Here is a 288,358-nt window from a genome sequence, read left to right as displayed (position 1 = left end):
AGTGATGAGCTGGTGAACCTCATCCTCACTACAATCGTCACTACTACTACACTAGAAAGAAAGAAGACAGAAGAGCAGGATCGTGGAGGGCTGACAGGGGGTAATAAAGATGGAGTCTCTAATGTGTCTGTGTATTTATTTCTATTAAAGTATTTTTTTCTCTGTGTGGTGTTTTTTTTAACCCTTTATTGGAGATTCTTAATGGCCGGGTCAAACGTGCCTGACATTAAGAATCTCTGGCTTAATAATGGCTAGTAAATCAAAGCCAGTATTAACTCATGATTACCCAACAAGCCACCCGGCTCCAGGGCTGTTGGAAGAGTTGGATACAGCGCCAGATGATGGCGCTTCTATGAGAGCGCCATTTTCTGGGACGGCTGCGGACTGAAATTCGCAGCAGAGGCGCCCAGAAACCTCGGGCTAACCTGTGCTGCGGATTCCAATCCCCAGCTGCCTAGTTGTACCCGGCTGGACACAAAAAATGGGACGAAGCCCACGTCATTAGTTTTTTAATTATTTCATGAAATAAGTGAAATAATTAAAAAAAACGGGCTTCCCTATATTTTTGGTTCCCAGCCGGGTACAAATAGGCAACTGGGGGTTGGAGGCAGCCCGTGGCTGCCTGCTGTACCTGGCTAGCATACAAAAATATGGCGAAGCCCACGTCATTTTTTTGGTGGGCAAAATAATTCTGCATACAGTCCTGGATGGAGTATGCTGAGCCTTGTAGTTCTGCAGCTGCTGTCTGCTCTTCTCCATACAGACACACAGCAGCTGCAGAACTACAAGGCTCAGCATACTCCATCCAGGACTGTATGCAGAAGTTTTTTGCCCCCTGAAAAAATTATGTGGGCTTCGCCATATTTTTGTATGTTAGCCAGGTACAGCAGGCAGGTACGGCTGCCCCCAACCCCCAGTTGCCTATTTGTACCCGGCTGGGAACCAAAAATACAGGGAAGCCCTTTTTTTATTATTTCATGAATATCATTAAATAATTAGAAAACAAATGACGTAGGCTTCGCCCCATTTTTGTGTCCAGCCAGGTACAACTAGGCAGCTGGGGATTGGAATCCGCAGCACAGGTTGGCCTGAGCTTACTGGGCCCCACTGCTGCGAATTGCAGTCTGCAGCCGCCTCAGAAAATGGCATTTTCAAAGAAGCGCCATCTTCTGGCGCTGTATCCAACTCTTCCAGCACCTGCCTGCTATACCTGGCTAGCATACAAAAATATGGCGAAGCTCACGTCCTTTTTTTGTAGTTTTTTGGCAAAAAAAATAAAAAATGCTTCCCTGGATTTTCCATTGCCAGTGAAGGTAACACCAAGCAGTGGGGGTTAGCAGCCAGTAGCTGCTTGGATTACCCTTACCTAGCAATACAAAAAATGCAGCGGGAGCCCATATATATTTTTTTTTAATTATTTATTTAAATAACTAAAAACAAAATGGGCTTCCCTGTATTTTGATTGCTGGACATCACAGTGCTGTAAAAATAAATCTTTAAAAAAATGACGTAGCGCTCCGCGGTATTTTTGATTCTCAGTGCAGATAAAGCAGACAGCTATGGGTTGCCACCCCAGTCTGCCTGCCGTTACCTTGGTTGGCAATCAAAATACAGGGAAGCCCATTAATTTTTTCTATTTAAAAAATAGTTAAAAAAAAAAATGACGTTGGGTCCCCCCATTTTTGATAGCCAGCTGAGGTAAAGCAGACGGTTGTAGCCTGAAAACCACAGCTGGCAGCTTTACCGTGGTTGGGGATCCAATGTGGAGGTCCCCTCAGGCTCTTTTTTATAATTATTTTATAAATATTAATAACTACACAATGGTTGCTACCAAAGCTGCAATGCCCTGCTCATGAGGTAAGGGCATGCCTAATCAGGAGAACTACTGTAGAGGAAGCTCTGCTCACTGGTATATAGGTGCTCAGAGGTAATAATAGATAAAATTAGTGAGTAACCTCGGCACTCTAAATCTCCCAGACTAAGTCAGTAAGTCACAACTAATAGTAATGCAAAATCACTCTTTATTGGTCCGTATTAAGAAAAAAAAAAATTTCATAAGCATATATGTTTTTGTCCAAAACAAGTTACAAATGACGTTTCGGCCTGAGCCTTCGTCAGATTGGACTTATCTGCATGTAATCATGAAAAATGACAATAATCAGTATCACATAAGAGTGAGAGAACAATAACATAAACTCGAACAATGTAGAGGTACAATTGGGATGCAGCAAAAAAATTGCAACACAGCAAGAAATGAAACACATGATACAAATGTCATAATACAGTACAAGGACAATATAGTAATGACAAATATGGGGTCAGAGTAGGCTTAGACAGCTCTGGTACGAAAAAGATGTCAATCATAAAGTAACATGTGCAGTAGGTGTAGAGCTACAGTATGCATGGCAGAGCTAATGGGTAGACCGACCATAGAAAAAGAACAGAGAAAAAGTGGAGAAAAAGTGGAGAAAAAATGGATAAAAAGTGGAGAAAAAGTGAAGAAAAAGTGGAGAAAAAGTGGAGAAAAAGTGGATAAAAAGTGGAGAAAAAAATGGAGAAAAAGTGGAGAAAAAGTGGAGAAAAAGTGGAGAAAAAGTGGAGTAAAAGTGGAGAAAAAGTGGAGCACCCTACAGTATGTATGGCAGAGCTAATGGGTAGACCGAACATAGAAAAAGAACGGAGAAAAAGTGGAGAAAAAGTGGAGAAAAAATGGATAAAAAGTGGAGAAAAAGTGAAGAAAAAGTGGAGAAAAAGTGGAGAAAAAGTGGAGAAAAAGTGGAGAAAAAAATGGAGAAAAAGTGGATAAAAAGTGGAGAAAAAAATGGATAAAAAGTGGAGAAAAAGTGGAGAAAAAGTGGAGAAGTGGAGAAGAAGTGGAGAAAAAGTGGAGCACCCTTTGGTGCCTTTCATGTGGCACTAAGGGGTGCTTAGCTTTGTATTTAGCCAAAAAAATGAAAACAAAATGACGTAGGGTTCCCCCTAGTTTTGTAGCCAGCTAGGGTAAAGCAGACGGCTGCAGCCTGCAGGCCACAGCTGGCAACCTCACCTTGGCTGGTAATCCAAAACTGAGGGCACCCCACGCTGTTATTTTAAATTAAATAAATAATAAAAAAAAAAAAACACGTAGGGGTCCCCCAAAATTGGATCACCAGCCAAGGTAAAGCAGACAGCTGAGGCCTGATATTCTCAGACTAGGGAGGTCCATGGTTATTGGACTCTCCCCAGCCTAAAAATAGCAGGCCGCAGCCGCCCCAGAAGTGGCGCATCCATTAGATGCGCCAATCCTGGTGCTTCGCCCCAGCTCATCCCGCGCCCTGGTGCGGTGGCAAACGGGGTAATATATGGGGTTAATACCAGATGTGTAATGTCACCTGGCATTAAGCCCTGGGGTTGGTGAGGTCAGGCGTCTATCAGATACCCGACATCACCAACCCAGTCAGTAATAAAAAAAAATAGACGACAAACACATTTTTATTTGAGAAAACACTCCCCAAAACATTAACTCTTTAACCAATTTATTAGAATGAAAAACAAATCCAGGTCTGGTGTAATCCAAGGGGTTGCCATGACGATCCACACTGTCCCAGTCAATGAAGAGCAGGATGTTCCCCATTGGCTGGGAGAGCAGTGCAGTGACCTGAGCTAACATCAATGGGTCAGCCCAGGTCACTGCAGGGGGTGACAAGTGCTGCTGTCAGCGAGGTACATTACCTGCGCTGATCTCCAGCACACTGACAGCCCCTGTCACTGAGTTCTATGACCGCCGCCTTCACAGCCAAGAATCGCGAGAGGCCCGTGACGTCACCGCTAGTGAGTCTCGGGTCGGAAGCGAGAGAAGGTGATGTGACAAGCGGCGGCCATGAAGGACAGTGACAGCGCTGAGGTCGGGATGGCGGGACTTCATCACCGCAGGCAGGGCCGGCTCCAGGTTTTTGTGGGCCCCGGGCGGAAGAGTCCCAGTGGGCCCCATAAACACGCAGACACACACACATACACAGATACATACACGTACATATACATATTTAAAGGCAAACTCACAAAAATACATATAAACAGACAAATCTATACAGTCATATACACTGACATACATAGATACACATCATACATGCATACATACAGAGACACACACTGCTATGCTGCATACATACATACATACAGACACACACATACTGCTCTGCATGCATACATACATATAGACAGACACACACACACTGCTCTGCTACATACATACATATAGACAGACACACACATACTGCTCTGCTGCATACATACATACAGACACACACACACACACTGCTCTGCTGCATACATACATACAGACAGACACGCATACTGCTCTGCTGCATACATACATGCATACATACATACAAACAGACACGCATACTGCTCTTCTGCATACATACATACATACATACAGACAGACACGCATACTGCTCTGCATGCATACATACAGACACGCATACTGCTCTGCTGCATACATACATGCATACATACAGACAGACACGCATATTGCCCTGCTGCATACATATATACATACATACAGACACGCATACTACTCTGCTACATATATACATACATACATAGACACGCATACTGCTCTGCTGCATATATACATACATACAGACACGCATACTACTCTGCTACATATATACATACATACATAGACACGCATACTGCTCTGCTGCATATATACATACATACATACAGACACGCATACTACTCTGCTACATATATACATACATACATAGACACGCATACTGCTCTGCTGCATATATACATACATACATATAGACACGCATACTGCTCTGCTGCATATATACATACATACATACAGACACGTATACTGCTCTGCTGCACACATACATGCATACATACAGACACGCATACTGCTCTGCTGCATACATACATGCATACATACAGACACGCATACTGCTCTGCTGCATACATACATGCATACATACAGACAGACAAGCATATTGCTCTGCTGCATATATATATACATACATACAGACACGCATACTACTCTGCTACATATATACATACATACATACAGACACGCATACTGCTCTGCTGCATATATATATACATACACGCATACTGTTCTGCTACATATATACATACATACAGACACGTATACTGCTCTGCTGCATACATACATGCATACATACAGACAGACACGCATATTGCTCTGCTGCATATATATATACATACAGACACGCATACTACTCTGCTACATATATACATACATACATACAGACACGCATACTGCTCTGCTGCATATATACATACATACACGCATACTGCTCTGCTGCATATATACATACATACATACATACAGACATGCATACTGCTCTGCTACATATATACATACATACAGACACGTATACTGCTCTGCTGCATACATACATGCATACATACAGACAGACACGCATACTACTCTGCTACATATATACATACATACATACAGACACGCATACTGCTCTGCTGCATATATCCATACATACACGCATACTGCTCTGCTGCATATATACATACATACATACATACACGCATACTGCTCTGCTGAATATATACATACATACAGACACGCATACTGCTCTGCTGCATACATACATACATACATACAGACACATATACTGCTCTGCTGCATACATACATACATACAGACACATATACTGCTCTGCTGCATACATACATACATACAGACACACATACTGCTCTGCTGCATATATACATACATACACGCATACTGCTCTGCTGCATATATACATACATACATACAGACACGCATACTGCTCTGCTGCATATATACATACATACATACAGACACGCATACTGCTCTGCTGCATATATACATACATACATACAGACACGTATACTGCTCTGCTGCATACATACATGCATACATACAGACACGCATATTGCTCTGCTGCATATATATATATATACATACAGACACGCATACTACTCTGCTACATATATACATACATACAGACACGTATACTGCTCTGCTGCATACATACATGCATACATACAGACAGACACGCATATTGCTCTGCTGCATATATATATACATACATACAGACACGCATACTACTCTGCTACATATATACATACATACATACATACAGACACGCATACTGCTCTGCTGCATATATACATACATACAGACACGCATACTGCTCTGCTGCATATATACATACATACATACAGACACGCATACTGCTCTGCTGCATACATACATGCATACATACAGACAGACACGCATATTGCTCTGCTGCATATATATATACATACAGACACGCATACTACTCTGCTACATATATACATACATACAGACACGTATACTGCTCTGCTGCATACATACATACATGCATACATACAGACAGACACGCATATTGCTCTGCTGCATATATATATATATACATACGTACAGACACGCATACTACTCTGCTACATATATACATACATACATACAGACACGCATACTGCTCTGCTGCATATATACATACATACAGACACGCATACTGCTCTGCTGCATATATACATACATACAGACACGTATACTGCTCTGCTGCATATACATACATACAGACACGTATACTGCTCTGCTACATATATACATACATACATAGACACGCATACTGCTCTGCTGCATATATACATACATACAGACACGCATACTACTCTGCTACATATATACATACATACATACAGACACGCATACTGCTCTGCTGCATATATACATACATACAGACACGCATACTGCTCTGCTGCATATATACATACATACATTTAGACACGCATACTGCTCTGCTGCATATATACATACATATAGACACGCATACTTCTCTGCTGCATGCATACATACAAACCTACACCTTGCTCTGCGGGGCCCACACACGCGGCTCCGGGGGCCACACACACGGCTCTGCGGGGCCCACACACGCACAGGGGGACAGGGAGGGGCGGGGAGGGAGTGATGTCCCACATACTGATCAGGTCACGGTGCAGATGGGGCCCACATAGCGCCGGAGGGAAGCGATGTGCTGGGGGTCGCTGGCTGGCACTGTGACTCCTTCATCTGTGCGACCGAGCAGGACGCCGGGCTGTAGCTCCGCCCACAGATGATGCTCAATGCAGGAGAACACAGTGAACGCTGTGGTCTGCGGGCCTTAAAGGGCTGGCAGCCACAGTTTCCAGTGCCAAGGACTGCTGCCCCCGGGCCGACCGCAGGTAAGCCGAGAGGGACCGTGTGTGTGTGTGTCTGTGTGTGTGTGTGTGTGTGTGTGTGTATACGTGTGTACGTGTGTACATGCCGCGGGCAGGAGGGGGCGGAGCGAGCTGAGCGGGGAAGTGTGGGCTTCCTGCACGTAACTAGGATAAACATCGGGTTACTAACCAAAGTGCTTTGGTTGGATACCCGATGTTTATCTTGGTTACCAGCTTGTGGCAGGCTGCCAGCGATGGCTCCTGCACACTATAGCTGTAAAAAGCCCTGCTTTTTGCTGCAAGAACCGTTCTCGAACGTATCTAGAACTATCGAGCTTTTGCAAAAAGCTCGAGTTCTAGTTCGATCTCGAACAGCCCCCAAAATCACTCGAGCCTATAACTGGAGAACCTCGAACCTCGCTCAACTCTACCCAGGACCTTCTGCATGTTAAGCAGAAATGATGACCACTACACTATTAAACCTGACGAAAAGTTACTGTGTATTGGCTAGCAGAGCAGAATTGTGACTGACGGGGCCTTTTTATTGCTGAAGGAAAGTATTTTTGGTTAATGAAACATTTACAATTATTATTACATATTTTACCAGTTTTATTCCTACAAAGGGATTTTGCTTAAATTGAAGTTTATATTGAATGTGTTACTTTTTTCTCCATAGTTTGGTCTTTTGCTTTTGTATTTATGGAAACTATATATTTTGAAACAAATAGGATTTTTATAATATGGGGTTATGTTTTCTGCTAAAACGGTCAATAAAATAGAAACCCAAAATCGTAGTTCTCTTTGTGATGGAAGCCAAAATGTATTGTCATTTGGCAACGAAACCAAGAATTTCATATATTACAAGTCGATAGGAAATTACTGGGGATAGGTTTCACTGGGGATTGAACCCAGAACCTTCTGCGTGTGAAGCAGACGTGATGACCACTACACTATGAAACCTTTGAAATCCTGCAAAGTAATGGCAATTAGAGTCAAGTTTTGACCGCCAGGGGGAAAAAAAACAAATTCGTAGCTCTGTTGGTGATGGAAGCTAAAACATCCCTCTATTCGGCAACAAAGCCAAGAACTTCATATATTTTAGTTTAATTGAGTATTATTTCAACACCAAGAACAGATTAGTTTTACTGGGGATTGAACGCAGGACCTTCAGCGTGTTAAGCAGACGTGATGACCACTACTCTATGAAACCTGATGGAAAGTTACTGCGTATTGGCTAGCAGAGCAGAATTGTGACTGACGGGGCCTTTTTATTGCTGAAGGAAAGTATTTTTGGTTAATGAAACATTTACAATTTTTATTACATATTTTACCAGTTTTATTCCTACAAAGGGATTTTGCTTAAAAGGAAGTTTACATTGAATGTGTTACTTTTTTCCACATAGTTTAGTCGTTTGCTTTTGTATTTAAAGGAACTATATATTTTGAAACAAATAGGATTTTTATAATATGGGATTATGTTTTCTGCTAAAATGGTCAATAAAAAAGAAACCCAAAATCGTAGTTCTCTTGGTGATGGAAGCCAAAATATATTATCAGTTGGCAACAAAACAAAGAATTTGATATATTACAGGTGTATAGCATATTAATTCAACAGCGAAAACGGCTTGTCTTTACTGGGGATTGAACCCAGGACCTTCTGCGTGTGAAGCAGACGTGATGACCACTACACTATGAAATCTTTGAAATCCTGCAAAGTAATGGCAATTAGAGACGAGTTTTGACCGCCAGGGGAAAAAAAAACAAATTCGTAGCTCTGTTGGGGATGGAAGCCAAAACATCCCGTTATTCGGAAACAAAGCCAAGAAATTTATATACTGCAGGTTGATAGGGGATTATTTCAACACCAAGAACACATTGGTTTCACTGGGGATTGAACCCAGAACCTTCTGCGTGTAAAGCAGACGTAATTTCCACTACACTATGAAACCTTTGAAAGCCTGCAAAGTAATGGCAATTAGAGACGAGTTTTGACCGCCAGGGAAAAAAAAAACAAATTCGTAGCTCTGTTGGGGATGGAAGCCAAAACATCCCATCATTCGGCAACAAAGCCAAGAACTTCATATATAGTAGTTTAATTGAGTTTTATTTCAACACCAAGAACAGATTGGTTTTACTGGGGATTGAACGCAGGACCTTCTGCGTGTTAAGCAGACGTGATGACTAGAGATGAGCGAACCGGTCCCGGTTCGGCTCGAGGCGGTTCGCCGAACGGGGGGTCTGGCTCGAGTTCGGCTCGTCGAACGTTCGACGAACCGAACTCGAGCCCATAGGAAACAATGGCAGGCAATCACAAACACAGTAAAACACCTAGAAAACACCCTCAAAGGTGTCCAAAAGGTGACAAACAACTCACAACACAACACAAACACATGGGAAAGTGACAAGGACATGTACTCATGCGAAAACAAAACAGCTGGACAAGGAAAAAGAGGAGGACACACAGATATAGGCATGGCACGCCCTTCTAAAGTCATGTAAAACACCGCAAGGTGACTCCAAGCGGAGTCTCCCTTTTTTCCAAAAATTGGGCCCCACACACCCACCCCTTCAGTGGCAGCAGTTGTGCCCCAGTTGTACACTTCACAGCTAGATTTGCATCAAGCACATTCAAAAATACGCCATTCTTATCCGTCCCCAGGATGACACCGGGGTAGGTAGCAAAGTCTTTCCTGATCCCAGCTCTGTTCATCTTGGCTTCTTTTAAAAACACAGCAAGCAAGGGTTACTCCAAGCGGAGTCTCCCTTTTTTCCAAAAATTGGGCCCCACACACACCCACCCCTTCAGTGGCAGCACTTGGGCCCCAGTTGTACACTTCACAGCTAGATTTGCATCAAGCACATTCAAAAATACGCTATTCTTAACCGTCCCCAGGATGACACCGGGGTAGGTAGCAAAGTCTTTCCTGATCCCAGCTCTGTTCATCTTGGCTTCTTTTAAAAACACAGCAAGCAAGGGTTACTCCAAGCGGAGTCTCCCTTTTTTCCAAAAATTGGGCCACACAGACACCCACCCCATCAGTGGCAGCACTTGGGCCCTAGTTGCAAACAGGATGTTTTGATTTGCATCAAGCACATTCAAAAATACGCTATTCTTAGCCGTCCACAGGATGACACCGGGGTAGGTAGCAAAGTCTTTCCTGATCCCAGCTCTGTTCATCTTGGCTTCTTTTAAAAACACAGCAAGCAAGGGTTACTCCAAGCGGAGTCTCCCTTTTTTCCAAAAATTGGGCCACACAGACACCCACCCCATCAGTGGCAGCACTTGGGCCCTAGTTGCAAACAGGATGTTTTGATTTGCATCAAGCACATTCAAAAATACGCTATTCTTAGCCGTCCCCAGGATGACACCGGGGTAGGTAGCAAAGTCTTTGCTGACCCATGACTTGTTCATCTTGGCTTCTTTTAAAAACAATGTAAGCAAGGGTTACTCCAAGCGGAGTCTCCCTTTTTTCCAAAAATTGGGCCACACAGACACCCACCCCATCAGTGGCAGCACTTGGGCCCTAGTTGCAAACAGGATGTTTTGATTTGCATCAAGCACATTCAAAAATACGCTATTCTTAGCCGTCCCCAGGATGACACCGGGGTAGGTAGCAAAGTCTTTGCTGACCCATGACTTGTTCATCTTGGCTTCTTTTAAAAACAATGTAAGCAAGGGTTACTCCAAGCGGAGTCTCCCTTTTTTCCAAAAATTGGGCCACACAGACACCCACCCCATCAGTGGCAGCACTTGGGCCCTAGTTGCAAACAGGATGTTTTGATTTGCATCAAGCACATTCAAAAATACGCTATTCTTAGCCGTCCACAGGATGACACCGGGGTAGGTAGCAAAGTCTTTCCTGATCCCAGCTCTGTTCATCTTGGCTTCTTTTAAAAACACAGCAAGCAAGGGTTACTCCAAGCGGAGTCTCCCTTTTTTCCAAAAATTGGGCCACACAGACACCCACCCCATCAGTGGCAGCACTTGGGCCCTAGTTGCAAACAGGATGTTTTGATTTGCATCAAGCACATTCAAAAATACGCTATTCTTAGCCGTCCCCAGGATGACACCGGGGTAGGTAGCAAAGTCTTTGCTGACCCATGACTTGTTCATCTTGGCTTCTTTTAAAAACAATGTAAGCAAGGGTTACTCCAAGCGGAGTCTCCCTTTTTTCCAAAAATTGGGCCACACAGACACCCACCCCATCAGTGGCAGCACTTGGGCCCTAGTTGCAAACAGGATGTTTTGATTTGCATCAAGCACATTCAAAAATACGCTATTCTTAGCCGTCCACAGGATGACACCGGGGTAGGTAGCAAAGTCTTTCCTGATCCCAGCTCTGTTCATCTTGGCTTCTTTTAAAAACACAGCAAGCAAGGGTTACTCCAAGCGGAGTCTCCCTTTTTTCCAAAAATTGGGCCACACAGACACCCACCCCATCAGTGGCAGCACTTGGGCCCTAGTTGCAAACAGGATGTTTTGATTTGCATCAAGCACATTCAAAAATACGCTATTCTTAGCCGTCCCCAGGATGACACCGGGGTAGGTAGCAAAGTCTTTCCTGATCCCAGCTCTGTTCATCTTGGCTTCTTTTAAAAACACAGCAAGCAAGGGTTACTCCAAGCGGAGTCTCCCTTTTTTCCAAAAATTGGGCCACACAGACACCCACCCCATCAGTGGCAGCACTTGGGCCCTAGTTGCAAACAGGATGTTTTGATTTGCATCAAGCACATTCAAAAATACGCTATTCTTAGCCGTCCACAGGATGACACCGGGGTAGGTAGCAAAGTCTTTCCTGATCCCAGCTCTGTTCATCTTGGCTTCTTTTAAAAACACAGCAAGCAAGGGTTACTCCAAGCGGAGTCTCCCTTTTTTCCAAAAATTGGGCCACACAGACACCCACCCCATCAGTGGCAGCACTTGGGCCCTAGTTGCAAACAGGATGTTTTGATTTGCATCAAGCACATTCAAAAATACGCTATTCTTAGCCGTCCCCAGGATGACACTGGGGTAGGTAGCAAAGTCTTTGCTGACCCATGACTTGTTCATCTTGGCTTCTTTTAAAAACAATGTAAGCAAGGGTTACTCCAAGCGGAGTCTCCCTTTTTTCCAAAAATTGGGCCACACAGACACCCACCCCATCAGTGGCAGCACTTGGGCCCTAGTTGCAAACAGGATGTTTTGATTTGCATCAAGCACATTCAAAAATACGCTATTCTTAGCCGTCCCCAGGATGACACCGGGGTAGGTAGCAAAGTCTTTGCTGACCCATGACTTGTTCATCTTGGCTTCTTTTAAAAACAATGTAAGCAAGGGTTACTCCAAGCGGAGTCTCCCTTTTTTCCAAAAATTGGGCCACACAGACACCCACCCCATCAGTGGCAGCACTTGGGCCCTAGTTGCAAACAGGATGTTTTGATTTGCATCAAGCACATTCAAAAATACGCTATTCTTAGCCGTCCACAGGATGACACCGGGGTAGGTAGCAAAGTCTTTCCTGATCCCAGCTCTGTTCATCTTGGCTTCTTTTAAAAACACAGCAAGCAAGGGTTACTCCAAGCGGAGTCTCCCTTTTTTCCAAAAATTGGGCCACACAGACACCCACCCCATCAGTGGCAGCACTTGGGCCCTAGTTGCAAACAGGATGTTTTGATTTGCATCAAGCACATTCAAAAATACGCTATTCTTAGCCGTCCCCAGGATGACACCGGGGTAGGTAGCAAAGTCTTTGCTGACCCATGACTTGTTCATCTTGGCTTCTTTTAAAAACAATGTAAGCAAGGGTTACTCCAAGCGGAGTCTCCCTTTTTTCCAAAAATTGGGCCACACAGACACCCACCCCATCAGTGGCAGCACTTGGGCCCTAGTTGCAAACAGGATGTTTTGATTTGCATCAAGCACATTCAAAAATACGCTATTCTTAGCCGTCCACAGGATGACACCGGGGTAGGTAGCAAAGTCTTTCCTGATCCCAGCTCTGTTCATCTTGGCTTCTTTTAAAAACACAGCAAGCAAGGGTTACTCCAAGCGGAGTCTCCCTTTTTTCCAAAAATTGGGCCACACAGACACCCACCCCATCAGTGGCAGCACTTGGGCCCTAGTTGCAAACAGGATGTTTTGATTTGCATCAAGCACATTCAAAAATACGCTATTCTTAGCCGTCCACAGGATGACACCGGGGTAGGTAGCAAAGTCTTTCCTGATCCCAGCTCTGTTCATCTTGGCTTCTTTTAAAAACACAGCAAGCAAGGGTTACTCCAAGCGGAGTCTCCCTTTTTTCCAAAAATTGGGCCACACAGACACCCACCCCATCAGTGGCAGCACTTGGGCCCTAGTTGCAAACAGGATGTTTTGATTTGCATCAAGCACATTCAAAAATACGCTATTCTTAGCCGTCCACAGGATGACACCGGGGTAGGTAGCAAAGTCTTTCCTGATCCCAGCTCTGTTCATCTTGGCTTCTTTTAAAAACACAGCAAGCAAGGGTTACTCCAAGCGGAGTCTCCCTTTTTTCCAAAAATTGGGCCACACAGACACCCACCCCATCAGTGGCAGCACTTGGGCCCTAGTTGCAAACAGGATGTTTTGATTTGCATCAAGCACATTCAAAAATACGCTATTCTTAGCCGTCCCCAGGATGACACTGGGGTAGGTAGCAAAGTCTTTGCTGACCCATGACTTGTTCATCTTGGCTTCTTTTAAAAACAATGTAAGCAAGGGTTACTCCAAGCGGAGTCTCCCTTTTTTCCAAAAATTGGGCCACACAGACACCCACCCCATCAGTGGCAGCACTTGGGCCCTAGTTGCAAACAGGATGTTTTGATTTGCATCAAGCACATTCAAAAATACGCTATTCTTAGCCGTCCCCAGGATGACACCGGGGTAGGTAGCAAAGTCTTTGCTGACCCATGACTTGTTCATCTTGGCTTCTTTTAAAAACAATGTAAGCAAGGGTTACTCCAAGCGGAGTCTCCCTTTTTTCCAAAAATTGGGCCACACAGACACCCACCCCATCAGTGGCAGCACTTGGGCCCTAGTTGCAAACAGGATGTTTTGATTTGCATCAAGCACATTCAAAAATACGCTATTCTTAGCCGTCCACAGGATGACACCGGGGTAGGTAGCAAAGTCTTTCCTGATCCCAGCTCTGTTCATCTTGGCTTCTTTTAAAAACACAGCAAGCAAGGGTTACTCCAAGCGGAGTCTCCCTTTTTTCCAAAAATTGGGCCACACAGACACCCACCCCATCAGTGGCAGCACTTGGGCCCTAGTTGCAAACAGGATGTTTTGATTTGCATCAAGCACATTCAAAAATACGCTATTCTTAGCCGTCCCCAGGATGACACCGGGGTAGGTAGCAAAGTCTTTGCTGACCCATGACTTGTTCATCTTGGCTTCTTTTAAAAACAATGTAAGCAAGGGTTACTCCAAGCGGAGTCTCCCTTTTTTCCAAAAATTGGGCCACACAGACACCCACCCCATCAGTGGCAGCACTTGGGCCCTAGTTGCAAACAGGATGTTTTGATTTGCATCAAGCACATTCAAAAATACGCTATTCTTAGCCGTCCACAGGATGACACCGGGGTAGGTAGCAAAGTCTTTGCTGACCCATGACTTGTTCATCTTGGCTTCTTTTAAAAACAATGTAAGCAAGGGTTACTCCAAGCGGAGTCTCCCTTTTTTCCAAAAATTGGGCCACACAGACACCCACCCCATCAGTGGCAGCACTTGGGCCCTAGTTGCAAACAGGATGTTTTGATTTGCATCAAGCACATTCAAAAATACGCTATTCTTAGCCGTCCCCAGGATGACACCGGGGTAGGTAGCAAAGTCTTTCCTGATCCCAGCTCTGTTCATCTTGGCTTCTTTTAAAAACACAGCAAGCAAGGGTTACTCCAAGCGGAGTCTCCCTTTTTTCCAAAAATTGGGCCACACAGACACCCACCCCATCAGTGGCAGCACTTGGGCCCTAGTTGCAAACAGGATGTTTTGATTTGCATCAAGCACATTCCAAATCCACAAGCATTTACTCTCCCCAGGATGACACAGGGGTAGTAAATTCCTTCTGGATCCATGACTTGTTCATTTTGATGAACGTCAGTCTGTCCACATTGTCACTGGACAGACGCGTGCGCTTATCTGTCAGCACACACCCAGCAGCACTGAATACACGTTCAGAGACAACGCTGGCAGCTGGACACGACAAAATCTCCAAGGCGTAAGTTGCGAGCTCTGGCCATTTTTGTAGGTTTGAAGCCCAAAAGGAGCAAGGCTCCAGTTGCACAGTCATGGCATCGATGTTCATTTGGAGATACTCCTGTATCATCCTCTCCAGCCGTTGACTATGTGTCAGACTTGTTGTCTCTGGTGGCCTTGCAAAAGAGGGTCTAAAAAAATTATGAAAAGATTCCATAAAATTGCTGTTACCGGCACCAGAAAAGGTCCTACTGGTACGGGTAGACTGTTGAAGATGACGAGACCGTCCCATGTTTGTCAAGTTACAACTGGGAGATTCACTCCCTGCACCTGCACGGTTGTTTGGTGGAAAAGCCGAGCTAAGATCTAGTAACAGCTTCTGCTGATACTCCTGCATACGTGCGTCCCTTTCTATGGCTGGAATTATGTCACAAAATTTGGACTTGTACCGGGGATCTAATAGTGTGGCAATCCAGTAGTCATCATCACTTCTAATTTTGACAATACGACTGTCATGTTGGAGGTAGTGCAACAAAAAGGCACTCATGTGTCTTGCGCAGCCATGCGGACCAAGTCCATGCTGTGTTTGTGGCATAGAGGTGCTACCCGTTCTTTCTTCCTCTGACATCTGACCCCAACCTCTTTCAACTGAAATTTGACCAAGGTCTCCCTCATCCGCTGAGTCTTCCATGTCCATGGACAGTTCGTCCTCTATTTCTTCATGTTCTCCTGCACCTTGCTCAACATTTCGCCTGCTACTATGCGCCCTTGTCGATCCCTGTCCCCCATGGTCCCATGCCTGCTGCGTTGGTGATGATGAACGTCTGGACCTTGGTGATGTTGTTGTCCCTTGCGCATATGAATCCTCCTGTAGTTCCTCCCCTTCATGTTGTCCCACCCCCTGACTCCGAATAGTGTTTAGCGTGTGCTCCAGCATGTAAATGACTGGAATCGTCATGCTGATAATGGCATTGTCAGCGCTAAACATATTCGTCGCCATGTCGAAACTGTGCAGAAGGGTGCATAGGTCCTTGATCTGAGACCACTCCATCAGGGTGATCTGCCCCACCTCTGCATCTCGTTGGCCCAGGCTATACGTCATGACGTATTGCACCAGGGCTCTGCGGTGCTGCCACAGTCGCTGTAACATGTGGAGAGTTGAATTCCAGCGTGTCGCCACATCGCATTTCAGGCGATGAACCGGCAGGCCGAAAGACTTCTGGAGCGATGCAAGTCGCTCTGCTGCGGCGCTTGAACGGCGGAAGTGAGCTGACAGTTTTCGTGCCCTGTTCAGAAGGCCATCTAGGCCGGGATAGTGTGTTAAAAATTGCTGCACGACAAGGTTCAACACGTGAGCCATACAAGGTACGTGTGTCACCTTGCCCAGGCGAAGTGCCGCACCCAGGTTTGCAGCATTGTCGCACACGGCCTTACCAGGCTGCAGTTTGAGTGGAGACAACCATTTATTAAACTCGGACCGCAAAGCTGACCACAACTCCTCAGCTGTGTGACTCTTATTACCAAGACATGTCAAGCTAAAGACCGCCTGATGCCGTTGCGCTCTGCTGCCAGCATAGTAATGAGGGGTGCGTGATTCCTTCTGCGCAGTGAGAACGCTGGTGGCCTGACCAGGCAGGCTTGGGGCGGAGGTGGAGGACCCAGATGAGGTGGAGGATGCAGAAGCAGTGGCGGAACTTGGACAGACAGAGGATTGACACACAAGTCGTGGGGACGGCAAGACTTGTGCAGCAGACCCTTCACCATCTATCACCATAGTTACCCAGTGCCCAGTCAGCGACATGTAACGTCCCTGTCCATGCTTACTGGTCCAAGTATCGGTGGTGAAATGCACCCGTTCACACACAGAGTTTCTCAAGGAAGCGGTGATGTTGTGTGCGACATGCTGGTGTAGCGCGGGCACACCTTTCTTAGAGAAGTAGTGGCGACTAGGCATCTGGTACTGGGGCACAGCGACAGACATAAGGTCTCTAAAATCCTGTGTGTCCACTAGGCGGAAAGGCAGCATTTCGGTAGCCAACAGCTTACAGAGGGATAGAGTCAACCTCTTAGCTTTGTCATGGGTCGGAGGAAGTGGCCTTTTATTTGACCACATCTGAGGGACAGAGATCTGGCTGCTGTGTGTAGACGGTGTTGAGTAGGGTGTCCCTGGAAAAATGCAGGTTTGTGAGGAAAGTGCAGGCGGAGACATGATGTTGCCTTCATCCAACGTTGGTGCTATCGATGTCTGAGAGAGCTGTACACACTCACTTGTTTCCCCTTCCAAACCAACTGACGACCTTACAAGCAAACTGCCTGTTGCGGTTACAGTGGTGGAAGTTTTGCGTGGAAAAACAGGTGTGGCAGCTGTCCCCACAGTCCTAGAAGATGAAGAGCGCGCGGATGCAGTGGAAGGGGCGGGCGGTGGATGGTTCGCTCCGCTAGGCCGCATTGCAGCACGGTGAGCTTCCCACCGAGACTTATGATATTTATTCATGTGACGATTCATGGAAGAAGTTGTCAAACTGCTGAGCTTTTGACCTCTACTAAGAGAATCATGACAAATGTTACATATCACATGAGTTGGGCGATCTTTTTCGATGTGAAAAAAGGACCAGGCTAGGCAAGGCTTAGAGGCCATGCGACCTGTTGATCCACCCCGAATAATGCTCATAGGCAGAGTGGTGGCTGAGGATGCAGTTGTAGACGTGCTACCAGTGCTCCGACTCTGTCCAGGAAGGCGCAAGGTAACTTCGTCGTCGGTTGCATCCTCCTCCACCGCCTCTGTTGACCTCCTCGAGTGCCTGACTGGGGGTTGACAGTAGGTAGGATCTAGAACGTCATCATCAATTGTTGTGTTTGCACTCCCCTCCCCCTCAGACCGAGCCTCTTCTTGCCCTGACGGAATATTTAAGTTGTCATCCCAATCGGGTATCTGCGTCTCATCTTCATCAGTATGTTCCTCATTGTCTATAACCACAGGTGTTACAGTTTGTGACAAAGGGTCAACATTATGCTCAGAAACTTGGTCCTCACGGCCTGAATCTGAGTCACAAAGGTTCTGGGCATCACTGCAGACCATTTCCTGTTCTGTACTCACTGTAGCTTGGGAGCAGACCTCTGATTCCCAGGCTATAGTGTGACTGAACAGCTCTGCAGACTCAGCCATCTCAGTTCCACCATACTGTGCAGGGCTGATGGAGACTTCAGAGCTGGGAGAAATCAAGTGTGATTGGGATGACAACTCAGAGGACTGGTGTTTTTTGGATGCGGTACTTGAAGTGGCTGAGAGGGCACTTGTTGGACCACTTGAGATCCATTCAAGCATTTTCCTTTTTTGCCCATCATCTACCTTTCTTCCTGTTGTTCGTGTCCGTAAAAAAGGGAGCACATCGGATTGTCCACGGTAAGTAGTAGACATCTTACTTTTGCTGGTAGATGGTCTATCTTCAGCAGATGATAATGGAGCTTTGCCACCTTCCCCACGGACAAAACCTTTTTTGCCTTTTCCACCACGCCTCTTCCCCTTTCCACCAGCATCTGTCATTTTGCCACTCATGTTGATTGCGACAAGATTGTGGACTGAAAATGTGGTAGTAAAAATTGAGAGGTGGTGAAGATTGCAGTGGTGGTCTAGCTTTATTAACAGCAGAATAATAAAGAATAAATATCCCTGACAATGCAACTTAGTTATAATTAGTTGGAGTGTGCAACGCAGGCAGACGTGCTGCAAATGTCTTTGCACTAGTGGGACTATAGCAAAGTCCAATAGCCACGTATAGGATGCCACTAGGTACACTGAGTGTTTGCTAGTATAATGGCTTGGTTAGAATGAGTTGTAGTGTGCAACGCAGGCAGACGCGCTCTGCAAATGTCTTTGCACTAGTGGGACTATAGCAAAGTCCAATAGCCACGTATAGGATGCCACTAGGTACACTGAGTGTTTGCTAGTATAATGGCTTGGTTAGAATGAGTTGTAGTGTGCAACGCAGGCAGACGCGCTCTGCAAATGTCTTTGCACTAGTGGGACTATAGCAAAGTCCAATAGCCACGTATAGGATGCCACTAGGTACACTGAGTGTTTGCTAGTATAATGGCTTGGTTAGAATGAGTTGTAGTGTGCAACGCAGGCAGACGCGCTCTGCAAATGTCTTTGCACTAGTGGGACTATAGCAAAGTCCAATAGCCACGTATAGGATGCCACTAGGTACACTGAGTGTTTGCTAGTATAATGGCTTGGTTAGAATGAGTTGTAGTGTGCAACGCAGGCAGACGCGCTCTGCAAATGTCTTTGCACTAGTGGGACTATAGCAAAGTCCAATAGCCACGTATAGGATGCCACTAGGTACACTGAGTGTTTGCTAGTATAATGGCTTGGTTAGAATGAGTTGTAGTGTGCAACGCAGGCAGACGCGCTCTGCAAATGTCTTTGCACTAGTGGGACTATAGCAAAGTCCAATAGCCACGTATAGGATGCCACTAGGTACACTGAGTGTTTGCTAGTATAATGGCTTGGTTAGAATGAGTTGTAGTGTGCAACGCAGGCAGACGCGCTCTGCAAATGTCTTTGCACTAGTGGGACTATAGCAAAGTCCAATAGCCACGTATAGGATGCCACTAGGTACACTGAGTGTTTGCTAGTATAATGGCTTGGTTAGAATGAGTTGTAGTGTGCAACGCAGGCAGACGCGCTCTGCAAATGTCTTTGCACTAGTGGGACTATAGCAAAGTCCAATAGCCACGTATAGGATGCCACTAGGTACACTGAGTGTTTGCTAGTATAATGGCTTGGTTAGAATGAGTTGTAGTGTGCAACGCAGGCAGACGCGCTCTGCAAATGTCTTTGCACTAGTGGGACTATAGCAAAGTCCAATAGCCACGTATAGGATGCCACTAGGTACACTGAGTGTTTGCTAGTATAATGGCTTGGTTAGAATGAGTTGTAGTGTGCAACGCAGGCAGACGCGCTCTGCAAATGTCTTTGCACTAGTGGGACTATAGCAAAGTCCAATAGCCACGTATAGGATGCCACTAGGTACACTGAGTGTTTGCTAGTATAATGGCTTGGTTAGAATGAGTTGTAGTGTGCAACGCAGGCAGACGCGCTCTGCAAATGTCTTTGCACTAGTGGGACTATAGCAAAGTCCAATAGCCACGTATAGGATGCCACTAGGTACACTGAGTGTTTGCTAGTATAATGGCTTGGTTAGAATGAGTTGTAGTGTGCAACGCAGGCAGACGCGCTCTGCAAATGTCTTTGCACTAGTGGGACTATAGCAAAGTCCAATAGCCACGTATAGGATGCCACTAGGTACACTGAGTGTTTGCTAGTATAATGGCTTGGTTAGAATGAGTTGTAGTGTGCAACGCAGGCAGACGCGCTCTGCAAATGTCTTTGCACTAGTGGGACTATAGCAAAGTCCAATAGCCACGTATAGGATGCCACTAGGTACACTGAGTGTTTGCTAGTATAATGGCTTGGTTAGAATGAGTTGTAGTGTGCAACGCAGGCAGACGCGCTCTGCAAATGTCTTTGCACTAGTGGGACTATAGCAAAGTCCAATAGCCACGTATAGGATGCCACTAGGTACACTGAGTGTTTGCTAGTATAATGGCTTGGTTAGAATGAGTTGTAGTGTGCAACGCAGGCAGACGCGCTCTGCAAATGTCTTTGCACTAGTGGGACTATAGCAAAGTCCAATAGCCACGTATAGGATGCCACTAGGTACACTGAGTGTTTGCTAGTATAATGGCTTGGTTAGAATGAGTTGTAGTGTGCAACGCAGGCAGACGCGCTCTGCAAATGTCTTTGCACTAGTGGGACTATAGCAAAGTCCAATAGCCACGTATAGGATGCCACTAGGTACACTGAGTGTTTGCTAGTATAATGGCTTGGTTAGAATGAGTTGTAGTGTGCAACGCAGGCAGACGCGCTCTGCAAATGTCTTTGCACTAGTGGGACTATAGCAAAGTCCAATAGCCACGTATAGGATGCCACTAGGTACACTGAGTGTTTGCTCCTATAATGGCTTGGTTAGAATGAGTTGTAGTGTGCAACGCAGGCAGACGCGCTCTGCAAATGTCTTTGCACTAGTGGGACTATAGCAAAGTCCAATAGCCACGTATAGGATGCCACTAGGTACACTGAGTGTTTGCTACTATAATGGCTTGGTTAGAATGAGTTGTAGTGTGCAACGCAGGCAGACGCGCTCTGCAAATGTCTTTGCACTAGTGGGACTATAGCAAAGTCCAATAGCCACGTATAGGATGCCACTAGGTACACTGAGTGTTTGCTAGTATAATGGCTTGGTTAGAATGAGTTGTAGTGTGCAACGCAGGCAGACGCGCTCTGCAAATGTCTTTGCACTAGTGGGACTATAGCAAAGTCCAATAGCCACGTATAGGATGCCACTAGGTACACTGAGTGTTTGCTAGTATAATGGCTTGGTTAGAATGAGTTGTAGTGTGCAACGCAGGCAGACGCGCTCTGCAAATGTCTTTGCACTAGTGGGACTATAGCAAAGTCCAATAGCCACGTATAGGATGCCACTAGGTACACTGAGTGTTTGCTAGTATAATGGCTTGGTTAGAATGAGTTGTAGTGTGCAACGCAGGCAGACGCGCTCTGCAAATGTCTTTGCACTAGTGGGACTATAGCAAAGTCCAATAGCCACGTATAGGATGCCACTAGGTACACTGAGTGTTTGCTAGTATAATGGCTTGGTTAGAATGAGTTGTAGTGTGCAACGCAGGCAGACGCGCTCTGCAAATGTCTTTGCACTAGTGGGACTATAGCAAAGTCCAATAGCCACGTATAGGATGCCACTAGGTACACTGAGTGTTTGCTACTATAATGGCTTGGTTAGAATGAGTTGTAGTGTGCAACGCAGGCAGACGCGCTCTGCAAATGTCTTTGCACTAGTGGGACTATAGCAAAGTCCAATAGCCACGTATAGGATGCCACTAGGTACACTGAGTGTTTGCTACTATAATGGCTTGGTTAGAATGAGTTGTAGTGTGCAACGCAGGCAGACGCGCTCTGCAAATGTCTTTGCACTAGTGGGACTATAGCAAAGTCCAATAGCCACGTATAGGATGCCACTAGGTACACTGAGTGTTTGCTAGTATAATGGCTTGGTTAGAATGAGTTGTAGTGTGCAACGCAGGCAGACGCGCTCTGCAAATGTCTTTGCACTAGTGGGACTATAGCAAAGTCCAATAGCCACGTATAGGATGCCACTAGGTACACTGAGTGTTTGCTAGTATAATGGCTTGGTTAGAATGAGTTGTAGTGTGCAACGCAGGCAGACGCGCTCTGCAAATGTCTTTGCACTAGTGGGACTATAGCAAAGTCCAATAGCCACGTATAGGATGCCACTAGGTACACTGAGTGTTTGCTAGTATAATGGCTTGGTTAGAATGAGTTGTAGTGTGCAACGCAGGCAGACGCGCTCTGCAAATGTCTTTGCACTAGTGGGACTATAGCAAAGTCCAATAGCCACGTATAGGATGCCACTAGGTACACTGAGTGTTTGCTAGTATAATGGCTTGGTTAGAATGAGTTGTAGTGTGCAACGCAGGCAGACGCGCTCTGCAAATGTCTTTGCACTAGTGGGACTATAGCAAAGTCCAATAGCCACGTATAGGATGCCACTAGGTACACTGAGTGTTTGCTAGTATAATGGCTTGGTTAGAATGAGTTGTAGTGTGCAACGCAGGCAGACGCGCTCTGCAAATGTCTTTGCACTAGTGGGACTATAGCAAAGTCCAATAGCCACGTATAGGATGCCACTAGGTACACTGAGTGTTTGCTAGTATAATGGCTTGGTTAGAATGAGTTGTAGTGTGCAACGCAGGCAGACGCGCTCTGCAAATGTCTTTGCACTAGTGGGACTATAGCAAAGTCCAATAGCCACGTATAGGATGCCACTAGGTACACTGAGTGTTTGCTAGTATAATGGCTTGGTTAGAATGAGTTGTAGTGTGCAACGCAGGCAGACGCGCTCTGCAAATGTCTTTGCACTAGTGGGACTATAGCAAAGTCCAATAGCCACGTATAGGATGCCACTAGGTACACTGAGTGTTTGCTAGTATAATGGCTTGGTTAGAATGAGTTGTAGTGTGCAACGCAGGCAGACGCGCTCTGCAAATGTCTTTGCACTAGTGGGACTATAGCAAAGTCCAATAGCCACGTATAGGATGCCACTAGGTACACTGAGTGTTTGCTAGTATAATGGCTTGGTTAGAATGAGTTGTAGTGTGCAACGCAGGCAGACGCGCTCTGCAAATGTCTTTGCACTAGTGGGACTATAGCAAAGTCCAATAGCCACGTATAGGATGCCACTAGGTACACTGAGTGTTTGCTAGTATAATGGCTTGGTTAGAATGAGTTGTAGTGTGCAACGCAGGCAGACGCGCTCTGCAAATGTCTTTGCACTAGTGGGACTATAGCAAAGTCCAATAGCCACGTATAGGATGCCACTAGGTACACTGAGTGTTTGCTAGTATAATGGCTTGGTTAGAATGAGTTGTAGTGTGCAACGCAGGCAGACGCGCTCTGCAAATGTCTTTGCACTAGTGGGACTATAGCAAAGTCCAATAGCCACGTATAGGATGCCACTAGGTACACTGAGTGTTTGCTAGTATAATGGCTTGGTTAGAATGAGTTGTAGTGTGCAACGCAGGCAGATGCGCTCTGCAAATGTCTTTGCACTAGTGGGACTATAGCAAAGTCCAATAGCCACGTATAGGATGCCACTAGGTACACTGAGTGTTTGCTAGTATAATGGCTTGGTTAGAATGAGTTGTAGTGTGCAACGCAGGCAGACGCGCTCTGCAAATGTCTTTGCACTAGTGGGACTATAGCAAAGTCCAATAGCCACGTATAGGATGCCACTAGGTACACTGAGTGTTTGCTAGTATAATGGCTTGGTTAGAATGAGTTGTAGTGTGCAACGCAGGCAGACGCGCTCTGCAAATGTCTTTGCACTAGTGGGACTATAGCAAAGTCCAATAGCCACGTATAGGATGCCACTAGGTACACTGAGTGTTTGCTAGTATAATGGCTTGGTTAGAATGAGTTGTAGTGTGCAATGCAGGCAGACGCGCTCTGCAAATGTCTTTGCACTAGTGGGACTATAGCAAAGTCCAATAGCCACGTATAGGATGCCACTAGGTACACTGAGTGTTTGCTAGTATAATGGCTTAGTTATCAGTTGGAGTGTGCAGAGGACAAGAGGGTACAGTGGCAGGATTGTGGTGCTCTGGGTAGAGGAATGGAAGACTGCCTTTCTATTCCCTCCTAATGGTGAAATGCAGGTAGGAAATCCCTGACCTGGGCTACACAGACGCTGTTGCTGTTTGCAGGACCTGTCACCTATGGCTCTCTGACCCTGCCGGTTGGAGCCCTTAAAAGGACTGCTATAAAGTGCTCTCCCTAAGCTGTCTAACGCTGTGTATGCAGCGCATACAGCTGTATCGGCTATAGGACTCAGGAAGACGGAGCTGCGACAGTGATGTCTGACACCAAAGACGCAGAAGGCAGATAATGGCGTCCGTGAAGAAAATGTCCGGTTTTATAATGCAGGGACATGTGACATGCAGATCCTATCACACATGCCGTTGCTTCTCTGGCTCAAAGTCCACTTAGCTGTGTGTGTGTCTGGGATTGGCTGACATGCTGGCCCGCCCCACAAGACGCGCGCGCTTAGGGAAGGAAGACAAGAAAAAAAAAAAAAAAAAATGGCGATCGCCATTATAGAAACAGCAGTGATCTGAAGGCGCTGTTCACGCACACTATACACTGAAATGTGATAATAGTTTGATTCACAGAGTGACTTACACTATTACAGCAGAAACCAAGCTATGATTTAGCTGTTTTTTGGCTGCTAGAACCGTTCTCGAACGTTTCTAGAACTACCGAGCTTTTGCAAAAAGCTCGAGTTCTAGTTCGATCTAGAACATGCCCCAAAATCACTCGAGCCGCGAACTGGAGAACCACGAACCACGAACCGCGCTCAACTCTAGTGATGACCACTACTCTATGAAACCTGATGGAAAGTTACTGTGTATTGGCTAGCAGAGCAGAATTGTGGCTGACGGGGCCTTTTTACTGCTGAAGGAAAATATTTTTGGTTAATGAAACATTTACAATTTTTATTACATATTTTACCAGTTTTATTCCTACAAAGGGATTTTGCTTAAAAGGAAGTTTACATTGAATGTGTTACTTTTTTCCACATAGTTTAGTTGTTTGCTTTTGTATTTAAAGGAACTATATATTTTGAAACAAACAGGATTTTAATAATATGGGATTATGTTTTCTGCTAAAATGGTCAATAAAAAAGAAACCCAAAATCGTAGTTCTCTTGGTGAGGGAAGCCAAAATATATTATCAGTTGGCAACAAAACAAAGAATTTCATATGTTACAGGTTGATAGCAAATTACTTCAACAGTGATAACGGCTTGATTTTACTGGGGATTGAACCCAGGACCTCCTGCGTGTGAAGTAGACGTGTTGACGACTCTACTATGAAACCTGTGAAATTCTGCAAAGTAATGGCATTTAGAGACGAGTTTTGACCGCCAGGGGAAAAAAAAAAATAATTTGTAGTTCTGTTTGTGATGGAAGCCAAAACATCCCGTCATTCGGCAACAAAGCCGAGAACTTCATATATTGGAGTTGGATAGCGTATTATTTCAACACTAAGAACAGATTGGTTTCACTGGGGATTGAACCCAGGACCTTCTATGTGTTAAGCAGACGTGATGACCACTACACTATAAAACCTGACGAAAAGTTACTGTGTATTGGCTAGCAGAGCAGAATTGTGACTGACGGGGCCTTTTTATTGCTGAAGGAAAGTATTTTTGGTTAATGAAACATTTACAATTATTATTACATATTTTACCAGTTTTATTCCTACAAAGGGATTTTGCTTAAATTGAAGTTTATATTGAATGTGTTACTTTTTTCTCCATAGTTTGGTCTTTTGCTTTTGTATTTATGGGAACTATATATTTTGAAACAAATAGTATTTTTATAATATGGGATTATGTTTTCTGCTAAAATGGTCAATAAAAAAGAAACCCAAAATCGTAGTTCTCTTTGTGATGGAAGCCAAAATGTATTGTCATTTGGCAACAAAACCAAGAATTTCACATATTACAAGTCGATAGGAAATTACTTCAACACCAAAAACAGATTGGTTTCACTGGGGATTGAACCCAGGAACTTCTGCGTGTGAAGCAGACGTGATGACCACTACACTATGAAACCTTTGAAATCCTGCAAAGTAATGGCAATTAGAGACGAGTTTTGACCGCCAGGGGAAAAAAAAAACAAATTCGTAGCTCTGTTGGGGATGGAAGCCAAAACATCCCGTTATTCTGCAACAAAGCCAAGAAATTTATATACTGCAGGTTGATAGGGGATTATTTCAACACCAAGAACACATTGGTTTCACTGGGGATTGAACCCAGGACCTTCTGCGTGTAAAGCAGACGTAATTTCCACTACACTATGAAACCTTTGAAAGCCTGCAAAGTAATGGTAATTAGAGACGAGTTTTGACCGCCAGGGAAAAAAAAAACAAATTCGTAGCTCTGTTGGGGATGGAAGCCAAAACATCCCATCATTCGGCAACAAAGCCAAGAACTTCATATATAGTAGTTTAATTGAGTATTATTTCAACACCAAGAACAGATTGGTTTTACTGGGGATTGAACGCAGGACCTTCTGCGTGTTGAGCAGACGTGATGACCACTACTCTATGAAACCTGATGGAAAGTTACTGTGTATTGGCTAGCAGAGCAGAATTGTGGCTGACGGGGCCTTTTTATTGCTGAAGGAAAGTATTTTTGGTTAATGAAACATTTACAATTTTTATTACATATTTTACCAGTTTTATTCCTACAAATAGATTTTGCTTAAAAGAAAGTTTACATTGAATGTGTTACTTTTTTCCACATAGTTTAGTTGTTTGCTTTTGTATTTAAAGGAACTATATATTTTGAAACAAACAGGATTTTTATAATATGGGATTATGTTTTCTGCTAAAATGGTCAATAAAAAAGAAACCCAAAATCGTAGTTCTCTTGGTGAGGGAAGCCAAAATATATTATCAGTTGGCAACAAAACCAAGAATTTCATATATTACAGGTTGATAGCAAATTACTTCAACAGCGAAAACGGCTTGTTTTTACTGGGGATTGAACCCAGAACCTTCTGCATGTGAAGTAGACGTGATGACCACTCCACTATGAAGCCTGTGAAATCCTGCAAAGTAATGGCATTTAGAGACGAGTTTTGACAGCCAGGGGAAAAAAAATAATAATTTGTAGTTCTGTTTGTGATGGAAGCCAAAACATACCGTCATTCGGCAACAATGCCGAGAACTTCATATATTGTAGTTGGATAGCGTATTATTTCAACACTAAGAACAGATTTGTTTCACTGGGGATTGAACCCAGGACCTTCTGCATGTTAAGCAGACGTGATGACCACTACACTATGAAACCCGACGAAAGGTTACTGTGTATTGGCTAGCAGAGCAGAATTGTGACTGACGGGGCCATTTTATTGCTGAAGGAAAGTATTTTTGGTTAATGAAACAATTACAATTATTATTACATATTTTACCAGTTTTATTCCTAGAAAAGGATTTTGCTTAAATTGAAGTTTATATTGAATGTGTTACTTTTTTCTCCATAGTTTGGTCTTTTGCTTTTGTATTTATGGGAACTATATATTTTGAAACAAATAGGATTTTTATAATATGGGATTATGTTTTCTGCTAAAATGGTCAATAAAAAAGAAACCCAAAATCGTAGTTCTCTTTGTGATGGAAGCCAAAATATATTGTCATTTGGCAACGAAACCAAGAATTTCACATATTACAAGTCGATAGGAAATTACTTCAACACCAAAAACAGATTGGTTTTACTGGGGATTGAATGCAGAACCTTCTGCGTGTGAAGCAGACGTGATGACCACTACACTATGAAACCTTTGAAACCCTGCAAAGTAATGGCAATTAGAGACGAGTTTTGACCGCCAGGGAAAAAAAAACAAATTCGTAGCTCTGTTGGTGATGGAAGCTAAAACATCCCGTTATTCGGCAACAAAGCAAGGAACATCATATATTGTAGTTTAATTGAGTATTATTTCAACACCAAGAACAGATTGGTTTTACTGGGGATTGAACGCAGGACCTTCTGCATGTTGAGCAGACGTGATGACCACTACTCTATGAAACCTGATGGAAAGTTACTGTGTATTGGCTAGCAGAGCAGAATTGTGACTGACGGGGCCTTTTTATTGCTGAAGGAAAGTATTTTTGGTTAATGAAACATTTACAATTTTTATTACATATTTTACCAATTTTATTCCTACAAAGGGATTTTGCTTAAAAGGAAGTTTACATTGAATGTGTTACTTTTTTCCACATAGTTTAGTTGTTTGATTTTGTATTTAAAGGAACTATATATTTTGAAGCAAACAGGATTTTTATAATATGGGATTATGTTTTCTACTAAAATGGTCAATAAAAAAGAAACCCAAAATCGTAGTTCTCTTGGTGATGGAAGCCAAAATATATTATCAGTTGGCAACAAAAGAAAGAATTTCATATGTTACAGGTTGATATCAAATTACTTCCCATCATTCGGCAACAAAGCCAAGAACTTCATATATTGTAGTTTAATTGAGTATTATTTCAACACCAAGAAGAGATTGGTTTTACTGGGGATTGAACGCAGGACCTTCTGCGTGTTAAGCAGACGTGATGACCACTACTCTATGAAACCTGATGGAAAGTTACTGTATATTGGCTAGCAGAGCAGAGTTGTGACTGACGGGGCCTTTTTATTGCTGAAGAAAGTATTTTTTGTTAATGAAACATTTACAATTTTTATTACATATTTTACCAGTTTTATTCCTACAAAGGGATTTTGCTTAAAAGGAAGTTTACATTGAATGTGTTACTTTTTCCACATAGTTTAGTTGTTTGCTTTTGTATTTAAAGGAACTATATATTTTGAAACAAACAGGATTTTTATAATATGGGATTATGTTTTCTGCTAAAAAGGTCAATAAAAAAGAAACCCAAAATCGTAGTTCTCTTTGTGATGGAAGCCAAAATGTATTGTCATTTGGCAACGAAACCAAGAATTTCACATATTACAAGTCGATAGGAAATTACTTCAACACCAAAAACAGATTGGTTTCACTGGGGATTGAACTCAGGACCTTCTGCGTGTGAAGCAGACGTGATGACCACTACACTATGAACCCTTTGAAAATCTGCAAAGTAATGGCAGTTAGAGACGAGTTTTTATTGCCAAGGGAAAAAAAACAAATTCGTAGCTCTGTTGGTGATGGAAGCTAAAACATCCCATTATTCGGCAACAAAGCCAAGAACTTTATATACTGCAGGTTGATAGGGGATTATTTCAACACCAAGAACACATGGGTTTCACTGGGGATTGAACCCAGGACCTTCTGCGTGTAAAGCAGACGTGATTTCCACTACACTATGAAACCTTTGAAAGCCTTCAAAGTAATGGCAATTAGAGACGAGTTTTGACCGCCAGGGGAAAAAAAACATATATATTACAGGTTGATAGCAAAATACTTCAACAGCAAAAACAGCTTGTTTTTACTGGGGATTGAACCCAGGACCTTCTGTGTGTGAAGTAGACGTGATGACCACTCCACTATGAAAGCTGTGAAATCCTGCAAAGTAATGGCATTTAGAGACGAGTTTTGACCGCCAGGGGAAAAAAAAATAATAATTTGTAGTTATGTTTGTGATGGAAGCCAAAACATCCCATCATTCGGCAACAAAGCCGAGAACTTCATATATTGTAGTTGGATAGCGTATTATTTCAACCCTAAGAACAGATTGGTTTCACTGGGGATTGAACCCAGGACCTTCTGCGTGTTAAGCAGACGTGATGACCACTACACTGTGAAACCTGATGAAAAGTTACTGTGTATTGGCTAGCAGAGCAGAATTGTGACTGACGGAGCCTTTTTATTGCTGAAGGAAAGTATTTTTGGTTAATGAAACATTTACACTTTGTATTACATATTTTACCAGTTTTATTCCTACAAAGGGATTTTGCTTAAATTGAAGTTTATATTGAATGTGTTACTTTTTTCTCCATAGTTTGGTCTTTTGCTTTTGTATTTATGGGAACTATATATTTTGAAACAAACAGGATTTTTATAATGCAAAAGAAACAGGAGAGCAGATGTAATTGAAATGCAAAAGAGAATGACAAATTTTATTACATCATAAAAAACAGTTTTTAGATGTAGCACAGAAAAATACATATAGGTGCAACAACAGAGGGCACCTTGGCACATAAAGAGTTAATCAGAATTAACAAGGCAAGTAGAATACATAAGACAACAAGTATACAGCACAGATGGCAAAAAATACAAAGTTACATGCCAGGTGATACCAGAGAACAATAGCTGGTGTGCAAGATAAGATAAAATTATACAGCACACTGGGTTTGTCAGTATATGCAAGCAATGATACATATCAGTGGCTAAATATATGCAAACACTGCTCACCAGCATGCCAGGTGATACCAGAGAACAATAGCTGGTGTGCAAGATAAGATAAAGTTATACAGCACACTGGGTTTGTCAGTATATGCAAGCAATGATACATATCAGTAGCTAAATATATGCAACACTGCTCACCAGCATGCCAGGTGATACCAGAGAACAATAGCTGGTGTGCAAGATAAGATAAAGTTATACAGCACACTGGGTTTGTCAGTATATGGAAACAATGATATATACCAGTGGCTAAAAAAATGTAAACACCGCTCACCAGCAATGATATAAAGTGCCAGATAAGTGCAGGAGCCAGAGACCAAAAGATCCCCCTCAGAAGCAAGATAACGCGCGTTTCAGGTCTTGTTAGTATAACCCTTCATCAGACCAAGGAGGGGTGGTGACTCATCTGTTCCCAGAAGCTTTAATAGACCATATGGTTCATCACATGGATCGGACCGGCCAGTCAGTGCAGGTTTAAGCTGGCACATGCGCGGTCATTGCTAATCCCACTAGCAGATGCGAGCGAAGTCAAGCCGAGGAGTGCAGGGGAGAGGGCGAAGGCAACGCCCCCCCACGAGCAAAACTCCGCCCTTGAGACATCGCTAAGCATGCCAGGGAGAGAAGAAAGACCAGGAATGTGCACACCACACATACTGGAACATACAAAGATACAGATATACGGGCTCCCACACAAACAGCAGTATAGGAACGCCAAGGAAAGAGGGCAAAGAAATAATGAAATGGCAGGAATCACAAGAATAACAGTAGTTAGCCCTCGACCAAGCAGTATATAATCCCGGCTGTCATGGGGGAAGCCACCTTGTAATCATAGTCCAGATGCACGATGTATTCAGGTAGTCATATTAACAGAGGCAGTGATCCATAGGGAGCAGAAGATGGAAGCTGCAAAGAAAAGGGCACAAAATGGCATAAAACACTTGCAGCAATAAAATTAGAATATAAAAACAGAGGTAAAAAATTGCATAGGTGGTAAAAAACCATATCTAGCAAAAAAAGGGGGGGGGGAGGAGGACAGGGGTCTAAAGGAAGGGGGCAAAGCTAAGGGACTCATTCAGACCAGACAGAGCCATAGTACCCAGTAGGGTGATCCATTTGGTTTCTTTTTGGGCGAGGATCTTTTTAAGGTTCCCGCCCCTATTGCCGCCATGTACGACATCTATCCCTATGACACGCAATGATCTCGCATTACATCCGTGATGGTTCCGAAAATGCCTAGGAAGGGTCTTAAGAGTAGAAATATCGGTCACCGTCTTGGCAGCACCAATGTCTCTCACATGTTCACGCACTCTCACCCGCAATTCCCTAGAAGTTAAACCTATGTATATCTTAGGGCAACTACATTTAGCATAATAGATAACATAGGAAGTTGCGCATGAGATGTAACACCTAATATCAAATGTCCGACTACCATCTGCGGTGGAAAAGGTCTTACTGCGAGAGACATTGGTGCACGCAAGACAGCGACCGCAGGGAAAACACCCACGAATAGGATTAGTAGAACCAAAGGGATGGGAAATCACAGGAACGTAATGACTATGTACGAGAAAATCTCATAGATTTTTGGAACGGCGTGCCGTCATTAGAGGATAATCAGGGACCAAATCCCTTAGGGTAGGATCAGATTTTAGTATCGGCCAGTGTTTGTTTAATATGGCACGCATGTTATGCCATTCATGGTTGCACGCAGATATGAATCGAGCCTCTCCTGCCCCCGTATTCGCCTGACTAGATGGCTGCAGAAGCTCCTGTTAATTAGTATTCTTTGCCCTATTGTACCCCTTCTTTATGACACGACGGCTATATCCCCTATTAACCAATCTCGATGTTAGATCATTGGCCTGGGACTGAAAATTATCAGATGTAGAGCATATCCGCCTCATTCTGAGAAATTGCCCAACCGGGATGGCTTGGATGGTACTAACAGGATGAGAAGATGAGGCATGTAAAAGGGAGTTGACCGAGGTAGGCTTCCTAAAGACATTCGTCTGTAGTTGCCGACCACGGTCAACTCCAATCATAATATCCAAAAAATCAATAGACTGTAAATCATATCTAAAAGTGAGCTTAAGGTTCAATGAATTATGGTTTAAAACACCCATAAAGTCCGAGAGCTGCTCCACGGTACCCTGCCACAAAACAAAAACATCATCAATATATCTTAACCAGCACTGCGCATGGGTAGCGGCTGGCACGCCCTCGTCGCCAAAAATGCCCCTCTCCCAATGGCCGAGGAACATATTAGCGTACGAAGGCGCACAGGCCGCGCCCATCGCAGTGCCTCTGGTCTGTAAATTAAAACCGGTCTTTGAAAATGAAGAAATTGTGTGTCAGGATAAAGTGGAGCAGCTCCAGGATCAGCTCACACAAATGGCCATCACGGTTGGTATTGCTCAGAAAGAAGCGGACTGCCTCCAGACCATCATCATGGTTAATATTGGTATAAAGTGACTCTATGTCCGACGTGACAAGAAGGGTATCAGAATCCACAAAAATCCCGTCGACCCTATTCAGGACGTCCGTCATATCCTTAACATAAGATGGCAATGTTTCCACAAGAGGTTTTAAATAATAGTCGATAAAGCGACAGACAGGGTCGCATAAACCATCTATGCCGGATACGATAGGGCGCCCCGGAGGGTGTTTGGGATTCTTGTGGATCATGGGCAGGAGATAAAAGGTGGGGATTTTGGGAGATGCAATGAAGAGGCCATCAAAAACCTTCTTTGTTATAATTCCTTCATCCAAAGCCCCCTGCAAGATCCGGTATAGCAAATCTGAGAAGGGGAATGTATGTTTAATAGGATTTTTATAATATTGGATTATGTTTTCTGCTAAAATGGTCAATAAAAAAGAAACCCTAAATCGTAGTTCTCTTGGTGATGGAAGCCAAAATGTATTGTCATTTGGCAATGAAACCAAGAATTTCATATATTACAAGTCGATAGGAAAATACTTCAACACCAAAAATAGATTGGTTTCACGCGGGTTGAACCCAGGACCTTCTGTGTATGAAGCAGACGTGATGACCTCTACACTATGAAGCCTTTGAAATCCTGCAAAGTAATGTCAATTAGAGACGAGTTTTCACCGCCAGGGGAAAAAAAACAAATTCGTAGCTCTGTTGGTGATGGAAGCCAAAACATCCTGTCATTCGGCAACAAAGCCAAGAACTTCATATATGGCAGGTTGATAGCACTACACTATGAAACCTGATGGAAAGTTACTGTGTATTGGCTAGCAGAGCAGAATTGTGACTGACGGGGCCTTTTTATTGCTGAAGGAAAGTATTTTTGGTTAATGAAACATTTAAAATTTTTATTATATATTTTACCAGTTTTATTCCTACAAAGGGATTTTGCTTAAATTGAAGTTTACATTGAATGTGTTACTTTTTTCTACATAGTTTAGTCGTTTGCTTTTGTATTTAAAGAAACTATATATTTTGAAACAAACAGGATTTTTATAATATGGGATTATGTTTTCTGCTAAAATGGTCAATAAAAAAGAAACCCAAAATCGTAGTTCTCTTGGTGATGGAAGCCAAAATATATTATCAGTTGGCAACAAAACCAAGAATTTCATATATTACAGGTTGATAGCAAATTACTTCAACAGCGAAAACGGCTTGTTTTTACTGGGGATTGAACCCAGGACCTTCTGCGTGTGAAGTAGACGTGATGACCACTCCACTATGAAACCTGTGAAATCCTGCAAAGTAATGGCATTTAGAGACGAGTTTTGACCGCCAGGGAAAAAAAAAAAAAATTTGTAGTTCTGTTTGTGATGGAAGCCAAAACATCCCGTCATTCGGCAACAAAGCCGAGAACTTCATATACTGTAGGTGGATAGCGAATCATTTCAACACTAAGAACAGATTGGTTTCACTGGGGATTGAACCCAGGTCCTTCTGCATGTGAAGCAGACGTGATGACCACTACACTATGAAACCTTTGAAACCCTGTAAAGTAATGGCAATTAGAGACAAGTTTTGACCGCCAGGGGAAAAAAAAACAAATTTGTAGCTCTGTTGGTGATGGAAGCTAAAAGATGCCATCATTCGGCAACAAAGCCAAGAACATCATATACTGCAGGTTGATAGGGTTTTATTTCAACACCATGAACAGATAGTTTTTACTGGGGATTCAACCTAGGACCTTCTGCGTGTTAATCAGACGTGATGAGCACTACACTATGAAACCTGATGGACAGTTACTGTGTATTGGCTAGCAGAGCAGAATTGTGACTGACGGGGCCTTTTTATTGCTGAAGGAAAGTATTTTTGGTTAATGAAACATTTACAATTATTATTACATATTTTACAAGTTTTATTCCTACAAAGGGATTTTGCTTAAATTGAAGTTTACATTTAATGTGTTATTTTTTCTACATAGTTTAGTCGTTTGCTTTTGTATTTATGGGAACTATATATTTTAAAACAAATAGGATTTTTATAATATGGGATTATGTTTTCTGCTAAAATGGTCAATAAAAAAGAAACCCAAAATCGTAGTTCTCTTTGTGATGGAAGCCAAAATGTATTGTCATTTGGCAACGAAACCAAGAATTTCACATATTACAAGTCGATAGGAAATTACTTCAGCACCAAAACAGATTGGTTTCACTGGGGATTGAACCCAGGACCTTCTGCGTGTGAAGCAGACGTGATGAAAACTACACTATGAAACCTTTGAAATCCTGCAAAGTAATGGCAATTAGAGACGACTTTTGACCGCCAGGGGAAAAAAAACAAATTCGTAGCTCTGTTGGTGATGGAAGCTAAAACATCCCGTTATTCGGCAACAAAGCCAAGAACTTTATAGATTGCAGGTTGATAGGATATTATTTCAACACCAAGAACACATTTGTTTCACTGGGGATTGAACCCAGGGACTTCTGCGTGTAAAGCAGACGTGATTTCCACTACACTATGAAACCTTTGAAAGCCTGCAAAGTAATGGCAATTAGAGACGAGTTTTGACCGCCAGGGAAAAAACCCCCAAATTTGTAGCTTTGTTGGTGATGGAAGACAAAACATCCCATCATTCGGCAACAAAGCCAAGAACTTCATATAGTGTAGTTTAATTGGGTATTATTTCAACACCAAGAACAGATTGGTTTGACTGGGGATTGAACGCAGGACCTTCTGCGTGTTAAGCAGACGTGATGACCCCTACTCTATGAAACCTAATGGAAAGTTACTGTGTATTGGCTAGCAGAGCAGAATTGTGACTGACGGGCCTATTTATTGCTGAAGGAAAGTATTTTTGGTTAATGACACATTTACAATTTTTATTACATATTTTACAAGTTTTATTCCTACAAAGGGATTTTGCTTAAATGGAAGTTTACATTAAATGTGTTACTTTTTTCTACATAGTTTAGTCGTTTGCTTTTGTATTTAAAGGAACTATATATTTTGAAACAAACAGGATTTTTATAATATGGGATTATGTTTTCTGCTAAAATGGTCAATAAGAAAGAAACCCAAAATAGTAGTTCTTTTGGTGATGGAAGCCAAAATATATTATCAGTTGGCAACAAAACCAATAATTTCATATATTACAGGTGTATAGCATATTAATTCAACAGCGAAAACGGCTTGTTTTTACTGGGGATTGAACCCAAGACCTTCTGCGTGTGAAGCAGACGTGATGAAAACTACACTATGAAACCTTTGAAATCCTGCAAAGTAATGGCAATTAGAGACGAGTTTTGACCGCCAGGGGAAAAAAAACAAATTCGTAGCTCTGTTGGTGATGGAAGCTAAAACATCCCGTTATTCGGCAACAAAGCCAAGAACTTTATAGATTGCAGGTTGATAGGATATTATTTCAACACCAAGAACACATGGGTTTCACTGGGGATAGAACCCAGGGCCTTCTGCGTGTAAAGCAGATGTGATTTCCACTACACTATGAAACCTTTGAAAGCCTGCAAAGTAATGGCAATTAGAGACAAGTTTTGACCGCCAGGGAAAAAAAAAACCAAATTCGTAGCTTTGTTGGTGATGGAAGCCAAAACATCCCATCATTCGGCAACAAAGCCAAGAACTTCATATATTGCGGGTTGATAAGGTTTTAGTTCAACACCATGAACAGATTGGTTTTCCTGGGGATTCAACCTAGGACCTTCTGCGTGTTAAGCAGACGTGATGAGCACTACACTATGAAACCTGATGGAAAGTTACTGTGTATTGGCTAGCAGAGCAGAATTGTGACTGATGGGGCCTTTTTATTGCTGAAGGAAAGTATTTTTGGTTAATGAAACATTTACAATTTTTATTATATATTTTACCAGTTTTATTCCTACAAAGGGATTTTGCTTAAATTGAAGTTTACATTGAATGTGTTACTTTTTTCTACATAGTTTAGTCGTTTGCTTTTGTATTTATGGGAACTATATATTTTAAAACAAATAGGATTTTTATAATATGGGATTATGTTTTCTGCTAAAATGGTCAATAAAAAAGAAACCCAAAATCGAAGTTCTCTTTGTGATGGAAGCCAAAATGTATTGTCATTTGGCAACGAAACCAAGAATATCACATATTACAAGTCAATAGGAAATTACATCAACACCAAAAACAGATTGGTTTCACAGGGGATTGAACCCAGGAACTTCTGCGTGTGAAGCAGACGTGATAACCACTACACTATGAAACCTTTGAATTCCTTCAAAGTAATGGCAATTAGAGACGAGTTTTGACCGCCAGGTGGAAAAAAAACAAATTCGTAGCTCTGTTGGTGATGGAAGCTAAAACCTCCCATTATTCAGCAACAAAGCCAAGAAGTTAATATATTGCAGGTTGATATGGAATTATTACAACACCATGAACACATGGGTTTCACTGGGGATTAAACCCAGGACCTTCTGCATGTGAAGCAGACGTGATGACCACTACACTATGAAACCTTTGAAATCTTGCAAAGTAATGGCAATTAGAGACGAATTTTGACCGCCAGGGAAAAAAAAAAAAAATTCGTAGCTCTGTTGGTGATGGAAGCCAAAACATCCCATCATTCGGCAACACAGCCTAGAACTTCATATGTTGTAGTTTAATTGGGTATTATTTCAGCACCAAGAACAGATTGGTTTTACTGGGGATTGAACGCAGGACCTTCTGAGTGTTAAGCACACGTGATGACCACTACTCTATGAAACTTGATAGAAAGTTACTGTGTATTGGCTAGCAGAGCAGAATTGTGACTGACGGGGCCTTTTTATTGCTGAAGGAAAGTATTTTTGGTTAATGAAACATTTACAATTGTTATTACATATTTTACCAGTTTTATTCCTACAAAGGGATTTTGCTTAAATGGAAGTTTACATTGAATTTGTTACTTTTTTCTACATAGTTTAGTCGTTTGCTTTTGTATTTAAAGGAACTATATATTTTGAAACAAACAGGATTTTTATAATATGGGATTATGTTTTCTGCTAAAATGGTCAATAAAAAAGAAACCCAAAATCGTAGTTCTCTTGGTGATGGAAGCCAAAATATATTATCAGTTGGCAACAAAACCAAGAATTTCATATATTACAGGTTGATAGCAAATTACTTCAACAGCAAAAACGGCTTGTTTTTACTGGGGATTGAACCCAGGACCTTCTGCGTGTGAAGTAGACGTGATGACCACTCCACTATGAAAGCTGTGAAACCCTGCAAAGTAATGGCATTTAGAGACGAGTTGTGACCGCAAGGGGAAAAAAAAGAAAAATAATTTGTAGTTCTGTTTGTGATGGAAGCCAAAACATCCCATCATTCGGCAACAAAGCCGAGAACTTCATATATTGTAGTTGGATAGCGTATTATTTCAACACTGAGAACAGATTGGTTTCACTGGGGATTGAACCTAGGACCTTCTGCGTGTTAAGCAGACGTGATGACCACTACACTGTGAAACCTGACAAAAAGTTACTGTGTATTGGCTAGCAGAGCAGAATTGTGACTGACGGGGCCTTTTTATTGCTGAAGGAAAGTATTTTTGGTTAATGAAACATTTACAATTTTTATGATATATTTTACTAGTTTTATTCCTACAAAGGGATTTTGCTTAAATTGAAGTTTTTATTGAATGTGTTACTTTTTTCGACATAGTTTAGTCGTTTGCTTTTGTATTTATGGGAACTATATATTTTAAAACAAATAGGATTTTTATAATATGGGATTATGTTTTCTGCTAAAATGGTCAATAAAAAAGAAACCCAAAATCGCAGTTCTCTTTGTGATGGAAGCCAAAATGTATTGTCATTTGGCAACGAAACCAAGAATTTCACATATTACAAGTAGATAGGAAATTACTTCAACACCAAAAACAGTATGGTTTCACTAGGAAATGAACCCAGGACCTTCTGCGTGTGAAGTAGACGTGATGACCACTACACTATGAAACCTTTGAAATCCTGCAAAGTAATGGCAATTAGAGACGAGTTTTGACCGCCAGGGGAAAAAAAACAAATTCGTAGCTCTGTTGGTGATGGAAGCTAAAACATCTCGTTATTCAGCAACAAAGCCAAGAACTCCATATATTGCAGGCTGATAGGATATTATTTCAACACCAAGAACACATGGGTTTCACTGGGAATTGAACATAGGACCTTCTGCGTGTAAAGCAGACGTGATTTCCACTACACTATGAAACCTTTGAAAGTCTGCAAAGTAATGGCAATTAGAGACGAGTTTTGACCGCCAGAGAAAAAAAAACCAAATTCGTAGCTCTGTTGGTGATGGAAGCCAAAACATCCCATCATTCGCCAACAAAGCCAAGAACTTCAAATATTGTAGTTTAATTGGGTATTTTTTTTCAACACCAAGAACAGATTGGTTTTACTGGAGATTGAACGCAGGACCTTCTGCGTGTTAAGCAGACGTGATGACCACTACTCTATGAAACCTGATGGAAAGTTACTGTGTATTGGCTAGCAGAGCAGAATTGTGACTGACGGGGCCTTTTTATTGCTGAAGGAAAGTATTTTTGGTTAATGAAACATTTACAATTGTTATTACATATTTTACCAGTTTTATTCCTACAAAGGGATTTTGCTTAAATTGAAGTTTATATTGAATGTGTTACTTTTTTCTCCATAGTTTGGTCTTTTGCTTTTGTATTTATGGGAACTATATATTTTGAAACAAACAGGATTTTTATAACATGGGAATATGTTTTCTGCTAAAATGGTCAATAAAAAAGAAACCCAAAATCGTAGTTCTCTTGGTGATGGAAGCCAAAATATATTATCAGTTGGCAACAAAACAAAGAATTTCATATATTACAGGTTGATAGCAAATTACTTCAACAGCGAAAACGGATTGTTTTTACTGGTGATTGAACCAAGGACCTACTGCGTGTGAAGTAGACGTGATGACCACTCAACTATGAAAGCTGTGAAATTCTGCAAAGTAATGGCATTTAGAGACGAGTTTTGACCGCCAGGGGAAAAAAAATAATTTGTAGTTCTGTTGGTGATGGAAGCTAAAACATCCCATCATTCCGCAACAAAGCCAAGAACTTCATATATTGTAGTTTAATTGAGTATTATTTCAACGCCAAGAACAGATTGGTTTTACTGGGGATTGAACGCAGGACCTTCTGCGTGTTAAGCAGACGTGATGACCACTACTCTATGAAACCTGATGGAAAGTTACTGTGTATTGGCTAGCAGAGCAGAATTGTGACTGACGGGGCCTTTTTATTGCTGAAGGAAAGTATTTTTGGTTAATGAAACATTTACAATTTTTATTACATATTTTACCAGTTTTATTCCTACAAAGGGATTTTGCTTAAAAAATAGTTTACATTGAATGTGTTACTTTTTTCCCCACAGTTTAGTTGTTTGCTTTTGTATTTAAAGGAACTATATTTTGAAACAAACAGGATTTTTATAATATGGGATTATGTTTTCTGCTAAAATGGTCAATAAAATGAAACCCAAAATCGTAGTTCTCTTGGTGATGGAAGCCAAAATATATTCTCAGTTGGCAACAAAACCAAGAATTTCATATGTTACAGGTTGATAGCAAATTACTTCAACAGCAAAAACGGCTTGTTTTTACTGGGGATTGAACCCAGGACCTTCTGCGTGTGAAGTAGACGTGATGATGACTCCACTATAAAACCTGTTAAATCCTGCAAAGTAATGGCATTTAGAGACGAGTTTTGACCGCCAGGGGAAAAAAAAAAAATAAATAAATTGTAGTTCTGTTTGTGATGGAAGCCAAAACATCCCGTCATTCGGCAACAAAGCCGAGAACTTCATATATTGTAGCTGGATAGCGTATTATTTCAACACTAAGAACAGATTGGTTTCACTGGGGATTGAACCCAGGACCTTCTGCATGTTAAGCAGACGTGATAGCCACTACACTATGAAACCTGACAAAAAGTTACTGTGTATTGGCTAGCAGAGCAGAATTGTGACTGACGGGGCCTTTTTATTGCTGAAGGAAAGTATTTTTGGTTAATGAAACATTTACAATTATTATTACATATTTTACCAGTTTTATTCCTACAAAGGGATTTTGCTTAAATTGAAGTTTATATTGATCGTAGTTCTCTTTGTGATGGAAGCCAAAATGAATTGTCATTTGGCAACAAAACCAAGAATTTCACATATTACAAGTCGATAGGAAATTACTTCAACACCAAAAACAGCTTAGTTTCACTGGGGATTGAACCCAGGACCTTCTGCGTTTGAAGCAGACGAGATGACCACTACACTAAGAAACCTTTGAAATCCTGCAAAGTAATGGCAATTAGAGACGAGTTTTGACCGCCAGGGGAAAAAAAACAAATTCGTAGCTCTGTTGGTGATGGAAGCTAAAACATCCCATTATTCAGCAACAAAGCCAAGAACTTTATATACTGCAGGTTGATAGGGGATTATTTCAACACCAAAAACCCATGGGTTTCACTAAGGATTGAACCCAGGACCTTCTGCGTGAAAAGCAGACGTGATTTCCACTACACTATGAAACCTTTGAAAGCCTGCAAAGTAATGGCAATTAGAGACGAGTTTTGACCGCCAGGGAAAAAAAAACCAAATTCGTAGCTCTGTTGGGGATGGAAGCCAAAACATCCCATCATTCGGCAACAAAGTCAAGAACTTCATATATTGTAGTTTAATTGAGTATTATTTCAACGCCAAGAACAGATTGGTTTTACTGGGGATTGAACGCAGGACCTTCTGCGTGTTAAGCAGACGTGATGACCACTACTCTATGAAACCTGATGGAAAGTTACTGTGTATTGGCTAGCAGAGCAGAATTGTGACTGACGGGGCCTTTTTATTGCTGAAGGAAAGTATTTTTGGTTAATGAAACATTTACAATTTTTATTACATATTTTATTAGTTTTATTCCTACAAAGGGATTTTGCTTAAAAGGAAGTTTACATTGAATGTGTTACTTTTTTCCACATAGTTTAGTTGTTTGCTTTTGTATTTAAAGGAACTATATATTTTGAAACAAACAGGATTTTTATAATATGGGATTATGTTTTCTGCTAAAATGGTCAATAAAAAAGAAACCCAAAATCGTAGTTCTCTTGGTGATGGAAGCCAAAATATATTATCAGTTGGCAACAAAACAAAGAATTTCATATGTTACAGGTTGATAGCAAATTACTTCAACAGCGAAAATGGCTTGTTTTGACTGGGGATTGAACCCAGGACCTTCTGCATGTTAAGCAGACGTGATAGCCACTACACTATGAAACCTGACAAAAAGTTACTGTGTATTGGCTAGCAGAGCAGAATTGTGACTGACGGGGCCTTTTTATTGCTGAAGGAAAGTATTTTTGGTTAATGAAACATTTACAATTATTATTACATATTTTACCAGTTTTATTCCTACAAAGGGATTTTGCTTAAATTGAAGTTTATATTGATCGTAGTTCTCTTTGTGATGGAAGCCAAAATGAATTGTCATTTGGCAACAAAACCAAGAATTTCACATATTACAAGTCGATAGGAAATTACTTCAACACCAAAAACAGCTTAGTTTCACTGGGGATTGAACCCAGGACCTTCTGCGTTTGAAGCAGACGAGATGACCACTACACTAAGAAACCTTTGAAATCCTGCAAAGTAATGGCAATTAGAGACGAGTTTTGACCGCCAGGGGAAAAAAAACAAATTCGTAGCTCTGTTGGTGATGGAAGCTAAAACATCCCATTATTCAGCAACAAAGCCAAGAACTTTATATACTGCAGGTTGATAGGGGATTATTTCAACACCAAAAACCCATGGGTTTCACTAAGGATTGAACCCAGGACCTTCTGCGTGAAAAGCAGACGTGATTTCCACTACACTATGAAACCTTTGAAAGCCTGCAAAGTAATGGCAATTAGAGACGAGTTTTGACCGCCAGGGAAAAAAAAACCAAATTCGTAGCTCTGTTGGGGATGGAAGCCAAAACATCCCATCATTCGGCAACAAAGTCAAGAACTTCATATATTGTAGTTTAATTGAGTATTATTTCAACGCCAAGAACAGATTGGTTTTACTGGGGATTGAACGCAGGACCTTCTGCGTGTTAAGCAGACGTGATGACCACTACTCTATGAAACCTGATGGAAAGTTACTGTGTATTGGCTAGCAGAGCAGAATTGTGACTGACGGGGCCTTTTTATTGCTGAAGGAAAGTATTTTTGGTTAATGAAACATTTACAATTTTTATTACATATTTTATTAGTTTTATTCCTACAAAGGGATTTTGCTTAAAAGGAAGTTTACATTGAATGTGTTACTTTTTTCCACATAGTTTAGTTGTTTGCTTTTGTATTTAAAGGAACTATATATTTTGAAACAAACAGGATTTTTATAATATGGGATTATGTTTTCTGCTAAAATGGTCAATAAAAAAGAAACCCAAAATCGTAGTTCTCTTGGTGATGGAAGCCAAAATATATTATCAGTTGGCAACAAAACAAAGAATTTCATATGTTACAGGTTGATAGCAAATTACTTCAACAGCGAAAATGGCTTGTTTTGACTGGGGATTGAACCCAGGACCTTCTGCGTGTGAAGTAGACGTGATGACGAATCCACTATGAAACCTGTGAAATCCTGCAAAGTAATGGCATTTAGAGACGAGTTTTGACCGCCAGGGGAAAAAAAAAAATAATTTGTAGTTCTGTTTGTGATGGAAGCCAAAACACACCGTCATTCGGCAACAATGCCGAGACCTTCATATATTGTAGTTGGATAGCGTATTATTTCAAAACTAAGAACAGATTGGTTTCACTGGGGATTGAACCCAGGACCTTCTGCGTGTTAAGCAGACGTGATGACCACTACACTATGAAACCTGACGAAAAGTTACTGTGTATTGGCTAGCAGAGCAGAATTGTGACTGACGGGGCCTTTTTATTGCTGAAGGAAAGTATTTTTGGTTAATGAAGCATTTACAATTATTATTACATATTTTACCAGTTTTATTCCTACAAAGGGATTTTGCTTAAATTAAAGTTTAGATTGAATGTGTTACTTTTTTCTCCATAGTTTGGTCTTTTGCTTTTGTATTTATGGGAACTATATATTTTGAAACAAATAGGATTTTTATAATATGGGATTATGTTTTCTGCTAAAATGGTCAATAAAAAAGAAACCCAAAATCGTAGTTCTCTTTGTGATGGAAGCCAAAATGTATTGTCATTTGGCAACGAAACCAAGAATTTCACATACTACAGGTCGATAGGAAATTACGTCAACACCAAGAACACATGGGTTTCACTGGGGATTGAACCCAGGGCCTTCTGCGTGTAAAGCTGACGTGATTTCCACTACACTATGAAACCTTTGAAAGCCTGCAAAGTAATGGCAATTAGAGACGAGTTTTGACCGCCAGGGAAAAAAAAAACCAAATTCGTAGCTCTGTTGGGGATGGAAGCCAAAATATCCCATCATTCGGCAACAAAGCCAAGAATTTCATATATTGTAGTTTAATTGAGTATTATTTCAACACCAAGAACAGATTGGTTTTACTGGGGATTGAACGCAGGACCTTCTGCGTGTCAAGCAGACGTGATGACCACTACTCTATGAAACCTGATGGAAAGTTACTGTGTATTGGCTAGCAGAGCAGAATTGTGACTGACAGGGCCTTTTTATTGCTGAAGGAAAGTATTTTTGGTTAATGAAACATTTACATTTTTTATTACATATTTTACCAGTTTTATTCCTACAAAGGGATTTTGCTTAAAAGGAAGTTTACATTAAATGTGTTACTTTTTTCCACATAGTTTAGTTGTTTGCTTTTGTATTTAAAGGAACTATATATTTTGAAACAAACAGGATTTTTATAATATGGGATTATGTTTTCTGCTAAAATGGTCAATAAAAAAGAAACCCAAAATCGTAGTTCTCTTGGTGAGGGAAGCCAAAATATATTATCAGTTGGCAACAAAACCAAGAATTTCATGTATTACAGGTTGATAGCAAATTACTTTAACAGCGAAAACGGCTTGTTTTTACTGGGGATTGAACTCAGGACCTTCTGCGTGTGAAGTAGACGTGATGACCACTCCACAATGAAACCTGTGAAATCCTGCAAAGTAATGGCTTTTAGAGACGAGTTTTAACCACCAAGGGAAAAAAATAAAATAATTTGTACTTCTGTTTGTTATGGAAGCCAAAACATACTGTCATTCGGCAACAATGCCGAGAACTTCATATATTGTAGTTGGATAACGTATTATTTCAACACTAAGAACAGATTGGTTTCACTGGGGATTGAACCCAGGACCTTCTGCGTGTTAAGCAGACGTGATGACCACTACACTATGAAACCTGACGAAAAGTTACTGTGTATTGGCTAGCAGAGCAGAATTGTGACTGACGGGGCCTTTTTATTGCTGAAGGAAAGTATTTTTGGTTAATGAAACATTTACAATTATTATTACATATTTTACCAGTTTTATTCCTACAAAGGGATTTTGCTTAAATTGAAGTTTATATTGAATGTGTTACTTTTTTCTCCATAGTTTGGTCTTTTGCTTTTGTATTTATGGGAACTATATATTTTGAAACAAATAGGATTTTTATAATATGGGATTATGTTTTCTGCTAAAATGGTCAATAAAAAAGAAACCCAAAATCGTAGTTCTCTTTGTGATGGAAGCCAAAATGTATTGTCATTTGGCAACGAAACCAAGAATTTCACATATTACAAGTCGATAGGAAATTACTTCAACACCAAAAACAGATTGGTTTTACTGGGGATTGAACGCAGAACCTTCTGCGTGTGAAGCAGACGTGATGACCACTACACTATGAAACCTTTGAAACCCTGCAAAGTAATGGCAATTAGAGACGAGTTTTGACCGCCAGGGAAAAAAAAACAAATTCGTAGCTCTGTTGGTGATGGAAGCTAAAACATCCCGTTATTCGGCAACAAAGCAAGGAACATCATATATTGTAGTTTAATTGAGTATTATTTCAACACCAAGAACAGATTGGTTTTACTGGGGATTGAACGCAGGACCTTCTGCGTGTTAAGCAGACGTGATGACCACTACACTATAAAAACTGGCGAAAAGTTACTGTGTACTGGCTAGCAGAGCAGAATTGTGACTGACGGGGCCTTTTTATTGCTGAAGGAAAGTATTTTTGGTTAATGAAACATTTACAATTATTATTACATATTTTACCAGTTTTATTCCTACAAAGGGATTTTGCTTAAATTGAAGTTTATATTGAATGTGTTACTTTTTTCTCCATAGTTTGGTCTTTTGCTTTTGTATTTATGGGAACTATATATTTTGAAACAAATAGGATTTTTATAATATGGGATTATGTTTTCTGCTAAAATGGTCAATAAAAAAGAAACCCAAAATCGTAGTTCTCTTTGTGATGGAAGCCAAAATGTATTGTCATTTGGCAACGAAACCAAGAATTTCACATATTCCAAGTCGATAGGAAATTACTTCAACACCAAAAACAGATTGGTTTCACTGGGGATTGAACCCAGGACTTTCTGCGTGTGAAGCAGACGTGATGACCACTACACTATGAAACCTTTGATATCCTGCAAAATAATGGCAATTAGAGACGATTTTTGACCGCCAGGGGAAAAAAAACAAATTCGTAGCTCTGTTGGCGATGGAAGCTAAAACTTCCCGTTATTCGGCAACAAAGCCAAGAACTTTCTATACTGCAGGTTGATAGGGGATTATTTCAACACCAAGAACACATGGGTTTCACTGGGGATTGAACCCAGGACCTTCTGCGTGTAAGGCAGGCGTGATTTCCACTACACTATGAAACCTTTGAAAGCCTGCAAAGTAATGGCAATTAGAGACGAGTTTTGACCGCCAGGGGAAAAAAAAAAATAAATTGTAGTTCTGTTTGTGATGGAAGCCAAAACATCCCGTCGTTCGGCAACATAGCCGAGAACTTTATATATTGTAGTTGGATAGCGTAATATTTCAACACTAAGAACAGATTGGTTTCACTGGGGATTGAACCCAGGACCTTCTGCGTGTTAAGCAGACGTGATGACCACTACACTATGAAACCTGACGAAAAGTTACTGTGTATTGGCTAGCAGAGCAGAACTGTGACTGACGGGGCCTTTTTATTGCTGAAGGAAAGTATTTTTGGTTAATGAAACATTTACAATTATTATTACATATTTTACCAGTTTTATTCCTACAAAGGGATTTTGCTTAAATTGAAGTTTATATTGAATGTGTTACTTTTTTCTCCATAGTTTGGTCTTTTGCTTTTGTATTTATGGGAACTATATATTTTGAAACAAATAGGATTTTTATAATATGGGATTATGTTTTCTGCTAAAATGGTCAATAAAAAAGAAACCCAAAATCGTAGTTCTCTTGGTGAGGGAAGCCAAAATATATTATCAGTTGGCAACAAAACCAAGAATTTCATATATTTCACGTTGATAGCAAATTACATCAACAGCGAAAACGGCTTGTTTTTACTGGGGATTGAACCCAGGACCTTCTGCGTGTGAAGTAGACGTGATGACCACTCCACTATGAAACCTGTGAAATCCTTCAAAGTAATGGCATTTAGAGACGAGTTTTGACCGCCAGGGGAAAAAAAAAAAAATAATTTGTAGTTCTGTTTGTGATGGAAGCCAAAACATACCGTTATTCGGCAACAATGTTGAGAACTTCATACATTGTCGTTGGATAGCGTATTATTTCAACACTAAGAACAGATTGGTTTCACTGGGGATTGAACCCAGGACCTTCTGTGTGTTAAGCAGACGTGATGACCACTACACTATGAAACCTGATGAAAAGTTACTGTGTATTGGCTAGCAGAGCAGAATTGTGACTGACGGGGCCTTTTTATTGCTGAAGGAAAGTATTTTTGGTTAATGAAACATTTACAATTATTATTACATATTTTACCAGTTTTATTCCTACAAAAGGATTTTGCTTAAATTGAAGTTTATATTGAATGTGTTACTTTTTTCTCCATAGTTTGGTCTTTTGCTTTTGTATTTATGGGAACTATATATTTTGAAACAAATAGGATTTTTATAATATGGGATTATGTTTTCTGCTAAAATGGTCAATAAAAAAGAAACCCAAAATCGTAGTTCTCTTTGTGATGGAAGCCAAAATGTATTGTCATTTGGCAACGAAACCAAGAATTTCACATATTACAAGTCGATAGGAAATTACTTCAACACCAAAAACAGATTGGTTTCACTGGGGATTGAACCCAGGACCTTCAGCGTGTGAAGCAGACATGATGACCACTACACTATGAAACCTTTTAAATCCTGCAAAGTAATGGCATTTAGAGACGAGTTTTGACCGCCAGGGGACAAAAAACAAATTCGTAGCTCTGTTGGTGATGGAAGCTAAAACATCCCGTTATTCTGCAACAAAGCCAAGAACATTATATACTGCAGGTTGATAAGGGATTATTTCAACACCAAGAACACGTGGGTTTCATTGGGGATTGAACCCAGGATCTTCTGCGTGTAAAGCAGAAGTGATTTCCACTACACTATGAAACCTTTGAAAGCCTGCAAAGTAATGGCAATTAGAGACGAGTTTTGACCGCCAGGGAAAAAAAAACCAAATTCGTAGCTCTGTTTTGGATGGAAGCCAAAACATCCCATCATTCGGCAACAAAGCCAAGAACTTCATATATTGTAGTTTAATTGAGTATTATTTTAACACCAAGAACAGATTGGTTTTACTGGGGATTGAACGCAGGACCTTCTGCGTGTTAAGCAGACGTGATGACCACTACTCTATGAAACCTGATGGAAAGTTACTGTGTATTGGCCAGCAGAGCAGAATTGTGACTGACGGGGCCTTTTTATTGCTGAAGGAAAGTATTTTTGGTTAATGAAACATTTACAATTTTTATTACATATTTTACCAGTTTTATTCCTACAAAGGGATTTTGCTTAAAAGGAAGTTTACATTGAATGTGTTACTTTTTTCCACATAGTTTAGTTGTTTGCTTTTGTATTTAAAGGAACTATATATTTGGAAACAAACAGGATTTTTATAATATGGGATTATGTTTTCTGCTAAAATGGTCAATAAAAAAGAAACCCAAAATCGTAGTTCTCTTGGTGAGGGAAGCCAAAATATATTATCAGTTGGCAACAAAACCAAGAATTTCATATATTTCATGTAGATAGCACATTTCTTCAACAGCGAAAACGGCTTGTTTTTACTGGGGATTGAACCCAGGACCTTCTGCGTGTGAAGTAGACGTGATGACCACTCCACTATGAAACCTGTGAAATCCTGAAAAGTAATGGCATTTAGAGACGAGTTTTGACCGCCAGGGGGAAAAAAAAAAATAATTTGTAGTTCTGTTTGTGATGGAAGCCAAAACATACCGTCATTCGGCAACAATGTCGAGAACTTCATATATTGTAGTTGGATAGCGTATTATTTCAACACTAGGAACTGATTGGTTTCACTGGGGATTGAACCCAGGACCTTCTGCGTGTTAAGCAGACGTGATGACCACTACACTATGAAACCTGACAAAAAGTTACTGTGTATTGGCTAGCAGAGCAGAATTGTGACTGACGGGGCCTTTTTATTGCTGAAGGAAAGTATTTTTGGTTAATGAAACATTTACAATTATTATTACATATTTTACCAGTTTTATTCCTACAAAGGGATTTTGCTTAAAACGAAGTTTACATTGAATGTGTTACTTTTTTCCACATAGTTTAGTTGTTTGCTTTTGTATTTAAAGGAACTATATATTTTGAAACAAACAGGATTTTTATAATATGGGATTATGTTTTCTGCTAAAATGGTCAATAAAAAAGAAACCCAAAATCGTAGTTCTCTTGCTGATGGAAGCCAAAATATATTATCAGTTGGCAACAAAACAAAGAATTCCATATGTTACAGGTTGATAGCAAACTACTTCAACAGCGAAAACAGCTTGTTTTTACTGGGGATTGAAGCCAGGACCTTCTGCGTGTGAAGCAGACGTGATGACCACTCCACTATGAAACCTGTAAAATCCTGCAAAGTAATGGAATTAAGAGACGAGTTTTGACCGCCAGGGGAAAAAAAAAAATAATTTGTAGTTCTGTTTGTGATGGAAGCCAAAACATCCCGTCATTCGGCAACAAAGCCGAGAACTTCATATATTGTAGTGGGATAGCGTATTATTTCAACACTAAGAACAGATTGGTTTCACTGGGGATTGAACCCAGGACCTTCTGCATGTTAAGCAGACGTGATGACCACTACACTATGAAACCTGACGAAAAGTTACTGTGTATTGGCTAGCAGAGCAGAATTGTGACTGACGGGGCCTTTTTATTGCTGAAGGAAAGTATTTTTGATTAATGAAACATTTACAATTATTATTACATATTTTACCAGTTTTATTCCTACAAAGGGATTTTGCTTAAATTGAAGTTTATATTGAATGTGTTACTTATTTCTCCATAGTTTGGTTTTTTGCTTTTGTATTTATGGGAACTATATATTTTGAAACAAATAGGATTTTTATAATATGGGATTATGTTTTCTGCTAAAATGGTCAATAAAAAAGAAACCCAAAATCGTAGTTCTCTTTGTGATGGAAGCCAAAATGTATTGTCATTTGGCAACGAAACCAAGAATGTCACATATTACAAGTCGATAGGAAATTACTTCAACACCAAAAACAGATTAGTTTCATTGGGGATTGAACCCAAGACTTTCTGCGTGTGAAGCAGACGTGATGACCACTACACTATGAAACCTTTGAAATCCTTCAAAATAAAGGCAATTAGAGACGAGTTTTGACTGCCAGGGGAAAAAAAAAACCAAATTCGTAGCTCTGTTGGTGATGGAAGCTAAAACATCCCGTTATTCGGCAACAAAGCAAAGAACTTCATATATTGTAGTTTAATTGAGTATTATTTCTACACCAAGAACAGATTGGTTTTACTGGGTATTGAACGCAGGACCTTCTGCGTGTTAAGCAGACGTGATGATTACTACTCTATGAAACCTGATGGAAAGTTACTGTGTATTGGCTAGCAGAGCAGAATTGTGACTGACGGGGCCTTTTTATTGCTGAAGGAAAGTATTTTTGGTTAATGAAACATTTACAATTTTTATTACATATTTTACCAGTTTTATTCCTACAAAGGGATTTTGCTTAAAAGGAAGTTTACATTGAATGTAAAGGACTCTCATTTTGTCCTACTAAAGCTCTAGACAAAATTGAACTCTGCAGCGACATGGAAGATTACTTCAGGAGACTACGTCTAAGGGAATATTTTAGCGATGCAGATGTTTCAGAATCCACCCAGACTGAAGGAAGACGGATCTTGACAACCAAGAAAAGATCAGATTGGACACCTCCACCAGGACGCAACCCTCATCTGGATATCTATATAGACACTTTCAGACATTTGGTAAAATCCACTTTCCTAGACACACACAGGAGGCAACCATCCAACATCAGTGCCCAGGAGAGAAGGGCCATAAAATCTTTGAAAACCAACAAAGAAATCATCATTAAACCTGCAGACAAGGGGGGTGCAATAGTCATGATGAACAGATCAGACTACATGAAGGAAGCACACAGACAACTGATGGACACACGCTACTATAAGAAATTGGAGTCTGACCCCACACAGGACTATTACAAGGAACTTAACAAGTTGGCCTCTTGTCTGCCTGACATATCCATAAGAACTGATGAACTGATACCGGTGAGTCCAAGAATAGGCACATTCTACATGCTTCCCAAAATTCACAAATCTGGAAACCCAGGAAGACCCATCATTTCATGTGTGGGCACCCTCACTGAACAAGTCTCTGGATGGGTAGAGGGTATCCTTAAACCCTTGGTAAGGGATACAACCAGCTACATCCAGGACACTACTGACCTATTGAAAAAACTATCAGCAATAGGTCCTCTTCCAGAGGGAACCATCCTTGCCACCATGGATGTGGAATCCTTGTACTCGAACATTCCACACCAGGATGGATTAAATGCTTGCAAAATTTTCCTCGAAAATACAGGAACTGATGCCAATTCTGTGGTGAAGCTTACAAAATTCATCCTCACCCATAATTACTTTGCATTTGACAATGACATATATCTACAGGAGACTGGGACTGCAATGGGAAGCAAAATGGCACCACAATATGCAAATCTTTTCATGGCCAAGCTTGAGAGTGACTTTTTATCCTCTTGTCCTATCAGGCCTCTGGCCTACTACCGTTACATTGACGATATTTTAATCATCTGGACAGAGTCTGAGGAGCAGCTGAAGACCTTCCATGAACACTTTAATCAGTTTCATCCCACCATCAACTTAACACTCAGCTACTCCTGCACGGAAATCAACTTCTTGGACACCATCATTAAACTACGGAACAATGAAATAGAGACATCCCTGTACAAGAAGCCAATTGACCGTCCAACATACCTGAAATGGGACAGTTTTCATCCAAAACACATAAAAAACTCTATTGTATACAGCCAGGCTATCAGGTATAATCGGATATGTTCCAACAGTACAGATAGAGACAATCACCTTGAGGGCCTCAGAAAGACCTTTCTGAATCAAGGCTACCACCCAAGAACAATTGAAAACCAGATTACAAGAGCCACCAGAATATCAAGAAACCATCTCCTACATTATAAAACTAAAGAAGAAAACACCCGGGTCCCTCTTGTAGTCACCTACAATCCACATCTGGAGGTGTTTAGAGGAGCTGCACGGAAACTACAACCATTACTGCAAAAAGATGCCCGGTTAAAATCTATTTTTCCAGACCCCCCACTTCTGTGTTTTAGACAGCCCCCAAATCTAAGAAGCATCATTGTCAGAAGCTCCCTGTCCTCTCCAACACCAACAGGAACATTTCCCTGCAACCAGAAAAAATGTAAGACCTGTCCATTAATATTGACAACGGACAAGATAAAGATTCCCAGATCACATCAGGACTACAAGATCCCAGGTACCTTCAGCTGCACCACAACCAATGTGGTGTACTTAATTATATGTACCAAATGTCCCACTGGGGGTCTGTATGTAGAGGAGACAGGACAACAGCTCAGGACAAGGATGAATTCTCACCGCCACACAATTAGAGAAAAAAGGATGGATCTACCTGTGGCCAAACATTTTTGTAACTCAGACCACAGCATCATGGACATGAAATTGCTGGTATTGAAAGGAAACTTCAAGTCCCAGAGAGACAGGAGACTTTGGGAATACAAACTTATGATGACCTTTGACACATTCAGAGCAGGGATGAATGTGTCTCATGGATTCATGTCTTTTTACATCAGTTAAAAGATGTGCTCCTCTGACCATCCGAGCGTGTCACAGCCCGGACCAGACCCTTATCAGAGGACAATAAAACTTTCACACTGAACTGCAGCAAAATTTATGGCCACAACAGTTTGCCCCCTGCCATAGAGACAGTTCTGTTTTATATAACTTGTTTTTTGGTTCTTTTTTTTTTTACTGCCCCATTCTATGTCCTGTTGTGTATAAATATGTGACTCTTCAGATTTTGTGTTATACCATGCCTGATGAAGAGACCTGAGTAGTCTCGAAAGCTTGCAATTATTACCATCTTTTCAGTTAGCCATTAAAAGGTATCAACCACTGAGGACTCTCAGTTCTTTTAAACAATTTTTTTTTATCTCTACTGGCTAACACGGTACAAAGATATATTTTACTTGTATCAAAATGGAGGATACCAGAATGTACCGCATCTTTATGGAACTAAAGACACTTCTGAAGAAACGCGCACAACTGGACAGCGACATATTTTTCTTATCCAAATGCAAAAAGGAGAATCTGATCCCCAAAGGACTCTGGATTACAAACCCAATTCTACATACCTACAATACCCATTATGCACAAAACCTTTGTCACAGGACTTCTGAGAGACTAAGGAACCACCTTTTGCATGTCTTCTACAGCATCAAGAGTAAAATCCAGAGAGAATTTGAAACACAAAGGAAGACACTACCAGAAAGCACAGAACAAAAAGTACAACAATACTATTACAGACTACGAACCCTTCTGATCCACAACAAGGAAAAGAAGCTACATAGACTGCGCCTCAACTCAGGACTTAATACAAACAGGTGGAGAACAAAGCCAAAATCTGACAACTTGGACAACCACTCCATTCAAGGCAAAAATGCATCTAACTGTGTTATCAATCTCTCGGATTACAAACCAAACAAAGTGGAACTTGCTGTGCTTTCTAAAGGACTCTCATTTTGTCCTACTAAAGCTCTAGACAAAATTGAACTCTGCAGCGACATGGAAGATTACTTCAGGAGACTACGTCTAAGGGAATATTTTAGCGATGCAGATGTTTCAGAATCCACCCAGACTGAAGGAAGATGGATCTTGACAACCAAGAAAAGATCAGATTGGACACCTCCACCAGGACGCAACCCTCATCTGGATAACTATATAAACACTTTCAGACATTTGGTAAAATCCACTTTCCTAGACACACACAGGAGGCAACCATCCAACATCAGTGCCCAGGAGAGAAGGGCCATAAAATCTTTGAAAACCAACAAAGAAATCATCATTAAACCTGCAGACAAGGGGGGTGCAATAGTCATGATGAACAGATCAGACTACATGAAGGAAGCACACAGACAACTGATGGACACACGCTACTATAAGAAATTGGAGTCTGACCCCACACAGGACTATTACAAGGAACTTAACAAGTTGGCCTCTTGTCTGCCTGACATATCCATAAGAACTGATGAACTGATACCGGTGAGTCCAAGAATAGGCACATTCTACATGCTTCCCAAAATTCACAAATCTGGAAACCCAGGAAGACCCATCATTTCATGTGTGGGCACCCTCACTGAACAAGTCTCTGGATGGGTAGAGGGTATCCTTAAACCCTTGGTAAGGGATACAACCAGCTACATCCAGGACACTACTGACCTATTGAAAAAACTATCAGCAATAGGTCCTCTTCCAGAGGGAACCATCCTTGCCACCATGGATGTGGAATCCTTGTACTCGAACATTCCACACCAGGATGGATTAAATGCTTGCAAAATTTTCCTCGAAAATACAGGAACTGATGCCAATTCTGTGGTGAAGCTTACAAAATTCATCCTCACCCATAATTACTTTGCATTTGACAATGACATATATCTACAGGAGACTGGGACTGCAATGGGAAGCAAAATGGCACCACAATATGCAAATCTTTTCATGGCCAAGCTTGAGAGTGACTTTTTATCCTCTTGTCCTATCAGGCCTCTGGCCTACTACCGTTACATTGACGATATTTTAATCATCTGGACAGAGTCTGAGGAGCAGCTGAAGACCTTCCATGAACACTTTAATCAGTTTCATCCCACCATCAACTTAACACTCAGCTACTCCTGCACGGAAATCAACTTCTTGGACACCATCATTAAACTACGGAACAATGAAATAGAGACATCCCTGTACAAGAAGCCAATTGACCGTCCAACATACCTGAAATGGGACAGTTTTCATCCAAAACACATAAAAAACTCTATTGTATACAGCCAGGCTATCAGGTATAATCGGATATGTTCCAACAGTACAGATAGAGACAATCACCTTGAGGGCCTCAGAAAGACCTTTCTGAATCAAGGCTACCACCCAAGAACAATTGAAAACCAGATTACAAGAGCCACCAGAATATCAAGAAACCATCTCCTACATTATAAAACTAAAGAAGAAAACACCCGGGTCCCTCTTGTAGTCACCTACAATCCACATCTGGAGGTGTTTAGAGGAGCTGCACGGAAACTACAACCATTACTGCAAAAAGATGCCCGGTTAAAATCTATTTTTCCAGACCCCCCACTTCTGTGTTTTAGACAGCCCCCAAATCTAAGAAGCATCATTGTCAGAAGCTCCCTGTCCTCTCCAACACCAACAGGAACATTTCCCTGCAACCAGAAAAAATGTAAGACCTGTCCATTAATATTGACAACGGACAAGATAAAGATTCCCAGATCACATCAGGACTACAAGATCCCAGGTACCTTCAGCTGCACCACAACCAATGTGGTGTACTTAATTATATGTACCAAATGTCCCACTGGGGGTCTGTATGTAGGGGAGACAGGACAACAGCTCAGGACAAGGATGAATTCTCACCGCCACACAATTAGAGAAAAAAGGATGGATCTACCTGTGGCCAAACATTTTTGTAACTCAGACCACAGCATCATGGACATGAAATTGCTGGTATTGAAAGGAAACTTCAAGTCCCAGAGAGACAGGAGACTTTGGGAATACAAACTTATGATGACCTTTGACACATTCAGAGCAGGGATGAATGTGTCTCATGGATTCATGTCTTTTTACATCAGTTAAAAGATGTGCTCCTCTGACCATCCGAGCGTGTCACAGCCCGGACTAGACCCTTATCAGAGGACAATAAAACTTTCACACTGAACTGCAGCAAAATTTATGGCCACAACAGTTTGCCCCCTGCCATAGAGACAGTTCTGTTTTATATAACTTGTTTTTTGGTTCTTTTTTTTTTTACTGCCCCATTCTATGTCCTGTTGTGTATAAATATGTGACTCTTCAGATTTTGTGTTATACCATGCCTGATGAAGAGACCTGAGTAGTCTCGAAAGCTTGCAATTATTACCATCTTTTCAGTTAGCCATTAAAAGGTATCAACCACTGAGGACTCTCAGTTCTTTTAAACAAAATTTTTTTATTACATTGAATGTGTTACTTTTTTCCACATAGTTTAGTTGTTTGCTTTTGTATTTAAAGGAACTATATATTTTGAAACAAACAGGATTTTTATAATATGGGATTATGTTTTCTGCTAAAATGGTCAATAAAAAATAAACCCAAAATCGTAGTTCTCTTGGTGATGGAAGCCAAAATATATTATCAGTTGGCAACAAAATGAAGAATTCCATCTGTTACAGGTTGATAGCAAATTACTTCAACAGCGAAAACGACTTGTTTTTACTGGGGATTGAACCCAGGACTTTCTGCGTGTGAAGTAGACGTGATGACGACTCCACTATGAAACCTGTGAAATCCTGCAAAGGAATGGCATTTAGAGACAAGTTTTGACCGCCAGGGGAAAAAAAAAATAATTTGTAGTTCTGTTTGTGATGGAAGCCAAACATCCCGTAATTCGGCAACAAAGCCGAGAACTTCATATATTGTAGTTGGATAGCATATTATTTCAACACTAAGAACAGATTGGTTTCACTGGGGTTTGAACCCAGGACCTTCTGCGTGTTAAGCAGACGTGATGACCACTACACTATGAAACCTGACGAAAAGTTACTGTGTATTGGCTAGCAGAGCAGAGGGAAAGGGATTTTGCTTAAATTGAAGTTTATATTGAATGTCTTACTTTTTTCTCCATAGTTTGGTCTTTTGCTTTTGTATTTATGGGAACTATATATTTTGAAACAAATAGGATTTTTATAATATGGGATTATGTTTTCTGCTAAAATGGTCAATAAATAAGAAACCCAAAATCGTAGTTCTCTTTGTGATGGAAGCCAAAATGTATTGTCATTTGGCAACGAAACCAAGAATTTCACATATTACAAGTCGATAGGAAATTACTTCAACACCAAAAACAGATTGGTTTCACTGGGGATTGAACCCAGGACTTTCTGCGTGTGAAGCAGACGTGGTGACCACTACACTATGAAACCTTTGAAATCCTGCAAAGTAATGGCAATTAGAGTCGAGTTTTGACCGCCAGGGGAAAAAAACAAATTCGTAGCTCTGTTGGTGATGGAAGCAAAAACATCCCGTTATTCGGCAACAAAGCCAAGAACTTTATATACTGCAGGTTGATAGGGGATTATTTCAACACCAAGAACACATGGGTTTCACTCGGGATTGAACCCAGGACTTTCTGCGTGTAAAGCAGACGTGATTTCCACTACACTATGAAACCTTTGAAACCCTGCAAAGTAATGGCAATTAGAGACGAGTTTTGACCGCCAGGGAAAAAAAAAAACAAATTCGTAGCTCTGTTATGGAAGGAAGCCAAAACATCCCATCATTCAGCAACAAAGCCAAGAACTTCATATATTGTAGTTTAATTGAGTATTATTTCAACACCAAGAACAGATCGGATTTACTAGGGATTGAACGCAGGACCTTCTGCGTGTTAAGCAGACGTGATGACCACTACTCTATGAAACCTGATGGAAAGTTACTGTGTATTGGCCAGCAGAGCAGAATTGTGACTGACGGGGCCTTTTTATTGCTGAAGGAAAGTATTTTTGGTTAATGAAACATTTACAATTTTTATTACATATTTTACCAGTTTTATTCCTACAAAGGGATTTTGCTTAAAAGGAAGTTTACATTGAATGTGTTACTTTTTTCCACATAGTTTAGTTGTTTGCTTTTGTATTTAAAGGAACTATATATTTTGAAACAAACAGGATTTTTATAATATGGGATTATGTTTTCTGCTAAAATGGTCAATAAAAAAGAAACCCAAAATCGTAGTTCTCTTGGTGATGGAAGCCAAAATATATTATCAGTTGGCAACAAAACAAAGAATTTCATATGTTACAGGTTGATAGAAAATTGCTTGAACAGCGAAAACGGCTTGTTTTTACTGGGGATTGAACCCAGGACCTTCTGCGTGTGAAGCAGATGTGATGACCACTACACTATGAAACCTTTGAAAACCTGCAAAGTAATGGCAATTAGAGACGAGTTTTGACCGCCAGGGGAAAAAAAACAAATTCGTAGCTCTGTTGGTGATGGAAGCTAAAACATCCAGTTATTCAGCAACAAAGCCAAGAACTTTATATACTGCAGGTTGATAGGGGATTATTTCAACACCATGAACACATGGGTTTCACTGGAGATTGAACCCAGGACCGTCTGCGTGTTAAGCAGACGTGATTTCCACTACACTATGAAACCTTTGAAAGCCTGCAAAGTAATGGCAATTAGAGACGAGTTTTGACCGCCAGGGAAAAAAAAAACAAATTCGTAGCTCTGTTGGGGATGGAAGCCAAAACATCCCGTCATTCGGCAACAAAGCCGAGAACTTCATATATTGTAGTTGGATAGCGTATTATTTCAACACTAAGAACAGATTGGTTTCACTGGGGATTGAACCCAGGACTAGAGATGAGCGAACCGGTCGCGGTTCGGCTCGAGTCGGTTCGCCGAACGGGGGTCCCGTTCGAGTTCGGTTCGTCGAACGTTCGACGAACCGAACTCGAACCAATAGGCTATAATGGGAGGCAATCACTAACACATAAAAATGAATTATAAATGTACACAAACAGTTAATAAACATTGCCATAACACTTACCGGTCCCCGCGATCCCTCCTGTACTCTGTCTCCTGCCGCTATTCCATCCGATGATCGCTGAATCCTCCCCGTGACCAGCACTGCCAGCAGAGATGCAGGACCTATCATGACGTCAAAATAGCCATGTGACCAGTCACGTGGCTATTATCTCATTGGCTATAGACTGGTCACATGACTATGACGCGTCATGTAGGACCTGCGAGTGCATCTCTCCGGTACACGGTGCACATATGTGTATCGCCGTGTACCGGCGACATGCTCTAGCACACGGTCGACTCCCCGTTCCGTTAGGGACCGGCTGACACAGCCGGTCATTAACGGAGATCAACGTTGCCATAGCAACGCAGTTAGCGGTGACGTCACCGCTAATCGCGGCTCCGAGAGCACCGTTGCTATGGTAACGCGTCTGTCAGTGTTACCGCTGTTACCGGTGACAGCCAGCACTGATCACTCACGGAGTGAAGGCTGCACGCTTCTTCCCGATTGTAGTGAGGATTGTAGTGAGGATGAGGTTTCTCAGCCCAAAGTGATGAGCTGGGTAAACTCATCCTCACTACAATCGTCACTACTACTACACTAGTGAGGATTGTAGTGAGGATGAGGTTCCTCAGCCCCAAGTGATGAGCTGGTGAACCTCATCCTCACTACAGTCGTCACTACTACTACACTAGAAAGAAAGAAGACAGAAGAGCAGGATCATGGAGGGCTGACAGGGGGTAATAAAGATGGAGTCTCTAATGTGTCTGTGTATTTATTTCTATTAAAGTATTTTTTTCTCTGTGTGGTGTTTTTTTTTAACCCTTTATTGGAGATTCTTAATGGCCGGGTCAAACGTGCCTGACATTAAGAATCTCTGGCTTAATACTGGCTAGTAAAACAAAGCCAGTATTAACTCATGATTACCCAACAAGCCACCCGGCTTCAGGGCTGTTGGAAGAGTTGGATACAGCGCCAGATGATGGCGCTTCTATGAGAGCGCCATTTTCTGGGACGACTGCGGACTGAAATTCGCAGCAGAGGCGCCCAGAAACCTCGGGCTAACCTGTGCTGCGGATTCCAATCCCCAGCTGCCTAGTTGTACCCGGCTGGACACAAAAAATGGGGCGAAGCCCACGTCATTTGTTTTTTAATTATTTCATGAAATAAGTGAAATAATTAAAAAAAACGGGCTTCCCTATATTTTTGGTTCCCAGCCGGGTACAAATAGGCAACTGGGGGTTGGAGGCAGCCCGTGGCTGCCTGCTGTACCTTGCTAGCATACAAAAATATGGCGAAGCCCACGTCATTTTTTTGGTGGGCAAAAAAATTCTGCATACAGTCCTGGATGGAGTACGCTGAGCCTTGTAGTTCTGCAGCTGCTGTCTGCTCTTCTTCATACAGACACACAGCAGCTGCAGAACTACAAGGCTCAGCATACTCCATCCAGGACTGTATGCAGAAGTTTTTTGCCCCCTGAAAAAATTATGTGGGCTTCGCCATATTTTTGTATGCTAGCCAGGTACAGCAGGCAGGTACGGCTGCCCCCAACCCCCAGTTGCCTATTTGTACCCGGCTGGGAACCAAAAATAAAGGGAAGCCCTTTTTTTATTATTTCATGAATTTCATTAAATAATTAGAAAACAAATGACGTAGGCTTCGCCCCATTTTTGTGTCCAGCCAGGTACAACTAGGCAGCTGGGGATTGGAATCCGCAGCACATTTTCCATTGCCAGTGAAGGTAACACCAAGCAGTGGGGGTTAGCAGCCAGTAGCTGCTTGGATTACCCTTACCTAGCAATACAAAAAATGCAGCGGGAGCCCATATATATTTTTTTAATTATTTATTTAATTAACTAAAAACAAAATGGGCTTCCCTGTATTTTGATTGCTGGACATCACAGTGCTGTAAAAATAAATCTTTAAAAAAATGACGTAGCGCTCCGCGGTATTTTTGATTCTCAGCGCAGATAAAGCAGACAGCTATGGGTTGCCACCCCAGTCTGCCTGCCGTTACCTTGGTTGGCAATCAAAATACAGGGAAGCCCATTAATTTTTTCTATTTAAAAAATAGTTAAAAAAAAAATGACGTTGGGTCCCCCCATTTTTGATAGCCAGCTAGGGTAAAGCAGACGGCTGTAGCCTGAAAACCACAGCTGGCAGCTTTACCGTGGTTGGGGATCCAATGTGGAGGTCCCCTCAGGCTCTTTTTTATAATTATTTTATAAATATTAATAATTACACAATAAAAGTAGGGTCCCCCCCAAATTGGATCACCAGCCAAGGTAAAGCGGACAGCTGTGGTCTGGTATTCTCAGGGTGGGAAGGTACATAGTTATTGGGCCTTCACAGCCTAAAAATAGCAGGCCGCAGGCACCCCAGACGTGGCGCATCCACTAGATGCGCCAATCCTGGCGCTTCACCCCAGCTCATCCCGTGCCCTGGTGCAGTGGCAAACGGGGTAATAAATCGGGTTGATACTAGCTGTAAAGTCACCTGAGATCAAGCCCAGCAGTTTGTGATGTTATGGCGTCTATTAGATACCCAACATCATAAACTGTCAAGTGCAAAAGGTACATAATTTTTATTGAATACACAACAAGAAAAAGGTTATAATTAAAATGGTACACTACCAATAATTCCTAGGGATATCAATAATTAGGACTAAACCAGTTTCAATAGCCTATCCAGTGGATCAAAAGATTAACTAGTAGATATCTATATAAAAGGCGGCTATAGGCCTGGGAAGGTCCAGGTAGTTGGTATGAATATTCAGGAAATGGGGGGGCTGCTTTATAAGATATAAGGCATAGTCAGATCAAAACCATGGTTTCCCACCAGGTGTGGGTAGGAACTCATGGTGATCCTGCTGGCAACGCTGTTGCTGAATACCAGTGCACAGCAGAATAGGAGATAACATACAATAACCATGTAACACAAGTGTGCAGGATAAGGGAATTCTCTTACCTAAGGTGCTGAAGTGCAATGCAAGCCAGTACAGGGCAGCCAGCCACGATAAAAAGCAGTCCCAATGAGATTAGGAAAATATCCCTAAGAGAAGCCAAAGGTCTCCATCCGACGCGCGTTTCGCGAGGATAGCTTTATCAAGGTGGAAAACCGAGGTAATAACCCCATGACCTACATGCCTCCTATATATCCCCCTCCTAATGTGGAATCAAACAGCTGGGTGGCTGGGAGTGACGTAGAAACCGGAAGTGACCTATCACACCTTGACAACAAGCTTTGATTAACACCATACCTCAAGGTGGTTAAAACCTGTTCAATCTAATCATCCATGGTGCGTCAGGGTAATCTCTATTAAGCCACTAGGTATTTAAGCCCAGAAGCCATAAACCAGATAAGCAGTATCACTATCAGAGCTCCAGCCCGGTCTGTATGGTAACTACGGACGCACTTCCTGATAATAACAGGAAGTCGTCATAAGTCCCTGAAGTGGCTTCTCACTAGCGCCGAATGAGTGACGTACAGGTTAGCCAATAGCAATCAAGTTAAAGATTACTCATAATGAGTAGTGCTGGCATCTCCCCTGCTTAATTTTGGCAGGCTTGGTGCCCATAAATTAATGGCTCTTTATGTGAGTTATGTTTTGTTAATATGTGTTCCTGTGCTTCTGACAGATTACTCGCATTCAAGCATGGATTTTCGCGCCCGTGATCGGGCCTGGTCAGTACATTTCGATAATGTTCTGAATGACCACAACAAGGATACCACTAATGATGTCAATTCGCCCAATTGTGATATTTTGATTTTTAAATATAAGGAATTACTGAAAAGGAGATTGAGAATCTGTTGGAACCGTGCATTGCTCTCTAAATACCTTGATAGAGACATGATCCCTCGGGGCCTGCGGGTTCAGATATTCCCATCCTTTCCGGTGGAAGACCCTTCCTTCCGTGAGAGGTGGGAGTGTCTGGCCCAAACATGCTCCTTGGGATTTTTGTCTCTGTTGAAGGAACATAATACAACAACTCTCTCCACTATGGAGGTTGAATCAGAGGAGCTTGAGAAAACCATTAAGAGTAAATGTACAGCTGATGCTGTCCTTGGGATGGAGGCCGAAATTGAAAAAGAGCTGTCCAAACTGGAGAAAGAGGTCTGTGGTCAAAAATTGAAAAAATTCAACAGAGATTTGGGCGACTATGCCGGTTCCACTGCATACAGATGGCAGACCAGATCCAGAACAGGCCCTCGAGGTAGAACCATTTCTCGCGGTCAGTCCGCTTCCCTGTCATCCCTCACTTCGCTTGGCGAGTCATCGGAGGCATCGGGCGGCGGTAGTGAGGCTGAATCAATTGTTGGTGCCCGAGTAAAAACTACCCGCAACAAGCAACAGGCCACCAGACAGGGGGGAAGGAATAGACTCCAGGTGATTAACCTCTCTACACATGTACTCTCCAATGATCAGTTGGAGGTATTATCAAGGGGTCTAACCTTTTCCCCTGTCAACAATTTTGATTTCTTTACAGCTTTAAAAGATACCCACCTTTTTGCACGCAAGCTGATACTTAAGAAACTTCACCACAGACGGGACAACACGGGCTTGGATAGTCCCGCGGAGAGGGAGGCTCTGCAGGTACTGGAGGACCTGCTTGAAGAACAGTCCAGTGCTACAGTAGGTGTGTTTCCCAGATCACTACTGCCCAGATCCACAAGTTTTCCCCCCTTGTCTCTTTGTCCAGCTATTGAGATTTTCACCCGCCTAGTGTCTAGTGACCTTAAACAACTTCCATCGCGGAGACGGCATGATAATCTCACTTATAGACAGAGACTAGCGCTAGAGGAGCTAAACAATATATCGGATATAGTAATAAAACCAGCGGACAAGGGGGGAAACATTGTGATCTGGGCAGTAGAAAATTATGAGAAGGAGGCTTTGAGGCAGCTGCGCGACAGGAGTACTTATTCTAAGTTATCATACAATCCTGTGCAGTCCTTTTCTCTTGACCTATCCAAGATCCTTGAGTCGGCATCTGAGGTCGGCCTAATTACTAACAAAATAGCGTGCAGGCTCTCCACCAAATATCCTAAGATACCCACTTTTTATTTGTTACCGAAAATCCATAAAGATGCCCTCTGCCCTCCGGGGCGCCCCATCGTGTCCGGCATAGGAGGCTTGTGTGACCCCATCTGCAAATTCATCGATTACCATCTGATGCCCCTAGTAGAAACCTTGCCCTCCTATGTCCGCGACACGACTGACGTGCTCCGGCGGATCGACGGCATCTTTATGGATCATAACATGCTGATTGTTACGGCTGATGTGGAGAGCCTGTACACTTGCATTTCCCACCTTGATGGTTTGGAGGCCACCCGCCTTTTTCTGGAGATGGGCAGTCGGGATGGCGAACTCAATAAATTTATCCTTGAGCTGCTCCACTTTGTCCTTACACATAATTTTTTTATTTTTAAGGACCAATTTTATCTGCAGCAGCGCGGCACTGCCATGGGGGCGGCCTGTGCCCCCGCGTATGCCAACCTCTTCCTCGGCATGTGGGAGAGGTTGGTGTTCGGCGAGGGTGGCACCAGGCTTAGCTCCCATGTGCAGTGCTGGCTCAGATATATTGATGACGTTTTGTTTTTTTGGCAGGGCACAGTGGAGCAGCTCGACGAATTTATGGGGCATTTGAATACTAATAAATTTAACATCAAATTAACATACAAGCATAGCAGCAGGTGCATTGACTTTTTGGATATTAACATCGAGGTGGACCCTATGTCGATGATTCAGACTAGTGTCCATCGCAAATCCACTTCAGTCAATGCCCTGCTGCATGCATCATCTGCCCATACATCTTCCACAATACGCGCCATCCCGACTGGCCAGTTCCTAAGAACGAGGCGGATTTGTTCCACTGATGAGACATTTGAGTCACAATCGGCCGACCTCAGAGGTCGATTCAGGGATCGAGGATACAGCAATCGCTGTGTCCGGAAGGGATATTTACGTGCTAAGCGGTCCCCCCGTCAGCAGTTGCTTCAGTATACTCCTAAATCTCAAAAAACTGATCCCCCTATTCGTTTTATAGGCACTCACAACGACCACTGGCAGACCATGCGAGAAATTTTAAGCAAGCACTGGCCTGTTCTTCGATCAGATCCTGTCCTGGCTGATGTCCTCCCTCCTGGTCCTCTTATGACGGCTCGTCGTTCTAAAAACCTTCGAGATATTCTGGTAAGGAGCCATTACGTACCACCTATTCGTAACCCTTTCAGTACCCGTGGCCCCTTGGTTGGGTGTTTCCCATGTGGTCGGTGTTTGGCCTGCCAGAATATCATCCGCACTTCCACATTTATGTCATCCAATGGCACTAGGACATTCGACATCAGGTGTTATATTACGTGTGCTACTACATATGTTATCTACTACGCCACGTGTCCGTGCTCCCTCGTGTATGTCGGTCTCACTTCACGTGAGTTAAGGGTACGCACGAGGGAGCATGTGCGGGACATCAGTGCTGCTAAGGATACCATTGATCCTACCACGCTGAAAACACTCCCTAGGCATTTTTATAAGTTCCATGGGAGTAACCCGTCTGGACTTAAGATACGGGGCATCGATCATGTTCGTGGTGGGTCTCGTGGCGGTGATTTGAAAAAACGATTAGCTCAGGTTGAGGCTCGATGGATCTCCACTTTGGACACCTTGGCCCCTAATGGGCTCAATGAGAACATTAGCTTCGTGTCCTTCCTATAATTTGATATCTTTTTAGCGTCATAATCTCCTCTCGTCTCCCTTTTCTCTAATTCCTATTTTTAACCTTATCGTTTGTGTTTTTCATGAGTGTTGTTTTTAATTGTTTTGTCATCTATATTTTTATCCTTGCACTACTATGAGCAATGCCTTGCTCACCCTTGTAGTGATCTCTGACCTGATATTAATTATTGATACATTACTTTTTAGACCTATCCCTCCTCTATGCTGTTTGGGTGATTAATTGTTGTTTGGCTGGTCTACGACTTGGAATTCCGCCGGACATATCATATTTGGGATACCTGAAGAATCATCATTCCATCCTCTTATGGCGAAAATTTTACGATCTTCAAGCCCCGGTGGTCTTTTTCGCGTTCAAGATTCAGAAAAATCGAAGATTTATCTGCACGTCCTCAAGTGGCTTTTTGAGTAATTTTAATTGTACCACTCTTCCATCTGATCCTCATTTTTTATGTGGTATTATCTACCTGAGCTTTGGCACTTTTCAATTGTACAATAACAATATTGTGATATGTATCGTGAACTACTTTAATTGCTCGGATTTATATTATTCCCCCAGGGCGTTCTTTGGCACCTGTCTGACACACATGCACACTCTGTCTCCGGGGATACGCGTCCCTCGGACCAGGTGGCTGGTGGGGACAGGGCTCAGGACGCAACGGGGGGTTTCCTGGTCCCTTTTGGTTCTGTCGTCCTGATTGGGAATGGTGGGGCGTGGTTGTGGGGTTGACGCGTCCCCAGTAATCACGTGGGACCTTTCCATCAGGTATGAAGGCCGATGATGATATATATTTTTCCTTTTGGACCATCAGTGATTGAATTGTGTAGCATTTAAATCTCGGGAGAAGTACGTTCTAGATCTCATGACTACTTCCGGCGCTACCTATAAATAGCGTCCCTAGTTACCATGCTAATTGGGTGGCATTTTCGTTAGCAGCCCTGATCGTGTAGGTTAGGTCTATATGGTATGATACATCACGAATATTTTTGTGGCTTTTGGTTTTATTCCTATCGACCGGGACTGGTGAGGCGTGTCTGTGGGGCTGACGCGCCCACAGCGTTCATGTGGAATCTTCCCTCTTACCTAGCGGCTTAATAGAGATTAGCCTGGACGCACCATGGATGATTAGATTGAACAGGTTTTAACCACCTTGAGGTATGGTGTTAATCAAAGCTTGTTGTCAAGGTGTGATAGGTCACTTCCGGTTTCTACGTCACTCCCAGCCACCCAGCTGTTTGATTCCACATTAGGAGGGGGATATATAGGAGGCATGTAGGTCATGGGGTTATTACCTCGGTTTTCCACCTTGATAAAGCTATCCTCGCGAAACGCGCGTCGGATGGAGACCTTTGGCTTCTCTTAGGGATATTTTCCTAATCTCATTGGGACTGCTTTTTATCGTGGCTGGCTGCCCTGTACTGGCTTGCATTGCACTTCAGCACCTTAGGTAAGAGAATTCCCTTATCCTGCACACTTGTGTTACATGGTTATTGTATGTTATCTCCTATTCTGCTGTGCACTGGTATTCAGCAACAGCGTTGCCAGCAGGATCACCATGAGTTCCTACCCACACCTGGTGGGAAACCATGGTTTTGATCTGACTATGCCTTATATCTTATAAAGCAGCCCCCCCATTTCCTGAATATTCATACCAACTACCTGGACCTTCCCAGGCCTATAGCCGCCTTTTATATAGATATCTACTAGTTAATCTTTTGATCCACTGGATAGGCTATTGAAACTGGTTTAGTCCTAATTATTGATATCCCTAGGAATTATTGGTAGTGTACCATTTTAATTATAACCTTTTTCTTGTTGTGTATTCAATAAAAATTATGTACCTTTTGCACTTTACTCTTGTTCTCCTATTTATTATTCTCATAATGAGTAGTGCTGGCATCTCCCCTGCTTAATTTTGGCAGGCTTGGTGCCCATAAATTAATGGCTCTTTATGTGAGTTATGTTTTGTTATCATAAACTGTCAGTACTAACAAAAAAAAAAAAATCGACAAAAGAAATTTATTTGAAAAAACAGTCCCCAAAACATTTCCTCTTTCACCAATTTATTGTAAGAAAAAAAATAAAGGGGTCCCACGACGACTCTGGACCGTCTAGAATATGGGGGGGAGACACTCAGGGAACGTATCCCCCATTTTCTAGGAGTGCGGACCCTTCTTGTGAGGAGTGTGGGTGCAATGAATCTGCACTCACTCTCCCCGGGTCCACAGCAGCAGAGTCCATGTCGTAATGGTTGCTACCAAAGCTGCAATGCCCTGCTCATGAGGTAAGGGCATGCCTAATCAGGAGAACTACTGTAGAGGAAGCTCTGCTCACTGGTATATAGGTGCTCAGAGGTAATAATAGATAAAATTAGTGAGTAGCCTCGGCACTCTAAATCTCCCAGACTAAGTCAGTAAGTCACAACGGATAGTAATGCAAAATCACTCTTTATTGGTCCGTATTAAGAAAAAAAAATTTTTCATAAGCATATATGTTTTTGTCCAAAACAAGTTACAAATCACGTTTCGGCCTGAGCCTTCGTCAGATTGGACTTATCTGCATGTAATCATGAAAAATGACAATAATCAGTATCACATAAGAGTGAGAGAACAATAACATAAACTCGAACAATGTAGAGGTACAATTGGGATGTAGCAAAAAAATTGCAACACAGCAAGAAATGAAACACATGATACAAATGTCATAATACAGTACAAGGACAATATAGTAATGACAAATATGGGGTCAGAGTAGGCTTAGACAGCTCTGGTACGAAAAAGATGTCAATCATAAAGTAACATGTGCAGTAGGTGTAGAGCTACAGTATGCATGGCAGAGCTAATGGGTAGACCGATTATAGAAAAAGAACGGAGAAAAAGTGGAGAAAAAGTGGAGAAAAAATGGATAAAAAGTGGAGAAAAAGTGAAGAAAAAGTGGAGAAAAAGTGGAGAAAAAGTGGAGAAAAAAATGGATAAAAAGTGGAGAAAAAAATGGATAAAAAGTGGAGAAAAAGTGGAGAAGAAGTGGAGAAGAAGTGGAGAAGAAGTGGAGAAAAAGTGGAGAAAAAGTGAAGCACCCTTTGGTGCCTTTCATGTGGCACTAAGGGGTGCTTCGCTTTGTATTTAGCCAAAAAAATGAAAACAAAATGACGTAGGGTTCCCCCTAGTTTTGTAGCCAGCTAGGGTAAAGCAGACGGCTGCAGCCTGCAGGCCACAGCTGCCAACCTCACCTTGGCTGGTAATCCAAAACTGAAGGCACCCCACGCTGTTATTTTAAATTAAATAAATAATTAAAAAAAAAAACACGTAGGGGTCCCCCAAAATTGGATCACCAGCCAAGGTAAAGCAGACAGCTGAGGCCTGATATTCTCAGACTAGGGAGGTCCATGGTTATTGGACTCTCCCCAGCCTAAAAATAGCAGGCCGCAGCCTCCCCAGAAGTGGCGCATCCATTAGATGCGCCAATCCTGGTGCTTCGCCCCAGCTCATCCCGCGCCCTGGTGCGGTGGCAAACGGGGTAATATATGGGGTTAATACCAGATGTGTAATGTCACCTGGCATTAAGCCCTGGGGTTGGTGAGGTCAGGCGTCTATCAGATACCCGACATCACCAACCAAGTCAGTAATAAAAAAAAATAGACGACAAACACATTTTTATTTGAAAAAACACTCCCCAAAACATTCCCTCTTTAACCAATTTATTAGAATGAAAAACAAATCCAGGTCTGGTGTAATCCAAGGGGTTGCCATGACGATCCACACTGTCCCAGTTAATGAAGAGCAGGATGTTCCCCATTGGCTGGGAGAGCAGTGCAGTGACCTGAGCTAACATCAATGGGTCAGCCCAGGTCACTGCAGGGGATGACAAGTGCTGCTGTCAGCGAGGTACATTACCTGCGCTGATCTCCAGCACACTGACAGCCCCTGTCACTGAGTTCAATGACCGCCGCCTTCACAGCCAAGAATCGCGAGAGGCCCGTGACGTCACCGCTAGTCAGTCTCGGGTCGGAAGCGAGAGAAGGTGATGTGACAAGCGGCGGCCCTGAAGGAAAGTGACAGCGCTGAGGTCGGGATGGCGGGACTTCATCACCGCAGGCAGGGCCGGCTCCAGGTTTTTGTGCTTCCCGGGCGGAAGAGTCCCAGTGGGCCCAATAAACACGCAGACACACACACATACACAGATACATACACGTACATATACATATTTAAAGACAAACACACAAAAACACATATAAACAGACAAATCTATACAGTCATATACACTGACATACATAGATACACATCATACATGCATACATACAGAGACACACACTGCTATGCTGCATACATACATACATACAGACACACACATACTGCTCTGCATGCATACATACATATAGACAGACACACACACACTGCTCTGCTACATACATACATATAGACAGACACACACATACTGCTCTGCTGCATACATACATACAGACACACACACACACTGCTCTGCTGCATACATACATACAGACAGACACGCATACTGCTCTGCTGCATACATACATGCATACATACATACAAACAGACACGCATACTGCTCTTCTGCATACATACATACATACATACAGAAAGACACGCATACTGCTCTGCATGCATACATACAGACACGCATACTGCTCTGCTGCATACATACATGCATACATACAGACAGTCACGCATATTGCTCTGCTGCATATATATATACATACATACAGACACGCATACTACTCTGCTACATATATACATACATATATACAGACACGCATACTGCTCTGCTGCATATATATATATACATGCACGCATACTGCTCTGCTACATATATACATACATACAGAAACGTATACTGCTCTGCTGCATACATACATGCATACATACAGACAGACACGCATATTGCTCTGCTGCATATATATATATACATACAGACACGCATACTACTCTGCTACATATATACATACATACATACAGACACGCATACTGCTCTGCTGCATATATACATACATACACGCATACTGCTCTGCTGCATATATACATACATACATACATACAGACATGCATACTGCTCTGCTACATATATACATACATACAGACACGTTTACCGCTCTGCTGCATACATACATGCATACATACAGACACGCATATTGCTCTGCTGCATATATATATACATACAGACACGCATACTACTCTGCTACATATATACATACATACAGACACGTATACTGCTCTGCTGCATACATACATGCATACATACAGACAGACACACATATTGCTCTGCTACATATATATATACATACATACAGACACGCATACTACTCTGCTACATATATACATACATATATACAGACACGCATACTGCTCTGCTACATATATACATACATACAGAAACGTATACTGCTCTGCTGCATACATACATGCATACATACAGACAGACACGCATATTGCTCTGCTGCATATATATATACATACAGACACGCATACTACTCTGCTACATATATACATACATACATACAGACACGCATACTGCTCTGCTGCATATATACATACATACACGCATACTGCTCTGCTGCATATATACATACATACATACATACAGACATGCATACTGCTCTGCTACATATATACATACATACAGACACGTTTACCGCTCTGCTGCATACATACATGCATACATACAGACACGCATATTGCTCTGCTGCATATATATATACATACAGACACGCATACTACTCTGCTACATATATACATACATACAGACACGTATACTGCTCTGCTGCATACATACATGCATACATACAGACAGACACGCATATTGCTCTGCTGAATATATATATACATACATACAGACACGCATACTACTCTGCTACATATATACATACATACATACATACAGACACGCATACTGCTCTGCTGCATATATACATACATACAGACACGCATACTGCTCTGCTGCATATATACATACATACATACAGATACGCATACTGCTCTGCTGCATACATACATGCATACATACAGACAGACACGCATATTGCTCTGCTGCATATATATATACATACAGACACGCATACTACTCTGCTACATATATACATACATACAGACACGTATACTGCTCTGCTGCATACATACATACATGCATACATACAGACAGACACACATATTGCTCTGCTGCATATATATATATATATACATACATACAGACACGCATACTACTCTGCTACATATATACATACATACATACAGACAAGCATACTGCTCTGCTGCATATATACATACATACAGACATGCATACTGCTCTGCTGCATATATACATACATACATACAGACACATATACTGCTCTGCTGCATATATATACATACATACAGACACGTATACTGCTCTGCTGCATATATACATGCGTACATACAGACACGCATACTGCTCTGCTGCATATATACATACATACAGACACGCATACTGCTCTACTGCATATATACATACATACATACATACACGCATACTGCTCTGCTGCATATATACATACATATAGACACGCATACTGCTCTGCTGCATGCATACATACAAACACACACCTTGCTCTGCGGGGCCCACACACGCGGCTCCGGGGGCCACACACACGGCTCTGCGGGGCCCACACACGCAAGGGGGGACAGGGAGGGGCGGGGAGGGAGTGATGTCCCACATACTGATCAGGTCACGGTGCAGATGGGGCCCACACAGCGCCGGAGGGAAGCGATGTGCTGGGGGTCGCTGGCTGGCACTGTGACTCCTTCATCTGTGCGACCGAGCAGGACGCCGGGCGGTAGCTCCGCCCACAGATGATGCTCAATGCAGGAGAACACAGTGAACGCTGTGGCCTGCGGGCCTTAAAGGGCCGGCAGCCACAGTTTCCAGTGCCAAGGACTGCTGCCCCCGGGCCGACCGCAGGTAAGCCGAGCAGGACCGTGTGTGTGTGTGTGTGTGTATACGTGTGTACGTGTGTACATGCCGCGGGCAGGAGGGGGCGGAGCGAGCTGAGCGGGGAAGTGTGGGCTTCCTGCACGTAACTAGGATAAACATCGGGTTACTAACCAAAGCGCTTTGGTTGGATACCCGATGTATATCTTGGTTACCAGCTTGTGGCAGGCTGCCAGCGATGGCTCCTGCACACTATAGCTGTAAAAAGCCCTGCTTTTTGCTGCTAGAACTGTTCTCGAACGTATCTACAACTATCGAGCTTTTGCAAAAAGCTCGAGTTCTAATTCAATCTCGAACAGCCCCCAAAATCACTCGAGCCTAGAACTAGAGAACCTCGAATTGCGCTCAACTCTACCCAGGACCTTCTGCGTGTTAAGCAGAAATGATGACCACTACACTATGAAACCTGACAAAAAGTTACTGTGTATTGGCTAGCAGAGCAGAATTGTGACTGACGGGGCCTTTTTATTGCTGAAGGAAAGTATTTTTGGTTAATGAAACATTTACAATTATTATTACATATTTTACCAGTTTTATTCCTACAAACGGATTTTGCTTAAATTGAAGTTTATATTGAATGTGTTACTTTTTTCTCCATAGTTTGGACTTTTGCTTTTGTATTTATGGGAACTATATATTTTGAAACAAATAGGATTTTTATAATATGGGATTATGTTTTCTGCTAAAATGGTCAATAAAAAAGAAACCCAAAATCGTAGTTCTCTTTGTGATGGAAGCCAAAATGTATTGTCATTTGGCAACGAAACCAAGAATTTCACATATTACAAGTCGATAGGAAATTACTTCAACACCAAAAACAGATTGGTTTCACTGGGGATTGAACCCATGACCTTCTGCGTGTGAAGCAGACGTGATGACCACTACACTATGAAACCTTTGAAATCCTGCAAAGTAATGGCAATTAGAGTCGAGTTTTGACCGCCAGGGGAAAAAAACAAATTCGTAGCTCTGTTGGTGATGGAAGCTAAAACATCCCGTTATTCGGCAACAAAGCCAAGAACTTTATATACTGCAGGTTGATAGGGGATTATTTCAACACCAAGAACACATGGGTTTCACTGGGGATTGAACCCAGGACCTTCCGCGTGTTAAGCAGACGTGATGACCACTACTCTATGAAACCTGATGGAAAGTTACTGTGTATTGGCTAGCAGAGCAGAATTGTTACTGACGGGGCCTTTTTATTGCTGAAGGAAAGTATTTTTGGTTAATGAAACATTTACAATTTTTATTACATATGTTACCAGTTTTATTCCTACAAAGGGATTTTGCTTAAAAGGAAGTTTACATTGAATGTGTTACTTTTTTCCACATAGTTTAGTTGTTTGATTTTGTATTTAAAGGAACTATATATTTTGAAGCAAACAGGATTTTTATAATATGGGATTATGTTTTCTGCTAAAATGGTCAATAAAAAAGAAACCCAAAATCGTAGTTCTCTTGGTGATGGAAGCCAAAATATATTATCAGTTGGCAACAAACGAAAGAATTTCATATGTTACAGGTTAATAGCAAATTACTTCCCATCATTCGGCAACAAAGCCAAGAACTTCATATATTGTAGTTTAATTGAGTATTGTTTTAACACCAAGAACAGATTGGTTTAACTGGGGATTGAACGCAGGTCTTTCTGCGTGTTAAGCGGACGTGATGACCACTACTCTATGAAACCTGATGGAAAGTTATTGTGTATTGGCTAGCAGAGCAGAAATGTGACTGACGGGGCCTTTTTATTGCTGAAGGAAAGTATTTTTTGTTATTGAAACATTTACAATTTTTATTACAAATTTTACCAGTTTTATTCCTACAAAGGGATTTTGCTTAAAAGGAAGTTTACATTGAATGTGTTACTTTTTTCCACATAGTTTAGTTGTTTGCTTTTGTATTTAAAGGAACTATATATTTTGAAACAAACAGGATTTTTATAATATGGGATTATGTTTTCTGCTAAAATGGTCAATAAAAAAGAAACCCAAAATCGTAGTTCTCTTGGGGATAAAAGCCAAAATATATTATCAGTTGGCAACAAAACAAAGAATTTCATATGTTACAGGTTGATAGCAAATTACTTCAACAGCGAAAACGGCTTGTTTTTACTGGGGATTGAAAACAGGACCTTCTGCGTGTGAAGTAGACGTGATGACGACTTCACTATGAAACCTGTAAAATCCTGCAAAGTAATGGCATTTAGAGACGAGTTTTGACCACCAGGGGAAAAAAAATAATAATTTGTAGTTCTGTTTGTGATGGAAGCCAAAACATCCCGTCATACGGCAACAAAGCCGAGAACTTCATATATTGTAGTTGGATAGCGTATTATTTCAACACTAAGAACAGATTGGTTTCACTGGGGATTGAACCCAGGACCTTCTGCGTGTTAAGCAGACATGATGACCACTACACTATGAAACCTGATGAAAAGTTGCTGTGAATTGGCTAGCAGAGCAGAATTGTGACTGACGGGGCCTTTTTATTGCTGAAGGAAAGTATTTTTGGTTAATGAAACATTTACAATTATTATTACACATTTTACCAGTTTTATTCCTACAAAGGGATTTTGCTTAAATTGAAGTTTATATTGAATGTGTTACTTTTTTCTCCATAGTTTGGTCTTTTGCTTTTGTATTTATGGGAACTAAATATTTTGAAACAAATAGGATTTTTATAATATGGGATTATGTTTTCTGCTAAAATGGTCAATAAAAAAGAAACCCAAAATCGTAGTTCTCTTTGTGATGGAAGCCAAAATATATTGTCATTTGGCAACGAAACCAAGAATTTCACATATTACAAGTCGATAGGAAATTACTTCAACACCAAAAACAGATTGGTTTCACTGGGGATTGAACCCAGGACCTTCAGCGTGTGAAGCAGACATGATGACCACTACACTATGAAACCTTTGAAATCCTGCAAAGTAATGGCAATTAGAGTCGAGTTTTGACCGCCAGGGGAAAAAAACAAATTCGTAGCTCTGTTGGTGATGGAAGCTAGAACATCCCGTTATTCGGCAACAAAGCCAAGAACTTTATATACTGCAGGTTGATAGGGGATTATTTCAACACCAAGAACACATGGGTTTCACTGGGGATTGAACCCAGGACCTTCTGCGTGTTAAGCAGACGTGATGACCACTACTCTATGAAACCTGATGGAAAGTTACTGTGTATTGGCTAGCAGAGCAGAATTGTTACTGACGGGGCCTTTTTATTGCTGAAGGAAAGTATTTTTGGTTAATGAAACATTTACAATTTTTATTACATATTTTACCAGTTTTATTCCTACAAAGGGATTTTGCTTAAAAGGAAGTTTACATTGAATGTGTTACTTTTTTCCACATAGTTTAGTTGTTTGATTTTGTATTTAAAGGAACTATATATTTTGAAGCAAACAGGATTTTTATAATATGGGATTATGTTTTATGCTAAAATGGTCAATAAAAAAGAAACCCAAAATCGTAGTTCTCTTGGTGATGGAAGCCAAAATATATTATCAGTTGGCAACAAACGAAGAATTTCATATGTTACAGGTTAATAGCAAATTACTTCCCATCATTCGGCAACAAAGCCAAGAACTTCATATATTGTAGCTTAATTGAGTATTGTTTTAACACCAAGAACAGATTGGTTTAACTGGGGATTGAACGCAGGTCTTTCTGCGTGTTAAGCGGACGTGATGACCACTACTCTATGAAACCTGATGGAAAGTTACTGTGTATTGGCTAGCAGAGCAGAAATGTGACTGACGGGGCCTTTTTATTGCTGAAGGAAAGTATTTTTTGTTATTGAAACATTTACAATTTTTATTACAAATTTTACCAGTTTTATTCCTACAAAGGGATTTTGCTTAAAAGGAAGTTTACATTGAATGTGTTACTTTTTTCCACATAGTTTAGTTGTTTGCTTTTGTATTTAAAGGAACTATATATTTTGAAACAAACAGGATTTTTATAATAAGGGATTATGTTTTCTGCTAAAATGGTCAATAAAAAAGAAACCCAAAATCGTAGTTCTCTTGGGGATAAAAGCCAAAATATATTATCAGTTGGCAACAAAACAAAGAATTTCATATGTTACAGGTTGATAGCAAATTACTTCAACAGCGAAAACGGCTTGTTTTTACTGGGGATTGAAAACAGGACCTTCTGCGTGTGAAGTAGACGTGATGACGACTTCACTATGAAACCTGTAAAATCCTGCAAAGTAATGGCATTTAGAGACGAGTTTTGACCACCAGGGAAAAAAAAAATAATAATTTGTAGTTCTGTTTGTGATGGAAGCCAAAACATCCCGTCATACGGCAACAAAGCCGAGAACTTCATATATTGTAGTTGGATAGCGTATTATTTCAACACTAAGAACAGATTGGTTTCACTGGGGATTGAACCCAGGACCTTCTGCGTGTTAAGCAGACATGATGACCACTACACTATGAAACCTGATGAAAAGTTGCTGTGAATTGGCTAGCAGAGCAGAATTGTGACTGACGGGGCCTTTTTATTGCTGAAGGAAAGTATTTTTGGTTAATGAAACATTTACAATTATTATTACACATTTTACCAGTTTTATTCCTACAAAGGGATTTTGCTTAAATTGAAGTTTATATTGAATGTGTTACTTTTTTCTCCATAGTTTGGTCTTTTGCTTTTGTATTTATGGGAACTAAATATTTTGAAACAAAAAGGATTTTTATAATATGGGATTATGTTTTCTGCTAAAATGGTCAATAAAAAAGAAGCCCAAAATCGTAGTTCTCTTTGTGATGGAAGCCAAAATGTATTGTCATTTGGCAACGAAACCAAGAATTTCACATATTACAAGTCGATAGGAAATTACTTCAACACCAAAAACAGATTGGTTTCACTGGGGATTGAACCCAGGACCTTCTGCGTGTGAAGCAGACGTGATGACCACTACACTATGAAACCTTTGAAATTCTGCAAAGTAATGGCAATTAGAGACGAGTTTTAACTGCCAGGGGAAAAAAAACAAATTCGTAGCTCTGTTGGTGATGGAAGCTAAAACATCCCGTTATTCGGCAACAAAGCCAAGAACTTTATATACTGCAGGTTGATAAAGGATTATTTCAACACCAAGAACACATGGGTTTCACTGGGGATTGAACCGAGGACCGTCTGCGTGTAAAGCAGACGTGATTTCCACTACACTATGAAACCTTTGAAAGCCTGCAAAGTAATGGCAATTAGAGACGAGTTTTGACCGCCAGGGAAAAAAAAAAACAAATTCGTAGCTCTGTTGGGGATGGAAGCCAAAACATCCCATCATTCAGCAACAAAGCCAAGAACTTCATATATTGTAGTTTAATTGAGTATTGTTTCAACACCAAGAACAGATTCGTTTTACTGGGGATTGAATGCAGGACCTTCTGCGTGTTAAGCAGACGTGATGACCACTACTCTATGAAACCTGATGGAAAGTTACTGTGTATTGGCTAGCAGAGAAGAATTGTGACTGACGGGGCCTTTTTATTGCTGAAGGAAAGTATTTTTGGTTAATGAAACATTTACAATTTTTATTACATATTTTACCAGTTTTATTCCTACAAGGGGATTTTGCTTAAAAGGAAGTTTACATTGAATGTGTTACTTTTTTCCACATAGTTTAGTTGTTTGCTTTTGTATTTAAAGGAACTATATATTTTGAAACAAACAGGATTTTTTTAAAATGGGATTATGTTTTCTGCTAAAATGGTCAATAAAAAAGAAACCCAAAATCGTAGTTCTCTTGGTGATGGAAGCCAAAATATATTATCAGTTGGCAACAAAACAAAGAATTTCATATGTTACAGGTTGATAGCAAATTACTTCAACAGTGAAAACGGCTTGATTTTACTGGGGATTGAACCCAGGACCTTCTGCGTGTGAAGTAGACGTGATGACGACTCCACTATGAAACCTGTGAAATCCTGCAAAGTAATGGCATTTAGAGACGAGTTTTGACCGCCAGGGGAAAAAAAAAAATAATTTGTAGTTCTGTTTGTGATGGAAGCCAAAACATCCCGTCATTCGGCAACAAAGCCGAGAACTTCATATTTTGGAGTTGGATAGCGTATTATTTCAACACTAAGAACAGATTGGTTTCACTGGGGATTGAACCCAGGACCTTCTGCGTGTTAAGCAGACGTGATGACCACTACACTATGAAACCTGCCGAAAAGTTACTGTGTATTGGCTAGCAGAGCAGAATTGTGACTGACGGGCCTTTTTATTGCTGAAGGAAAGTATTTTTGGTTAATGAAACATTTACAATTATTATTACATATTTTACCAGTTTTATTCCTACAAAGGGATTTTGCTTAAATTGAAGTTTATATTGAATGTGTTACTTTTTTCTCCATAGTTTGGTCTTTTGCTTTTGTATTTATGGGAACTATATATTTTGAAACAAATAGGATTTTTATAATATGGGATTATGTTTTCTGCTAAAATGGTCAATAAAAAAGAAACCCAAAATCGTAGTTCTCTTTGTGATGGAAGCCAAAATGTATTGTCATTTGGCAACGAAACCAAGAATTTCACATATTACAAGTCGATAGGAAATTACTTCAACACCAAAAACAAATTGGTTTCACTGGGGATTGAACCCAGGACCTTCTGCGTGTGAAGCAGACGTGATGGCCACTACACTATGAAACCTTTGAAATCCTGCAAAGTAATGGCAATTAGAGACGAGTTTTGACCGCCAGGGGAAAAAAAACAAATTTGTAGCTCTGTTGGTGATGGAAGCTAAAACATCGAGTTATTCGGCAACAAAGCCAAGAACTTTATATACTGCAGGTTGATAGGGGATTATTTCAACACAAGAACACATGAGTTTCACTGGGGATTGAACCCAGGACCTTCTGTGTGTAAAGCAGCCGTGATTTCCACTACACTATGAAACCTTTGTGGGATGTACAACGGAGTCGAGGAGCAGTGCTTGCTGATGTCACTGCTACATCTTCGCTTGTTGTGCATGCGAGCCAATCCCCTGTCCATGCTGCCCGCAAACAAGCCTCCTCCGGCCCTGCACCTGCAGTTGCCCACACAGAAATAACACCATCATCAAGCACGTCCTTGTCCCAGCGCAGCGTTCAGTTATCCATTCAGCAAACCTTTGAACGCAGGCGCAAATACACTGCCAACGCCCCACATGCCACACTTCTAAATGCTAACATTTCGCGACTGCTTGCGCTGGAAATGTTGCCTTTTAGGCTGGTTGAGACAGAAGCATTCCGCGACCTGATGGTGGCAGCTGTCCCACGTTACTCGGTCCCCAGCCGCCACTATTTCTCCCGGTGTGCCGTCCCCGCATTGCATAACCACGTGTCACAAAACATCACACGTGCCCTGAACAACGCTGTTTCACCCAAAGTCCACCTAACCACAGGCACGTGGACAAGTGCATGTGGGCAAGGCCGCTACATCTCGTTGACGTCACACTGGGTTAATATTGTGGAAGCTGGGACCCAGTCTGAGCGAGGGACGGAACACGTCCTTCACACACCAAGTTTTGCAGGCCCTACCTCAGTCAGGGTTTCACCCACACTCTACAGCTCCGGAATGTCATGCTCCTCAGCCTCCTCCTCCTCCTGTGCATCCTCATCCACTTTACCCTCCACACCAGTCCCAAGCTGTAAGTGTCGCGGGCGGAGGAGGGGACGCTGCGCTCTCTCACAGCTCGGGTCTGGCTGCCGCTGCTCTACGGCTGCTGCTGCTCGGTGGCTCGAGCGGCGCTCCTCGCCCGTGATTGAAAAGGGGTGGTTTGGGTTTTGGGGATATTGTCCGTGACGCCACCCACGGTTGTGGTGATTATGTGGACACCACCGCTGCTCTGGACGTGGATCCCGGGAGCCTGTGACAGGGAGCAGCTTTGTTGTTATTTCTCCCCTCCGTGGGTAGGGGGGTTGGTTGTCCCGGGGCCCGGTGATGGGGTATAGATGGATGACAGGCGGGTTGCGGGGCCTGATGAGGTGCAGGGTCGCAGGGGCAGCGCTGTGCCGCACGGCACGGAGGTACTCACTCAGCCCAATGATGATGACACAGTTCACGGTAAAACAAGTGGCTGGATGGACGGGTCCCTTGGACGGCTGCGGATGTTCCTCCCTGCAGGTTAGTGATGACTGTCTCTCCCTGCACCTAAGTTCAGTGTTGGTAGTGATGGTTTCCCACCGGTAACCCGCTCCCCGACCTGGATATGGGCCGGAGGAGCCCCTTTTGCCCACAGGCGCTGGCCCTGGGAGACGGTTGCCCTTGGCGGTGGCGGTGTCTCCCCTTCACGGTTGGACGGTTGCCTTCTATCGTGACTTGGCTGTTTGGAAACCCTGAGGTCCCCTTCACTAACGGATTTGGCAAATTCACGGCGACACCAAGCCTTGCCGGGATCCGAAAGGCCCCTGCCAATGGTGCTGTCTTCTCTTTGTATACCGGTCCGGTACGGCCGGGTCACCACCCGTCCACGGTCCTTACGGCAGACTCCAATCGGCCTCCACTGCAGACGGTCACCACATCCTGCCAACCTTGCTGTCCTGTCCGGGCCACACACCCGGACCAACTTCAGGCTCTTTGCTGTCACTTTTCTCCTCTCTACTACTTTCCTCCTTCCACTTCCTTAGCTTAACTCTCACTGCCTGTGTTTTCCCTCTTCCTTGGTGGGTGGAGACCAACCGCCTGGCTCCACCCCCTGGTGTGGACAACAGCCCCTGGGGAAGGCAACAAGGATTTGGTGTTTTGACTATGATATGCCTGCAGGGAGTGTGGGGTGTGTAAGTGTTGTGCTCTGTGGCCCCTGGCTTGTCCAGGGCGACACAGAAGCACTGCAGCACTGCCTCGGCGAAGCGGCAACAGGCTGTGCTGAAGCTAATCTGCATAGGTGACAAACCCCACAATGCAGAAGAGGTGTGGACAGCTCTGAAACAGCAGGCAGATCACTGGCTCACACCTCTGAACCTAAAGCCAGGAAAGGTTGTGTGTGACAATGGCCGGAACCTGGTGGCGGCTTTGAGGCGAGGCCAGCTGACACATGTTCCATGTGTGGCCCATGTGCTCAACCTCGTGGTTCAGCGGTTTCTAAAGTCATACCCAGAGCTGTCTGATCTGCTGGTAAACGTTCGCCGCCTGTCTGCACTTTTTCGAAAGTCACCTACTGCTTCAGCCGGCCTTGCCGGCTTTCAGCGCCATTTGCATCTTCCGGCTCACAGACTGGTGTGTGATGTCCCCACGCGTTGGAATTCAACTCTGCACATGTTGGTCATGATATGTGAGCAGAAGAGGGCAGTTGTTGAGTACCTGCATCACCTAAGCCGTCGGGAAATGGGTCAAACTCCACACATAACACCTGAGGAGTGGAGATGGATGTCCGACCTATGTACCATCCGCCAAAAGTTTGAGGACTCCACCAAGATGGTGAGCGGCGATGATGACATTATTAGCGTCACCATACCGCTTCTCTGCCTTCTAAAATGGTCTCTGCTCAAAAAACAACCATGATGCATTGCAGGCGGAGCGCGATGAGTTTGAGCAAGAAACAGTAGTGGGTGTGGGTGATAACACACAGCCCAGCCTCGTCTCATCACAACGTGCAGTGGAGGACTATGACGAGGAGGAGGATGAAGACATGGAGCAACTCTCTGGCCAAATTGAGGATATGACATGCAGTCATATCCTCGGTTCAGCGTGGCTGGCCAGAGGACAGGGTAGATGAGGAGGAGGAGGAGGAGGACAGCATGTTCAGTCATCGTGTTGGTCAGGATACTGAAGTGATGGCTGTTAAGAGTCTGGCACACATGGCTGACTTTATGGTAAGCTGCCTGTCTCGTGACCCTCGTGTTAAGAACATCTTTGCCGACAATCATTACTGGTTGGTAACACTGTTAGACCCACGCTACAAGGAGAACTTTATGTCTCTTATTCCCGAGGTGAAGAGGTCTGGCAAAATGCAGCAGTTCCAGAAGGCCATAGTCACGGAAGTAGGCAAAGCATTACCCTCACAAAACGCTAGCGGCATAGGTCAGGAATCAGTGGACAACCAAGCCGTAAAGCCGAGAGGGGCACAAGTCCAATCCGCCAGAGGTAGGGGAACAGTCTTTAAGATGTGGGACAGTTTTCTCAGGCCCTCACATACCACAGCCCCTGAGGTGCGGGGTAGTGCCACAAAAAATCCTAAGTTTGCCCAGATGCTCAAGGAGTACCTTGCAGATCAAACAACTGTAGTCCGACATTCCTCTGTGCCTTACAATTAATGGGTATCCAAGCTGGACACGTGGCATGAATTGGCTCTCTACGCCTTGGAAGTCCTGGCCTGCCCTGCCGCTAGCGTTTTGTCAGAGCGTGTTTTTAGTGCCGCAGGTGGAATCATTACAGATAAACGCACCTGCCTGTCAACTGTAAATGCTGACAGGCTGACTCTGATCAAGATGAACAAGGGTTGGATTGGGCCAGACTTCACCACACCACCAGCAAATGACAGCGAAATTTAAAGTTTGTAACGGGAATTTGCCATGTACCTCCACTCACCCATGGTAACACACTTCTGGACTTTGGCTAATCGCTGGACTGCTCCTCCTTCTCCTCATGCGCCATCATGATGACCGTTACAATAGTTAGGCCGTTGTTTCAGGTATACCCCCAGTGATAAATTTTTTCGACCATTCTTTCAGAATGGGCATTACAACGACAGGAGACCCGCTCCTTTGCAATGGGAACAATGTTTTGAGGCCCTTATGCACATCTCTATCCAGGGACAATGTGGAGCCTCCAAATTTTTGGCTGCCCTGCCTAAGGGCTATACTACAATAGACCCACTGCCTTACAATGGGCACTTCAGGTTTACAGGCCATCATGCACGTCTCTATCCAGGGACAATATGGAGCCTGACACTTCCACCTACTGCCACACACGTGCGTTTTTTAAATGCAAGCACGGACGCACTAAGAACCTAACAGGTTTTTAGGAGCGACAATTACTGAGAAGTCTGACACTATCAGCCACTGCTGACTAGAGTTGAGCGCGGTTCGCGGTTCGAGGTTCTCCAGTTCTAGGCTCGAGTGATTTTGGGGCCTGTTCTAGATCGAACTAGAACTCGAGCTTTTTGCTAAAATTCGATAGTTCTAGAAACGTTCGAGAACGGTTCTAGCAGCAAAAAGCAGGGCTTTTTACGGCTACAGTGTGCAGGAGCCATCGCTGGCAGCCTGCCAGAAGCTGGTAACCAAAATAAACATCGGGTATCCAACCAAAGCGCTTTGGTTAGTAACCCGATGTTTATCCTAGTTACGTGCAGGAAGCCCACACTTCCCCGCTCAGCTCGCTCCGCCCCCTCCTGCCCGCGGCATGTACACACGTACGTACACTCACACACACACGTACACACACATACACACACACACACACACATGGTCCCGCTCGGCTTACCTGCGTTGATGAAGTCCCGCCATCCCGACCTCAGCGCTGTCACTGTCCTCCATGGCCGCCGCTTGTCACATCACCTCTCGCTTCCGACCCGAGACTGACTAGCGGTGACGTCACGGGCCTCTCGCGAGACTTGCTGTGAAGGCTCCGGTCATTGAACACAGTGACAGGGGCTGTCAGCAGTGCTGGAGATCAGCGCAGGTAATGTACCTCGCTGACAGCAGCACTTGTCATCCCCTGCAGTGACCTGGGCTGACCCATTGATGTTAGCTCAGGTCACTGCATTGCTCTCCCAGCCAATGGGGAACATCCTGCTCTTCATTGACTGGGACAGTGTGGATCGTCATGGCAACCCCTTGGATTACACCAGACCTGGATTTGTTTTTCATTCTAATAAATTGGTTAAAGAGGGAATGTTTTGGGGAGTTTTTTTTCAAATAAAAATGTGTTTGTCGTCTATTTTTTTTTATTACTGACTGGGTTGGTGATGTCGGGTATCTGATAGACGCCTGACCTCACCAACCCCAGGGCTTGATGCCAGGTGACATTACACATCTGGTATTAACCCCATATATTACCCCGTTTGCCACCGCACCAGGGCGCGGGATGAGCTGGGGCGAAGCACCAGGATTGGCGCATCTAATGGATGCGCCACTTCTGGGGCGGCTGCGGCCTGCTATTTTTAGGCTGGGGAGAGTCCAATAACCATGGACCTCCCTAGTCTGAGAATATCAGGCCCCAGCTGTCTGCTTTACCTTGGCTGGTGATCCAATTTTGGGGGGACCCCTACGTGTTTTTTTTTTTTAATTATTTATTTAATTTAAAATAACAGCGTGGGGTGCCCTCAGTTTTGGATTACCAGCCAAGGTGAGGTTGCCAGCTGTGGTCTGCAGGCTGCAGCCGTCTGCTTTACCCTAGCTGGCTACAAAACTAGGGGGAATCCTACGTCATTTTTTTTTCATTTTTTTGGCTAAATACAAAGCTAAGCACCCCTTAGTGCCACATGAAAGGCACCAAAGGGTGCTCCACTTTTTCTCCATTTTTTCTCCACTTTTTCTACATTTTTTCTCCACTTTTTCTACATTTTTTTCTCCACTTTTTCTCCACTTTTTCTCCACTTTTTCTACATTTTTTTCTCCATTTTTTCTCCACTTTTTCTCCACTTTTTATCCATTTTTTCTCCACTTTTTCTCCACTTTTTCTCCACTTTTTCTCCACTTTTTCTACATTTTTTTCTCCATTTTTTCTCCACTTTTTCTTCATTTTTTTCTCCATTTTTTCTACACTTATTCTCCATTTTTTCTCCACTTATTCTCCACTTTTTCTCCACTTTTTTATCCATTTTTTCTCCACTTATTTTCCACTTTTTCTCTACTTTTCCTTCACTTTTTCTCCACTTTTTATCCATTTTTTCTCCACTTTTTCTCCACTTTTTCTCCACTTTTTCTTCATTTTTTCTCCACTTATTCTCCACTTATTCTTCACTTATTCTCCACTTTTTCTCCACTTTTTCTTCATTTTTTTCTCCATTTTTTCTCCACTTATTCTCCATTTTTTCTCCACTTATTCTCCACTTTTTCTCCACTTATTCTCCACTTTTTCTCCATTTTTTCTCCACTTATTCTCCACTTATTCTCCACTTATTCTCCACTTTTTCTCCACTTTTTCTCCACTCTTTCTACATTTTTTCTCCACTTTTTCTCCACTTTTTCTACATTTTTTCTCCACTTTTTCTACATTTTTTCTCCACTTTTTCTTCATTTTTTTCTCCACTTTTTCTACATTTTTTTCTCCATTTTTTCTCCACTTATTCTCCACTTATTCTCCACTTTTTCTCCACTTTTTCTCCACTTTTTCTCCACTTTTTCTCCACTTTTTCTCCATTTTTTCTCCACTTTTTCTCCATTTTGTCTCCACTTATTCTCCACTTTTTCTTCACTTTTTCTCCACTTTTTCTACATTTTTTCTCCATTTTTTCTCCACTTTTTCTCCACTTTTTCTCCACTTTTTCTCCACTTTTTCTCCACTTTTTCTACATTTTTTCTCCACTTTTTCTCCACTTTTTCTACATTTTTTCTCCACTTTTGCTCCACTTTTTCTACATTTTTTCTTCATTTTTTTCTCCACCTTTTCTACATTTTTTTCTCCATTTTTTCTCCACTTATTCTCCACTTATTCTCCACTTATTCTCCACTTTTTCTCCACTTTTTCTCCACTTTTTCTACATTTTTTTCTCCACTTTTTCTACATTTTTTCTCCACTTTTTCTCCACTTTTTCTACATTTTTTCTCCACTTTTTCTTCATTTTTTTCTCCACTTTCTCTACATTTTTTTCTCCATTTTTTCTCCACTTATTCTCCACTTATTCTCCACTTTTTCTCCACTTTTTCTACATTTTTTCTCCATTTTTTCTCCACTTTTTATCCACTTTTTATCCACTTTTTCTCCACTTTTTCTCCATTTTTTCTCCACTTTTTCTTCATTTTTTTCTCCATTTTTTCTCCACTTATTCTCCATTTTTTCTCCACTTTTCCTTCACTTTTTCTCCACTTTTTATCCATTTTTTCTCCACTTTTTCTCCACTTTTTCTCCACTTTTTCTCCACTTTTTCTACATTTTTTCTCCACTTTTTCTCTACTTTTTCTATGGTCGGTCTACCCATTAGCTCTGCCATGCATACTGTAGCTCTACACCTACTGCACATGTTACTTTATGATTGACATCTCTTTCGTACCAGAGCTGTCTAAGCCTACTCTGACCCCATATTTGTCATTACTATATTGTCCTTGTACTGTATTATGACATTTGTATCATGTGTTTCATTTCTTGCTGTGTTGCAATTTTTTTGCTGCATCCCAATTGTACCTCTACATTGTTCGAGTTTATGTTATTGTTCTCTCACTCTTATAAGATACTGAATATTGTCATTTTTCATGATTACATGCAGATAAGTCCAATCTGACGAAGGCTCAGGCCGAAACGTCATTTGTAACTTGTTTTGGACAAAAACATATATGCTTATGAAAAAAAATGTTTTTCTTAATACGGACCAATAAAGAGTGATTTTGCATTACTATCCGTTGTGACTTACTGACTTAGTCTGGGAGATTTAGAGTGCCGAGGTTACTCACTAATTTTATCTATTATTACCTCTGAGCACCTATATACCAGTGAGCAGAGCTTCCTCTACAGTAGTTCTCCTGATTAGGCATGCCCTTACCTCATGAGCAGGGCATTGCAGCTTTGGTAGCAACCATTACGACATGGACTCTGCTGCTGTGGACCCGAGAAGAGTGAGTGCAGATTCATTGCACCCACACTCCTCACATGAAGGGTCCGCACTCCTAGAAAATGGGGGATACGTTCCCTGAGTGTCTCCCCCCCATATTCTAGACGGTCCAGAGTTGTCGTGGGACCCCTTTATTTTTTTTCTTACAATAAATTGGTGAGAGAGGAAATGTTTTGGGGACTGTTTTTTCAAATAAATTTCTTTTGTCGATTTTTTTTTTTTGTTAGTACTGACAGTTTATGATGTTGGGTATCAAATAGACGCCATGACATCACAAACTGCTGGGCTTAATCTCAGGTGACTTTACAGCTAGTATCAACCCGATTTATTACCCCGTTTGCCACTGCACCAGGGCACGGGATGAGCTGGGGTGAAGCGCCAGGATTGGCGCATCTAGTGGATGCGCCACGTCTGGGGTGCCTGCGGCCTGCTATTTTTAGGCTGTGAAGGCCCAATAACTATGGACCTTCCCACCCTGAGAATACCAGACCACAGCTGTCCGCTTTACCTTGGCTGGTGATCCAATTTGGGGGGGACCCTACTTTTATTGTGTAATTATTAATATTTATAAAATAATTATAAAAAAGAGCCAGAGGGACCTCAACATTGGATCCCCAACCACGGTAAAGCTGCCAGCTGTGGTTTTCAGGCTACAGCCGTCTGCTTTACCCTAGCTGGCTATCAAAAATGGGGGGACCCAACGTCATTTTTTTTTTTAACTATTTTTTAAATAGAAAAAATTAATGGGCTTCCCTGTATTTTGATTGCCAACCAAGGTAAGAGCAGGCAGATGGGGGTGGCATCCCGTAGCTGTCTGCTTTATCTGCGCTGAGAATCAAAAATACCGCGGAGCGCTACGTCATTTTTTTAAAGATTTATTTTTACAGCACTGTGATGTCCAGCAATCAAAATACAGGGAAGCCCATTTTGTTTTTAGTTATTTAAATAAATAATTAAAAAAAATATATATGGGCTCCTGCTACATTTTTTGTATTGCTAGCTAAGGGTAATCCAAGCAGCTACTGGCTGCTAACCCCCACTGCTTGATGTTACCTTCAATGGCAATGGAAAATCCAGGGAAGCATTTTTTATTTTTTTTGCCAAAAAACTACAAAAAAATGACGTGGGCTTCGCCATATTTTTGTATGCTAGCCAGGTACAGCAGGCAGCCACGGGCTGCATCCAACCCCCAGTTGCCTATTTGTACCCGGCTGGGAACCAAAAATATAGGGAAACCCGTTTTTTTAATTATTTCACTTATTTCATGAAATAATTAAAAAACAAAATGACGTGGGCTTCGCCCCATTTTTGTGTCCAGCCGGGTACAACTAGGCAGCTGGGGATTGGAATCCGCAGCACAGGCTAACCCGAGGTTTCCGGGCGCCTCTGCTGCGGATTTCAGTCCGCAGCCGTCCCAGAAAATGGCACTCTCATAGAAGCGCCATCATCTGGCGCTGTATCCAACTCTTCCAACAGCCCTGGAGCCGGGTGGCTTGTTGGGTAATCATGAGTTAATACTGGCTTTGTTTTACTAGCCAGTATTAAGCCAGAGATTCTTAATGTCAGGCACGTTTGACCCGGCCATTAAGAATCTCCAATAAAGGGTTAAAAAAAAACACCACACAGAGAAAAAATACTTTAATAGAAATAAATACACAGACACATTAGAGACTCCATCTTTATTACCCCCTGTCAGCCCTCCACGATCCTGCTCTTCTGTCTTCTTTCTAGTGTAGTAGTAGTGACGATTGTAGTGAGGAAGGATGAGGTTCACCATCTCATCACTTGGGGCTGGGGAACCTCATCCTCACTACAATGCTCACTACAATCGTGCAGCCTTCACTCCGTGAGTTATCAGTGCTGGCTGTCAGCGGTAACAGCGGTAACGCTGACAGACGCGTTACCATAGCAATGGTGCTCTCGGAGCCGCGGTTAGCGGTGACGTCACCGCTAACTGCGTTGCTATGGCAACGGTGATCTCCGTTAATGACCGGCTGTGTCAGCCGGTCCCTAACGGAACGGGGAGTCGACCGTGTGCTAGAGCATGTCGCCGGTACACGGCGATACACATATGTGCACCGTGTACCGTAGAGATGCTCTCGCAGGTCCTACATGACGTGTCATAGTCATGTGACCAGTCTGTAGCCAATGAGATAATAGCCACGTGACTGGTCACATGGCTATTTTGACGTCACGATAGGTCCTGCATCTCTGCTGGCAGTGCTGGTCACGGGGAGGATTCAGCGATCATCGGATGGAATAGCGGCAGGAGACAGAGTGCAGAAGGGATCGCGGGGACCGGTAAGTGTTATGGCAATGTTTATTAACTGTTTGTGTACATTTATCATGCATTTTTATATGTTTGTGATTGCCTCCCATTATAGCCTATTGGTTCGAGTTCGGTTCGTCGAACGTTCGACGAACCGAACTCGAACGGGACCCCCGTTCGACGAACCGACCTCGAGCCGAACCGGGACCAGTTCGCTCATCTCTACTGCTGACTGACGTGTATTATTCACTAGACTTGTGCGTTATATAATAGTTTGTGCAAAACGTGCACCTGTACGCTGCCACCGACAGACACACACGTGCTGTTTTTAAATGCAAGCACGGACGCAATAAGAACCTAACAGGTTTTTAGGAGCGACAATTACTGAGAAGTCTGACACTATCAGCCACTGCTGACTGACGTGTATTATTCACTAGACTTGTGCGTTATATAATAGTTTGTGCAAAACGTGCACCTGTACGCTTCCACCGACAGACACACACGTGCTGTTTTTAAATGCAAGCACGGACGCAATAAGAACCTAACAGGTTTTTAGGAGCGACAATTACTGAGAAGTCTGACACTATCTGGACGCTTTTAGACTGTGTACACCAGCCCCAGATATGATGAAGGCTGGTATACTGTCACCACTAGGAATGGCTATATACCCTGCCTGCCTGCCTGTATACTGCTACAATAGTCCTGACAAGGACTCTTCTGGTCACTAGCCTGTATTCCGACCTGGCTATAACCTGCCTGTATATAGCAACAATAGTCCTGAGAAGGACTCTGCTACTGTACTCCGACCTGGCTATACCCTGCCTGCCTGTATACAACTAGAATAGTCCTGAGAAGGACTTCTGGTCACATTGTTTGCAGCCCTGCTCCGGAACTAACTATAAAGGGCCGCAAACCTTTCCCTGAAGCAGCGACACTCTCCCTGCACTGACTGTCTGGATAGCTGTGAGCAGAGCACAGCGCGCCGGCCGGTATAAAGGCTCGGTCACGCTGTGCAGGCCGGCCAATCACTGCAATTCCACAACTAACAGGGTTGTGGCATTGCAGTGGTCTGCCAGCCAATCCCTGCATGAGGGCTGGCTCTCAAAAGAGCGCCAACATGCAGGGATGAAGACCACGAGTACAGCACGAGTATCGCGAGATTACTCGGTCCCCGCTGAGCAGCCCGAGTACAGTGATACTCGTGTGAGTACCGAGTAGTAACAAGCATGCTCGCTCATCACTAGTGATGACCACTCCACTATGAAACCTGTGAAATCCTGCAAAGTAATGGCATTTAGAGACGAGTTTTGACAGCCAGGGGAAAAAAAAAATAATTTGTAGTTCTGTTTGTGATGGAAGCCAAAACATCCCGTCATACGGCAACAAAGCCGAGAACTTCATATATTGTAGTTGAATAGCGTATTATTTCAACACTAAGAACAGATTGGTTTCACTGGGGATTGAACCCAGGACCTTCTGCGTGTTAAGCAGACGTGATGACCACTACACTATGAAACCTGACGAAAAGATCCTGTGTATTGGCTAGCAGAGCAGAATTGTGACTGACGGGGCCTTTTTATTGCTGAAGGAAAGTATTTTTGGTTAATGAAACATTTACAATTATTATTACATATTTTACCAGTTTTATTCCTACAAAGGGATTTTGCTTAAATTGAAGTTTATATTGAATGTGTTACTTTTTTCTCCATAGTTTGGTCTTTTGCTTTTGTATTTATGGGAACTATATATTTTGAAACAAATAGGATTTTTATAATATGGGATTATGTTTTCTGCTAAAATGGTCAATAAAAAAGAAACCCAAAATCGTAGTTCTCTTTGTGATGGAAGCCAAAATGTATTGTCATTTGGAAACGAAACCAAGAATTTCACATATTACAAGTCGATAGGAAATTACTTCAACACCAAAAACATATTGGTTTCACTGGGGATTGAACCCAGGACCTTCTGCGTGTGAGGCAGACGTGATGACCACTACACTATGAAACCTTTGAAATCCTGCAAAGTAATGGCAATTAGAGACGAGTTTTGACCGCCAGGGGAAAAAAAACAAATTCGTAGCTCTGTTGGTGATGGAAGCTAAAACATCCCGTTATTCGGCAACAAAGCCAAGAACTTTATATACTGCAGGTTGATAGGGGATTATTTCAACACCAAGAACACATGGGTTTTACTGGGGATTGAACCCATGACCTTCTGCGTGTAAAGCAGACGTGATTTCCACTACACTATGAAACCTTTGAAAGCCTGCAAAGTAATGGCAATTAGAGACGAGTTTTGACCGCCAGGGAAAAAAAAAACAAATTCGTAGCTCTGTTGGGGATGGAAGCCAAAACATCCCATCATTCGGCAACAAAGCCAAAAACAAAATATATTGTAGTTTAATTCAGTATTATTTCAACACCAAGAACAGATTGGTTTTACTGGGGACTGAAAGCAGGACCTTCTGCGTGTAAAGCAGACGTGATGACCACTACTCTATGAAACCTGAAGGAAAGTTACTGTGTATTGGCTAGCAGAGCAGAATTGTGACTGACGGGGCCTTTTTATTGCTGAAGGAAAGTATTTTTGGTTAATGAAACATTTACAATTTTTATTACATTTTTAACCAGTTTTATTCCTACAAAGGGATTTTGCTTAAAAGGAAGTTTACATTGAATGTGTTACTTTTTTCCACATAGTTTAGTTGTTTGCTTTTGTATTTAAAGGAACTATATATTTTGAAACAAACAGGATTTTTATAATATGGGATTATGTTTTCTGCTAAAATGGTCAATAAAAAAGAAACCCAAAATCGTAGTTCTCTTGGTGAGGGAAGCCAAAATAAATTATCAGTTGGCAACACAACCAAGAATTTCATATACTACAGGTTGATAGCAAATTACTTCAACAGCGAAAACAGCTTGTTTTTACTGGGGATTGAACCCAGGACCTTCTGTGTGTGAAGTAGACGTGATGACCACTACATTATGAAACCTGACGAAAAGTTACTGTGTATTGACTAGCAGAGCAGAATTGTGACTGACGGGGCCTTTTTATTGCTGAAGGAAAGTATTGTTGGTTAATGAAACATTTACAATTATTATTACAAATTTTACCAGTTTTATTCCTACAAAGGGATTTTGCTTAAATTGAAGTGTACATTAAATGTGTTACTTTTTTCAACATAGTTTAGTTGTTTGCTTTTGTATTTAAAGGAACTATATATTTTGAAACAAATAGGATTTTTATAATATGGGATTATGTTTTCTGCTAAAATGGTCAATAAAAAAGAAACCCAAAATCGTAGTTCTCTTTGTGATGGAAGCCAAAATGTATTGTCATTTGGCAACGAAACCAAGAATTTCACATATTACAGGTCGATAGGAAATTACTTCAACACCAAAAACAGATTGGTTTCACTAGGGATTGAACCCAGGACCTTCTGCGTGTGAAGCAGACGTGATGACCACTACACTATGAAACCTTTGAAATCCTGCAAAGTAATGGCAATTAGAGACGAGTTTTGACCGCCAGGGGAAAAAAAACAAACTCGTAGCTCTGTTGGTGATGGAAGCTAAAACATCCCGTTATTCAGCAACAAAGCCAAGAACTTTATATACTGCAGGTTAATGGGGGATTATTTCAACACCAAGAACACATGGGTTTCACTGGGGATTGAACCCAGGACCTTCTGCGTGTAAAGCAGACGTGATTTCCATTACACTATGAAACCTTTGGAAGCCTGCAAAGTAATGGCAATTAGAGACGAGTTTTGACCGCCAGGGAAAAAAAAACCCAATTTCGTAGCTCTGTTGGGGATGGAAGCCAAAACATCCCATCATTCGGCAACAAAGCCAAGAACTTCATATATTGTAGTTTAATTGAGTATTATTTCAACACCAAGAACAGATTGTTTTTACTGGGGATTGAACGCAGGATCTTCTGCGTGTTAAGCAGACGTGATGACCACTACTCTATGAAACCTGATGGAAAGTTACTGTGTATTGGCTAACAGAGCAGAATTGTGACTGACAGGGCCTTTTTATTGCTGAAGGAAAGTATTTTTGGTTAATGAAACATTTACAATTTTTATTACATATTTTACCAGTTTTATTCCTACAAAGGGATTTTGCTTAAATTGAAGTTTATATTGAATGTGTTACTTTTTTCCACATAGTTTAGTTGTTTGCTTTTGTATTTAAAGGAACTATATGTTTTGAAACAAACAGGATTTTTATAATATGGGATTATGTTTTCTGCTAAAATGGTCAATAAAAAAGAAACCCAAAATCGTAGTTCTCTTTGTGATGGAAGCCAAAATGTATTGTCATTTGGCAACGAAACCAAGAATTTCACATATTACAAGTCGATAGGAAATTACTTCAACACCAAAAACAGATTGGTTTCACTGGGGATTGAACCCAGGACCTTCTGCGTGTGAAGCAGACGTGATGACCACTACACTATGAAACCTTTGAAATCCTGCAAAGTAATGGCAATTAGAGACGAGTTTTGACCGCCAGGGGAAAAAAAACAAGTTCGTAGCTCTGTTGGTGATGGAAGCTAAAACATCCCGTTATTCGGCAACAAAGCCAAGAACTTTATATACTGCAGGTTGATAAGGGATTATTTCAACACCAAGAACACATGAGTTTCACTGGGGATTGAACCCAGGACCTACTGCGTGTAAAGCAGACATGATTTCCACTACACTATGAAACCTTTGAAAGCCTGCAAAGTAATGGAAATTAGAGACGAGTTTTGACCGCCAGGGAAAAAAAAAACAAATTCGTAGCTCTGTTGGGGATGGAAGCCAAAACATCCCATCATTCGGCAACAAAGCCAAAAACAAAATATATTGTAGTTTAATTCAGTATTATTTCAACACCAAGAACAGATTGGTTTTACTGGGGACTGAAAGCAGGACCTTCTGCGTGTTAAGCAGACGTGATGACCACTACTCTATGCAACCTGATGGAAAGTTACTGTGTATTGGCTAGCAGAGCAGAATTGTGACTGACGGGGCCTTTTTATTGCTGAAGGAAAGTATTTTTGGTTAATAAAACATTTACAATTTTTATTACATTTTTAACCAGTTTTATTCCTACAAAGGGATTTTGCTTAAAAGGAAGTTTACATTGAATGTGTTACTTTTTTCCACATAGTTTAGTTGTTTGCTTTTGTATTTAAAGGAACTATATATTTTGAAACAAACAGGATTTTTATAATATGGGATTATGTTTTCTGCTAAAATGGTCAATAAAAAAGAAACCCAAAATCGTAGTTCTCTTGGTGAGGGAAGCCAAAATAAATTATCAGTTGGCAACACAACCAAGAATTTCATATACTACAGGTTGATAGCAAATTACTTCAACAGCGAAAACAGCTTGTTTTTACTGGGGATTGAACCCAGGACCTTCTGCGTGTGAAGTAGACGTGATGACCACTCCACTATGAAACCTGTGCAATCCTGCAAAGTAATGGCATTTAGAGACGAGTTTTGACCGCCAGGGGAAAAAAAAAAAAAAAATTGTAGTTCTGTTTGTGATGGAAGCCAAAACATACCATCATTCGGCAACAATGCCGAGAACTTCATATATTGTAGTTGGATAGCAAATTATTTCAACACTAAGAACAGATTGGTTTCACTGGGGATTGAACCCAGGACTTTCTGCGTGTTAAGCAGGCGTGATGACCACTACATTATGAAACCTGACGAAAAGTTACTGTGTATTGACTTGCAGAGCAGAATTGTGACTGACGGGGCCTTTTTATTGCTGAAGGAAAGTATTGTTGGTTAATGAAACATTTACAATTATTATTACAAATTTTACCAGTTTTATTCCTACAAAGGGATTTTGCTTAAATTGAAGTGTACATTAAATGTGTTACTTTTTTCAACATAGTTTAGTTGTTTGCTTTTGTATTTAAAGGAACTATATATTTTGAAACAAATAGGATTTTTATAATATGGGATTATGTTTTCTGCTAAAATGGTCAATAAAAAAGAAACCCAAAATCGTAGTTCTCTTTGTGATGGAAGCCAAAATGTATTGTCATTTGGCAACGAAACCAAGAATTTCACATATTACAGGTCGATAGGAAATTACTTCAACACCAAAAACAGATTGGTTTCACTAGGGATTGAACCCAGGACCTTCTGCGTGTGAAGCAGACGTGATGACCACTACACTATGAAACCTTTGAAATCCTGCAAAGTAATGGCAATTAGAGACGAGTTTTGACCGCCAGGGGAAAAAAAACAAACTCGTAGCTCTGTTGGTGATGGAAGCTAAAACATCCCGTTATTCAGCAACAAAGCCAAGAACTTTATATACTGCAGGTTAATGGGGGATTATTTCAACACCAAGAACACATGGGTTTCACTGGGGATTGAACCCAGGACCTTCTGCGTGTAAAGCAGACGTGATTTCCATTACACTATGAAACCTTTGGAAGCCTGCAAAGTAATGGCAATTAGAGACGAGTTTTGACCGCCAGGGAAAAAAAAACCCAATTTCGTAGCTCTGTTGGGGACGGAAGCCAAAACATCCCATCATTCGGCAACAAAGCCAAGAACTTCATATATTGTAGTTTAATTGAGTATTATTTCAACACCAAGAACAGATTGTTTTTACTGGGGATTGAACGCAGGATCTTCTGCGTGTTAAGCAGACGTGATGACCACTACTCTGTGAAACCTGATGGAAAGTTACTGTGTATTGGCTAACAGAGCAGAATTGTGACTGACAGGGCCTTTTTATTGCTGAAGGAAAGTATTTTTGGTTAATGAAACATTTACAATTTTTATTACATATTTTACCAGTTTTATTCCTACAAAGGGATTTTGCTTAAATTGAAGTTTATATTGAATGTGTTACTTTTTTCCACATAGTTTAGTTGTTTGCTTTTGTATTTAAAGGAACTATATGTTTTGAAACAAACAGGATTTTTATAATATGGGATTATGTTTTCTGCTAAAATGGTCAATAAAAAAGAAACCCAAAATCGTAGTTCTCTTTGTGATGGAAGCCAAAATGTATTGTCATTTGGCAACGAAACCAAGAATTTCACATATTACAAGTCGATAGGAAATTACTTCAACACCAAAAACAGATTGGTTTCACTGGGGATTGAACCCAGGACCTTCTGCGTGTGAAGCAGACATGATGACCACTACACTATGAAACCTTTGAAATCCTGCAAAGTAATGGCAATTAGAGACGAGTTTTGACCGCCAGGGGAAAAAAAACAAGTTCGTAGCTCTGTTGGTGATGGAAGCTAAAACATCCCGTTATTCGGCAACAAAGCCAAGAACTTTATATACTGCAGGTTGATAGGGGATTATTTCAACACCAAGAACACATGAGTTTCACTGGGGATTGAACCCAGGACCTACTGCGTGTAAAGCAGACATGATTTCCACTACACTATGAAACCTTTGAAAGGTTGCAAAGTAATGGCAATTAGAGACGAGTTTTGACCGCCAGGGAAAAAAAAAACAAATTCGTAGCTCTGTTGGGGATGGAAGCGAAAACATCCCATCATTCGGCAACAAAGCCAAGAACTTCATATATTGTAGTTTAATTGAGTATTATTTCAACACCAAGAACAGATTGGTTTTACTGGGGATTGAACGCAGGACCTTCTGCGTGTTAAGCAGACGTGATGACCACTACTCTATGAAACCTGATGGAAAGTTACTGTGTATTGGCTAGCAGAGCAGAATTGTGACTGACGGGGCCTTTTTATTGCTGAAGGAAAGTATTTTTGGTTAATGAAACATTTACAATTTTTATTACATATTTTACCAGTTTTATTCCTACAAAGGGATTTTGCTTAAAAGGAAGTTTATATTGAATGGCAACAAAATAAAGAATTTCATATGTTACAGGTTGATAGCAAATTACTTAAACAGCGAAAACGGCTTGTTTTTACTGGGGATTGAACCCAGGACCTTCTGCGTGTGAAGTAGACGTGTTGACGACTCCACTATGAAACCTGTGAAGTCCTGCAAAGTAATGGCATTTAGAGACGAGTTTTGACTGCCAGGGGAAAAAAAAAAATAATTTGTAGTTCTGTTTGTGATGAAAGCCAAAACATCCCGTCATTCGGCAACAAAGCCGAGAACTTCATATATTGTAGTTGGATAGCGTATTATTTCAACATTAAGAACAGATTGGATTCACTGGGGATTGAACCCAGGACCTTCTGCGTGTTAAGCAGACGTGATGACTAGAGATGAGCGAACTGGTCCCGGTTCGGCTCGAGGCGGTTCGCCGAACGGAGGTCCCGTTCGAGTTCAGTTCGTCGAACGTTCGACGAACCGAACTCGAACGTATAGGCTATAATGGGAGGCAATCACAAACATATAAAAATGCATGATAAATGTACACAAAAAGTTAATAAACATTGCCATAACACTTACCGGTCCTCGCGATCCCTTCTGCACTCTGTCTCCTGCCGCTATTCCATCCGATGATCGCTGAATCCTCCCCGTGACCAGCACTGCCAGCAGAGATGCAGGACCTATCGTGACGTCAAAATAGCCATGTGACCAGTCACGTGGCTATTATCTCATTGGCTACAGACTGGTCACATGACTATGACACGTCATGTAGGACCTGCGAGTGCATCTCTCCGGTACACGGTGCACATATGTGTATCGCCGTGTACCGGCGACATGCTCTAGCACACGGTCGACTCCCCGTTCCGTTAGGGACCGGCTGACACAGCCGGTCATTAACGGAGATCACCGTTGCCATAGCAACGCAGTTAGCGGTGACGTCACCGCTAACCGCGGCTCCGAGAGCACCATTGCTATGGTAACGCGTCTGGCAGCGTTACCGCTGTTACCGCTGACAGCCAGCACTGATCACTCACGGAGTGAAGGCTGCACGATTGTAGTGAGCATTGTAGTGAGGATGAGGTTCCCCAGCCCCAAGTGATGAGCTGGTGAACCTCATCCTTCCTCACTACAATCGTCACTACTGCTACACTAGAAAGAAGACAGAAGAGCAGGATCGTGGAGGGCTGACAGGGGGTAATAAAGATGGAGTCTCTAATGTGTCTGTGTATTTATTTCTATTAAAGTATTTTTTCTCTGTGTGGTGTCTTTTTTTTAACCCTTTATTGGAGATTCTTAATGGCCGGGTCAAACGTGCCTGACATTAAGAATCTCTGGCTTAATACTGGCTAGTAAAAAAAAAGCCAGTATTAACTCATGATTACCCAACAAGCCACCCGGCTCCAGGGCTGTTGGAAGAGTTGGATACAGCGCCAGATGATGGCCCTTCTATGAGAGCGCCATTTTCTGGGACGGCTGCGGACTGAAATCCGCAGCAGAGGCGCCCTGAAACCTCGGGCTAACCTGTGCTGCGGATTCCAATCCCCAGCTGCCTAGTTGTACCCGGCTGGACACAAAAATGGGGCGAAGCCCACGTCATTTGTTTTTTAATTATTTCATGAAATAAGTGAAATAATTAAAAAAAAACGGGCTTCCCTATATTTTTGGTTCCCAGCCGGGTACAAATAGGCAACAGGGGGTTGGAGGCAGCCCGTGGCTGCCTGCTGTACCTGGCTAGCATACAAAAATATGGCGAAGCCCACGTCATTTTTTTGGTGGGCAAAAAAATTCTGCATACAGTCCTGGATGGAAAGAAGAGGGGAGCCAGCACTGCTCATGAATGGCATGCAACAATGAAAAAATAAAAAGTGTAAAATTCACAAATTCATTCCTACTGTAACAATTCAATGATATTTTTTGCAAATTATTGATCAATGATTTGAGCCCCCCTGCCCCGTCACGGCAAATCTCTATAGGGGGGTCCCTATAGGCATCATTATTTAAGCACCACCTGCCTGAGGCTGTTCCGCCCTTCATCCATGCTTGCTGGTCTGGCACTGTGAGGGCCAGTTCTGACATTGTGCTGGGGTGTGTGGTTCTGCCACACACACTGGCACCTGGGCTGCCTTTATTCGCAGTTGTCAGTCCTTGCAGCATGGGAGCTGTTCTGACATTCCCTGGGTAAGTGGTGTTCTTATATGTCCTGTTCAAGTCATTATATGAGACCTTATGGTACGATATTAATTTATGACATAGTGTAGGGACCCCCCTATAGAGATTTGCCGTGACGGGGCAGGGGGGCTCAAATCATTGATCAATAATTTGCAAAAAATCTCATTGAATTGTTACAGTAGGAATGAATTTGTGAATTTTACACTTTTTATTTTTTCATTGTTGCATGCCATTCATGAGCAGTGCTGGCTCCCCTCTTCTTTGCGTTACTGGTCAGGTGGTTGACTGCCACCATGCCGTGCACGCCCAGTGTGGTTTGCAAATTCCTTCTGTTGCCATCAAAATTCATGTTGGTGCCTGTTCACACACAGCCACCGCCCCCTGGTCCATAGGCATCATTATTTAAGCACCACCTGCCTGAGGCTGTTCCACCCTTCATCCATGCTTGCTGGTCTGGCACTGTGAGGGCCAGTTCTGACATTGTGCTGGGGTGTGTGGTTCTGCCACACACACTGGCACCTGGGCTGCCTTTATTCGCAGTTGTCAGTCCTTGCAGCATGGGAGCGGTTCTGACATTCCCTGGGTAAGTGGTGTTCTTATATGTCCTGTTCAAGTCATTATATGAGACCTTATGGTACGATATTAATTTATGACATAGTGTAGGGACCCCCCTATAGAGATTTGCCGTGACGGGGCAGGGGGGCTCAAATCATTGATCAATAATTTGCAAAAAATCTCATTGAATTGTTACAGTAGGAATGAATTTGTGAATTTTACACTTTTTATTTTTTCATTGTTGCATGCCATTCATGAGCAGTGCTGGCTCCCCTCTTCTTTGCGTTACTGGTCAGGTGGTTGACTGCCACCATGCCGTGCACGCCCAGTGTGGTTTGCAAATTCCTTCTGTTGCCATCAAAATTCATGTTGGTGCCTGTTCACACACAGCCACCGCCCCCTGGTCCATAGGCATCATTATTTAAGCACCACCTGCCTGAGGCTGTTCCGCCCTTCATCCATGCTTGCTGGTCTGGCACTGTGAGGGCCAGTTCTGACATTGTGCTGGGGTGTGTGGTTCTGCCACACACACTGGCACCTGGGCTGCCTTTATTCGCAGTTGTCAGTCCTTGCAGCATGGGAGCGGTTCTGACATTCCCTGGGTAAGTGGTGTTCTTATATGTCCTGTTCAAGTCATTATATGAGACCTTATGGTACGATATTAATTTATGACATAGTGTAGGGACCCCCCTATAGAGATTTGCCGTGACGGGGCAGGGGGGCTCAAATCATTGATCAATAATTTGCAAAAAATCTCATTGAATTGTTACAGTAGGAATGAATTTGTGAATTTTACACTTTTTATTTTTTCATTGTTGCATGCCATTCATGAGCAGTGCTGGCTCCCCTCTTCTTTGAGTCCTGGATGGAGTATGCTGAGCCTTCTAGTTCTGCAGCTGCTGTCTGCTCTTCTCCATACAGACAGACAGCAGCTGCAGAACTACAAGGATCAGCATACTCCATCCAGGACTGTATGCAGAAGTTTTTTGCCCCCTGAAAAAATTATGTGGGCTTCGCCATATTTTTGTATGCTAGCCAGGTACAGGAGGCAGGTACGGCTGCCCCCAACCCCCAGTTGCCTATTTGTACCCGGCTGGGAACCAAAAATAAAGGGAAGCCCTTTTTTATTATTTCATGAATTTCATGAAATAATTAGAAAACAAATGGCGTAGGCTTCGCCCCATTTTTGTGTCCAGCCAGGTACAACTAGGCAGCTGGGGATTGGAATCCGCAGCACAGGTTGGCCTGAGCTTTCTGGGCCCCACTGCTGCGAATTGCAGTCTGCAGCCGCCTCAGAAAATGGCATTTTCATAGAAGCGCCATCTTCTGGCGCTGTATCCAACTCTTCCAGCACCTGCCTGCTATACCTGGCTAGCATACAGAAATATGGCGAAGCTCACGTCCTTTTTTTGTAGTTTTTTGGCAAAAAAAATAAAAAATGCTTCCCTGGATTTTCCATTGCCAGTGAAGGTAACACCAAGCAGTGGGGGTTAGCAGCCAGTAGCTGCTTGGATTACCCTTAGCTAGCAATACAAAAAATGCAGCGGGAGCCCATATATATTTTTTTTAATTATTTATTTAAATAACTAAAAATAAAATGGGCTTCCCTGTATTTTGATTGCTGGACATCACAGTGCTGTAAAAATAAATCTTTAAACAAATGACGTAGCGCTCCGCGGTATTTTTGATTCTCAGCGCAGATAAAGCAGACAGCTATGGGTTGCCACCCCCATCTGCCTGCCGTTACCTTGGTTGGCAATCAAAATACAGGGAAGCCCATTAATTTTTTCTATTTAAAAAATAGTTAAAAAAAAAATGACGTTGGGTCCCCCCATTTTTGATAGCCAGCTAGGGTAAAGCAGACGGCTGTAGCCTGAAAACCACAGCTGGCAGCTTTAGCGTGGTTGGGGATCCAATGTGGAGGTCCCCTCAGGCTCTTTTTTATAATTATTTTATAAATATTAATAATTACACAATAAATGTAGGGTCCCCCCCAAATCGGATCACCAGCCAAGGTAAAGCGGACAGCTGTGGTCTGGTATTCTCAGGGTGGGAAGGTCCATAGTTATTGGGCCTTCACAGCCTAAAAATAGCAGGCCGCAGGCACCCCAGACGTGGCGCATCCACTAGATGCGCCAATCCTGGCGCTTCACCCCAGCTCATCCCGTGCCCCGGTGCAGTGGCAAACGGGGTAATAAATCGGGTTGATACTAGCTGTAAAGTCACCTGAGATCAAGCCCAGCAGTTTGTGATGTCATGGCGTCTATTTGATACCCAACATCATAAACTGTCAGTACTAACAAAAAAAAAAAATCGACAAAAGAAATTTATTTGAAAAAACAGTCCCCAAAACATTTCCTCTTTCACCAATTTATTGTAAGAAAAAAAATAAAGGGGTCCCACGACGACTCTGGACCGTCTAGAATATGGGGGGGAGACACTCAGGGAACGTATCCCCCATTTTCTAGGAGTGCGGACCCTTCATGTGAGGAGTGTGGGTGCAATGAATCTGCACTCACTCTCCCCGGGTCCACAGCAGCAGAGTCCATGTCGTAATGGTTGCTACCAAAGCTGCAATGCCCTGCTCATGAGGTAAGGGCATGCCTAATCAGGAGAACTACTGTAGAAGAAGCTCTGCTCACTGGTATATAGGTGCTCAGAGGTAATAATAGATAAAATTAGTGAGTAACCTCGGCACTCTAAATCTCCCAGACTAAGTCAGAAAGTCACAACGGATAGTAATGCAAAATCACTCTTTATTGGTCCGTATTAAGAAAAAAAATGTTTTCATAAGCATATATGTTTTTGTCCAAAACAAGTTACAAATGACGTTTCGGCCTGAGCCTTCGTCAGATTGGACTTATCTGCATGTAATCATGAAAAATGACAATAATCAGTATCACATAAGAGTGAGAGAACAATAACATAAACTCGAACAATGTAGAGGTACAATTGGGATGCAGCAAAAAAATTGCAACACAGCAAGAAATGAAACACATGATACAAATGTCATAATACAGTACAAGGACAATATAGTAATGACAAATATGGGGTCAGAGTAGGCTTAGACAGCTCTGGTACGAAAGAGATGTCAATCATAAAGTAACATGTGCAGTAGGTGTAGAGCTACAGTATGCATGGCAGAGCTAATGGGTAGACCGACCATAGAAAAAGAACAGAGAAAAAGTGGAGAAAAAGTGGTGAAAAAGTGGAGAAAAAGTGGAGAAAAAAAAGGAGAAAAAGTGGAGAAAAAGTGGAGAAAAAAATGGAGAAAAAGTGGAGAAAAAAATAGAGAAAAAGTGAAGAATAAGTGGAGAAAAAGTGGAGAAAAAGTGGAGAAAAAGTGGAGAAAAAGATGGAGAAAAAGATGGAGAAAAAGATGGAGAAAAAGTGGAGAAAAAGATGGAGAAAAAGTGGAGAAAAAGTGGAGAAAAAATGGAGAAAAAGTGGAGCACCCTTTGGTGCCTTTCATGTGGCACTAAGGGGTGCTTAGCTTTTTATTTAGCCAAAAAAATGAAAAAAAAAAATGACGTAGGGTTCCCCCTAGTTTTGTAGCCAGCTAGGGTAAAGCAGACGGCTGCAGCCTGCAGACCACAGCTGGCAACCTCACCTTGGCTGGTAATCCAAAACTGAGGGCACCCCACGCTGTTTTTTTAAATTAAATAAATAATAAAAAAAAAACACGTAGGGGTCCCCCAAAACTGGATCACCAGCCAAGGTAAAGCAGACAGCTGGGGCCTGATATTCTCAGACTAGGGAGGTCCATGGTTATTGGACTCTCCCCAGCCTAAAAATAGCAGGCCGCAGCCGCCCCAGAAGTGGCGCATCCATTAGATGCGCCAATCCTGGTGCTTCGCCCCAGCTCATCCCGCGCCCTGGTGCGGTGGCAAACGGGGTAATATATGGGGTTAATACCAGATGTGTAATGTCACCTGGCATTAAGCCCTGGGGTTGGTGAGGTCAGGCGTCTATCAGATACCCGACATCACCAACCCAGTCAGTAATACAAAAAAATAGACGACAAACACATTTTTATTTGAAAAAACACTCCCCAAAACATTCCCTCTTTAACCAATTTATTAGAATGAAAAACAAATCCAGGTCTGGTGTAATCCAAGGGGTTGCCATGACGATCCACACTGTCCCAGTCAAGGAAGAACAGAATGTTCCCCATTGGCTGGGAGAGCAGTGCAGTGACCTGAGCTAACATCAATGGGTCAGCCCAGGTCACTGCAGGGCATGACAAGTGCTGCTGTCAGCGAGGTACATTACCTGCGCTGATCTCCAGCACTGCCGACAGCCCCTGTCACTGAGTTCAATGACCGGAGCCTTCACACCAAGTCTCGCGAGAGGCCCGTGACGTCACCGCTAGTCAGTCTCGGGTCGGAAGCGAGAGGTGATGTGACAAGCGGCGGCCATGGAGGACAGTGACAGCGCTGAGGTCGGGATGGCGGGACTTCATCACCGCAGGTAAGCCGAGCGGGAACATGTGTGTATGTGTGTGTGTGTGAGTGTGTGTGTGAGTGTATGTGTACATGCCGCGGGCAGGAGGGGGCGGAGCGAGCTGAGCGGGGAAGTGTGGGCTTCCTGCACGTAACTAGGATAAACATCGGGTTACTAACCAAAGCGCTTTGGTTGGATACCCGATGTTTATCTTGGTTACCAGCTTGTGGCAGGCTGCCAGCGATGGCTCCTGCACACTGTAGCCGTAAAAAGCCCTGCTTTTTACTGCTAGACCCGCTCTCGAACGTTTCTAGAACTATCGAGCTTTTGCAAAAAAGCTCGAGTTCTAGTTCGATCTAGAATAGCCCCCAAAATCACTCGAGCCCCGAACTGGAGAACCTCGAACCGCGAACCGCGCTCAACTCTAGTGATGACCACTACTCTATGAAACCTGATGGAAAGCTACTGTGTATTGGCCAGCAGAGCAGAATTGTTACTGACAGGTAGAGATGAGCGAACCGGTCGCGGTTCGGCTCGAGGTTGGTTCGCCGAACGGACCTCCCGTTCGAGTTCGGTTCGTCGAACGTTCGACGAACCGAACTCGAACTGCATAGGAAACAATGGCAGGCAATCACAAACACAGAAAAACACCTAGAAAACACCCTCAAAGGTGTCCAAAAGGTCACAAACAACTCACAACACATGGGAAAGTGACAAGGACATATACTCATGCGAAAACAAAAGAGCTGGACAAGGAAAAAGAGGAGGACACACAGATATATGAGTATATGCAAGGAAACATGCCATTATTGTGCAACTTGAGCCCTGCTCATTCTTGGCTTCCAATCTTGATAAATTGCCTGAGCTCGCCACGTACGTCTTGGGGATCTTGTCGTGTCCTGCAGCCAGCGTTCTCTCTGAACCTGTCTTCAGTGCTGCTGTGGGTCTGCTGGCAGATAAGCACACGTGTCTGTCCACTGACAATGTGGACATGGCTCTCAGAGGACTTTTCTTCCCCGGGGTCAGCCAGGGGACGGGAAAGGCACGCGTATTTTTGAGAGTGCTTCATGCAAAGCATCTTTTTCTTTTTCAAAAGGGGGCTCAACCGATGCCAGTCAAGTGGGGTGTGTGTGGCCCAGTGAGTGGCAACGAGGGAGACTGTGGTTGGAGTCCCCTCGCTGTGTTTCTAAAAGAACCAAGATGAACAAGTCATGGCTCTCAGAGGACTTTTCTTCCCCGGGGTCAGCCAGGGGACGGGAAAGGCACGCGTATTTTTGAGAGTGCTTCATGCAAAGCATCTTTTTCTTTTTTAAAAGGGGGCTCAACCAATGCCAGTCAAGTGGGGTGTGTGTGGCCCAGTGAGTGGCAACGAGGGAGACTGTGGTTGGAGTCCCCTCGCTGTGTTTCTAAAAGAACCAAGATGAACAAGTCATGGCTCTCAGAGGACTTTTCTTCCCCGGGGTCAGCCAGGGGACGGGAAAGGCACGCGTATTTTTGAGAGTGCTTCATGCAAAGCATCTTTTTCTTTTTCAAAAGGGGGCTCAACCGATGCCAGTCAAGTGGGGTGTGTGTGGCCCAGTGAGTGGCAACGAGGGAGACTGTGGTTGGAGTCCCCTCGCTGTGTTTCTAAAAGAACCAAGATGAACAAGTCATGGCTCTCAGAGGACTTTTCTTCCCCGGGGTCAGCCAGGGGACGGGAAAGGCACGCGTATTTTTGAGAGTGCTTCATGCAAAGCATCTTTTTCTTTTTCAAAAGGGGGCTCAACCGATGCCAGTCAAGTGGGGTGTGTGTGGCCCAGTGAGTGGCAACGAGGGAGACTGTGGTTGGAGTCCCCTCGCTGTGTTATACATGCTTTTAGAAGGGCATGACATGGCTTGGAGGTTGACTTTCATAAAATGCAAACTGTTGGCTACCAAAATGCTGCCTTTCCAACAACTGTGGTTATAGGCAATGAGGAACATACTGATGAAGATGAGACGCAGATACCCGATTGGGATGACAACTTAAATATTCGGTCAGGGCAAGAAGAAACTCGGTCTGAGGGGGAGGGGAGTGCAAACACAACAATTGATGATGAAGTTCTAGATCCCACCTACTGTCAACCCACAGTCAGACACTCGAGGAGGTCAATAGAGGCGGTGGAGGAGGATGCAACCGACGTCGAAGTAACCTGGCGCCTTCCTGGACACAGTCGGAGCACTGGTAGCACGTCTACAACTGCATCCTCAGCCACCACTCTGCCTCTGAGCAATATTCGGGGTGGATCAACAGGTCGCATGGCCTCTAAGCCTTGCCTAGCCTGGTCCTTTTTTGACATAAAAAAAGATCGGCCAAATTGTGTGATCTGTAACATTTGCCATGGTTATCTTAGTAGAGGTCAAAACCTCAGCAGTTTGACAACTTCTTCCATGAATCGTCACATGAATAAATATCATATGGCCTGGTGGGAAGCTCACCGTGCTGCAATGCGGCCTAGTGGAGCCAACCATCCACCGCCTGCCCCTTCCAGGGCATCCGCGCGCTCGTCATCTTCTAGGACTGTGGGGACAGCTGTCACACCTGTTTTTCCACCCACAACTTCCACCACTGTAACCGCAACAGGCAGTTTGCTTGGTAGGTCGTCAGTTGGTTTGGAAGGGGAAACAAGTGAGTGTGTACAGCTCTCTCAGACATCGATAGCACCAACTTTGGATGAAGGCAACATCATGTCTCCGCCTGCACTTTCCTCCCAAAGCTGCATTTTTCCAGGGACACCCTACTCAACACCGTCTACACACAGCAGCCAGATCTCTGTCCCTCAGATGTGGTCAAATAAAAGGCCACTTCCTTCGACCCATGACAAAGCGAAGAGGTTGACTCTATCCCTCTGTAAGCTGTTGGCTACAGAAATGCTGCCTTTCCGCCTAGTGGACACACAGGATTTTAGAGACCTTATATCTGTCGCTGTGCCCCAGTACCAGATGCCTAGTCGCCACTACTTCTCTAAGAAAGGTGTGCCCGCGCTACACCAGCATGTCGCACACAATATCACCGCTTCCTTGAGAAACTCTGTGTGTGAACGGGTGAATTTCAGCATTGATACTTGGACCAGTAAGCATGGACAGGGACGTTACATGTCGCTGACTGGGCACTGGGTAACTATGGTGATAGATGGTGAAGGGTCTGCTGCACAAGTCTTGCCGTCCCCACGACTTGTGTGTCAATCCTCTGTCTGTCCAAGTTCCGCCACTGCTTCTGCATCCTCCACCTCATCTGGGTCCTCCACCTCCGCCCCAAGCCTGCCTGGTCAGGCCACCAGCGTTCTCACTGCGCAGAAGGAATCACGCACCCCTCATTACTATGCTGGCAGCAGAGCGCAACGGCATCAGGCGGTCTTTAGCTTGACATGTCTTGGGAATAAGAGTCACACAGCTGAGGAGTTGTGGTCAGCTCTGCGGTCCGAGTTTAATAAATGGTTGTCTCCACTCAACCTGCAGCCTGGTAAGGCCGTGTGCGACAATGCTGCAAACCTGGGTGCGGCCCTTCGCCTGGGCAAGGTGACACACGTGCCTTGTATGGCTCACGTGTTGAACCTTGTTGTCCAGCAATTTTTAACACACTATCCCGGCCTAGATGGCCTTCTGACCAGGGCACGGAAACTGTCTGCAGTGCTCACTTCCGCCGTTCAAGCGCCGCAGCTGAGCGACTTGCATCGCTCCAGAAGTCTTTCGGCCTGCCGGTTCATCGCCTGAAATGCGATGTGGCGACACGCTGGAATTCAACTCTCCACATGTTACAGCGACTGTGGCAGCACCGCAGAGCCCTGGTGCAATACATCATGACGTATAGCCTGGGCCAACGAGATGCAGAGGTGGGGCAGATCACCCTGATGGAGTGATCTCAGATCACGGACCTATGCACCCTTCTGCACAGTTTCGACATGGCGACGAATATGTTTAGCGCTGACAATGCCATTATCAGCATGACGATTACAATCATTTACATGCTGGAGCACACGCTAAACACTATTCGGAGTCAGGGGGTGGGACAACAGGAAGGGGAGGAACTACAGGAGGATTCATATGCGCAAGACACAACAACATCACCAAGGTCCAGACGTTCATCATCACCAACGCGGCAGGCATGGGACCATGGGGGACAGGGATCAACAAGGGCGCATGGTAGCAGGCGAGATGTTGAGGAAGGTGCAGGAGGACATGAAGATATGGAGGACGAACTGTCCATGGACATGGAAGACTCAGCTGATGAGGGGGACCTTGGTCAAATTTAAGTTGAAAGAGGTTGGGGGGAGATGACAGAGGAAGAAAGAACGGTTAGCACCTCTATGCCACAAACACAGCGTGGACTTGGTCCGCATGGCTGCGCAAGACACATGAGTGCCTTCTTGTTGCACTACCTCCAACATGACCCTCGTATTGTCAAAATTAGAAGTGATGATGACTACTGGCTTGCCACACTATTAGATCCCCGGGACAAGTCCAAATTTTGTGACATAATTCCACCCATAGAAAGGGACGCACGTATGCAGGAGTATCAGCAGAAGCTGTTACTCGATCTTAGCTCGGCTTTTCCACCAATCAACTGTGCAGGTGAAGGGAGTGATTCTCCCAGTTGTAACTTGACAAACATGGGACGGCCTCGTCATCTTCAACAGTCTACCCGTACCAGTAGGACCGTATCTGGTGCTGGTAACAGCAATTTTATGGAATCTTTTCATAATTTTTTTAGACCCTCCTTTGCAAGGCCACCAGAGACATCAAGTGTGTCACATAGTCAACGGATGGAGAGGATGATACAGGAGTATCTCCAAATGAACATCGATGCAATGACTTTGCAAATGGAGCCTTGCTCCTTTTGTGCTTCAAATCTAGAAAAATGTCAAGAGCTCTCCAGTTACGCCTTGAAGATTTTGTCGTGTCCAGCTGCCAGCGTTGTCTCTGAACGTGTCTTCAGTGCTGCTGGGTGTGTGCTGACAGATAAGCGCACGCGTCTGTCCAGTGACAATGTGGACAGACTGACGTTCATCAAAATGAACAAGTCATGGATCCAGAAGGAATTTACTACCCCTGTGTCATCCTGGGGAGAGTAAATGCTTGTGGATTTGGAATGTGCTTGATGCAAATCAAAACATCCTGTTTGCAACTAGGGCACAAGTCCTGCCACTGATGGGGTGTCTGTGTGCCCAATTTGGGGAAAAAAGGTAGACTCCGCTTGGAGTAACCCTTGCTTGCTGTGTTTTTTAAAAATGATACAAGATGAACAGATCTGAAGGCAAGATGAAGGCAACATCATGTCTCCGCCTGCACTTTTCTCACAAACCTGCATTTTTCCAGGGACACCCTATTCAACACCGTCTACAGACAGCAGCCAGATCTCTGTCCCTCAGATGTGGTCAAATAAAAGGCCACTTACTGCGACCCATGACAAAGCTAAGTGGTTGACTCTATCCCTCTGTAAGCTGTTGGCTACCGAAATGCTGCCTTTACGCGTAGTGGACACACAGGATTTTACAGACCTTATGTCTGTCACTGTGCCCCAGTACCAGATGCCCAATCACCACTGCTTCTCCAAGAAAAGCATGCCCGCGCTACACCAGCATGTCGCACACAACATCACCACTTCCTTGAGAAAATCTGTGTGCGACAGGGTGCATTTCAACACAGATACTTGGACCAGTAAGCATAGACAGGGTCATTACATGTCACTGACTGGGCACTGGCAAACTATGGTGAGAGATGGAGAAGGGTCTGCTGTACAAGTCTTGCCGTCCCCACGAGTTGTTTCAATCCTTGTTCTGTATGTAGAAGTTAATACACTGCTTCTGCCTCTTCAACCTCGTGTGGGTCCTCTACCTTGGCGCAAACCCTGTGTGGTCAGGCCACCCTTCCTTGCAACTGCGCACAAGGACTACCACACACCTCCTTACTATGCTGGCAGCAGAGCTCAATGCCATCAGGCGGTCAAAGTTTTACTTTGAAATGTATGGGAAATGTGAGTCACACCGCTATTACAGAGAATAGTAGTCAGGCAGGGTCAAAACATTAATTGAGGAACAGGAACAGAATGGGACGGCCAGGAAAGAATCAGAAAACAAGCAGAGGTGAAATGCGTATCGGCCAACAAGGTACATAAACAGCAAGCAGGAAAAGTAGTCAGGTAACAAGCACACAAAATCATAAAACTGAACTGGGGGTAAAATTAACCAGAGGTTCATAGCTATGTCTGGCAGTGGTCTGCAGACAGGATGGGCATAAAAAAGGGTGTGGTGTCTTCCCATTGGTTGTAGCTGAATGATGGTATTTCATCTGTGAGATACCCACCAGCTACATTCAGCCAGAGATTCTGCATCTGTCAAGGTAATGCAGCCCAGTGGGTGAGCATAACCTGCGTCCACCTGCGCCGCTGGCATCGACTACTCTCCCATCATCAGCACTATTCATGAAAGGAACACGTTGTCACCTGGCGACCGGAGTACAAATTGACGGAGCGGACTCCGTTGGTGACTTAACAGCCGTGTGCGGCAATGATGCAAACCTGGCTGCGGGCCATCCTCAGGGCAATGTGACACACGTGCCTTTTAGGGCTCACGTGTTGAACCGAATTCGCCAGCAATTTTTAAAACACCATCACGGCCTACATGGCCTTGTGCAGTGGGCACGCTCGCTATGTGCTCACTTCCATCGTGCGCACACAGCAGCTCAACAACTTTCATCACTCCGGAAGTCTTAGGGTCTGGCAGTTAAACGCCGTAAATGCGATGTTTCGACACGCAGGAATTGGAATCTGCACATGTTGCAGCGTGTGTGGCAGCACCGCAGAGCCCTGCTGAAATACGGTAAGACATATAGCCTGGGATAACTTGATCCAGAGGTGGTGCAGATCACGCTGCTGGAGTGGTGTCAGATCAAGGACCTATGCACCCTGCTACACAGTTTTGAAATGTCGACGAAGATGTTTAGCACTGTCAATGTCATTCTCAGCGTGACAATTCTGGTCATCTACATGATGGAGCACACTGTAATTATTATTCGGAGTCAGGTGTTGGGACAAGAGGAAGGGGAGGAAGTACAGGAGGAGTCATATGCGGAAGGGATAACAAGATCTACGAGGTCCAGATGGTCAGCGGCACCTATGCGGCAGTCATGGTGAGGGAGAGGGATTAACAAGGGCGCATAGTATCAGCAAAAAGTGTTGATGAAAGTGCAGGAGCCCATGAAGAAATGGAGGACGAACTGGCGATGGGCATGGAAGACTCAGCAGATGAGTGAGAGCTTGCTCACATTTCGGTTGTGCGAGGTTGGGGGGAGAGGGCAGAGGAAGGATGCACGATTCTCACCTCTCTGCCACCAACACACCAAGGACTTGGTCCTCCTGGATGCACAAGACACATGAGCGCCTTCTTGCTGCACTACCTACATGACCCTCGGATTGTATGAATTTGAACTAATCCTGAATACTGGGTTGCCACACTGTTAGATCCCCGGTACAAGACAAAATTTGGCGAACTAATTCCTGCCATAGAAATAGACGCACGTATACAGGAGTATCTGCAGAATGTGGTACGCAATCTTAGATCTACTTGTCCACTAAACACCAGTGCTGCACAGAGTGAATCTCAACGCTTTGTCATGGATAGGAGGAAATGGTCTTTTACTTGTCCACATCGGAGGGACCGAGGGATGGCTGCTGTGCTGAGATGGCGTTGAGTACGGTGTCCCTGCACAGTTGCACTTTTGGTCATATCCCAAAATGAGTTGAAAAAGGACAGATGCTGTTGGAAAGGGGAACAGGTGTGTTGGAAAGGGGAAAAAAGTTTTGGTCCGTGGATTTGGTGGTTAAGCAACTGTAACATTTGCTGAAGAAACAACATCTGTTACAGTGGGACTGGCAGATTTGGATAAAGTGGTATATAATCTGTGACCGCTATATAACGAAAATTAATAAGAAAAGAAAGAGAAAGGTATATATCCCCATCAGCAGTCAGTGTCCACCGTGCTCCCAGTTGGAAAAGGAGAGGTTGGCAACTTGAAGGTTTGGTGGAGGATACAGAGCTGTGTGGCTATGAAACTAATAGTAGCCTGAACCGAGTTAGACGCCATTCGGATCTGGAGACTGTGAGCCCTGTTAGCGTCACAGGGTCCACATGCCCACCCAGCCCAGGAACTCCCTGTTAACAACACAGGGGCCATTGAGTACGCTGACCGTGTGCGTAGGGGCCACACCTGTGGACAGCAGGCGCATCAGCAGCAGCAGGCCTGTTAATGCCACTGGGCTGCACAAGCAGGACTGTTAGGACAGGAGCTGGTCTTAACCGTTCTGCGTTACCAACTGTGGTGGTGGCCTGCATCCACCACCCGATCCCTGCCTACCTCTGGCCTAAAGCCGCAATGGGTTCAACACATGGAGGTGTGCTCTTTCGGAGCATAATAGAAGACTGCGCACCTCCTTGTTGGCTCCAGCCCCTTTTATAACCTGGGTCCGCCCCAAACCAGGGTGAACCACAATGCACCTCCTGGAGACAAAAGTAGAGTGACACGTCATGAGTGGCATAACTAGCGTCCTATTTGGAAACGCAACTTCAATGATGACCTCATGGCTGCCATGACCCAAACACCTCACCAGTCATCGTCTGAGCATCAATAATGCGGTGACAAGTCATAGGTGTGGGCCTCTGCAAGCCATTTGGGAGGACACCTGATGCCCTGTGGTCTATATGGGACCCCCACATCAGGGCCAGGGCCAAAGAGTTCATTACCGGACCTAGTCTCTGATGCAGGAAGTGCCTGAGCATGCTCAGTAGCATGAAATACAGTCTCTGAAAAAAGACTATCAGCTTTAGCATGGTGTCTATGCCCAAAACAGGACTTATACCCGGCACGGAATGCAAGCACCTGTGCAAAGAGGCTTTTCACACTTAGTGTGGGAGCATGCGCTGTATCCCGAAATGAAAACTTAGCGTCAGGAATGGCACAGTCAGGCTGAGCATACTCACTAGGCGAAACACTGTAATTATGCTGCAGCTGGGGTACATCGGCACACGCATGCGCACTAGCTGCCTCTCCACACTTAGACGTGGAGGGGAAATTTGTCTTGGAGATGCTGTCTATGAACAGAAGGAAAAGCTAAAGGAAGCCTGACTTTCTATCCCTCCGAATTATGAAATGCAGCAATGAATTCCATGAGTTTGCTATAACATTAGCGTAGCAAAATGTGCATGAGGGTGTGATGTAGAGGTGCTAGAAATAGCTTGTCACCAGTGGGGCACTAATGGAATACAACAGCCAGTTCTATGATGCCACAAAATGGCAGTATTTTGTGCTATCATTATAGCTTATTAAAAACAGAGCACGAGGTTGTCATGCAGAGGTGCTGCACATAGATTTGCAGTAGTGTGAATTGACAAAAGTACAATAGCCACGTTTAGGATACAACTAGGTACAGTGAGTGTTTGCTAGTATAATGGCTGAGTTTAAAAAAGTTTGAGTGTGCAATGCAGGCAGATGTCCTGCAAATAACGTTCCAATACTGTGAATTGACAAAAGTACAATAGCCACGTTTAGGATACAACTAGGTACAGTGAGTGTTTGCTAGTATAATGGCTGAGTTTAAAAAAGTTTGAGTGTGCAAGGCAGGCAGATGTCCTGCAAATAACGTTCCAATACTGTGAATTGACAAAAGTACAATAGCCACGTTTAGGATACAACTAGGTACAGTGAGTGTTTGCTAGTATAATGGCTGAGTTTAAAAAAGTTTGAGTGTGCAATGCAGGCAGACGTGCTGCTAATAACGTTCCAATACTGTGAATTGACAAAAGTACAATAGCCACGTTTAGGATACAACTAGGTACAGTGAGTGTTTGCTAGTATAATGGCTGAGTTTAAAAAAGTTTGAGTGTGCAATGCAGGCAGACGTCCTGCAAATAACGTTCCAATACTGTGAATTGACAAAAGTACAATAGCCACGTTTAGGATACAACTAGGTACAGTGAGTGTTTGCTAGTATAATGGCTGAGTTTAAAAAAGTTTGAGTGTGCAATGCAGGCAGACGTGCTGCAAATAACGTTCCAATACTGTGAATTGACAAAAGTACAATAGCCACGTTTAGGATACAACTAGGTACAGTGAGTGTTTGCTAGTATAATGGCTGAGTTTAAAAAAGTTTGAGTGTGCAATGCAGGCAGACGTGCTGCAAATAACGTTCCAATACTGTGAATTGACAAAAGTACAATAGCCACGTTTAGGATACAACTAGGTACAGTGAGTGTTTGCTAGTATAATGGCTGAGTTTAAAAAAGTTTGAGTGTGCAATGCAGGCAGACGTGCTGCAAATAACGTTCCAATACTGTGAATTGACAAAAGTACAATAGCCACGTTTAGGATACAACTAGGTACAGTGAGTGTTTGCTAGTATAATGGCTGAGTTTAAAAAAGTTTGAGTGTGCAATGCAGGCAGACGTGCTGCAAATAACGTTCCAATACTGTGAATTGACAAAAGTACAATAGCCACGTTTAGGATACAACTAGGTACAGTGAGTGTTTGCTAGTATAATGGCTGAGTTTAAAAAAGTTTGAGTGTGCAATGCAGGCAGACGTGCTGCAAATAACGTTCCAATACTGTGAATTGACAAAAGTACAATAGCCACGTTTAGGATACAACTAGGTACAGTGAGTGTTTGCTAGTATAATGGCTGAGTTTAAAAAAGTTTGAGTGTGCAATGCAGGCAGACGTCCTGCAAATAACGTTCCAATACTGTGAATTGACAAAAGTACAATAGCCACGTTTAGGATACAACTAGGTACAGTGAGTGTTTGCTAGTATAATGGCTGAGTTTAAAAAAGTTTGAGTGTGCAATGCAGGCAGACGTGCTGCAAATAACGTTCCAATACTGTGAATTGACAAAAGTACAATAGCCACGTTTAGGATACAACTAGGTACAGTGAGTGTTTGCTAGTATAATGGCTGAGTTTAAAAAAGTTTGAGTGTGCAATGCAGGCAGATGTCCTGCAAATAACGTTCCAATACTGTGAATTGACAAAAGTACAATAGCCACGTTTAGGATACAACTAGGTACAGTGAGTGTTTGCTAGTATAATGGCTGAGTTTAAAAAAGTTTGAGTGTGCAATGCAGGCAGACGTGCTGCAAATAACGTTCCAATACTGTGAATTGACAAAAGTACAATAGCCACGTTTAGGATACAACTAGGTACAGTGAGTGTTTGCTAGTATAATGGCTGAGTTTAAAAAAGTTTGAGTGTGCAATGCAGGCAGACGTCCTGCAAATAACGTTCCAATACTGTGAATTGACAAAAGTACAATAGCCACGTTTAGGATACAACTAGGTACAGTGAGTGTTTGCTAGTATAATGGCTGAGTTTAAAAAAGTTTGAGTGTGCAATGCAGGCAGACGTGCTGCAAATAACGTTCCAATACTGTGAATTGACAAAAGTACAATAGCCACGTTTAGGATACAACTAGGTACAGTGAGTGTTTGCTAGTATAATGGCTGAGTTTAAAAAAGTTTGAGTGTGCAATGCAGGCAGATGTCCTGCAAATAACGTTCCATAACTGTGAATTGACAAAAGTACAATAGCCACGTTTAGGATACAACTAGGTACAGTGAGTGTTTGCTAGTATAATGGCTGAGTTTAAAAAAGTTTGAGTGTGCAATGCAGGCAGACGTGCTGCAAATAACGTTCCAATACTGTGAATTGACAAAAGTACAATAGCCACGTTTAGGATACAACTAGGTACAGTGAGTGTTTGCTAGTATAATGGCTGAGTTTAAAAAAGTTTGAGTGTGCAATGCAGGCAGACGTCCTGCAAATAACGTTCCAATACTGTGAATTGACAAAAGTACAATAGCCACGTTTAGGATACAACTAGGTACAGTGAGTGTTTGCTAGTATAATGGCTGAGTTTAAAAAAGTTTGAGTGTGCAAGGCAGGCAGATGTCCTGCAAATAACGTTCCAATACTGTGAATTGACAAAAGTACAATAGCCACGTTTAGGATACAACTAGGTACAGTGAGTGTTTGCTAGTATAATGGCTGAGTTTAAAAAAGTTAGAGTGGGCAATGCAGGCAGATGTCATGCAAATAACGTTCCAATACTGTGAATTGACAAAAGTCCAATAGCCACGTATAGGATGCCACTAGGTACACTGAGTGTTTGCTAGTATAATGGCTTCGTTATAAATAGTTGGAGTGTGCAACGCAGGCAGATGCGCTCTGCAAATGTCCTGGCACTAGTGGGACTATAGCAAAGTCCAATAGCCACGTATAGGATGCCACTAGGTACACTGAGTGTTTGCTAGTAAAATTGCTTAGTTTAAAAAAGTTGTAGTGTGCAATGCAGGCAGACGTGCTCTGCAAATGTCTTTGCACTAGTGGGACTATAGCAAAGTCCAATAGCCACGTATAGGATGCCACTAGGTACACTGAGTGTTTGCTAGTAAAATTGCTTAGTTTAAAAAAGTTGTAGTGTGCAATGCAGGCAGACGTGCTCTGCAAATGTCTTTGCACTAGTGGGACTGTAGCAAAGTCCAATAGCCACGTATAGGATGCCACTAGGTACACTGAGTGTTTGCTAGTAAAATTGCTTAGTTTAAAAAACTTGGAGTGTGCAATGCAGGCAGATGTGCTCTGCTAATGTCTTTGCACTAGTGGGACTATAGCAAAGTCCAATAGCCACGTTTAGGATGCCACTAGGTACACTGAGTGTTTGCTAGTAAAATTGATTAGTTTAAAAAAGTTGTAGTGTGCAATGCAGGCAGACGTGCTCTGCAAATGTCTTTGCACTAGTGGGACTATAGCAAAGTCCAATAGCCACGTATAGGATGCCACTAGGTACACTGAGTGTTTGCTAGTAAAATTGCTTAGTCTAAAAAAGTTGTAGTGTGCAATGCAGGCAGACGTGCTCTGCAAATGTCTTTGCACTAGTGGGACTATAGCAAAGTCCAATAGCCACGTATAGGATGCCACTAGGTACACTGAGTGTTTGCTAGTAAAATTGCTTAGTTTAAAAAACTTGGAGTGTGCAATGCAGGCAGATGTGCTCTGCTAATGTCTTTGCACTAGTGGGACTATAGCAAAGTCCAATAGCCACGTATAGGATGCCACTAGGTACACTGAGTGTTTGCTAGTATAATGGCTTCGTTATAATTAGTTGGAGTGTGCAACGCAGGCAGATGCGCTCTGCAAATGTCTTGGCACTAGTGGGACTATAGCAAAGTCCAATAGCCACGTATAGGATGCCACTAGGTACACTGAGTGTTTGCTAGTAAAATTGCTTAGTTTAAAAAAGTTGTAGTGTGCAATGCAGGCAGACGTGCTCTGCAAATGTCTTTGCACTAGTGGGACTATAGCAAAGTCCAATAGCCACGTATAGGATGCCACTAGGTACACTGAGTGTTTGCTAGTAAAATTGCTTAGTTTAAAAAAGTTGTAGTGTGCAATGCAGGCAGACGTGCTCTGCAAATGTATTTGCACTAGTGGGACTATAGCAAAGTCCAATAGCCACGTATAGGATGCCACTAGGTACACTGAGTGTTTGCTAGTAAAATTGCTTAGTTTAAAAAAGTTGGAGTGTGCAATGCAGGCAGATGTGCTCTGCTAATGTCTTTGCACTAGTGGGACTATAGCAAAGTCCAATAGCCACGTTTAGGATGCCACTAGGTACACTGAGTGTTTGCTAGTATAATGGCTTACTTAGAATGAGTTGGAGTGTGCAGAGGACAAGAGGGTACAGTGGCAGGATTGTGGTGCTCTGGGTAGAGGAATGGAAGCCTGCCTTTCTATTCCCTCCTAATGGTGAAATGCAGGGAGGAAATCCCTGACCTGGGCTACACAGACGCTGTTGCTGTTTGCAGGACCTGTCACTTATGGCTCTCTGACCCTGCCGCTTTGAGCCCTTAAAAGGACTGCTAGAATGTGCTCTCCCTAAGCTGTCTAACGCTGTGTATGCAGCGCATACAGCTGTATCGGCTATAGGACTCAGGAGGACGGAGCTGCGACACTGATGTCTGACACCAAAGACGCAGAAGGCAGATAATGGCGTTCGTGAAGAAAATGTCCGGTTTTATAATGCAGGGACATGTGACATGCAGATCCTATCACACATGCCGTTGCTTCTCTGGCTCAAAGTCCACTTAGGTGTGTGTGTGTCTGTGATTGGCTGACATGCTGGCCCGCCCCACAAGACGCGCGCGCTTAGGGAAGGAAGACAAGAAAAAAAAAAAAAAAAATGGCGATCGCCATTATAGAAACAGCAGTGATCTGAAGGCGCTGTTCACGCACACTATACACTGAAATGTGATAATAGTTTGATTCACAGAGTGACTTACACTATTACAGCAGAAACCAAGCTAGGATTTAGCTGTTTTTTGGCTGCTAGAACCGTTCTCGAACGTTTCTAGAACTATCGAGCTTTTGCAAAAAGCTCGAGTTCTAGTTCGATCTAGAACATGCCCCAAAATCACTCGAGCCGCGAACTGGAGAACCACGAACCACGAACCGCGCTCAACTCTACTGACAGGGCCTTTTTATTGCTGAAGGAAAGTATTTTTGGTTAATGAAACATTTACAATTTTTATTACATATTTTACCAGTTTTATTCCTACAAAGGGATTTTGCTTAAAAGGAAGTTTACATTGAATGTGTTACTTTTTTCCACATAGTTTAGTTGTTTGCTTTTGTATTTAAAGGAACTATATATTTTGAAACAAACAGGATTTTTATAATATGGGATTATGTTTTCTGCTAAAATGGTCAATAAAAAAGAAACCCAAAATCGTAGTTCTCTTGGTGATAAAAGCCAAAATATATTATCAGTTGGCAACAAAACAAAGAATTTCATATGTTACAGGTTGATAGCAAATTACTTCAACAGCGAAAACGGCTTGTTTTTACTGGGGATTGAACCCAGGACCTTCTGCATGTGAAGTAGACGTGATGACGACTACACCATGAAACCTGTGAAATCCTGCAAAGTAATGGCATTTAGAGATGAGTTTTGACCACCAGGGGAAAAAAAAAAATAATTTGTAGTTCTGTTTTTGATGGAAGCCAAAACATCCCGTCATACGGCAACAAAGCCGAGAACATCATATATTGTAGTTGGATAGCGTATTATTTCAACACTAAAAACAGATTGGTTTCACTGGGGATTGAACCCAGGACCTTCTGCGTGTTAAGCAGACGTGATGACCACTACACTATGAAACCTGACAATAAGTTACTGTGTATTGGCTAGCAGAGCAGAATTGTGACTGACGGGGCCTTTTTATTGCTGAAGGAAAGTATTTTTGGTTAATGAAACATTTACAATTATTATTACATATTTTACCAGTTTTATTCCTACAAAGGGATTTTGCTTAAATTGAAGTTTATATTGAATGTGTTACTTTTTTCTCCATAGTTTGGTCTTTTGCTTTTGTATTTATGGGAATTATATATTTTGAAACAAATAGGATTTTTATAATATGGGATTATGTTTTCTGCTAAAATGGTCAATAAAAAAGAAACCCAAAATCGTAGTTCTCTTTGTGATGGAAGCCAAAATGTATTGTCATTTGGCAACGAAACCAAGAATTTCACATATTACAAGTCGATAGGAAATTACTTCAACACCAAAAACAGATTGGTTTCACTGGGGATTGAACCCAGGACCTTCTGCGTGTGAAGCAGACGTGATGACCACTACACTATGAAACCTTTGAAATCCTGCAAAGTAATGGCAATTAGAGACGAGTTTTGACCGCCAGGGGAAAAAAAAACAAATTCGTAGCTCTGTTGGTGATGGAAGCTAAAACATCCTGTTATTCGGCAACAAAGCCTAGAACTTTATATACTGCAGGTTGATAGGGGATTATTTCAACACCAAGAACTCATGGGTTTCACTGGGGATTGAACCCAGGACCTTCTGCGTGTGAAGTAGACGTGATGACCACTCCACTATGAAAGCTGTGAAATCCTGCAAAGTAATGGCATTTAGAGACGAGTTTTGACCGCCAGGGGAAAAAAAAAAATAATTTGTAGTTCTGTTTGTGATGGAAGCCAAAACATCCCGTCATTCGGCAACAAAGCCGAGAACTTCATATATTGTAGTTGGATAGCGTATTATTTCAACACTAAGACCATATTGGTTTCAATGGGGATTGAACCCAGGACCTTCTGCGTGTTAAGCAGACGTGATGACCACTACACTATGAAACCTGACGAAAATTTACTGTGTATTGGCTAGCAGAGCAGAATTGTGACTGACTGGGCCTTTTTATTGCTGAAGGAAAGTATTTTTGGTTAAAGAAACATTTACAATTTTTATTACATATATTACCAGTTTTATTCCTACAAAGGGATTTTGCTTAAATTGAAGTTTATATTCAATGTGTTACTTTTTTTCTAAATAGTTTTGTCTTTTGCTTTTGTATTTATGGGAACTATATATTTTGAAACAAACAGGATTTTTATAATATGGGATTATGTTTTCTGCTAAAATGGTCAATAAAAAAGAAACCCAAAATCGTAGTTCTTTTGGTGATGGAAGCCAAAATATATTATCAGTTGGCAACAAAACCAAGAATTTCATATATTACAGGTGTATAGCATATTAATTCAACAGCGAAAACAGCTTGTTTTTACTGGGGATTGAACCCAGGACCTTCTGCGTGTGAAGCAGACGTGATGAAAACTACACTATGAAACCTTTGAAATCCTGCAAAGTAATGTCAATTAGAGACGAGTTTTGACCGCCAGGGGAAAAAACAACAAATTCATAGCTCTGTTGGTGATGGAAGCTAAAACATCCTGTTATTCGGCAACAAAGCCAAGAACTTTATAGATTGCAGGTTGATAGGATATTATTTCAACACCAAGAACACATGGGTTTCACTGGGGATTGAACCTAGGCCTTCTGCGCATAAAGCAGACGTGATTTCCACTACACTATGAAACCTTTGAAATACTGCAAAGTAATGGCAATTAGAGACGAGTTTTGACCGCCAGGGGAAAAAACAACAAATTCGTAGCTCTGTTGGTGATGGAAGCTAAAACATCCCGTTATTCGGCAACAAAGCCAAGAACTTTATATATTGCAGGTTGATATGGAATTATTACAACACCATGAACACATGGGTTTCACTGGGGATTGAACCTAGGCCTTCTGCGCATAAAGCAGACGTGATTTCCACTACACTATGAAACCTTTGAAAGCCTGCAAAGTAATGGCAATTAGAGACGAGTTTTGACCGCCAGGGAAAAAAAACAAAACAAATTCGTAGCTCTGTTGGTGATGGAAGCTAAAACATCCCGTTATTCGGCAACAAAGCCAAGAACTTTATAGATTGCAGGTTGATAGGATATTATTTCAACACCAAGAACACATGGGTTTCACTGGGGATTGAACCTAGGCCTTCTGCGCATAAAGCAGACGTGATTTCCACTACACTATGAAACCTTTGAAATCCTGCAAAGTAATGGCAATTAGAGACGAGTTTTGACCGCCAGGGGAAAAAACAACAAATTCGTAGCTCTGTTGGTGATGGAAGCTAAAACATCCCGTTATTCGGCAACAAAGCCAAGAACTTTATATATTGCAGGTTGATATGGAATTATTACAACACCATGAACACATGGGTTTCACTGGTGATTGAACCTAGGCCTTCTGCGCATAAAGCAGACGTGATTTCCACTACACTATGAAACCTTTGAAAGCCTGCAAAGTAATGGCAATTAGAGACAACTTTTGACCGCCAGGGAAAAAAAAACAAAACAAATTCGTAGCTCTGTTGGTGATGGAAGCCAAAACATCCCATCATTCGGCAACAAAGCCAAGAACTTCATATATTGTAGTTTAATTGGGTATTATTTCAACACCAAGAACAGATTGGATTTACTGGGGATTGAACGCAGGACCTTCTGCGTGTTAAGCAGACGTGATGACCACTACTCTATGAAACCTGATGGAAAGTTGCTGTGTATTGGCTAGCAGAGCAGAATTGTGACTGACAGGGCCTTTTTATTGCTGAAGGAAAGTATTTTTGGTTAATGAAACATTTACAATTGTTATTACATATTTTACCAGTTTTATTCCTACAAAGGGATTTTGCTTAAATGGAAGTTTACATTGAATGTGTTACTTATTTCTACATTTTTTAGTCGTTTGCTTTTGTATTTAAAGGAACTATATATTTTGAAACAAACAGGATTTTTATAATATGGGATTATGTTTTCTGCTAAAATGGTCAATAAATTAGAAACCCAAAATCGTAGTTCTCTTGGTGATGGAAGCCAAAATATATTATCAGTTGGCAACAAAACCAAGAATTTCATATATTACAGGTTGATAGCAAAATACTTCAACAGCAAAAACAGCTTGTTTTTACTGGGGATTGAACCCAGTACCTTCTGCGTGTGAAGTAGACGTGATGACCACTCCACTATGAAAGCTGTGAAATTGTGCAAAGTAATGGCATTTAGAGACGAGTTTTGACCGCCAGGGGAAAAAAAAAATAATAATTTGTAGTTCTGTTTGTGATGGAAGCCAAAACATCCCATCATTCGGCAACAAAGCCGAGAACTTCATATATTGTAGTTGGATAGCGTATTATTTCAACACTAAGAACAGATTGGTTTCACTGGGGATTGAACCCAGGACCTTCTGCGTGTTATGCAGACGTGATGACCACTACACTGTGAAACTTGATGAAAAGTTACTGTGTATTGGCTAGCAGAGCAGAATTGTGACTGACGGGGCCTTTTTATTGCTGAAGGAAAGTATTTTTGGTTAATGAAACATTTACAATTTGTATTACATATTTTACCAGTTTTATTCCTACTAAGGGATTTTGCTTAAATTGAAGTTTATATTGAATGTGTTACTTTTTTCTCCATAGTTTGGTCTTTTGCTTTTGTATTTATGGGAACTATATATTTTGAAACAAACAGGATTTTTATAATGCAAAAGAAACAGGAGAGCAGATGTGGTTGAAATGCAAAAGAGAATGACAAATTTTATTACATCATAAAAAACAGTTTTTAGATGTAGCACAGAAAAATACATATAGGTGCAACAACAGAGGGCACCTTGGCACATAAACAGTTAATCAGAATTAACAAGGCAAGTAGAATACATAAGACAACAAGTATACAGCACAGATGGCAAAAAATACAAAGTTACATGCCAGGTGATACCAGAGAACAATAGCTGGTGTGCAAGATAAGATAAAATTATACAGCACACTGGGTTTGTCAGTATATGCAAGCAATGATACATATCAGTGGCTAAATATATGCAAACACTGCTCACCAGCATGCCAGGTGATACCAGAGAACAATAGCTGGTGTGCAAGATAAGATAAAGTTATACAGCACACTGGGTTTGTCAGTATATGCAAGCAATGATACATATCAGTAGCTAAATATATGCAACACTGCTCACCAGCATGCCAGGTGATACCAGAGAACAATAGCTGGTGTGCAAGATAAGATAAAGTTATACAGCACACTGGGTTTGTCAGTATATGGAAACAATGATATATACCAGTGGCTAAAAAAATGTAAACACCGCTCACCAGCAATGATATAAAGTGCCAGATAAGTGCAGGAGCCAGAGACCAAAAGATCCCCCTCAGAAGCAAGATAACGCGCGTTTCAGGTCTTGTTAGTATAACCCTTCATCAGACCAAGGAGGGGTGGTGACTCATCTGTTCCCAGAAGCTTTAATAGACCATATGGTTCATCACATGGATCGGACCGGCCAGTCAGTGCAGGTGCATAGGAAGTTGCGCATGAGATGTAACACCTAATATCAAATGTCCGACTACCATCTGCGGTGGAAAAGGTCTTACTGCGAGAGACATTGGTGCACGCAAGACAGCGACCGCAGGGAAAACACCCGCGAATAGGATTAGTAGAACCAAAGGGATGGGAAATCACAGGAACAAAATGACTATGTACGAGAAAATCTCGTAGATTTTTGGAACGGCATGCCGTCATTAGAGGATAATCAGGGACCAAATCCCTTAGGGTAGGATCAGATTTTAGTATCGGCCAGTGTTTGTTTAATATGGCACGCATGTTATGCCATTCATGGTTGCACGCAGATATGAATCGAGCCTCTCCTGCCCCCGTATTCGCCTGACTAGATGGCTGCAGAAGCTCCTGTTGATTGGTATTCTTTGCCCTATTGTACCCCTTCTTTATGACACGACGGCTATATCCCCTATTAACTAATCTCGATGTTAGATCATTGGCCTGGGACTGAAAATTATCAGATGTAGAGCATATCCGCCTCATTCTGAGAAATTGCCCAACCGGGATGGCTTGGATGGTACTAACAGGATGAGAAGATGAGGCATGTAAAAGGGAGTTGACCGAGGTAGGCTTCCTAAAGACATTCGTCTGTAGTTGCCGACCACGGTCAACTCCAATCATAATATCCAAAAAATCAATAGACTGTAAATCATATCTAAAAGTGAGCTTAAGGTTCAATGAATTATGGTTTAAAACACCCATAAAGTCCGAGAGCTGCTCCACGGTACCCTGCCACAAAGCAAAAACATCATCAATATATCTTAACCAGCAATGCGCATGGGTAGCGGCCGGCACGCCCTCGTCGCCAAAAATGCCCCTCTCCCAATGGCCGAGGAACATATTAGCGTACGAAGGCGCACAGGCCGCGCCCATCGCAGTGCCTCTGGTCTGTAAATTAAAACCGGTCTTTGAAAATGAAGAAATTGTGTGTCAGGATAAAGTGGAGCAGCTCCAGGATCAGCTCACACAAATGGCCATCACGGTTGGTATTGCTCAGAAAGAAGCGGACTGCCTCCAGACCATCATCATGGTTAATATTGGTATAAAGTGACTCTATGTCCGGCGTGACAAGAAGGGTATCAGAATCCACAAAAATCCCGTCGACCCTATTCAGGACGTCCGTCATATCCTTAACATAAGATGGCAATGTTTCCACAAGAGGTTTTAAATAATAGTCGATAAAGCGACAGACAGGGTCGCATAAGCCATCTATGCCGGATACGATAGGGCGCCCCGGAGGGTGTTTGGGATTCTTGTGGATCATGGGCAGGAGATAAAAGGTGGGGATTTTGGGAGATGCAACGAAGAGGCCATCAAAAACCTTCTTTGTTATAATTCCTTCATCCAAAGCCCCCTGCAAGATCCGGTATAGCAAATCTGAGAAGGGGAATGTATAATTAATAGGATTTTTATAATATGGGATTAAGTTTTCTGCTAAAATGGTCAATAAAAATGAAACCCAAAATCGTAGTTCTCTTGGTGATGGAAGCCAAAATGTATTGTCATTTGGCAATGAAACCAAGAATTTCATATATTACAAGTCGATAGGAAAATACTTCAAAACCAAAAATAGATTGGTTTCACTGGGGTTGAACCCAGGACCTTCTGCGTATGAAGCAGACGTGATGACCTCTACACTATGAAACCTTTGAAATCCTGCAAAGTAATGTCAATTAGAGACGAGTTTTCATCGCCAGGGGAAAAAAAACAAATTCGTAGCTCTGTTGGTGATGGAAGCTAAAACATCCCGTCATTCGGCAACAAAGCCAAGAACTTCATATATGGTAGGTTGATAGCACTACACTATGAAACCTGATGGAAAGTTACTGAGTATTGGCTAGCAGAGCCGAATTGTGACTGACGGGGCCATTTTATTGCTGAAGGAAAGTATTTTTGGTTAATGAAACATTTATAATTTTTATTATATATTTTACCAGTTTTATTCCTACAAAGGGATTTTGCTTAAATTGAAGTTTACATAGAATGTGTTACTTTTTTCTACATAGTTTAGTCGTTTGCTTTTGTATTTAAAGAAACTATATATTTTGAAACAAACAGGATTTTTATAATATGGGATTATGTTTTCTGCTAAAATGGTCAATAAAAAAGAAACCCAAAATCGTAGTTCTCTTGGTGATGGAAGCCAAAATATATTATCAGTTGGCAACAAAACCAAGAATTTCATATATTACAGGTTGATAGCAAATTACTTCAACAGCGATAACGGCAATAACGGCTTGTTTTTACTGGGGATTGAACCCAGGACCTTCTGCGTGTGAAGTAGACGTGATGACGACTCCACTATGAAACCTGTGAAATCCTGCAAAGTAATGGCATTTAGAGACGAGTTTTGACCGCCAGGGGAAAAAAAATAATAATTTGTAGTTCTGTTTGTGATGGAAGCCAAAACATCCCGTCATTCGGCAACAAAGCCGAGAACTTCATATATTGTAGTTGGATAGCGAATTAATTCAACACTAAGAACAGATTGGTTTCACTGGGGATTGAACCCAGGACCTTCTGCGTGTTAAGCATACGTGATGACCACTACACTATGAAACCTGATGAAAATTTACTGTGTATTGGCTAGCAGAGCAGAATTGTGACTGACCGGGCCTTTTTATTGCTGAAGGAAAGTATTTTTGGTTAATGAAACATTTACAATTTTTATTACTTATTTTACCAGTTTTATTCCTACAAAGGGATTTTGCTTAAATTTTAGTTTATATTGAATGTGTTAATTTTTTCTCCATAGTTTGGTCTTTTGCTTTTGTATTTATGGGAACTATATATTTTGAAACAAACAGGATTTTTATAACATGGGATTATGTTTTCTGCTAAAATGGTCAATAAAAAAGAAACGCAAAATCGTAGTTCTCTTGGTGATGGAAGCCAAAATATATTATCAGTTGGTAACAAAACTAAGAATTTCATATATTACAGGTTGATAGCAAATTACTTCAACAGCGATAACGGCAATAACGGCTTGTTTTTACTGGGGATTGAACCCAGCACCTTCTGCGTGTGAAGTAGACGTGATGACGACTCCACTATGAAACCTGTGAAATCCTGCAAAGTAATGGCATTTAGAGACGAGTTTTGACCGCCAGGGGAAAAAAAATAATAATTTGTAGTTCTGTTTGTGATGGAAGCCAAAACATCCCGTCATTCGGCAACAAAGCCGAGAACTTCATATATTGTAGTTGGATAGCGAATTAATTCAACACCAAGAACAGATTGGTTTCACTGGGGATTGAACCCAGGACCTTCTGCGTGTTAAGCATACGTGATGACCACTACACTATGAAACCTGATGAAAATTTACTGTGTATTGGCTAGCAGAGCAGAATTGTGACTGACGGGGCCTTTTTATTGCTGAAGGAAAGTATTTTTGGTTAATGAAACATTTACAATTTTTATTACTTATTTTACCAGTTTTATTCCTACAAAGGGATTTTGCTTAAATTTTAGTTTATATTGAATGTGTTAATTTTTTCTCCATAGTTTGGTCTTTTGCTTTTGTATTTATGGGAACTATATATTTTGAAACAAACAGGATTTTTATAACATGGGATTATGTTTTCTGCTAAAATGGTCAATAAAAAAGAAACGCAAAATCGTAGTTCTCTTGGTGATGGAAGCCAAAATATATTATCAGTTGGCAACAAAACCAAGAATTTCATATATTACAGGTTGATAGCAAATTACTTCAACAGCAATAACGGCTTGTTTTTACTGGGGATTGAACCTAGGACCTTCTGCATGTGAAGCAGACGTGATGACAACTACACTATGAAACCTTTGAAATCCTGCAAAGTAATGGCAATTAGAGACAAGTTTTGACCGCCAGGGGAAAAAAAACAAATTCGTAGCTCTGTTGGTGATGGAAGCTAAAACATCCCGTTATTCGGCAACAAAGCCAAGAACTTTATAGATTGCAGGTTGATAGGATATTATTTCAACACCAAGAACACATTTGTTTCACTGGGGATTGAACCCAGGGCCTTCTGCGTGTAAAGCAGACGTGATTTCCACTACACTATGAAACCTTTGAAAGCCTGCAAAGTAATGGCAATTAGAGACGAGTTTTGACCGCCAGGGAAAAAAAACAAATTCGTAGCTCTGTTGGTGATGGAAGCTAAAACATCCCGTCATTCGGCAACAAAGCCAAGAACTTCATATATGGCAGGTTGATAGCACTACACTATGAAACCTGATGGAAAGTTACTGTGTATTGGCTAGCAGAGCCGAATTGTGACTGATGGGGCCTTTTTATTGCTGAAGGAAAGTATTTTTGGTTAATGAAACATTTATAATTTTTATTATATATTTTACCAGTTTTATTCCTACAAAGGGATTTTGCTTAAATTGAAGTTTACATAGAATGTGTTACTTTTTTCTACATAGTTTAGTCGTTTGCTTTTGTATTTAAAGAAACTATATATTTTGAAACAAACAGGATTTTTATAATATGGGATTATGTTTTCTGCTAAAATGGTCAATAAAAAAGAAACCCAAAATCGTAGTTCTCTTGGTGATGGAAGCCAAAATATATTATCAGTTGGCAACAAAACCAAGAATTTCATATATTACAGGTTGATAGCAAATTACTTCAACAGCGATAACGGCAATAACGGCTTGTTTTTACTGGGGATTGAACCCAGTACCTTCTGCGTGTGAAGTAGACGTGATGACGACTCCACTATGAAACCTGTGAAATCCTGCAAAGTAATGGCATTTAGAGACGAGTTTTGACCGCCAGGGGAAAAAAAAATAATAATTTGTAGTTCTGTTTGTGATGGAAGCCAAAACATCCCGTCATTCGGCAACAAAGCCGAGAACTTCATATATTGTAGTTGGATAGCGAATTAATTCAACACTAAGAACAGATTGGTTTCACTGGGGATTGAACCCAGGACCTTCTGCGTGTTAAGCATACGTGATGACCACTACACTATGAAACCTGATGAAAATTTACTGTGTATTGGCTAGCAGAGCAGAATTGTGACTGACGGGGCCTTTTTATTGCTGAAGGAAAGTATTTTTGGTTAATGAAACATTTACAATTTTTATTACTTATTTTACCAGTTTTATTCCTACAAAGGGATTTTGCTTAAATTTTAGTTTATATTGAATGTGTTAATTTTTTCTCCATAGTTTGGTCTTTTGCTTTTGTATTTATGGGAACTATATATTTTGAAACAAACAGGATTTTTATAACATGGGATTATGTTTTCTGCTAAAATGGTCAATAAAAAAGAAACGCAAAATCGTAGTTCTCTTGGTGATGGAAGCCAAAATATATTATCAGTTGGCAACAAAACCAAGAATTTCATATATTACAGGTTGATAGCAAATTACTTCAACAGCAATAACGGCAATAACGGCTTGTTTTTACTGGGGATTGAACCTAGGACCTTCTGCATGTGAAGCAGACGTGATGACAACTACACTATGAAACCTTTGAAATCCTGCAAAGTAATGGCAATTAGAGACAAGTTTTGACCGCCAGGGGAAAAAAAACAAATTCGTAGCTCTGTTGGTGATGGAAGCTAAGACATCCCGTTATTCGGCAACAAAGCCAAGAACTTAATAGATTGCAGGTTGATAGGATATTATTTCAACACCAAGAACACATTTGTTTCACTGGGGATTGAACCCAGGGCCTTCTGCGTGTAAAGCAGACGTGATTTCCACTACACTATGAAACCTTTGAAAGCCTGCAAAGTAATGGCAATTAGAGACGAGTTTTGACCGCCAGGGAAAAAAAAAAACAAATTCGTAGCTTTGTTGGTGATGGAAGCCAAAACATCCCATCATTCGTCAACAAAGCCAAGAACTTCATATAGTGTAGTTTAATTGGGTATTATTTCAACACCAAGAACAGATTGGTTTTACTGGGGATTGAACCCAGGACCTTCTGCGTGTGAAGCAGACGTGATAAAAACTACACTATGAAACCTTTGAAAGCCTGCAAAGTAATGGCAATTAGAGACGAGTTTTGACCGCCAGGGAAAAAAAAAACAAATTCGTAGCTCTGTTGGTGATGGAAGCCAAAACATCCCATCATTCGGCAACAAAGCCAAGAACTTCATATATTGTAGTTTAATTGGATATTATTTCAACACCAAGAACAGATTGGTTTTACTGGGGATTGAACGCAGGACCTTCTGCGTGTTAAGCAGACGTGATGACCACTACTCTATGAAACCTGATGGAAAGTTACTGTGTATTGGCTAGCAGAGCAGAATTGTGACTGACGGGGCCTTTTTATTGCTGAAGGAAAGTATTTTTGGTTAATGAAACATTTACAATTGTTATTACATAACCTCGTCGTCAGTAGCATCCTCCTCCACCTCCTCTGCTGACCTCATCGACTGGCTGACTTTGGTTTGACAGTAAGTGTTGTCTCCAACCTCATCAATAACCCTGTGTGTTTTCATTCCCCTCGTCCTGAGTCCTCCGAGACAACCTCTTCCTGCCCTGACCGAATAGTAAAGTTGTCCTTCCAATCAGGTATCTGTGCTCCTCATCATGTTCCCCATTGTCTCCACCAGGAGGATTTAATTTTTGGAAATGAGGGTGTAGATTAGGCACAGCACCTTCTTCATCGGGGCCTGGATCCCAGTCACAAAGCTTCAGGATATCTGCGCAGATCATTTCCCCTGTCTCATGGAACTCGCTACCTCAACACGTTAGATTATATGCTACACACGCAAGCTTCAAACTGAATCTGAAAACTCATCTGTTCAGAAATGACTATAACCTTCAATGACACCACCACCATACGTACTTGACGCTCAACCTAAACAACTCCTACTGTCTCCTCCCAAAAATCCTTTAGAATGTAATCCCGCAAGGGCAGGGCCCTCTTCCCTCTGTACCAGTCTGTCTATAGTTACTTGTATATGTATTCTGTATATAACCCCCTTCTCATGTACAGCACCATGGAATCAATGGTGCTCTATAAATCAATAATAATAAAAATAATAATAACTTCCTTGTCTGTACTCATTGCAGCTTTGGAGCAGACCTCTGATTCCCAGGCTATAGTGCGACTGAACAGCTATGCAAACTCAGCAGGGCTGGTGGAAACTTGAGAGCTGTTAGGAAGCAAGTGCGATTGGATTGACACCACAGAGGAATGGAGTATTTGGGATCTTTAAATTGGGGTGGAGGAGAGGCCACTTTATGGAGCAATTCAGATCCATTGAAGCAGCTGCTGATTTGGCCTCATCTACATTTGTTAGCGATGGTCGTGTCCATGAAAAAAGGGATCATATCAGATTATCCATGGGAAGAAGTACACCTGTTCTTTTTGATGTTATTTGTTGTTACAAAACGGTGACGCCTTAAACGCAAGCAGCCTGCTGCGGTTTCAGTTGCGCCCAGGCATCAGCTGCCATGTAGGCCTGTGCCTCGGGTTGTCCAGCTGGCTGCTTTCTCCTCCACGTCTAAGTGTGGAGAGGCAGCTAGTGCGCATGCGTGTGCCGATTTACCACAGCCGCAGCCTAACTCCAGTGTTTCGCCTAGTGAGTATGCTCAGCCTGACTGTGCCATTCCTGAGGCTAAGTCTTCATTTCGGGCTACAGCGCATGCTCCCACGCTTAGTGCGAAAAGCCTCTTTGCACAGGTACTTGCACTCCGTGCCGGGTCTAAGTCCTGTGTTGTGCCTAGACACCATGCTAAAGCTGATAGTCTTTTATCAGAGACTGTATTTCATGCAACTGACCATGGTCAGGCACTTACTGCATCAGAAACTAGGTCCGGTAATGAACTCTTTGGCCCTGCCCCTGATGTGGGGGGCCCATTTAGACCACAGGGCATCAGGTGTCCTGACGATGTGGCCAGGACACTCCCAAATGGCTTGCAGAGGCCCGCCCCTATGACTTGTCACCGCATTATTGATGGTCAGACGATGACTGGTGAGGTGTTTGGGTCATGGCAGCCATGAGGTCATCATTGAAGTTGCGGTTCCAAATAGGACGCTAGTTATGCCACTCATGACGTGTCACTCTACTTTTGTCTCCAGGAGGTGCATTGTGGTTCACCCTGGTTTGGGGCGGACCCAGGTTATAAAAGGGGCTGGAGCCAACAAGGAGGTGCGCAGTCTTCTATTATGCTCCGAAAGAGCACACCTCCATGTGTTGAACCCATTGCGGCTTTAGGCCACAGGTAGGCAGGGATAGGGTGTCGATGCAGGCCACCACCACAGTTGGTAACGCAGAACGGTTAAGACCAGCTCCTGTCCTACCAGTCCTGCTTGTGCAGCCCAGTGGCTTTAACAGGCCTGCTGCTGCTGATGCGCCTGCTGTCCACAGGTGTGCCCCTACGCACACGGTCAGCGTACTCAATGGCCACTGTGTTGTTAACAGGGAGTTCCTGGGCTGGGTGGGCATGTGGACCCTGTGACGCTAACAGGGCTCCCAGTCTCCAGATCCGAATGGCGTCTAACTCGGTTCAGGCTACTATTAGTTTCATAGCCACACAGCTCTGTATCCTCCACCAAACCTTCCAGTTGCCAACCTCTCCTTTTCCAACTGGGAGCACGGTGGACACTGACTGCTGATGGGGATATATACCTTTCTCTTTCTTTTCTTATTAATTTTCGTTATATAGCGGTAACATAGTATATACCACTTTATCCAAATCTGCCAGTCCCACTGTAACAGATGGTGTTTCTTCAGCAAATGTTACTGTTGCTTAACCACCAAATCCACGGACCAAAACTTTTTTCCCCTTTCCAACACACCTGTTCCCCTTTCCACCAGCATCGGTCCTTTTTCAACTCATTTTGGTATATGACCAAAAGTGCAACTCTGCTGGGACACCGTACTCAACGCCATCTCAGCACAGCAGCCAGCCCTCGGTCCCTCAGATGTGGACAAGTAAAAGACCATTTCCTCCTATCCATGACAAAGCGTTGAGATTCACTCTGTGCAGCACTGGTGTTTAATGGAAAAGCAGATCTAAGATTGCGTACCACATTCTGCAGATACTCCTGTATACGTGCGTCCATTTCGATGGCAGGAATTATTTCGCCAAATTTTGTCTTGTACCGGGGATCTAACAGTGTGGCAACCCAGTATTCTGGATTACTTTGAATTCGTACAATCCGAGGGTCATGTTGTAGGTAGTGCAGCAAGAAGGCGCTCATGTGTCTTGTGCATCCAGGAGGACCAAGTCCTTGGTGTGTTGGTGGCAGAGAGGTGAGAATCGTGCCTCCTTCCTCTGCCCTCTCCCCACAACCTCGCACAACCGAAATGTGAGCAAGCTCTCACTCATCTGCTGAGTCTTCCATGCCCATCGCCAGTTCGTCCTCCATTTTTTCATGGGCTCCTGCACCTTCCTCAACACTTTTTGCTGATACTATGCGCCCTTGTTAATCCCTCTCCCTCACCATGACTGCCGCATAGGTGCCGCTGACCATCTGGACCTCGTAGATCTTGTTATCCCTTCCGCATATGACTCCTCCTGTACTTCCTCCCCTTCCTCTTGTCCCAACACCTGACTCCGAATAATAATTACAGTGTGCTCCATCATGTAGATGACCAGAATTTTCACGCTGAGAATGACATTGCCAGTGCTAAACATCTTCGTCGACATTTGTAAACTGTGTAGCAGGGTGCATAGGTCCTTGATCTGACACCACTCCAGCAGCGTGATCTGCACCACCTCTGGATCAAGTTATCCCAGGCTATATGTCATAACGTATTGCAGCAGGGTTCGGCGGTGCTGCCACAAACGCTGCAACATGTGCAGATTCAAATTCCTGCGTGTGGGCACATCGCATTTCAGGCGTTTAACCACCATACCTAAAGACTTCTGTAGCGACGATAGTTGTTGAGCTGCTGTGTGCGCACGATGGAAGTGAGCACATAGCGAGCGTGCCCGCTGCACAAGGCCATGTAGGCCGGGATGGTGTTTTAAAAATTGCTGGAGAATTAGGTTCAACACGTGAGCCATACAAGGCACGTGTGTCACATTGCCCTGACGATGGCCCGCAGCCAGGTTTGCATCATTGCCGCACACGGCTGTTAAGTCACCAACGGAGTACGCTCCGTCAATTTGTACTCCGGTCGCCAGGTGACAACGTGTTCCTTTCATGCATAGTGCTGATGATGGGAGAGGAGTCGATGCCAGCGGCGCAGGTGGACGCAGGTTATGCTCACCCACTGGGCTGCATTACCTTGACAGATGCAGAATCTCTGGCTGAATGTAGCTGGTGGGTATCTCACAGATGAAATACCATTATTCAGCTACAACCAATGGGAAGACACCACACCTTTTTTTTTATGCCCATCCTGTCTGCAGACCACTGCCAGACATAGCTATGAACCTCTGGTTAATTTTACCCCCAGTTCAGTTTTATGATTTTGTGTGCTTGTTACCTGACTACTTTTCCTGCTTGCTGTTTATGTACCTTGTTGGCCGATCCGCATTTCACCTCTGCTTGTTTTCTGATTAAGTCCTGGCCGTCCCATTCTGTTCCTGTTCCTCAATTAATGTTTTGACCCTGCCAGTCTACTATTCTCTGGAACTGCAGCCTTCCACAGGTATTAATCACCTTGGGCCCTGTGTAATTCCTAATCCCTGTATAGGGGTTAAAGGGTTTCAGGGTTCTAGGGGTCCTGCTTGGTGAGTGGCTTCCCTCTAGCCTATCATTTACAGCCCATCTGAGTGTGTGGATCAAGGAAGGCATTACACCGTGCTCTCTGCAGAAGGCCATGTGGGCCAGGATAGTGCTTTAAAAATTGCTGGACAACCAGGTTCAACACGTGAACCACACAAGGCATGTGTGTCACATTGTCACAGCGAAGGGCCGCACCCATGTTTGCATCATTGTCGCACCCGGCCTTCCCTGGCTGCTGGTTGAGTGGAGACAACCATTGATGAAACTCGGTCTCCAGAGCTAACCGTCCACAACTTCTCAGCGGTGTGACTCACATTTCCCATACATTTCAAAGTAAACCTTTGACCACCTGATGGCATTGAGCTCTGCCGCCAGCATAGTAAGCAGGTGTGTGGTATTCCTTGTGCGCAGTTACAAGGAAGGGTGGCCTGACCACACAGGGTTTGTGCCAAGGTGGAGGACCCACACGAGGTTGAAGAGGCAGAAGCAGTGTATTAACTTCTACATACAGAAGAAGGATTGAAACAACTCGTGGGGACGGCAAGACTTGTACAGCAGACCCTTCTCCATCTCTCCCCACAGTAACCCATTGCCCAGTCAGCGACATGTAACGCCCCTGTCCATGCTTACTGGGCCAATTATCTGTGGTGAAATGCACCCTGTCACACAGAGTTTCTCAAGGAATCATTGCTATTTAGTGCGACATGCTGGTGTAGCGCGTGCACGCCTTTGTTGGAGAAGGAGTGGCGCCTGGGCATCGGCTCTTGGGGCACTGCGATGGGCATAAGGTCTCAAAAATCATCGGTTAGAAAGGTTGGAAAGGCAGCATTTTGGTAGCCAACAGTTTCCAGATGCTGAAAGTCAACCTCTAAGCCATGTCATGCCCTTCTAAAAGCATGTAAAACACAGCGAGGGGACTCCAACCACAGTCTCCCTCGTTGCCACTAACTGTGCCACACACACCCCACTTGACTGGCATCGGTTGAGCCCCCTTTTGAAAAACAAAAAGATGCTTTGCATGAAGCACTCTCAAAAATACGCGTGCCTTTCCCGTCCCCTGGCTGACCCAGGGGAAGAAAAGTAGTCTGAGAGCCATGACTTGTTCATCTTGGTTCTTTTAGAAACACAGCGAGGGGACTCCAACCACAGTCTCCCTCGTTGCCACTAACTGGGCCACACACACCCCACTTGACTGGCATCGGTTGAGCCCCCTTTTGAAAAAGAAAAAGATGCTTTGCATGAAGCACTCTCAAAAATACGCGTGCCTTTCCCGTCCCCTGGCTGACCCAGGGGAAGAAAAGTCCTCTGAGAGCCATGACTTGTTCATCTTGGTTCTTTTAGAAACACAGCGAGGGGACTCCAACCACAGTCTCCCTCGTTGCCACTAAGTGGGCCACACACACCCCACTTGACTGGCATCGGTTGACCCGCATTTTCAAGATGAAAAAGATGCTTTGCATGAAGCACTCTCAAAAATACGCGTGCCTTTCCCGTCCCCTGGCTGACCCAGGGGAAGAAAAGTCCTCTGAGAGCCATGACTTGTTCATCTTGGTTCTTTTAGAAACACAGCGAGGGGACTCCAACCACAGTCTCCCTCATTGCCACTAACTGGGCCACACATACCCCACTTGACTGGCATCGGTTGAGCCCCCTTTTGAAAAAGAAAAAGATGCTTTGCATGAAGCACTCTCAAAAATACGCGTGCCTTTCCCGTCCCCTGGCTGACCCAGGGGAAGAAAAGTCCTCTGAGAGCCATGACTTGTTCATCTTGGTTCTTTTAGAAACACAGCGAGGGGACTCCAACCACAGTCTCCCTCGTTTCCACTAACTGGGCCACACACACCCCACTTGACTGGCATCGGTTGAGCCCCCTTTTGAAAAAGAAAAAGATGCTTTGCATGAAGCACTCTCAAAAATACGCGTGCCTTTCCCGTCCCCTGGCTGACCCAGGGGAAGAAAAGTCGTCTGAGAGCCATGACTTGTTCATCTTGGTTCTTTTAGAAACACAGCGAGGGGACTCCAACCACAGTCTCCTTCGTTGCCACTAATTGGGCCACACACACCCAACTTGACTGGCATCACTTGACCCCCCTTTTGAAAAAGAAAAAGATGCTTTTCATGAAGCACTCTCAAAAATACGCGTGCCTTTCCCGTCCCCTGGCTGACCCAGGGGAAGAAAAGTCCTCTGAGAGCCATGTCCACATTGTCAGTGGACAGACACGTGTTCTTATCTGCCAGCAGACCCCCAGCAGCACTGAAGACAGGTTCCGAGAGAACGCTGGCTGCAGGACACGACAAGATCCCCAAGGCGTACGTGGCGAGCTCAGGCAATTTATCCAGATTGGAAGCCTAAAATGAGCAGGGCTCAAGTTATACAATAATGGAATCGATGTTTCCTTGCATATACTCATATATCTGTGTGTCCTCCTCTCTTTCCTTGTCCAGCTCTTTTGTTTTCGCATGAGTATATGTCCTTGTCACTTTCCCATGTGATTGAGTTGTTTGTCACCTTTTGGACACCTTTGAGGGTGTTTTCATGTGTTTGTGAACACCTGCCATTGCTTCCTATGCAGTTCGAGTTCGGTTCGTCAAGCGTTCGACGAACCGAACTCGAATGGGACTTCCGTTCGGCGAACCGACCTCGAGCTGAACCGGGACCGGTTCGCTCATCTCTAGTGATGACCACTACACTATGAAACCTGACGAAAAATTTACTGTGTATTGGCTAGCAGAGCAGAATTGTGACTGACGGGGCCTTTTTATTGCTGAAGGAAAGCATTTTTGGTTAATGAAACATTTACAATTTTTATTACATATTTTACCAGTTTTATTCCTACAAAGGGATTTTGCTTAAATTGAAGTTTATATTGAATGTGTTACTTTTTTCTCCATAGTTTGGTCTTTTGCTTTTGTATTTATGGGAACTATATATTTTGAAACAAACAGGATTTTTATAATATGGGATTATGTTTTCTGCTAAAATGGTCAATAAAAAAGAAACCCAAAATCGTAGTTCTCTTGGTGATGGAAGCCAAAATGTATTGTCATTTGGCAACGAAACCAAGAATTTCATATATTACAAGTCGATAGGAAAATACTTCAACACTAAAAATGGATTGGTTTCACTGGGGTTGAACCCAGGACCTTCGGCGTATGAAGCAGACGTGATGACCTCTACACTATGAAACCTTTGAAATCCTGCAAATTAATGTCTATTAGAGACGAGTTTTCACCGCCAGGGGAAAAAAAACAAATTCGTAGCTCTGTTGGTGATGGAAGCCAAAACATCCCGTCATTCGGCAACAAAGCCAAGAACTTCATATATGGCAGGTTGATACCACTACACTATGAAACCTGATGGAAAGTTACTGTGTATTGGCTAGCAGAGCAGAATTGTGACTGATGGGGCTTTTTTATTGCTGAAGGAAAGTATTTTTGGTTAATGAAACATTTATAATTTTTATTATATATTTTACCAGTTTTATTCCTACAAAGGGATTTTGCTTAAATTGAAGTTTACATTGAATGTGTTACTTTTTTCTACATAGTTTAGTCATTTGCTTTTGTATTTAAAGAAACTATATATTTTGAAACAAACAGGATTTTTATAATATGGGATTATGTTTTCTGCTAAAATGGTCAATTAAAAAGAAACCTAAAATCGTAGATCTCTTGGTGATGGAAGCCAAAATATATTATCAGTTGTCAACAAAACCAAGAATTTCATATATTACAGGTTGATAGCAAATTACTTCAACAGCGATAACAGCTTGTTCTTACTGGGGATTGAACCCAGGACCTTCTGCATGTGAAGTTGACGTGATGACCACTACACTATGAAACCTTTGAAAGCCTGCAAAGTAATGGCAATTAGAGACGAGTTTTGACCGCCAGGGGAAAAAAAACAAATTTGTAGCTCTGTTAGTGATGGAAGCTAAAACATCCCGTCATTCTGCAACAAAGCCAAGAACATCATATACTGCAGGTTGATAGGGTTTTATTTCAACACCATGAACAGATAGGTTTTACTGGGGATTCAACCTAGGACCTTCTGTGTGTTAAGCAGACGTGATGAACACTACACTATGAAACCTGATGATAAGTTACTGTGTATTGGCTAGCAGAGCAGAATTGTGACTGACGGGGCCCTTTTATTGCTGAAGGAAAGTATTTTTGGTTAATGAAACATTTACAATTATTATTACATATTTTACCAGTTTTATTCCTACAAAGGGATTTTGCTTAAATTGAAGTTTACATTGAATGTGTTATTTTTTCTACATAGTTTAGTCGTTTGCTTTTGTATTTATGGGAACTATATATTTTAAAACAAATAGGATTTTTATAATATGGGATTATATTTTCTGCTAAAATGTTCAATAAAAAAGAAACCCAAAATCGTAGTTCTCTTTGTGATGGAAGCCAAAATGTATTGTCATTTGGCAACGAAACCAAGAATTTCACATATTACAAGTCGATAGGAAATTACTTCAACACCAAAACAGATTGGTTTCACTGGGGATTGAACCCAGGACCTTCTGTGTGTGAAGCAGACGTGATAAAAACCACACTATGAAACCTTTGAAATCCTGCAAAGTAATGGCAATTAGAGACGAGTTTTGACTGCCAGGGGAAAAAAGAAACAAATTCGTAGCTCTGTTAGTGATGGAAGCCAAAACATCCCATCATTCGGCAACACAGCCTAGAACTTCATATATTGTAGTTTAATTGGGTATTATTTCAACACCAAGAACAGATTGGTTTTACTGGGGATTGAACGCAGGACCTTCTGCGTGTTAAGCACACGTGATGACCACTACTCTATGAAACCTGATGGAAAGTTACTGTGTATTGGCTAGCAGAGCAGAATTGTGACTGACGGGGCCTTTTTATTGCTGAAGGAAAGTATTTTTGGTTAATGAAACATTTACAATTGTTATTACATATTTTACCAGTTTTATTCCTACAAAGGGATTTTTCTTAAATGGAAGTTTACATTGAATGTGTTACTTATTTCTACATAGTTTAGTCGTTTGCTTTTGTATTTAAAGGAACTATATATTTTGAAACAAACAGGATTTTTATAATATTGGATTATGTTTTCTGCTAAAATGGTCAATAAAAAAGAAACCCAAAATCGTAGTTCTCTTGGTGATGCAAGCCAAAATATATTATCAGTTGGCAACAAAACCAAGAATTTCATATATTACAGGTTGATAGCAAGTTACTTCAACAGTAAAAACGGCTTGTTTTTACTGGGGATTGAACCCAGGACCTTCTGCGTGTGAAGTAGACGTGATGACCACTCCACTATGAAAGCTGTGAAACCCTGCAAAGTAATGGCATTTAGAGACGAGTTGTGACCGCCAGGGGAAAAAAAAAAAAAATAATTTGTAGTTCTGTTTGTGATGGAAGCCAAAACATCCCATCATTCGGCAACAAAGCCGAGAACTTCATATATTGTAGATGGATAGCGTATTATTTCAACACTGAGAACAGATTGGTTTCACTGGGGATTGAACCCAGGACCTTCTGCGTGTTAAGCAGACGTGATGACCACTACACTGTGAAACCTAACGAAAAGTTACTGTGTATTGGCTAGCAGAGCAGAATTGTGACTGACGGGGCCTTTTTATTGCTGAAGGAAAGTATTTTTGGTTAATGAAACATTTACAATTTTTATTATATATTTTACTAGTTTTATTCCTACAAAGGGATTTTGCTTAAATTGAAGTTTTTATTGAATGTGTTACTTTTTTCTACATAGTTAAGTCGTTTGCTTTTGTATTTATGGGAACTATATATTTTAAAACAAATAGGATTTTTATAAAATGGGATTATGTTTTCTGCTAAAATGGTCAATAAAAAAGAAACCCAAAATCGTAGTTCTCTTTGTGATGGAAGCCAAAATGTATTGTCATTTGGCAACGAAACCAAGAATTTCACATATTACAAGTCGATAGGAAATTACTTCAACACCAAAAACAGATTGGTTTCACTAGGAAATGAACCCAGGACCTTCTGCGTGTGAAGTAGACGTGATGACCACTACACTATGAAACCTTTGATATCCTGCAAAGTAATGGCAATTAGAGACGAGTTTTGACCGCCAGGGGAAAAAAAACAAATTCGTAGCTCTGTTGGTGATGGAAGCTAAAACATCTCGTTATTCGGCAACAAAGCCAAGAACTTCAAATATTGCAGGCTGATAGGATATTATTTCAACACCAAGAACACATGGGTTTTACTGGGGATTGAACCCAGGACCTTCTGCGTGTAAAGCAGACGTGATTTCCACTACACTATGAAACCTTTGAAAGTCTGCAAAGTAATGGCAATTAGAGACGAGTTTTGACCGCCAGGGAAAAAAAAAACAAATTCGTAGCTCTGTTGGTGATGGAAGCCAAAACATCCCGTCATTCGGCAACAAAGCCAAGAACTTCATATATGGCAGGTTGATACCACTACACTATGAAACCTGATGGAAAGTTACTGTGTATTGGCTAGCAGAGCAGAATTGTGACTGACGGGGCCTTTTTATTGCTGAAGGAAAGTATTTTTGGTTAATGAAACATTTATAATTTTTATTATATATTTTACCAGTTTTATTCCGACAAAGGGATTTTGCTTAAATTGAAGTTTACATTGAATGTGTTACTTTTTTCTACATAGTTTAGTCATTTGCTTTTGTATTTAAAGAAACTATATATTTTGAAACAAACAGGATTTTTATAATATGGGATTATGTTTTCTGCTAAAATGTTCAATTAAATGGGATTATGTTCAAAAAATGGGATTATGTTTTCTGCTAAAATGGTCAATTAAAAAGAAACCTAAAATCGTAGTTCTCTTGGTGATGGAAGCCAAAATATATTATCAGTTGTCAACAAAACCAAGAATTTCATATATTACAGGTTGATAGCAAATTACTTCAACAGCGATAACAGCTTGTTCTGCATGTGAAGTTGACGTGATGACCACTACACTATGAAACCTTTGAAATCCTGCAAAGTAATGGCAATTAGAGACGAGTTTTGACCGCCAGGGGAAAAAAAACAAATTTGTAGCTCTGTTAGTGATGGAAGCTAAAACATCCCGTCATTCTGCAATAAAGCCAAGAACTTTATATATTGTAGTTTAATTGGGTATTATTTCAACACCAAGAACAGATTGGTTTTACTGGAGATTGAACGCAGGACCTTCTGCGTGTTAAGCAGACGTGATGACCACCACTCTATGAAACCTGATGGAAAGTTACTGTGTATTGGCTAGCAGAGCAGAATTGTGACTGATGGGGCCTTTTTATTGCTGAAGGAAAGTATTTTTGGTTAATGAAACATTTACAATTGTTATTACATATTTTACCAGTTTTATTCCTACAAAGGGAATTTGCTTAATTTGAAGTTTATATTGAATGTGTTACTTTATTCTCCATAGTTTGGTCTTTTGCTTTTGTATTTATGGGAACTATATATTTTGAAACAAACAGGATTTTTATAACATGGGATTATGTTTTCTGCTAAAATGGTCAATAAAAAAGAAACCCAAAATCGTAGTTCTCTTTGTGATGGAAGCCAAAATGTATTGTCATTTGGCAACGAAACCAAGAGTTTCACATATTACAAGTCGATAGGAAATTACTTCAACACCAAAAACAGATTGGTTTCACTAGGAAATGAACACAGGACCTTCTGCGTGTGAAGTAGACGTGATGACCACTACACTATGAAACCTTTGAAATCCTGCAAAGTAATGGCAATTAGAGACGAGTTTTGACCGCCAGGTGGAAAAAAAACAAATTCGTAGCTCTGTTGGTGATGGAAGCTAAAACAACCCATTATTCTGCAACAAAGCCAAGAACTTTATATATTGCAGGTTGATATGGAATTATTACAACACCATGAACACATGGGTTTCACTGGAGATTGAACCCAGGACCTTCTGCATTTGAAGCAGACGTGATGACCACTACACTATGAAACCTTTGAAATCCTGCAAAGTAATGGCAATTAGAGACGAGTTTTGACCGCCAGGGAAAAAAAAAACAAATTCGTAGCTCTGTTGGTGATGGAAGCCAAAACATCCCATCATTCGGCAACACAGCCTAGAACTTCATATATTGTAGTTTAATTGGGTATTATTTCAACACCAAGAACAGATTGGTTTTACTGGGGATTGAACGCAGGACCTTCTGCGTGTTAAGCACACGTGATGACCACTACTCTATGAAACCTGATGAAAAGTTACTGTGTATTGGCTAGCAGAGCAGAATTGTGACTGACGGGGCCTTTTTATTGCTGAAGGAAAGTATTTTTGGTTAATGAAACATTTACAATTGTTATTACATATTTTACCAGTTTTATTCCTACAAAGGGATTTTGCTTAAATGGAAGTTTACATTGAATGTGTTACTTATTTCTACATAGTTTAGTCATTTGCTTTTGTATTTAAAGGAACTATATATTTTGAAACAAACAGGATTTTTATAATATGGGATTATGTTTTCTGCTAAAATGGTCAATAAAAAAGAAACCCAAAATCGTAGTTCTCTTGGCGATGGAAGCCAAAATATATTATCAGTTGGCAACAAAACCAAGAATTTCATATATTACAGGTTGATAGCAAGTTACTTCAACAGTAAAAACGGCTTGTTTTTACTGGGGATTGAACCCAGGACCTTCTGCGTGTGAAGTAGACGTGATGACCACTCCACTATGAAAGCTGTGAAACCCTGCAAAGTAATGGCATTTAGAGACGAGTTGTGACCGCCAGGGGAAAAAAAAAAAAATAATTTATAGTTCTGTTTGTGATGGAAGCCAAAACATCCCATCATTCGGCAACAAAGCCGAGAACTTCATATATTGTAGTTGGATAGCGTATTATTTCAACACTGAGAACAGATTGGTTTCACTGGGGATTGAACCCAGGACCTTCTGCATGTTAAGCAGACGTGATGACCACTACACTGTGAAACCTAACGAAAAGTTACTGTGTATTGGCTAGCAGAGCAGAATTGTGACTGACGGGGCCTTTTTATTGCTGAAGGAAAGTATTTTTGGTTAATGAAACATTTACAATTTTTATTATATATTTTACTAGTTTTATTCCTACAAAGGGATTTTGCTTAAATTGAAGTTTTTATTGAATGTGTTACTTTTTTCTACATAGTTAAGTCGTTTGCTTTTGTATTTATGGGAACTATATATTTTAAAACAAATAGGATTTTTATAATATGGGATTATGTTTTCTGCTAAAATGGTCAATAAAAAAGAAACTCAAAATCGTAGTTCTCTTTGTGATGGAAGCCAAAATGTATTGTCATTTGGCAACGAAACCAAGAATTTCACATATTACAAGTCGATAGGAAATTACTTCAACACCAAAAACAGATTGGTTTCACTAGGAAATGAACCCAGGACCTTCTGCGTGTGAAGTAGACGTGATGACCACTACACTATGAAAACTTTGATATCCTGCAAAGTAATGGCAATTAGAGACGAGTTTTGACCGCCAGGGGAAAAAAAACAAATTCGTAGCTCTGTTGGTGATGGAAGCTAAAACATCTCGTTATTCGGCAACAAAGCCAAGAACTTCAAATATTGCAGGCTGATAGGATATTATTTCAACACCAAGAACACAAGGGTTTCATTGGGGATTGAACCCAGGACCTTCTGCGTGTAAAGCAGACGTGATTTCCACTACACTATGAAACCTTTGAAAGTCTGCAAAGTAATGGCAATTAGAGATGAGTTTTGACCGCCAGGGAAAAAAAAAACAAATTCGTAGCTCTGTTGGTGATGGAAGCCAAAACATCCCATCATTCGGCAACAAAGCCAAGAACTTTATATATTGTAGTTTAATTGGGTATTATTTCAACACCAAGAACAGATTGGTTTTACTGGAGATTGAACGCAGGACCTTCTGCGTGTTAAGCAGACGTGATGACCACTACTCTATGAAACCTGATGGAAAGTTACTGTGTATTGGCTAGCAGAGCAGAATTGTGACTGATGGGGCCTTTTTATTGCTGAAGGAAAGTATTTTTGGTTAATGAAACATTTACAATTGTTATTACATATTTTACCAGTTTTATTCCTACAAAGGGAATTTGCTTAATTTGAAGTTTATATTGAATGTGTTACTTTTTTCTCCATAGTTTGGTCTTTTGCTTTTGTATTTATGGGAACTATATATTTTGAAACAAACAGGAATTTTATAACATGGGAATATGTTTTCTGCTAAAATGGTCAATAAAAAAGAAACCCAAAATCGTAGTTCTCTTTGTGATGGAAGCCAAAATGTATTGTCATTTGGCAACGAAACCAAGAGTTTCACATATTACAAGTCGACAGGAAATTACTTCAACACCAAAAACAGATTGGTTTCACTAGGAAATGAACCCAGGACCTTCTGCGTGTGAAGTAGACGTGATGACCACTACACTATGAAACCTTTAAAATCCTGCAAAGTAATGGCAACTAGAGACGAGTTTTGACCGCCAGGTGGAAAAAAAACAAATTCGTAGCTCTGTTGGTGATGGAAGCTAAAACAACCCATTATTCTGCAACAAAGCCAAGAACTTTATATATTGCAGGTTGATATGGAATTATTACAACACCATGAACACATGGGTTTCACTGGAGATTGAACCCAGGACCTTCTGCATTTGAAGCAGACGTGATGACCACTACACTATGAAACCTTTGAAATCCTGCAAAGTAATGGCAATTAGAGACGAGTTTTGACCGCCATGGAAAAAAAAACAAATTCGTAGCTCTGTTGGTGATGGAAGCCAAAACATCCCATCATTCGGCAACACAGCCTAGAACTTCATATATTGTAGTTTAATTGGGTATTATTTCAACACCAAGAACAGATTGGTTTTACTGGGGATAGAACGCAGGACCTTCTGGGTGTTAAGCGCACGTGATGACCACTACTCTATGAAACCTGATGGAAAGTTACTGTGTATTGGCTAGCAGAGCAGAATTGTGACTGACGGGGCCTTTTTATTTATTAATCCTGCAAAGTAATGGCATTTAGAGATGAATTTTGACCGCCAGGGGAAAAAAAATATAATAATTTGTAGTTCTGTTTGTGATGGAAGCCAAAACATACCGTCATTCGGCAACAATGCCGAGAACTTCATATATTGTAGTTGGATAGCTTATTATTTCAACACTAAGAACAGAGTGGTTTCACTGGGGATTGAACCCAGGACCTTCTGCGTGTGAAGCAGACGTGATGACCACTACACTATGAAACCTTTGAAATCCTGCAAAGTAATGGCAATTAGAGACGAGTTTTGACCGCCAGGGGAAAAAAAACAAATTTGTAGCTCTGTTGGTGATGGAGCTAAAACATCCAGTTATTCGGCAACAAACCCAAGAACTTTATATACTGCAGGTTGATAGGGTATTATTTAAACACAAGAACACATGGGTTTCACTGGGGATTGTATCCAGGACCTTCTGCGTGTAAAGCAGACATGATTTCCACTACACTATGAAACCTTTGAAAGCCTGCAAAGTAATGGCAATTAGAGACGAGTTTTGACCGCCAGGGAAAAAAAAAACAAATTCATAGCTCTGTTTGGGATGGAAGCCAAAACAACCCATCATTCGGCAACAAAGCCAAGAACTTCATATATTGTAGTTTAATTGAGTATTATTTCAACATCAAGAACAGATTGGTTTTACTGGGGATTGAACGCAGGACCTTCTGCGTGTTAAGCAGACGTGTTGACCACTACTCTATGTAACCTGATGGAAAGTTACTGTGTATTGGCTAGCAGAGCAGAATTGTGACTGACGGGGCCTTTTTATTGCTGAAGGAAATTATTTTTGGTTAATGAAACATTTACAATTTTTATTACATATTTTACCAGTTTTATTCCTACAAAGGGATTTTGCTTAAAAGGAAGTTTACATTGAATGTGTATCTTTTTTTCACATAGTTTAGTTGTTTGCTTTTGTATTTAAAGGAACTATATATTTTGAAACAAACAGGATTTTTATAATATGGGATTATGTTTTCTGCTAAAATGGTCAATAAAAAAGAAACCCAAAATCGTAGTTCTCTTGGTGATGGAAGCCAAAATATATTATCAGTTGGCAACAAAACAAAGAATTTCATATGTTACAGGTTGATAGCAAATTACTTCAACAGCGAAAATGGCTTGTTTTTACTAGGGATTGAACCTAGGTCCTTCTGCGTGTGAAGTAGACGTGATGACGACTCCACTATGAAACCTGTGAAGTCCTGCAAAGTAATGGCATTTAGAGACGAGTTTTGACCGCCAGGGGAAAAAAAATAATAATTTGTAGTTCTGTTTGTGATGGAAGCCAAAACATACCGTCATTCGGCAACAAAGCCGAGAACTTCATATTTTGGAGTTGGATAGCTTATTATTTCAACACTAAGAACAGATTGGTTTCACTGGGGATTGAACCCAGGATCTTCTGCGTGTTAAGCAGACGTGATGACCACTACACTATGAAACCTGACGAAAAGTTACTGTGTATTGGCTAGCAGAGCAGAATTGTGACTGACGGGGCCTTTTTATTGCTGAAGGAAAGTATTTTTGGTTAATGAAACATTTACAATTATTATTACATATTTTACCAGTTTTATTCCTACAAAGGGATTTTGCTTAAATTGAAGTTTATATTGAATGTGTTACTTTTTTCTCCATAGTTTGGTCTTTTGCTTTTGTATTTATGGGAACTATATATTTTGAAACAAATAGGATTTTTATAATATGGGATTATGTTTTCTGCTAAAATGGTCAATAAAAAAGAAACCCAAAATCGTAGTTCTCTTTGTGATGGAAGCCAAAATGTATAGTCATTTGGCAACGAAACCAAGAATTTCACATATTACAAGTCGATAGGAAATTACTTCAACACCAAAAACAGATTAGTTTCACTGGGGATTGAACCCAGGACCTTCTGCGTGTGAAGCAGACGTGATGACCACTACACTATGAAACCTTTGAAATCCTGCAAAGTAATGGCAATTAGAGACGAGTTTTGACCGCCAGGGGAAAAAAAACAAATTCGTAGCTCTGTTGGTGATGGAGCTAAAACATCCAGTTATTCGGCAACAAAGCCAAGAACTTAATATACTGCAGGTTGATAGGGTATTATTTAAACACAGGAACACATAAGTTTCACTGGGGATTGAACCCAGGACCTTCTACGTGTAAAGCAGACGTGCTTTCCACTACACTATGAAACCTTTGAAAGCCTGCAAAGTAATGGCAATTAGAGACGAGTTTTGACCGCCAAGGAAAAAAAAAACAAATTCGTAGCTCTGTTTGGGATGGAAGCCAAAACATCCCATCATTCGGCAACAAAGCCAAGAACTTCATATATTATAGTTTAATTGAGTATTATTTCAACATCAAGAACAGATTGGTTTTACTGGGGATTGAACGCAGGACCTTCTGCGTGTTAAGCAGACGTGATGACCACTACTCTATGTAACCTGATGGAAAGTTACTGTGTATTGGCTAGCAGAGCAGAATTGTGACTGACGGGGCCTTTTTATTGCTGAAGGAAAGTATTTTTGGTTAATGAAACATTTACAATTTTTATTACATTTTTAACCAGTTTTATTCCTACAAAGGGATTTTGCTTAAAAGGAAGTTTACATTGAATGTGTTACTTTTTTCCACATAGTTTAGTTGTTTGCTTTTGTATTTAAAGGAACTATATATTTTGAAACAAACAGGATTTTTATAATATGGGATTATGTTTTCTGCTAAAATGGTCAATAAAAAAGAAACCCAAAATCGTAGTTCTCTTTGTGATGGAAGCCAAAATGTATTGTCATTTGGCAACGAAACCAAGAATTTCACATATTACAAGTCGATAGGAAATTACTTCAACACCAAAAACGGATTGGTTTTACTGGGGATTGAACCCAGGACCTTCTGCGTGTGACGCAGACGTGATGACCACTACACTATGAAACCTTTGAAATCCTGCACAGTAATGGCAATTAGAGTCGAGTTTTGACCGCCAGGGGAAAAAAAACAAATTTGTAGCTCTGTTGGTGAAGGAAGCTAAAACATCCCGTTATTCGGCAACAAAGCCAAGAACTTTATATACTGCAGGTTGATAGGGGATTATTTCAACACCAAGAACACATAAGTTTCACTGGGGATTGAACCCAGGACCTTCTGCGTGTAAAGCAGGCGTGATTTCCACTATACTATGAAACCTTTGAAAGCCTGAAAAATAATGGCAATTAGAGATGAGTTTTGACCACCAGGGAAAAAAAAAACAAATTCGTAGCTCTGTTGGGGATGAAAGCCAAAACATCCCATCATTCGGAAACAAAGCCAAGAACTTCATATATTGTAGTTTAATTGAGTATTATTTCAACACCAAGAACAGATTGGTTTTACTGGGGATTGAACGCAGGACCTTCTGCATATTAAGCAGACGTGATGACCACTACACTATGAAACCTAATGGAAAGTTACTGTGTATTGGCCAGCAGAGCAGAATTGTGACTGACGGGGCCTTTTTATTGCTGAAGGAAAGTATTTTTGGTTAATGAAACATTTACAATTTTTATTACATATTTTACCAGTTTTATTCCTACAAAGGGATTTTGCTTAAAAGGAAGTTTACATTGAATGTGTTACTTTTTTCCACATAGTTTAGTTGTTTGCTTTTGTATTTAAAGGAACTATATATTTTGAAACAAACAGGATTTTTATAAAATGGGATTATGTTTTCTGCTAAAATGGTCAATAAAAAAACCCCCAAAATTGTAGTTCTCTTGGTGATGGAAGCCAAAATATATTATCAGTTGGCAACAAAACAAAGAATTTCATATGTTACAGGTTGAAAGCAAACTACTTCAACAGTGAAAACGGCTTGATTTTACTGGGGATTGAACCCAGGACCTTCTGCGTGTGAAGTAGACATGATGACGACTCCACTATGAAACCTGTGAAATCCTGCAAAGTAACGGCATTTAGAGATGAGTTTTGACCGCCAGGGGAAAAAAAAAAATTATTTGTAGTTCTGTTTGTGATGGAAGCCAAAACATCCCGTCATTCGGCAACATAGCCGAGAACTTCATATATTGTAGTTGGATAGCGTATTATTTCAACACTAAGAACAGATTGGTTTCACTGGGGATTGAATCCAGGACCTTCTGCGTGTTAAGCAGATGTGATGACCACTACACTATGAAACCTCATGAAAAGTTACTGTGTATTGGCTAGCAGAGCAGAATTGTGACTGACGGGGCCTTTTTATTGCTGAAGGAAAGTATTTTTGGTTAATGAAACATTTACAATTATTACTACATATTTTACCAGTTTTATTCCTACAAAGGGATTTTGCTTAAATTGAAGTTTATATTGAATGTGTTACTTTTTTCTCCATAGTTTGGTCTTTTGCTTTTGTATTTATGGGAACTATATATTTTGAAACAAATAGGATTTTTATAATATGGGATTATGTTTTCTGCTAAAATGGTCAATAAAAAAGAAACCCAAAATCGTAGTTCTCTTTGTGATGGAAGCCAAAATGTATTGTCATTTGGCAACGAAACCAAGAATTTTACATATTACAAGTCGATAGGAAATTACTTCAACACCAAAAACAGATTGGTTTCACTGGGGACTGAACCCAGGACCTTCTGCGTGTGAAGCAGACGTGATGACCACTACACTATGAAACCTTTGAAATCCTGCAAAGTAATGGCAATTAGAGACGAGTTTTGACCGCCAGGGGAAAAAAAACAAATTCGTAGCTCTGTTGGTGATGGAAGCTAAAACATCCAGTTATTCGGCAACAAAGCCAAGAACTTTATATACTGCAGGTTGATAGGGGATTATTTCAACACAAGAACACATGAGTTTCACTGGGGATTGAACCCAGGACCTTCTGCGTGTGAAGTAGACGTGATGACGACTCCACTATGAAACCTGTGAAATCCTGCAAAGTAATGGCATTTAGAGACGAGTTTTGACCGCCAGGGGAAAAAAAAAAATAATTTGTAGTTCTGTTTGTGATGGAAGCCAAAACATCCCGTCATTCGGCAACAAAGCCGAGAACTTAAAATATTGTAGTTAGATAGCGTATTATTTCAACAACAAGAACACATGGGTTTCTCTGGGGATTGAACCCAGGACCTTCTGCGTGTAAAGGAGACGTGATTTCCACTACACTATGAAACCTTTGAAAGCCTGCAAAGTAATGGCAATTAGAGACGAGTTTTGACCGCCAGGGAAAAAAAAAAAACAAATTCGTAGCTCTGTTGGGGATGGAAGCCAAAACATCCCATCATTCAGCATCAAAGCCAAGAACTTCATATATTGTAGTTTAATTGAGTATTATTTCAACACCTAGAACAGATTGGTTTTACTGGGGATTGAACGCAGGACCTTCTGCGTGTTAAGCAGACGTGATGACCACTACTCTATGAAACCTGATGGAAAGTTACTGTGTATTGGCTAGCAGAGCAGAATTGTGACTGACGGGGCCTTTTTATTGCTGAAGGAAAGTATTTTTGGTTAATGAAACATTTACAATTTTTATTACATATTTAACCAGTTTTATTCCTACAAAGGGATTTTGCTTAAAAGGAAGTTTACATTGAATGTGTTACTTTTTTCCAAATAGTTTAGTTGTTTGCTTTTGCATTTAAAGGAACTATATATTTTGAAACAAACAGGATTTTTATAATATGGTATTATGTTTTCTGCTAAAATGGTCAATAACAAAGAAACCCAAAATCGTAGTTCTCTTGGTGATACAAGCCAAAACATATTATCAGTTGGCAACAAAACAAAGAATTTCACATCTTACAGGTTGATAGCAAATTACTTCAACAGCGAAAACAGCTTGTTTTTACTGGGGATTGAACCCAGGACCTTCTGCGTGTGAAGTAGACGTGATGACGACTCCACTATGAAACCTGTGAAATCCTGCAAAGTAATGGCATTTAGAGACGAGTTTTGACCGCCAGGGAAAAAAAATAATAATTTGTAGTTCTGTTTGTGATGGAAGCCTAAACATCCCGTCATACGGCAACAAAGCCAAGAACTTCATATATTGTAGTTGGATAGCGTATTATTTCAACACTAAGAATAGATTGGTTTCACTGGGGATTGAACCCAGGACCTTCTGCATGTTAAGCAGACGTGATGACCACTACACTATGAAACCTGACAAAAAGTTACTGTGTATTGGCTAGCAGAGCAGAATTGTGACTGACGGGGCCTTTTTATTGCTGAAGGAAAGTATTTTTGGTTAATGAAACATTTACAATTATTATTACATATTTTACCAGTTTTATTCCTACAAAGGGATTTTGCTTAAATTGAAGTTTATATTGAATGTGTTACTTTTTTCTCCATAGTTTGGTCTTTTGCTTTTGTATTTATGGGAACTATATATTTTGAAGCAAACAGGATTTTTATAATATGGGATTATGTTTTCTGCTAAAATGGTCAATAAAAAAGAAACCCAAAATCGTAGTTCTCTTTGTGATGGAAGCCAAAATATATTATCAGTTGGCAACAAAAGGAAGAATTTCATATGTTACAGGTTGATAGCAAATTACTTCCCATCATTCGGCAACAAAGCCAAGAACTTCATAAACTGTAGTTTAATTGAGTATTATTTCAACTCCAAGAACAGATTGGTTTTACTGGGGATTGAACACAGGAGCTTCTGCGTGTTAAGCAGACGTGATGACTACTACTCTATGAAACCTGGTAGAAAGTTACTGTGTATTGGCTAGCAGAGCAGAATTGTGACTGACGGGGCCTTTTTATTGCTGAAGGAAAGTATTTTTGGTTAATGAAACATTTACAATTTTTATTACATATTTTACCAGTTTTATTCCTACAAAGGGATTTTGCTTAAAAGGAAGTTTACATTGAATGTGTTACATTTTTCCACATAGTTTAGTTGTTTGCTTTTGAATTTAAAGGAACTATATATTTTGAAACAAACAGGATTTTTATAATATGGGATTATGTTTTCTGCAAAAATGGTAAATAAAAAAGAAACCCAAAATCGTAGTTCTCTTGGTGAGGGAAGCCAAAATATATTATCAGATGGCAACAAAACCAAGAATTTCATAGGTTACAGGTTGATAGCAAATTACTTCCCATCATTCGGCAACAAAGCCAAGAACTTCATATATTGAAGTTTAATTGAGTATTATTTCAACACCAAGAACAGATTGGTTTTACTGGGGAATGAACGCAGGACCTTCTGCGTGTTAAGCAGACGTGATGACCACTACTCTATGAAACCTGATGGAAAGTTACTGTGTATTGGCTAGCAGAGCAGAATTGTGACTGACGGGGCCTTTTTATTGCTGAAGGAAAGTATTTTTGGTTAATGAAACATTTACAATTTTTATTACATATTTTACAAGTTTTATTCCTACAAAGGGATTTTGCTTAAAAGGAAGTTTACATTGAATGTGTTACTTTTTTCCACATAGTTTAGTTGTTTGCTTCTGTATTTAAAGGAACTATATATTTTGAAACAAATAGGATTTTTATAATATGGGAATATGTTTTCTGCTAAAATGGTCAATAAAAAAGAAACCCAAAATCGTAGTTCTCTTTGTGATGGAAGCCAAAATGTATTGTCATTTGGCAACGAAACCAAGAATTTCACATATTACAAGTCGATAGGAAATTACTTCAACACAAAAGACAGATTGGTTTCACTGGGGATTGAACCCAGGACCTTCTGCGTGTGAAGCAGATGTGATGACCACTACACTATGAAACCTTTGAAATCCTGCAAAGTAATGGCAATTTGAAACGAGTTTTGACCACCAGGGGGAAAAAACAAATTCGTAGCTCTGTTGGTGATGGAAGCTAAAACATCCCGTTATTCAGCAACAAAGCCAAGAATTTTATATACTGCAGGTTGATAGGGGATTATTTCAACACCAAGAACACATGGGTTTCACTGGGGATTGAACCCAGGACCTTCTGCGTGTAAAGCAGACGTGATTTCCACTACACTATGAAACCTTTGAAAGCCTGCAAAGTAATGGCAATTAGAGACGAGTTTTGACCGCCAGGGAAAAAAAAAACAAATTCGTAGCTCTGTTGGGGATGGAAGCCAAAACATCCCATCATTCGGCAACAAAGCCAAAAACGTCATATATTGTAGTTTAATTGAGTATTATTTCAACACCAAGAACAGATTGGTTTTACTGGGGATTGAACGCAGGACCTTCTGCGTGTTAAGCAGACGTGATGCCCACTACTCTATGAAACCTGATGGAAAGTTACTGTGTATTGGCTAGCAGAGCAGAATTGTGACTGACGGGGCCTTTTTATTGCTGAAGGAAAGTATTTTTGGTTAATGAAACATTCACAATTTTTATTACATATTTTACCAGTTTTATTCCTACAAAGGGATTTTGCTTAAAAGGAAGTTTACATTGAATGTGTCACTTTTTTCCACATAGTTTAGTTGTTTGCTTCTGTATTTAAAGGAACTATATATTTTGAAACAAATAGGATTTTTATAATATGGGATTATGTTTTCTGCTAAAATGGTCAATAAAAAAGAAACCCAAAATCGTAGTTCTCTTGGTGATGGAAGCCAAAATTTATTATCAGTTGGCAACAAAACATAGAATTTCATATGTTACAGGTTGATAGCAAATTACTTGAACAGCGAAAATGGCTTGTTTTTACTGGGGATTGAACCCAGGACCTTCTGCGTGTGAAGTAGACGTGATGACGACTCCACTATGAAACCTGTGAAATCCTGCAAAGTAATGGCATTTAGAGACGAGTTTTGACCGCCAGGGGAAAAAAAAAAATAATTTGTAGTTCTGTTTGTGATGGAAGCCAAAACATCCCGTCATTCGGCAACAAAGCCGAGAACTTCATATATTGTAGTTGGATAGCGTATTATATCAACACTAAGAACAGATTGGTTTCACTGGCGATTGAACCCAGGACCTTCTGCGAGTTAAGCAGACGTGATGACCACTACACTATGAAACCTGACGAAAAGTTACTGTGTATTGGCTAGCAGAGCAGAATTGTGACTGACGGGGCCTTTTTATTGCTGAAGGAAAGTATTTTTGGTTAATGAAACATTTACAATTATTATTACATATTTTACCAGTTTTATTCCTACAAAGGGATTTTGCTTAAATTGAAGTTTATATTGAATGTGTTACTTTTTTCTCCATAGTTTGGTCTTTTGCTTTTGTATTTATGGGAACTATATATTTTGAAACAAATAGGATTTTTATAATATGGGATTATGTTTTCTGCTAAAATGGTCAATAAAAAAGAAACACAAAATCGTAGTTCTCTTGGTGATGGAAGCCAAAATATATTATCAGTTGGCAACAAAACAAAGAATTTCATATGTTACAGGTTGATAGCAAATTACTTCAACAGCGAAAACGGCTTGTTTTTACTGGGGATTGAACCCAGGACCTTCTGCGTGTGAAGTAGACGTGATGACGACTCCACTATGAAACCTGTGAAATCCTGCAAAGCAATGACATTTAGAGACGAGTTTTGACCGTCAGGGGAAAAAATAAATAATTTGTAGCTCTGTTGGTGATGGAAGCCAAAACATCCCGTCATCCGTCAACAAAGCCGAGAACTTCATATATTGTAGTTGGATTGCGTATTATTTCAACTCTAAGAACTGATTGGTTTCACTGGGGATTGAACCCAGGACCTTCTGCGTGTTAAGCAGACGTGATGACCACTACACTATGAAACCTGACGAAAAGTTACTGTGTATTGGCTAGCAGAGCAGAATTGTGACTGACGGGGCCTTTTTATTGCTGAAGGATAGTATTTTTGGTTAATGAAACATTTACAATTATTATTACATATTTTACCAATTTTATTCCTACAAAGGGATTTTGCTTAAATTGATGTTTATATTGAATGTGTTACTTTTTTCTCCATAGTTTGGTCTTTTGCTTTTGTATTTATGGGAACTATATATTTTGAAACAAATAGGATTTTTATAATATGGGATTATGTTTTCTGCTAAAATGGTCAATAAAAAAGAAACACAAAATCGTAGTTCTCTTGGTGATGGAAGCCAAAATATATTATCAGTTGGCAACAAAACAAAGAATTTCATATGTTACAGGTTGATAGCAAATTACTTCAACAGCGAAAACGGCTTGTTTTTACTGGGGATTGAACCCAGGACCTTCTGCGTGTGAAGTAGACGTGATGACGACTCCACTATGAAACCTGTGAAATCCTGCAAAGTAATGACATTTAGAGACGAGTTTTGACCGTCAGGGGAAAAAATAAATAATTTGTAGCTCTGTTGGTGATGGAAGCCAAAACATCCCGTCATCCGTCAACAAAGCCGAGAACTTCATATATTGTAGTTGGATTGCGTATTATTTCAACACTAAGAACTGATTGGTTTCACTGGGGATTGAACCCAGGACCTTCTGCGTGTTAAGCAGACGTGATGACCACTACACTATGAAACCTGACGAAAAGGTACTGTGTATTGGCTAGCAAAGCAGAATTGTGACTGACGGGGCCTTTTTATTGCTGAAGGAAAGTATTTTTGGTTAATGAAACATTTACAATTATTATTACATATTTTACCAGTTTTATTCCTACAAAGGGATTTTGCTTAAATTGATGTTTATATTGAATGTGTTACTTTTTTCTCCATAGTTTGGTCTTTTGCTTTTGTATTTATGGGAACTATATATTTTGAAACAAATAGGATTTTTATAATATGGGATTATGTTTTCTGCTAAAATGGTCAATAAAAAAGAAACCCAAAATCGTAGTTCTCTTTGTGATGGAAGCCAAAATGTATTGTCATTTGGCAACGAAACCAAGAATTTCACATATTACAAGTCGATAGGAAATTACTTCAACACCAAAAACAGATTGGTTTCACTGGGGATTGAACCCAGGACCTTCTGCATGTGAAGCAGATGTGATGACCACTACACTATGAAACCTTCGAAATCCTGCAAAGTAATGGCAATTTGAAACGAGTTTTGACCGCCAGGGGGAAAAAACAAATTCGTAGCTCTGTTGGTGATGGAAGCTAAAACATCCCGTTATTCAGCAACAAAGCCAAGAATTTTATATACTGCAGGTTGATAGGGGATTATTTCAACACCAAGAACACATGGGTTTCACTGGGGATTAAACCCAGGACCTTCTGCGTGTAAAGCAGACGTGATTTCCACTACACTATGAAACCTTTGAAAGCCTGCAAAGTAATGGCAATTAGAGACGAGTTTTGACCGCCAGGGAAAAAAAAAACAAATTCGTAGCTCTGTTGGGGATGGAAGCCAAAACATCCCATCATTCGGCAACAAAGCCAAGAACTTCATATATTGTAGTTTAATTGAGTATTATTTCAACACCAAGAACAGATTGGTTTTACTGGGGATTGAACGCAGGACCTTCTGCGTGTTAAGCAGACGTGATGACCACTACTCTATGAAACCTGATGGAAAGTTACTGTGTATTGGCTAGCAGAGCAGAATTGTGACTGACGGGGCCTTTTTATTGCTGAAGGAAAGTATTTTTGGTTAATGAAACATTCACAATTTTTATTACATATTTTACCAGTTTTATTCCTACAAAGGGATTTTGCTTAAAAGGAAGTTTACATTGAATGTGTTACTTTTTTCCACATAGTTTAGTTGTTTGCTTCTGTATTTAAAGGAACTATATATTTTGAAACAAATAGGATTTTTATAATATGGGATTATGTTTTCTGCTAAAATGGTCAATAAAAAAGAAACCCAAAATCGTAGTTCTCTTGGTGATGGAAGCCAAAATATATTATCAGTTGGCAACAAAACAAAGAATTTCATATGTTACAGGTTGATAGCAAATTACTTGAACAGCAAAAACGGCTTGTTTTTACTGGGGATTGAACCCAGGACCTTCTGCGTGTGAAGTAGACGTGATGACGACTCCACTATGAAACCTGTGAAATCCTGCAAAGTAATGGCATTTAGAGACGAGTTTTGACCGCCAGGGGAAAAAAAAAAATAATTTGTAGTTCTGTTTGTGATGGAAGCCAAAACATCCCGTCATTCGGCAACAAAGCCGAGAACTTCATATATTGTAGTTGGATAGCGTATTATTTCAACACTAAGAACAGATTGGTTTCACTGGGGATTGAACCCAGGACCTTCTGCGTGTTAAGCAGACGTGATGACCACTACACTATGAAACCTGATGAAAAGTTACTGTGTATTGGCTAGCAGAGCAGAATTGTGACTGACGGGGCCTTTTTATTGCTGAAGGAAAGTATTTTTGGTTAATGAAACATTTACAATTATTATTACATATTTTACCAGTTTTATTCCTACAAAGGGATTTTGCTTAAATTGAAGTTTATATTGAATGTGTTACTTTTTTCTCCATAGTTTGGTCTTTTGCTTTTGTATTTATGGGAACTATATATTTTGAAACAAATAGGATTTTTATAATATGGGATTATGTTTTCTGCTAAAATGGTCAATAAAAAAGAAACCCAAAATCGTATTTCTCTTGGTGATGGAAGCCAAAATATATTATCAGTTGGCAACAAAACCAAGAATTTCATATGTTACAGGTTGATAGCAAATTACTTCAACAGCAAAAATGGCTTGTTTTTACTGGGGATTGAACCCAGGACCTTCTGCGTGTGAAGTAGACGTGATGACGACTCCACTATGAAACCTGTGAAATCCTGCAAAGTAATGGCATTTAGAGACAAGTTTTGACCGCCAGGGGAAAAAAAAAAAATAATTTCTAGTTCTGTTTGTGATGGAAGCCAAAACATCTCGTCATTCGGCAACAAAGCCGAGAACTTCATATATTGAAGTTGGATAGCGTATTATTTCAACACTAAGAACAGATTGGTTTCACTGGGGATTGAACCCAGGACTAGAGATGAGCGAACCGGTCGCGGTTCGGCTCGAGTCGGTTCGCCGAACGGTGGTCCCGTTCGAGTTCGGTTCGTCGAATGTTCGACGAACCGAACTCGAACCAATAGGCTATAATGGGAGGCAATCACAAACACATAAAAATGCATTATAAATGTACACAAACAGTTAATAAACATTGCCATAACACTTACCGGTCCCCGCGATCCCTCCTGTACTCTGTCTCCTGCCGCTATTCCATCCGATGATCGCTGAATCCTCCCCGTGACCAGCACTGCCAGCAGAGATGCAGGACCTATCATGACGTCAAAATAGCCATGTGACCAGTCACGTGGCTATTATCTCATTGGCTACAGACTGGTCACATGACTATGACGCGTCATGTAGGACCTGCGAGTGCATCTCTCCGGTATACGGTGCACATATGTGTATCGCCGTGTACCGGCGACATGCTCTAGCACACGGTCGACTCCCCATTCCGTTGGGGACCGGCTGACATAGCCGGTCATTAACGGAGATCACCGTTGCCATAGCAACGCAGTTAGTGGTGACGTCACCGCTAACCGCGGCTCCGAGAGCACTGTTGCTATGGTAACGCGTCTGTCAGCGTTACCGCTGTTACCGCTGACAGCCAGCACTGATCACTCATGGAGTGAAGGCTGCACGCTGCTTCCCGATTGTAGTGAGGATTGTAGTGAGGATGAGGTTCCTCAGCCCCAAGTGATGAGCTGGGTAAACTCATCCTCACTACAATCGTCACTACTACTACACTAGTGAGGATTGTAGTGAGGATGAGGTTCCTCAGCCCCAAGTGATGAGCTGGGTAAACTCATCCTCACTACAATCGTCACTACTACTACACTAGTGATGATTGTAGTGAGGATGAGGTTCCTCAGCCCCAAGTGATGAGCTGGGTAAACTCATCCTCACTACAATCGTCACTACTACTACACTAGTGATGATTGTAGTGAGGATGAGGTTCCTCAGCCCCAAGTGATGAGCTGGGTAAACTCATCCTCACTACAATCGTCACTACTACTACACTAGTGATGATTGTAGTGAGGATGAGGTTCCTCAGCCCCAAGTGATGAGCTGGGTAAACTCATCCTCACTACAATCGTCACTACTACTACACTAGTGAGGATTGTAGTGAGGATGAGGTTCCTCAGCCCCAAGTGATGAGCTGGGTAAACTCATCCTCACTACAATCGTCACTACTACTACACTAGTGAGGATTGTAGTGAGGATGAGGTTCCTCAGCCCCAAGTGATGAGCTGGTGAACCTCATCCTCACTACAATCGTCACTACTACTACACTAGAAAGAAAGAAGACAGAAGAGCAGGATCGTGGAGGGCTGACAGGGGGTAATAAAGATGGAGTCTCTAATGTGTCTGTGTATTTATTTCTATTAAAGTATTTTTTTCTCTGTGTGGTGTTTTTTTTAACCCTTTATTGGAGATTCTTAATGGCCGGGTCAAACGTGCCTGACATTAAGAATCTCTGGCTTTATTCTGGCTAGTAAAACAAAGCCAGTATTAACTCATGATTACCCAACAAGCCACCCGGCTTCAGGGCTGTTGGAAGAGTTGGATACAGCGCCAGATGATGGCGCTTCTATGAGAGCGCCATTTTCTGGGACGGCTGCGGACTGAAATTCGCAGCAGAGGCGCCCAGAAACCTCGGGCTAACCTGTGCTGCGGATTCCAATCCCCAGCTGCCTAGTTGTACCCGGCTGGACATAAAAAATGGGGCGAAGCCCACGTCATTTGTTTTTTAATTATTTCATGAAATAAGTGAAATAATTAAAAAAAACGGGCTTTACTATATTTTTGGTTCCCAGCCGGGTACAAATAGGCAACTGGGGGTTGGAGGCAGCCCGTGGGTGCCTGCTGTACCTGGCTAGCATACAAAAATATGGCGAAGCCCACGTCATTTTTTTGGTGGGCAAAAAAATTCTGCATACAGTCCTGGATGGAGTATGCTGAGCCTTGTAGTTCTGCAGCTGCTGTCTGCTCTTCTCCATACAGACACAAAGCAGCTGCAGAATTACAAGGCTCAGCATACTCCATCCAGGACTGTATGCAGAAGTTTTTTGCCCCCTGAAAAAATTATGTGGGCTTCGCCATATTTTTGTATGCTAGCCAGGTACAGCAGGCAGGTACGGCTGCCCCCAACCCCCAGTTGCCTATTTGTACCCGGCTGGGAACCAAAAATAAAGGGAAGCCCTTTTTTTTATTATTTCATGAATTTCATCAAATAATTAGAAAACAAATGACGTAGGCTTCACCCCATTTTTGTGTCCAGCCAGGTACAACTAGGCAGCTGGGGATTGGAATCCGCAGCACAGGTTGGCCTGACCTTTCTGGGCCCCACTGCTGCGAATTGCAGTCTGCAGCCGCCTCAGAAAATGGCATTTTCATAGAAGCGCCATCTTCTGGCGCTGTATCCAACTCTTCCAGCACCTGCCTGCTATACCTGGCTAGCATACAAAAATATGGCGAAGCTCACGTCCTTTTTTTGTAGTTTTTTGGCAAAAAAAATAAAAAATGCTTCCCTGGATTTTCCATTGCCAGTGAAGGTAACACCAAGCAGTGGGGGTTAGCAGCCAGTAGCTGCTTGGATTACCCTTACCTAGCAATACAAAAAATGCAGCGGGAGCCCATATATATTTTTTTTAATTATTTATTTAATTAACTAAAAACAAAATGGGCTTCCCTGTATTTTGATTGCTGGACATCACAGTGCTGTAAAAATAAATCTTTAAAAAAATGATGTAGCGCTCCGCGGTATTTTTGATTCTCAGCGCAGATAAAGCAGACAGCTATGGGTTGCCATCTCAGTCTGCCTGCCGTTACCTTGGTTGGCAATCAAAATACAGGGAAGCCCATTAATTTTTTCTATTTAAAAAATAGTTAAAAAAAAAAAATGACGTTGGGTCCCCCCATTTTTGATAGCCAGCTAGGGTAAAGCAGACGGCTGTAGCCTGAAAACCACAGCTGGCAGCTTTACCGTGGTTGGGGATCCAATGTGGAGGTCCCCTCAGGCTCTTTTTTATAATTATTTTATAAATATTAATAATTACACAATAAAAGTAGGGTCCCCCCCAAATTGGATCACCAGCCAAGGTAAAGCGGACAGCTGTGGTCTGGTATTCTCAGGGTGGGAAGGTACATAGTTATTGGGCCTTCACAGCCTAAAAATAGCAGGCCGCAGGCACCCCAGATGTGGCGCATCCACTAGATGCGCCAATCCAGGCGCTTCACCCCAGCTCATCCCGTGCCCTGGTGCAGTGGCAAACGGGGTAATAAATCGGGATGATACTAGCTGTAAAGTCACCTGAGATCAAGCCCAGCAGTTTGTGATGTTATGGCGTCTATTAGATACCCAACATCATAAACTGTCAGTACTAACAAAAAAAAAAATCGACAAAAGAAATTTATTTGAAAAAACAGTCCCCAAAACATTTCCTCTTTCACCAATTTATTGTAAGAAAAAAAATAAAGGGGTCCCACGACGACTCTGGACCGTCTAGAATATGGGGGGGAGACACTCAGGGAACGTATCCCCCATTTTCTAGGAGTGCGGACCCTTCATGTGAGGAGTGTGGGTGCAATGAATCTGCACTCACTCTCCCCGGGTCCACAGCAGCAGAGTCCATGTCGTAATGGTTGCTACCAAAGCTGCAATGCCCTGCTCATGAGGTAAGGGCATGCCTAATCAGGAGAACTACTGTAGAGGAAGCTCTGCTCACTGGTATATAGGTGCTCAGAGGTAATAATAGATAAAATTAGTGAGTAGCCTCGGCACTCTAAATCTCCCAGACTAAGTCAGTAAGTCACAGCGGATAGTAATGCAAAATCACTCTTTATTGGTCCGTATTAAGAAAAAAAAAATTTTCATAAGCATATATGTTTTTGTCCAAAACAAGTTACAAATGACGTTTCGGCCTGAGCCTTCGTCAGATTGGACTTATCTGCATGTAATCATGAAAAATGACAATAATCAGTATCACATAAGAGTGAGAGAACAATAACATAAACTCGAACAATGTAGAGGTACAATTGGGATGCAGCAAAAAAATTGCAACACAGCAAGAAATGAAACACATGATACAAATGTCATAATACAGTACAAGGACAATATAGTAATGACAAATATGGGGTCAGAGTAGGCTTAGACAGCTCTGGTACGAAAAAGATGTCAATCATAAAGTAACATGTGCAGTAGGTGTAGAGCTACAGTATGCATGGCAGAGCTAATGGGTAGACCGACCATAGAAAAAGAACAGAGAAAAAGTGGAGAAAAAGTGGAGAAAAAAATGGATAAAAAGTGGAGAAAAAGTGAAGAAAAAGTGGAGAAAAAGTGGAGAAAAAGTGGATAAAAAGTGGAGAAAAAGTGGAGAAAAAGTGGAGAAAAAGTGGAGAAAAAGTGGAGAAAAAGTGGAGCACCCTTTGGTGCCTTTCATGTGGCACTAAGGGGTGCTTAGCTTTGTATTTAGCCAAAAAAATGAAAACAAAATGACGTAGGGTTCCCCCTAGTTTTGTAGCCAGCTAGGGTAAAGCAGACAGCTGCAGCCTGCAGGCCACAGCTGGCAACCTCACCTTGGCTGGTAATCCAAAACTGAGGGCACCCCACGCTGTTATTGTAAATTAAATAAATAATTAAAAAAAAACCACGTAGGGGTCCCCCAAAATTGGATCACCAGCCAAGGTAAAGCAGACAGCTGAGGCCTGATATTCTCAGACTAGGGAGGTCCATGGTTATTGGACTCTCCCCAGCCTAAAAATAGCAGGCCGCAGCCGCCCCAGAAGTGGCGCATCCATTAGATGCGCCAATCCTGGTGCTTCGCCCCAGCTCATCCCGCGCCCTGGTGCGGTGGCAAACGGGGTAATATATGGGGTTAATACCAGATGTGTAATGTCACCTGGCATTAAGCCCTGGGGTTGGTGAGGTCAGGCGTCTATCAGATACCTGACATCACCAACCCAGTCAGTAATAAAAAAAAATAGACGACAAACACATTTTTATTTGAAAAAACACTCCCCAAAACATTCCCTCTTTAACCAATTTATTAGAATGAAAAACAAATCCAGGTCTGGTGTAATCCAAGGGGTTGCCATGACGATCCACACTGTCCCAGTCAATGAAGAGCAGGATGTTCCCCATTGGCTGGGAGAGCAGTGCAGTGACCTGAGCTAACATCAATGGGCCAGCCCAGGTCACTGCAGGGGATGACAAGTGCTGCTGTCAGCGAGGTACATTACCTGCGCTGATCTCCAGCACACTGACAGCCCCTGTCACTGAGTTCAATGACCGCCGCCTTCACAGCCAAGAATCGCGAGAGGCCCGTGACGTCACCGCTAGTCAGTCTCAGGTCAGAAGCGAGAGAAGGTGATGTGACAAGCGGCGGCCATGAAGGACAGTGACAGCGCTGAGGTCGGGATGGCGGAACTTCATCACCGCAGGCAGGGCCGGCTCCAGGTTTTTGTGGGCCCCGGGCGGAAGAGTCCCAGTGGGCCCCATAAACACGCAGACACACACACATACACAGATACATACACGTACATATACATATTTAAAGACAAACTCACAAAAATACATATAAACAGACAAATCTATACAGTCATATACACTGACATACATAGATACACATCATACATGCATACATACAGAGACACACACTGCTATGCTGCATACATACATACATACATACATACAGACACACACATACTGCTCTGCATGCATACATACATATAGACAGACACACACACACTGCTCTGCTACATACATACATATAGGCAGACACACACATACTGCTCTGCTGCATACATACATACATACAGACACACACACACACACACTGCTCTGCTGCATACATACATACAGACAGACACGCATACTGCTCTGCTGCATACATACATGCATACATACATACAAACAGACACACATACTGCTCTTCTGCATACATACATACATACAGACAGACACGCATACTGCTCTGCATGCATACATACAGACATGCATACTGCTCTGCTGCATACATACATGCATACATACAGACAGACACGCATATTGCTCTGCTGCATATATATATACATACATACATAGACACGCATACTACTCTGCTACATATATACATACATACATAGACACGCATACTGCTCTGCTGCATATATACATACATACATACAGACATGCATACTACTCTGCTACATATATACATACATACATAGACACGCATACTGCTCTGCTTCATATATACATACATACATATAGACACGCATACTGCTCTGCTGCATATATACATACATACATACAGACACGTATACTGCTCTGCTGCATACATACATGCATACATACAGACACGCATACTGCTCTGCTGCATACATACAAGCATACATACAGACACGCATACTGCTCTGCTGCATACATACATGCATACATACAGACAGACACGCATATTGCTCTGCTGCATATATATACATACATACAGACACGCATACTACTCTGCTACATATATACATACATACATACAGACACGCATACTGCTCTGCTGCATATATATATACATACACGCATACTGCTCTGCTGCATATATACATACATACATACATACAGACATGCATACTGCTCTGCTACATATATACATACATACAGACACGTATACTGCTCTGCTGCATACATACATGCATACATACAGACAGACACGCATACTACTCTGCTACATATATACATACATACATACAGACACGCATACTGCTCTGCTGCATATATACATACATACATACACGCATACTGCTCTGCTGCATATATACATACATACAGACACGCATACTGCTCTGCTGCATACATACATACATACATACAGACACATATATTGCTCTGCTGCATACATACATACATACATACAGACACGCATACTGCTCTGCTGCATATATACATACATACACGCATACTGCTCTGCTGCATATATACATACATACATACAGTCACGCATACTGCTCTGCTGCATATATACATACATACATACAGACACGCATACTGCTCTGCTGCATATATACATACATACATACAGACACGTATACTGCTCTGCTGCATACATACATGCATACATACAGACACGCATATTGCTCTGCTGCATATATATATACATACAGACACGCATACTACTCTGCTACATATATACATACATACAGACACGTATACTGCTCTGCTGCATACATACATGCATACATACAGACAGACACGCATATTGCTCTGCTGCATATATATATATATATACATACAGACACGCATACTACTCTGCTACATATATACATACATACATACATACAGACACGCATACTGCTCTGCTGCATATATGCATACATACAGACACGCATACTGCTCTGCTGCATATATACATACATACATACAGACACGCATACTGCTCTGCTGCATACATACATTCATACATACAGACAGACACGCATATTGCTCTGCTGCATATATATATACATACATACAGACACGCATACTACTCTGCTACATATATACATACATACATACAGACACGCATACTGCTCTGCTGCATATATACATACATACAGAAACGCATACTGCTCTGCTGCATATATACATACATTCATACAGACACGTATACTGCTCTGCTGCATATATATATACATACATACAGACACGTATACTGCTCTGCTGCATATATACATGCATACATACAGACACGCATACTGCTCCGCTGCATATATACATACATACAGACACGCATACTGCTCTGCTGCATATATACATACATACATACAGACACACATACTGCTCTGCTGCATATATACATACATTTAGACACGCATACTGCTCTGCTGCATGCATACATACAAACACACACCTTGCTCTGCGGGGCCCACACATGCGGCTCCGGGGGCCACACACACGGCTCTGCGGGGCCCACACACGCACGGGGGGACAGGGAGGGGTGGGGAGGGAGTGATGTCCCACATACTGATCAGGTCACGGTGCAGATGGGGCCCACACAGCGCCGGAGGGAAGCGATGTGCTGGGGGTCGCTGGCTGGCACTGTGACTCCTTCATCTGTGCGACCGAGCAGGACGCCGGGCGGTAGCTCCGCCCACAGATGATGCTCAATGCAGGAGAACACAGTGAACGCTGTGTTCTGCGGGCCTTAAAGGGCCGGCAGCCACAGTATCCAGTGCCAAGGACTGCTGCCCCCGGGCCGACCGCAGGTAAACCGAGCGGGACCGTGTGTGTGTGTGTGTGTGTGTGTGTGTGTATACGTGTGTACATGCCGTGGGCAGGAGGGGGCGGAGCGAGCTGAGCGGGGAAGTGTGGGCTTCCTGCACGTAACTAGGATAAACATCGGGTTACTAACCAAAGCGCTTTGGTTGGATACCCGATGTATATCTTGGTTACCAGCTTGTGGCAGGCTGCCAGCGATTGCTCCTGCACACTATAGCTGTCAAAAGCCCTGCTTTTTGCTGCTAGAACCGTTCTCGAACGTATCTAGAACTATCGAGCTTTTGCAAAAAGCTCGATTTCTAGTTCGATCAGCCCCCAAAATCACTCGTGCCTATAACTGGAGAACCTCGAACCTCGAACCGCGCTCAACTCTACCCAGGACCTTCTGCGTGTTAAGCAGAAATGATGACCACTACACTATGAATCCTGACGAAAAGTTACTGTGTATTGGCTAGCAGAGCAGAATTGTGACTGACGGGGCCTTTTTATTGCTGAAGGAAAGTATTTTTGGTTAATGAAACATTTACAATTATTATTACATATTTTACCAGTTTTATTCCTACAAAGGGATTTTGCTTAAATTGAAGTTTATATTGAATGTGTTACTTTTTTCTCCATAGTTTGGTCTTTTGCTTTTGTATTTATGGGAACTATATATTTTGAAACAAATAGGATTTTTATAATATGGGATTATGTTTTCTGCTAAAATGGTCAATAAAAAAGAAACCCAAAATCGTAGTTCTCTTTGTGATGGAAGCCAAAATGTATTGTCATTTGGCAACGAAACCAAGAATTTCACATATTACAAGTCGATAGGAAATTACTTCAACACTAAAAACAGATTGGTTTCACTGGGGATTGAACCCAGGACCTTCTGCGTGTGAAGCAGACGTGATGACCACTACACTATGAAACCTTTGAAATCCTGCAAAGTAATGGCAATTAGAGACTAGTTTTGACCGCCAGGGGAAAAAAAACAAATTCGTAGCTCTGTTGGTGATGGAAGCTAAAACATCCCGTTATTCGGCAACAAAGCCAAGAACTTTATATACTGCAGGTTGATAGGGGATTATTTCAACACCAAGAACACATGGGTTTCACTGGGGATTGAACCCAGAACCTTCTGCGTGTAAAGCAGACGTGATTTCCACTACACTATGAAACCTTTGAAAACCTGCAAAGTAATGACAATTAGAGACGAGTTTTGACCGCCAGGGAAAAAAAAAACAAATTCGTAGCTCTGTTGGTGATGGAAGCCAAAACATCCCATCATTCGGCAACAAAGCCAAGAACTTCATATATTGTAGTTTAATTAAGTATTATTTCAACACCAAGAACAGATTGGTTTTACTGGGGATTGAACGCAGGACCTTCTGCGTGATAAGCAGACGTGATGACCACTACTCTAAGAAACCTGATGGAAAGTTACTGTGTATTGGCTAGCAGAGCAGAATTGTGACTGACGGGGCCTTTTTATTGCTGAAGGAAAGTATTTTTGGTTAATGAAACATTTACAATTATTATTACATATTTTACCAGTTTTATTCCTACAAAGGGATTTTGCTTAAATTGAAGTTTATATTGAATGTGTTACTTTTTTCTCCATAGTTTGGTCTTTTGCTTTTGTATTTATGGGAACTATATATTTTGAAACAAACAGGATTTTTATAATGCAAAAGAAACAGGAGAGCAGATGTGGTTGAAATGCAAAAGAGAATGACAAATTTTATTACATCATAAAAAACAGTTTTTAGATGTAGCACAGAAAAATACATATAGGTGCAACAACAGAGGGCACCTTGGCACATAAAGAGTTAATCAGAATTAACAAGGCAAGTAAAATACATAAGACAACAAGTATACAGCACAGATGGCAAAAAATACAAAGTTACATGCCAGGTGATACCAGAGAACAATAGCTGGTGTGCAAGATAAGATAAAATTATACAGCACACTGGGTTTGTCAGTATATGCAAGCAATGATACATATCAGTGGCTAAATATATGCAAACACTGCTCACCAGCATGCCAGGTGATACCAGAGAACAATAGCTGGTGTGCAAGATAAGATAAAGTTATACAGCACACTGGGTTTGTCAGTATATGCAAACAATGATATATACCAGTGGCTAAAAGAATGTAAACACCGCTCACCAGCAATGATATAAAGTGCCAGATAAGTGCAGGAGCCAGAGACCAAAAGATCCCCCTCAGAAGCAAGATAACGCGCTTTTCAGGTCTTGTTAGTATAACCCTTCATCAGACCAAGGAGGGGTGGTGACTCATCTGTTCCCAGAAGCTTTAATAGACCATATGGTTCATCACATGGATTGGACCGGCCAGTCAGTGCAGGTTTAAGCTGGCACATGCGCGGTCATTGCTAATCCCACTAGCAGATGCGAGTGACGTCAAGCCGAGGAGTGCAGGGGAGAGGGTGAAGGCAACGCCCCCCACGAGCAAAACTCCGCCCTTGAGACATCGCTAAGCATGCCAGGGAGAGAAGAAAGACCAGGCATGTGCACACCACACATACTGGAACATTCAAAGATACAGATATATGGGCTCCCACACAAACAGCAGTATAGGAACGCCAAGGAAAGAGGGCAAAGAAATAATGAAATGGCAGGAATCACAAGAATAACAGTAGTTAGCCCTCGACCAAGCAGTATATAATCCCGGCTGTCATGGGGGAAGCCACCTTGTAATCATAGTCCAGATGCACGATGTATTCAGGTAGTCATATTAACAGAGGCAGTGATCCATAGGGAGCAGAAGATGGAAGCTGCAAAGAAAAGGGCACAAAATGGCATAAAACACTTGCAGCAATAAAATTAGAATATAAAAACAGAGGTAAAAAATTGCATAGGTGGTAAAAAACCACATCTAGCAAAAAAAGTGGGGGGGGGAAGGAGGACAGGGGTCTAAAGGAAGGGGGCAAAGCTAAGGGACTCATTCAGACCAGACGGAGCCATAGTACCCAGTAGGGTGATCCATTTGGTTTCTTTTTGGACGAGGATCTTTTTAAGGTTCCCGCCCCTATTGCCGCCATGTACGACATCTATCCCTATGACACGCAATGATCTCGCATTACATCCGTGATGGTTCCGAAAATGCCTAGGAAGGGTCTTAAGAGTAGAAATATCGGTCACCGTCTTGGCAGCACCAATGTCTCTCACATGTTCACGCACTCTCACCCGCAATTCCCTAGAAGTTAAACCTATGTATATCTTAGGGCAACTACATTTAGCATAATAGATAACATAGGAAGTTGCGCATGAGATGTAACACCTAATATCAAATGTCCGACTACCATCTGCGGTGGAAAAGGTCTTACTGCGAGAGACATTGGTGCACGCAAGACAGCGACCGCAGGGAAAACACCCGCGAATAGGATTAGTAGAACCAAAGGGATGGGAAATCACAGGAACGTAATGACTATGTACGAGAAAATCTCGTAGATTTTTGGAACGGCGTGCCGTCATTAGAGGATAATCAAAGACCAAATCCCTTAGGGTAGGATCAGATTTTAGTATCGGCCAGTGTTTGTTTAATATGGCACGCATGTTATGCCATTCATGGTTGCACGCAGATATGAATCGAGCCTCTCCTGCCCCCGTATTCGCCTGACTAGATGGCTGCAGAAGCTCCTGTCGATTGGTATTCTTTGCCCTATTGTACCCCTTCTTTATGACACGACGGCTATATCCCCTATTAACCAATCTCGATGTTAGATCATTGGCCTGGGACTGAAAATTATCAGATGTAGAGCATATCCGCCTCATTCTGAGAAATTGCCCAACCGGGATGGCTTGGATGGTACTAACAGGATGAGAAGATGAGGCATGTAAAAGGGAGTTGACCGAGGTAGGCTTCCTAAAGACATCCGTCTGTAGTTGCCGACCACGGTCAACTCCAATCATAATATCCAAAAAATCAATAGACTGTAAATCATATCTAAAAGTGAGCTTAAGTTTCAATGAATTATGGTTTAAAACACCCATAAAGTCCGAGAGCTGCTCCACGGTACCCTGCCACAAAACAAAAACATCATCTATATATCTTAACCAGCACTGCGCATGGGTAGCGACCGGCACGCCCTCGTCGCCAGAAATGCCCCTCTCCCAATGGCCGAGGAACATATTAGCGTACGAAGGCGCACAGGCCGCGCCCATCGCAGTGCCTCTGGTCAGTAAATTACAACCGGTCTTTGAAAATGAAGAAATTGTGTGTCAGGATAAAGTGGAGCAGCTCCAGGATCAGCTCACATAAATGGCCATCACGGTTGGTATTGCTCAGAAAGAAGCGGACTGCCTCCAGACCATCATCATGGTTAATATTGGTATAAAGTGACTCTATGTCCGACGTGACAAGAAGGGTATCAGAATCCACAAAAATCCCGTCGACCCTATTCAGGACGTCCGTCATATCCTTAACATAAGATGGCAATTTTTCCACAAGAGGTTTTAAATAATAGTCGATAAAGCGACAGACAGGGTCGCATAAGCCATCTATGCCGGATACGATAGGGCGCCCCGGAGGGTGTTCGGGATTCTTGTGGATCTTGGGCAGGAGATAAAAGGTGGGGATTTTGGGAGATGCAACGAAGAGGCCATCAAAAACCTTCTTTGTTATAATTCCTTCATCCAAATCCCCCTGCAAGATCCGGTATAGCAAATCTGAGAAGGGGAATGTATGTTTAATAGGATTTTTATAATATGGGATTATGTTTTCTGCTAAAATGGTCAATAAAAAAAGAAACCCAAAATCGTAGTTCTCTTGGTGATGGAAGCCAAAATGTATTGTCATTTGGCAACGAAACCAAGAATTTCATATATTACAAGTCGATAGGAAAATACTTCAACACCAAAAATAGATTGGTTTCACTGGGGTTGAACCCAAGACCTTCTGCGTATGAAGCAGACGTGATGACCTCTACACTACGAAACCTTTGAAATCCTGCAAAGTAATGTCAATTAGAGAGGAGTTTTCACCGCCAGGGGAAAAAAAACAAATTCGTAGCTCTGTTGGTGATGGAAGCCAAAACATCCTGTCATTCGGCAACAAAGCCAAGAACTTCATTTATAGCAGGTTGATAGCACTACACTATGAAACCTGATGGAAAGTTACTGTGTATTGGCTAGCAGAGCAGAATTGTGACTGACGGGGCCTTTTTATTGCTGAAGGAAAGTATTTTTAGTAATGAAACATTTACAAATATTATTACATATTTTACCAGTTTTATTCCTACAAAGGGATTTTGCTTAAATTGAAGTTTACATTGAATGTGTTACTTTTTTCTACATAGTTTAGTCGTTTGCTTTTGTATTTATGGGAACTATATATTTTAAAACAAATAGGATTTTTATAACATGGGATTATGTTTTCTGCTAAAATGGTCAATAAAAAAGAAACCCAAAATCGTAGTTCTCTTTGTGATGGAAGCCAAAATGTATTGTCATTTGGCAGCGAAACCAAGAATTTCACATATTACAAGTCGATAGGAAATTACTTCAACACCAAAAGCAGATTGGTTTCACTGGGGATTGAACCCAGGACTTTCTGCGTGTGAAGCAGACGTGATGACCACTACACTATGAAACCTTTGAAATCCTGCAAAGTAATGGCAATTAGAGACGAGTTTTGACCGCCAGGGGAAAAAAAGCAAATTCGTACCTCTGTTGGTGATGGAAGCTAAAACATCCCGTTATTCGGCAACAAAGCCAAAAACTTTATATATTGAAGTTTAATTGAGTATTATTTCAATACCAAGAACCGATTGGTTTTACTGGGGATTGAACGCAGGACCTTCCGCATGTTAAGCAGACGTGATGATCTCTACTCTATGAAACCTGATGTAAAGTTACTGTGTATTGGCTAGCAGAGCAGAATTGTGACTGACGGGGCCTTTTTATTGCTGAAGGAAAGTATTTTTGGTTAATGAAACATTTACAATTTTTATTACATATTTTACCAGTTTTATTCCTACAAAGGGATTTTGCTTAAATGGAAGTTTACATTGAATGTGTTACTTTTTTCTACATAGTTTAGTCGTTTGCTTTTGTATTTAAAGGAACTATATATTTTGAAACAAACAGGATTTTTATAATATGGGATTATGTTTTCTGCTAAAATGGTCAATAAAAAAGAAACCCAAAATCGTAATTCTTTTGGGATGGAAGCCAAAATATATTATCAGTGGCAACAAAACCAAGAATTTCATATATTACAGGTGTATAGCATATTAATTCAACAGCGAAAACGGCTTGTTTTTACTGGGGATTAAACCCAGGACCTTCTGCGTGTGAAGCAGACGTGATGAAAACTACACTATGAAACCTTTGAAATCCTGCAAAGTAATGGCAATTAGAGACGAGTTTTGACCGCCAGGGGAAACAAAACAAATTCGTAGCTCTGTTGTTGATTAAAGCTAAAACATCCTGTTATTCGGCAACAAAGCCTAGAACTTTATAGATTGCAGGTTGATAGGATATTATTTCAACACCAAGAACACATGGGTTTCACTGGGGATTGAACCTAGGCCTTCTGCGCGTAAAGCAGACGTGATTTCCACTACACTATGAAACCTTTGAAAGCCTGCAAAGTAATGGCAATTAGAGACGAGTTTTGACCGCCAGGGAAAAAAAAAAGAAATTCGTAGCTCTGTTGGTGATGGAAGCCAAAACATCCCATCATTCGGCAACAAAGCCAAGAACTTCATATATTGTAGTTTAATTGGGTATTATTTCAACACCAAGAACAGATTGGTTTTACTGGGGATTGAATGCAGGACCTTCTGCGTGTGAAGCAGACGTGATGACCACTACTCTATGAAACCTGATGGAAAGTTACTGTGTATTGGCTAGCAGAGCAGAATTGTGACTGACGGGGCCTTTTTATTGCTGAAGGAAAGTATTTTTGGTTAATGAAACATTTACAATTGTTATTACATATTTTACCAGTTTTATTCCTACTAAGGGATTTTGCTTAAATGGAAGTTTACTAGTGATGAGCGAGTACTAAAAAGCTCGGGTTCTCGAGGCTCGGGCCGAGCATCCCAAGATACTCTTGTACTCGGCCCGAGCACCGAGCCCAATGTTATCCTATGGGAGACCCGAGTATTTTTGTGAAATGACCCCCGGCAGCATGGAGAAACCCTAAAAATGTCACAAAAGTCTCAGAAGAGTGCTCAAATGACATGGCAACAGCATGGGGAAGACCCCTTGAAGCATTTATCACTCAAAAGTCACAGCTGTGAACAATTTTGTCCGCGTTTTACGCCATTTTTACGGACTCATCAGAAAACCTTCCAAAATGACCCCAAAATGATTTTTCATGGCAGAAATGTTAAGGGCACATACCCAATAGTGAGATAGAGCTGGTGTATGTTACTTTTTGAGATTAATACATGAAAGATTTTACGTAAAACATTGTGTGGCACTCCGATGTCCCTGAGAAGAGACGTACATGAAGGCCTCTTGAGTCTAATGTGCCGATTTTGAGGAAGTGAGTCTTTGTAGTATTTTGGTTTGCCAGGGCAGTCCAAAATTGTGAGGTTCACCAATGCCCCTGCATAGAGACGTGCATGAGGGCCTGTAAACCTGAAGTGCCCATTGTAAGGAAGTGGGTCTATTGTAGTATAGCCCTTTGGCAGGGCAGCCAAAAATTGGGAGGCTCCACGTTGTCCCTGGATAGAGACGTGCATGAGGGCCTGTAAACATGAAGTGCCCATTGTAAGGAAGTGGGTCTATTGTAGTATAGCCCTTTGGCAGGGCAGCCAAAAATTGGGAGGCTCCACGTTGTCCCTGGATAGAGACCTGTTAGGTTCTTAGTGCCTCCGTGCTTGCATTTAAAAACCGCACGTGTGTGCCTGTTGGTGGCAGCTTTCCGCTGCACTTGTGTGCGTTTTGCAAAAACTTGGATATAACGCACAAGTCTAGTGAATACACATCAGCACAGCATTGCAAAATGCGCAAGGGCGTTGGCAACGAACAAGGAAGTGGACGTGATGGTGGTGCAGGCAGAGACCGAGGTCGTGTGCAAGCTCTAATTTCGCCACAACAAAGGGCCACATCTACTCGCTCGCACGTCCTGTCCCAAATTCTTGGGGACCGCAGCAGTACACCGCTCTTGAACCAAGACCAGTGTCAACAGGTTGTTAGTTGGATAGCGGATAATGCTTCCAGTCAGATTGGCACCACCACAACCACTCTGTCTTCCACACGGTCAAGTGTCAGTAGCCGTGATACTGCACCGCACATTTTAGAACCTGATCCTCCTTCCTACCACCAGGCCGAGTACACGTCCACGGACATTACTGATCCCACACTTGGACACTCGGAAGAGCTGTTCGTTCACGTTTCCATTCACACATTCTGGCCTCTCGCCAGCTCCTGTTGAAGTGGGCCATGACGAGATTGTATGTACAGATGCCCAAATATTTGAGCAGCCACATTCTCACGAAGTTGGCAACGTGTCTCAACAAGGGGTGGACGATGATGAGACACAATTGTCAGGAAGTCAGGAGGAGCAGGGTGCGGAAGAGGAAGACGACGTGGTGGATGATCCAGTAACTGACCCAACCTGGCAGGAGGATATGCAGAGCGAGGACAGCAGTGCACAGGGGGAGGGAGGCGTAGCATCCCAACAGGAAGTAAGAAGCAGGGTGGTGGCCCCAGGCAGACATCAGGCAACTGTTCCCCGGAACAACACGACACAAGGTGCCTGTACAAATGTTAGGTCTTCCCGAGTCTGGCAGTTTTTTAAGTTGGCTCCAGATGATTCTAAAAAGGCCATTTGCAACACCTGCCGTGCCAGCATCAGCAGGGTTACCAAAACTAGCAGCCTGATCACCACCAGAATGATCAGGCACATGTCAGCCAAGCACCCGACTTTGTGGGATGTACAACAGAGTCGAGGAGCAGTGCTTGCTGATGTCACTGCTACATCTTCGCTTGTTGTGCATGCGAGCCAATCCCCTGTCCATGCTGCCCGCGAACAAGCCTCCTCCGGCCCTGCACCTGCAGTTGCCCATGCAGAAATAACACCATCATCAAGCACGTCCTTGTCCCAGCGCAGCGTTCAGTTATCCATTCAGCAAACCTTTGAACGCAGGCGCAAATACACTGCCAACGCCCCACATGCCACACTTCTAAATGCTAACATTTCGCGACTGCTTGCGCTGGAAATGTTGCCTTTTAGGCTGGTTGAGACAGAAGCATTCCGCGACCTGATGGTGGCAGCTGTCCCACGTTACTCGGTCCCCAGCCGCCACTATTTCTCCCGGTGTGCCGTCCCCGCATTGCATAACCACGTGTCACAAAACATCACACGTGCCCTGAACAACGCTGTTTCAGCCAAAGTCCACCTAACCACAGGCACGTGGACAAGTGCATGTGGGCAAGGCCGCTACATCTCGTTGACGTCACACTGGGTTAATATTGTGGAAGCTGGGACCCAGTCTGAGCGAGGGACGGAACACGTCCTTCACACACCAAGTTTTGCAGGCCCTACCTCAGTCAGGGTTTCACCCACACTCTACAGCTCCGGAATGTCATGCTCCTCAGCCTCCTCCTCCTCCTGCGCATCCTCATCCACTTTACCCTCCACATCAGTCCCAAGCTGGAATTGTCGCGGGCGGAAGAGGGGACGCTGCGCTCTCCCACTGCTCGGGTCCGGCTGCCGCTGCTCTACGGCTGCTGCTGCTCGGTGGCTCGAGCGATGGCCGGATCCCGGAGGCTCGAACGGCGCTCCTCGCCCGTGAGTGAAAAGGGGTGGTTTGGGTTTTGGGGATATTGTCCGTGACGCCACCCACGGTTGTGGTGATTGTGTGGACACCACCGCTGCTCTGGACGGGGATCCCGGGAGCCTGTGACAGGGAGCAGCTTTGTTGTTATTTCTCCCCTCCGTGGGTAGGGGGGTTGGTTGTCCTGGGGCCCGGTGATGGGGTAGAGATGGATGACAGGCAAGTAGCGGGGCCTGATGAGGTGCAGGGTCGCAGGGGCAGCGCTGTGCCGCACGGCACGGAGGTACTCACTCAGCCCAATGATTATGACACAGTTCACGGTAAAACAAGTGGCTGGATGGACGGGTCCCTCGGACGGCTGCGGATGTTCCTCCCTGCAGGTTAGTGAGGACTGTCTCTCCCTGCACCTAAGTTCAGTGTTAGTAGTGATGGTTTCCCACCGATATCCCGTTCCCCGACCTGGATATGGGCCGGAGGAGCCCCTTTTGCCCACAGGCGCTGGCCCTGGGAGACGGTTGCCCTTGGCGGTGGCGGTGTCTCCCCTTCACGGTTGGACGGTTGCCTTCTATCATGACTTGGCTGTTTGGAAACCCTGAGGTCCCCTTCACTAATGGATTTGGCAAATTCACGACGACACCAAGCCTTGCCGGGATCCGAAAGGCCCCTGCCAATGGTGCTGTCTTCTCTTTGTATACCGGTCCGGTACGGCCGGGTCACCACCCGTCCACGGTCCTTACGGCAGACTCCAATCGGCCTCCACTGCAGACGGTCACCACATCCTGCCAACCTTGCTGTCCTGTCCGGGCCACACACCCGGACCAACTTCAGGCTCTTTGCTGTCACTTTTCTCCTCTCTACTACTTTCCTCCTTCCACTTCCTTAGCTTAACTCTCACTGCCTGTGTTTTCCCTCCTCCTTGGTGGGTGGAGACCAACCGCCTGGCTCCACCACCTGGTGTGGACAACAGCCCCTGGGGAAGGCAACAAGGATTTTGTGTTTTGACTATGATATGCCTGCAGGGAGTGTGGGGTGTGTAAGTGTTGTGCTCTGTGGCCCCTGGCTTGTCCAGGGCGACACAGAAGCACTGCAGCACTGCCTCGGCGAAGCGGCAACAGGCTGTGCTGAAGCTAATCTGCATAGGTGACAAACCCCACAATGCAGAAGAGGTGTGGACAGCTCTGAAACAGCAGGCAGATCACTGGCTCACACCTCTGAACCTAAAGCCAGGAAAGGTTGTGTGTGACAATGGCCGGAACCTGGTGGCGGCTTTGAGGCGAGGCCAGCTGACACATGTTCCATGCGTGGCCCATGTGCTCAACCTCGTGGTTCAGCGTTTTCTAAAGTCATACCCAGAGCTGTCTGATCTGCTGGTAAAAGTTCGCCGCCTGTCTGTACATTTTCGAAAGTCACCTACTGCTTCAGCCAGCCTTGCCGGCTTTCAGCGCCATTTGCATCTTCCGGCTCACAGACTGGTGTGTGATGTCCCCACGCGTTGGAATTCAACTCTGCACATGTTGGTCATGATATGTGAGCAGAAGAGGGCAGTTGTTGAGTACCTGCATCACCTAAGCCGTCGGGAAATGGGTCAAACTCCACACATAACACCTGAGGAGTGGAGATGGATGTCCGACCTATGTACCATCCGCCAAAAGTTTGAGGACTCCACCAAGATGGTGAGCGGCGATGACGACATTATTAGCGTCACCATACCGCTTCTCTGCCTTCTAAAATGGTCTCTGCTCAAAAAACAACCATGATGCATTTCAGGCGGAGCGCGATGAGTTTGAGCAAGAAAAAGTAGTGGGTGTGGGTGATAACACACAGCCCAGCCTCGTCTCATCACAACGTGCAGTGGAGGACTATGACGAGGAGGAGGATGAAGACATGGAGCAACTCTCCGGCCAAATTGAGGATATGACATGCAGTCATATCCTCGGTTCAGCGTGGCTGGCCAGAGGACAGGGTAGATGAGGAGGAGGAGGAGGAGGAGGAGGAGGAGGACAGCATGTTCAGTCATCGTGTTGGTCAGGATACTGAAGTGATGGCTGTTAAGAGTCTGGCACACATGGCTGACTTTATGGTAAGCTGCCTGTCTCGTGACCCTCGCGTTAAGAACATCTTTGCCGACAATCATTACTGGTTGGTAACACTGTTAGACCCACGCTACAAGGAGAACTTTATGTCTCTTATTCCCGAGGCGAAGAGGTCAGGCAAAATGCAGCAGTTCCAGAAGCCCATAGTCACGGAAGTAGGCAAAGCATTCCCCTCACAAAACGCTAGCGGCATAGGTCAGGAATCAGTGGACAACCAAGGCGTACAGCCGAGAGGGGCACAAGTCCAATCCGCCAGAGGTAGGGGAACAGTCTTTAAGATGTGGGACAGTTTTCTCAGGCCCTCACATACCACAGCCCCTGAGGTGCGGGGTAGTGCCACAAAAAATCCTAAGTTTGCCCAGATGCTCAAGGAGTACCTTGCAGATCAAACAACTGTACTCCGACATTCCTCTGTGCCTTACAATTAATGGGTATCCAAGCTGGACACGTGGCATGAATTGGCTCTCTACGCCTTGGAAGTCCTGGCCTGCCCTGCCGCTAGCGTTTTGTCAGAGAGGGTTTTTAGTGCCGCAGGTGGAATCATTACAGATAAACGCACCTGCCTGTCAACTGTAAATGCTGACAGGCTGACTCTGATCAAGATGAACAAGGGTTGGATTGGGCCAGACTTCACCACACCACCAGCAAATGAGAGCGGAATTTAAAGTTTGCCATGTACCTACACTCACCCATGGGTACACACTTCTGGACTTTGGCTAATCGCTGGACTGCTCCTCCTTCTCCTCATGCGCCATCATGATGACCGTTACAATAGTTAGGCCGTTGTTTCTGGTATACCCCCAGTGGTAAATTTTTTCGACCATTCTTTCAGAATGGACATTACAACGACAGGAGACCCGCTCCTTTGCAATGGGAACAATGTTTTGAGACCCTTATGCACATCTCTATCCAGGGACAATGTGGAGCCTGACGCTGCCACCGACAGGCACACACGTGCGGTTTTTAAATGCAAGCATGGACGCAATAAGAACCTAACAGGTTTTTAGGAGCGACAATTACTGAGAAGTCTGACACTATCAGCCACTGCTGACTGACGTGTATTATACACTAGACTTGTGCGTTATATAATAGTTTGTGCAAAACGTGCACCTGTACGCTGCCACCGACAGGCACACACGTGCGGTTTTTAAATGCAAGCATGGACGCAATAAGAACCTAACAGGTTTTTAGGAGCGACAATTACTGAGAAGTCTGACACTATCAGCCACTGCTGACTGACGTGTATTATACACTAGACTTGTGCGTTATATAATAGTTTGTGCAAAACGTGCACCTGTACGCTGCCACCGACAGGCACACACGTGCGGTTTTTAAATGCAAGCATGGACGCAATAAGAACCTAACAGGTTTTTAGGAGCGACAATTACTGAGAAGTCTGACACTATCAGCCACTGCTGACTGACGTGTATTATACACTAGACTTGTGCGTTATATAATAGTTTGTGCAAAACGGGCACCTGTACGCTGCCACCGACAGGCACACACGTGCGGTTTTTAAATGCAAGCATGGACGCAATAAGAACCTAACAGGTTTTTAGGAGCGACAATTACTGAGAAGTCTGACACTATCAGCCACTGCTGACTGACGTGTATTATACACTAGACTTGTGCGTTATATAATAGTTTGTGCAAAACGTGCACCTGTACGCTGCCACCGACAGGCACACACGTGCGGTTTTTAAATGCAAGCATGGACACAATAAGAACCTAACAGGTTTTTAGGAGCGACAATTACTGAGAAGTCTGACACTATCAGCCACTGCTGACTGACGTGTATTATACACTAGACTTGTGCGTTATATAATAGTTTGTGCAAAACGTGCACCTGTACGCTGCCACCGACAGGCACACACGTGCGGTTTTTAAATGCAAGCATGGACGCAATAAGAACCTAAAAGGTTTTTAGGAGCGACAATTACTGAGAAGTCTGACACTATCAGCCACTGCTGACTGATGTGTATTATACACTAGACTTGTGCGTTATATAATAGTTTGTGCAAAACGTGCACCTGTACGCTGCCACCGACAGGCACACACGTGCGGTTTTTAAATGCAAGCATGGACGCAATAAGAACCTAACAGGTTTTTAGGAGCGACAATTACTGAGAAGTCTGACACTATCAGCCACTGCTGACTGACGTGTATTATACACTAGACTTGTGCGTTATATAATAGTTTGTGCAAAACGTGCACCTGTACGCTGCCACCGACAGGCACACACGTGCGGTTTTTAAATGCAAGCATGGACACAATAAGAACCTAACAGGTTTTTAGGAGCGACAATTACTGAGAAGTCTGACACTATCAGCCACTGCTGACTGACGTGTATTATACACTAGACTTGTGCGTTATATAATAGTTTGTGCAAAACGTGCACCTGTACGCTGCCACTGACAGGCACACACGTGCGGTTTTTAAATGCAAGCATGGATGCAATAAGAACCTAACAGGTTTTTAGGAGCGACAATTACTGAGAAGTCTGACACTATCAGCCACTGCTGACTGACGTGTATTATACACTAGACTTGTGCGTTATATAATAGTTTGTGCAAAACGTGCACCTGTACGCTGCCACCGACAGGCACACACGTGCGGTTTTTAAATGCAAGCATGGACGCAATAAGAACCTAACAGGTTTTTAGGAGCGACAATTACTGAGAAGTCTGACACTATCAGCCACTGCTGACTGACGTGTATTATACACTAGACTTGTGCGTTATATAATAGTTTGTGCAAAACGTGCACCTGTACGCTGCCACCGACAGGCACACACGTGCGGTTTTTAAATGCAAGCATGGACACAATAAGAACCTAACAGGTTTTTAGGAGCGACAATTACTGAGAAGTCTGACACTATCAGCCACTGCTGACTGACGTGTATTATACACTAGACTTGTGCGTTATATAATAGTTTGTGCAAAACGTGCACCTGTACGCTGCCACCGACAGGCACACACGTGCGGTTTTTAAATGCAAGCATGGACGCAATAAGAACCTAAAAGGTTTTTAGGAGCGACAATTACTGAGAAGTCTGACACTATCAGCCACTGCTGACTGATGTGTATTATACACTAGACTTGTGCGTTATATAATAGTTTGTGCAAAACGTGCACCTGTACGCTGCCACCGACAGGCACACACGTGCGGTTTTTAAATGCAAGCATGGACGCAATAAGAACCTAACAGGTTTTTAGGAGCGACAATTACTGAGAAGTCTGACACTATCAGCCACTGCTGACTGACGTGTATTATACACTAGACTTGTGCGTTATATAATAGTTTGTGCAAAACGTGCACCTGTACGCTGCCACCGACAGGCACACACGTGCGGTTTTTAAATGCAAGCATGGACACAATAAGAACCTAACAGGTTTTTAGGAGCGACAATTACTGAGAAGTCTGACACTATCAGCCACTGCTGACTGACGTGTATTATACACTAGACTTGTGCGTTATATAATAGTTTGTGCAAAACGTGCACCTGTACGCTGCCACTGACAGGCACACACGTGCGGTTTTTAAATGCAAGCATGGATGCAATAAGAACCTAACAGGTTTTTAGGAGCGACAATTACTGAGAAGTCTGACACTATCAGCCACTGCTGACTGACGTGTATTATACACTAGACTTGTGCGTTATATAATAGTTTGTGCAAAACGTGCACCTGTACGCTGCCACCGACAGGCACACACGTGCGGTTTTTAAATGCAAGCATGGACGCAATAAGAACCTAACAGGTTTTTAGGAGCGACAATTACTGAGAAGTCTGACACTATCAGCCACTGCTGACTGACGTGTATTATACACTAGACTTGTGCGTTATATAATAGTTTGTGCAAAACGTGCACCTGTACGCTGCCACCGACAGGCACACACGTGCGGTTTTTAAATGCAAGCATGGACACAATAAGAACCTAACAGGTTTTTAGGAGCGACAATTACTGAGAAGTCTGACACTATCAGCCACTGCTGACTGACGTGTATTATACACTAGACTTGTGCGTTATATAATAGTTTGTGCAAAACGTGCACCTGTACGCTGCCACCGACAGGCACACACGTGCGGTTTTTAAATGCAAGCATGGACGCAATAAGAACCTAAAAGGTTTTTAGGAGCGACAATTACTGAGAAGTCTGACACTATCAGCCACTGCTGACTGATGTGTATTATACACTAGACTTGTGCGTTATATAATAGTTTGTGCAAAACGTGCACCTGTACGCTGCCACCGACAGGCACACACGTGCGGTTTTTAAATGCAAGCATGGACGCAATAAGAACCTAACAGGTTTTTAGGAGCGACAATTACTGAGAAGTCTGACACTATCAGCCACTGCTGACTGACGTGTATTATACACTAGACTTGTGCGTTATATAATAGTTTGTGCAAAACGTGCACCTGTACGCTGCCACCGACAGGCACACACGTGCGGTTTTTAAATGCAAGCATGGACACAATAAGAACCTAACAGGTTTTTAGGAGCGACAATTACTGAGAAGTCTGACACTATCAGCCACTGCTGACTGACGTGTATTATACACTAGACTTGTGCGTTATATAATAGTTTGTGCAAAACGTGCACCTGTACGCTGCCACTGACAGGCACACACGTGCGGTTTTTAAATGCAAGCATGGATGCAATAAGAACCTAACAGGTTTTTAGGAGCGACAATTACTGAGAAGTCTGACACTATCAGCCACTGCTGACTGACGTGTATTATACACTAGACTTGTGCGTTATATAATAATTTGTGCAAAACGTGCACCTGTACGCTGCCACCGACAGGCACACACGTGCGGTTTTTAAATGCAAGCATGGACGCAATAAGAACCTAACAGGTTTTTAGGAGCGACAATTACTGAGAAGTCTGACACTATCAGCCACTGCTGACTGACGTGTATTATACACTAGACTTGTGCGTTATATAATAGTTTGTGCAAAACGTGCACCTGTACGCTGCCACCGACAGGCACACACGTGCGGTTTTTAAATGCAAGCATGGACGCAATAAGAACCTAACAGGTTTTTAGGAGCGACAATTACTGAGAAGTCTGACACTGTCAGCCACTGCTGACTGACGTGTATTATTCACTAGACTTGTGCATTATATAATAGTTTGTGCAAAACGTGCACCTGTACGCTGCCACCGACAGACACACACGTGCTGTTTTTAAATGCAAGCACGGACGCAATAAGAACCTAACAGGTTTTTAGGAGCGACAATTACTGAGAAGTCTGACACTATCTGGACTGTTTTAGACTGTGTACACCAGCCCCAGATATAATGAAGGCTGGTATACGGTCACCGCTAGGAATGGCTATATACCCTGCCTGCCTGCCTGCCTGTATACTGCTACAATAGTCCTGACAAGGACTCTTCTGGTCACTAGCCTGTATTCCGACCTGGCTATACCCTGCCTGTATATAGCAACAATAGTCCTGAGAAGGACTCTGCTACTGTACTCCGACCTGGCTATACCCTGTCTGCCTGTATACAACTAGAATAGTCCTGAGAAGGACTTCTGGTCACACTGTTTGCAGCCCTGCTACGGAACTAACTATAAAGGGCAGCAAACCTTTCCCTGAAGCAGCGACACTCTCCCTGCACTGACTGTCTGGATAGCTGTGAGCAGAGCACAGCGCGCCGGCTGGTATAAAGGCTCGGTCACGCTGTGCGGGCCGGCCAATCACTGCAATTCCACAACTAACAGGGCTGTGGCATTGCAGTGGTCTGCCAGCCAATCCCTGCATGAGGGCTGGCTCTCAAAAGAGCGCCAACATGCAGGGATGAAGACCACGAGTACAGCACGAGTATCGCGAGATTACTCGGTCCCCGCCGAGTAGCCCGAGTACAGTGATACTCGTGCGAGTACCGAGTAGTAACAAGCATGCTCGCTCATCACTAAAGTTTACATTGAATGTGTTACTTTTTTCTACATAGTTTAGTCGTTTGCTTTTGTATTTAAAGGAACTATATATTTTGAAACAAACAGGATTTTTATAATATGGGATTATGTTTTCTGCTAAAATGGTCAATAAAAAAGAAACCCAAAATCGTAGTTCTCTTGGTGATTGAAGCCAAAATATATTATCAGTTGGCAACAAAATTAAGAATTTCAAATATTACAGGTTGATAGCAAATTACTTCAACAGTGAAAACGGCTTGTTTTTACTGGGGATTGAACCCAGGACCTTCTGCGTGTGAAGTAGACGTGATGACCACTCCACTATGAAAGCTGTGAAATCCTGCAAAGTAATGGCATTTAGAGACGAGTTTTGACCGCCAGGGGAAAAAAAAAATAATAATTTGTAGTTCTGTTTGTAATGGAAGCCAAAACATCCCATCATTCAGCGACAAAGCCGAGAACTTCATATATTGCTGGTTGATAGGGTTTTATTTCAACACCATGAACAGATAGGTTTTCCTGGGGATTCAACCTAGGACCTTCTGCGTGTTAAGCAGACGTGATGAGCACTACACAATGAAACCTGATGGAAAGTTACTGTGTATTGGCTAGCAGAGCAGAATTGTGACTGATGGGGCCTTTTTATTGCTGAAGGAAAGTATTTTTGGTTAATGAAACATTTACAATTTTTATTATAGATTTCAACAGTTTTATTCCTACAAAGGGATTTTGCTTAAATTGAAGTTTACATTGAATGTGTTACTTTTTTCTACATAGTTTAGTCGTTTGCTTTTGTATTTATGGGAACTATATATTTTAAAACAAATAGGATTTTTATAATATGGGATTATGTTTTCTGCTAAAATGGTCAACAAAAAAAGAAACCCAAAATCGAAGTTCTCTTTGTGATGGAAGCCAAAATGTATTGTCATTTTTTCAACGAAACCAAGAATTTCACATATTACAAGTCAATAGGAAATTACATCAACACCAAAAACAGATTGTTTTCACTGGGGATTGAACCCAGGACCTTCTGCGTGTGAAGCAGACGTGATGACCACTACACTATGAAACCTTTGAAATCCTGCAAAGTAATGGCAATTACAGACGAGTTTTGACCGCCAGGGGAAAAAAAACAAATTCGTAGCTCTGTTGGTGATGGAAGCTAAAACATCCCATTATTCGGCAACAAAGCCAAGAACTTTATATATTGCAGGTTGATATGGAATTATTACAACACCATGAACACATGGGATTCACTGAGGATTGAACCCAGGACCTTCTGCGTGTGAAGCAGACGTGATGACCACTACACTATGAAACCTTTGAAAGCCTGCAAAGTAATGGCAATTAAAGACGAGTTTTGACCGCCAGGAAAAACAAAACAAATTCGTAGCTCTGTTGGGGATGGAAGCCAAAACATCCCATCATTCGGCAACAAAGCCAAGAACTTCATATATTGTAGTTTAATTGAGTATTATTTCAACACCAAAAACAGATTGGTTTTACTGGGGATTGAACGCAGGACCTTCTGCGTGTTAAGCAGACGTGATGACCACTACACTATGAAACCTGCCGAAAAGTTACTGTGTATTAGCTAGTAGAGCAGAATTTTGACTGACGGGGCCTTTTTATTGCTGAAGGAAAGTATTTTTGGTTAATGAAACATTTACAATTTTTATTATATATTTTACTAGTTTTATTCCTACAAAGGGATTTTGCTTAAATTGAAGTTTTTATTGAATGTGTTACTTTTTTCTACATAGTTTAGTCGTTTGCTTTTGTATTTATGGGAATTATATATTTTAAAACAAATAGGATTTTTATAACATGGGATTGTTTTCTGCTAAAATGGTCAATAAAAAAGAAACCCAAAATCGAAGTTCTCTTTGTGATGGAAGCCAAAATGTATTGTCATTTTTTCAACGAAACCAAGAATTTCACATATTACAAGTCAATAGGAAATTACATCAACACCAAAAACAGATTGGTTTCACTGGGGATTGAACCCAGGGCCTTCTGCGTGTGAAGCAGACGTGATGACCACTACACTATGAAACCTTTGAAATTTTGCAAAGTAATGGCAATTACAGACGAGTTTTGACCGCCAGGGGATAAAAAACAAATTCGTAGCTCTGTTGGTGATGGAAGCTAAAACATCCCATTATTCGGCAACAAAGCCAAGAACTTTATATATTGCAGGTTGATATGTAATTATTACAACACCATGAACACATGGGATTCACTGGGGATTGAACCTAGGACCTTCTGTGTGTGAAGCAGACGTGATGACCACTACACTATGAAACCTTTGAAATCCTGCAAAGTAATGGCAATTAGAGACGAGTTTTGACCGCCAGGGAAAAAAGAAACAAATTCGTAGCTCTGTTGGTGATGGAAGCTAAAACATCCCGTTATTCGGCAACAAAGCCAAGAACTTCATATATTGTAGTTTAATTGGGTATTATTTCAACACCAAGAACAGATTGGTTTTATTGGGGATTGAACGCAGGACCTTCTGCGTGTTAAGCAGACGTGAAGACCACTACACTATGAAACCTTTGAAATCCTGCAAAGTAATGGCAATTAGAGACGAGTTTTGACCACCAGGGAAAAAAAAAACAAATTCGTAGCTCTGTTGGTGATGGAAGCCAAAACGTCCCATCATTCGGCAACAAAGCCAAGAACTTCATATATTGTAGTTTAATTGGGTATTATTTCAACACCAAGAACAGATTGGATTTACTGGGGATTGAACGCAGGACCTTCTGCGTGTTAAGCAGACGTGATGACCACTACTCTATGAAACCTGATGGAAAGTTACTGTGTATTGGCTAGCAGAGCAGAATTGTGACTGACGGGGCCTTTTTATTGCTGAAGGAAAGTATTTTTGGTTAATGAAACATTTACATATTTTACCAGTTTTATTCCTACAAAGGGATTTTGCTTAAATGGAAGTTTACATTGAATGTGTTACTTTTTTCTACATTTTTTAGTCGTTTGCTTTTGTATTTAAAGGAACTATATATTTTGAAACAAACAGGATTTTTATAATATGGGATTATGTTTTCTGCTAAAATGGTCAATAAATTAGAAACCCAAAATCGTAGTTCTCTTGGTGATGGAAGCCAAAATATATTAACAGTTGGCAACAAAACCAAGAATTTCATATATTACAGGTTGATAACAAAATACTTCAACAGCAAAAACAGCTTGTTTTTACTGGGGATTGAACCCAGTAGCTTCTGCATGTTAAGCAGACGTGATGACCACTACACTGTGAAACCTGATGAAAAGTTACTGTGTATTGGCTAGCAGAGCAGAATTGTGACTGACGGGGCCTTTTTTATTGCTGAAGGAAAGTATTGTTGGTTAATGAAACATTTACAATTTGTATTACATATTTTACCAGTTTTATTCCTACTAAGGGATTTTGCTTAACCCCTTAAGGACGAAGCCAGTTTTGTCCTTAATGCCCAGGCCATTTTTTGCAATTCTGACCAGTGTCCCTTTATGAGGTTATAACTCTGGAACGCTTCAACGGATCCCGGTGATTCTGACATTGTTTTTTCGTGACATATTGTACTTCATGACAGTTATAAATTTAGAACGATATTTTTTGCTTTTATTTGTGAAAAAATCGGAAGTTTGATGAAAATTTTGAAAATTTTGCAATTTTCAAACTTTTAATTTTTATGCCCTTAACCCAGAGAGTTATGTCACACAAAACAGTTAATAAATAACATTTCCCACTTGTCTACTTTACATTAGCGCAATTTCTGAAACAAAATGTTTTGGGGTTAGGAAGTTAGAACGGGTCAAAGTTCATCTGCAATTTCCCATTTTTTCAACAAAATTCACAAAACCATTTTTTTAGGGACCACATCACATTTGAAGTGACTTTGAGAGGCCTAAGTGACAGAAAATACCTAAAAGTGACACCATTCTCAAAACAGCACCCCTCAAAGTACTCAAAACCATATCCAAGAAGTTTATTAACCCTTCAGGTGCTTCACAGGAACTAAAGCAAAGTGGAATGAGAAAAGCAAAAAATAAAATTTTACCCAAAATGTTGCTCTACCCCAAATTTATTCACTTTTAGAAGAAATAACACAACAAAATGAACCCCAAAACTTGTTACCCACTTTCTTATGAACGCGCCAATACCCCACATGTGGTCAGAAACCTTTGTTTGGACAAATGGGAGGGCTCGGAACAGAAGGAGCAATATTTGAATTTTGGAAAGCAAATTTGGCTGAAATAGATTGCGGGCACCATGTTGCATTTACATGTCCGCTAAGGTACCTAAACAGCAGAAACCCCTCACAAGTGACACCATTTTGGAAACTAGACCCCTTAAGGCTTCTATGTAGGGGTATAGTGAGCATTTTGGATCCACAAGTACTTCACAGATTTTGATAACGTTACGTTGTCACATTGAAAATTTTCATTTTTTTCTCAAAAATGTTGCTTTAGCATCAATTTTTTCACTTTTTCAAGAGGTAATTCCAAAAATTTGACCCCAATGTTTGTTACCCACTTTTTTATGAGCGCGGTGATACCTCACTTGTGGTCTGAAACCTTTGTTTGGAGAAATGGGAGGGCTTGGAACGGAAGGAGCAATATTTGAATTTTGGAAAGGAAATTTGGCTGAAAAAGATTGCGGGCACCATGTCGCATTTGGAGGACCCCTAAGGTACGTAAACAGCAAAAAAACACCACAAGTGACCCCATATTGGAAACTAGGCCCCTCAAGGAATTTATCTTGATGTTTAATGAGTACCCTGAACCTCCAGGTGCTTTACAGAAGTTTATAACGTTGAGCCATGAAAATAAAAAAATAAAATTTTACCACAAAATTGTTACTTCAACCAGGTAGCTTTTTTTTTCACAAGGGTAACAGGAAAAAAATCACCATGAAATTTATTGCGCAATTTCTCCTGAGTTTGTTGATATCTTATATGTGGTGGAAATCAACTGTTTGGGTACACTACAGGGCTCAGAAGAGAAGGAGTGCAATTTGACTGCAAAATTGGCTGGAATCAATAGCGGACGCCATGTTGCATTAGGAGAGCCCCTGAGGTGCCTAAGCAGTGGAGGTCCCCCACAAGTGACCCCATTCTGGAAATAAGACCCCTCAAGGCTTTAATCTAGGTGTATATTGAGCATTTTGAATCCACGAATACTTCACAGAATTTGATAAGGTTAGGTTGCCATATTGAAATTTTCATTTTTTTCACAAAAATGTTGATTTAGCGACACATTTTTCACTTTTTCAAGAGGTAACAACAAAACGTGTACCCCACAGGTTGTTATCTAATTTCTTGTGAGCGCAGGGATACCCCACATGTGGCCAAAAACCTTTGTTTGGATAAATGGGAGGGCTTGGAATGGAAGGAGCACCATTTGAATTTTGGAAAAGTTGAAGTAAATTGCGCGCACCATGTCACATTAGCAGGGCCCCTTGGGTACCTATACATCAGAAACCCCCCACAAGTGACCTCATTTTGGAAACTGGACCCCTCAAGTATTTTATTCAGGAGTATAGTAAACATTTTGAATCCACAGGTACTTCACAAAAATGTTGCTGTAGCAACAAATTTCTCACTGTTAAGGGGGCTTTACACGCTGCGACATCGCTAATGCGGAGTCGTTAGGGTCACGGAATTGGTGACGCACATCCGGCCGCATTAGCGATGTTGCTGCGTGTGACACCGATGAGCGATTTTGCATCGTTGCAAAAACGTGCAAAATCGCTCATCGTTGACATGGGGGTCCATTCTCGATTATCGTTACTGCAGCAGTAACGATGTAGTTCGTCGCTCCTGCGGCAGCACACATCGCTATGTGTGACGCCGCAGGAACGAGGAAGCTCTCCTTACCTGCCTCCCGGCCGCTATGAGGAAGGAAGGAGGTGGGCGGGATATTCCGGCCACTCATCTCCGCCCCTCCGCTTCTATTGGGCGGCCGCTCAGTGACGTCACTGTGACGCCACACGGACCGCCCCCTTAGAAAGGAGGCGGTTCGCCGGTCACAGCGACGTCGCCGGGCAGGTAAGTATGTGTGATGCGTCTGCGCGATGTTGTGCGGCACGGGCAGCGATTTGCCCTTGTCGCACAACAGATGGGGGCGGGTACCCACGCTAGCGATATCGGGACCGATATCGCAGCGTGTTAAGTAGCCTTTAGGCTATGTGGCCATGATCCAGCGACACGGCGTCTAGTACCCAGTGTCAGCCTTCCTGCAGAGATGTGAGTGTTGTCCACGGGAGAACGCAGCTGCCCATGCCCACGATTTGGGTTCAGGCTGCTGTGGACTTTAGTTCTGTTCTACCTGCAAAGAACACTCATCTCCGCAGCATAAATTGACATGCTGAGGCTCGGGAAGCTGCGCCACAGGTCGATTTATGCTGCGGAGAAAAGAAACACAGTGGGCACGGGATTTCTAAAAATCCTGCCACTGTGCTTCTACTGCACAACGCAGCGTCATGGACGCAGGGAAAACACTCTGCGCCCAAAACGCTGCAAACCCTGATTGTGGGCACACAGCGTAAAATGCTACAATGGATGAATGGATAGATGTCAAACATATATAACGTCCCACCCCCCTGCATATTCTAAGCTGGCGCCCTTTAGTGCCTTTCATGTGACACTAAAGGATGCCTAGCCTTGTATTTAGCCCAAAAAGAAAAAAAAATAATTAAAATAAATGACGTGGGGTCCCCCCTATTTTTGAAAGCCAGCTAGGGTAAAGCAGACAGCTGTAGCCTGCAAACCACAGCTGACAGCTTCATCTTGTCTGGTGATCAATTTGGAGGGCTCCCCAAGCTGTTTTTTTTTTTTTAATTATTTATAAATAAATAATTAAAAAAACAAACAAACGTGGGGTCCCCCCAAATTAGATCACCAGCCAAGGTGAAGCTGACAGCTGGGGTCTGGTATTTTCAGGATGGGAAGAGCCATGGTTATTGGACTCTTCCCAGCCTAAAAATAGCAGGCCGCAGCCGCCCCAGAAGTGGCGCATCCATTAGATGCGCCAATTCTGGCGCTTCGCCCCAGCTCATCCTGCGCCCTGGTGCGTTGGCTAACGGGGTAATGAATGGGGTTGATACCAGGTGTGTAATGTCACCTGGCATCAAGCCCAGCAATTAGTTATGTCACGGCGTCTATCAGATACCCGACATAACTAATTGACAGTAATAAGAAAAAAAATTGACAACAAAAAAAAATTTATTTGAAAAAACACTCCCCAAAACATTCCCTGATTGACCAATTTATTGAAAAGAAAACAAAAATCCACTATAATCCATTTGGACGTCCCACGTCGACTCTGGACCTTCTAGAATATGGGGGACACGTTCAGGGAACGTATCCCCCATTTTCTAGGAGGGCAGACCCTCCATTTGAGGAGAGTGGGTGCAAAGAATCTGCACCCACCCTCCCCGGGTCACAGCTGCAGACTCTGTGCAGCAGCCAGCGTCCTGAACACAGGAAGCTGTCAGCCGCGCTCTGCACATGTGACCGGAGTCTGCTGAGAAGGAGCCGGAGGAGGGGGCCGCGGGGGATCAGCGCTCCGGTATGTATGACACCGGGGGACACCGGGGGACACCAGGGGGGGTAGGGGGGGACCCGGTAGGGCCTAGGGAGCAGGTTTCTGTCGTATGTGTTATGGCACATACGACAGAAACCATAGGAACACTGTAAATGCGGCCGGCGCGCTGCTGTGCTCTCCGATGCGCACGGCCATCTTGGATTTTCGGGAGGGGGTTGGGGGTCGGGGGGGGCACTTTGGGGATACCGAGGGGACCGAAGGGAACCGGGAAAAAGATTTATCTCCCATCTGGCATGTTTGATCATGCCAGATGGGAGATAAATGATTTTTTACCGGCGCGGTCATTTACTATAACTTGATGATCGGTATACGGTGTATACCGGTCATCAGGTGAGCGGGGACCGGAAAAACCGGCCCGAATTATGATCTCCAGGGTCTCAGCTACCCCCGGCAGCTGAGACCCCGGAAATTTTCTGACTCTGGGGGGCGCTAGACCCTTTTTTCCGACCGCCGTTTTAAAACGGCAGAAAGGAATAAGTACCCTTTTTTAGTGCCGTTTTAAAACGTAACGCGGTCGTAATGGGGTTAAATTGAAGTTTATATTCAATGTGTTACTTTTTTCTCCATAGTTTTGTCTTTTGCTTTTGTATTTATGGGAACTATATATTTTGAAACAAACAGGATTTTTATAATATGGGATTATGTTTTCTGCTAAAATGGTCAATAAAAAAGAAACCCAAAATCGTAGTTCTCTTGGTGATGGAAGCCAAAATGTATTGTCATTTGGCAACGAAACCAAGAATTTCATATATTACAAGTCGATAGGAAAATACTTCAACACCAAAAATGGATTGGTTTCACTGGGGTTGAACCCAGGACCTTCTGCGTATGAAGCAGACGTGATGACCTCTACACTATAAAACCTTTGAAATCCTGCAAAAAAAATGGCAATTAGAGATCAGTTTTCACCGCCAGGGGAAAAAAAAAACAAATTCGTAGCTCTGTTGGTGATGGAAGCCAAAACATCCCATCATTCGGCGACAAAGCCGAGAACTTCATATTTTGCGGGTTGATAGGGTTTTATTTCAACACCATGAACAGATAGGTTTTCCTGGGGATTCAACCTAGGACCTTCTGCGTGTTAAGCAGACGTGATGAGCACTACACTATGAAACCTGATGGAAAGTTACTGTGTGTTGGCTAGCAGAGCAGAATTGTGACTGATGGGGCCTTTTTATTGCTGAAGGAAAGTATTTTTGGTTAATGAAACATTTACAATTTTTATTATATATTTCAACAGTTTTATTCCTACAAAGGGATTTTGCTTAAATTGAAGTTTACATTGAATGTGTTACTTTTTTCTACATAGTTTAGTCGTTTGCTTTTGTATTTATGGGAACTATATATTTTAAAACAAATAGGATTTTTATAATATGGGATTATGTTTTCTGCTAAAATGGTCAATAAAAAAGAAACCCAAAATCGAAGTTCTCTTTGTGATGGAAGCCAAAATGTATTGTCATTTTTTCAACGAAACCAAGAATTTCACATATTACAAGTCAATAGGAAATTACATCAACACCAAAAATAGATTGGTTTCACTGGGGATTGAACCCAGGACCTTCTGCGTGTGAAGCAGACGTGATGACCACTACACTATGAAACCTTTGAAATCCTGCAAAGTAATGGCAATTACAGACGAGTTTTGACCGCCAGGGGAAAAAAAAACAAATTCGTAGCTCTGTTGGTGATGGAAGCTAAAACATCCCATTATTTGGCAACAAAGCCAAGAACTTTATATATTGCAGGTTGATATGGAATTATTACAACACCATGAACACATGGGATTCACTGGGGATTGAACCCAGGACCTTCTGCGTGTGAAGCAGACGTGATGACCACTACACTATGAAACCTTTGAAAGCCTGCAAAGTAATGGCAATTAGAGACGAGTTTTGACCGCCAGGAAAAACAAAACAAATTCGTAGCTCTGTTGGGGATGGAAGCCAAAACATCCCATCATTCGGCAACAAAGCCAAGAACTTCATATATTGTAGTTTAATTGAGTATTATTTCAACACCAAGAACAGATTGGTTTCACTGGGGATTGAATCCAGGACCTTCTGCGTGTTAAGCAGACGTGAAGACCACTACACTATGAAACCTTTGAAATCCTGCAAAGTAATGGCAATTAGAGACGAGTTTTGACCACCAGGGAAAAAAAAAACAAATTCGTAGCTCTAATGGTGATGGAAGCCAAAACGTCCCATCATTCGGCAACAAAGCCAAGAACTTCATATATTGTAGTTTAATTGGGTATTATTTCAACACCAAGAACAGATTGGATTTATTGGGGATTGAACGCAGGACCTTCTGCGTGTTAAGCAGACGTGATGACCACTACTCTATGAAACCTGATGGAAAGTTACTGTGTATTGGCTAGCAGAGCAGAATTGTGACTGACGGGGCCTTTTTATTGCTGAAGGAAAGTATTTTTGGTTAATGAAACATTTACAATTGTTATTACATATTTTACCAGTTTTATTCCTACAAAGGGATTTTGCTTAAATGGAAGTTTACATTGAATGTGTTACTTTTTTCTACATTTTTTAGTCGTTTGCTTTTGTATTTAAAGGAACTATATATTTTGAAACAAACAGGATTTTTATAATATGGGATTATGTTTTCTGCTAAAATGGTCAATAAATTAGAAACCCAAAATCGTAGTTCTCTTGGTGATGGAAGCCAAAATATATTAACAGTTGGCAACAAAACCAAGAATTTCATATATTACAGGTTGATAACAAAATACTTCAACAGCAAAAACAGCTTGTTTTTACTGGGGATTGAACCCAGTACCTTCTGCGTGTGAAGCAGACGTGATGACCACTACACTGTGAAACCTGATGAAAAGTTACTGTGTATTGGCTAGCAGAGCAGAATTGTGACTGACGGGGCCTTTTTTATTGCTGAAGGAAAGTATTGTTGGTTAATGAAACATTTACAATTTGTATTACATATTTTACCAGTTTTATTCCTACTAAGGGATTTTGCTTAAATTGAAGTTTATATTGAATGTGTTACTTTTTTCTCCATAGTTTGGTCTTTTGCTTTTGTATTTATGGGAACTATATATTTTGAAACAAACAGGATTTTTATAATGCAAAAGAAACAGGAGAGCAGATGTGGTTGAAATGCAAAAGAGAATGACAAATTTTATTACATCATAAAAAACAGTTTTTAGATGTAGCACAGAAAAATACATATAGGTGCAACAACAGAGGGCACCTTGGCACATAAAGAGTTAATCAGAATTAACAAGGCAAGTAGAATACATAAGACAACAAGTATACAGCACAGATGGCAAAAAATACAAAGTTACATGCCAGGTGATACCAGAGAACAATAGCTGGTGTGCAAGATAAGATAAAATTATACAGCACACTGGGTTTGTCAGTATATGCAAGCAATGATACATATCAGTGGCTAAATATATGCAAACACTGCTCACCAGCATGCCAGGTGATACCAGAGAACAATAGCTGGTGTGCAAGATAAGATAAAGTTATACAGCACACTGGGTTTGTCAGTATATGCAAGCAATGATACATATCAGTAGCTAAATATATGCAACACTGCTCACCAGCATGCCAGGTGATACCAGAGAACAATAGCTGGTGTGCAAGATAAGATAAAGTTATACAGCACACTGGGTTTGTCAGTATATGGAAACAATGATATATACCAGTGGCTAAAAAAATGTAAACACCGCTCACCAGCAATGATATAAAGTGCCAGATACGTGCAGGAGCCAGAGACCAAAAGATCCACCTCAGAAGCAAGATAACGCGCGTTTCAGGTCTTGTTAGTATAACCCTTCATCAGACCAGGGAGGGGTGGTGACTCATCTGTTCCCAGAAGCTTTAATAGACCATATGGTTCATCACATGGATCGGACCGGCCAGTCAGTGCAGGTTTAAGCTGGCACATGCGCGGTCATTGCTAATCCCACTAGCAGATGCGAGCGAAGTCAAGCCGAGGAGTGCAGGGGAGAGGGCGAAGGCAACGCCCCCCCACGAGCAAAACTCCGCCCTTGAGACATCGCTAAGCATGCCAGGGAGAGAAGAAAGACCAGGCATGTGCACACCACACATACTGGAACATACAAAGATACAGATATACGGGCTCCCACACAAACAGCAGTATAGGAGCGCCAAGGAAAGAGGGCAAAGAAATAATGAAATGGCAGGAATCACAAGAATAACAGTAGTTAGCCCTCGACCAAGCAGTATATAATCCCGGCTGTCATGGGGGAAGCCACCTTGTAATCATAGTCCAGATGCACGATGTATTCAGGTAGTCATATTAACAGAGGCAGTGATCCATAGGGAGCAGAAGATGGAAGCTGCAAAGAAAAGGGCACAAAATGGCATAAAACACTTGCAGCAATAAAATTAGAATATAAAAACAGAGGTAAAAAATTGCATAGGTGGTAAAAAACCATATCTAGCAAAAAAAGGGTGGGGGAAGGAGGACAGGGGTCTAAAGGAAGGGGGCAAAGCTAAGGGACTCATTCAGACCAGACGGAGCCATAGTACCCAGTAGGGTGATCCATTTGGTTTCTTTTTGGGCGAGGATCTTTTTAAGGTTCCCGCCCCTATTGCCGCCATGTACGACATCTATCCCTATGACACGCAATGATCTCGCATTACATCCGTGATGGTTCCGAAAATGCCTAGGAAGGGTCTTAAGAGTAGAAATATCGGTCACCGTCTTGGCAGCACCAATATCTCTCACATGTTCACGCACTCTCACCCGCAATTCCCTAGAAGTTAAACCTATGTATATCTTAGGGCAACTACATTTAGCATAATAGATAACATAGGAAGTTGCGCATGAGATGTAACACCTAATATCAAATGTCCGACTACCATCTGCGGTGGAAAAGGTCTTACTGCGAGAGACATTGGTGCACGCAAGACAGCGACCGCAGGGAAAACACCCACGAATAGGATTAGTAGAACCAAAGGGATGGGAAATCACAGGAACGTAATGACTATGTACGAGAAAATCTCGTAGATTTTTGGAACGGCGTGCCGTCATTAGAGGATAATCAGGGACCAAATCCCTTAGGGTAGGAACAGATTTTAGTATCGGCCAGTGTTTGTTTAATATGGCACGCATGTTATGCTATTCATGGTTGCACGCAGATATGAATCGAGCCTCTCCTGCCCCCGTATTCGCCTGACTAGATGGCTGCAGAAGCTCCTGTTGATTAGTATTCTTTGCCCTATTGTACCCCTTCTTTATGACACGACGGCTATATCCCCTATTAACCAATCTCGATGTTAGATCATTGGCCTGGGACTGAAAATTATCAGATGTAGAGCATATCCGCCTCATTCTGAGAAATTGCCCAACCGGGATGGCTTGGATGGTACTAACAGGATGAGAAGATGAGGCATGTAAAAGGGAGTTGACCGAGGTAGGCTTCCTAAAGACATTCGTCTGTAGTTGCCGACCACGGTCAACTCCAATCATAATATCCAAAAAAATCAAAAGACTGTAAATCATATCTAAAAGTGAGCTTAAGGTTCAATGAATTATGGTTTAAAACACCCATAAAGTCCGAGAGCTGCTCCACGGTACCCTGCCACAAAACAAAAACATCATCAATATATCTTAACCAGCACTGCGCATGGGTAGCGGCCGGCACGCCCTCGTCACCAAAAATGCCCCTCTCCCAATGGCCGAGGAACATATTAGCCTACGAAGGCGCACAGGCCGCGCCCATCGCAGTGCCTCTGGTCTGTAAATTAAAACCGGTCTTTGAAAATGAAGAAATTGTGTGTCAGGATAAAGTGGAGCAGCTCCAGGATCAGCTCACACAAATGGCCATCACGGTTGGTATTGCTCAGAAAGAAGCGGACTGCCTCCAGACCATCATCATGGTTAATATTGGTATAAAGTGACTCTATGTCCGACGTGACAAGAAGGGTATCAGAATCCACAAAAATCCCGTCGACCCTATTCAGGATGTCCGTCATATCCTTAACATAAGATGGCAATGTTTCCACAAGAGGTTTTAAATAATAGTCGATAAAGCGACAGACAGGGTCGCATAAGCCATCTATGCCGGATACGATAGGGCGCCCCGGAGGGTGTTTGGGATTCTTGTGGATCATGGGCAGGAGATAAAAGGTGGGGATTTTGGGAGATGCAACGAAGAGGCCATCAAAAACCTTCTTTGTTATAATTCCTTCATCCAAAGCCCCCTGCAAGATCCGGTATAGCAAATCTGAGAAGGGGAATGTATGTTTAATAGGATTTTTATAATATGGGATTATGTTTTCTGCTAAAATGGTCAATAAAAATGAAACCCAAAATCGTAGTTCTCTTGGTGATGGAAGCCAAAATGTATTGTCATTTGGCAATGAAACCAAGAATATCATATATTACAAGTCGATAGGAAAATACTTCAACACCAAAATTAGATTGGTTTCACTGGGGTTGAACCCAGGACCTTCTGCGTATGAAGCAGAAGTGATGACCTCTACACTATGAAACCTTTGAAATCCTGCAAAGTAATGTCAATTAGAGACGAGTTTTCACCGCCAGGGGAAAAAAACCAAATTCGTAGCTCTGTTGGTGATGGAAGCAAAAACATCCTGTCATTCGGCAACAAAGCCAAGAACTTCATATATGGCAGGTTGATAGCACTACACTATGAAACCTGATGGAAAGTTACTGTGTATTGGCTAGCAGAGCAGAATTGTGACTGACGAGGCCTTTTTATTGCTGAAGGAAAGTATTTTTGGTTAATGAAACATTTATAATTTTTATTATATATTTTACCAGTTTTATTCCTACAAAGGGATTTTGCTTAAATTGAAGTTTACATTGAATGTGTTACTTTTTTCTACATAGTTTAGTCGTTTGCTTTTGTATTTAAAGAAACTATATATTTTGAAACAAACAGGATATTTATAATATGGAATTATGTTTTCTGCTAAAATGGTCAATAAAAAAGAAACCCAAAATCGTAGTTCTCTTGGTGATGGAAGCCAAAATATATTATCAGTTGGCAACAAAACCAAGAATTTTATATATTACAGGTTGATAGCAAATTACTTACACAGCGAAAACGGCTTGTTTTTACTTCGGATTAAACCCAGGACTTTCTGCGTGTGAAGTAGACGTGATGACCACTCCACTATGAAACCAGTGAAATCCTGCAAAGTAATGGCATTTAGAGACGAGTTTTGACCGCCAGGGGAAAAAAAATAATAATTTGTACTTCTGTTTGTGATGGAAGCCAAAACATCCCGTCATTCGGCAAAAAAGCCGAGAACTTCATATATTGTAGGTGGATAGCGAATCATTTCAACACTAAGAACAGATTGGTTTCACTGGGGATTGAACCCAGGTCCTTCTGCGAGTTAAGCAGACGTGATGACCACTACACTATGAAACCTGACGAAAATTTACAGTGTATTGGCTAGCAGAGCAGAATTGTGACTGACAGGGCCTTTTTATTGCTGAAGGAAAGTATTTTTGGTTAATGAAACATTTACAATTTTTATTACTTATTTTACCAGTTTTATTCCTACAAAGGGATTTTGCTTAAATTTTAGTTTATATTGAATGTTTAGCACCAGTGAGGATAAATTACTAAAACTTAGCTTTTATTTAAGCTCTTAAAAATTCAAAGATAAACAAACAATAGTAAAATACACTTAGGATCACCCTGCAGGTAGCCAAGGTGCATGTTACCATGCCATGATAAACAACCCTTGGACCAACACCAATAGGGGAATACAGTTATGTGTAATGCAGATATCAATTACTGTTATACACAAAGCATTATGAAGATGTTGGACAGGGGTTCCATTATCTAAATGCCAATAAATGGAGACCTATCTCCTCAAAACCAGTAAGATATAGACTATCCCCTAATACAGGGATCGCTTACACATAAGCCCTCAGAACGAGCACATATAGAAAACCGACATCTACTAATTCCATTCTAAGATGGGAAAGTAATCACCCCGTTCCCCTCAAGAGGGGAATACCTAAAGGGCAATATCTTAGAGTGCGCAGAAATTGCTCAGATGAGGGTACCTTTAAAAACCAGGCTAACGACCTCAAAAGGAGGTTCCTGGCAAGAGGCTACCCTGATAGGGTCTTAAAGAAGGCCTATAATGACACTAAAAAAATGAACAGAGCAGATCTCTTGGTCCCAGCCCCTGCAAAGGGTGATGAGGGTCTAACTAGATTCATTACGACCTTTTCTAACGGATCAAACCAGGTAAGAAACATCCTGGATAGACATTGGTCCATCCTTCAGATGGACAAAGATCTTGAGGATAAGATAGGCACATATCCACATGTCACATACAAAAAAGGACGGTCTATCCAGGATAGACTCGTCCATAGCCACTTTCAAACACCTCAGCAGGAAACATGGCTGAAATCTAATGTAAAAGGTTGTTACAGATGTGGAGGATGTGTAGCTTGTCCATTTATCAAAACCTCAAAGAAATTTGAATCTAATGTCACCCATGAACAATTTGATATACGTCACTTTATCAACTGTCGCTCTCGAGGGATTATCTATAAAGCCACCTGCGAATGCGGAGTGGAGTATGTTGGGAAGACCATCAGAGAGTTTAGACGACGAATTGGGGACCACTTGGGTGACATGGAACATAAGAGAGAGACCCCCTTGGCGCGCCATGTGAATAACATACATGGAGGAAGGAAAACTGTGATCTCCTTCATTGGCATCGATAAAGTCGAACCACCAATTAGGGGTGGAAATTGGGATCGCCTGATCCTACAGCGCGAAACTAGGTGGATCTTTAAGTTGGATACGGTTTCACCCAGGGGTCTTAATGAACAACTACAATATGGCTGCTATATTTAACCTGGCCCCCCATATTCATCACTTCTTTAATATGACGCATACCCCTCTATGAATTTACTCCTACTGCTATCTATAAACATGTGCCATTTTCTAGTCTGTCTAAATATTACTGGACATTTTTGGGGTGTGCTATGGCCCCCTTCTGTATATGTGTGGCAAAAGACAACAACTTTCTCTGCCACCCTGTCATTTTGTTAAAATACACTAACTCCTACTATACTCATGATTAATATACACTCCCCCTGGGGAATGGGTGTAGATAAGATATAACCTTTAAGTAACCCCCTGAAATAAAATTGTTGTTGTGTAATTTGAGCTGCATTAGTAAGTATAAGTGACATCATAACAACCAAACAAATAAATTAGTGATGTATGTGAAAAATATATCAGGGATATAGGCTGCATGTGTTTGTAAGACTCCTTTTGTAACCATGAGTCACTACAACACGTAAACATGTGTTTTCACTGCAGCAGTCCCCTTCTGAGAGGTAATATTTTTGGTCACATGTGCAGTACAATTGCCTATTACATGTATCCCCTTCCACTGTTGGTCGATACATGGCATTGTTTTTAATATGCACAGTGCAATATATGATGCTCTACGTGGCACGTTTGGCCCCCTTTTTAGAGGGGCAGGGGGCGTGCTTATAGCCTGCATTCCCTCCGTTGTTGATACGATGGTAGGGTGGATCACGTGGTGATGTCTGCATCACGTGACTCTGCTGGGTCTCCTCTATGTGTTGAGGGGTTCCCTGATATAAAATCACATTTACATAATTGAGCACAACAACGACACTATAACCCAATGAAACACTTTGAGGGATTTTGTACTTTGTGCGTGATTATTGATTCTGTGCCCTGTGGGCGTGCACGATGTCGGAGGACCGTACTGAAGGACATGATGACGTGCCGGATTACATACCTGACCACGTGGTGCCGAGTGCACCACATGATGCGGATCCAGCCTCATTCTGTGGGCGTGCCCGATATGGGAGGACCGCACCGAAGGACATGGTGACGCGCCGGATCATATGTCTGACCACGTGGTGCCGAGTGCACCACGTGATGCGGATCAGTCCTCTTTCTCGTGACCGCCACCCGGAAGTGCGGCGCACGCTTGGGGATAATGGAGTTTGGATAACATCGTAATGCCCGGGACACGTGGAAACCCGTTGGCATGGCGATGATTATGAATAAAATGGTGAGTTATATATTACTCATGAGTTGCACCTGATTGGAGGTTACTAGGATTGGCTGTGCGGGCCCTTAACTATATATTTATAGATGACTAATTAGGGGGCTGGCGGTTGGCAGCATTTGGTGTTTGGACTCTGCAGGTCACACACCACTCTTTGACCCACTACATGATCTTTCATGCTTGGACCCCTGAGGAGTCACAAAAAGTGACGAAACGCGTCGGGAGGTGGGAGGCATGTGGGACTACCTTTTGCAAGGACACAGGTTCAGATGTGGACCGTCCTTGTAAGGACGGGAGACAAGGGGGTTTAGGGCAAGCCATATCCAGCCTGGACCACAGGCCCCTTTGTGACCCCTCCAAAAGACGAACTGCCGTACCAAACGTCTGAAGATCCTCCAAATGGGTGAGATCTTTCTAAGTTTTATATGCTATTATGTGTAAGCGATCCCTGTATTAGGGGATAGTCTATATCTTACTGGTTTTGAGGAGATAGGTCTCCATTTATTGGCATTTAGATAATGGAACCCCTGTCCAACATCTTCATAATGCTTTGTGTATAACAGTAATTGATATCTGCATTACACATAACTGTATTCCCCTATTGGTGTTGGTCCAAGGGTTGTTTATCATGGCATGGTAACATGCACCTTGGCTACCTGCAGGGTGATCCTAAGTGTATTTTACTATTGTTTGTTTATCTTTGAATTTTAAAGAGCTTAAATAAAAGCTAAGTTTTAGTAATTTATCCTCACTGGTGCTAAATATCCAACTGTTTGTGAGTATTGTCCCCCAGAAACACCAACTGGTGATTTCTTGCTTCATTCTCTTATATATATTGTTGTAATATGGCAGGATTTTTGTCTGATGGTCTAAAGACGGATAGCTGGTTGGAGGAAGCAAGAGAGGTTTTTTCTGATCGTGTCACTATAACCAAAAAATATACCCCCACCTATGGTTTGATATTTAAGGATCTAACCAGACTGTATAAAGACCAAGTCATTTCTTGGTGGGAGGTACAAACTTTGGAAAATTATCTGAAAGAAAATATAGTACCTAGAGGTCTTAGAATAACTCTGAACCCAGGGAATAGATCTAAAAGTCCAGAATTCATCAAAAAGTGGGAGAGAGAGGCCACGGAGAGTGCTCATAGGTTTATGAGACTTCTCCTGGAGGAGGAGAAAAATACTCTCTCACACCTCAACGAAAGCCTCAGAGAATTGATAGATTCAGCTAAAAAATTCTCTGGAGAGGTTGACTTCTCTACAAAAGAATTGACACTCCAAAACGATATCGAGAGATTTCAACATAACGTGAAAGAAAGGAAACACAAACAATTTGTCCGCGATCTACAAGACTTTAGGGAAAACAGAGCGTACGTTTTCCTGAACAACAAAACCCTGCAAACTGAGACTCCCATAGACCCCTCCTCCTCTGATACAGAGGCTTCTGAAAGTGACACCAGGGGGGGCAGAGGGGGACAAGGACGAAAGGGAAAGGGCTCCTATACCAACAGGGGCAGAGGTAACCAATTCACACAAGGGCCTCATTTTTTAGATCGCGAGTACTCACTGAGGAGCCGAACGGAGGGGAGGGGCCAGTTCCCAAAATAGGCACGCAGGTCCTTAACCTGTCCTCACGACCCCTCAGTGAGTTGGAAGAATCCATTCTTAAAAAAGGTCTCTCTTTCGTCCCCACTTCGGACTTTGATCTATTTGAAAGTGTTAAGGACCTTAACCTCTTTGCGCGGAAGCTGAAATGGAGGAAGCACTTTTGTAGGCAGGATAATAAAACCTGTGAGGAGTTGGGAATTCCTCCCGACATGTTGCCTGATGTAAGATTGCTCGACTCATTGACTGAGGTTAATCCCAACGACAGGGGTGAAGGTCCCTTTACCAGCCTTAGGGGCAAAAGCACTAAGATGCCACCCCCGCAGGGTGACATCTCTGCTGTGGATGTTTTTGTTAACCTGGTAACGGAGGATCTGAGAAAATTGAGGCAACAGAATGCATTTGCGTCATTCAATTGTACCAGGGAAGAGATGTTGGCTCTGCGTGGGTTGGAGCGGGACCACCACATTGTCATTAAGCCCTCTGACAAGGGTGGCAATGTGGTGGTCCTTGACTCTGAGAGGTACCGCGATATGTGCATGAACCTTCTCGGAGACAGAGAGGCATATGACATTCTTAAGGAAAACCCGACCAAGCCTTTCTTATCTGAACTAAAAAACTTGTTGGATGAGGCTTTGGCCTTCAGGTCTATTGATAAGAAAGAACATGAATTCCTGCTGCCCCAAAATCCGGTAGTCGCTACCTTTTATGGATTACCGAAAGTGCATAAAGGGTTGGATCCATTAAAGGGTAGGCCTATAGTGTCAGGAATTAATAGTATTTGCCAAAATCTGGGACAATACCTAGACATTATTCTGCGTCCATTCGTCGTATCCCTACAATCGTATACGAGGGACTCCATGGATTTTCTCAGGAAGATCGAGGGGATATGTATAGACGATGACTGCATTTTGGTGAGCATCGATGTGGAGGCTTTGTATTCCTCTATACCACACGACAAGGGTTTACAGGCGGTGGAATATTTTTTGTCCACTAGAGGTTGCCAGTTTGCTCAACACAATGCCTTCATACTGAAAGCACTTAACTTCTGCCTAACCAGAAATTACTTCGTCTTTGATGGCCGATTCTACCACCAGCGCAGGGGCACCGCGATGGGGAGCCCTTGTGCCCCCTCGTATGCCAACTTGCTCCTGGGCTGGTGGGAGGAGAGGATGGTCTTTACCGGCGAGGACGAAGTAAGTGACACACACAGAATTGAATTCTGGACACGATATATCGACGACGTGTTTATTGTCTGGCGCGGCACGGAGAGTGCTCTTGGGGACTTTGTGAGGGGTTTGAATGGCAACCCTATTGGACTACATTTCACCTATGAGGCAAATCACACCAGCCTGCCCTTTCTGGACGTCCTTGTCACTAAAATGGAGGGGGGTACCCTCAGAACGAGCACATATAGAAAACCGACATCTACTAATTCCATTCTAAGATGGGAAAGTAATCACCCTGTTCCCCTCAAGAGGGGAATACCTAAAGGGCAATATCTTAGAGTGCGCAGAAATTGCTCAGATGAGGGTACCTTTAAAAACCAGGCTAACGACCTCAAAAGGAGGTTCCTGGCAAGAGGCTACCCTGATAGGGTCTTAAAGAAGGCCTATAATGACACTAAAAAAATGAACAGAGCAGATCTCTTGGTCCCAGCCCCTGCAAAGGGTGATGAGGGTCTAACTAGATTCATTACGACCTTTTCTAACGGATCAAACCAGGTAAGAAACATCCTGGATAGACATTGGTCCATCCTTCGGATGGACAAAGATCTTGAGGATAAGATAGGCACATATCCACATGTCAGGTACAAAAAAGGACGGTCTATCCAGGATAGACTCGTCCATAGCCACTTTCAAACACCTCAGCAGGAAACATGGCTGAAATCTAATGTAAAAGGTTGTTACAGATGTGGAGGATGTGTAGCTTGTCCATTTATCAAAACCTCAAAGAAATTTGAATCTAATGTCACCCATGAACAATTTGATATACGTCACTTTATCAACTGTCGCTCTCGAGGGATTATCTATAAAGCCACCTGCGAATGCGGAGTGGAGTATGTTGGGAAGACCATCAGAGAGTTTAGACGACGAATTGGGGACCACTTGGGTGACATGGAACATAAGAGAGAGACCCCCTTGGCGCGCCATGTGAATAACATACATGGAGGAAGGAAAACTGTGATCTCCTTCATTGGCATCGATAAAGTCGAACCACCAATTAGGGGTGGAAATTGGGATCGCCTGATCCTACAGCGCGAAACTAGGTGGATCTTTAAGTTGGATACGGTTTCACCCAGGCGTCTTAATGAACAACTACAATAAGGCTGCTATATTTAACCTGGCCCCCCATATTCATCACTTCTTTAATATGACGCATACCCCTCTATGAATTTACTCCTACTGCTATCTATAAACATGTGCCATTTTCTAGTCTGTCTAAATATTACTGGACATTTTTGGGGTGTGCTATGGCCCCCTTCTGTATATGTGTGGCAAAAGACAACAACTTTCTCTGCCACCCTGTCATTTTGTTAAAATACACTAACTCCTACTATACTCATGATTAATATACACTCCCCCTGGGGAATGGGTGTAGATAAGATATAACCTTTAAGTAACCCCCTGAAATAAAATTGTTGTTGTGTAATTTGAGCTGCATTAGTAAGTATAAGTGACATCATAACAACCAAACAAATAAATTAGTGATGTATGTGAAAAATATATCAGGGATATAGGCTGCATGTGTTTGTAAGACTCCTTTTGTAACCATGAGTCACTACAACACGTAAACATGTGTTTTCACTGCAGCAGTCCCCTTCTGAGAGGTAATATTTTTGGTCACATGTGCAGTACAATTGCCTATTACATGTATCCCCTTCCACTGTTGGTCGATACATGGCATTGTTTTTAATATGCACAGTGCAATATATGATGCTCTACGTGGCACGTTTGGCCCCCTTTTTAGAGGGGCAGGGGGCGTGCTTATAGCCTGCATTCCCTCCGTTGTTGATACGATGGTAGGGTGGATCACGTGGTGATGTCTGCATCACGTGACTCTGCTGGGTCTCCTCTATGTGTTGAGGGGTTCCCTGATATAAAATCACATTTACATAATTGAGCACAACAACGACACTATAACCCAATGAAACACTTTGAGGGATTTTGTACTTTGTGCGTGATTATTGATTCTGTGCCCTGTGGGCGTGCACGATGTCGGAGGACCGTACTGAAGGACATGATGACGTGCCGGATTACATACCTGACCACGTGGTGCCGAGTGCACCACGTGATGCGGATCCAGCCTCATTCTGTGGGCGTGCCCGATATGGGAGGACCGCACCGAAGGACATGGTGACGCGCCGGATCATATGTCTGACCACGTGGTGCCGAGTGCACCACGTGATGCGGATCAGTCCTCTTTCTCGTGACCTCCACCCGGAAGTGCGGCGCACGCTTGGGGATAATGGAGTTTGGATAACATCGTAATGCCCGGGACACGTGGAAACCCGTTGGCATGGCGATGATTATGAATAAAATGGTGAGTTATATATTACTCATGAGTTGCACCTGATTGGAGGTTGCTAGGATTGGCTGTGCGGGCCCTTAACTATATATTTATAGATGACTAATTAGGGGGCTGGCGGTTGGCAGCATTTGGTGTTTGGACTCTGCAGGTCACACACCACTCTTTGACCCACTACATGATCTTTCATGCTTGGACCCCTGAGGAGTCACAAAAAGTGACGAAACGCGTCGGGAGGTGGGAGGCATGTGGGACTACCTTTTGCAAGGACACAGGTTCAGATGTGGACCGTCCTTGTAAGGACGGGAGACAAGGGGGTTTAGGGCAAGCCATATCCAGCCTTGACCACAGGCCCCTTTGTGACCCCTCCAAAAGACGAACTGCCGTACCAAACGTCTGAAGATCCTCCAAATGGGTGAGATCTTTCTAAGTTTTATATGCTATTATGTGTAAGCGATCCCTGTATTAGGGGATAGTCTATATCTTACTGGTTTTGAGGAGATAGGTCTCCATTTATTGGCATTTAGATAATGGAACCCCTGTCCAACATCTTCATAATGCTTTGTGTATAACAGTAATTGATATCTGCATTACACATAACTGTATTCCCCTATTGGTGTTGGTCCAAGGGTTGTTTATCATGGCATGGTAACATGCACCTTGGCTACCTGCAGGGTGATCCTAAGTGTATTTTACTATTGTTTGTTTATCTTTGAATTTTAAAGAGCTTAAATAAAAGCTAAGTTTTAGTAATTTATCCTCACTGGTGCTAAATATCCAACTGTTTGTGAGTATTGTCCCCCAGAAACACCAACTGGTGATTTCTTGCTTCATTCTCTTTTATATTGAATGTGTTAATTTTTTCTCCATAGTTTGGTCTTTTGCTTTTGTATTTATAGGAACTATATATTTTGAAACAAACAGGATATTTATAATATGGGATTATGTTTTCTGCTAAAATGGTCAATAAAAAAGAAACCCAAAATCGTAGTTCTCTTGGTGATGGAAGCCAAAATATATTATCAGTTGGCAACAAAACCTAGAATTTCATATATTACAGGTTGATAGCAAATTACTTCAACAGCGATAACGGCTTGTTTATACTGGGGATTGAACCCAGGACCTTCTGCATGTGAAGCAGACGTGATGACCACTACACTATGAAACCTTTGAAATCCTGTAAAGTAATGGCAATTAGAGACAAGTTATGACCGCCAGGGGAAAAAAAACAAATTTGTAGCTCTGTTGGTGATGGAAGCTAAAACATCCCATCATTCGGCAACAAAGCCAAGAACATCATATACTGCAGGTTGATAGGGTTTTATTTCAACACCATGAACAGATAGGTTTTACTGGGGATTCAACGTAGGACCTTCTGCGTGTTAAGCAGACGTGATGAGCACTACACTATGAAACCTGATGGACAGTTACTGTGTATTGGCTAGCAGAGCAGAATTGTGACTGACGGGGCCTTTTTATTGCTGAAGGAAAGTATTTTTCGTTAATGAAACATTTACAATTATTATTACATATTTTACCAGTTTTATTCCTACAAAGGGATTTTGCTTAAATTGAAGTTTACATTGAATGTGTTATTTTTTCTACATAGTTTAGTCGTTTGCTTTTGTATTTAAAGGAACTATATATTTTGAAACAAACAGGATTTTTATAATATGGGATTATGTTTTCTGCTAAAATGGTCAATAAAAAAGAAACCCAAAATCGTAGTTCTCTTGGTAATGGAAGCCAAAATATATTATCAGTTGGCAACAAAACCAAGAATTTCATATATTACAGGTTGATAGCAAATTACTTCAACAGCGAAAACGGCTTGTTTTTACTGGGGATTAAACCCAGGACCTTCTGCGTGTGAAGTAGACGTGATGACCACTCCACTATGAAAGCTGTGAAATCCTGCAAAGTAATGGCAATTAGAGACGAGTTTTCACCGCCAGGGGAAAAAAAAACAAATTCGTAGCTCTGTTGGTGATGGAAGCCAAAACATCCCGTCATTCGGCGACAAAGCCAAGAACTTTATATATTGCGGGTTGATAAGGTTTTAGTTCAACACCATGAACAGATTGGTTTTCCTGGGGATTCAACCTAGGACCTTCTGCGTGTTAAGCAGACGTGATGAGCACTACACTATGAAACCTGATGGAAAGTTACTGTGTATTGGCTAGCAGAGCAGAATTGTGACTGATGGGGCCTTTTTTTTGCTGAAGGAAAGTATTTTTGGTTAATGAAACATTTACAATTTTTATTATATATTTTACCAGTTTTATTCCTACAAAGGGATTTTGCTTAAATTGAAGTTTACATTGAATGTGTTACTTTTTTCTACATAGTTTAGTCGTTTGCTTTTGTATTTATGGGAACTATATATTTTAAAACAAATAGGATTTTTATAATATGGGATTATGTTTTCTGCTAAAATGGTCAATAAAAAAGAAACCCAAAATCGAAGTTCTCTTTGTGATGGAAGCCAAAATGTATTGTCATTTGGCAACGAAACCAAGAATATCACATATTACAAGTCAATAGGAAATTACATCAACACCAAAAACAGATTGGTTTCACAGGGGATTGAACCCAGGACCTTCTGCGTGTGAAGCAGACGTGATGACCACTACACTATGAAACCTTTGAAATTCTGCAAAGTAATGGCAATTAGAGACGAGTTTTGACCGCCAGGGAAAAAAAAAAAAAATTCGTAGCTCTGTTGGTGATGGAAGCCAAAACATCCCATCATTTGGCAACACAGCCTAGAACTTCATATATTGTAGTTTAATTGGGTATTATTTCAGCACCAAGAACAGATTGGTTTTACTGGGGATTGAACGCAGGACCTTCTGTGTGTTAAGCACACGTGATGGCCACTACTCTATGAAACCTGATGGAAAGTTACTGTGTATTGGCTAGCAGAGCAGAATTGTGACTGACGGGGCCTTATTATTGCTGACGGAAAGTATTTTTGGTTAATGAAACATTTACAATTATTATTACATATTTTACCAGTTTTATTCCTACAAAGGGATTTTGCTTAAATTGAAGTTTATATTGAATGTGTTACTTTTTTCTCCATAGTTTGGTCTTTTGCTTTTGTATTTATGGGAACTATATATTTTGAAACAAATAGGATTTTTATAATATGGGATTATGTTTTCTGCTAAAATGGTCAATAAAAAAGAAACCCAAAATCGTAGTTCTCTTTGTGATGGAAGCCAAAATGTATTGTCATTTGGCAACGAAACCAAGAATTTCACATATTACAAGTCGATAGGAAATTACTTCAACACCAAAAACAGATTGGTTTCACTGGGGATTGAACTTAGGACCTTCTGTATGTGAAGCAGACGTGATGACCACTACACTATGAAACCTTTGAAATCCTGCAAAGTAATGGCAATTAGAGACGAGTTTTGACCGCCAGGGGAAAAAAAAAAATTCGTAGCTTTGTTGGTGATGGAAGCTAAAACATCCAGTTATTCGGCAACAAAGCCAAGAACTTTATATACTGCAGGATGATAGGGGATTGTTTCAACACAAGAACACATGGGTTTCACTGGGGATTGAACCCAGGACCTTCTGCGTGTACAGCAGACGTGATTTCCACTACACTATGAAACCTTTGAAAGCCTGCAAAGTAATGGCAATTAGAGACGTGTTTTGACCGCCAGGGGAAAAAAAATAATAATTTGTAGTTCTGTTTGTGATGGAAGCCAAAACATCCTGTCATTCGGCAACAAAGCCGAGAACTTCATATATTGTAGTTGGATAGCATATTATTTCAACACTAAGAACAGATTGGTTTCACTGGGGATTGAACCCAGGACCTTCTGCGTGTTAAGCAGACGTGATGACCACTACACTATGAAACCTGACAAAAAGTTACTGTGTATTGGCTAACAGAGCAGAATTGTGACTGACGGGGCCTTATTATTGCTGACGGAAAGTATTTTATTCCTACAAAGGGATTTTGCTTAAATTGAAGTTTATTTTGAATGTGTTACTTTTTTCTCCATAGTTTGGTCTTTTGCTTTTGTATTTATGGGAACTATATATTTTGAAACAAACAGGATTTTTATAATATGGGATTATGTTTTCTGCTAAAATGGTGAATAAAAAAGAAACCCAAAATCGTAGTTTTCTTTGTGATGGAAGCCAAAATGTATTGTCATTTGGCAACGAAACCAAGAATTTCACATATTACAAGTCGATCGGAAATTACTTCAACACCAAAAACAGATTGGTTTCACTGGGGATTGAACCCAGGACTTTCTGCATGTGAAGCAGACGTGATGACCACTACACTATGAAACCTTTGAAATTCTGCAAAGTAATGGCAATTAGAGACGAGTTTTGACCGCCAGGGAAAAAAAAAAAAAATTCGTAGCTCTGTTGGTGATGGAAGCCAAAACATCCCATCATTTGGCAACACAGCCTAGAACTTCATATATTGTAGTTTAATTGGGTATTATTTCAGCACCAAGAACAGATTGGTTTTACTGGGGATTGAACGCAGGACCTTCTGTGTGTTAAGCACACGTGATGGCCACTACTCTATGAAACCTGATGGAAAGTTACTGTGTATTGGCTAGCAGAGCAGAATTGTGACTGACGGGGCCTTATTATTGCTGACGGAAAGTATTTTTGGTTAATGAAACATTTACAATTATTATTACATATTTTACCAGTTTTATTCCTACAAAGGGATTTTGCTTAAATTGAAGTTTATATTGAATGTGTTACTTTTTTCTCCATAGTTTGGTCTTTTGCTTTTGTATTTATGGGAACTATATATTTTGAAACAAATAGGATTTTTATAATATGGGATTATGTTTTCTGCTAAAATGGTCAATAAAAAAGAAACCCAAAATCGTAGTTCTCTTTGTGATGGAAGCCAAAATGTATTGTCATTTGGCAACGAAACCAAGAATTTCACATATTACAAGTCGATAGGAAATTACTTCAACACCAAAAACAGATTGGTTTCACTGGGGATTGAACTTAGGACCTTCTGTATGTGAAGCAGACGTGATGACCACTACACTATGAAACCTTTGAAATCCTGCAAAGTAATGGCAATTAGAGACGAGTTTTGACCGCCAGGGGAAAAAAAAAAATTCGTAGCTTTGTTGGTGATGGAAGCTAAAACATCCAGTTATTCGGCAACAAAGCCAAGAACTTTATATACTGCAGGATGATAGGGGATTGTTTCAACACAAGAACACATGGGTTTCACTGGGGATTGAACCCAGGACCTTCTGCGTGTACAGCAGACGTGATTTCCACTACACTATGAAACCTTTGAAAGCCTGCAAAGTAATGGCAATTAGAGACGTGTTTTGACCGCCAGGGGAAAAAAAAAAAATAATTTGTAGTTCTGTTTGTGATGGAAGCCAAAACATCCTGTCATTCGGCAACAAAGCCGAGAACTTCATATATTGTAGTTGGATAGCGTATTATTTCAACACTAAGAACAGATTGGTTTCACTGGGGATTGAACCCAGGACCTTCTGCGTGTTAAGCAGACGTGATGACCACTACACTATGAAACCTGACAAAAAGTTACTGTGTATTGGCTAACAGAGCAGAATTGTGACTGACGGGGCCTTATTATTGCTGACGGAAAGTATTTTATTCCTACAAAGGGATTTTGCTTAAATTGAAGTTTATTTTGAATGTGTTACTTTTTTCTCCATAGTTTGGTCTTTTGCTTTTGTATTTATGGGAACTATATATTTTGAAACAAACAGGATTTTTATAATATGGGATTATGTTTTCTGCTAAAATGGTGAATAAAAAAGAAACCCAAAATCGTAGTTTTCTTTGTGATGGAAGCCAAAATGTATTGTCATTTGGCAACGAAACCAAGAATTTCACATATTACAAGTCGATCGGAAATTACTTCAACACCAAAAACAGATTGGTTTCACTGGGGATTGAACCCAGGACTTTCTGCATGTGAAGCAGACGTGATGACCACTACACTATGAAACCTTTGAAATCCTGCAAAATAATGGCAATTAGAGACGAGTTTTGACCGCCAGGGGAAAAAAAACAAATTCGTAGCTCTGTTGGCGATGGAAGCTAAAACATCCCGTTATTCGGCAACAAAGCCAAGAACTTCATTTACTGCAGATTGATAGGGGATTATTTCAACACCAAGAACACATGGGTTTCACTGGGGATTCAACCCAGGACGTGCTGCGTGTAAAGCAGACGTGATTTCCACTACACTATGAAACCTTTGGTAGCCTGCAAAGTAATGGCAATTAGAGACGAGTTTTGACCGCCAGGGAAAAAAAAACCAAATTCGTAGCTCTGTTAGAGGTGGATGCCAAAACATTCCATCCTTCGGCAACAAAGCCAAGAACTTCATATATTGTAGTTTAATTGAGTATTATTTTTACACCAAGAACAGATTGGTTTTACTGGGGATTGAACGCAGGACCTTCTTCGTGTTAAGCAGACGTGATGACCACTACTCTATGAAACCTGATGGAAAGTTACTGTGTATTGGCTAGCAGAGCAGAATTGTGACTGACGGGGCCTTTTTATTGCTGAAGGAAAGTATTTTTGGTTAATGAAACATTTACAATTTTTATTACATATTTTAAAAGTTTTATTCCTACAAAGGGATTTTGCTTAAAAGGAAGTTTACATTGAATGTGTTACTTTTTTCCACATAGTTTAGTTGTTTGCTTTTGTATTTAAAGGAACTATATATTTTGAAACAAACAGGATTTTTATAATATGGGATTATGTTTTCTGCTAAAATGGTAAATAAAAAAGAAACCCAAAATCGTAGTTCTCTTGGTGATGAAAGCCAAAATATATTATCAGTTGGCAACAAAACAAAGAATTTCATCTGTTATAGGTTGATAGCAAATTACATCAACAGCGAAAACGGCTTGTCTTTACTGGGAATTGAACCCAGGACTTTCTGCGTGTGAAGTAGACGTGATGACGACTCCACTATGAAACCTGTGAAATCCTGCAAAGTAATGGCATTTAGAGATGAGTTTTGACCGCCAGGGGAAAAAAAAAATAATTTGTAGTTCTGTTAGTGATGGAAGCCAAAACATCCCGTCATTCTGCAATAAAGCCGAGAACTTCATATATTGTAGTTGGATAGCGTATGATTTCAACACTAAGAACAGATTGGTTTCACTGGGGATTGAACCCAGGACCTTCTGCGTGTTAAGCAGTCATGATGACCACTACATTATGAAACCTGACGAAAAGTTACTGTGTATTGGCTAGCAGAGCAGAATTGTGACTGACGGGGCCTTTTTATTGCTGAAGGAAAGTATTTTTGGTTAATGAAACATTTACAATTATTATTACATATTTTACCAGTTTTATTCCTACAAAGGGATTTTGCTTAAATTGAAGTTTATATTGAATGTGTTACTTTTTTCTCCATAGTTTGGTCTTTTGCTTTTGTATTTATGGGAACTATATATTTTAAAACAAATAGGATTTTTATAATATGGGATTATGTTTTCTGCTAAAATGGTCAATAAAAAAGAAACCCAAAATCGAAGTTCTCTTTGTGATGGAAGCCAAAATGTATTGTCATTTGGCAACGAAACCAAGAATATCACATATTACAAGTCAATAGGAAATTACATCAACACCAAAAACAGATTGGTTTCACAGGGGATTGAACCCAGGACCTTCTGCGTGTGAAGCAGACGTGATAACCACTACACTATGAAACCTTTGAAATCCTGCAAAGTAATGGCAATTAGAGACGAGTTTTGACCGCCAGGTGGAAAAAAAACAAATTCGTAGCTCTGTTGGTGATGGTAGCTAAAACCTCCCATTATTCGGCAACAAAGCCAAGAACTTAATATATTGCAGGTTGATATGGAATTATTACAACACCATGAACACATGGGTTTCACTGGGGTTTAAACCCAGGACCTTCTGCATGTGAAGCAGACGTGATAACCACTACACTATGAAACCTTTGAAATTCTGCAAAGTAATGGCAATTAGAGACGAGTTTTGACCGCCAGGGAAAAAAAAAAAAAATTCGTAGCTCTGTTGGTGATGGAAGCCAAAACATCCCATCATTTGGCAACACAGCCTAGAACTTCATATATTGTAGTTTAATTGGGTATTATTTCAGCACCAAGAACAGATTGGTTTTACTGGGGATTGAACGCAGGACCTTCTGTGTGTTAAGCACACGTGATGGCCACTACTCTATGAAACCTGATGGAAAGTTACTGTGTATTGGCTAGCAGAGCAGAATTGTGACTGACGGGGCCTTATTATTGCTGACGGAAAGTATTTTTGGTTAATGAAATATTTACAATTATTATTACATATTTTACCAGTTTTATTCCTACAAAGGGATTTTGCTTAAATTGAAGTTTATATTGAATGTGTTACTTTTTTCTCCATAGTTTGGTCTTTTGCTTTTGTATTTATGGGAACTATATATTTTGAAACAAATAGGATTTTTATAATATGGGATTATGTTTTCTGCTAAAATGGTCAATAAAAAAGAAACCCAAAATCGTAGTTCTCTTTGTGATGGAAGCCAAAATGTATTGTCATTTGGCAACGAAACCAAGAATTTCACATATTACAAGTCGATAGGAAATTACTTCAACACCAAAAACAGATTGGTTTCACTGGGGATTGAACTTAGGACCTTCTGTATGTGAAGCAGACGTGATGACCACTACACTATGAAACCTTTGAAATCCTGCAAAGTAATGGCAATTAGAGACGAGTTTTGACCGCCAGGGGAAAAAAAAAAATTCGTAGCTTTGTTGGTGATGGAAGCTAAAACATCCAGTTATTCGGCAACAAAGCCAAGAACTTTATATACTGCAGGATGATAGGGGATTGTTTCAACACAAGAACACATGGGTTTCACTGGGGATTGAACCCAGGACCTTCTGCGTGTACAGCAGACGTGATTTCCACTACACTATGAAACCTTTGAAAGCCTGCAAAGTAATGGCAATTAGAGACGTGTTTTGACCGCCAGGGGAAAAAAAAAAATAATTTGTAGTTCTGTTTGTGATGGAAGCCAAAACATCCTGTCATTCGGCAACAAAGCCGAGAACTTCATATATTGTAGTTGGATAGCGTATTATTTCAACACTAAGAACAGATTGGTTTCACTGGGGATTGAACCCAGGACCTTCTGCGTGTTAAGCAGACGTGATGACCACTACACTATGAAACCTGACAAAAAGTTACTGTGTATTGGCTAACAGAGCCGAATTGTGACTGACGGGGCCTTATTATTGCTGACGGAAAGTATTTTATTCCTACAAAGGGATTTTGCTTAAATTGAAGTTTATTTTGAATGTGTTACTTTTTTCTCCATAGTTTGGTCTTTTGCTTTTGTATTTATGGGAACTATATATTTTGAAACAAACAGGATTTTTATAATATGGGATTATGTTTTCTGCTAAAATGGTGAATAAAAAAGAAACCCAAAATCGTAGTTTTCTTTGTGATGGAAGCCAAAATGTATTGTCATTTGGCAACGAAACCAAGAATTTCACATATTACAAGTCGATCGGAAATTACTTCAACACCAAAAACAGATTGGTTTCACTGGGGATTGAACCCAGGACTTTCTCCATGTGAAGCAGACGTGATGACCACTACACTATGAAACCTTTGAAATCCTGCAAAATAATGGCAATTAGAGACGAGTTTTGACCGCCAGGGGAAAAAAAACAAATTCGTAGCTCTGTTGGCGATGGAAGCTAAAACATCCCGTTATTCGGCAACAAAGCCAAGAACTTCATTTACTGCAGATTGATAGGGGATTATTTCAACACCAAGAACACATGGGTTTCACTGGGGATTCAACCCAGGACGTTCTGCGTGTAAAGCAGACGTGATTTCCACTACACTATGAAACCTTTGGTAGCCTGCAAAGTAATGGCAATTAGAGACGAGTTTTGACCGCCAGGGAAAAAAAAACCAAATTCGTAGCTCTGTTAGAGGTGGATGCCAAAACATTCCATCCTTCGGCAACAAAGCCAAGAACTTCATATATTGTAGTTTAATTGAGTATTATTTTTACACCAAGAACAGATTGGTTTTACTGGGGATTGAACGCAGGACCTTCTTCGTGTTAAGCAGACGTGATGACCACTACTCTATGAAACCTGATGGAAAGTTACTGTGTATTGGCTAGCAGAGCAGAATTGTGACTGACGGGGCCTTTTTATTGCTGAAGGAAAGTATTTTTGGTTAATGAAACACTTACAATTTTTATTACATATTTTAAAAGTTTTATTCCTACAAAGGGATTTTGCTTAAAAGGAAGTTTACATTGAATGTGTTACTTTTTTCCACATAGTTTAGTTGTTTGCTTTTGTATTTAAAGGAACTATATATTTTGAAACAAACAGGATTTTTATAATATGGGATTATGTTTTCTGCTAAAATGGTAAATAAAAAAGAAACCCAAAATCGTAGTTCTCTTGGTGATGAAAGCCAAAATATATTATCAGTTGGCAACAAAACAAAGAATTTCATCTGTTATAGGTTGATAGCAAATTACATCAACAGCGAAAACGGCTTGTCTTTACTGGGAATTGAACCCAGGACTTTCTGCGTGTGAAGTAGACGTGATGACGACTCCACTATGAAACCTGTGAAATCCTGCAAAGTAATGGCATTTAGAGATGAGTTTTGACCGCCAGGGGAAAAAAAAAATAATTTGTAGTTCTGTTAGTGATGGAAGCCAAAACATCCCGTCATTCTGCAATAAAGCCGAGAACTTCATATATTGTAGTTGGATAGCGTATGATTTCAACACTAAGAACAGATTGGTTTCACTGGGGATTGAACCCAGGACCTTCTGCGTGTTAAGCAGTCATGATGACCACTACATTATGAAACCTGACGAAAAGTTACTGTGTATTGGCTAGCAGAGCAGAATTGTGACTGACGGGGCCTTTTTATTGCTGAAGGAAAGTATTTTTGGTTAATGAAACATTTACAATTATTATTACATATTTTACCAGTTTTATTCCTACAAAGGGATTTTGCTTAAATTGAAGTTTATATTGAATGTGTTACTTTTTTCTCCATAGTTTGGTCTTTTGCTTTTGTATTTATGGAAACTATATATTTTGAAACAAATAGGATTTTTATAATATGGGATTATGTTTTCTGCTAAAATGGTCAATAAAAAAGAAACCCAAAATCGTAGTTCTCTTTGTGATGGAAGCCAAAATGTATTGTAATTTGGCAACGAAACCAAGAATTTCACATATTACAAGTCGATAGGAAATTACTTCAACACCAAAAACAGATTGGTTTCACTGGGGATTGAACCCAGGACCTTCTGCGTGTGAAGCAGACGTGATGACCACTACACTATGAAACCTTTGAAATTCTGCAAAGTAATGGCAATTAGAGACGAGTTTTGACCGCCAGGGGAAAAAAAACAAATTCGTAGCTCTATTGGTGATGGAAGCTAAAACATACTGTTATTCGGCAACAAAGCCAAGAACTTCATATATTGTAGTTTAATTGAGTATTATTTCAACACCAAGAACAGATTTGTTTTACTGTGGATTGAACGCAGGACCTTCTGTGTGTGAAGCAGACGTGATGACCACTACACTATGAAACCTTTGAAATTCTGCAAAGTAATGGCAATTAGAGACGAGTTTTGACCGCCAGGGGAAAAAAACAAATTCGTAGATCTGTTGGTGATGGAAGCTAAAACATCCCGTTATTCGGCAACAAAGCCAAGAACTTTATATACTGCAGGTTGATAGGGGATTATTTCAACACCAAGAACACATGGGTTTCACTGGGGATTGAACCCAGAACCTTCTGCATGTAAAGCAGACGTGATTTCCACTACACTATGAAACCTTTAAAAGCCTGCAAAGTAAAGGCAATTAGAGACGAGTTTTGACCGCCAGGGAAAAAAAAAACAAATTCATAGCTCTGTTGGGGATGGAAGCCAAAACATCCCATCATTCAGCAACAAAGCCTAGAACTTCATATATTGTAGTTTAATTAAGTATTATATCAACACCAAGAACAGAGTGGTTTTACTGGGGATTGAACGCAGGACCTTCTGCGTGTTAAGCAGACGTGATGACCACTACTCTATGAAACCTGATGGAAAGTTACTGTGTATTGGCTAGCAGAGCAGAATTGTGACTGACGGGGCCTTTTTATTCCTGAAGGAAAGTATTTTTGGTTAATGAAACATTTACAATTTTTATTACATATTTTACCAGTTTTATTCCTACAAAGGGATTTTGCTTAAAAGGAAGTTTACATTGAATGTGTTACTTTTTTCCACATAGTTTAGTTGTTTGCTTTTGTATTTAAAGGAACTATATATTTTGAAACAAACAGGATTTTTATAATATGGGATTATGTTTTCTGCTAAAATGGTCAATAAAAAAGAAACCCAAAATCGTAGTTCTCTTGGTGATGGAAGCCAAAATATATTATCAGTTGGCAACAAAACATAGAATTTCATATGTTACAGGATGATAGCAAATTACTTCAACAGCGAAAACGGCTTGTTTTTACTGGGGATTGAAAACAGGACCTTCTGCGTGTGAAGTAGACGTGATGACGACTCCACTATGCAACCTGGGAAATCCTGCAAAGTAATGGCATTTAGAGACGAGTTTTGACCGCCAGGGGAAAAAAAAATAATTTGTAGTTCTGTTTGTGATGGAAGCCAAAACATCCCGTCATTCTGCAATAAAGCCGAGAACTTCATATATTGTAGTTGGATAGCGTATGATTTCAACACTAAGAACAGATTGGTTTCACTGGGGATTGAACCCAGGACCTTCTGCGTGTTAAGCAGTCATGATGACCACTACATTATGAAACCTGACGAAAAGTTACTGTGTATTGGCTAGCAGAGAAGAATTGTGACTGACGGGGCCTTTTTATTGCTGAAGGAAAGTATTTTTGGTTAATGAAACATTTACAATTATTATTACATATTTTACCAGTTTTATTCCTACAAAGGGATTTTGCTTAAATTGAAGTTTATATTGAATGTGTTACTTTTTTCTCCATAGTTTGGTCTTTTGCTTTTGTATTTATGGGAACTATATATTTTGAAACAAATAGGATTTTTATAATATGGGATTATGTTTTCTGCTAAAATGGTCAATAAAAAAGAAACCCAAAATCGTAGTTCTCTTTGTGATGGAAGCCAAAATGTATTGTCATTTGGCAACGAAACCAAGAATTTCACATATTACAAGTCGATAGGAAATTACTTCAACACCAAAAACAGATTGGTTTCACTGGGGATTGAACCCAGGACCTTCTGCGTGTGAAGCAGACGTGATGACCACTACACTATGAAACCTTTGAACTTCTGCAAAGTAACGGCAATTAGAGACGAGTTTTGACCGCCAGGGGAAAAAAAACAAATTCGTAGCTCTATTGGTGATGGAAGCTAAAACATACCGTTATTCGGCAACAAAGCCAAGAACTTCATATATTGTAGTTTAATTGAGTATTATTTCAACACCAAGAACAGATTGGTTTTACTGGTGATTGAACGCAGGACCTTCTGCGTGTTAAGCAGACGTGATGACCACTACTCTATGAAACCTGATGGAAAGTTATTGTGTATTGGCTAGCAGAGCAGAATTGTGACTGACGGGGCCTTTTTATTGCTGAAGGAAAGTATTTTTGGTTAATGAAACATTTACAATTTTTATTACATATTTAACCAGTTTTATTCCTAGAAAGGGATTTTGCTTAAAAGGAAGTTTACATTAAATGTGTTACTTTTTTCCACATAGCTTAGTTGTTTGCTTTTGTATTTAAAGGAACTATATATTTTGAAACAAAAAGGATTTTTATAATATGGGATTATGTTTTCTGCTAAAATGGTCAATAAAAAAGAAACCCAAAATCGTAGTTCTCTTGGTGATGGAAGCCAAAATATATTATCAGTTGGCAACAAAACAAAGAATTTCATATGTTACAGATTGATAACAAATTACTTCAACAGCGGAAACTGCTTGTTTTTCCTGGGGATTGAACCAAGGACCTTCTGCGTGTGAAGTAGACGTGATGACGACTCCACTATGAAACCTGTGAAATCCTGCAAAGTAATGGCATTTAGAGACGAGTTTTGACCGCCAGGGGAAAAAAAACAAATTCGTAGCTCTGTTGGTGATGGAAGCTAAAACATCCTGTTATTCAGCAACAAAGCCAAGAACTTTATATACTGCAGGTTGATAGGGGATTATTTCAACATCAAGAACACATGGGTTTCACTGGGGATTGAACCCAGGACCTTCTGCGTGTTAAGCAGACGTGATTTCCACTACACTATGAAACCTTTGAAACCCTGCAAAGTAATGGCAATTAGAGACGAGCTTTGACCGCCAGGGAAAAAAAAAACAAATTCGTAGCTCTGTTGGGGATGGAAGCCAAAACATCCCGTCATTCGGCAACAAAGCCGAGAACTTCATATATTGTAGTTGGATAGCGTATTATTTCAACACTAAGAACAGATTGGTTTCACTGGGGATTGAACCCAGGACTAGAGATGAGCGAACCGGTCGCGGTTCGGCTCGCCGAACGGGTGTCCCGTTCGAGTTCGGTTCGTCGAACGTTCGACGAACCGAACTCGAACCAATAGGCTATAATGGGAGGCAATCACAAACACATAAAAATGCATTATAAATGTACACAAACAGTTAATAAACATTGCCATAACACTTACCGGTCCCCGCGATCCCTCCTGTACTCTGTCTCCTGCCGCTATTCCATCCGATGATCGCTGAATCCTCCCCGTGACCAGCACTGCCAGCAGAGATGCAGGACCTATCATGACGTCAAAATAGCCATGTGACCAGTCACGTGGCTATTATCTCATTGGCTACAGACTGGTCACATGACTATGACGCGTCATGTAGGACCTGCGAGTGCATCTCTCCGGTACACGGTGCACATATGTGTATCGCCGTGTACCGGCGACATGCTCTAGCACACGGTCGACTCCCCGTTCCGTTAGGGACCGGCTGACACAGACGGTCATTAACGGAGATCACCGTTGCCATAGCAACGCAGTTAGCGGTGACGTCACCGCTAACCGCGGCTCCGAGAGCACCGTTGCTATGGTAACGCGTCTGTCAGTGTTACCGCTGACAGCCAACACTGATCACTCACGGAGTGAAGGCTGCACGCTTCTTCCCGATTGTAGTGAGGATTGTAGTGAGGATGAGGTTTCTCAGCCCCATGTGATGAGCTGGGTAAACTCCTCCTCACTACAATCGTCACTACTACTACACTAGTGAGGATTGTAGTGAGGATGAGGTTCCTCAGCCCCAAGTGATGAGCTGGGTAAACTCATCCTCACTACAATCGTCACTACTACTACACTAGTGATGATTGTAGTGAGGATGAGGTTCCTCAGCCCCAAGTGATGAGCTGGGTAAACTCATCCTCACTACAATCGTCACTACTACTACACTAGTGATGATTGTAGTGAGGATGAGGTTCCTCAGCCCCAAGTGATGAGCTGGGTAAACTCATCCTCACTACAATCGTCACTACTACTACACTAGTGATGATTGTAGTGAGGATGAGTTTCCTCAGCCCCAAGTGATGAGCTGGGTAAACTCATCCTCACTACAATCGTCACTACTACTACACTAGTGAGGATTGTAGTGAGGATGAGGTTCCTCAGCCCCAAGTGATGAGCTGGGTAAACTCATCCTCACTACAATCGTCACTACTACTACACTAGTGAGGATTGTAGTGAGGATGAGGTTCCTCAGCCCAAGTGATGAGCTGGTGAACCTCATCCTCACTACAATCGTCACTACTACTACACTAGAAAGAAAGAAGACAGAAGAGCAGGATCATGGAGGGCTGACAGGGGGTAATAAAGATGGAGTCTCTAATGTGTCTGTGTATTTATTTCTATTAAAGTATTTTTTTCTCTGTGTGGTGTTTTTTTTTAACCCTTTATTGGAGATTCTTAATGGCCGGGTCAAACGTGCCTGACATTAAGAATCTCTGGCTTAATACTGGCTAGTAAAACAAAGCCAGTATTAACTCATGATTACCCAACAAGCCACCCGGCTTCAGGGCTGTTGGAAGAGTTGGATACAGCGCCAGATGATGGCGCTTCTATGAGAGCGCCATTTTCTGGGACGACTGCGGACTGAAAGTCGCAGCAGAGGCGCCCAGAAACCTCGGGCTAACCTGTGCTGCGGATTCCAATCCCCAGCTGCCTAGTTGTACCCGGCTGGACACAAAAAATGGGGCGAAGCCCACGTCATTTGTTTTTTAATTATTTCATGAAATAAGTGAAATAATTAAAAAAACGGGCTTCCCTATATTTTTGGTTCCCAGCCGGGTACAAATAGGCAACTGGGGGTTGGAGGCAGCCCGTGGCTGCCTGCTGTACCTGGCTAGCATACAAAAATATGGCGAACCCCACATCATTTTTTTGGTGGGCAAAAAAATTCTGCATACAGTCCTGGATGGAGTACGCTGAGCCTTGTAGTTCTGCAGCTGCTGTCTGCTCTTCTCCATACAGACACACAGCAGCTGCAGAACTTCAAGGCTCAGCATACTCCATCCAGGACTGTATGCAGAAGTTTTTTGCCCCCTGAAAAAATTATGTGGACTTCGCCATATTTTTGTATGCTAGCCAGGTACAGCAGGCAGGTACGACTGCCCCCAACCCCCAGTTGCCTATTTGTACCCGGCTGGGAACCAAAAATAAAGGGAAGCCCTTTTTTTATTATTTCATGAATTTCATTAAATAATTAGAAAACAAATGACGTAGCCTTCGCCCCATTTTTGTGTCCAGCCAGGTACAACTAGGCAGCTGGGGATTGGAATCCGCAGCACATTTTCCATTGCCAGTGAAGGTAACACCAAGCAGTGGGGGTTAGCAGCCAGTAGCTGCTTGGATTACCCTTACCTAGCAATACAAAAAATGCAGCGGGAGCCCATATATATTTTTTTTAATTATTTATTTAATTAACTAAAAACAAAATGGGCTTCCCTGTATTTTGATTGCTGGACATCACAGTGCTGTAAAAATAAATCTTTAAAAAAATGATGTAGCGCTCCGCGGTATTTTTGATTCTCAGCGCAGATAAAGCAGACAGCTATGGGTTGCCATCTCAGTCTGCCTGCCGTTACCTTGGTTGGCAATCAAAATACAGGGAAGCCCATTAATTTTTTCTATTTAAAAAATAGTTAAAAAAAAAAATGACGTTGGGTCCCCCCATTTTTGATAGCCAGCTAGGGTAAAGCAGACGGCTGTAGCCTGAAAACCACAGCTGGCAGCTTTACCGTGGTTGGGGATCCAATGTGGAGGTCCCCTCAGGCTCTTTTTTATAATTATTTTATAAATATTAATAATTACACAATAAAAGTAGGGTCCCCCCCAAATTGGATCACCAGCCAAGGTAAAGCGGACAGCTGTGGTCTGGTATTCTCAGGGTGGGAAGGTACATAGTTATTGGGCCTTCACAGCCTAAAAATAGCAGGCCGCAGGCACCCCAGACGTGGCGCATCCACTAGATGCGCCAATCGTGGTGCTTAACCCCAGCTCATCCCGTGCCCTGGTGCAGTGGTAAACGGGGTAATAAATCGGGTTGATACTAGCTGTAAAGTCACCTGAGATCAAGCCCAGCAGTTTGTGATGTTATGGCGTCTATTAGATACCCAACATCATAAACTGTCAGTACTAACAAAAAAAAAAAAAATCGACAAAAGAAATTTATTTGAAAAAACAGTCCCCAAAACATTTCCTCTTTCACAAATTTATTGTAAGAAAAAAAATAAAGGGGTCCCACGACGACTCTGGACCGTCTAGAATATGGGGGGGAGACACTCAGGGAACGTATCCCCCATTTTCTAGGAGTGCGGACCCTTCTTGTGAGGAGTGTGGGTGCAATGAATCTGCACTCACTCTCCCCGGGTCCACAGCAGCAGAGTCCATGTCGTAATGGTTGCTACCAAAGCTGCAATGCCCTGCTCATGAGGTAAGGGCATGCCTAATCAGGAGAACTACTGTAGAGGAAGCTCTGCTCACTGGTATATAGGTGCTCAGAGGTAATAATAGATAAAATTAGTGAGTAGCCTCGGCACTCTAAATCTCCCAGACTAAGTCAGTAAGTCACAACGGATAGTAATGCAAAATCACTCTTTATTGGTCCGTATTAAGAAAAAAAATTTTTTCATAAGCATATATGTTTTTGTCCAAAACAAGTTACAAATGACGTTTCGGCCTGAGCCTTCGTCAGATTGGACTTATCTGCATGTAATCATGAAAAATGACAATAATCAGTATCACATAAGAGTGAGAGAACAATAACATAAACTCGAACAATGTAGAGGTATAATTGGGATGTAGCAAAAAAATTGCAACACAGCAAGAAATGAAACACATGATACAAATGTCATAATACAGTACAAGGACAATATAGTAATGACAAATATGGGGTCAGAGTAGGCTTAGACAGCTCTGGTACGAAAAAGATGTCAATCATAAAGTAACATGTGCAGTAGGTGTAGAGCTACAGTATGCATGGCAGAGCTAATGGGTAGACCGATTATAGAAAAAGAACGGAGAAAAAGTGGAGAAAAAGTGGAGAAAAAATGGATAACAAGTGGAGAAAAAGTGAAGAAAAAGTGGAGAAAAAGTGGAGAAAAAAATGGATAAAAAGTGGAGAAAAAAATGGATAAAAAGTGGAGAAGAAGTGGAGAAAAAGTGGAGAAGAAGTGGAGAAGAAGTGGAGAAGAAGTGGAGAAAAAGTGGAGAAAAAGTGGAGAAAAAGTGGAGAAAAAGTGGAGAAAAAGTGGAGAAAAAGTGGAGCACCCTTTGGTGCCTTTCATGTGGCACTAAGGGGTGCTTAGCTTTGTATTTAGCCAAAAAAATGAAAACAAAATGACGTAGGGTTCCCCCTAGTTTTGTAGACAGCTAGGGTAAAGCAGACGGCTGCAGCCTGCAGGCCACAGCTGCCAACCTCACCTTGACTGGTAATCCAAAACTGAAGGCACCCCACGCTGTTATTTTAAATTAAATAAATAATTAAAAAAAAAACACGTAGGGGTACCCCAAAATTGGATCACCAGCCAAGGTAAAGCAGACAGCTGAGGCCTGATATTCTCAGACTAGGGAGGTCCATGGTTATTGGACTCTCCCCAGCCTAAAAATAGCAGGCCGCAGCCTCCCCAGAAGTGGCGCATCCATTAGATGCGCCAATCCTGGTGCTTCGCCCCAGCTCATCCCGCGCCCTGGTGCGGTGGCAAACGGGGTAATATATGGGGTTAATACCAGATGTGTAATGTCACCTGGCATTAAGCTCTGGGGTTGGTGAGGTCAGGCGTCTATCAGATACCCGACATCACCAACCCAGTCAGTAATAAAAAAAAATAGACGACAAACACATTTTTATTTGAAAAAACACTCCCCAAAACATTCCCTCTTTAACCAATTTATTAGAATGAAAAACAAATCCAGGTCTGGTGTAATCCAAGGGGTTGCCATGACGATCCACACTGTCCCAGTTAATGAAGAGCAGGATGTTCCCCATTGGCTGGGAGAGCAGTGCAGTGACCTGAGCTAACATCAATGGGTCAGCCCAGGTCACTGCAGGGGATGACAAGTGCTGCTGTCAGCGAGGTACATTACCTGCGCTGATCTCCAGCACACTGACAGCCCCTGTCACTGAGTTCAATGACCGCCGCCTTCACAGCCAAGAATCGCGAGAGGCCCGTGACGTCACCGCTAGTCAGTCTCAGGTCGGAAGCGAGAGAAGGTGATGTGACAAGCGGCGGCCATGAAGGACAGTGACAGCGCTGAGGTCGGGATGGCGGGACTTCATCACCGCAGGCAGGGCCGGCTCCAGGTTTTTGTGGGCCCCGGGCGGAAGAGTCCCAGTGGGCCCAATAAACACGCAGACACACACACATACACAGATACAAACACGTACATATACATATTTAAAGACAAACTCACAAAAATACATATAAACAGACAAATCTATACAGTCATATACACTGACATACATAGATACACATCATACATGCATACATACAGAGACACACACTGCTATGCTGCATACATACATACATACAGACACACACATACTGCTCTGCATGCATACATACATATAGACAGACACACACACACTGCTCTGCTGCATACATACATATAGACAGACACACACATACTGCTCTGCTGCATACATACATACAGACACACACACACACACACACTGCTCTGCTGCATACATACATACAGACAGACACGCATACTGCTCTGCTGCATACATACATGCATACATACATACAAACAGACACGCATACTGCTCTTCTGCATACATACATACATACAGACAGACACGCATACTGCTCTGCATGCATACATACAGACACGCATACTGCTCTGCTGCATACATACATGCATACATACAGACAGTCACGCATATTGCTCTGCTGCATATATATATACATACATACAGACACGCATACTACTCTGCTACATATACACATACATACATAGACACGCATACTGCTCTGCTGCATATATACATACATACAGACACGCATACTACTCTGCTACAAATATACAGACATACATAGACACGCATACTGCTCTGCTGCATATATACATACATACATACAGACACGCATACTACTCTGCTACATATATACATACATACATAGACACGCATACTGCTCTGCTGCATATATACATACATACATATAGACACGCATACTGCTCTACTGCATATATACATACAAACATACAGACACAAATACTGCTCTGCTGCATACATACATGCATACATACAGACACGCATACTGCTCTGCTGCATACATATATGCATACATACAGACACGCATACTGCTCTGCTGCATACATACATGCATACATACAGACAGACACGCATATTGCTCTGCTGCATATATATATACATACATACAGACACGCATACTACTCTGCTACATATATACATACATATATACAGACACGCATACTGCTCTGCTGCATATATATATACATGCACGCATACTGCTCTGCTACATATATACATACATACAGACACGTATACTGCTCTGCTGCATACATACATGCATACATACAGACAGACACGCATATTGCTCTGCTGCATATGTATATACATACAGACACGCATACTACTCTTCTACATATATACATACATACATACAGACACGCATACTGCTCTGCTGCATATATACATACATACACGCATACTGCTCTGCTGCATATATACATACATACATACATACAGACATGCATACTGCTCTGCTACATATATACATACATACAGACACGTATACTGCTCTGCTGCATACATACATGCATACATACAGACAGACACGCATACTACTCTGCTACATATATACATACATTCATACAGACACGCATACTGCTCTGCTGCATATATACATACATACACGCATACTGCTCTGCTGCATATATACATACATACAGACACGCATACTGCTCTTCTGCATACATACATACATACATACAGACACATATACTGCTCTGCTGCATACATACATACATACATACAGACACGCATACTGCTCTGCTGCATATATACATACATACACGCATACTGCTCTGCTGCATATATACATACATACATACAGACACGCATACTGCTCTGCTGCATATATACATACATACATACAGACACGCATACTGCTCTGCTGCATATATACATACATACACACAGACACGTATACCGCTCTGCTGCATACATACATGCATACATACAGACACGCATATTGCTCTGCTGCATATATATATACATACAGACACGCATACTACTCTGCTACATATATACATACATACAGACACGTATACTGCTCTGCTGCATACATACATGCATACATACAGACAGACACGCATATTGCTCTGCTGCATATGTATATACATACAGACACGCATACTACTCTGCTACATATATACATACATACATACAGACACGCATACTGCTCTGCTGCATATATACATACATACACGCATACTGCTCTGCTGCATGTATACATACATACATACATACAGACATGCATACTGCTCTGCTACATATATACATACATACAGACACGTATACTGCTCTGCTGCATACATACATGCATACATACAGACAGACATGCATACTACTCTGCTACATATATACATACAGACACGCATACTGCTCTGCTGCATATATACATACATACACGCATACTGCTCTGCTGCATATATACATACATACAGACATGCATACTGCTCTTCTGCATACATACATACATACATACAGACACATATACTGCTCTGCTGCATACATACATACATACATACAGACACGCATACTGCTCTGCTGCATATATACATACATACACGCATACTGCTCTGCTGCATATATACATACATACATACAGACACGCATACTGCTCTGCTGCATATATACATACATACATACAGACACGCATACTGCTCTGCTGCATATATACATACATACACACAGACACGTATACCGCTCTGCTGCATACATACATGCATACATACAGACACGCATATTGCTCTGCTGCTAATATATATACATACAGACACGCATACTACTCTGCTACATATATACATACATACAGACACGTATACTGCTCTGCTGCATACATACATGCATACATACAGACAGACACGCATATTGCTCTGCTGCATATATATATACATACATACAGACACACATACTACTCTGCTACATATATACATACATACATACATACAGACACGCATACTGCTCTGCTGCATATATACATACATACAGACACGCATACTGCTCTGCTGCATATATACATACATACATACAGACACGCATACTGCTCTGCTGCATACATACATGCATACATACAGACAGACATGCATATTGCTCTGCTTCATATATATATATACATACAGACACGCATACTACTCTGCTACATATATACATACATACAGACACGTATACTGCTCTGCTGCATACATACATACATGCATACATACAGACAGACACGCATATTGCTCTGCTGCATATATATATATATATACATACATACAGACACGCATACTACTCTGCTACATATATACATACATACATAAAGACACGCATACTGCTCTGCTGCATATATACATACATACAGACACGCATACTGCTCTGCTGCATATATACATACATACATACAGACACGTATACTGCTCTGCTGCATATATATACATACATACAGACACGTATACTGCTCTGCTGCATATATACATACATACATACAGACACGTATACTGCTCTGCTGCATATATATATACATACATACAGACACGCATACTGCTCTGCTGCATATATACATACATACAGACACGCATACTGCTCTGCTGCATATATACATACATACATACAGACACGCATACTGCTCTGCTGCATAAATACATACATATAGACACGCATACTGCTCTGCTGCATGCATACATACAAACACACACCTTGCTCTGCGGGGCCCACACACGCGGCTCCGGGGGCCACACACACGGCTCTGCGGGGCCCACACATGCAAGGGGGGACAGGGAGGGGCGGGGAGGGAGTGATGTCCCACATACTGAAAAGGTCACGGTGCAGATAAGGCCCACACAGCGCCAAAGGAAAGCGATGTGCTGGGGGTCGCTGGCTGGCACTGTGACTCCTTCATCTGTGCGACCGAGCAGGACGCCGGGCGGTAGCTCCGCCCACAGATGATGCTCAATGCAGGAGAACACAGTGAACGCTGTGTCCTGCGGGCCTTAAAGGGCCGGCAGCCACAGTTTCCAGTGCCAAGGACTGCTGCCCCCGGGCTGACCGCAGGTAAGCCGAGCAGGACCGTGTGTGTGTGTGTGTGTGTGTGTGTATACGTGTGTACGTGTGTACATGCCGCGGGCAGGAGGGGGCGGAGCGAGCTGAGCGGGGAAGTGTGGGCCTCCTTCACGTAACTAGGATAAACATCGGGTTACTAACCAAAGCGCTTTGGTTGGATACCCGATGTATATCTTGATTACCAGCTTGTGGCAGGCTGCCAGCGATGGCTCCTGCACACTATAGCTGTAAAAAGCCCTGCTTTTTGCTGCTAGAACCGTTCTCGAACGTATCTAGAACTATCGAGCTTTTGCAAAAAGCTCGAGTTCTAGTTCGATCTCGAACAGCCCCCAAAATCACTCGAGCCTAGAACTGGAGAACCTCGAACTGCGCTCAACTCTACCCAGGACCTTCTGCGTGTTAAGCAGAAATGATGACCACTACACTATGAAACCTGACGAAAAGTTACTGTGTATTGGCTAGCAGAGCAGAATTGTGACTGACGGGGCCTTTTTATTGTTGAAGGAAAGTATTTTTGGTTAATGAAACATTTACAATTATTATTACATATTTTACCACTTTTATTCCTACAAAGGGATTTTGCTTAAATTGAAGTTTATATTGAATGTGTTACTTTTTTCTCCATAGTTTGGACTTTTGCTTTTGTATTTATGGGAACTATATATTTTGAAACAAATAGGATTTTTATAATATGGGATTATGTTTTCTGCTAAAATGGTCAATAAAAAAGAAACCCAAAATCGTAGTTCTCTTTGTGATGGAAGCCAAAATGTATTGTCATTTGGCAACGAAACCAAGAATTTCACATATTACAAGTCGATAGGAAATTACTTCAACACCAAAAACAGATTGGTTTCACTGGGGAGTGAACCCATGACCTTCTGCGTGTGAAGCAGACGTGATGACCACTACACTATGAAACCTTTGAAACCCTGCAAAGTAATGGCAATTAGAGTCGAGTTTTGACCGCCAGGGGAAAAAAAACAAATTCGTAGCTCTGTTGGTGATGGAAGCTAAAACATCCCATCATTCGGCAACAAAGCCAAGAACTTCATATATTGTAGTTTAATTGAGTATTGTTTTAACACCAAGAACAGATTGGTTTAACTGGGGATTGAACGCAGGTCCTTCTGCGTGTTAAGCAGACGTGATGACCACTACTCTATGAAACCTGATGGAAAGTTACTGTGTATTGGCTAGCAGAGCAGAATTGTGACTGACGGGGCCTTTTTATTGCTGAAGGAAAGTATTTTTTGTTAATGAAACATTTACAATTTTTATTACAAATTTTACCAGTTTTATTCCTACAAAGGGATTTTGCTTAAAAGGAAGTTTACATTGAATGTGTTACTTTTTTCCACATAGTTTAGTTGTTTGCTTTTGTATTTAAAGGAACTATATATTTTGAAACAAACAGGATTTTTATAATATGGGATTATGTTTTCTGCTAAAATGGTCAATAAAAAAGAAACCCAAAATCGTAGTTCTCTTGGGGATAAAAGCCAAAATATATTATCAGTTGGCAACAAAACAAAGAATTTCATATGTTACAGGATGATAGCAAATTACTTCAACAGCGAAAACGGCTTGTTTTTACTGGGGATTGAAAACAGGACCTTCTGCGTGTGAAGTAGATGTGATGACGACTTCACTATGAAACCTGTAAAATCCTGCAAAGTAATGGCATTTAGAGACGAGTTTTGACCACCAGGGGAAAAAAAAATAATAATTTGTAGTTCTGTTTGTGATGGAAGCCAAAACATCCCGTCATACGGCAACAAAGCCGAGAACTTCATATATTGTAGTTGGATAGCGTATTATTTCAACACTAAGAACAGATTGGTTTCACTGGGGATTGAACCCAGGACCTTCTGCGTGTGAAGCAGACGTGATGACAACTACACTATGAAACCTTTGAAATTCTGCAAAGTAATGGCAATTAGAGACGAGTTTTAACCGCCAGGGGAAAAAAAACAAATTCGTAGCTCTGTTGGTGATGGAAGCTAAAACATCCCGTTATTCGGCAACAAAGCCAAGAACTTTATATACTGCAGGTTGATAGGGGATTATTTCAACACCAAGAACACATGGGTTTCACTGGGGATTGAACCCAGGACCGTCTGCGTGTAAAGCAGACGTGATTTCCACTACACTATGAAACCTTTGAAAGCTTGCAAAGTAATGGCAATTAGAGACGAGTTTTGACCGCTAGGGAAAAAAAAAACAAATTCGTAGCTCTGTTGGGGATGGAAGCCAAAACATCCCATCATTCGGCAACAAAGCCAAGAACTTCATATATTGTAGTTTAATTGAGTATTATTTCAACACCAAGAACAGATTGGTTTTACTGGGGATTGAACGCAGGACCTTCTGCGTGTTAAGCAGACGTGATGACCACTACTCTATGAAATCTGATGGAAAGTTATTGTGTATTGGCTAGCAGAGCAGAATTGTGACTGACGGGGCCTTTTTATTGCTGAAGGAAAGTATTTTTGGTTAATGAAACATTTACAATTTTTATTACATATTTAACCAGTTTTATTCCTACAAAGGGATTTTGCTTAAAAGGAAGCTTAGATTGAATGTGTTACTTTTTTCCACATAGTTTAGTTGTTTGCTTTTGTATTTAAAGGAACTATATATTTTGAAACAAACAGGATTTTTATAATATGGGATTATGTTTTCTGCTAAAATGGTCAATAAAAAAGAAACCTAAAATCGTAGTTCTCTTGGTGATGGAAGCCAAAATATATTATCAGTTGGCAACAAAACCAAGAATTTCATATATTACAGGTTGATAGCAAATTACTTCAACAGCGAAAACGGCTTGTTTTTCCTGGGGATTGAACCCAGAACCTTCTGCATGTGAAGTAGACGTGATGGCTAGTGATGAGCGAGTACTAAAAAGCTCGGGTGCTCGAGGCTCAGGCCGAGCATCCCAAGATACTCGTGTACTCGGCCCGAGCAACGAGCCCAATGTTATCCTATGGGAGACCCGAGTATTTTTGTGAAATGACCCCCGGCAGCATAAAAATGTCACAAAAGTCTCAGAAGAGTGCTCAAATGACATGGCAACTGCATGGGGAAGACCCCTTGAAGCATTTATCACTCAAAAGTCACAGCTGTGAACAATTTTGTCCGCGTTTTATGCCATTTTTACGGACTCACCAGAAAACCTTCCAAAATGACCCCAAAATGATTTTTCATGGCAGAAATGTTAAGGGCAAATACCCAATAGTGAGATAGAGCTGGTGTATGTTACTTTTTGAGATTAATACATGAAAGATTTTACGTAAAACATTGTGTGGCACTCCGATGTCCCTGAGAAGAGACGTACATGAAGGCTTCTTGAGTCTAATGTGCCCATTTTGAGGAAGTGAGTCTTTGTAGTATTTTCCTTTGGCAGGGCAGCCAAAAATTGGGAGGTTCACCAATGCCCCTGCATACAGACGTGCATGAGGGCCTGTAAACCTGAAGTGCCCATTGTAAGGAAGTGGGTCTATTGTAGTATAGCCCTTTGGCAGGGCAGCCAAAAATTGGGAGGCGCCACATTGTCCCTAGATAGAGACGTGCATGAGGGCCTGTAAACCTGAAGTGCCCATTGTAAGGAAGTGGGTCTATTGTAGTATAGCCCTTTGGCAGGGCAGCCAAAAATTGGGAGGCGCCACGTTGTCCCTAGATAGAGACGTGCATGAGGGCCTGTAAACCTGAAGTGCCCATTGTAAGGAAGTGGGTCTATTGTAGTATAGCCCTTTGGCAGGGCAGCCAAAAATTGGGAGGCGCCACATTGTCCCTAGATAGAGACGTGCATGAGGGCCTGTAAACCTGAAGTGCCCATTGTAAGGAAGTGGGTCTATTGTAGTATAGCCCTTTGGCAGGGCAGCCAAAAATTGGGAGGCTCCACGTTGTCCCTGGATAGAGACCTGTTAGGTTCTTAGTGCCTCCGTGCTTGCATTTAAAAAACGCACGTGTGTGCCTGTTGGTGGCAGCTTTCCGCTGCACTTGTGTGCGTTTTGCAAAAACTTGGATATAACGCACAAGTCTAGTGAATACACATCAGCACAGCATTGCAAAATGCGCAAGGGCGTTGGCAACGAACAAGGAAGTGGACGTGATGGTGGTGCAGGCAGAGACCGAGGTCGTGTGCAAGCTCTAATTTCGCCACAACAAAGGGCCACATCTACTCGCTCGCACGTCCTGTCCCAAATTCTTGGGGACCGCAGCAGTACACCGCTCTTGAACCAAGACCAGTGTCAACAGGTTGTTAGTTGGATAGCGGATAATGCTTCCAGTCAGATTGGCACCACCACAAACACTCTGTCTTCCACACGGTCAAGTGTCAGTAGCCGTGATACTGCACCGCACATTTTCGAACCTGATCCTCCTTCCTACCACCAGGCCGAGTACACGTCCACGGACATTACTGATCCCACACTTGGACACTCGGAAGAGCTGTTCGTTCACGTTTCCATTCACACATTCTGGCCTCTCGCCAGCTCCTGTTGAAGTGGGCCATGACGAGATTGTATGTACAGATGCCCAAATATTTGAGCAGCCATTTTCTCACGAAGTTGGCAACGTGTCTCAACAAGGGGTGGACGATGATGAGACACAATTGTCAGGAAGTCAGGAGGAGCAGGGTGCGGAAGAGGAAGACGACGTGGTGGATGATCCAGTAACTGACCCAACCTGGCAGGAGGATATGCAGAGCGAGGACAGCAGTGCACAGGGGGAGGGAGGCGTAGCATCCCAACAGGCAGTAAGAAGCAGGGTGGTTGCCCCAGGCAGACGTCAGGCAACTGTTCCCCGGAACAACACGACACAAGGTGCCTGTACAAATGTTAGGTCTTCCCGAGTCTGGCAGTTTTTTAAGTTGGCTCTAGATGATTCTAAAAAGGCCATTTGCAACACCTGCCGTGCCAGCATCAGCAGGGGTACCAAAACTAGCAGCCTGACCACCACCAGAATGATCAGGCACATGTCAGCCAAGCACCCGACTTTGTGGGATGTACAACGGAGTCGAGGAGCAGTGCTTGCTGATGTCACTGCTACATCTTCGCTTGTTGCGCATGCGAGCCAATCCCCTGTCCATGCTGCCCGCAAACAAGCCTCCTCCGGCCCTGCACCTGCAGTTGCCCACGCAGAAAAAACACCATCATCAAGCACGTCCTTGTCCCAGCGCAGCGTTCAGTTATCCATTCAGCAAACCTTTGAACGCAGGCGCAAATACACTGCCAACGCCCTACATGCCACACTTCTAAATGCTAACATTTCGCGACTGCATGCGCTGGAAATGTTGCCTTTTAGGCTGGTTGAGACAGAAGCATTCCGCGACCTGATGGTGGCAGCTGTCCCACGTTACTCGGTCCCCAGCCGCCAATATTTCTCCCGGTGTGCCGTCCCCGCATTGCATAACCACGTGTCACAAAACATCACACGTGCCCTGAACAACGCTGTTTCACCCAAAGTCCACCTAACCACAGGCACGTGGACAAGTGCATGTGGGCAAGGCCGCTACATCTCGTTGACATCACACTGGGTTAATATTGTGGAAGCTGGGACCCAGTCTGAGCGAGGGACGGAACACGTCCTTCACACACCAAGTTTTGCAGGCCCTACCTCAGTCAGGGTTTCACCCACACTCTACAGCTCCGGAATGTCATGCTCCTCAGCCTCCTCCTCCTCCTGCGCATCCTCATCCACTTTACCCTCCACACCAGTCCCAAGCTGTAAGTGTCGCGGGCGGAGGAGGGGACGCTGCGCTCTCCCACTGCTCGGGTCCGGCTGCCGCTGCTCTACGGCTGCTGCTGCTCGGTGGCTCGAGTGATGGCCGGATCCCGGTGGCTCGAGCGGCGCTCCTCGCCCGTGATTGAAAAGGGGTGGTTTGGGTTTTGGGGATATTGTTCGTGACGCCACCCACGGTTGTGGTGATTGTGTGGACACCACCGCTGCTCTGGACGTGGATCCCGGGAGCCTGTGACAGGGAGCAGCTTTGTTGTTATTTCTCCCCTCCGTGGGTAGGGGGGTTGGTTGTCCCGGGGCCCGGTGATGGGGTAGAGATAAATGACAGGCGGGTTGCGGGGCCTGATGAGGTGCAGGGGCAGCGCTGTGCCGCACGGCACGGAGGTACTCACTCAGCCCAATGATGATGACACAGTTCACGGTAAAACAAGTGGCTGGATGGACGGGTCCCTCGGACGGCTGCGGTTGTTCCTCCCTGCAGGTTAGTGATGACTGTCTCTCCCTGCACCTAAGTTCAGTGTTGGTAGTGATGGCTTCCCACCGGTAACCCGCTCCCCGACCTGGATATGGGCCGGAGGAGCCCCTTTTGCCCACAGGCGCTGGCCCTGGGAGACGGTTGCCCTTGGCGGTGGCGGTGTCTCCCCTTCACGGTTGGACGGTTGCCTTCTATCGTGACTTGGCTGTTTGGAAACCCTGAGGTCCCCTTCACTAACGGATTTGGCAAATTCACGGCGACACCAAGCCTTGCCGGGATCCGAAAGGCCCCTGCCAATGGTGCTGTCTTCTCTTTGTATACCGGTCCGGTACGGCCGGGTCACCACCCGTCCACGGTCCTTACGGCAGACTCCAATCGGCCTCCACTGCAGACGGTCACCACATCCTGCCAACCTTGCTGTCCTGTCCGGGCCACACACCCGGACCAACTTCAGACTCTTTGCTGTCACTTTTCTCCTCTCTACTACTTTCCTCCTTCCACTTCCTTAGCTTAACTCTCACTGCCTGTGTTTTCCCTCCTCCTTAATGGGTGGAGACCAACCGCCTGGCTCCACCCCCTGGTGTGGACAACAGCCCCTGGGGAAGGCAACAAGGATTTGGTGTTTTGACTATGATATGCCTGCAGGGAGTGTGGGGTGTGTAAGTGTTGTGCTCTGTGGCCCCTGGCTTGTCCAGGGCGACACAGAAGCACTGCAGCACTGCCTCGGCGAAGCGGCAACAGGCTGTGCTGAAGCTAATCTGCATAGGTGACAAACTCCACAATGCAGAAGAGGTGTGGACAGCTCTGAAACAGCAGGCAGATCACTGGCTCACACCTCTGTACCTAAAGCCAGGAAAGGTTGCGTGTGACAATGGCCGGAACCTGGTGGCGGCTTTGAGGCGAGGCCAGCTGACACATGTTCCATGCGTGGCCCATGTGCTCAACCTCGTGGTTCAGCGGTTTCTAAAGTCATACCCAGAGCTGTCTGATCTGCTGGCCTGTCTGCACATTTTCGAAAGTCACCTACTGCTTCAGCCGGCCTTGCCGGCTTTCAGCGCCATTTGCATCTTCCGGCTCACAGACTGGTGTGTGATGTCCCCACGCGTTGGAATTCAACTCTGCACATGTTGGTCATGATATGTGAGCAGAAGAGGGCAGTTGTTGAGTACCTGCATCACCTAAGCCGTCGGGAAATGGGTCAAACTCCACACATAACACCTGAGGAGTGGAGATGGATGTCCGACCTATGTACCATCCGCCAAAAGTTTGAGGACTCCACCAAGATGGTGAGCGGCGATGATGACATTATTAGCGTCACCATACCGCTTCTCTGCCTTCTAAAATGGTCTCTGCTCAAAAAACAACCATGATGCATTGCAGGCGGAGCGCGATGAGTTTGAGCAAGAAACAGTAGTGGGTGTGGGTGATAACACACAGCCCAGCCTCGTCTCATCACAACGTGCAGTGGAGGACTATGACGAGGAGGAGGATGAAGACATGGAGCAACTCTCTGGCCAAATTGAGGATATGACATGCAGTCATATCCTCGGTTCAGCGTGGCTGGCCAGAGGACAGGGTAGATGAGGAGGAGGAGGAGGAGGACAGCATGTTCAGTCATCGTGTTGGTCAGGATACTGAAGTGATGGCTGTTAAGAGTCTGGCACACATGGCTGACTTTATGGTAAGCTGCCTGTCTCGTGACCCTCGTGTTAAGAACATCTTTGCCGACAATCATTACTGGTTGGTAACACTGTTAGACCCACGCTAAAATGAGAACTTTATGTCTCTTATTCCCGAGGCGAAGAGGTCTGGCAAAATGCAGCAGTTCCAGAAGGCCATAGTCACGGAAGTAGGCAAAGCATTACCCTCACAAAACGCTAGCGGCATAGGTCAGGAATCAGTGGACAACAAAGCCGTACAGCCGAGAGGGGCACAAGTCCAATCCGCCAGAGGTAGGGGAACAGTCTTTAAGATGTGGGACAGTTTTCTCAGGCCCTCACATACCACAGCCCCTGAGGTGCGGGGTAGTGCCACAAAAAATCCTAAGTTTGCCCAGATGCTCAAGGAGTACCTTGCAGATCAAACAACTGTACTCCGACATTCCTCTGTGCTTTACAATTAATGGGTATCCAAGCTGGACACGTGGCATGAATTGGCTCTCTACGCCTTGGAAGTCCTGGCCTGCCCTGCCGCTAGCGTTTTGTCAGAGCTTGTTTTTAGTGCCGCAGGTGGAATCATTACAGATAAACGCACCTGCCTGTCAACTGTAAATGCTGACAGGCTGACTCTGATCAAGATGAACAAGGGATGGATTTGGCCAGACTTCACCACACCACCAGCAAATGACAGCGAAATTTAAAGTTTGTAACGGGAATTTGCCATGTACCTCCACTCACCCATGGTAACACACTTCTGGACTTTGGCTAATCGCTGGACTGCTCCTCCTTCTCCTCATGCGCTATCATGATGACCGTTACAATAGTTAGGCCGTTGTTTCAGGTATACCCCCAGTGGTAAATTTTTTCGACCATTCTTTCAGAATGGGCATTACAACGACAGGAGACCCGCTCCTTTTGCAATGGGAACAATGTTTTGAGGCCCTTATGCACATCTCTATCCAGGGACAATGTGGAGCCTCCAAATTTTTGGCTGCCCTGCCTAAGGGCTATACTACAATAGACCCACTGCCTTACAATGGGCACTTCAGGTTTACAGGCCATCATGCACGTCTCTATCCAGGGACAATATGGAGCCTGACACTTCCACCTACTGCCACACACGTGCGGTTTTTAAATGCAAGCACGGACGCACTAAGAACCTAACAGGTTTTTAGGAGCGACAATTACTGAGAAGTCTGACACTATCAGCCACTGCTGACTGACGTGTATTATTCACTAGACTTGTGCGTTATATAATAGTTTGTGCAAAACGTGCACCTGTACGCTGCCACCGACAGACACACACGTGCTGTTTTTAAATGCAAGCACGGACGCAATAAGAACCTAACAGGTTTTTAGGAGCGACAATTACTGAGAAGTCTGACACTATCAGCCACTGCTGACTGACGTGTATTATTCACTAGACTTGTGCGTTATATAACAGTTTGTGCAAAACGTGCACCTGTACGCTGCCACCGACAGACACACACGTGCTGTTTTTAAATGCAAGCACGGACGCAATAAGAACCTAACAGGTTTTTAGGAGCGACAATTACTGAGAAGTCTGACACTATCTGGACTGTTTTAGACTGTGTACACCAGCCCCAGATATGATGAAGGCTGGTATACGGTCACCACTAGGAATGGCTATATACCCTGCCTGCCTGCCTGCCTGTATACTGCTACATTAGTCCTGACAAGGACTCTTCTGGTCACTAGCCTGTATTCCGACCTGGCTATACCCTGCCTGTATATAGCAACAATAGTCCTGAGAAGGACTCTGCTACTGTACTCCGACCTGGCTATACCCTGCCTGCCTGTATACAACTAGAATAGTCCTGAGAAGGACTTCTGGTCACACTGTTTGCAGCCTTGCTCCGGAACTAATATAAAGGGCCGCAAACCTTTCCCTGAAGCAGCGACACTCTCCCTGCACTGACTGTCTGGATAGCTGTGAGCAGAGCACAGCGCGCCGGCCGGTACAAAGGCTCGGTCACGCTGTGCAGGCCGGCCAATCACTGCAATTCCACAACTAACAGGGCTGTGGCATTGCAGTGGTCTGCCAGCTAATCCCTGCATGAGGGCTGACTCTCAAAAGAGCGCCAACATGCAGGGATGAAGACCACGAGTACAGCACGAGTATCGCGAGATTACTCGGTCCCCGCCGAGCAGCCCGAGTACAGTGATACTCGTGCGAGTACCGAGTAGAGTTGAGCGCGGTTCGTGGTTCGTGGTTCTCCAGTTCTAGGCTCGAGTGATTTTGGGGCATGTTCTAGATCGAACTAGAACTCGAGCTTTTTGCAAAAGCTCGATAGTTCTAGAAACGTTCGAGAACGGTTCTAGCAGCCAAAAAACAGCTAAATCTTAGCTTGGTTTCTGCTGTAATAGTGTAAGTCACTCTGTGAATCAAACTATTATCACATTTTACATACTAGCACACACTCAGTGTACCTAGTGGCATCCTATACGTGGCTATTGGACTTTGCTATAGTCCCACTAGTGCTAAGACATTTGCAGAGCACATCTGCCTGCATTGCACACTCCAAGTTTTTTAAACTCAGCCATTATACTAGCAAACAGTCAGTGTACCTAGTGGCATCCTAAACGTGGCTATTGTACTTTGTCAATTCACAGTATTGGAACGTTATTTGCAGCACGTCTGCCTGTATTGCACACTCTAACTTTTTTAAACTCAGCCATTATACTAGCAAACAGTCAGTGTACCTAGTGGCATCCTAAACGTGGCTATTGTACTTTTGTCAATTCACAGTATTGGAACGTTATTTGCAGCACGTCTGCCTGCATTGCACACTCTAACTTTTTTAAACTCAGCCATTATACTAGCAAACAGTCAGTGTACCTAGTGGCATCCTAAACGTGGCTATTGTACTTTTGTCAATTCACAGTATTGGAACGTTATTTGCAGCACGTCTGCCTGCATTGCACACTCTAACTTTTTTAAACTCAGCCATTATACTAGCAAACACTCACTGTACCTAGTTGTATCCTAAACGTGGCTATTGTACTTTTGTCAATTCACAGTATTGGAACGTTATTTGCAGCACGTCTGCCTGCATTGCACACTATAACTTTTTTAAACTCAGCCATTATACTAGCAAACACTCACTGTACCTAGTTGTATCCTAAACGTGGCTATTGTACTTTTGTCAATTCACAGTATTGGAACGTTATTTGCAGCACGTCTGCCTGCATTGCACACTCTAACTTTTTTAAACTCAGCCATTATACTACCAAACAGTCAGTGTACCTAGTGGCATCCTAAACGTGGCTATTGTACTTTTGTCAATTCACAGTATTGGAACGTTATTTGCAGCACGTCTGCCTGCATTGCACACTCTAACTTTTTTAAACTCAGCCATTATACTACCAAACAGTCAGTGTACCTAGTGGCATCCTAAACGTGGCTATTGTACTTTTGTCAATTCACAGTATTGGAACGTTATTTGCAGCACGTCTGCCTGCATTGCACACTCTAACTTTTTTAAACTCAGCCATTATACTAGCAAACAGTCAGTGTACCTAGTGGCATCCTAAACGTGGCTATTGTACTTTTGTCAATTCACAGTATTGGAACGTTATTTGCAGCACGTCTGCCTGCATTGCACACTCTAACTTTTTTAAACTCAGCCATTATACTAGCAAACAGTCAGTGTACCTAGTGGCATCCTATACGTGGCTATTGTACTTTTGTCAATTCACAGTATTGGAACGTTATTTGCAGCACGTCTGCCTGCATTGCACACTCTAACTTTTTTAAACTCAGCCATTATACTAGCAAACAGTCAGTGTACCTAGTGGCATCCTATACGTGGCTATTGGACTTTGCTATAGTCCCACTAGTGCCAAGACATTTGCAGAGCGCATCTGCCTGCGTTGCACACTCCAACAAATTTTAACGAAGCCATTATACTAGCACACACTCAGTGTACCTAGTGGCATCCTATACGTGGCTTTTGGACTTTGCTATAGTCCCACTAGTGCAAAGACATTTGCATAGCACGTCTGCCTGCATTGCACACTACAACTTTTTTAAACTAAGCAATTTTACTAGCAAACACTCACTGTACCTAGTTGTATCCTAAACGTGGCTATTGTACTTTTGTCAATTCACACTACTGCAAATCTATGTGCAGCACCTCTGCATGACAACCTCGTGCTCTGTTTTTAATAAGCTATAATGATAGCACAAAATACTGCCATTTTGTGGCATCACAGAACTGGCTGTTGTATTCCATTAGTGCCCCACTGGTGACAAGCTATTTCTAGCACCTCTACATCACACCCTCATGCACATTTTGCTACGCTAATGTTATAGCAAACTCATGGAATTCATTGCTGCATTTCATAATTCGGAGGGATAGAAAGTCAGGCTTCCTTTAGCTTTTCCTTCTGTTCATAGACAGCATCTCCAAGACAAATTTCCCCTCCACGTCTAAGTGTGGAGAGGCAGCTAGTGCGCATGCGTGTGCCGATGTACCCCAGCTGCAGCATAATTACAGTGTTTCGCCTAGTGAGTATGCTCAGCCTGACTGTGCCATTCCTGACGCTAAGTTTTCATTTCGGGATACAGCGCATGCTCCCACACTAAGTGTGAAAAGCATCTTTGCACAGGTGCTTGCATTCCGTGCCGGGTCTAAGTCCTGTTTTGGGCATAGACACCATGCTAAAGCTGATAGTCTTTTTTCAGAGACTGTATTTCATGCTACTGAGCATGCTCAGGCACTTCCTGCATCAGAGACTAGGTCCGGTAATGAACTCTTTGGCCCTGGCCCTGATGTGGGGGTCCCATATAGACCACAGGGCATCAGGTGTCCTCCCAAATGGCTTGCAGAGGCCCACACCTATGACTTGTCACCGCATTATTGATGCTCAGACGATGACTGGTGAGGTGTTTGGGTCATGGCAGCCATGAGGTCATCATTGAAGTTGCGTTTCCAAATAGGACGCTAGTTATGCCACTCATGACGTGTCACTCTACTTTTGTCTCCAGGAGGTGCATTGTGGTTCACCCTGGTTTGGGGCGGACCCAGGTTATAAAAGGGGCTGGAGCCAACAAGGAGGTGCGCAGTCTTCTATTATGCTCCGAAAGAGCACACCTCCATGTGTTGAACCCATTGCGGCTTTAGGCCAGAGGTAGGCAGGGATCGGGTGGTGGATGCAGGCCACCACCACAGTTGGTAACGCAGAACGGTTAAGACCAGCTCCTGTCCTAACAGTCCTGCTTGTGCAGCCCAGTGGCATTAACAGGCCTGCTGCTGCTGATGCGCCTGCTGTCCACAGGTGTGGCCCCTACGCACACGGTCAGCGTACTCAATGGCCCCTGTGTTGTTAACAGGGAGTTCCTGGGCTGGGTGGGCATGTGGACCCTGTGACGCTAACAGGGCTCACAGTCTCCAGATCCGAATGGCGTCTAACTCGGTTCAGGCTACTATTAGTTTCATAGCCACACAGCTCTGTATCCTCCACCAAACCTTCAAGTTGCCAACCTCTCCTTTTCCAACTGGGAGCACGGTGGACACTGACTGCTGATGGGGATATATACCTTTCTCTTTCTTTTCTTATTAATTTTCGTTATATAGCGGTCACAGATTATATACCACTTTATCCAAATCTGCCAGTCCCACTGTAACAGATGTTGTTTCTTCAGCAAATGTTACAGTTGCTTAACCACCAAATCCACGGACCAAAACTTTTTTCCCCTTTCCAACACACCTGTTCCCCTTTCCAACAGCATCTGTCCTTTTTCAACTCATTTTGGGATATGACCAAAAGTGCAACTGTGCAGGGACACCGTACTCAACGCCATCTCAGCACAGCAGCCATCCCTCGGTCCCTCCGATGTGGACAAGTAAAAGACCATTTCCTCCTATCCATGACAAAGCGTTGAGATTCACTCTGTGCAGCACTGGTGTTTAGTGGACAAGTAGATCTAAGATTGCGTACCACATTCTGCAGATACTCCTGTATACGTGCGTCTATTTCTATGGCAGGAATTAGTTCGCCAAATTTTGTCTTGTACCGGGGATCTAACAGTGTGGCAACCCAGTATTCAGGATTAGTTCAAATTCATACAATCCGAGGGTCATGTAGGTAGTGCAGCAAGAAGGCGCTCATGTGTCTTGTGCATCCAGGAGGACCAAGTCCTTGGTGTGTTGGTGGCAGAGAGGTGAGAATCGTGCATCCTTCCTCTGCCCTCTACCCACAACCTCGCACAACCGAAATGTGAGCAAGCTCTCACTCATCTGCTGAGTCTTCCATGCCCATCGCCAGTTCGTCCTCCATTTCTTCATGGGCTCCTGCACTTTCATCAACACTTTTTGCTGATACTATGCGCCCTTGTTAATCCCTCTCCCTCACCATGAATGCCGCATAGGTGCCGCTGACCATCTGGACCTCGTAGATCTTGTTATCCCTTCCGCATATGACTCCTCCTGTACTTCCTCCCCTTCCTCTTGTCCCAACACCTGACTCAGAATAATAATTACAGTGTGCTCCATCATGTAGATGACCAGAATTGTCACGCTGAGAATGACATTGCCAGTGCTAAACATCTTCGTCGACATTTCAAAACTGTGTAGCAGGGTGCATAGGTCCTTGATCTGACACCACTCCAGCAGCGTGATCTGCACCACCTCTGGATCAAGTTATCCCAGGCTATATGTCTTACCGTATTTCAGCAGGGCTCTGCGGTGCTGCCACACACGCTGCAACATGTGCAGATTCCAATTCCTGCGTGTCGAAACATCGCATTTACGGCGTTTAACTGCCAGACCCTAAGACTTCCGGAGTGATGAAAGTTGTTGAGCTGCTGTGTGCGCACGATGGAAGTGAGCACATAGCGAGCGTGCCCACTGCACAAGGCCATGTAGGCCGTGATGGTGTTTTAAAAATTGCTGGCGAATTCGGTTCAACACGTGAGCCCTAAAAGGCACGTGTGTCACATTGCCCTGAGGATGGCCCGCAGCCAGGTTTGCATCATTGCCGCACACGGCTGTTAAGTCACCAACGTAGTCCGCTCCGTCAATTTGTACTCCGGTTGCCAGGTGACAACGTGTTCCTTTCATGAATAGTGCTGATGATGTGAGAGTAGTCGATGCCAGCGGCGCAGGTGGATGCAGGTTATGCTCACCCACTGGGCTGCATTACCTTGACAGATGCAGAATCTCTGGCTGAATGTAGCTGGTGGGTATCTCACAGATGAAATACCATCATTCAGCTACAACCAATGGGAAGACACCACACCCTTTTTTATGCCCATCCTGTCTGCAGACCACTGCCAGACATAGCTATGAACCTCTGGTTAATTTTACCCCCAGTTCAGTTTTATGATTTTGTGTGCTTGTTACCTGACTACTTTTCCTGCTTGCTGTTTATGTACCTTGTTGGCCGATACGCATTTCAACTCTGCTTGTTTTCTGATTCTTTCCTGGCCGTCCCATTCTGTTCCTGTTCCTCAATTAATGTTTTGACCCTGCCTGACTACTATTCTCTGTAATAGCGGTGTGACTCACATTTCCCATACATTTCAAAGTAAAGCTTTGACCGCCTGATGGCATTGAGCTCTGCTGCCAGCATAGTAAGGAGGTGTGTGGTAGTCCTTGTGCGCAGTTGCAAGGAAGGGTGGCCTGACCACACAGGGTTTGCGCCAAGGTAGAGGACCCACACGAGGTTGAAGAGGCAGAAGCAGTGTATTAACTTCTACATACAGAACAAGGATTGAAACAACTCGTGGGGACGGCAAGACTTGTACAGCAGACCCTTCTCCATCTCTCACCATAGTTTGCCAGTGCCCAGTCAGTGACATGTAATGACCCTGTCTATGCTTACTGGTCCAAGTATCTGTGTTGAAATGCACCCTGTCGCACACAGATTTTCTCAAGGAAGTGGTGATGTTGTGTGCGACATGCTGGTGTAGCGCGGGCATGCTTTTCTTGGAGAAGCAGTGGTGATTGGGCATGTGGTACTGGGGCACAGCGACAGACATAAGGTCTGTAAAATCCTGTGTGTCCACTACGCGTAAAGGCAGCATTTCGGTAGCCAACAGCTTACAGAGGGATAGAGTCAACCACTTAGCTTTGTCATGGGTCGCAGTAAGTGGCCTTTTATTTGACCACATCTGAGGGAAAAAGATCTGGCTGCTGTCTGTAGACGGTGTTGAGTAGGGTGTCCCTGGAAAAATGCAGGTTTGTGAGAAAAGTGCAGGCGGAGACATGATGTTGCCTTCATCTTGCCTTCAGATCTGTTCATCTTGTATCATTTTTAAAAAACACATCAAGCAAGGGTTACTCCAAGCGGAGTCTACCTTTTTTCCCAACATTGGGCACACAGACACCCCATCAGTGGCAGCACTTGTGCCCTAGTTGCAAACAGGATGTTTTGATTTGCATCAAGCACATTCCAAATCCACAAGCATTTACTCTCCCCAGGCTGACACAGGGGTAGTAAATTCCTTCTGGATCCATGACTTGTTCATTTTGATGAACGTCAGTGTGTCCACATTGTCACTGGACAGACGCGTGCGCTTATCTGTCAGCACACACCCAGCAGCACTGAAGAAGACACGTTCAGAGACAACGCTGGCAGCTGCACACGACAAAATCTCCAAGGCGTAACTGGAGAGCTCTGTCAATTTTTCTAGATTTGAAGCCCAAAAGGAGCAAGGCTCCATTTGCAAAGTCATTGCATCGATGTTCATTTGGAGATACTCCTGTATCATCCTCTCCATCCGTTGACTATGTGTCAGACTTGTTGTCTCTGGTGGCCTTGCAAAGGAGGGTCTAAAAAAATTATGAAAATATTCCATAAAATTGCTGTTACCAGCACCAGATACGGTCCTACTGGTACGGGTAGACTGTTGAAGATGACGATGCCGTCCCATGTTTGTCAAGTTACAACTGGGAGAATCACTCCCTTCACCTGCACGGTTGTTTGGTGTAAAAGCCGAGCTAAGATCGAGTAACAGCTTATGCTGATACTCCAGCATACGTGCGTCCCTTTCTATGGGTGGAATTATGTCACAAAATTTGGACTTGTCCCGGGGATCTAATAGTGTGGCAAGCCAGTAGTCATCATCACTTCTAATTTTGACAATCCGAGGGTCATGTTGGAGGTAGTGCAACAAGAAGGCACTCATGTGTCTTGCGCAGCCATGCGGACCAAGTCCACGCTGTGTTTGTGGCATAGAGGTGCTAACCGTTCTTTCTTCCTCTGACATCTCCCCCCAACCTCTTTCAACTGAATTTTGACCAAGGTCTCCCTCATCCGCTGAGTCTTCCATGTCCATGGACAGTTCGTCCTCCATATTTTCATGTCCTCCTGCACCTTCCTCAACATCTCGCCTGCTACCATGCGCCCTTGTTGATCCCTGTCCCCCATGGTCCCATGCCTGCCGCGTTGGTGATGATGAACGTCTGGACCTTGGTGATGTTGTTGTGTCTTGCGCATATGAATCCTCCTGTAGTTCCTCCCCTTCCTGTTGTCCCACCCCCTGACTCCGAATAGTGTTTAGCGTGTGCTCCAGCATGTAAATGACTGTAATCGTCATGCTGATAATGGCATTGTCAGCGCTAAACATATTCGTCGCCATGTCGAAACTGTGCAGAACGGTGCATAGGTCCTTGATCTGAGATCACTCCATCAGGGTGATCTGCCCCACTTCTGCATCTCGTTGGCCCAGGCTATACATCATGACGTATTGCACCAGGGCTCGCCGGTGCTGCCACAGTCGCTGTAACATGTGGAGAGTTGAATTCCAGCGTGTCGCCACATCGCATTTCAGGCGATGAACCGGCAGGCCGAAAGACTTCTGGAGCGATGCAAGTCGCTCGGCTGCGGCGGTTGAACGGCGGAAGTGAGCACTGCAGACAGTTTACGTGCCCTGGTCAGAAGGCCATCTAGGCCGGGATAGTGTGTTAAAAATTGCTGGACAACAAGGTTCAACACGTGAGCCATACAAGGCACGTGTGTCACCTTGCCCAGGCGAAGGGCCGCACCCAGGTTTGCAGCATTGTCGCACACGGCCTTACCAGGCTGCAGGTTGAGTGGAGACAACCATTTATTAAACTCGGACCGCAGAGCTGACCACAACTCCTCAGCTGTGTGACTCTTATTCCCAAGACATGTCAAGCTAAAGACCGCCTGATGCCGTTGCGCTCTGCTGCCAGCATAGTAATGAGGGGTGCGTGATTCCTTCTGCGCAGTGAGAACGCTGGTGGCCTGACCAGGCAGGCTTGGGGCGGAGGTGGAGGACCCAGATGAGGTGGAGGATGCAGAAGCAGTGGCGGAACTTGGACAGACAGAGGATTGACACACAAGTCGTGGGGACGGCAAGACTTGTGCAGCAGACCCTTCACCATCTATCAACATAGTTACCCAGTGCCCAGTCAGCGACATGTAACGTCCCTGTCCATGCTTACTGGTCCAAGTATCGGTGGTGAAATGCACCCGTTCACACACAGAGTTTCTCAAGGAAGCGGTGATGTTGTGTGCGACATGCTGGTGTAGCGCGGGCACACCTTTCTTAGAGAAGTAGTGGCGACTAGGCATCTGGTACTGGGGCACAGCGACAGACATAAGGTCTCTAAAATCCTGTGTGTCCACTAGGCGGAAAGGCAGCATTTCGGTAGCCAACAGCTTACAGAGGGATAGAGTCAACCTCTTAGCTTTGTCATGGGTCGGAGGAAGTGGCCTTTTATTTGACCACATCTGAGGGACAGAGATCTCGCTGCTGTGTGTAGACGGTGTTGAGTAGGGTGTCCCTGGAAAAATGCAGGTTTGTGAGGAAAGTGCAGGCGGAGACATGATGTTGCCTTCATCCAACGTAGGTGCTATCGATGTCTGAGAGAGCTGTACACACTCAGTTGTTTCCCCTTCCAAACCAACTGACGACCTACCAAGCAAACTGCCTGTTGCGGTTACAGTGGTGGAAGTTTTGCGTGGAAAAACAGGTGTGACAGCTGTCCCCACAGTCCTAGAAGATGAAGAGCGCGCGGATGCACTGGAAGGGGCGGGCGGTGGATGGTTCGCTCCGCTAGGCCGCATTGCAGCACAGTGAGCTTCCCACCGGGACCTATGATATTTATTCATGTGACGATTCATGGAAGAAGTTGTCAAACTGCTGAGGTTTTGACCTCTACTAAGAGAATCATGACAAATTTTACATATCACATGATTTGGGCGATCTTTTTCTATGTCAAAAAAGGAACAGGCTAGGCAAGGCTTAGAGGCCATGCGACCTGTTGATGCACCCCGAATAATGCTCATAGGCAGAGTGGTGGCTGAGGATGCAGTTGTAGACGTGCTACCAGTGCTCCGACTCTGTCCAGGAAGGCGCAAGGTAATTTCGTCGTCGGTTGCATCCTCCTCCACCGCCTCTGTTGACCTCCTCGAGTGCCTGACTGGGGGTTGACAGTAGGTGGGATCTAGAACTTCATCATCAATTGTTGTGTTTGCACTCCCCTCCCCCTCAGACCAAGCCTCTTCTTGCCCTGACCGAATATTTAAGTTGTCATCCCAATCGGGTATCTGCGTCTCATCTTCATCAGTATGTTCCTCATTGCCTATAACCACAGTTGTTGGAAAGGCAGCATTTTGGTAGCCAACAGTTTGCATTTTATGAAAGTCAACCTCCAAGCCATGTCATGCCCTTCTAAAAGCATGTATAACACAGCGAGGGGACTCCAACCACAGTCTCCCTCGTTTCCACTCACTGGGCCACACACACCCCACTTGACTGGCATCGGTTGAGCTCCCTTTTGAAAAAGAAAAAGATGCTTTGCATGAAGCACTCTCAAAAATACGCGTGCCTTTCCCGTCCCCTGGCTGACCCAGGGGAAGAAAAGTCCTCTGAGAGCCATGACTTGTTCATCTTGGTTCTTTTAGAGACACAGCGAGGGGACTCCAACCACAGTCTCCCTGGTTGCCACTCACTGGGCCACACACACCCCACTTGACTGGCATCGGTTGAGCTCCCTTTTGAAAAAGAAAAAGATGCTTTGCATGAAGCACTCTCAAAAATACGCGTGCCTTTCCCGTCCCCTGGCTGACCCAGGGGAAGAAAAGTCCTCTGAGAGCCATGACTTGTTCATCTTGGTTCTTTTAGAGACACAGCGAGGGGACTCCAACCACAGTCTCCCTCGTTTCCACTCACTGGGCCACACACACCCCACTTGACTGGCATCGGTTGAGCTCCCTTTTGAAAAAGAAAAAGATGCTTTGCATGAAGCACTCTCAAAAATACGCGTGCCTTTCCCGTCCCCTGGCTGACCCAGGGAAAGAAAAGTCCTCTGAGAGCCATGACTTGTTCATCTTGGTTCTTTTAGAGACACAGCGAGGGGACTCCAACCACAGTCTCCCTCGTTTCCACTAACTGGGCCACACACACCCCACTTGACTGGCATCGGTTGAGCCCCCTTTTGAAAAAGAAAAAGATGCTTTGCATGAAGCACTCTCAAAAATACGCGTGCCTTTCCCGTCCCCTGGCTGACTCAGGGGAAGAAAAGTCCTCTGAGAGCCATGACTTGTTCATCTTGGTTCTTTTAGAGACACAGCGAGGGGACTCCAACCACAGTCTCCCTGGTTGCCACTCACTGGGCCACACACACCCCACTTGACTGGCATCGGTTGAGCTCCCTTTTGAAAAAGAAAAAGATGCTTTGCATGAAGCACTCTCAAAAATACGCGTGCCTTTCCCGTCCCCTGGCTGACCCAGGGGAAGAAAAGTCCTCTGAGAGCCATGACTTGTTCATCTTGGTTCTTTTAGAGACACAGCGAGGGGACTCCAACCACAGTCTCCCTGGTTGCCACTCACTGGGCCACACACACCCCACTTGACTGGCATCGGTTGAGCTCCCTTTTGAAAAAGAAAAAGATTCTTTGCATGAAGCACTCTCAAAAATACGCGTGCCTTTCCCGTCCCCTGGCTGACCCAGGGGAAGAAAAGTCCTCTGAGAGCCATGACTTGTTCATCTTGGTTCTTTTAGAGACACAGCGAGGGGACTCCAACCACAGTCTCCCTGGTTGCCACTCACTGGGCCACACACACCCCACTTGACTGGCATCGGTTGAGCTCCCTTTTGAAAAAGAAAAAGATGCTTTGCATGAAGCACTCTCAAAAATACGCGTGCCTTTCCCGTCCCCTGGCTGACCCAGGGGAAGAAAAGTCCTCTGAGAGCCATGACTTGTTCATCTTGGTTCTTTTAGAGACACAGCGAGGGGACTCCAACCACAGTCTCCCTGGTTGCCACTCACTGGGCCACACACACCCCACTTGACTGGCATCGGTTGAGCTCCCTTTTGAAAAAGAAAAAGATGCTTTGCATGAAGCACTCTCAAAAATACGCGTGCCTTTCCCGTCCCCTGGCTGACCCAGGGGAAGAAAAGTCCTCTGAGAGCCATGACTTGTTCATCTTGGTTCTTTTAGAGACACAGCGAGGGGACTCCAACCACAGTCTCCCTCGTTTCCACTCACTGGGCCACACACACCCCACTTGACTGGCATCGGTTGAGCTCTCTTTTGAAAAAGAAAAAGATGCTTTGCATGAAGCACTCTCAAAAATACGCGTGCCTTTCCCGTCCCCTGGCTGACCCAGGGGAAGAAAAGTCCTCTGAGAGCCATGACTTGTTCATCTTGGTTCTTTTAGAGACACAGCGAGGGGACTCCAACCACAGTCTCCCTCGTTTCCACTCACTGGGCCACACACACCCCACTTGACTGGCATCGGTTGAGCTCCCTTTTGAAAAAGAAAAAGATGCTTTGCATGAAGCACTCTCAAAAATACGCGTGCCTTTCCCGTCCCCTGGCTGACCCAGGGGAAGAAAAGTCCTCTGAGAGCCATGACTTGTTCATCTTGGTTCTTTTAGAGACACAGCGAGGGGACTCCAACCACAGTCTCCCTCGTTTCCACTAACTGGGCCACACACACCCCACTTGACTGGCATCGGTTGAGCCCCCTTTTGAAAAAGAAAAAGATGCTTTGCATGAAGCACTCTCAAAAATACGCGTGCCTTTCCCGTCCCCTGGCTGACTCAGGGGAAGAAAAGTCCTCTGAGAGCCATGACTTGTTCATCTTGGTTCTTTTAGAGACACAGCGAGGGGACTCCAACCACAGTCTCCCTGGTTGCCACTCACTGGGCCACACACACCCCACTTGACTGGCATCGGTTGAGCTCCCTTTTGAAAAAGAAAAAGATGCTTTGCATGAAGCACTCTCAAAAATACGCGTGCCTTTCCCGTCCCCTGGCTGACCCAGGGGAAGAAAAGTCCTCTGAGAGCCATGACTTGTTCATCTTGGTTCTTTTAGAGACACAGCGAGGGGACTCCAACCACAGTCTCCCTGGTTGCCACTCACTGGGCCACACACACCCCACTTGACTGGCATCGGTTGAGCTCCCTTTTGAAAAAGAAAAAGATGCTTTGCATGAAGCACTCTCAAAAATACGCGTGCCTTTCCCGTCCCCTGGCTGACCCAGGGGAAGAAAAGTCCTCTGAGAGCCATGACTTGTTCATCTTGGTTCTTTTAGAGACACAGCGAGGGGACTCCAACCACAGTCTCCCTCGTTTCCACTCACTGGGCCACACACACCCCACTTGACTGGCATCGGTTGAGCTCCCTTTTGAAAAAGAAAAAGATGCTTTGCATGAAGCACTCTCAAAAATACGCGTGCCTTTCCCGTCCCCTGGCTGACCCAGGGGAAGAAAAGTCCTCTGAGAGCCATGACTTGTTCATCTTGGTTCTTTTAGAGACACAGCGAGGGGACTCCAACCACAGTCTCCCTCGTTTCCACTAACTGGGCCACACACACCCCACTTGACTGGCATCGGTTGAGCTCCCTTTTGAAAAAGAAAAAGATGCTTTGCATGAAGCACTCTCAAAAATACGCGTGCCTTTCCCGTCCCCTGGCTGACCCAGGGGAAGAAAAGTCCTCTGAGAGCCATGACTTGTTCATCTTGGTTCTTTTAGAGACACAGCGAGGGGACTCCAACCACAGTCTCCCTCGTTTCCACTCACTGGGCCACACACACCCCACTTGACTGGCATCGGTTGAGCTCCCTTTTGAAAAAGAAAAAGATGCTTTGCATGAAGCACTCTCAAAAATACGCGTGCCTTTCCCGTCCCCTGGCTGACCCAGGGGAAGAAAAGTCCTCTGAGAGCCATGACTTGTTCATCTTGGTTCTTTTAGAGACACAGCGAGGGGACTCCAACCACAGTCTCCCTCGTTTCCACTAACTGGGCCACACACACCCCACTTGACTGGCATCGGTTGAGCCCCCTTTTGAAAAAGAAAAAGATGCTTTGCATGAAGCACTCTCAAAAATACGCGTGCCTTTCCCGTCCCCTGGCTGACCCAGGGGAAGAAAAGTCCTCTGAGAGCCATGACTTGTTCATCTTGGTTCTTTTAGAGACACAGCGAGGGGACTCCAACCACAGTCTCCCTGGTTGCCACTCACTGGGCCACACACACCCCACTTGACTGGCATCGGTTGAGCTCCCTTTTGAAAAAGAAAAAGATGCTTTGCATGAAGCACTCTCAAAAATACGCGTGCCTTTCCCGTCCCCTGGCTGACCCAGGGGAAGAAAAGTCCTCTGAGAGCCATGACTTGTTCATCTTGGTTCTTTTAGAGACACAGCGAGGGGACTCCAACCACAGTCTCCCTGGTTGCCACTCACTGGGCCACACACACCCCACTTGACTGGCATCGGTTGAGCTCCCTTTTGAAAAAGAAAAAGATGCTTTGCATGAAGCACTCTCAAAAATACGCGTGCCTTTCCCGTCCCCTGGCTGACCCAGGGGAAGAAAAGTCCTCTGAGAGCCATGACTTGTTCATCTTGGTTCTTTTAGAGACACAGCGAGGGGACTCCAACCACAGTCTCCCTCGTTTCCACTCACTGGGCCACACACACCCCACTTGACTGGCATCGGTTGAGCTCCCTTTTGAAAAAGAAAAAGATGCTTTGCATGAAGCACTCTCAAAAATACGCGTGCCTTTCCCGTCCCCTGGCTGACCCAGGGGAAGAAAAGTCCTCTGAGAGCCATGACTTGTTCATCTTGGTTCTTTTAGAGACACAGCGAGGGGACTCCAACCACAGTCTCCCTCATTTCCACTAACTGGGCCACACACACCCCACTTGACTGGCATCGGTTGAGCCCCCTTTTGAAAAAGAAAAAGATGCTTTGCATGAAGCACTCTCAAAAATACGCGTGCCTTTCCCGTCCCCTGGCTGACCCAGGGGAAGAAAAGTCCTCTGAGAGCCATGACTTGTTCATCTTGGTTCTTTTAGAGACACAGCGAGGGGACTCCAACCACAGTCTCCCTGGTTGCCACTCACTGGGCCACACACACCCCACTTGACTGGCATCGGTTGAGCTCCCTTTTGAAAAAGAAAAAGATGCTTTGCATGAAGCACTCTCAAAAATACGCGTGCCTTTCCCGTCCCCTGGCTGACCCAGGGGAAGAAAAGTCCTCTGAGAGCCATGTCCACATTGTCAGTGGACAGACACGTGTGCTTATCTGCCAGCAGACCCACAGCAGCACTGAAGACAGGTTCCGAGAGAACGCTGGCTGCAGGACACGACAAGATCCCCAAGACGTACGTGGCGAGCTCAGGCAATTTATCAAGATTGGAAGCCAAGAATGAGCAGGGCTCAAGTTGCACATTAATGGAATCGATGTTTCCTTGCATATACTCATATATCTGTGTGTCCTCCTCTTTTTCCTTGTCCAGCTCTTTTGTTTTCGCATGAGTATATGTCCTTGTCACTTTCCCATGTGTTGTGAGTTGTTTGTGACCTTTTGGACACCTTTGAGGGTGTTTTCTAGGTGTTTTTCTGTGTTTGTGATTGCCTGCCATTGTTTCCTATGCAGTTCGAGTTCGGTTCGTCGAACGTTCGACGAACCGAACTCGAACGGGAGGTCCGTTCGGCGAACCAACCTCGAGCCGAACCGCGACCGGTTCGCTCATCTCTAGTACCGAGTAGTAACAAGCATGCTCGCTCATCAATAGTGATGACCACTCCACTATGAAACCTGTGAAATCCTGCAAAGTAATGGCATTTAGAGACGAGTTTTGACAGCCAGGGGAAAAAAAAAATAATTTGTAGTTCTGTTTGTGATGGAAGCCAAAACATACCGTTATTCGGCAACAATGCCAGAACTTCATATATTGTAGTTGGATAGCGTATTATTTCAACACTAAGAACAGATTGGTTTCACTGGGGATTGAACCCAGGACCTTCTGCGTGTTAAGCAGACGTGATGACCACTACACTATGAAACCTGACAAAAAGTTACTGTGTATTGGCTAGCAGAGCAGAATTGTGTCTGACGGGGCCTTTTTATTGCTGAAGGAAAGTATTTTTGATTAATGAAACATTTACAATTATTATTACATATTTTACCAGTTTTATTCCTAGAAAGGGATTTTGCTTAAATTGAAGTTTATATTGAATGTGTTACTTTTTTCTCCATAGTTTGGTCTTTTGCTTTTGTATTTATGGGAACTATATAATTTGAAACAAATAGGATTTTTATAATATGGGATTATGTTTTCTGCTAAAATGGTCAATAAAAAAGAAACCCAAAATCGTAGTTCTCTTTGTGATGGAAGCCAAAATGTATTGTCATTTGGCAACGAAACCAAGAATTTCACATATTACAAGTCGATAGGAAATTACTTCAACACTAAAAACAGATTGGTTTCACTGGGGATTGAACCCAGGACTTTCTGCGTGTGAAGCAGACGTGATGACCACTACACTATGAAACCTTCGAAATCCTGCAAAATAATGGCAATTAGAGACGAGTTTTGACCGCCAGGGGAAAAAAAACAAATTCGTAGCTCTGTTGTTGATGGAAGCTAAAACATCCCGTTATTCGGCAACAAAGCCAAGAACTTTATATACTGCAGGTTGATAGGGGATTATTTCAACACCAAGAACACATGGGTTTCACTGGGGATTGAACCCAGGACCTTCTGCGTGTAAAGCAGACGTGATTTCCACTACACTATGAAACCTTTGAAAGCCTGCAAAGTAATGGCAATTAGAGACGAGTTTTGACCGCCAGGGAAAAAAAAAACAAATTCGTAGCTCTGTTGGGGATGGAAGCCAAAACATTCCATCCTTCGGCAACAAAGCCAAGAACTTCATATATTGTAGTTTAATGGAGTATTATTTCTACACCAAGAACAGATTGGCTTTACTGGGGATTGAACGCAGGACCTAATGCGTGTTAAGCAGACGTGATGACCACTACTCTATGAAACCTGATGGAAAGTTACTGTGTATTGGCTAGCAGAGCAGAATTGTGACTGACGGGGCCTTTTTATTGCTGAAGGAAAGTATTTTTGGTTAATGAAACATTTACAATTTTTATTACATATTTTACCAGTTTTATTCCTACAAAGGGATTTTGCTTAAAAGGAAGTTTACATTGAATGTGTTACTTTTTCCACATAGTTTAGTTGTTTGCTTTTGTATTTAAAGGAACTATATATTTTGAAACAAACAGGATTTTTATAATATGGGATTATGTTTTCTGCTAAAATGGTCAATAAAAAAGAAACCCAAAATCGTAGTTCTCTTGGTGATGGAAGCCAAAATATATTATCAGTTGGCAACAAAAGAAAGAATTTCATATGTTACAGGTTGATAGCAAATTACTTCCCATCATTCGGCAACAAAGCCAAGGACTTCATATATTGTAGCTTAATTGAGTATTATTTCAACACCAAGAACAGATTGGTTTTACAGGGGATTGAACGCAGGACCTTCTGCGTGTTAAGCAGACGTGATGACCACTACTCTATGAAACCTGATGAAAAGTTACTGTGTATTGGCTAGCAGAGCAGAATTGTGACTGACGGGGCCTTTTTATTGCTGAAGGAAAGTTTTTTTTGTTAATGAAACATTTACAATTTTTATTACATATTTTACCAGTTTTATTCCTACAAAGGGAATTTGCTTAAAAGGAAGTTTACATTGAATGTGTTACTTTTTTCCACATAGTTTAGTTGTTTGCTTTTGTATTTAAAGGAACTATATATTTTGAAACAAACAGGATTTATATAATATGGGATAATGTTTTCTGCTAAAATGGTCAATAAAAAAGAAACCCAAAATCGTAGTTCTCTTGGTGATAAAAGCCAAAATATATTATCAGTTGGAAACAAAACAAAGAATTTCATATGTTACAGGTTGATAGCAAATTACTTCAACAGCGAAAACGGCTTGTTTTTACTGGGGATTGAACCCAGGACCTACTGCGTGTGAAGTAGACGTGATGACGACTCCACTATGAAACCTGTGAAATCCTGCAAAGTAATGGCATTTAGAGACGAGTTTTGACCGCCAGGGGAAAAAAAATAATAATTTGTAGTTCTGTTTGTGATGGAAGCCAAAACATCCAGTCATACGGCAACAATGCCGAGAACTTCATATATTGTAGTTGGATAGCGTATTATTTCAACACTAAGAACAGATTGGTTTCACTGGGGATTGAACCCAGGACCTTCTGCGTGTTAAGCAGACGTGATGACCACTACACTATGAAACCTGACGAAAAGTTCCTGTGTATTGGCTAGCAGAGCAGAATTGTGACTGACGGGGCCTTTTTATTGCTGAAGGAAAGTATTTTTGGTTAATGAAACATTTACAATTATTATTACATATTTTACCAGTTTTATTCCTACAAAGGGATTTTGCTTAAATTGAAGTTTATATTGAATGTGTTACTTTTTTCTCCATAGTTTGGTCTTTTGCATTTATGGGAACTATATATTTTGAAACAAATGAAGGGAATTTTGTTACTTACCGTAAATTCCTTTTCTTCTAGCTCTTATTGGGAGACCCAGACGATTGGGGTATAGCTACTGCCCTCCGGAGGCCACACAAAGCACTACACTAAAAAGTGCAAGGCCCCTCCCCTTCTGGCTATACCCCCCCGTGATATCACGGGTTCTCCAGTTTTAGTGCCAAAGCAAGAAGGAGGAAAGCCAATAACTGGTTTAAACAAATTAACTCCGAGTAACATCGGAGAACTGAAAAACCGTTCAACATGAACAACATGTGTACCCGCAAACAACAAAAAAATCCCGAAGGACAACAGGGCGGGTGCTGGGTCTCCCAATAAGAGCTAGAAGAAAAGGAATTTACGGTAAGTAACAAAATTCCCTTCTTCTTCAGCGCTCTATTGGGAGACCCAGACGATTGGGACGTCCAAAAGCTGTCCCTGGGTGGGTAAAGAAATACCTCATGTTAGAGCTGCAAGACAGCCCTCCCCTATGGGGAAGCCACTGCCACCTGCAGGGCTCTTCTACCTAGGCTGGCGTCCGCCGAAGCATAGGTATGCACCTGATAATGTTTGGTGAAAAATGTGCAGGCTCGACCAGGTAGCTGCCTGGCACACCTGTTGAGCCGTAGCCTGGTGTCGTAATGCCCAAAACGCACATACGGCTCTGGTAGAATGGACCTTCAGCCCTGAAGGAACCGGAAGCCCCGCAGAACGGTAGTCTTCAAGAATTGGTTCTTTGATCCATCGAGCCATGGTGGCTTTAGAAACCTGCAACCCCTTGCGCGTACCAGCGACAAGGACAAAAAATGCATCAGAGCGGCGCATGGGCGCCGTGCGGGAAATGTAGATTCTGAGTGCTCTCACCAGAACTAACAACTGTAAATCGTTTTCATACCGGAGAACCGGATGAGAACAAAAGGAAGGAAAGGGTATATCCCGATTAAGAAGAAACGCGGATACAACCTTAGGGAGAAACTCCTGAATAGGGCGCAGCACTACCTTGTCCTGGTGGAACACTAGGAAGAGAGCCTTGAATGACAGAGCCGCCAGCTTAGACACTCGCCGAAGCGACGTGATCGCAACCAGAAAGGCCACTTTCTGTGACAGGCGCGAAAGGGAAACTTCCCTCAGAGGCTCGAAATGCGGCTTCTGGAGAGCAACTAGTACCCTGTTCAGATCCCATGGATCTAACGGCCGCTTGTACGGGGGCACAATATGACAAACCCCCTGTAGTAACGTGCGCACCTTAGGAAGACGTGCTAGACGCTTCTGAAAAGAACACGGATAGTGCCGAGACTTGCCCTTAAAGGGAGCCGAGCGACCAACCTCTTTCCCAACCAGATTGCAGGAGGGAAGGCAAAGTAGGCAATGCCGATGGCCAGGGAGACCCTCCCTGAGCAGAACACTAAGATAAGAATATCTTCCACGAGTTGTGGTAGATCTTGGCAGACCGCGGCTGGCTAGCCCGTCTCATGGTGGCAATGACGTCGTGCTCACGGTCGACCGACGGTGAGATGCCACAGATCACGGTACCACGACCTCCCCGGCCAGTCTGGGGCGACGAGGATGGTGTGGCAGCAATCGGTAGCTGGAACTGTGACCAATCCTGAGCCAAGGCGCCTGTCGCCAGAGCTCTTTGATCGTAAGACCGCGTCATGAAAATCGGGACCTTGTTGTTGCCGAGAAGCCATGACGTCGACGTCCGTCTTCATCCTGCGTCTACAGAATTCTTGCAAACAAACGGGTGCAGAGCCCATTCCCCTGCGTCCACGCCCTGGCGACTGAAGAAGTCTGCTTCCTAGTGTCGTACGCCCGGGATGTGAACAGCTGATATGGTGTATGCTCTGTCTTCTACCCATAGCAGAATCCGCCGGACCTCTTGGGAGTCTTGTCGACTGCGTAGTCCGCCTTGGTGGTTGGTGTATGCCACCGCTGTGGATAGTCCGACTGAATTCGGATCTATTTGCATTCCAGCCACTGCAGGAAGGCTTGCAGTGCAAGATACACTGCCCAGAGCTCCAGACCACTGAGTTGAAGAGTGGACTCCTCTGAAGATGGTCTTTGACCGTCTGGAAAAGCTAAAACTCGCCTCTGGATGAGGCGCCTCCTTGAAGGAGAGACTGTCCCCTCGTCTGTAGTGAACGCTGTTTGTCCAGCAGAAGCTTCACTATCGCTGAGAGAGTGTGAAAACTCTCCAGGAGATGCCAGCGATTGGGTTCAACCTTGAAAAGTTGAAGACCCACCCGAAACTCTGGGAAGGGTCCAGCGCCATGTTCAGGTTGTGTTGGCATGCTTGTAAAGGAGAGTGCCTTGACCAGTAGATTGCCCAAGTAAAGGATCACAGAGTGACCGTGAGAGCGCGGGACTGCTCCCTCTGCTGCCACGAACTTGGTGAACACCCGTGGGGCTGTCGCCAGCCAAAGGGTATGGCTACGAAACGAAATATTCTCGTCTTTAATAACGAATCGTAGCCAACGCCGGTGCCTCGGAGCAATCGGCACGTGTAGATAAGCATCCTGATGTCTATTGAAGCTAGGAAAACTCCTTGAGACAGAGAGGCAATGACGGAGCGGAGTGATGCCATCCGGAACCGCCTGGTTTTCACGTGCTCGTTAAGCAGTATAAAGTCCAGAACGGGACGGAAGGAGCCGTCCTATTTTGGCACCACGACCAGGTCGGGGCAAAATGCGTATCTGGTTCCTGAAGAGGAACAGGGATTACCGCTCTTTCCGCCTGCAGAAGAGCCTCGGCTCGGTCGGTGCGGTAGTTTGAAAACAAACTGACTCTCACTCACAGGCCCTCAACCTGCGGTAGGTAAATGCCGCTAAAGCGGGGGAGTCTGCCCCCCCGCGGTTGCGGAGTGAGAGGGCTGAAAATTATGAGGAAAAACGCTTTGGTAGCGGATCCTCCGGCTGCCTTCCCCGGGCGTGAATTGAGCCCGCTAGGAATCTATGCCCTTCTGGGCTTTTTGAGTCGTCTTGGATAGTTGAATGATTTCATTCAACCCTTACCAACAGACTATCACTAGATAAAGGCAACCTGGTTAAGCACTTCGTTGGAAGCAGCCTCTGTTCCAATCTCTCAACTACTAGCCTCTGCGTAAAAACACGGAGTTGGCGGATGCCACTGACGTCCGGCTCGTAGAGTCTCGGACAGCAATAACAGCATGATTCGCCATGCCGACATTGCGAGTTAAAGACGCTGCTGGGACCGAGAGTACCTGTGACAGCGACCCTCTGCGCAATACTAGCTGAAATAGCTTGGAGTGCCTTCACGGCTGCGACTGCCGGAGCAGCCGACCTGCCGATAGCTTCATAGACAGATTGCAACCAGAGGCCAATCTGCCTGTCAATGGCATTTTGAAGTGAAGTCCTATCCACCACTACAACTATAGATCTAGCTGCAAGCATGGAGATTGGGGGATCCACATTTGGATACTGGGTCTAGCGCTTGACCACGTCAGGGGGAGCGACACGTGTCTCATTAATACGGTCGGAGAAACGCTTATCGTGATAAGCGTGTCGTTTCTGGACTGCGTCTCTGGAGTCAGAGTGCTAAACAAGTACTCAATATATAGAGATTTCTCTTGCTGTGAAGCTGACCCCTCCACTGGAGGAGTTGAGGGAGAAATACCCAACCTTTCGTTGATGGACGCAATAAGATTATTCACTATAGCGTCACCATCCGGTGTATCCGGATAGAGAGCGGTCTCAGGAACAGAGTCCTGAACAGCTACGTCTGCCTCATCGTACAGAGAGTACTCCAGCTGGGACCTTGCCCAGTGATGTAGTCGAGGGCTAATGCCAGCGAGCCCGCTTAGGCCATCTGGGACTGTCGACCGTGTCGGATGCCTGCTCTCTGGGATGCCTGGAATCACTCTGGCGCCTTGAGATGCTCCAGATCAGGGCGGCCAGGGTCATTGCAACCATATTGCCCACGGTCTGCTTGGGGTGCAAAGTCTGTAAGATGTCTGTCATAGTCACAGACAATATATCAGCGGAAAAAACTGCAACTTCGTCCCTGTCTCTGGACAGAGATCACAGGTGGTTCCTTTGGCCACATATAGCAGAGACCCCGGTTGAGCAATTGCACGCACTGGGGGTCCTGAAACCGTATGACATGCAGTACAAGCAGCATAGAAAGCCCGTGCATTGGCAACTTGTCTTTTTCTGCTGTTGTTGTCTAGCTATCTAAGAGCCTAGCCGAGGATAGCGACCGTACAGTGAATAGTCATACAAGCATGAAGTACAAATAAACACTTCAGCACATGTAGTACACGCAGCATTGAAAACTTGTGGCTTGGCACATTTGCTCTTCTGCTGCTGTTGTCTATTTATCTAGGAGCATGAGACAAGGATAGCGACATACAGTGAATGTATAGCATACAGCATGACAGTAAACACTGCAGCCCATGCAATCCAAGCAGCATTGAAAGCTTGCGCGTTAGCACCCTAGCCTTTCTGCTGCTGTTGTCTATTTATCCAGGAACATTAGCCAAGGATAGCGACATACAGTGAATGTATAGCATACAAGCATGACAGTAAACACTGCAGCCAATGCAAGTCAAGCAGCATTGAAAACTTGTGCCGTAGCACCATTGCTCTACTGCTGCTTTTGTCTGTTTATCTGGGCGCATTAGCCAAGAATAGCGACATACAGTGAATGTATATCATAACAATAAACCGTGCAGCACATGCAAGCGAAGCAGCATTGAAAGCTTGTGCCTTAGCACAAATTGCTCTACTGCTGCTGTTGCCCAATCTGACAGTAAACACTGCAGCACATGCAAACGAAGAAGCATTGAAAGCTTGTGCCTCAGCAGCATTGCTTATTTGCTGCTGTTGCCCAGAATAGCGACAGTACAGTACAGTGCATAGCATATCAGCACACAGCCCAAAAACCCACTTCAGCATTAGTGGTGTCAGTTGCTTACCGCCCGCACAAGAGCGGGTGCGAGGTCGCCCAAAAACCTGTGACTGGTTCCGTTCTCCCAGAGTGGAAACCATAATGGCTGCCGGCTTCTCTTCCCCGTCCTGTGCAGAGGGGCGGGCCGTGGGCGAGCCCCAGCCAAGAGCGGGAACCCGGCGTCTCACTGTGTTCAGTGAGAGGGGGCTGGAGAATGCAAAGCAGACTCCAGCTCCCTGCGCTGAGCTACTGTACAGCGTCCCGCCCCTCCTCTGACTGGCAGGGCTGGGGCGGGAACGAAACGAAAACTAGGCCGCAAAGCCGGGGACTCTAGTAATAAGCGCGGCCGTCCTATGTGCACGGCCGACGCCGAAGTCCCCCGGCGCACCACAAGTCCCAGCCGCGCCACAATGTAAAAAACAACCAGCAGCGGCCGGCGCGGCCGTTTTCAATACATAAATTCACTCAGCAAAGCTGCAGTGAATAATAGCACCAGCGCTCCGCGCTGTTGTCCCCGGCGCACTAACACTCCCAGCAATGCTGGTGTGTGTGGGCGCGATGTGCATGGGAACACAGAGTACCTTGATGTAGCAGGGCCCTGTCCCTGACGATACTCAGCTCCATATCCAGCAGGTTCTTTTGGGTCTGTGGATGGAGCTCGGTCTCTGTGCCTGGAGACCGGTAAGATCCCACTTCACCCAGAGCCCCTCATGGGGATGGGGAAGGAAAACAGCATGTGGGCTCCGGCCTCTGTACTAGCAATAAGTACCTCAACCTTACAACACCATCCACGGGTGAGAAGGGAGCATGCTGGGGGCCCTACATGGGCCCTCTTTTCTTCCATCCGACATAGTCAGCAGCTGCTGCTGACTAAAATCTGTGGAGCTATGCATGGATGTCTGACCTCCTTCGCACACAAAGCTAAAACTGGAGAACCCGTGATATCACGGGGGGGTATAGCCAGAAGGGGAGGGGCCTTGCACTTTTTAGTGTAGTGCTTTGTGTGGCCTCCGGAGGGCAGTAGCTATACCCCAATCGTCTGGGTCTCCCAATAGAGCGCTGAAGAAAGGATTTTTATAATATGGGATTATGTTTTCTGCTAAAATGGTCAATAAAAAAGAAACCCAAAATCGTAGTTCTCTTTGTGATGGAAGCCAAAATGTATTGTCATTTGGCAACGAAACCAAGAAATTCACATATTACAAGTCGATAGGAAATTACTTCAACACCAAAAACATAGTGGTTTCACTGGGGATTGAACCCAGGAGCTTCTGCGTGTGAAGCAGACGTGATGACCACTACACTATGAAACCTTTGAATTCCTGCAAAGTAATGGCAATTAGAGACGAGTTTTGACCGCCAGGGGAAAAAAAACAAATTCGTAGCTCTGTTGGTGATGGAAGCTAAAACATCCCGTTATTCGGCAACAAAGCCAAGAACTTTATATACTGCAGGTTGATAGGGGATTATTTCAACACCAAGAACACATGGGTTTCACTGAGGATTGAACCCAGGACCTTCTGCGTGTAAAGCAGACGTGATTTCCACTACACTATGAAACCATTGAAAGCCTGCAAAGTAATGGCAATTAGAGACGAGTTTTGACCGCCAGGGAAAAAAAAAACAAATTCGTAGCTCTGTTGGGGATGGAAGCCAAAACATCCCATCATTCGGCAACAAAGCCAAAAACTTCATATATTGTAGTTTAATTGAGTATTATTTCAACATCAAGAACAGATTGGTTTTACTGGGGACTGAACGCAGGACCTTCTGCGAGTTAAGCAGACGTGATGACCACTACTCTATGAAACCTGATGGAAAGTTACTGTGTATTGGCTAGCAGAGCAGAATTGTGACTGACGGGGCCTTTTTATTGCTGAAGGAAAGTATTTTTGGTTAATGAAACATTTACAATTTTTATTACATATTTTACCAGTTTTATTCCTACAAAGGGATTTTGCTTAAAAGGAAGTTTACATTGAATGTGTTACTTTTTTCCACATAGTTTAGTTGTTTGCTTTTGTATTTAAAGGAACTATATATTTTGAAACAAACAGGATTTTTATAATATGGGATTATGTTTTCTGCTAATATGGTCAATAAAAAAGAAACCCAAAATAGTAGTTCTCTTGGTGAGGGAAGCCAAAATAAATTATCAGTTGGCAACAAAACCAAGCATTTCATATACTACAGGTTGATAGCAAATTACTTCAACAGCGAAAACAGTTTGTTTTTCCTGGGGATTGAACCCAGGACCTTCTGCGTGTGAAGTAGACGTGATGACCACTCCACTATGAAACCTGTGAAATCCTGCAAAGTAATGGCATTTAGAGATGAGTTTTGACCGCCAGGGGAAAAAAAAAATAATAATTTGTAGTTCTGTTTGTGATGGAAGCCAAAACATACCATCATTCGGCAACAATGCCGAGAACTTCATATATTGTAGTTGGACAGCAAATTATTTCAACACAAAGAACAGATTGGTTTCACTGGGGATTGAACCCAGGACTTTCTGCGTGTTAAGCAGACGTGATGACCACTACATTATGAAACCTGACGAAAAGTTACTGTGTATTGACTAGCAGAGCAGAATTGTGACTGACGGGGCCTTTTTATTGCTGAAGGAAAGTATTGTTGGTTAATGAAACATTTACAATTATTATTACATATTTTACCAGTTTTATTCCTACAAAGGGATTTTGCTTAAATTGAAGTTTATATTGAATGTGTTACTTTTTTCTCCATAGTTTGGTCTTTTGCTTTTGTATTTATGGGAACTATATATTTTGAAACAAATAGGATTTTTATAATATGGGATTATGTTTTCTGCTAAAATGGTCAATAAAAAAGAAACCCAAAATCATAGTTCTCTTTGTGATGGAAGCCAAAATGTATTGTCATTTGGCAACGAAACCAAGAATTTCACATATTACAAGTCGATAGGAAATTACTTCAACACCAATAACAGATTGGTTTCACTGGGGATTGAACCCAGGACCTTCTGCGTGTGAAGCAGACATGATTTCCACTACACTATGAAACCTTTGAAATCCTGCAAAGTAATGGCAATTAGAGACGAGTTTTGACCGCCAGGGGAAAAAAAACAAATTCGTAGCTCTGTTGGTGATGGAAGCTAAAACATCCCGTTATTCGGCAACAAAGCCAAGAACTTTATATACTGCAGGTTGATAGGGGATTATTTCAACACCAAGAACACATGGGTTTCACTGGGGATTGAACCCAGAACCTTCTGCGTGTAAAGCAGACGTGATTTCCACTACACTATGAAACCTTTAAAAGCTTGCAAAGTAATGGCAATTAGAGACGAGTTTTGACCGCCAGGGAAAAAAAAAAACAAATACGTAGCTCTGTTGGGGATGGAAGCCAAAACATCCCATCATTCGGCAACAAAGCCAAGAACTTCATATATTGTAGTTTAATTGAGTATTATTTCAACACCAAGAACAGATAGGTTTTACTGGGGATTGAACTCAGGACCTTCTGCGTGTTAAGCAGACGTGATGACCACTACTCTATGAAACCTGATGGAAAGTTACTGTGTATTGGCTAGCAGAGCAGAATTGTGACTGACGGGGCCTTTTTATTGCTGAAGGAAAGTATTTTTGGTTAATGAAACATTTACAATTTTTATTACATATTTTACCAGTTTTATTCCTACAAAGGGATTTTGCTTAAAAGGAAGTTTACATTAAATGTGTTACTTTTTTCCACATAGTTTAGTTGTTTGCTTTTGTATTTAAAGGAACTATATATTTTGAAACAAACAGGATTTTTATAATATGGGATTATGTTTTCTGCTAAAATGGTCAATAAAAAAGAAACCCAAAATCGTAGTTCTCTTTGTGATGGAAGCCAAAATGTATTGTCATTTGGCAACGAAACCAAGAATTTCACATATTTCAAGTCGACAGGAAATTACTTCAACACCAAAAACAGATTGGTTTCACTGGGGATTGAACCCAGGATCTTCTGCGTGTGAAGCAGACGTGATGACCACTACACTATGGAACCTTTAAGATCCTGCAAAGTAATGGCAATTAGAGACGAGTTTTGACCGCCACGGGAAAAAAAACAAATTCGTAGCTCTGTTGGTGATGGAAGCTAAAACATCGCGTTATTCGGCAACAAAGCCAAGAACTTTATATACTGCAGGTTGATAGGGGATTATTTCAACACCAAGAACACATGGGTTTCACTGGGGATTGAACCCAGGACCTTCTGCGTGTAAAGCAGACGTGATTTCCACTACACTATGAAACCTTTGAAAGCCTGCAAAGTAATGGCAATTAGAGACGAGTTTTGACCGCCAGGGAAAAAAAAAACAAATTCGTAGCTCTGTTGGGGATGGAAGCCAAAACATCCCATCATTCGGCAACAAAGCCAAGAACTTTATATATTGTAGTTTTATTGAGTATTATTTCAACACCAAGAACAGATTGGTTTTACTGGGGATTGAACGCAGGACCTTCTGCGTGTGAAGTAGCCATGATGACGACTCCACTATGAAACCTGTGAAATCCTGCAAAGTAATGGCATTTAGAGACGAGTTTTGACCGCCAGGGGAAAAAAAAAAATAATTTGTAGTTCTGTTTGTGATGGAAGCCAAAACATCCCGTCATTCGGCAACAAAGCCGAGAACTTCAAATATTGTAGTTGGATAGCGTATTTTTTCAACACTAAGAACAGATTGGGTTCACTGGGGATTGAACTCAGGACCTTCTGCGTGTTAAGCAGACGTGTGACCACTACACTATGAAACCTGATGAAAAGTTACTGTGTATTGGCTAGCAGAGCAGAATTGTGACTGACGGGGCCTTTTTATTGCTGAAGGAAAGTATTTTTAGTTAATGAAACATTTACAATTATTATTACATATTTTACCAGTTTTATTCCTACAAAGGGATTTTGCTTAAATTGAAGTTTATATTGAATGTGTTACTTTTTTCTCCATAGTTTGGTCTTTTGCTCTTGTATTTATGGGAACTATATAATTTGAAACAAATAGGATTTTTATAATATGGGATTATGTTTTCTGCTAAAATGGTCAATAAAAAAGAAACCCAAAATCGTAGTTCTCTTTGTGAAGGAAGCCAAAATGTATTGTCATTTGGCAACGAAACCAAGAATTTCACATATTACAAGTCGATAGGAAATTACTTCAACACCAAAAACAGATTGGTTTCACTGGGGATTGAACCCAGGACCTTCTGCGTGTGAAGAAGACGTGATGACCACTACTCTATGAAACCTTTGAAAGCCTGCAAAGTAATGGCAATTAGAGACGAGTTTTGACCGCCAAGGGAAAAAAAACAAATTCGTAGCTCTGTTGGTGATGGAAGCTAAAACATCTCGTTATTCGGCAATAAAGCCAAGAACTTTATATACTGCAGGTTGATAGGGGATTATTTCAACACCAAGAACACATGGGTTTCACTGGGGATTGAACCCAGGACCTTCGGCGTGTAAAGCAGACGTGATTTCCACTACACTATGAAACCTTAGAAAGCCTGCAAAGTAATGGCAATTAGAGATGAGTTTTGACTGCCAGGGAAAAAAAAAACAATTTCGTAGCTCTGTTGGGGATGGAAGCCAAAACATCCCATCATTCGGTAACAATGCCGAGAACTTCATATATTGTAGTTGGATAGCGTATTATTTCAACACTAAGAACAGATTGGTTTCACTGGGGATTGAACTCAGGACCTTCTGCGTGTTAAGCAGGCGTGTGACCACTACACTATGAAACCTGACAAAAAGTTACTGTGTATTGGCTAGCAGAGCAGAATTGTGACTGACGGGGCCTTTTTATTGCTGAAGGAAAGTATTTTTAGTAATGAAACATTTACAAATATTATTACATATTTTACCAGTTTTATTCCTACAAAGGGATTTTGCTTAAATTGAAGTTTATATTGAATGTGTTACTTTTTTCTCCATAGTTTGGTCCTTTGCTTTTGTATTTATGGGAACTATATATTTTGAAACAAACAGGATTTTTATAATATGGGATTATGTTTTCTGCTAAAATGGTCAATAAAAAAGAAACCCAAAATCGTAGTTCTCTTTGTGATGGAAGCCAAAATGTATTGTCATTTGGCAACGAAACCAAGAATTTCACATATTTCAAGTCGACAGGAAATTACTTCAACACCAAAAACAGATTGGTTTCACTGGGGATTGAACCCAGGATCTTCTGCGTGTGAAGCAGACGTGATGACCACTACACTATGGAACCTTTAAGATCCTGCAAAGTAATGGCAATTAGAGACGAGTTTTGACCGCCACGGGAAAAAAAACAAATTCGTAGCTCTGTTGGTGATGGAAGCTAAAACATCGCGTTATTCGGCAACAAAGCCAAGAACTTTATATACTGCAGGTTGATAGGGGATTATTTCAACACCAAGAACACATGGGTTTCACTGGGGATTGAACCCAGGACCTTCTGCGTGTAAAGCAGACGTGATTTCCACTACACTATGAAACCTTTGAAAGCCTGCAAAGTAATGGCAATTAGAGACGAGTTTTGACCGCCAGGGAAAAAAAAAACAAATTCGTAGCTCTGTTGGGGATGGAAGCCAAAACATCCCATCATTCGGCAACAAAGCCAAGAACTTTATATATTGTAGTTTTATTGAGTATTATTTCAACACCAAGAACAGATTGGTTTTACTGGGGATTGAACGCAGGACCTTCTGCGTGTGAAGTAGCCATGATGACGACTCCACTATGAAACCTGTGAAATCCTGCAAAGTAATGGCATTTAGAGACGAGTTTTGACCGCCAGGGGAAAAAAAAAAATAATTTGTAGTTCTGTTTGTGATGGAAGCCAAAACATCCCGTCATTCGGCAACAAAGCCGAGAACTTCAAATATTGTAGTTGGATAGCGTATTTTTTCAACACTAAGAACAGATTGGGTTCACTGGGGATTGAACTCAGGACCTTCTGCGTGTTAAGCAGACGTGTGACCACTACACTATGAAACCTGATGAAAAGTTACTGTGTATTGGCTAGCAGAGCAGAATTGTGACTGACGGGGCCTTTTTATTGCTGAAGGAAAGTATTTTTAGTTAATGAAACATTTACAATTATTATTACATATTTTACCAGTTTTATTCCTACAAAGGGATTTTGCTTAAATTGAAGTTTATATTGAATGTGTTACTTTTTTCTCCATAGTTTGGTCTTTTGCTCTTGTATTTATGGGAACTATATAATTTGAAACAAATAGGATTTTTATAATATGGGATTATGTTTTCTGCTAAAATGGTCAATAAAAAAGAAACCCAAAATCGTAGTTCTCTTTGTGAAGGAAGCCAAAATGTATTGTCATTTGGCAACGAAACCAAGAATTTCACATATTACAAGTCGATAGGAAATTACTTCAACACCAAAAACAGATTGGTTTCACTGGGGATTGAACCCAGGACCTTCTGCGTGTGAAGAAGACGTGATGACCACTACTCTATGAAACCTTTGAAAGCCTGCAAAGTAATGGCAATTAGAGACGAGTTTTGACCGCCAGGGGAAAAAAAACAAATTCGTAGCTCTGTTGGTGATGGAAGCTAAAACATCTCGTTATTCGGCAATAAAGCCAAGAACTTTATATACTGCAGGTTGATAGGGGATTATTTCAACACCAAGAACACATGGGTTTCACTGGGGATTGAACCCAGGACCTTCGGCGTGTAAAGCAGACGTGATTTCCACTACACTATGAAACCTTAGAAAGCCTGCAAAGTAATGGCAATTAGAGATGAGTTTTGACTGCCAGGGAAAAAAAAAACAATTTCGTAGCTCTGTTGGGGATGGAAGCCAAAACATCCCATCATTCGGTAACAATGCCGAGAACTTCATATATTGTAGTTGGATAGCGTATTATTTCAACACTAAGAACAGATTGGTTTCACTGGGGATTGAACTCAGGACCTTCTGCGTGTTAAGCAGGCGTGTGACCACTACACTATGAAACCTGACGAAAAGTTACTGTGTATTGGCTAGCAGAGCAGAATTGTGACTGACGGGGCCTTTTTATTGCTGAAGGAAAGTATTTTTAGTAATGAAACATTTACAAATATTATTACATATTTTACCAGTTTTATTCCTACAAAGGGATTTTGCTTAAATTGAAGTTTATATTGAATGTGTTACTTTTTTCTCCATAGTTTGGTCCTTTGCTTTTGTATTTATGGGAACTATATATTTTGAAACAAATAGGATTTTTATAATCTGGGATTATGTTTTCTGCTAAAATGGTCAATAAAAAAGAAACCCAAAATCGTAGTTCTCTTTGTGATGGAAGCCAAAATGTATTGTCATTTGGCAACGAAACCAAGAATTTCACATATTACAAGTCGATAGGAAATTACTTCAACACCAAAAACAGATTGGTTTCACTGGGGATTGAACCCAGGACCTTCTGCGTGTGAAGCAGACGTGATTTCCACTACACTATGAAACCTTTGAAATCCTGCAAAGTAATGGCAATTAGAGACGAGTTTTGACCGCCAGGGGAAAAAAAACAAATTCGTAGCTCTGTTTGTGATGGAAGCTAAAACATCCCGTTATTCGGCAACAAAGCCAAGAACTTTATATATTGCAGGTTGATAGGGGATTATTTCAACACCAAGAACACATGGGTTTCACGGGGGATTGAACCCAGGACCTTCTGCGTGTAAAGCAGACATGATTTCCACTACACTATGAAACCTTTGAAAGCCTGCAAAGTAATGGCAATTAGAGACGAGTTTTGACCGCCAGGGAAAAAACAAACAAATTCGTAGCTCTGTTGGGGATGGAAGCGAAAACTACCTTCTGATCCGACAAAAAACTATATGGATCTCCTTCTCCTTCTACTAAGCAATGCTAAACAAAACAAAATTATCTCTGCCAATGAATTTGAATTTCTGGTACCACACTGCCCTGTAATTCCTGTATTTTATGCACTCCCGAAAGTGCATAAAGGCCTTGACCCTTTAAAGGGTAGGCCTATTGTTGCAGGAATTAATTCACTGTCCCAAAACATCGGCATCTATATTGATAATATACTTAGGCCCTTTGTTGTGTCGTTACCATCTTATGTCCGCGATACTCCGCATCTTTTACAGATTTTAGAGGATATCAATGTAGGCCCAGATACTATTCTGGCATCCATTGATGTTGAGGCGCTCTATAGCTCCATCCCCCATGACCTTGGAATTCAAGCAGTGGACTTTTTTCTCAAGACACGATCAATTGACTGTAATATGCACAATGTGTTCATTGAAGAACTATTATCATTTGTTCTTCATCATAATTATTTTTTGTTCAACGCAAAATACTTCCACCAGCTCAGGGGTGTGGCTATGGGGAGCCCATGTGCCCCCAGTTACGCTAATATATTCCTGGGCTGGTGGGAGGAAACGGTGGTTTTTGGGGGGGAAGACGAGACCTTTCATCAATGTGTCGGACTATGGGTCCGATACATTGATGATATTCTCGTCTTCTGGAATGGACTAGCTATTGATTTTGAGCGATTTATTATTAATCTCAATGAGAACACGCTAGGGCTGAGATTTACTTATTCTTACGATCTTAATTCCATCTCATTCCTGGATTTAATTATTTCAAAAGATGACAGGGGCAAGATTCATACGGCAACTTATCGTAAACCAACGGCCACTAACTCCCTGCTAAAATGGGATAGTCATCATCCCATCCCTCTAAAAAGAGGGATTCCAAAAGGGCAGTTTCTGAGAGTGCGCAGAAACTGCTCCAGGGATGTAGATTTTAAAATACAGGCCTCAGATATGTTTGGAAGATTCCTGGACAGAGGGTACCCAAAAAGAATCTTACAGCAATCCTATGCATTTGCCAGAGATAGTGATAGACATACACTTATGTCTTCAAAAAAGAAAAAGGAGGATTTGAATATTACACGTATTATCGGTACCTTTGACGTCCAATCTGAACGGATATTTAGAATTATTAACAAACATTGGAATATTTTAAAGGCAGATAGAGATCTGGCCAAATATATTCCAAACAATCCATGCATTACCTATAGAAGGGGCCAAACTATAGGAGATAGACTCATGCATAGCATATATCAAGGACCTCGTCCGTTAGGGACTTGGCTGGACAGACAGATATGCGGTATGTTCCGATGTGGGACCTGTAGTTATTGTGATTCTATGGATTCATGTAAAATAGTAAGAAGTGCAGCAACAGGAAAAATTTTCACTCTACGAGATTTTAGTAATTGTAAATCTACAGGAGTTGTTTATAGAGCCACCTGCAACTGCCCCCTTGACTATGTAGGTAAAACAAGACGAGAATTTCGGAGAAGGGTAGGGGAGCATTTATCCGATATACGGAATAAAAGGGATACCCCAATTTCCCGGCATATAAATACCATACATCACGGGGATATAAAGCATATCCGATTCTCTATACTTGAAGTAGTAAGGCGTAATCCAAGGGGGGGGGACTTCGATAGAATTCTACTACAGAAAGAATCTGAATGGATTTTTAAAATGGGTTCCTTATCTCCAAAAGGGCTTAACGAACTGCTCTCTTTTAGTTGTTTCCTACCTATGTAAAAGTACCTAAGGACTTATCTGTTTAATATCCTATAACGCTATAACATTAGAGATAGAATGCCTATGGCATTCATCCAAATTTTTGGAAAATATTGAATTATAAATTTATCTTCTTGCTTTGATAAATTGGAGTATATTAATGATCAGTCTTGGAGAAAATTTCTGCATCTAGGGTTGCCTGTTTATGTATACGTTATTAATCTTACACAGGGCCCCTGTTTTATGTTGTATAATAAGCTACATTGATTAATATATGAATATATATAAGTATGATTATGTAAAAGAAATATATGCAACAGAGATCTAATTTATGATCATGAAATGTATCTGCCGTGCATATTTGTCTATGTAAAGATCAGATCTGTGTGCCCTATAGCGATGTGGTAGTATATACTGAAAATAGTTATATGATCTATACCTGCTATATATATAAAGCAAGCTTCATCTTGTAATATATATTGGCGTTGTAGAGATCATATGCCAATATGTAACCGCAAGGGTTCGCTGCGATACGCAGGCGCAATAGTAATCTGCCCAAGACGGCTGAGTGTGGCGGAATGTGGTGTATTGCGCATGCGCTATGACGTCAGAGATGACGCATCGCGCATGCGCACTAACATTGCCACTGTGATTGCCGGTATTTTATCGATTTATGCATATTTATTGCGGGTAATCAGATGGGCATATGCGGCACTTAGCCTTGATGTGGCATTATGAGACACGGAAGGCCGCAGCTAATCTGTCCGAGTTGAGATGGATGTGCACCTGCGGGACGCGGTGCGATGCACTGCGCATGCGCGCTGACGTCATGGTGACAATTCGCGCATGCGCGGTGGGGTCATGCGCCGCGCACGCGTGCGGACATCGTTCATAAACTATTCATGATACACAGCTGCAGTGTTTTAATTACTGCACGCAGGCGCAATAGCGGCATTATGACGCGCCAGCCCATCTTACCTAGGGGCACACAGCTGATCTAAGTTATGCCGGCTTTATAAACCTCCACGGTTATGCAGATCCATAGAGTCTCCAGGGACGGAAGTGGCTGTTTATCTTGACAGGATCGCTCTGTGCTACCGCCGATTCCATTAAGGAAAGACTCCGTGGATCTGCATACCCTATTGATTCTTTGTTATGGCAAGTAGATACAATGTATATTGACTATGTCTATGTTTATTTTCCACACATGCATGTGTTATTTTTAATGATACAAATATGCAAACCTGATAGACTATATTCTGCTTTTTGTAGCCTCCTGATGAACCACAATAATTCATGTGGGGAAACGCGTTGAGGTGAAGATCAAACTAACAGGCTTGATGTCAAACTCACTTTGAATATACTGGGACTGGATTCTATATGCTTGCCTATTCTGGACTTGCTTAAATCATAATAGCGTCTGCCATGAGTATAATGGGAAAGAGCATATAAGCCCACAAGTTAAGTGTTTGTGAAGCATTATCCATAATCCTGGAGTGAGCGGCCTGTATTTATGTTGAATAATCATTGTATGCTATATGCAAATTTCCTTGTTATCAAGGACCTATATGTACTATAAACTACTGTATGCTATATGTATGCGAACTGTCTTTGATACCAAAGGTACATGTACTATAATTAATTCACTGTAGGTGTGGATATTTAATTTATATACTTAAAATAAAGAAATATTTGGGAATATAATTGTCTGTTACATCCCATCATTCGGCAACAAAGCCAAGAACTTCATATATTGTAGTTTAATTGAGTATTATTTCAACACCAAGAACAGATTGGTTTTACTGGGGATTGAACGCAGGACCTTCTGCGTGTTAAGCAGACGTGATGACTAGAGATGAGCAAACTGGTCCCGGTTCGGCTCGAGGCGGTTCGCCGAACGGAGGTCCCGTTCGAGTTCAGTTCGTCGAACGTTCGACGAACCGAACTCGAACGTATAGGCTATAATGAGAGGCAATCACAAACATATAAAAATGCATGATAAATGTACACAAAAAGTTAATAAACATTGCCATAACACTTACCGGTCCTCGCGATCCCTTCTGCACTCTGTCTCCTGCCGCTATTCCATCCTATGATCGCTGAATCCTCCCCGTGACCAGCACTGCCAGCAGAGATGCAGGACCTATCGTGACGTCAAAATAGCCATGTGACCAGTCACGTGGCTATTATCTCATTGGCTACAGACTGGTCACATGACTATGACACGTCATGTAGGACCTGCGAGTGCATCTCTCCGGTACACGGTGCACATATGTGTATCGCCGTGTACCGGCGACATGCTCTAGCATACGGTCGACTCCCCGTTCCGTTAGGGACCGGCTGACACAGCCGGTCATTAACGGAGATCACCGTTGCCATAGCAACGCAGTTAGCGGTGACGTCACCGCTAACCGCGGCTCCGAGAGCACCATTGCTATGGTAACGCGTCTGTCAGCGTTACCGCTGTTACCGCTGACAGCCAGCACTGATCACTCACGGAGTGAAGGCTGCACGATTGTAGTGAGCATTGTAGTGAGGATGAGGTTCCCCAGCCCCAAGTGATGAGCTGGTGAACCTCATCCTTCCTCACTACAATCGTCACTACTACTACACTAGAAAGAAGACAGAAGAGCAGGATCGTGGAGGGCTGACAGGGGGTAATAAAGATGGAGTCTCTAATGTGTCTGTGTATTTATTTCTATTAAAGTATTTTTTCTCTGTGTGGTGTCTTTTTTTTAACCCTTTATTGGAGATTCTTAATGGCCGGGTCAAACGTGCCTGACATTAAGAATCTCTGGCTTAATACTGGCTAGTAAAACAAAGCCAGTATTAACTCATGATTACCCAACAAGCCACCCGGCTCCAGGGCTGTTGGAAGAGTTGGATACAGCGCCAGATGATGGCGCTTCTATGAGAGCGCCATTTTCTGGGACGGCTGCGGACTGAAATCCGCAGCAGAGGCGCCCAGAAACCTCGGGCTAACCTGTGCTGCGGATTCCAATCCCCAGCTGCCTAGTTGTACCCGGCTGGACACAAAAATGGGGCGAAGCCCACGTCATTTGTTTTTTAATTATTTCATGAAATAAGTGAAATAATTAAAAAAAAATGGGCTTCCCTATATTTTTGGTTCCCAGATGGGTACAAATAGGCAACAGGGGGTTGGAGGCAGCCCGTGGCTGCCTGCTGTACCTGGCTAGCATACAAAAATATGGCGAAGCCCACGTCATTTTTTTGGTGGGCAAAAAAATTCTGCATACAGTCCTGGATGGAGTATGCTGAGCCTTCTAGTTCTGCAGCTGCTGTCTGCTCTTCTCCATACAGACAGACAGCAGCTGCAGAACTACAAGGATCAGCATACTCCATCCAGGACTGTATGCAGAAGTTTTTTGCCCCCTGAAAAAATTATGTGGGCTTCGCCATATTTTTGTATGCTAGCCAGGTACAGGAGGCAGGTACGGCTGCCCCCAACCCCCAGTTGCCTATTTGTACCCGGCTGGGAACCAAAAATAAAGGGAAGCCCTTTTTTATTATTTCATGAATTTCATGAAATAATTAGAAAACAAATGACGTAGGCTTCGCCCCATTTTTGTGTCCAGCCAGGTACAACTAGGCAGCCGGGGATTGGAATCCGCAGCACAGGTTGGCCTGAGCTTTCTGGGCCCCACTGCTGCGAATTGCAGTCTGCAGCCGCCTCAGAAAATGGCATTTTCATAGAAGAACTCTTCCAGCACCTGCCTGCTATACCTGGCTAGCATACAAAAATATGGCGAAGCTCACGTCCTTTTTTTGTAGTTTTTTGGCAAAAAAAATAAAAACTGCTTCCCTGGATTTTCCATTGCCAGTGAAGGTAACACCAAGCAGTGGGGGTTAGCAGCCAGTAGCTGCTTGGATTACCCTTACCTAGCAATACAAAAAATGCAGCGGGAGCCCATATATATTTTTTTTAATTATTTATTTAAATAACTAAAAATAAAATGGGCTTCCCTGTATTTTGATTGCTGGACATCACAGTGCTGTAAAAATAAATCTTTAAAAAAATGACGTAGCGCTCCGCGGTATTTTTGATTCTCAGCGCAGATAAAGCAGACAGCTATGGGTTGCCACCCCCATCTGCCTACCGTTACCTTGGTTGGCAATCAAAATACAGGGAAGCCCATTAATTTTTTCTATTTAAAAAATAGTTAAAAAAAAATGACGTTGGGTCCCCCCATTTTTGATAGCCAGCTAGGGTAAAGCAGACGGCTGTAGCCTGAAAACCACAGCTGGCAGCTTTAGCGTGGTTGGGGATCCAATGTGGAGGTCCCCTCAGGCTCTTTTTTATAATTATTTTATAAATATTAATAATTACACAATAAAAGTAGGGTCCCCCCAATTGGATCACCAGCCAAGGTAAAGCGGACAGCTGTGGTCTGGGATTCTTAGGGTGGGAAGGTCCATAGTTATTGGGCCTTCACAGCCTAAAAATAGCAGGCCGCAGGCACCCCAGACGTGGCGCATCCACTAGATGCGCCAATCCTGGAGCTTCACCCCAGCTCATCCCGTGCCCTGGTGCAGTGGCAAACGGGGTAATAAATCGGGAAAAAGTGGAGAATAAGTGGAGAAAAAGTGGAGAAAAAAATGGAGAAAAAGTGGAGAAAAAGTGGAGAAAAAGTGGAGAAAAAAATGTAGAAAAAGTGGAGAAAAAATGTAGAAAAAGTGGAGAAAAAGTGGAGAATAAGTGGAGAAAAAGTGGAGAATAAGTGGAGAAAAAGTGGAGAAAAAAGTGGAGAAAAAAATAGAGAAAAAGTGGAGAAAAAGTGGAGAAAAAGTGGAGAAAAAGTGGAGAAAAAAAATGGAGAAAAAGTGGAGAAAAAGTGGAGAAAAAGTGGAGAAAAAAATGGAGAAAAAGTGGATTATAAGTGGAGAAAAAGTGGAGAATAAATGGAGAAAAAGTGGAGAAAAAGTGGAGAAAAAGTGGAGAATAAGTGGAAAAAAATGGAGAAAAAGTGGAGAAAAAGTGGAGAAAAAGTGGAGAAAAAAATGGAGAAAAAGTGGAGAATAAGTGGAGAAAAGTTAAGAATAAGTGGAGAAAAAAATGGAGAAAAAGTGGAGAAAAAAATGGTGAAAAAGTGGAGAAAAAGTGGAGAAAAAGTGGAGAAAAAGTATAGAAAAAATGTAGAAAAAGTGGAGAAAAAGTGGAGAATAAGTGGAGAAAAAATGGAGAATAAGTGGAGAAAAAGTGGAGAAAAAAATGGAGAAAAAGTGGAGAAAAAAATGGAGAAAAAGTGGAGAAAAAGTGGAGAAAAAGTGGAGAAAAAGTGGAGAAAAAAATGGAGAAAAAGTGGAGAAAAAGTGGAGAATAAGTGGAGAAAAAGTGGAGAAAAAAATGTAGAAAAAGTGGAGAAAAAATGTAGAAAAAGTGGAGAATAAGTGGAGAAAAAGTGGAGAATAAGTGGAGAAAAAGTGGAGAATAAGTGGAGAAAAAGTGGAGAATAAGTGGAGAAAAAGTGGAGAAAAAGTGGAGAAAAAAATGGAGAAAAAGTGGAGAAAAAGTGGAGAAAAAAATGGAGAAAAAGTGGAGAATAAGTGGAGAAAAAGTGGAGAATAAGTGGAGAAAAAAATGGAGAAAAAGTGGAGAAAAAGTGGAGAAAAAGTGGAGAAAAAAATGGAGAAAAAGTGGAGAATAAGTGGAGAAAAAGTGGAGAATAAGTGGAGAAAAAAATGGAGAAAAAGTGGAGAAAAAGTGGAGAAAAAGTGGAGAAAAAAATGGAGAAAAAGTGGAGAAAAAGTGGAGAATAAGTGGAGAAAAAGTGGAGAATAAGTGGAGAAAAAGTGGAGAAAAAAATGTAGAAAAAGTGGAGAAAAAATGTAGAAAAAGTGGAGAATAAGTGGAGAAAAAGTGGAGAATAAGTGGAGAAAAAGTGGAGAAAAAGTGGAGAATAAGTGGAGAAAAAGTGGAGAATAAGTGGAGAATAAGTGGAGAAAAAGTGGAGAAAAAGTGGAGAAAAAAATGGAGAAAAAGTGGAGAAAAAGTGGAGAAAAAAATGGAGAAAAAGTGGAGAATAAGTGGAGAAAAAGTGGAGAATAAGTGGAGAAAAAAATGGAGAAAAAGTGGAGAAAAAGTGGAGAAAAAGTGGAGAAAATTGGAGAAAAGTGGAGAATAAGTGGAGAAAAAGTGGAGAATAAGTGGAGATAAAAATGGAGAAAAAGTGGAGAAAAAGTGGAGAAAAAGTGGAGAAAAAGTGGAGAAAAAAATGGAGAAAAAGTGGAGAAAAAATGTAGAAAAAGTGGAGAATAAGTGGAGAAAAAGTGGAGAAAAAATGTAGAAAAAGTGGAGAAAAAGTGGAGAATAAGTGGAGAAAAAGTGGAGAATAAGTGGAGAAAAAAATGTAGAAAAAGTGGAGAAAAAATGTAGAAAAAGTGGAGAAAAAATGGAGAAAAAGTGGAGCACCCTTTGGTGCCTTTCATGTGGCACTAAGGGGTGCTTAGCTTTTTATTTAGCCAAAAAAATGAAAAAAAAAATGACGTAGGGTTCCCCCTAGTTTTGTAGCCAGCTGGGGTAAAGTAGACGGCTGCAGCCTGCAGACCACAGCTGGCAACCTCACCTTGGCTGGTAATCCAAAACTGAGGGCACCCCACGCTGTTATTTTAAATTAAATAAATAATTAAAAAAAAAAACACGTAGGGGTCCCCCAAAATTGGATCACCAGCCAAGGTAAAGCAGACAGCTGGGGCCTGATATTCTCAGACTAGGGAGGTCCATGGTTATTGGACTCTCCCCAGCCTAAAAATAGCAGGCCGCAGCCGCCCCAGAAGTGGCGCATCCATTAGATGCGCCAATCCTGGTGCTTCGCCCCAGCTCATCCCGCGCCCTGGTTCGGTGGCAAACGGGGTAATATATGGGGTTAATACCAGATGTGTAATGTCACCTGGCATTAAGCCCTGGGGTTGGTGAGGTCAGGCGTCTATCAGATACCCGACATCACCAACCCAGTCAGTAATAAAAAAAAATAGACGACAAACACATTTTTATTTGAAAAAACACTCCCCAAAACATTCCCTCTTTAACCAATTTATTAGAATGAAAAACAAATCCAGGTCTGGTGTAATCCAAGGGGTTGCCATGACGATCCACACTGTCCCAGTCAATGAAGAACAGAATGTTCCCCATTGGCTGGGAGAGCAGTGCAGTGACCTGAGCTAACATCAATGGGTCAGCCCAGGTCACTGCAGGGCATGACAAGTGCTGCTGTCAGCGAGGTACATTACCTGCGCTGATCTCCAGCACTGCCGACAGCCCCTGTCACTGAGTTCAATGACCGGAGCCTTCACACCAAGTCTCGCGAGAGGCCCGTGACGTCACCGCTAGTCAGTCTCGGGTCGGAAGCGAGAGGTGATGTGACAAGCGGTGGCCATGGAGGACAGTGACAGCGCTGAGGTCGGGATGGCGGGACTTCATCACCACAGGTAAGCCGAGCGGGAACACATGTGTGTGTGTGTGTATGTGTGTGTGTGTGAGTGTATGTGTACATGCCGCGGGCAGGAGGGGGAGGAGCGAGCTGAGCGGGGAAGTGTGGGCTTCCTGCACGTAACTAGGATAAACATCGGGTTACTAACCAAAGCGCTTTGGTTGGATACCCGATGTTTATCTTGGTTACCAGCTTGTGGCAGGCTGCCAGTGATGGCTCCTGCACACTGTAGCCGTAAAAAGCCCTGCTTTTTACTGCTAGAACCGTTCTCGAACGTTTCTAGAACTATCGAGCTTTTGCAAAAAAGCTCGAGTTCTAGTTCGATCTAGAACAGCCCCCAAAATCACTCGAGCCCCGAACTGGAGAACCTCGAACCGCGAACCGCGCTCAACTCTAGTGATGACCACTACTCTATGAAACCTGATGGAAAGCTACTACTACTGTATTGGCCAGCAGAGCAGAATTGTGACTGACAGGGCCTTTTTATTGCTGAAGGAAAGTATTTTTGGTTAATGAAACATTTACAATTTTTATTACATATTTTACCAGTTTTATTCCTACAAAGGGATTTTGCTTAAAAGGAAGTTTACATTGAATGTGTTACTTTTTTCCACATAGTTTAGTTGTTTGCGTTTGTATTTAAAGGAACTATATATTTTGAAACAAACAGGATTTTTATAATATGGGATTATGTTTTCTGCTAAAATGGTCAATAAAAAAGAAACCCAAAATCGTAGTTCTCTTGGTGATGGAAGCCAAAATATATTATCAGTTGGCAACAAAAGAAAGAATTTCATATGTTACAGGTTGATAGCAAATTACTTCAACAGCGAAAACGGCTTGTTTTTACTGGGGATTGAACCCAGGACCTTCTGCGTGTGAAGTAGACGTGATGATGACTCCACTATGAAACCTGTGAAATCCGGCAAAGTAATGGCATTTAGAGACGAGTTTTGACCGCCAGGGGAAAAAAAAAAAATAATTTGTAGATCTGTTTGTGATGGAAGCCAAAACATCCCGTCATTCGGCAACAAAGCCGAGAACTTCATATTTTGTAGTTGGATAGCGTATTATTTCAACACTAAGAACAGATTGGTTTCACTGGGGATTGAACCCAGGACCTTCTGCGTGTTAAGCAGACGTGATGACCACTACACTATGAAACCTGACAAAACGTTACTGTGTATTGGCTAGCAGAGCAGAATTGTGACTGACGGGGCCTTTTTATTGCTGAAGGAAAGTGTTTTTGGTTAATGAAACATTTACAATTAATATTACATATTTTACTAGTGATGAGCGAGTACTAAAAAGCTCGGGTGCTCGAGGCTCGGGCCGAGCATCACAAGATACTCGTGTACTCGGCCCGAGCACCGAGCCCAATGTTATCCTATGGGAGACCCGAGTATTTTTGTGAAATGACCCCCGGCAGCATGTAGAAACCCTAAAAATGGCACAAAAGTCTCAGAAGAGTGCTCAAATGACATGGCAACAGCATGGGGAAGACCCCTTGAAGCATTTATCACTCAAAAGTCACAGCTGTGAACAATTTTGTCCGCGTTTTACGCCATTTTTACGGACTCACCAGAAAACCTTCCAAAATGACCCCAAAATGATTTTTCATGGCAGAAATGTTAAGGGCACATACCCAATAGTGAGATAGAGCTGGTGTATGTTACTTTTTGAGATTAATACATGAAAGATTTTACGTAAAACATTGTGTGGCACTCCGATGTCCCTGAGAAGAGACGTACATGAAGGCCTCTTGAGTCTAATGTGCCCATTTTGAGGAAGTGAGTCTTTGTAGTATTTTCCTTTGCCAGGGCAGTCCAAAATTGTGAGGTTCACCAATGCCCCTGCATACACATGTGCATGAGGGCCTGTAAACCTGAAGTGCCCATTGTAAGGAAGTGGGTCTATTGTAGTATAGCCCTTTGGCAGGGCAGCCAAAAATTGGGAGGCTCCACGTTGTCCCTGGATAGAGACGTGCATGAGGGCCTGTAAACATGAAGTGCCCATTGTAAGGAAGTGGGTCTATTGTAGTATAGCCCTTAGGCAGGGCAGCCAAAAATTGGGAGGCTCCACGTTGTCCCTGGATAGAGACGTGCATGAGGGCCTGTAAACATGAAGTGCCCATTGTAAGGAAGTGGGTCTATTGTAGTATAGCCCTTAGGCAGGGCAGCCAAAAATTGGGAGGCTCCACGTTGTCCCTGGATAGAGACGTGCATGAGGGCCTGTAAACATGAAGTGCCCATTGAAAGGAAGTGGGTCTATTGTAGTATAGCCCTTTGGCAGGGCAGCCAAAAATTGGGAGGCTCCACGTTGTCCCTGGATAGAGACCTGTTAGGTTCTTAGTGCCTCCGTGCTTGCATTTAAAAACCGCACGTGTGTGCCTGTTGGTGGCAGCTTTCCGCTGCACTTGTGTGCGTTTTGCAAAAACTTGGATATAACGCACAAGTCTAGTGAATACACATCAGCACAGCATTGCAAAATGCGCAAGGGCATTGTCAACGAACAAGGAAGTGGACGTGATGGTGGTGAAGGCAGAGACCGAGGTCGTGTGCAAGCTCTAGTTTCGCCACAACAAAGGGCCACATCTACTCGCTCGCACGTCCTGTCCCAAATCCTTGGGGACTGCAGCAGTATACCGCTCTTGAACCAAGACCAGTGTCAACAGGTTGTTAGTTGGATAGCGGATAATGCTTCCAGTCAGATTGGCACCACCACAAACACTCTGTCTTCCACACGGTCAAGTGTCAGTAGCCGTGATACTGCACCGCACATTTTAGAACCTGATCCTCCTTCCTACCACCAGGCCGAGTACACGTCCACGGACATTACTGATCCCACACTTGGACACTCGGAAGAGCTGTTCGTTCACGTTTCCATTCACACATTCTGGCCTCTCGCCAGCTCCTGTTGAAGTGGGCCATGACTAGATTGTATGTACAGATGCCCAAATATTTGAGCAGCCACGTTCTCACGAAGTTGGCAACGTGTCTCAACAAGGGGTGGACGATGATGAGACACAATTGTCAGGAAGTCAGGAGGAGCAGGGTGCGGAAGAGGAAGACGACGTGGTGGATGATCCAGTAACTGACCCAACCTGGCAGGAGGATATGCAGAGCGAGGACAGCAGTGCACAGGGGGAGGGAGGCGTAGCATCCCAACAGGCAGTAAGAAGCAGGGTGGTGGCCCCAGGCAGACATCAGGCAACTGTTCCCCGGAACAACACGACACAAGGTGCCTGTACAAATGTTAGGTCTTCCCGAGTCTGGCAGTTTTTTAAGTTGGCTCCAGATAATTCTAAAAAGGCCATTTGCAACACCTGCCGTGCCAGCATCAGCAGGGGTACCAAAGCTAGCAGCCTGACCACCACCAGAATGATCAGGCACATGTCAGCCAAGCACCCGACTTTGTGGGATGTACAACAGAGTCGAGGAGCAGTGCTTGCTGATGTCACTGCTACATCTTCGCTTGTTGTGCATGCGAGCCAATCCCCTGTCCATGCTGCCCGCGAACAAGCCTCCTCCGGCCCTGCACCTGCAGTTGCCCACGCAGAAATAACACCATCATCAAGCACGTCCTTGTCCCAGCGCAGCGTTCAGTTATCCATTCAGCAAACCTTTGAACGCAGGCGCAAATACACTGCCAACGCCCCACATGCCACACTTCTAAATGCTAACATTTCGCGACTGCTTGCGCTGGAAATGTTGCCTCTTAGGCTGGTTGAGACAGAAGCATTCCGCGACCTGATGGTGGCAGCTGTCCCACGTTACTCGGTCCCCAGCCGCCACTATTTCTCCCGGTGTGCCGTCCCCGCATTGCATAACCACGTGTCACAAAACATCACACGTGCCCTGAACAACGCTGTTTCAGCCAAAGTCCACCTAACCACAGGCACGTGGACAAGTGCATGTGGGCAAGGCCGCTACATCTCGTTGACGTCACACTGGGTTAATATTGTGGAAGCTGGGACCCAGTCTGAGCGAGGGACGGAACACGTCCTTCACACACCAAGTTTTGCAGGCCCTACCTCAGTCAGGGTTTCACCCACACTCTACAGCTCCGGAATGTCATGCTCCTCAGCCTCCTCCTCCTCCTGCGCATCCTCATCCACTTTACCCTCCACACCAGTCCCAAGCTGAAAGTGTCGCGGGCGGAGGAGGGGACGCTGCGCTCTCCCACTGCTCGGGTCCGGCTGCCACTGCTCTACGGCTGCTACTGCTCGGTGGCTCGAGCGATGGCCGGATCCCGGAGGCTCGAGCGGCGCTCCTCGCCCGTGAGTGAAAAGGGGTGGTTTGGGTTTTGGGGATATTGTCCGTGACGCCACCCACGGTTGTGGTGATTGTGTGGACACCACCGCTGCTCTGGACGTGGATCCCGGGAGCCTGTGACAGGGAGCAGCTTTGTTGTTATTTCTCCCCTCCGTGGGTAGGGGGGTTGGTTGTCCCGGGGCCCGGTGATGGGGTAGAGATGGATGACAGGCGGGTTGCGGGGCCTGATGAGGTGCAGGGTCGCAGGGGCAGCGCTGTGCCGCATGGCACGGAGGTACTCACTCAGCCCAATGATGATGACACAGTTCACGGTAAAACAAGTGGCTGGATGGACGGGTCCCTCGGACGGCTGCGGTTGTTCCTCCCTGCAGGTTAGTGATGACTGTCTCTCCCTGCACCTAAGTTCAGTGTTGGTAGTGATGGTTTCCCACCGGTAACCCGCTCCCCCTCCTGGATATGGGCCGGAGGAGCACCTTTTGCCCACAGGCGCTGGCCCTGGGAGACGGTTGCCCTTGGCGGTGGCTGTGTCTCCCCTTCACGGTTGGACGGTTGCCTTCTATCGTGACTTGGCTGTTTGGAAACCCTGAGGTCCCCTTCACTAACGGATTTGGCAAATTCACGGCGACACCAAGCCTTGCCGGGATCCGAAAGGCCCCTGCCAATGGTGCTGTCTTCTCTTTGTATACCGGTCCGGTACGGCCGGGTCACCACCCGTCCACGGTCCTTACGGCAGACTCCAATCGGCCTCCACTGCAGACGGTCACCACATCCTGCCAACCTTGCTGTCCTGTCCGGGCCACACACCCGGACCAACTTCAGGCTCTTTGCTGTCACTTTTCTCCTCTCTACTACTTTCCTCCTTCCACTTCCTTAGCTTAACTCTCACTGCCTGTGTTTTCCCTCCTCCTTGGTGGGTGGAGACCAACCGCCTGGCTCCACCCCC

At 42.8% G+C, this 288,358-nt stretch overlaps 56 non-coding genes across 56 annotated transcripts; all 56 read right to left on the bottom strand.

The window, feature by feature from the left end:
* Positions 1-26,863: 26,863 nt before the first annotated feature.
* On the bottom strand, positions 26,864-26,936 carry TRNAV-UAC (transfer RNA valine (anticodon UAC)). The gene has a single exon. It is a non-coding gene; the product is annotated as a tRNA-Val (tRNA).
* Positions 26,937-29,876: 2,940 nt separating this feature from the next.
* TRNAV-UAC (transfer RNA valine (anticodon UAC)) lies at positions 29,877-29,949 on the bottom strand. Its single transcript has one exon. It is a non-coding gene; the product is annotated as a tRNA-Val (tRNA).
* A 4,929-nt stretch (positions 29,950-34,878) lies between these two features.
* Positions 34,879-34,951, bottom strand: TRNAV-CAC (transfer RNA valine (anticodon CAC)). The gene has a single exon. It is a non-coding gene; the product is annotated as a tRNA-Val (tRNA).
* A 6,352-nt stretch (positions 34,952-41,303) lies between these two features.
* On the bottom strand, positions 41,304-41,376 carry TRNAV-AAC (transfer RNA valine (anticodon AAC)). The gene has a single exon. It is a non-coding gene; the product is annotated as a tRNA-Val (tRNA).
* Positions 41,377-41,656: 280 nt separating this feature from the next.
* Positions 41,657-41,729, bottom strand: TRNAL-CAA (transfer RNA leucine (anticodon CAA)). The gene has a single exon. It is a non-coding gene; the product is annotated as a tRNA-Leu (tRNA).
* Positions 41,730-42,997: 1,268 nt separating this feature from the next.
* On the bottom strand, positions 42,998-43,070 carry TRNAL-CAA (transfer RNA leucine (anticodon CAA)). Its single transcript has one exon. It is a non-coding gene; the product is annotated as a tRNA-Leu (tRNA).
* Positions 43,071-44,236: 1,166 nt separating this feature from the next.
* Positions 44,237-44,309, bottom strand: TRNAV-AAC (transfer RNA valine (anticodon AAC)). The gene has a single exon. It is a non-coding gene; the product is annotated as a tRNA-Val (tRNA).
* A 1,408-nt stretch (positions 44,310-45,717) lies between these two features.
* On the bottom strand, positions 45,718-45,790 carry TRNAV-AAC (transfer RNA valine (anticodon AAC)). Its single transcript has one exon. It is a non-coding gene; the product is annotated as a tRNA-Val (tRNA).
* A 1,403-nt stretch (positions 45,791-47,193) lies between these two features.
* Positions 47,194-47,266, bottom strand: TRNAV-UAC (transfer RNA valine (anticodon UAC)). Its single transcript has one exon. It is a non-coding gene; the product is annotated as a tRNA-Val (tRNA).
* Positions 47,267-47,444: 178 nt separating this feature from the next.
* On the bottom strand, positions 47,445-47,517 carry TRNAV-AAC (transfer RNA valine (anticodon AAC)). Its single transcript has one exon. It is a non-coding gene; the product is annotated as a tRNA-Val (tRNA).
* Positions 47,518-49,915: 2,398 nt separating this feature from the next.
* On the bottom strand, positions 49,916-49,988 carry TRNAV-AAC (transfer RNA valine (anticodon AAC)). The gene has a single exon. It is a non-coding gene; the product is annotated as a tRNA-Val (tRNA).
* Positions 49,989-50,655: 667 nt separating this feature from the next.
* On the bottom strand, positions 50,656-50,728 carry TRNAV-AAC (transfer RNA valine (anticodon AAC)). Its single transcript has one exon. It is a non-coding gene; the product is annotated as a tRNA-Val (tRNA).
* Positions 50,729-57,692: 6,964 nt separating this feature from the next.
* On the bottom strand, positions 57,693-57,765 carry TRNAV-AAC (transfer RNA valine (anticodon AAC)). The gene has a single exon. It is a non-coding gene; the product is annotated as a tRNA-Val (tRNA).
* An 18,057-nt stretch (positions 57,766-75,822) lies between these two features.
* On the bottom strand, positions 75,823-75,895 carry TRNAV-AAC (transfer RNA valine (anticodon AAC)). The gene has a single exon. It is a non-coding gene; the product is annotated as a tRNA-Val (tRNA).
* A 1,953-nt stretch (positions 75,896-77,848) lies between these two features.
* TRNAV-AAC (transfer RNA valine (anticodon AAC)) lies at positions 77,849-77,921 on the bottom strand. The gene has a single exon. It is a non-coding gene; the product is annotated as a tRNA-Val (tRNA).
* Positions 77,922-78,337: 416 nt separating this feature from the next.
* On the bottom strand, positions 78,338-78,410 carry TRNAV-CAC (transfer RNA valine (anticodon CAC)). The gene has a single exon. It is a non-coding gene; the product is annotated as a tRNA-Val (tRNA).
* Positions 78,411-79,577: 1,167 nt separating this feature from the next.
* TRNAV-AAC (transfer RNA valine (anticodon AAC)) lies at positions 79,578-79,650 on the bottom strand. The gene has a single exon. It is a non-coding gene; the product is annotated as a tRNA-Val (tRNA).
* A 12,240-nt stretch (positions 79,651-91,890) lies between these two features.
* TRNAV-AAC (transfer RNA valine (anticodon AAC)) lies at positions 91,891-91,963 on the bottom strand. The gene has a single exon. It is a non-coding gene; the product is annotated as a tRNA-Val (tRNA).
* A 416-nt stretch (positions 91,964-92,379) lies between these two features.
* Positions 92,380-92,452, bottom strand: TRNAV-CAC (transfer RNA valine (anticodon CAC)). The gene has a single exon. It is a non-coding gene; the product is annotated as a tRNA-Val (tRNA).
* A 1,653-nt stretch (positions 92,453-94,105) lies between these two features.
* TRNAV-UAC (transfer RNA valine (anticodon UAC)) lies at positions 94,106-94,178 on the bottom strand. The gene has a single exon. It is a non-coding gene; the product is annotated as a tRNA-Val (tRNA).
* Positions 94,179-94,845: 667 nt separating this feature from the next.
* Positions 94,846-94,918, bottom strand: TRNAV-CAC (transfer RNA valine (anticodon CAC)). Its single transcript has one exon. It is a non-coding gene; the product is annotated as a tRNA-Val (tRNA).
* A 1,905-nt stretch (positions 94,919-96,823) lies between these two features.
* Positions 96,824-96,896, bottom strand: TRNAV-UAC (transfer RNA valine (anticodon UAC)). The gene has a single exon. It is a non-coding gene; the product is annotated as a tRNA-Val (tRNA).
* A 23,714-nt stretch (positions 96,897-120,610) lies between these two features.
* On the bottom strand, positions 120,611-120,683 carry TRNAV-AAC (transfer RNA valine (anticodon AAC)). Its single transcript has one exon. It is a non-coding gene; the product is annotated as a tRNA-Val (tRNA).
* Positions 120,684-121,099: 416 nt separating this feature from the next.
* Positions 121,100-121,172, bottom strand: TRNAV-CAC (transfer RNA valine (anticodon CAC)). The gene has a single exon. It is a non-coding gene; the product is annotated as a tRNA-Val (tRNA).
* A 1,168-nt stretch (positions 121,173-122,340) lies between these two features.
* TRNAI-UAU (transfer RNA isoleucine (anticodon UAU)) lies at positions 122,341-122,412 on the bottom strand. The gene has a single exon. It is a non-coding gene; the product is annotated as a tRNA-Ile (tRNA).
* A 177-nt stretch (positions 122,413-122,589) lies between these two features.
* Positions 122,590-122,661, bottom strand: TRNAI-UAU (transfer RNA isoleucine (anticodon UAU)). Its single transcript has one exon. It is a non-coding gene; the product is annotated as a tRNA-Ile (tRNA).
* A 180-nt stretch (positions 122,662-122,841) lies between these two features.
* TRNAI-UAU (transfer RNA isoleucine (anticodon UAU)) lies at positions 122,842-122,913 on the bottom strand. Its single transcript has one exon. It is a non-coding gene; the product is annotated as a tRNA-Ile (tRNA).
* Positions 122,914-143,813: 20,900 nt separating this feature from the next.
* TRNAL-CAA (transfer RNA leucine (anticodon CAA)) lies at positions 143,814-143,886 on the bottom strand. Its single transcript has one exon. It is a non-coding gene; the product is annotated as a tRNA-Leu (tRNA).
* A 2,646-nt stretch (positions 143,887-146,532) lies between these two features.
* On the bottom strand, positions 146,533-146,605 carry TRNAL-CAA (transfer RNA leucine (anticodon CAA)). The gene has a single exon. It is a non-coding gene; the product is annotated as a tRNA-Leu (tRNA).
* Positions 146,606-147,096: 491 nt separating this feature from the next.
* Positions 147,097-147,169, bottom strand: TRNAV-CAC (transfer RNA valine (anticodon CAC)). Its single transcript has one exon. It is a non-coding gene; the product is annotated as a tRNA-Val (tRNA).
* Positions 147,170-148,333: 1,164 nt separating this feature from the next.
* TRNAV-AAC (transfer RNA valine (anticodon AAC)) lies at positions 148,334-148,406 on the bottom strand. The gene has a single exon. It is a non-coding gene; the product is annotated as a tRNA-Val (tRNA).
* A 4,619-nt stretch (positions 148,407-153,025) lies between these two features.
* On the bottom strand, positions 153,026-153,098 carry TRNAV-AAC (transfer RNA valine (anticodon AAC)). The gene has a single exon. It is a non-coding gene; the product is annotated as a tRNA-Val (tRNA).
* Positions 153,099-154,612: 1,514 nt separating this feature from the next.
* Positions 154,613-154,685, bottom strand: TRNAV-CAC (transfer RNA valine (anticodon CAC)). The gene has a single exon. It is a non-coding gene; the product is annotated as a tRNA-Val (tRNA).
* A 175-nt stretch (positions 154,686-154,860) lies between these two features.
* TRNAV-UAC (transfer RNA valine (anticodon UAC)) lies at positions 154,861-154,933 on the bottom strand. The gene has a single exon. It is a non-coding gene; the product is annotated as a tRNA-Val (tRNA).
* Positions 154,934-156,589: 1,656 nt separating this feature from the next.
* On the bottom strand, positions 156,590-156,662 carry TRNAV-AAC (transfer RNA valine (anticodon AAC)). The gene has a single exon. It is a non-coding gene; the product is annotated as a tRNA-Val (tRNA).
* A 666-nt stretch (positions 156,663-157,328) lies between these two features.
* Positions 157,329-157,401, bottom strand: TRNAV-AAC (transfer RNA valine (anticodon AAC)). Its single transcript has one exon. It is a non-coding gene; the product is annotated as a tRNA-Val (tRNA).
* A 416-nt stretch (positions 157,402-157,817) lies between these two features.
* TRNAV-CAC (transfer RNA valine (anticodon CAC)) lies at positions 157,818-157,890 on the bottom strand. The gene has a single exon. It is a non-coding gene; the product is annotated as a tRNA-Val (tRNA).
* A 1,165-nt stretch (positions 157,891-159,055) lies between these two features.
* On the bottom strand, positions 159,056-159,128 carry TRNAV-AAC (transfer RNA valine (anticodon AAC)). Its single transcript has one exon. It is a non-coding gene; the product is annotated as a tRNA-Val (tRNA).
* A 9,788-nt stretch (positions 159,129-168,916) lies between these two features.
* TRNAV-CAC (transfer RNA valine (anticodon CAC)) lies at positions 168,917-168,989 on the bottom strand. The gene has a single exon. It is a non-coding gene; the product is annotated as a tRNA-Val (tRNA).
* A 176-nt stretch (positions 168,990-169,165) lies between these two features.
* Positions 169,166-169,238, bottom strand: TRNAV-UAC (transfer RNA valine (anticodon UAC)). The gene has a single exon. It is a non-coding gene; the product is annotated as a tRNA-Val (tRNA).
* An 18,589-nt stretch (positions 169,239-187,827) lies between these two features.
* Positions 187,828-187,900, bottom strand: TRNAV-CAC (transfer RNA valine (anticodon CAC)). Its single transcript has one exon. It is a non-coding gene; the product is annotated as a tRNA-Val (tRNA).
* Positions 187,901-194,983: 7,083 nt separating this feature from the next.
* On the bottom strand, positions 194,984-195,056 carry TRNAV-CAC (transfer RNA valine (anticodon CAC)). The gene has a single exon. It is a non-coding gene; the product is annotated as a tRNA-Val (tRNA).
* A 17,401-nt stretch (positions 195,057-212,457) lies between these two features.
* On the bottom strand, positions 212,458-212,530 carry TRNAV-AAC (transfer RNA valine (anticodon AAC)). The gene has a single exon. It is a non-coding gene; the product is annotated as a tRNA-Val (tRNA).
* Positions 212,531-214,137: 1,607 nt separating this feature from the next.
* On the bottom strand, positions 214,138-214,210 carry TRNAV-AAC (transfer RNA valine (anticodon AAC)). The gene has a single exon. It is a non-coding gene; the product is annotated as a tRNA-Val (tRNA).
* Positions 214,211-217,793: 3,583 nt separating this feature from the next.
* On the bottom strand, positions 217,794-217,866 carry TRNAV-AAC (transfer RNA valine (anticodon AAC)). The gene has a single exon. It is a non-coding gene; the product is annotated as a tRNA-Val (tRNA).
* Positions 217,867-219,962: 2,096 nt separating this feature from the next.
* Positions 219,963-220,035, bottom strand: TRNAV-CAC (transfer RNA valine (anticodon CAC)). The gene has a single exon. It is a non-coding gene; the product is annotated as a tRNA-Val (tRNA).
* A 424-nt stretch (positions 220,036-220,459) lies between these two features.
* TRNAV-UAC (transfer RNA valine (anticodon UAC)) lies at positions 220,460-220,532 on the bottom strand. Its single transcript has one exon. It is a non-coding gene; the product is annotated as a tRNA-Val (tRNA).
* A 1,404-nt stretch (positions 220,533-221,936) lies between these two features.
* TRNAV-CAC (transfer RNA valine (anticodon CAC)) lies at positions 221,937-222,009 on the bottom strand. The gene has a single exon. It is a non-coding gene; the product is annotated as a tRNA-Val (tRNA).
* Positions 222,010-234,614: 12,605 nt separating this feature from the next.
* Positions 234,615-234,687, bottom strand: TRNAV-UAC (transfer RNA valine (anticodon UAC)). The gene has a single exon. It is a non-coding gene; the product is annotated as a tRNA-Val (tRNA).
* Positions 234,688-257,624: 22,937 nt separating this feature from the next.
* Positions 257,625-257,697, bottom strand: TRNAV-AAC (transfer RNA valine (anticodon AAC)). Its single transcript has one exon. It is a non-coding gene; the product is annotated as a tRNA-Val (tRNA).
* A 665-nt stretch (positions 257,698-258,362) lies between these two features.
* TRNAV-UAC (transfer RNA valine (anticodon UAC)) lies at positions 258,363-258,435 on the bottom strand. Its single transcript has one exon. It is a non-coding gene; the product is annotated as a tRNA-Val (tRNA).
* A 1,465-nt stretch (positions 258,436-259,900) lies between these two features.
* TRNAV-AAC (transfer RNA valine (anticodon AAC)) lies at positions 259,901-259,973 on the bottom strand. The gene has a single exon. It is a non-coding gene; the product is annotated as a tRNA-Val (tRNA).
* An 8,361-nt stretch (positions 259,974-268,334) lies between these two features.
* Positions 268,335-268,407, bottom strand: TRNAV-UAC (transfer RNA valine (anticodon UAC)). Its single transcript has one exon. It is a non-coding gene; the product is annotated as a tRNA-Val (tRNA).
* Positions 268,408-269,323: 916 nt separating this feature from the next.
* TRNAV-UAC (transfer RNA valine (anticodon UAC)) lies at positions 269,324-269,396 on the bottom strand. Its single transcript has one exon. It is a non-coding gene; the product is annotated as a tRNA-Val (tRNA).
* A 2,151-nt stretch (positions 269,397-271,547) lies between these two features.
* Positions 271,548-271,620, bottom strand: TRNAV-UAC (transfer RNA valine (anticodon UAC)). The gene has a single exon. It is a non-coding gene; the product is annotated as a tRNA-Val (tRNA).
* A 12,614-nt stretch (positions 271,621-284,234) lies between these two features.
* On the bottom strand, positions 284,235-284,307 carry TRNAV-AAC (transfer RNA valine (anticodon AAC)). Its single transcript has one exon. It is a non-coding gene; the product is annotated as a tRNA-Val (tRNA).
* Between the last annotated feature and the right edge of the window lie 4,051 nt (positions 284,308-288,358).

This window comes from Anomaloglossus baeobatrachus, chromosome 2 (genome assembly GCF_048569485.1).
Source record: "Anomaloglossus baeobatrachus isolate aAnoBae1 chromosome 2, aAnoBae1.hap1, whole genome shotgun sequence".
Taxonomy (NCBI): Eukaryota; Metazoa; Chordata; class Amphibia; order Anura; family Aromobatidae; genus Anomaloglossus; species Anomaloglossus baeobatrachus.
The sequence above is the reverse complement of the archived record's forward strand: the minus strand, read 5'-3'. Positions and strand labels throughout refer to the sequence as shown.